Source organism: Chelonus insularis, unplaced genomic scaffold (genome assembly GCF_013357705.1).
Source record: "Chelonus insularis isolate UGA/USDA-ARS -01 unplaced genomic scaffold, ASM1335770v1 contig_139_pilon, whole genome shotgun sequence".
NCBI classification, from domain to species: domain Eukaryota; kingdom Metazoa; phylum Arthropoda; class Insecta; order Hymenoptera; family Braconidae; genus Chelonus; species Chelonus insularis.
The window spans coordinates 289,978-573,412 of NW_023276379.1; the positions used below are offsets into that span (position 1 = coordinate 289,978).

A 283,435-nucleotide genomic window follows, 5' to 3' on the forward strand; every position below is an offset into this window, starting at 1 on the left:
TTACACAAAAGATCGATTTTAACAATCACTTTGAAATGGTACTTATGACTTCATTTTACTGTGGGTAAGCTCATTGTATTCTAATTTGCTTTGATGTTACTTCTATAATTTACATTTATCGTTCTCTCGGGAATATTTCCCTCACCCAAATGAGTAATTGGACCACTCTCTTGATTGTTCAATAAACTCAACGAGTTGTAATATCAATTTAATTAGCTCACAAATATATATTTAACAATCGAAAAAAGTAAAATACATGTCAGTCGATTACAATTTTTTTTATTCAATTGTAATGAAGTTCTATACTACTTGAGATTATTCTCAATGACGAAGATATGTAATTTATTCATGTTGTTCGTGCAGATGATATTATCTCGTGACAATTGAATTCCTCTCGATAATTAATTTAATTATTCTGAGTTGCAACGCAGAGAAGTAAACACAAGGAGGGAAAACAGAGAAGGATGAACGTAGATAGCGAATGTGTACGCACGAACAAAAGCTGTAGCATACAAATAAGTAACAAAACCTACATAGAATTTTGTTGAAAATGTAGTTTGCATTATATTACACTACATGCGTACTAACATGAAAGTCAACATGTTTGTTTGTAATTCACTTTCTAATCTAATCAACATATACTTCTATAAGATTATTCTCCAACTTTAGTGTGCATGTATATTTAGATATATTATTAATTACATAGCTCTTCTGAATTATATTTATTTTAAGTTAAATTATTAATAATTTGTACATTTTAATCGTTTTTTATACGTTCTAAAATTGAATCAGTGAAAATCAAGATATCATATCCATGTTAGTCCCGTCTGATCAAACTAAAATTATACTACTTATGATATTCTCTGTGGTAGCTGGTTTTTTTTTTTAATTTTCTGTATCATCATTTGAAAACATAACTTGTTATTATCATATTATTCATCGTATACAAGGCATTGTTTTGAGATAATATCGAATATCAATATCATAGAAAATTTTAAATAAAGTTTAAATATGATTTCATGTAAATAATGTAATATTACAAATACAATGCTATCTGAACGAAAATAATCCATATATTTTCAAATAAATTAAACAATACTTGAAAATTAATATTATCAATAATTTTCAAAATTTACCACATTACTTGCCCATAAATTCTCCCCCAGATTAACTCAACTTTATTTAATAAAAAATTTTTTATTAAAACAATAAATTTTTACCCTATCTTTTATTACAATCCGCTATTTTCGAGGCATTTTTTTGGTATTTTGCAAATAAATTACACTCCGTAAAGTTTATCTAAGTGGCATTGCGTGGTAATAAGTATAATTCATAAGGTGACAGAGGTGGAAAGCTTGGGGGAAGAAGTAAAATGGGAACGTCACGTTAAGAACCCATTAAGGGAGACTCTTTTTGTGTAGACTAAAATCTTATCCATCTTATATATGTATAAACTATAATGTATGCAGAAAATTATATTTCTATCATGATTATGTGTTTATTCACTCACTAACTGTTTTCAATTTTTCATTATTCCAACATTTTTGAAAAATATTATTTTTTTATTCAGAATAAAAACCTTGTAGTACTCGACCGCAAGCTTTTTTGTGTGCTTGTACAGCATATTCGTGGAATATTTCCTCTCCAATTTTGTATTTCATTCAAATTGAATGATTTTTGTGCACAAAAAAAAATAACACAAATAACATCCTGGTGAAGTTGTGGGTCAATGCTCATTCTTCTTTTTAGTTGGTTGACACACATACATATGTTAAGAACGACTTGTAACTACCCTCTCTGGTGTCATAAATTCAACGTATATAACGAGAGAGAGAATGAGAACTCGAACATGGATCTGCTCCGAGAGATTGTTCAGTGGTTGGCACATTCGAAATATGTCGACGTTCTTATGCAAAGTGGAGAGCATACACATAGAGTTATAATACTTGTGAATGAAACAACAAACAAGAAATATAGAATGAGATAAAAATATTTCAAATCAGAGAATAAAAACTAAGAAAATAAATAAAAATAAAAAATACTGTTTTATGTAAAGTAACCTCGTCCAAATTTATCCAAAAAAGTCGATGTTATGTAAATTTTCTACTTTTTCTCTTTGCAGATTTATGTTTCAAGTATTTCACGTTAGATAGGTGATTTATACATGCTCACAAATATGTGAAAGAGCCACGGTTTCGATTTATAATTCAATTTACGTTTAATTTTGTTGGTGAAGTATGAAGTGTAGGCATGGTATGATAATGAGAAGAGGAAAAGTATGTTGGTGATTGGCAGCAGCTGTCAACTAAAAGGAAGGAAAGAGTTGGTAAATGTGTGGATAAGGATAATCAATAAAAAGTGTACAGATAATATAAGGCATTAGTATTGTAGAATTTCCCTCATTTTATTTGCATCTTTACTCCCGTTTGAGTAATTAACGTTTTAATCTGCATCGCGTGAAATAATTAAATACGAAGCAGAGTGAGTTTAGAAATAATTGAATGATAATTGAAAATAACTCAACAGATATTTGTCAATTTCAATGGAAATCAAGTTAATCCTGGAATGAGGCATCAAGATAAAAATAAAAGAGCGGAGAAAGGATGGATTAATTGAAGCTATTGCTGTACATCGTTGCGTACCAGCGGGTGATGCTAACGACAGCAGCAGGTGGTGGCTTCGTTGAGTCAACGTTCACTGTCTTGGTCGTTAAACTTCTAAGATTTTCCTCCTCTTTCTCATCACTTTGCACCTTCAAAACGAATCACGCAACCCAAGATTGCTCATTAAATATATTGGAATTTCTCATGAAATAACTTTATCCTTTTATTTTATTTATAAGATTTCATTCGACATCAAATGGCAGCTATTTTGATATTAAATTTATTCATTTCAATGGAAAAGTAATATTTATAGTGAACAAAGATACATAAAGAAAAATTGTAAATCATTGCTGTCTTTATTATTTTACATGGTTTTAAAAACAGTTTGATTTTTTATATTTATTCACATTTCTGCTTGACAGTTCTTATCACCATCCCTGTTTATCAAATTAAAAATGATAATAATGATAATAATAATCGAATAGATCAATTATAAAGTTATCTTATAACTCTAACTTACTTTTCTTTTTTGAAAGACTTGTTTAATGTATTACTGAAACGTTTGCTGCATTTGATAGACTCTCTTTCACGTTGATCAAAAACTTGCTTGCCTGAAACTCCAGATATAAATGCTATGACCACATTTATTGCATCTAGAAGCTTTCTGATTGAGTTTGCAATTTCCTTGAATGAATAGATTAAATTAATTTAATTCGTAAAAATTATTACCTAAATTGTAAAAGGAGGTGATTTTTAAAATAATTTTTTACAGTTTACAAACATTGGACAAACGATGGTGTCGCTAATGGCTTTGAAAATAATTAAATAGCTATACCACTTTGAGTTATTATTCTTATTCTAAGAATGCAGTACAATTATTTAAAAAAAAAATTTTTCTTTTATTAATAAACTGTGTGGTAATTTTTGTTTATCATCTTCTAAATTTAGTTGACAAAGTAGACTCATAATTATGCGCTTTTAGAATCCACCATTTATGGTTTAATACTACAAAGGCCTAGGTAATAATTAATCGACTGCCTTTTCAATACATAAAAGCGGGTAATTATTAATTATCTTTTTCGGACTTAATTTTCAACCTACTCTATGATGTCTTAAAATGTCGTGAAATATCTTAATAAAATTTAGTATATTTTATAATTATTCTTTTTAAATGAATAAAGAATGAATTACTTATAAATAAGTAATGATAATTTTTTTATTTCGTAATTCGTATTAATGATCATAATCAAAAGTACGTCAGTCAGAGATTATTTTCAAAAAAAGTTGAATGTTGCGTAAAGGTAACATTTATTTGGCATAAATTATGACAATTGATACATCGATTAAGGATAAATACAAAATGAATTGACTTGAGACAGGACTGTAGTGAAAATACATTGAAGCTTCGTTTTTTTATGCAAGATGATATAATTTAACTCCAATACTTTTATATCTTCTCTTCTATATAATATTTTTAAAATCTTATTCTATACATACATGAACGTACAATTTTCTTGTCATCTTGCAGATTTCTCAGTCGATTTTCTTTATTCTATTGATACACGCATATCTTTTCTAAATGCCTGACGAAATTGACTTCTATTACTTTCGTCTTTTCATTCTTCATCTTGCTGAGGATTCAACTTATGTGTTGTATCTACATGTAATATTATGGTGTTACTTTTATGCAGATTTATACTAGAAATATTTCATCGTAAGTACTAATCGGTGTTATTCTTCAAAAAATTTAGCAACAATTTTATTTTCTTTCAATTTAAAGGAATAAAAATTGAGGATTGTTCAGATAGTTTTTTGTTATAATTAATTTATTTATAAATAATTTTGAAAATTATGAATTCTCTGTCTTACGATGAATTATTCTTTCGAAAATATTATGGGCTGCTAGAGCTTGAATAAAGCTCTCTCTACATTTCTCATTGTTATTTCGAATCTTTATTTTTATTACTCCAAGCAAAATCTCATAATACACTTATATTTACAACTTTGATTTTCCAGAGAATACAATCATTGAAATTACCCTTTGATTTTCTTACAGAGATTATAAAGATTTACTTATTGATTACAATTCATATATAATATATTATTTACATAGAAAATAAATAGTAGAAAAATGTAACATATTTTATTTCATTTTATACAAAAAAATAATTGCCAAAATATTTTTATAGTAATAACATATTTTAATAAAATAACAACCAGCAAATAAACAATAATATTTTCTTAATGGAAAAATAAAGAAAATCATTTAATCATCATTAGGATTTTCGTTTTCAAAATATTTGTCACTTTGTCACGAATATACATCGTAAACCTACATATACATATAATCGTCAAATACGATACAATGCATTATTTATTTATTAATATATCTATCAATTATACTTTTTGTATTTTGCAATTGTTGTAATCTTTTGTTAATCAATTGAAATCACAGCCATAGCTTTGAATACGAATTTCATTATTCGTATTTTAAGACCATTATAATTATAATGTTAGTGATAATTATAAGTTCAGTTCATTCTACTTTAATTACTATTTTATCTATAAATAATCGAATGGAGGCGTTAGTCGTTTATTTATTTCTTTATTTTATAAATCAATATTCAATTAACAATAAGCCTGATTTTTACTATCAATTATTTTATGCATTACCATTATCAAATTTTATTTTTGAAAACATTTTTTTTTCATGAAATCAATCACGACTATCGCATCCCACATTTGTCTTAACCTTTCAGATATTCAGAGTTATCATTACACCTTTGATTGACTGCTGATTCTGTACTTTAAAAATAAAATTCACGAATTCCTGTAGAACAGATGTAAGAAGGCAATCATAACTTGTGAATGATTTCTGACTTTTTTACAGATGTTTTAGTATGAATAATGATCAAGACAATTTATCGATTCTAATATTCTAATATACTACTCTACTTGATCAAGGAGTGAACAAACTTTCTTGAGAATTAATTCAATAAATTAACTAATGAAAAATCATCCAACAGTTTAACAGATCAATTCCAATGGTCTCTAAAAAATTATTTACAATTTCAACATTTTTCTTTCTCCTCAACAACAAACAAATTATTTAACAATTTTTTATCAATATTATCTTTCAAAGTAAAAAACACTTTGTTTCAAATTTTTTTTCTTTTTTTTTTTGTCAACGAATCTTTCAATATTTTAAAGAAAGTAAAATTAATGTTATCTAAGTAATATTTACAGTGAGATTTTAATAAAATATGTTGAATTAAGAGAATAAAATTCACAAGAAAGTTGTTCCAGTCTAATTCCTAAAAAAACAACTAAAAGACCCGCGTGCAGCTTACAAAATTAGTGACCATATTTCAAGTCTCGAATAAAGCGTGCATCTTTTGGGTCTGGACTACTGCTAAGTAGTAGGAGGGACCGTGATATCGGACGTACTTATTTCGAAAAACATTCTAGGTGTCTAAGTTAAACTACAACTGCTTTGGACGAAAAAGCTAATACTTGTTTGTTCAACTACTTCATCTCACCACGACGTGTGTTGTATGACCTGAACTTACATGAGCAAACAGACAGAAAATTTAGCCTTAATGTGATTTGATTATTAAGGGACGATGACTATATATACTCGCGCTAATTGTGGGAGCGAGCAACAAACATAATAATGACAAAAAATTCTACAGACTTATCGTTAATTAATTCGCGATTGGGCCCTGTTTAATCTGAATCGTCCCTCGGGATTGGAAATTTTGCAGATGGGATAAATACCATCCCGGGAAACTGGATTATCGAACGTCTCTCTCTCTCTCTCTCTCTCTCTCTCTCTCTCTCTCTCTCATTCTCTCACTCGCTCTTTACACTGACCCGAACAAATTATAATGTAACATGATCGTAATGCTACTCGGGAATTACTAACTCGTTCAATCGGACGCTTGATGCAAAAATACTACGTAACTCACATATTTGTTAGCAGTATATACGAGAGTTAGCTCCCCAGCGTCCAGTAGAATGACCAGAGCCGGAAATAAAATTTCATGGACGTTTAATTCTGGGCACGATCTGCAGTACAACGATCGGATTGACATTTTTTTATTTCAAGTAAACAAATTTCAAATCAACAACTAACTACGTTATTATCCTTCACTATTTCAGCTCATTCTCCCACACTGCAACGAATATCCTCTTAAAGCTATCGACTAGAACGAGATTTTAAAAAACAAAAAATAAAAAAGCATCAATGCGATAAAACTAGTAATCTACCATCTACACATCGAGGTATTTCCATTTTACGTATCAGTAGTTCAATACTTAATTATACGATTAATTAATATCATCTAATTGATCAGCAATCCTCCGAATTCAATCTGACTAATGACGGATCGAAGGATTTTGTTAGATATTTTATCAAGACTCCGATTAATCTACGAAAATGCATCACCCGGCCGATAAAAATAATTTTAATCTTACATGCCTCGACTACGTCGTCATTCGGGTAACACATTGCGACAATGATATCGAAAAGAGTCGAAGTATTTTTTTTACTTTATTATTTTAGTATTAATATTAACGCTATTATTAACATTATAATTAGTATTATATTATCGTAATTAATATTTATTTATATCTATATTCTTTTTTTTATGGTGATTTATTTACTACTAAGTTAGTTCAATGACAAAGATGTTAACTGAAATCTGCCTATTTAAACCCTGTAATGCTCTAGATACTTGCGATTAATTATCACAAAATTTCGAACAAAAAAATTGATTCGATCTACACATTGAATAAAATGATATTGAAAAGGAGAGTGGGATAACACGAGTGTGGCAGTGTATTGTAGAAAAAAAATTTGGTTTTAAGATGATTGAAAAATTAAGACTACTTGTAGGCAATAAATCAACTATTTATTTCAATTCTTTAATTAATTCAAATGTTTCTTTTCTTATCATTCAATTCAATTTATTTAACGTTCAATATTATCCCACTCCAATCTCATTTATTTAATCTTATTTATGACAAATTATTAAACTAAAAGTATTTATTCTCAATCAAATCGAGTTTTCGTGGAGTCATCGGAATTGAGATAAGTTATATCAAACATTTGAAAAAGGGGATTTTTATTTGATGCTTAAGATGAAAAAAACAAATTAAGGGGTTGTAAATGTTAATTTACATTACGCATTTATGTATGTGGACGCTGATATAAGAAAAAGATGATTCTGCTAACCCACACATTTTTTTCTTAATACTTCAGTATGATACGTTTTGGGATTAACTAAATGCGCCTTGAGTAAGATTGGAATATCAGTATATCCGATGGAAAGTATCAGATATATATATTGGCCCTTTAGTAGAAGCTTTTACATTAGGGGAGTGAGGTAGAGAGGAAGCAAAGAATCAACTAAGCTTATCATAATACGAATTGGATCTACAGCTTCGAAGATTCTGTTTTTCATTCCTCCCTTTCCCAGCTTTTAAAATGATTAGAAAATTTTTCTATACTCAATTTCGAATTATGTTAAGCAAATTTTTCCTGTTAAAAGTTTTCTTGCTTTGCCTAGTTTCATTATTCAATTATTGTGAATTTTGTTATCAAATGCAAACTCGACGAATTTGTGTATAAAAATTTGATGTGACATTTTGATTTCGAATTATTAGAGATGAGTAGTTTTAATAACGCGGTGCAACGAAATTGGCTTTTTTTGTTTGAGTGAGTTTTTTGATTGATTCTCATGAAACGTAGTGAAACCAGCCTAAAGCTGTTTATAGTTTTGTTAGAGTAATTTCGTTGTTAAAAATAAATAAATTTTAATTAAATTGAAAGATCAGATAGGTGCTATTAATGACATTTTGACAAAATAAAAAAAAAAAAATGAAGTTGAAATGATGAAGTAAACTATACAGGGAAAAATTCTTACACCCATACAGGAATTGGAAAACAGGACGATGATTAGGTCATGATTGGGCTAGCATTAACCATCAAATGGTGATCATCTAGCTATGATGCAGTTGTGGTCCATTCATGGGCCTAGTCATGTCTTGCTGCGGTATTTTAGTGGTCAAGAAGCATATTGATGAGAATTGAATGATTTTGAAATTTCTTTATCTCTCTTTTCATTCTAACAAAAAAGAAGTCTTCATACTTCAATTTTTTTTTGAATATTAAATATTATAGTGAAGTTAAACAGCATTTTTTAAACAACTATTATGAAATATTATCTTGTATTATTAATTCGCTACACAATAAAAAATATGTCTACTTTAAAGGGCTTTTCGAATTGGTTTTTTTTTTTTTTTGTTAAATAGTAATTTCTTGAAAAATTTCGTTATCTATGCCAATAAATTTTAGAAAAATATAAACATTAATTCCAAAATTTTGGATAACACAATGTCATACACAATAATAAGTTAATTCTATTCAATATAAAAGCTAACAAATAAAAGATAAAATAATCGAAAAGTTAATGAATGCATTGAAATGACAGTTTTAATATCTTTCCGATGACTTGTGACTTTGATAAAAAATGTATTTATTTAATTAGATCCGATATAACTTAAGAACTGAACTCACGCAAGCTACTTCTTGTTCAAGCTCGTGCACATAAAATAAGCAGTCACGAAATACGAATAAAATATTGGAAATAAAGTAAGTAAAATAGAATAAATAAATAAATAAAGAAAAAACTTTGTCATATTTTAACTACTTTGGTATCATTATATATCTTGAAGGAAAAATTAAATACTACAAATGGACGTTTTTTCTGTTGGAATAGCTTATTATTTATGTATATTTATGTATATAGAGGAAACCAGAATAAGCTTTTATCTTTTTTACTTGATTATTTTTCATCTTTTTATCTTATCTATACTTTATTTTTATCATTATGAAAATACTATCTTTTTCATCATTCTTTTAACTTTATTACTTTGCATAGCACGAGTTGCTCTTCATTCGTTCTCAAGTTTTCTATGTAAATAATATTTTAACACAAAAATTTCATTTTATATCACAAATAATTTTTTTTTATTATTTACAAAAACAACGAATCAAACAAACAAGCTTAAATAAAAAATATCTCCCTTATTTACATTTGTTAATTTATTCCGAGCTAAAACTTATTCCAATTTCCCCAATTTATTTGAATTTTCATCCCCCCCCCTAAAAAAATTCGCAATTTTTCAATCCGGAAACGAATGAGCCCACACATTTCTATTTAATCGATCGTCACAACTTTCCCTTACGTATGAGAACAAGTTTCCCTTATCACGACTATCAATTTTCATTCGACGGATCAACTCTGTGCACAAGGGTCAGATTAGAGAAAGAAAAAAAAATACAAGACAATAAGAACATGATATTTCTTGGTTAGTAAAGACTCAAGATAACCGAAGGATATCTCGATTGTTACTCTTATAACATTTTTTCCCCTTTCTCTAGTACTTTCTATCGTCCCTAGGATTAACGATCATGAGGACGGCAGTCCCCTGGCCCAAATAGAGTATATGGAGTGAGTCGAATCGTCAATTGAGGACAATTCTTCGAAGGACGAAAGTGTGACGATGAACGTGACAAGTTTGAGAGATTTTGTCTGACATAACGATCACGTGACTAGAATTCTTTCAGTTGTCTCTTGAATACATATCGAGATGACTTGAAATATATAAGAAGACGTACAACAATGTTCCATAAAACGCTGGATTGTCTTCTTGCATTTTTGTTTTTGGTTATAATCTTGAAGACACTTGATGCACATATTTGCGAATATTTAGTTCTACTTTCGATGTTTATCATTTTAATTTAAAACTTAACTTTGATATCACTCGTCTTACGTATAATGTTCGTAATCCCCACACTCTGAATGTGTGGGTGGAGATGAGCACTAGGTGGGGTTTGGATCCTCGTAGGCTTTTTCATAGTCTCGTCGTCGTATCACTGCAAAGTGAGTCATTTGGAAAGTGTTGGTCTTTTTACATCCACGTTCTAGAGTACCAGTCATACTGTAGCCCATGTTGAAGTCACTGGAAGTAACATTTGACGTCAGGTACAACTGTGAACATAAAAATTAAAAGGCTCTTTAAATAACTCTCAGCTGGAACCTTCACAACTCAGCAACATAATCATTAAAACTAATGATACAATTTAATGTAATGTAATTATTGTAAGTAAAATGCTATAAGTATTCGCTATGACTTCCTAAACTCCAACAGTTTTTCATCACGAGGTAACGTCGTATCAAATGTCGCCAGAGGTAACGATAATCATGCCAGAGAATTTGAACAAACTTGCTGCCAACTCTCTTTATCATAAAAGATGCTAAGTTTGACTGTTCATTTAAAATCTTTATTAGGTTTTAATGTTATTGCGTTTAATGGCTTTTATGTTACAAGTTGTAATTTTCAGTGAGACCATGACATTTTGAAAAAAAAAATGTGTAGAATAGCTTTTAAAGTGTGTCATGGAGATTTTCAATCTAAAATTTAATGAGTTTGATAATTGTGATAACAAATTTTCAAAATATTGAAGAATCATGATCAATAATAACAAATAAGTTGAATAAAAATGGTTTTTAATTTTTAATAAGAACTTTTGATACCTTGGAGATAATTGGTTTCACAAAATTTTTCTGCTGCTACCAAAATATCTTTGAATGAGTTTTTTCCATTAAATTCTTTTTATTATTAAAATTCTATTAACTGGAAAATTTTATTTTTATGCTCCACCTCAATTCGACATCGGATTTTATTTGAGAATTTTAGATTTTATTGAAATCCTCTGCATAAAGTTTTCAATAGTATTCAATTGAACAAACATATACATATCGAAATTCATCCAAGAATTAAAGCTTAATTTTTTATTCATGCGTTGTCAATACTTCATGCTACAACCAATATAATATATAACTGTAGATCAAAAATAATATTAAATTAGATGTCAAGAACTTGATACTGGATAAGATAATCCATGGGTGATGGAATATAAGCAGGCAAATTTTTATTGACATTTAACAGTTATAAATAATTTAAAGAGAAGAAATAAATATGTTCACATACATATTTATCACATGACAAGAGTGCAAATGATATAGGAATAACTATTACAATTTTGACATTGCTGGGCTTTCCAAGTTCATCCATAATCAATAATTATTCTGTATGTCATGCATAGGTTTACCATCAACCACGCATACAAATTTAGACATTCCTACATAGGGAATAGTATCCTATTGAACTGAATCTTGATCTACATTACAAGATTCATTTTAACATCGATCATAACCCACTTCTAGAAGATGTAATAAATGAAAAATATAAATAATTTTTTTTTTTTCAAATTTGATCATTCTATGATCACTGAAACATGTAATATTATCTCATAAATTTCATTCCAAACGCTATTCCATGAATTATGTTCGTCTATTTGTGCTGTCTTGTACTGAAATAATATTCTACTGAAAATCATGTAGAAGAAAGGGCCATATTAAACGTCGTATATCTATCTTTTATGTCTAGAATCCGTAAAAGGATAATAATAGTTCGCGACGTGACGTAGAAATATCAACAGAAGAGATAGTGCAGGACGAATATACCATTCTTTGTGTTTTATAACTCTCGTAAAATCCTTAAAATATAGTAGATAAGTCCGTTGACATTATTTACTTTTGACAGTTATATATACATATGTATATGTATTGTTTTGACATTGTATTGTTACTGAAAATTAACGAGTATTAACAAATATTGATAAGATTGCTGAGGACAATCAGTGGTTGGTGGTGAAATTTAAAGGCTTAATTAAATGTCCATTAAAAAGTTTCATTATAAAAGTCCCAAGTGTCTCAAAACTTAATGAAGGATTTTATCCTTATGCTGAAAACATTATTGACAAAGTCGTAGTGTCTGTGGCAAATACAAAGATAATCCCATGCGACTGTAGCTGTCTGATAAGAGCTTGAGCTTGCAAGACTGCTGGACGATTCCCATGGCGTACCCGTATAATACACTAAGTTAGAATAAGTCATACATTTCATCTTCTTTTTTCATTTTTTACTAAGTCTTAGTTTTCTCTAAATTTTATTTTAAATATTTTTATGCATCTTGGCTATTTCTTTTTATCATAAAAGCTTAAATCACATAATAGCTTAAAGAATATAATTCTGCTATTCTTTTGGAGTATCAGTTCTAGATTTATCAGAGCATATTACTTTATAATCTACTTTAGAGTGACCAATAGAATTTTTTAATTCATTTATTTTCTAACTCTAGATGATAACTAATTTTCAGTGATGATTTTAATGAATTTTTGTACAATAAAAAATTGAAATAAAAATTAAATTAAATAGTTATTAATTAATTAATATAGCTAAGCTAATGAAAAAAATAAAAATATCATTAAAATACAGTTAATTAATTAGCAAATGAGATACATGAATTATTCGTTAGATTTTGTTCCAATGTATTTTATTACAAGCCGAAGCATGTAATTGACCTCTGCCCGAAGGCTTTAATCCAAACAATTGACTGTTTACTATTAATTTAAATAAAAAAAACAGTTTAATTATTTATAATTAATTTTATTCAAAACATTTATTTAACAAATACAAATTCCAAATAAATAAGCATACAAAAGGTATTATCATAATGACAAAAGCTTGTCACATCGTTGTGTTCATTTATTTTCTAGCAATTAATTTTTCTTCATTTGTAGAAATGTAATGTGTGTTAGAGAATAGCAATAGATCAAATGAAGCGGTGATGTAAGGTCGATCATAACTCTAGTAGCACTTAATAATTGAAAGTGACGAAGCAAACAATGATTATCATGCAGAAACTTATCGACTAGTTGAATCTATGTCAAACACATGCATCACCTTAAAGTCCGCATCGACAGTCTGACGTTTGAATGATCCAATGATATAGAGTGTTCCAGTTCCCGTATCCACCATCTTTGCTTGTGTAGTGTATCTGGAATCAACAAAATGATCCATTGAGAGCATAAGCATTGGTCATTGTAACCTCGAAATTCAAATCGATTACTGTCACTAATAATGACAGATGCTCTTAATATGTACAAATTTCCTATGACCAGGCAATTTCCCATCATGCATAACGTCTTGGTAAATACGCACTAAACATTATTCCAGTAATCACAAATGCCCGATTAGATCAGTACACTTTGGCGGCATACAGAAGCTGTTTACTAAACATCAGAGTATTTGGAGAAACCGAAGACATGGGTACGAATAAACTTCTATTAACAGCAAATTCAAACGTTCTGATGTTAGAACGGCTGTCAAGTTCAAACCTTTCCTTCTACGTAATACCAGAGGATATGTCTACATATCAATATTCAAGACAAATTGCACATGAATCATGAGATGGAGATATGGATAATTGTGGATATTTCATTAGCTTCAAGATGTCGTATCCAGATACTTTGCCAGACAGATGAATATGTACTTGAACGCAGAATGTTTAGGGAGATGAATTTGTGTTGAGAATATCCTTGTACTGAGCCTCGCAAGTATTCACCGCAAACATCACCTTCACTATCATACAAAACCGCTAGGCGATATACCTCCACCATGGGAATGACAACAGGAAACTTTGGCTTCTGCTTTCAATTGAAACACTAGAGTCTAATTATTATGTACCTCATACTAAAGAAACAACATGATTATAAATTTTTAAAATAATTGGAGCAGAAAAATTAATGAGAATACCAGTATTAAATTGTAAAAGCGTAATATGGAAGGTAATTTGGAAAAACCATGTTTTTACAGGAAAACACGCGCACGTTATTTACGAGCTATTATTGTTCCAGCCTTTCTCATGCTCTATGTAATGTCATGAATTTCTTCCACCCTCATACACATTGAATTTTTTACATTATTTTTATCATTAATATTATTGCTGTCTTTTCCAATACCATTATTATCATTTCCGGATAATTAATATTAATTACCATTTAATGGACGTTGAATATTTATTGGTGTTATTTACTGCTAAATATTGTCCACCGAAGTGTAGCGTATTAATTATTTTTTTCGAATAAAAATGCCATTGTATTTTATTATGTCTGAAGATTGTTTAGTAACCACACTTTTTATTATTATTATAATTATTATTATTTAATTGGAATTTTAAAGTAACAAAGAAGATGAAGGTTTCTACCATATTCAAATATCATTTAATATTGTTGTTGGAGTGATTTTCACTAATTCATTTTTAGAAAGTAAAAAAAAATTATTCCACTATTAATTTGATTACGTTTATATGCGTCTGGTGCAAGCGTGCAAGTTGTTACAATTTAACAATAGTAGTCTACCACGTCCATGCAATTTGACGGCTGCCAGACATCACGTTGTATTTTAACACCTGATGGATTAAAAAACATGTCTCGCATCACAAAAGAATAAAATACTTCATAGAAGCTTCACAGGTACTTCATCCACCTGAAATTTTTCATGACCTCTACGAGGTACATTGAATATTAAATTAAAATATCTTATCAAAAAAAATTTGTCTCGATTTTCCTCAGTTTTCTCTACATATTCCACGCCCTCTTGAATAATATTTTGCACATAGCGAAAGACCATCAATCACTTTTCACAATGAAGAGAGCAATTTAGAGGAACAGCCTATCAATAGGGAGAAGAAAAAAAATTTAACAACCATTTTACATTTTGATGGGAAAGAAATTGACTGAATGAAAAAAAAAATTACTTTCCAATTTATTTGTATTCAATTAATTTTTTGTCAACTTTAATTCATAAAAATTTTTTTCTTCAATTTTCAAGATGTTTCAGAGGGAATTATTATTTGGGCAATCGAACTTAAATGTAACTGAAATGAGAAAAAGATAAAAAGAAAATTGAAAAATGAGAAAATAAAAAAATCTAAAGACATATGCTAGAAAAACGATGCTTGTGATAGCGTTGGTAGATATAATCCTTCAGAGAATACTTGAGACTCTCAAGAGAAAGCGAGAGGGGGAGTGTAAGAACATAACATCCCCGTTAGAATTCCAACCCGACGGCGATCATTAAAAGTTTAATCGTTCTCTATTGAAGTGCAGCGGATGTCTCGACACTCGTTTCAAATTTTAGTGCGGTTCAACAGTGATGAGAAAAGACAAAAAAAGAAGTGATAAACTTTGAGAATATTACATCGATGTCGTCCTGACGAGTCTTAGATCCAGAGAGCATCCTGCTTATCTTATTAACTTAATGGACTTTTAATAAATGAAGATAGTTTAGAAAAATAATTTTTTTTATAAAACTTTAGATTGCTTTAGATTGATAAAAAATTATTGTATATTGATCGACATATGTTGGTATATACATACCATTATACCAGCTATATGCTGGAAATTTTTTTAAAAAATAAATTTATTTATATTTATGTAGATTTCTGTGTATTTACCTATATTACATATTTGGTGCTTTACCACTTGAGCTATTCCATACTCATAAATATATTTTCTTGCTTCTTATACTTACACTCATCGTATCAAACTTTCTTCCTCTATCCCATCCCATCTCTTGAAATTTAATGTACATTCATAAATTAATAATACTCTCGATGAATAGATTCGAGCTTTAATTATACGAATGTACCTTCATTGATTAATGATTATTTATTTGAATAAAATTTCATCAGATTCTAAAATATTCAGAAAAGTATAAAGTAAAAAAAAGCATATCACATGAATAAGATACTCAGGCATAAAATTTTTCTCTAGCCAAGTAACTTTACATATATAATTTAAACTACTTTGAATGATAATAATAATAATAATAATAATAATAATTCAAGACGTTCTTGACGTAGCTTATGAAGACTTAACCAAGATGAAACTTGAAGTTTCTAATGCCGTATAAGTATCTGTTGATACAAAGTGGGTAATAGTTTGAACTATAAAGTTACTTGACCCATTAAATTACTTGTTAATCATACGATAAAACCTGTTGTATTCAATTTGTAAGTTTAATGACGTTAAACCAGAGGCCTTACATATCATAGATATATTTTACAATATTCATTGTGTTTTCGAAAATGATATCATCTAACTTACTCTACAGGAATATATATTTTTATAGGGAAAAAAGATAATACTAATGGACTAATATTGTGAAAGATGTATTCTTTCCATTACTATTCAGAACATGTTGGTTTTTAATAACATATGCTATAAGACAGCTTATGGTATTCTGCCCTTTTTCCATTAGCTGAGTAATGGAAAAAGTGCAAGAAGTGACGAGGCATAAAAATTATTTAAAAAAAGATGAAAAAGTGATTTATAAATCTGCAACGAAATGATAATAAAAAGTTAATAGGATTATAAAAAACAGATGAATAGATGTGTTGACTATGCTGTTCACCATACAAATGACTGTCTCAAAAATGAACTAAAAAACTAAAATTATCCCTCTGTTTGACAAGTCTTCCTTCTTTCCATTAGTTTATCATCCACTCTCAATCATTTACGATCGAATTTCCTATTTTTATAACTTATTGTCTACTACTTTTCTTCTTTTATAACTCAATTTAAGAAAACTTAATCCAATCACGTTCCCCATACTACATTATTGATCAAAGAAATACCAGGTAATTGGTTGACGAAATGTTATCTGATTTTTGCTTGGATTTGTTGGAAGTTTTTCTCTGTTAAATGAACATAATATTCATTTTATTTCATTGAGTGTAAAAATAGTGAGAATTAAAGGATTTAAATACCATAAAGTGACATAAATCCCTTGTAGAATAACGAATCGTAGAACTGCTTTCATTTTTTCACGAGTACTTAATCTGAAGCACGAACGAAAGTGGCGCCGGTGGTACAGAATGGTCCGAGTAATGGGCTTAGCCCCTGCATACGCTTTCACGAGACTTCCTTTCATTAAAATTTTAAGCCAACGTGCAGTAGTACCGTCGTCGTTCCGCCTTACGCCTTGTAAAATTAATCTTTTCCCTGTATAACTTGTTGGTAGAGTACTTCTTGCTTCATACCTACGTCAGCAAAGGTGTTTTATACTGTTCTATCTGCATGCAAGTGTCATCTCTTACCGCATATTTGAGCAAACCAAATAAGACTAGATACTGAAAATGGCGCTTTTATACATTACTCAATATGTATATCTGTACCGTATAAACTTTATGAAGTGAGAAATCTCATTAAATGTTCATACCTAACGAACTCTCTGAATGTTTAACGACCCGATTTGATTGCACAAAATCACTTACATCTCTAATTATATCATGCTATCCTTCATTCTATTTTCAAAAAGCTGGTTATTTAAATATCTGTGAAAAGATCAGATGAATGAAACATTTTGCCAAATAATTAGAGCTTAAAATTTAGTGTAAAATTTCTTAACAATTTGATTTCAACAAGAAGAAAAATTTTTGTTTGTTTAAAAATAACGTAGTTTATTGCATTGATCATTTTCTATTTTTTAAGTAATACTTTTAAATCATCTTAATAACTTTATTTAAACAGATATCTGGAATTAAATGTATTTTTATTAATGACTGTCTGAATCTAAATTATATGTTGAAATAATCTCTATGTGGCAATGAAAAAAAATTTTTTTTAAATATTCTTTGAATATTTTTCTTTTCAATTTTGGCCAGTTATATTAACGCTTGAATTTCAATAAAAGAGGTAGTTTATTAAAATTGTAGTTTTTTTTTTTTTTTAATTTGTTCATTAAATACTCACACACAAGTAAATGCTGTACATATTAAAAAAATATCTGTCATTTCGAATTTTTATCTGACGTTCTAATAACAAATTCAATTATCTTCGTTAATTAATAGGTTTATAAACGTGTCAAGCAAACAAGAGTGCAATTTTTATTAGCATTTTCTATAAAAAATAATTTAATAGATATTAAAAGATCAAGAAGTAATTTCAACGTTTATTATCACTAAAATCTCAAGATGTTTACGATCGTTAATCGAGCCAGAATCCAGGCAATCTAGAACTATCATTGGAAGATCCTTAACTGCATTACCTCTTCTATGACCTCACGTCACTGGAGAATAGAGGAGAATACTCTCATGGGAGTTGGGAGTAACATTGCTATTTAAACTCTCACACTAAAATAGAGACAAAGAGGATAAAGGCTGAACACAAAACTAAGCTCAATGAATAGGTTTGGTAAATAGCAGCTGTTTTATTATTTTATCTTTTATTTTTATTACTGCTTTATCTAAGAAAAATTGTTAAATTTTTTTCCCCTTCGCTGATCTGACTCTTTATTGCATTGTCGTTACAATTTTTTCGGGGGGTTGAATTTTTTCAAATATAAAAAGCGAGTCACGTAGAAGATTGCCAGTAAAACAAGCTTAAGAATGGTCAGTCAGTTTGTACAAATGTCAGCGGAGTGAAAGAACGTAAAGAAGGAGAAAAATAAAAGAGTGGAAAAGAAGAAAATACAATGAGAAAAATAGAAGAGAAAATGTAACGAAGGGTTCGAGTGGCAGTAAATTGCGAGTCCTTATCACCCCCGGCAGAGCCTCAAGCTTGAGAAACAGCGACGAGGATGCAGGAGACGGAGAAGTAGCAAGAGGCATCCTTGCTTTCCCACTAAGTTAGATGAGTTCCAGTTACACAAAGTGGTAGAAGTCATCTAGGAGGTCCATAAGAGAGGGCAAAAGAGGGGAGGCCAAATGCCGAGGGTATTATTTGTTCCTAGAATATAACGCGATGCAACTCTGTAGATAGCTTGGAGATATTTGGCACAGTTAAAATGGCCGGGAGTAGTATGAAGCTTACTCACAATTGGTATAGATAGAGGGTGGGTTTACATGTACGAGGGCGCACTGATAAGGAACCACTGGCCCGAGTATGGGATGCATGTAACGACTGACGTTACTACTTTGGAATCGGTATCGCGTGCCGAGAATTGAATACTCTGAGTGAACTTGGACTTTGTTATTATCATCTAGGGACATGGCCTCGTAAATATACCTTGGGTGTATACGCAGGATGGCACCATCCACGTCCGGAATCGGCAATTATCCTCCACAATCGTGCTTTGCAATTTACATTATATGACTACGATGTAAACTTTGCTTGCTTGTTTTATTTTTTGTCACGAGCAATTGCTTGTTATGAGTGTTTTTTTTGTCATTTCTCGAAACTTTAATTTATTTTTTACAATAAATATTATAAGTAGAAATTGTGTATTCAATAGGGGAATAAATTGAGAGTTGAATAAGTTTAATATATGTCTCAATAGAACCAACTTATTAAAATCATAAATTCTTGCAAAAAAAGTAATCTTGCCAATTCTCTTGATTTTATTGCATGAAAAAAATTACGTAAACTTTTCTTCCACACTACATGTTTGAGTTTCTTTAAAATATGCTAAGCTAAAACACAAAGTACATTGAGGATAAAACGTCATAAACAAGCCATAGGTACTTGAAGTCGTTCTTTATAAACTCTAAAATGTTTTTAAACTTGATTTGTACTGTTATAGCTGTATTTTACTCTCTATATTATTCATGACGACCAAATTAGTTTTACATCTCAATTTCAAATATCAAAGATTTTGGATAAGAGCTATACATGGTAGAACAAATTGAAGCTCTTGCAATATTCTAAAGCACGTTAACATGAACATTTGTAATTATGGACTTCATTATGATGTTAGAATCAGAACTGTTATTACATGGTATAATGAGTAGCGAACATTTAACGTTTAACGTCTTGATGTTTACAACCTTTTATGGTTTCTATAATTATTATTTAATTTTCCAGCCATTTCATTATTTCTAATGAATTATACTTTATCTAGCTATATTTATAGCTATATTTTTTCATTGTTATCTCGTAGAATATTACATGATAAAATAATTGTTCAAGTTATACAAGTTCTTGAAGGAATACAATAAAAGTGGAAGAAAAAGCAATAACCATTGATAAAGGGTATATATTCGAGGGTGAATTGTTAAAACTTTGAGTGCTGAGTTCAAATAAGTGATTCATTGTATAATGGCAAGCACAAACAAACAAGACAATGTTTAAGAACAACTCAATGTAATCAATATTATCAAAGTTTTAATCAACTGAAGTACCCGTTTCTGTTGAATTGGAATGATGTAGGTTTTTTAGAATAATTTATTCTAACATTATGATTTATTAATACGAAACATATAATAATCTTTAGAAAAGAAAATGAATTAGTTAAGATTGGTATAATCTTTTAAACTAATCAGTTTATTGGAAAAAAAATTATTTTAATTGGAGTTTGATCAATCAATGAGATGGTCATTAATTTGTAGTTATAAAACTATCAATATGTGAACCAGAGATATACTTATAACTGCACAGAGGAGAAGATTGAGTAAAAATTACCCTTCAATTCAGGTTAACCCAGGTCCTCTGATTTGCAGAGTATTTTTTACTCAATCCTTTTTTTCGTGTGCAAATAATGAAGTCATTTATTTATTTTTAGAAAATCTAAATCTCAAGACTGAGCTGACAATGAATGAAGAGAATAGAAGAAATGGAAGTGTTTGATAAAATGTGAATTAACTTTCTAAAAATGAATTTGTGAATATTAATTCTTTCCCAGTGACTTTTAATGATTTTGATTTCTTTATTAGAGGAAGTATGCACTACTGTTAACAAATTTATTTTTAATTTCACCAATGTTTTTGGTAGTGATTGAAACATTGATTAAAAAAAATGTCTTTCATCATTGAAATGAGGAGATTTAAAAACAGAAATGGTATAATCCTAAAGTGGAGGAAGACGAGGCAAATTGGTGATTGGATTCGACAGCATTATGCATGGAACACATAGCAGCTTGAATATCAGGTTCATCAAACCGCATGCAGCCTGCATCAATCTATGCGATTAAGGGTCAGGCTTCTAGCTTAATACCCTAGCGAAACATCATGCCATATGAGAAGTGAAGATTTTCTCTCATTTTCATGGACAGCATACTACCACAATTCCCAATTGTAAGTCTAATCTAAATTGCTGCTATCCTGCAAATGGAAACGGAAATTAACCTGTTTCTTCCTGGCCTCAGTGGATTAATCGTGCTCTCTTCTCTTTGATAGTTATGTGAGAATCCCAGCGAGGATAGAAACCAAACCAACTTTTCAAGTTTTTCCGATATTCCTATCACGTTGACTTCTTTCTTCTTTTTCCCCAATTTTCTTTTTGCTTTCCTATTCGCTAAATCGTTTACGTGTTTTCCAAAGAAACTTTTAAAATATCCCCAGGCTTTGCACAGTATTATACTAAATTTTCTTTTAACATTTTAATCCTCCTTGTTTTCAACTTTATTATACGTATACTGTATTCATACTTTCATGCTGAACCTTCCCACAAATAAATCCATCTTATGATTCACTCATTATTTAGTTTTCTTTTGTATTCAGATGAGTCATTTGCTACAAAAAGCTACTTATTTAATTATTCTAGTTACTTTACTATTTTCTATAATATATTTTTAGATCATATAAAAAAAATTAAATTTTTTTATAGTTTATTCAAAAGTCGTCCACTGACACATAATAGATAGTTATGAACAATAAAAATTTCAATAAATATAGTAAAACTATTTGCTCATGTTTTGTGTTAGCCAGCCAAAACAATATGATGTAGTGAAATTTTCACATGACAAAATTTTCTGAATTGACTATTGTTAATAAAGGTTTGTTGTATCATCAATTAAAAATGTTTTTATTGACACATAAATAAATATTAATTATTTAAAAAAATATTTCAATCAAAAAATTAAAACAAAGTCCACAATATCATGAAATTTTTTATCAACACACGAAAAAATGATTTCACTAATAATGAACTCGAAAAACTTGATATAATTATTTCAATGATTAAGCAAAAATTGTAGTCTGTATAATCAATTCCTCTAAACAGATTTAGCATAATTGAAAAAAAAAAAATTTTCGATCTATTTGTTAGAAGAATCTCAACATAATGAATATTGTAATTTATTGATACACGAAAACAAAGAGGCCACAAAAGTGGTATTAAATGTCAGAATATCTAATGAAGTGTTATTTAAAAATCTTAGAATTGCAAATGAATTCTAAATAGACAGACAATTTTATTTATTCGAATGAACGTATCTGAAATGTGGCTTCACTTGAAAAGTGAAAAGGGTCGGAGTATTGTCAGACAAAACAGCATTTGCTTTAGGTATTCCCTAAACAGTTCAACACAACGTTACAATGTTTCCTCTCACTGGATTCCATACATCTACCTCACTACCACCAATCTACTTATATATAGATATATGTATAATATGTGAAACCAGCTATCCCATTAGTTTCACGATCCAAATCATTCCCGTGGAAGTATGACGTTACAGTCGAAAAGTTCGTAACAATTTCACGCTAACGAAAACTAGTATTGTTAAGCTTTCACGCAACAACAATTTCAGCCTTTTACGTACAAATTATTCTATCACACGAATGAGAGTGTTGCCAAAGTAATTTATTTTAAAAATATCTTATTCAACCATTGAATTAATTATCAACTTACTTTCTTGTTCCAGCCACCTCCACCACTTTGCAACGACTACGACTCCACCAGAAAGGTGTCAGTGTCCAGTATGAACTACTCGCACTCCTTGCCCATCCTTCTTCCGGAAATAAAAGAACCTGCAACAGAAGGTAAAAGAAATGTTTTTTATGATAAAGCTCAAATTTTCATAAAATTAAAAAAAAAACAATGATGATGTAAAAAGTATGTCAGAGATAAAAGGTACACTTCTAGAGCTTTTTTTCAACCCTCATATACTCGAGGGTGTCGTGGCTGCAATGATGGAAATATTAAAATTCTTGTGATTCCCTTGAGATGAGTTACACATAGGTTAAAACATTTTTTATCTCACTGTTTTTTTTATTATTTTCTACTTCTCTTTACTGCTTCGTGAGTGTCATGTTAAAGTATATAACACTTCGTTCGATAACCTAGTCTTGACTTTTGATTTACAACAAGTCATTCGTTGAAAATTACGTGAAGAGGTCGAAACATGGGCAAGGTGGTAAAAAATATTTTCAACTTTTATTCAGGAGAATTGAGAATATTTATTTTAGGTCTAATTTAAATGATAATTGAGATTGAATAGGATTATTTTTGATTGTGTTATTCAAACTAACTAATTGATTGACTAATTTTTTTCTATTAAAATTTAAATAATTTCCATTGATTTTTTAATTAGAAGTTAATATTTTGCTGTTTTAATTAGTTGTGATTCTCATAAAAGTTAAAGTTATTTGAAAATAATTGAATTAATTTAAATGCACATAATTAAAGTTAATTGATGGCTCTATTAATAATTGATGCTAAATATTAAAACGAAAGTGCTAATAATTGAAACAATCAATCAACTCTATTGTAAATAAGTGTTAAAAATGATTGTAATTTAATATTTTATTCATAAACTCTTGATTTTTATCAAAAAGTATTCAAAGCAAGTAGTAAAAAAACTGAATAAAGAATGCATAATTTAAAAGTCATACCAATCAATGAGAAAATTTTCATTTAATAGACGAAACTTGAAGTATACTTTACAAAAATCGATACACTCTTTTGATCTTTAAAGCGAGACAGAAATTTAAAACAACTCACTCGTAGACGATTGCAGAGAAAGTTGTATACTTAAGGGTGAAAAGAAAAGAAGACGTGTACGAATCGGTGTGAAATTTTTTCAATGTCAACGCTGGAGTAAAGAAATTTATCTTGGCTCTCGACACTGATTTCTTGTTAATGTTATTCAATGAATATAACTCATGTAGGCAAAAGCAAACAACGTTAAGAGGACTGAGGATTGAAGACTCTACCTAAAGGAGAATGAAGAAAAGAACCCATCTACTCTTTCGTATTTCCGCAAAATTTCCTTGCTAAACTTCTCGAATCGACGTTCCGGTTGAGTAACTCACAAAATTTTTATCGTTCAACTCATCCCCTCCTCTACCTCTCCTTGCTCTGTTCGTCTTCCATATCTACCGCAATGAAATTTCGTCGATCTAGCGAGTAAACAAGTATATCGAATTTCCCCGGCAGCCTCTCTGAATTTGCTGACACGAGTGCAATTCGATATGAAATTTATCTTCGTAGTTTACGAATTCGTGATTATTCTGTACGCCTCGGTAGTTATATTCATGTTATACACATCAACCCACTTGTCTTTCATATCGTTCATTTACTATTTTACAAATCGAAAATTTATTAATGTCTCTCCGTTGGACATCTAATTAGAGCCATCAACACTATCATTTAATAAAGGTATTAAATAACAATTCAATTTCATAATTACATGCAACAACTGAATTATTTATAAAATAGCACTGGTACATGAAGCCATTTAAAATAATGGTAAAATGGCTGAAGGTACCAGAAATTAATTTCTGCACAATTTGATGGAATAACTATGTAAATTGGGTCAGTCTCTATGGATTTTGCCGTCATTATCGGGAATATTATATACCTGCTTTGGTTTGACGAACGAGCTTAGTACATTCAACACGAGAATTAAATTGAATTTATGGCCAGAGATTTAACTATTCCATTTTCGGGTTGCTTGTTATGATGGATGTGTGTACAGATCGCTAGTGATATGATTGTGAAAAATTGGAAATTTTTTTTAATATATGTTAAGTCAACGTTTAATTATTTATACTTCCATTTTGGATAAATATCATTTCACATGCATTGAATTTTTTCATTTATGAAAAGTTGAATACTTCAGATTGAAGAATTTATAGCCGGACATCCGGAGATGATTGGGAAGATAAATGGCAGAGAAAGGGTTATTACGAAGGGTTATTTTCCCTTGGCTATAGAGTGGCATGTAATTTTTTTTGATTAATTACGAGACTAATTAACAATTTTTTATGCAAGATTGTCATCCAATGATTTTCAGAAAAAATATTCTTTTCATTTATATTCTAATAATTTGCTTATATTAAGCAATAATATTTTAATAATAAATTTTTTTATTTAATTGTTTTATTGTATATTACTTCATTTTTACACAGTAAGTTGATAATTTTTTTTAGTGTTTAATGAAAATATGGAAAAACGGGAAAAGGAATGATGAAGCTGATAATTGCATTATGTATAATCTAACAAATTAAAAAATCATTTAATTAATAAGACTCGGTTAAATACTAAATTTCTTTATTAATTTAATTTTTTTTAAATTAATAAACAACGATTATCATCAAGTGAAAGAATTAACAAAAAAACTCATAATCATGTACTACTACACTAGTAGTTCGTTTCAACAATAGATTGGTCAACAATGAAAATCGTGTTTAGTACTTCACCAACTGGTGATCATCATGTTGTAACACTCTCGACTACTCTTTCGCATTCCACTATATTTTATTCTTTTTTTAATTACGATCTTCGTAGCAATTAATTGACCCAACTTTGAGCCTCTTTTTTATACCTTTAAAAAATTTCATTCAAGTGATAATTGAATAATCCTTTTGTAAAAAAAAAAAATATTCTACATGATCAGTAGAAAATGAATTTCAAAATCAAATGTTCTGTTAAAAAATATTCGATAAAATTGAAATTTTTTCTACCAGCAATTGTAAAAGCAAACGAGGTAGCATATGTGGTTTGTAAAGTATTACGTCCAAGTCATGTCACGTCGAACGGACGTGGCAAAAAGTTGGCGCTTTGCAAAGCATCAAGTTCCGTACATAAATCATTAGTGTACCACGCGGTCAGACACTCTTTATCGTTCATGTACCCGGTGCAGTTTGAAAGCAGAAGAGAAAAATTAGAATAGAGGAAAGAGGATAAGTAAAATAAAGGGAATGGTACGAAAAAATAAGAGATAATTCTAGCTTTTATAATGTTTGCAACGAAGATTGATGTATAAAAGTGATATGATGAGAGCTTTGAAAAGCTGATAAATAATTGAATGCTAGCTATTAAATAGAAAGAAATATTGACAGGAATAAAAAGAACAATTAATCAAAAGTTTTATAAATTTATTAATGCTTGAGATAATTAAATAATAACAAGTGATATCTGTTTACTTTTCTCTTATTTTCCACTTTTATACATGAGTTTTTTTCCAATTATAAATATTCCATGAACATCTCTAAAAAATTTAATAAAAAAATATCGAGTTTAAATTCACTGAACATATTGCACAGAAAATATTCCAGTAAATTAAAAAACCCGCAAACCCTTTAACCAAATTCCGTGTTGATTTTTCGTCGTAAAAGCAACAAAAACAGATACACATATGGAACTATTAAAAATAAAAACACTAGAAATTTATTTCATGTTGTCTATGCCTTTGCAGGGAGATTAAAAAATATTAATAAATCATCAATTGCAATATTCTGTAATTTTGTGAGTATTAAAGAGTCATACATTTTTTTAGCTCTGAAAGCACGGATTAAATTTTAAAAATACTTTTCACAATAAATACATAAATGAATGAAGTAATTTTTTTTTGAACTTTAAACTTTTTTCTCTTTCAAAAAAAATTCACATTTTTAAATCGTTCATGTATAAAATATTGCAACACCTGCTCTGTAATATGTTTCCTTTTTTTAGAAAAACATATGAAGAGCTTCTCTCGTTCGATGAAACTTATTGAACAATCTCGTAAAAAAAAGCTATATTTTTTTTTTGTAGAGAACACGTCTCTTGCGTGTATATCAATACAATGTGGTTTTTCACAATAGGGACTAGTGCGTAACAATGCTGTGCCGACTACCATTATAACGAATCACAAACACAAAATGTGACATAAAAAGACAAGGATGAACAAATAAAAGCGAGGATCATAATTTACATAAGTGAATGTTGATATGGAAATAAACTTCATTACTGAAAAGTAAATTACTCTCGTTACGGTCAAAAAGTAACATTTACGTAACCAACCATTAATTAATTTTTCAGTATACTCTTTGAATCGTTTTACACATTAATGCACATGTTTGATGTATTAAAAGAATATTTGAAAGCAATTATTGTAAATGTATGATAAGAGAAACATCTCTTTACATAAAATCAGAGATAAAAGTTTAGTTGGAGATTTAAATTGAATCAAAATGAAACTATAATAAAGTCTCTTTACGAGAAATGGAGATGAAGATGTAGAAAAATTTTACTCACGTAACTTCATCTATGTCAAATATTGACGATAATGACTTCCTGAATATTTTACTATTTAGGATAATCAAGTTAAGTTATTTTTCATTTTGCAATACTTAATGTGTAATGATTATTTAAATTTATTTTCATGAAAAAGTCAATATCTTAAATTCTGAAAAGTAGAGATGTAAAAAATTTAAATTTACACAAAAAGTTTTACCAAATCTTTGTAAATATTAACAGTCAGTTAATTTAAAACTAAATTTTAAACTCTTAAATAGTTAACTATTGATTTTGTTCTTCATAAAAATATCTTTGTAATTATGTTTCTTAAAGATATTAAGAAAGCCAGGACAGGAAAATGCTTTGAGGCATAATGATCTACATTGGAAGACATAAAAAACATTTTTTTACTTTTTGAACAGGTAGCAGTGTGAAGGGTTTCTATTTATGAATAAAGAAATAAGCATTGTCAGATAAAAATATTGGCAAGATTTCCCGGTTCCAGTTTCCCCTAATTTTCAAACTTTAAAAATGTTGGATTACTTTTAACAATCTTTGGTAAAGATAAAGAAGATTGAAATTTCATGATATGAGTAATTATATTCTAATTATTCCAATCAATAATGATTAAAGTTTTTTGTAAATAGCTCTTTTGTGTAGCACAATTTTTCTTCACACAATTATAACATAAAATTAATCGTATAAATTCGCAAATGTTGATGAGTGAATCAAGCTCTAAGATCACTGTATGTATGTGGTAGGAATATCTGTAAGTAGAAGGAATAAATAAGGAACATAATTCCAATTATTATTCAAATAAATAATCTTCATTATAAACATTGTATTCTCAATGATCAGATATAAAAAAATTTCCACCATTCAAAAGCAATTATATATGATTACTCTCTTTATTATCTGATTCAATAAAAAAACTAATACATTTTTCCATATCAATTTCTATTTTCTGTCATGCTCTAAAAATTTTTCCACACAAATAAACACATTCATTGAAAATAAATGCTTTTAAATTCTATTAATATTCCATTACCCTGTTTACTTAAGAAAAAAATTGAACCAAAGTAATCGATAGGTCGTATTTTTAATCGAAATAGTTGTAGGAATAGATAATTAAAAAGAAATTCAAGTGAATTGTACAATTATATGTAGTGGATACTGATAGATTGATCGCCACTGGAGGAGGAGGATCTCGTGAAAGGGGGCAGTTTCCATTGACAGAGGGCAAATACATTGTGTCGAGGCGAAGCGCATGGCAATCAAGTTTAGGGTGGAGCAGAGAACAGAGGCTGAGTGAATGATAGCCCGCGAGCTATTCATGAACTGAACCATTGCACTGTAGGATGCATAGTGTGCCAGTTAATCCTATAATCTGCTGCTACAGTCCATTGGTTAGCATCATCCACTCTAGTAAATCCACGAAGTGTTCGAGATACACGTAGATTTTTTACTAAGGATAAAGTCTTTTTTGTTAATTTCCATTAGCGAAATAACCTAGAAGGTTGATAAAACTATTTCTTTTGAAACTATCTGATGATATAATAAAAATGTTATTGTTGGTATTTTGGTTTAGCTATTTTATGATCTAGACTCTTTAGAATAATTTTCATTTTTCATTTAAATGATAATACCTGCATAGAGCACTATGAATGACAAAATTACCAATAACTGGCTATTATGTGGTTTACTGTACCCAGCTAATGCTCAGGAACTAGCATCATACTGTCAATGGCAAGTTACTGGCTGACTAAGGTGCTGTTATTTACAATGCAGAGTTATGATCTGCAGTCTAACACATTCACTTTATAACGTTATACCTGTGTACATAGTTAACTAGTGGTAGAAAAATTTGTGATAGTGATTGATAAGCTTGATATTACATGAGTCGTACTACAAAATTAAATGAGAAATTTCTTAGTGGTATGCCTGACTTAGGCTTAACTGCATTGGACTCCTTTGGGACCTCGAACAAACCCTAGAAAAAGATTTTATTCAGAATATGTTGCCACTATTGAAGCAATGCCTTTATTGATATTATTTCAATCATCATTTTGTTATTAAACTAAGACTATTATTCAACTAGTCTAGCTGCTCGTCCAGGCAGATCATCAGTATCACCCCTTTAGTAAATGGTTGCTGCTCAGCAATAGGGTAATATAAGTCCAATTATCCAACCCTATGGAGATAGTAGTATTAAAATAATTCCTAGGAGATTTTTAGAATATGAATGATTGATGGGTTTAAGATTTTATTTTGGTACCTTAATGATGAATAAGTAAAAAATATCGGCTTATTTACTATATTAAATAAATATAAATACTGAGATAAAATGGGTCATATGTTAAATTTTTGTATTATTGATTTCTTTTATCTTTGATAGGTATCCAATACACTACTTACAGAAGAACAAGATGAGAATATATTTTAATCAAGCCTGAAGATACATGATTTTTTAATAATTTCATTTTTTCTTTGTAAGTATTAAAATTTTACTTTAAGCTTCAAGTTTAATTTTAAGAAAAAAGAAATATTAAAAATAGTATAAGATGATAATTATAACCATTCTTCAGCAGATGATGAAAAATTAAAAGGAAAAACTCGTAAGTTAATGAAGAAATGAAAGTTTATGAAGTATTTTTTATGTTTAATGTTGAAACTAGACTTCTTGAAAAAATAATTTGTTACAGAAATGTAATAACAATAAGCAATTAAAGTATACAATAATAACGATAATATTTTTAATAGAATGATAAATGAAAATATATTCTTGTCATTGTTATATTTTTATTTTTAAATATTATACAGACATCTGCAAGTTTTTTTATCTTTAGATCTTGGTAATTTAAACCATTACTCCAGCTATATTCGTAAAATACAATAATGTGTAAGACCACATGTGTATGTTATTCTCATTTATGTGCAAAGTGAAACCTATTGAAAGCAAGCGTAGAGCCGATGAACTATATGGGATATCCAATATTGCACTTACCGTGATTCGAAAATTAAACGTGTAACGTGAACAAACTAAACCCGTCGATTGGGTGTGGTTTTCGAATCATGAATTAACGTTATTATTGATGATAATTGTAAGTTCAATTATAATGCAAATAGAATTTAAAAATTCAAGATTTCTATTTCAGTGACACTCAACATCAAAGGATCTTTGTGTTCATTATCATAACGTTTAATATATTCATAGTTAGGTAGGTATCTATATGAGTGCAGCAAATAGCACTGTACTTTGCATGAAGAATGTCGAAAACGTTTTATATTTACATTGCTATAGTCTTGAATACACCAACCAACTGATGCACACATTAAGTCCTTGATAAGGCAGATTGTACTCCTTCTCGAACCATTTGCTACCTAATCGTCTAATCCGGTGATCCGCCCACATGTCCCATATCGGCCATTCTATTCTATAGTTAAGGACGAAACTACTCTGGTCTGTATCACAATGAAATCATTTACCTAAATTTAGAGAAATAAAACAGACAAGAATTCATGTGATAGAACTAATTTAGGAACATTTAATTCCTTCAATATTTCAATAATTTAGAGGCTTTAAATTTTAAGTTATTAGAATTACTAACATTCAATTCTATTCATGATTCAATGAAAAAGAGAGTTTGTAATATAGATATTTTTCAACATTTTTTTTTTCAATTTTTTGTACTTCATGATTTCTGGAGCTCTCATTGGAGAGGTAAAATGACTAAAATTGAATTGAAAACGAAAATTCCTTGAATGTAATGTAATAACTTTTTATTGGTTTTTTTTAATATGAAGGAATGAATAAAAAAGAATCAACACCATGCGGTATTTCTAGGTGGTTACCAATTAATTGTAATACAGTGAAATAATTAAAATGATTTTATTGATAAAGTTAATCAATGATCAATTAATAGATGACATACTACACTTTATATTAGTCGTATAAAAAGATACTGAAAGTGTTTTTAATTAAAATTTTATAAAAAAGAGAATTCTAAATTTAAAAATTTTGTATGACTCCAAATATTTTTGTTATCAAAAAAAAATATATTTGTGATGTTAGTTTGACAACAACTTTGCATCAACAGCTATTTTCGATATCTGTTTTGGTCGGATACGCTTTATAGTGAATTTAAAGTATAAGAACAAATGCCAACCCTCGAAAGTGTCTGAAAACCACCCCTAAAAGCAATTTTCATTGTAGTATTAGTAGTCCCAACTCTTACTCAGCTCCTAGAAAAAGCTTATATTTTCGGGCTAATTTACAGCTCAGGAATGTCAGAAAAATTTCAATCCCTTACTGAGTCAAAAAAAAATTAAAGAAAATTCTTGAAATCATTTAAGAAATTATTCAGTGACTTGGAAGATTTTTCAAAATATTCTACAATTTACAAAAGAATATTATTAATTGTTACTTTTAATTTAAATTGAATTATTCACAGTAACTACTTATATTTAAATATTTATTTCTTAATCCAAATCAAGTGTTAGGATTTGAAAGGGTTAAATTGTCAATCTAAATCACATACCTTCCTCAACAGATCTAGAACCCCTTTTCCTAACCCTCCAATCTACTGTTGCACTTCTTCAAATAGTGAGAAACATTCAGCAATGAAATTTAATTAGATATGATGAAAGAGAATTATCAAGACTTAGTGTTAGACTGGCTGAAAAAAGTCATTGAATAAAATAAGTAAATTATTAAAGTGACGTTGATATATTATTTCCAAATGGTAAAAACATGAATAAATGGTATTTATATTTTCAATATGTTTTCTTCAATGCGCCTTGGGTAAGTAAATAATCACTGCAATTGTCATGTCAGCTGATATTTATTGTGTCTGACTTAAGCCTGAGATCATCCACTTCTGTCAAATTTACTCTACTTTTGAGTGAAACCAAAAAAAATTCAGTATGCTTTGCTTAACAAAAACTCTTTTATAACTCCCGATACACAATATACCTTTTATTATTCATAAAAATAACATTTTTTTAAAACATACAAAATTTCTCAAACAGTATATATTCTTTGATAAAATATTTTTTGCTCACAGTAGGAAGAATGCAATGCTAAAGGACAGAACTAAGCAAACTTTGGCTTTTCAAAGTAGAAAGAAAAAACTTATACAGAATTTGAACGTAAATTCAGAGACTCTTTCATTCATTCTTACATTACAGAAATGCTAATTAATAAATATAAATATCAAAATAATATTTTGTTCATCTTCTCCAATATAATTATATCTTTTGTTGATATCAATTTTATGGTAGGAATTTTTAATAATATTTCAATAATAAATTCTAATTAATTCTATTAATAAATTATTTCATAATTAGATGAAAATTTAAAAAAAAGGTATTGTTAATAACTCAACTAAAACCAAGGCAATGTTATGGATAATTGAATTATCATAATCATTTCTCCTACATTGGACTGTCAATTTTCTGTATAACTTAATAAATTATTGAACTCATTAAATTGACATACCTGCATTAAACATGTGAATTTTGAGTTAACGAGATGTGCGTGACTATCGTTTAATTGTACGACGTGTCCTCCAACCGAGCAACTAATGACCGTTAGACAGATTACATTCTAGAATACTCATTCGTCCCACCTCTCATTGTCAGGTTAACATGATGATAAAAAAAAATATAAAATAATTAATTACACTCGTCAACGAGAAGAATTCAATAATAAATTCTAGACATGTCATGTCTATCATTGTCATTTTCATTCACATCACATATACATACTTTCCAATTTGAAACAGAAAGAATAGAAAATTGTCACACGTGTCTTGCAATCAAGCGATTAATTCTCCGGATGTTAATGGATTTTCCCAGTGCGAAAACGAGATCCGGTGATTGCTACTCACTAGGTGAATGTGAAAAGCCTCGGAGTAGAGTTACAGAGATTCAACTACAAGTTGAGATAGAGAGAAGCAACGAGAGTGAGAGACCAAAAAAGGATTGATTGAAATCAATGCCGAGAAAAGTCCGGAAGCAGGTCGCAAAGTTGAAAGCCAGTGATTGGCAAGACGATAAGAGAAAAAAAAGGAATAAACCGAAGGAAGTAATCGCCTCGAAGATTAGAGAGTGGGAAAATCAACTTCTAAAGTAACTAGCAGCTTATTAAGCCACCGAGATTAAACCCGGATTAAGAACAAAATCGATTTTTCAATTGTTTGATTTTATTCATTTCATAGAAAATTCATATTGCTCTACATTTTTCATTAACTTTGAGAGTTTTTGTATGCAAATGAATATTTAATAATCCAATCACATCGATATATTCCAAATATTCGATTTTATATGATGAATAATCAATTAAATCGAATTTCGGTTAATTAAAAAAATTAGTTTTAATAAATTTGAAATTATTTAATTAAAATAATTAGTATTCCAATATTTTTAAGATGAATTTTTTTAGGGTAGATTTATTGAAGCATTTTTCATTTCCAAAGCGATTAGATGAATAGAAAAAGCGAGAATTTTTACATGGTTAACTGTCAAACCCAACCATATGGAATTTCAAGTCAATAAAGAATTGTCTCAAGGTTCGTTGCACTTCCGACAGGAATTTACGATCCCATAGGAGGTGCAAGTTGTCGTTCTGCTGCATTTGAAAATAACTAGAATCTTCTAGTATTGCATTTTATTTATTTGAGATCGAATGCATTGATATATGGGAATGTAAATAAAATTACGTAAGACCAGAGTTATATTGGCGTCAGCTAATTTCGTTATTTATTCACACATGAATGGTTTCATTGTGTTTCATGCTTTTTCTCATTCTTTCTCTGGTTAAATTTTACCGTTTCATTAAACACTATGTGTGGTTAATGAATGTATGATAGCAATTATGACGAAAAGATAATCCTTCCAGTGCATAAGCTGATGATCTCCTCGCCCTTTTCCATGTAAAAGCAAAAAATTCTTCTTTTTCATTCGAGTTAAGTAATTCCCAATTAGTAGACTCATAACAATTGTTGTACTTCATTATGAAGTTATTTGAGTTGGAAAGTATTGGATGAGTGAAAGATAATCTAGCTGGTTTATTCAAATAATAATATATATTAATTAATTTTTTAACCATAATAAACTTATAAATACTGTTAATGGAATTTTATTAAAAATTTCATAATTAATTGGTTCTGAAATTTATTTATGTAAAAACTTTACTTACATTGAAGTGAAAGCATAAAAAACTATGATAAAAATATCTTTGGATTTTTAATCAACAAGGAATATTAATTATAGTTTAGTAAAAAAACTGGCAACAGGATTGAATCTAGGTGAACCTGAGTTATTGAAGGCAACTCAGCATTTCTATTTAATTTTTTTTCAAGCATTACTATTTTGCAAAATTTTGTAAACATAAATATTAATGTTTACATGATGGGTTTGTTATTGATTAGAAGAACAATTTTATCTTAAGTTTATTTCAACCAGAAGATTATTAGCAAATGTACTTTACAGGTGCTTGAATCGGGTCGATTATGAGCCATCGAAATGCTGATGATAGAAAAAGAAAATAAGACCCATGAAAAAAGTGGCGAAAGTTTAGGTAAGAAGCAAAGCTTTTTCAATGTTAAAGTAGAGTGTATTGCATTGAAGGCTCTAGTGCAAGAAAAAAAAGACAAATAAAGAACAAAAAAGTGAAGAAACTGCGAGGAAAGAGTTGAAACAAAAGAGGGCCATTACATTCAAGTAGTGTCGATTAGAAAAGCCGACATTACCCTCCATGACGCATCACCAAACAAATTCTTTTTTATTCTTCTTTTGTTTATTCATTTATCTATTCACCCTATTCTATTATCTTTGTTTCCTGTATTTCAGTCTTTTCCACCGTCTGCAAGGCAATTGTTCACAACTGAATGAGCCCAAGGGTTATTCCGTCAACTGGAAAACAAATTCCACACAAAAAATAAAAAATAACAAAATTTGGAGAAAAAAAACTATTTAATTGTTTACCAGCAATTCAGACTATCGACTTTCTCTTATGTTTCTGTAAAGTGCAGACACCCGAGCATATTTATGCAAAAAAAAGTGTTCGTTAATTTTTTAAGAGTTTTTTTTCGTGACTTTGCTAAAGAATATTTACTTTCTCTCAAAACCATTTTGTTAAGTACTTTTCTTCATAAATACAAATGGAAAGTACTTAATAATAATAAACGTAAATGTTGTTGAGGAGTGAAGTAAAAAAAAAATAAAGAGATGAAATAAACAAGTCAATCGGAAAATGTAACGGTAAAAACTTTCTCAATTTATAGAAAAATAAACTAAAAAAGTAATTCGTTTCAGTGAACTCTATTTCAGGTAATTCGTGGAAAATAATCTTTCCTTAAAAAAGCCAGGTCGACCAATACGTTAGATAAGACACTTTGGAATGCCGTGCAGAGCCAGCACTATCGGAAAACGGAAAGTCGTTCTTTCTTCGTATCACACAGAGGGAAGGGATGTGGAAGCTCGTATTTCTCACAATGCTGGTGACCGCACATCGGGGTTAGGCGTCAGAAGAAAAAGGGTATCGTTCATTTTCTTTTTCTTTTCCTCCACAATCTCAAAGTTAGCTCTCGTCGTCGGGTCAACCTCTGAAATCGACCCCCATTGGCTTGTTGAGAACACCGACAAATGCGAATGCGACGTTCATCTCTCAACGATTTTTCCTTCTATGGCCGTTCAATCTTTGATGCTCCCTTGAGAATTTTATGAATTCACTCAATTCGCCATAATAAAATTTTCAACAAGGTACTTTTGAATATTTTCCCAGAGAATCTCTGATCAAGCATAACCGTTAAGTTTCAATTTAATAATCTTTCCATAAATATTTTTAAACTTCGTTTTCCTACACATAATTGACGAAAAATGGCATTTATAGTAACAAGAAAAATTGTTCATCAACTTGAAGCAATAAAAGTCATTGTAGAGAATTATAAGAATCATATCCAAATTATTTTTTCTATGACACACTTTACGTGTTATGATCTTGGAAAAAAATGTTAACACTAAACTTGAAATGGAATTTCACAAATATACAAATACTATAGAATGTTCTTCTTGTTTTGTTTATATAAATTCTAAATATTTAATTAGTTAAAAAGTTAAGTGAGGTAGTTAGTAAAATTTTCACCAACGAACTCTAATTTAAAAGGAAAAAATACATTAATTGAACCAATAAACTGCCCAATCAATACCAATAAGTAAATTATAAAGATGGTTTCACGCTATGAACGCTAATGAACAAGAACGAATAATATTTTAACAGGAAAAAATTTTTGATTATATCCATCGATCAAAATTTATTTGATAAATATATTAAAGCTTTTTTTCTTAATTTTCTCATCAACAAGAAATAGGCACCATTTATGTATTTAAAACACTGCTTTTATCTTCATCAAAAATGAAGTTATATTACTCTACCTATGAAATCGGTTTTTCTCATCGACGTCACTCATAAAATAATTATAAAAAAGCATGTTAAGCAGGCAAAATTAGACCACTAGACTTTTTACCGCGAGTGAAGTAAAAATGATGACAGATTGAAAATATGAAAAGCCGTCTTTATAAACTACTAAATTGTAACCAAAACTGTATGTGAAGTTTACTTCATTATTAATTCTTTAAAAAATCGAAAGCGTTTAAAAAATACTTTCATTAAAAATGTTTCACAATGAATTTACTTCTGATTAAAAGTATTTTATTGAACAAAATAAAAATTTCACTGTCAATATGCATCTGTCAGATGCGGAAAGGTATAAAAAAAATTCTAACAATAATTGCGGAAGTATTTTTTAATTATCAGTTGTAAGTTGTAAAATACCCTGCAGAGATGACTAATTGAAATTTTAACATTAATTGAGAAGGCGTGTATTTAAGTTAAATATTGATGTTTGCAAATACTGTGACCTGTAAAATAATCTCATTCACTAAAATTAATAATACAACGATCAATTTTAAATTTATAAAACTGACTACAGTTAGAACTTATCACGTACTCACGAATATTATTATTGTACGAAAATATTATTAATTATATGGTAAACTCATCGAATAATTATTTGCGACAGTTTGTTAACTCTAACTCTGAAATAAAATGATAAATCAATAGTAAGAGAGTTACAAGACTGTTTTACAACGTTAGGAATGCATGACGATGTTCCGTGGGGGAAGTTGACGTCAATCATAATATTAAATTTTGAAGTTCATATCAATAATGATATTATAAGAAGTTTTCTTTCAATATTTACTCAAATCAATGCTCCGATTTTGAATAATCACCTCAGAATAAATAATGTTAATTCGAAATATTTTAGTAATAACTGATTTGTCAACAGTAATTATCTTAAATCTAATAGTTATATAAATATAGAATTTCAAAGCTCAAAATTGTTATTAGTTCTTTATAAAATTCGTTAGTAATGAAGAACTTTCGACTTCATTTCGTGGAATCTATTTGATACTATCAAGTCATAGAATTTTTTCATGACAAAATTGATATTAATTTCGTTAAAAATAGAGTATTCCATGAAGTGAAATTTTCATCTTTTAAAAAATTTATTTAATACTCAATTAAATTGAAAGAATCGAGTAAGTATAGTCGAGTTTATGTTATTTGGTTTTCGGTAGATACTTGCTAAATTTAATTATCGTTGATTGTTGAGAGTACCTATTTTTTTCAATAACAATAACGTTGTTAATAACATCATGTCAAAAATTGGAATTTCCATCTCAATTTTCGCTTACAAAAGAGCCTCTTTAGATCCAAAAATAAAAAATAGCTGTAAAATATCGTACAACCTACATTTTACTTTTAAACTATCGCCTTAGAATAATTGGTAACCGTTCAAGGAAACTGCTGAGTTTCAACGAACAATACAGTAGCAGGAATAAATTCAAATTTTAGGTCAGCTTATGAAAAAAAGAACTGCGGGTAATAAAAAGATGTAGAATGAGGGTTCGTTCAGGTTTAAGGAAGGTAGTATACATTCAGTTGCGACCTACATCAAGAAAAGGATACATTATTATTACTATCATCGAAAAGCAAAGCCTCCGATGGCGACTGGGGGTTGTTCAGGGTTAGTTGCCATGACGACGCATGGGGGGCGCTGACTACAATTCACCCTCGTCTCTTTTCCGGGTTATACTCTTGCTCCTGGGCTCTTTATCTCTCTCTCTCTCACTCTCACTCACTTTTTTCTCTGTTCTATTCACTTTCGTACATATTTTTTTCCCCATTCTCTACACTCTCATACTTCTGTCGACCATCACAACGTTTTGTTGGCCTCTTTAACGTTTTCTGTTCCTCGTTGTTTCTCACATTTCCCACCGTCTCATTTTACATTGCATTCTGTCTTTTCTTTACGCTTTTTGTCGAGCTTCAACAACTAGAGATGTAGATCCTTTGACCACTCATACAAGTATTCAGGCTTGAAAATGGCAAGAAGAATTGGAAAGACATACCACCAACGCAGTTATGAGAAACTTGCCAAGTATGCTCATTAAAAAGTTATTAAGCTTCTTGTAATACAGCATATAAGTAGAAATTAGAATTAATCTTAATCATGGAAGAGGTATTTTTGACATTTATTAAATTCTTCCTTCTATTAAATTATTTCGCAATTAATTAATAAATTTTTTTATCAAACAAAAAAAAATATTGCATTTCCAATGTATGCTTTATTCTTTCAAGTTGTGGAAAAGTTATCTTTTAAAGAGAGATTAGATAAGGATTTGGAATAAGGTATTTGGAGGCAAGAATAAAAAAGATTTGGAAAGAAGAAATAGTAACTAGTATTAGTGCCAAAAGAAAAAGAATGCCTTTGGCGTTGTATTCTCTTCACGACGTTTATCGGTAGGCGACAAGTAAAATCGAAGACATAAAAAAAGAATTCACGACAGTTTGACGTTGCTATCGAATCTTGAACTAAAGTTTTAGAAAAAGTTTCAAGGCATTGGTAAAGTAAAAGAACTAAAAACATTTGAGTTAGAAAAAATTTTTCTAATAACCCAAGTACTTAGAGATTTCTTCTATAAAAAAGAAACCTATAAAAAAACTTTAAAATTCAATCTCAGTAAAACCAACATGTGTCTACCTAAAAGCTTCATGTTATCATGGACTAGAGGTAGTTGGAGTTCTAGAGAGAACGCTCTTGTAATCAGTTATTTTAATTGCAATATTTAATTACGAAACTTCAAAAAAATTAGTGATATCAAACATACATTAAAAAACTAGTAAAAAATTGAAGTTGATTAAAATATTTTTAGATCAATGTGATTCACTAATCAAAAATACTCAGTAGTTTTACTGTCTAGACACTGGCCAGACTACAGCTAGAAATTTTTCTGATGTTTTCTTAAACTCTGACCGGAGAGCTTATCAAGGATGAATCAAACAAATCATTGAAGATAAAATTTTTAGACAAATTTGTCTCAATATATTTGAAAGTTCCTATTGACTTAACCAATAATTGGCTATTTACACTGCAACGCAATAATTATATAGTAACATTTTTTATCATTTAAAAAATTGAGCAAGTGTGTTCATGAATACAAAAATGATTGATATGAATCATCGAAAAAACACGTTCCTTGAAATTATGGTGTATCAGCAGTAACTAAATAACAACTTGAGCACGAAATCGGTAGACTTTCCCCTTAAATTGAACACACGCAATATATATCATGTCTATCTGTCTCACAGTCAACCCTTTACAACAGGTCATTAATAACAATGAAGTTGGACGCTTCAGAAGTGGTGTGAAAATTATGAAGCCCGAGGCTTGTACTGTTGTCATATTATTCGTCCAATTTTATTGATCATCAATGTACATAAAAATAAGGATTATAAGGGATATCGTACACTTTGGACAATTAATCAAAAGCTATATTCTATGTAGCATGTGATTAATTGCGCGTTTTATATACTATCATATATAACCCTTATATTTGCTGACTGTACAGTCAACATAAAGGATATAAAGTCAATAAATAGGGCTTTTAAAAACCAAGTCATTCTACCTTATACACGATAAGACATGTGTTCATAGGTTACATTGTCAAGCACTATCATTAATCTTTCAACTGAAATGTAAAAAAAAATATCAAAATGAAAATAATTGCTTGGAGGGGAAATAAATTCCAGAAGATTAAACAGATTTAATTAAGAACTTAAAACAAAAGTCTTACGTACGAGTAAAAGGATAAGAGATACGATTAGACAATGGAATCAAGTAACAGATAAGGTAGACGATAAAAGGGCTTCCGAAGCTCACGGGATTTCTTTCATGTGGGCTCGATGAAAAGAAGGACAGAAACCACTGTGTTCCCCTTTTACTAGACTACTTCATCAGTGGAACAATTCTATAGATGCATTTGAACCAACGTATTCTATTCGCTGCCAGAATAAATTGTGTTTTTATGTGTCTAGATCGACAAACCAGTTTTTAAAGTAGTTATCTTGCTACAGAAAACTTTATATTCTAATATTCAAACTTTTTTAGATTGAATTTCTTATTTTGTTACATCCATTTTTTTGTACGTGATGGAAATCAAAACGTTTTAAATAAACACTTTATATATCAGTTTCTCTAAGTGGTCATCAAGAATTAATTGAATTCAAAAAACATCAAATTGGTAAATATTATTTTATTATTTAACTGATTGCTTTTTTCCACTTCCAAAAGTATTTTGACATTCAATAAAGTCTCCAGAATTAATGATGATGATCTCCAGCTCTTTAAGAAAAACTTTTTCCTGATGAATAAATCGTTGATTATTCATTAATGACTGATGTTAATTCATCGAATTGACATGGAAGAACCAATCGATCAAATTGACAGAAAGATGAGTTCATCTTTTGCTGGATGTTTGTATTAATAATTTTGTAACCAAATTCAAAATTGAATTTATTATTTCATCGTATTGTTTATTCTGCAATATGATTTGAAATCTTTGAAACACATCATTCAGTAACTGTGTTTCGACCACACATTGGTAAAATTATTGAACTCGAATGATTAATAATTTAAAGTTGATGAACATAAACCGCTTTGATTCTGCAACTACTATTATTATCCCACAGGGTCGTGCTATGAAAGCATTGGCAGAGTTCATCAAGTCCACGGGAATAGACGGAGGGATGAGTTTAAAAATAGATACCGATACTCACACCCATGATGATCACCATCCACCTTCCATATGCTACTGTACGACTAGAACGTCACTCGTACCAGCTGGAAAATGAATTGAGTTACGGGGATTCCGTTCCACTCCGGATACCAACGTGATTCTCGTTCAGTTCTGCTGCCCCGAAATGGGATTTCAGGATCACTTCGTGTACCACCCCTTTTCCTCGCACTTCTTTTCACGAATCTATCTCTTTTGTTCGGAGCAAAAAATCGGGTGGTTTATATTCGAATGGAGACAGTGGAGATTGAAGCTATACTATAGTTAAATGGCTTTAGGATAACGTATGGCCTCGTTGAATAATGACTATTATTGAAAGAAAAATTTTTCAAGAGATAAGAGAATACTTAAATTCCTCTGCATTAACCTGATTTCAAATTAAAAAGCTCTCCTACATTCTAATGTAACCACCAGAATTTTCAATATTGTTTCCATTCGACTTGACCTCTTTTCATTTTAAATAAACTTTTTTTTGTTGTTAAATGGCTTATGGAAATTCAGTTTCTTAGCTTGAACAATTATTTCAATAAAAATTTATTATTAGCTTTTGAAAAATTTAATAATTGCAACTGATACAAAATCTCAAAGTTAGGAATTTCAATAGTAAAAAAACCTTAAGACTCTAAATTCCCTGAAACTCAAAGGTTGAGGAAGTTCCATTGATCGAAAAATGAGAAAAGAGAGCTTTGAAGAAAAATTTGTCAGTCTATGAAATTTTGAGAATTGAAGTAATAAGTCCAACTCTAACAAACATTTGTTAACACTTGATGTACATTCATTTTTTTTTTTATCTTTTTGATCTTTTTTTTAATAACTGGTCACTATGATAATAAAAAACCTTGATACTACAAAAAAAATTAATTTTATACTCTTTGATAATAATTTTTTGACATCAACGACTTGAAAAAAATTGGACTTTCAAAACATGGAATTTATAATGTTTGTTAAAGGCACATACACAATCGTTGAATCATAAACTGTGCATTTTGATGAGTAATTCGTTAATTACTGACGTTATTTGATAATTGTTGATCGATACGGAAGCATAAAGGTAAATTGAATAATAAAGGTAAATAAGTATATATTTTCTATAAAAACAAGTTCTGGATTAATAACGAAATTAGATGAAGCAGTAAAAAATATCGAGTGTGCGAAAATGAGGCGGAGAATAAAAATTACCACCTCAGGTCTAATAATGTTCCGTAAACTTTTTAATAAGTGTCCTCGACCTGGAGAAGTGTAGCATATAAAGAGACGATGCAAAAGCTAAGCAAAGAGTGGATAGAAAGGGTGGCAAGTGTATCGACAAAGTGTACGTAGGATGAAAGAAGAAAAAAAAGTTAGACTACGAGGCTTTTATGGTAGTGGGAAAATTCCAATTTACCGAGATGACTTTTGAAATAGGTATTAAATATAGAAATACATATCTCCACACACGTATCTAGGCTACCTCAATAACAATTCAAGTTGAAATGATAATTAAGTTGTGTTCATCAACAATAGTCTTTAGAGATAGTGTAAGAGAATCACCTTCGGGCGTAATGTCATTGGTCGAAACGCTATAGTCGAAACGCTACTAGATGTCCTCTCGTAGTCGTTAAACCGGAAGTTCTAAAGCGCACGACATCTACGACATCTCGTTAGTACTGACGAGTTAGTATATACTGTCCTCATCATTCCTACATTTCGCTCTAAGACTCTCGAGACGTGTCCCATCTCCCGCTGAATTACTTGAGGTAACACAGAAAGAGAGAACGAACATTTGAATTATTTAAATTAGTGAAATATTTGGAGGAAGTAAGCGAAAGACTTGCAAGTCTCTTTATACTTTTACGTCAGTCTTTTACTCTTCTGACTTTATCTCCTTTTTTCACTTATATTCGTCTAGAAACTTCCTGATTACTTCCGGCTGTACCGACTTTAAGAGGCTCCATCAAAATTCTTAGATTTCCGGTATATTTTATGTTTGTATCTCGTTATTTTTTTATCTCTTTTATTTTAGGTATTAAATATTTTATGAAACTATTACTCATATTATCTTTTATATCAAACAAAAAATAGTGCAGGATACACTGGAACAGTAATTGAATTTTCCGAGATTCAATTTAATATTTTAAAGCATGAAGGTAAATCAGAGGATGTTTGAAAAAATTTTTTTGAAAAAGTTCTATCTCTACAATCCATTAGCAAACAACCCTCTTTAAAAATAAATCATAAAAAACCAACAACAGGAAATTCACAAATGAAGCTTGAGGCTAATTTTTCCTGTAAAAAATGAACCAAACAAAAATTGCACTTTTGAGTAGCAAAATTAAAGGCCTTCATGAAGTCTTGATTAAATTTTCAAATTTGTTTTTAGAAGCTGATTAATTTTAAAATATCTAGTAGTCGAAGGAAAGATCCTTGTATTCTTGTGCTGTCCATCTATATTTACCAGTCGACATATTATAATTTTTAAACCATTGCCTTTTTATTATAAAATGACTGATTTGATTTATCATAAAGTCAATAAAAAATAAACCTTTTTTAATAATTCCACTTTTCAAATAGCAATTCAACTACAGTAAGAGAACTTTTACACTTTCAAAACAACAAAACTTTTTCACGAGGATCATCATTGGCAAAATTTTTCAAGACTCATTCTAAAACGCATTATCAGAAAAAAAAAGTATTTATTCGTTCTTTGTATAATATTCTCTTCTGACAATATGCATATATTACAGCGTCTGAAGTCTAAAAAACTTCTTTTGTGACTTTTCTTTAACTTCAAAGCCTTCAAGAATACAGTAAAGGCTTCTTTGTTCTTGAAGTACATTTTAAAATGTTCTGAAAATGCATATATAAATTTGTAACGGTAGTAATAGTAAAAATAATGTCCATATTTACACTAATTTTATTTGAGTCGTAATTTTAAAGCAATGAAGAGATAATAAAAATATTCATTTCTTTGTTATATAGACTTTATTAGAAATATAAAATTTTTGCAGTTCGTATTATTTTTTTTGTTCGGAAACAGTCATTTAAATTTCTAGCAGCGGTTTTGCATCTGACATTTTGCCAAGAAAGTTCAAAGAATTGAGTTCTACCTTTGAAGACCCTCACTAAGACATGTAGTCGATTCGCTACATTGCACCATTTCTTCTATCACTACATCTCTATTCCTTTACCTCCTACTACTTTTAACTAAAAAGTATAGATATACATACAATGCTTGATGCATTCAATTTTGTATAAAATTCGGCGAATTATTGGCCGGAAGGTAATAAGAACTCATCTTTTTTCTTCATCTCTTCTCCACACTCTTTAAATATGAACTTTTATCATTTTTTCTATTGCCCCGAGTGGTAAAATTTTTCAAATTATCTGTTCGAAACTAAATTGAAATAAGAAATAATCATTTATTTCCAATTTTCATATAAAAAAACTAGTTAGAAAGAAATTAAAGTGAAAAAGAGAATAGTAATCAATATGAGAATTACAGTACAATTTTATTTTTTTGATTGGGAATTAAATTATTTAAATATTTTTTTCTCTTTTTTTTAATATATCTACACTGAACTGACGGGTTTGATCAATAATATAGAAGCGTCAAATTTTAATTAACCTTTCCATCACGTTAAAAATGAAAATGCCTACTTCAATCAATTCTACGCTATAGTAACAAATAAATTTTTTTAACTCAACTGATTATTTATTTAACAAACTTCAATTTTAAATTAATCAATTTTATAAAATCTCGTTATTCATCATTAATTATTTTTATGAATAAATAAATCATTAATATAAATAAATTTTCACCTTCCATGCAATTAATTTTTCATCAAATTCTACTTCTTATTAATTTTAAAATTTTTAAATTTCATTTTTTATTTATTTTTGTTTAGTAAAATAAAAATATATAAATCCAAGAATGAATGAAAAATCTTGAAGAAAGTTTTCACAGTGGAGTTACAAATCATAAAAAAATAAATGTTCCTTACCTTATTCGGATATCCGTTGTATCTCAGGAGTTTTCTGCAACATTTGCCTCGGTTCTCATAGTAAAACATCTGGACCATTTCAGCGTGATCCGTAGCAGCGCTGACGGTGTAAGGACCGCCGTTGTTGGTGGGATGTGAGCGCGAGGACTCCCGACGCCCGAGAGGCACGCACGGACACCACCCTGAGACCATCACACGAACCCGAGTGTAATTAATACTTCCGGTTTCAACACCGGACTCACCCTCTTGTCTTTCAATCCTCTACCTCCTTCCCTTCGTCTTTTTACTCACTATGAATCACTTACATGACTTGGACATCCTCTTCATGATCTCTTTGTCTACTCTGTGTGAAAGAGAAATTCGATATTGAACTTCACTCCCCTTATTTCCTTCCACGAAAGAGTCTCTAACTTGATTCGAATATTTATGGGATTCAAGGCGTTTTCTATTCACTTTTTGCTTTCATCTGTCTTCTTAAATTTTTTTTTTTTGTTTATCTTGAGAATTGTTTTATTTATTGTTGTAAAGACCTTTTCGCTTAATCTTTGATTTTGTTTTTTTTTTCTTTATTTTTGGCAGCTTTTGCTTTGGCATTAATTACTGTAGTTACTGAAGGACGATATCAGCGAAAAGCTCATCATCGTTTTAATCTTTGGCCGGATTTTGCTCGAGTCTCTGGCAGCAGTCTGTAAGACAATTTTGAGAAATGAACATGAGAATGCATTATTAAGAAATCATAAAAGATAAATGAGAAAAACTTTCATTTTGTTAGACGTCTACTAAATTTACGTCTCCTACTGACAATAACATTCCAAACTTTTTGCTTCATCTTTTCTTCTGTTTTATACTATAGTGGGTTACCTATTCTGAAATTTGCAATTCATGAGAATAGGGAACGACCATATACTCGCGAATCATTTTCCATCGGTTAGATGTAATCATGGAAATGTCTTCTTTCATAATCTTCATTTTTTTTACATAATCCTACAATCCCCCAGTTTACATTATGCAATCGGTGGTACGCTACAGGCAATGTACGAACATTGAGAAGAAAAATATCTCCAGATAAGTAAACAGGAAATTTATAGAGTTATCGAGTTCAGAAGTTAATCCATTATTAAAGCGTAGAAAATGATAGTTAATCCATTATTTAAGTGTAGACAATTGGGGGTGTATTGGAGAATGAAACCATTTGATATTCAAGAAATATTAAAGGTATATGTTGACTTGGGTGTCTTGACAATCAAATTATTCAGACGCTTAAGTTATTAGTTAACTACTAAATATTCAACAACCAATCAATTTTTTAAGATAGCAAATAATACGATAAAAATGGACAAGTTGATCTGAATTTCATATCAATGCAACTGAACTATTCATAATGAAATATTTTCTAGATAGGCAGCTGAGCTGCAAACAAAAGAAGTTAGTGATTCTGTAAAAAAGTGGGCGAGTGGGTTCGATAAAGGTAAAAGGAGAGAAAAAGTAATTGAGATTCTCAGAGGGAAAATTTTCGTAGAAAAGTGTATATTTATATCAAATATGGTAGAATATATTATAAATTTTAGATAAAATACAAAAAATATTGCTATAATGTAGGCAAGCAGATTGCTAAAGATAGTAAATTAAAAAAATTTATTATATTTATAATTCCAAATGATAATTCATTCATAAAATTTCTTTGATTTTTTTATCCATTTTTATTTTTATGATGCAAATACTTGCTTTGGATTTTCCCTCGAGATAGAAAAATTGATGGAAAAATTTGCAAACTAATGAATTCACTATTAACATTATGATATATTCGCTATTAAACTACATGTTTACAAAAGAAACGCGTTTTATTATTGTACGATTAGATAGTTTAATAGCGAATGTATAATTTGACAATAAAAAAAATCGTTCGTACCAAATTCTTGATCATTATAATCTCTAGTATCACCAATAATAACTAGAATGTAACAGATAGAAATTTTAATTCCAGAATTTTTATCTACAGTTTTCGGAATAATTATACAATGGATTATCGAGTATTATCAATAAACTGATTACAATCTACTGTTTCGCATTCACAAAATTACGTTTATCACATATGATCATTTATTTTACGATTAAGGTAATGAAAATAAAAGGGGGTAAGTTAAATCTCCCCTATATCGAATTTTTTTTTCATGAAGTATATGAATACTTTATGCATTTGCTTCACGGTAGACTACCTACTTTATAACCACGTGAGAAAAGACAAGCTGTGAAACAATTTTTTTATAGTAAATTCTAAATATAACAATTTTACATGGATTGGATTATATAAATAATAAAACTAGACTTTAAAATGTATTTTCAATTGTTTAAATAGTTATAAAACATTTTGGTAATCGTTAGGTTCCTAGGTATTTTTTTTAATGGGAGAAAACTTTAAAGAGTTAAAAAATTTCATTTGTTTATAAATAACTACACAAAGAAAGATCAGGGTGGTACATTAATCATGGAGATGAAGAAAAATGCACTTAATTATTTGAAGTTTTAATTTATATAGAAAATAAAAAAACAAAAAACATTGAAAGCAAAGACAATTTAAATTTAAAGGGCATGTAGCAGAATGATTAATCTTCCTTGAGAATTACTTAAAAATGGGAAGATTAAATATGCAAACACATATTGACTTGTATCACAGTCATCAACAATGAAAAAGTGACTGAATTTCAGCTACTATGAATGGCTTCAGGAGTTGAGATTAATCGAATATAGAAGAAGCGAAGTATGGAGGATCATAATATATGCAGAGCAAAGGAAAATATATGCAGAAAACAATAAAACATGTTGAAAAAAATAGAGACGAAAAATTGACTCCGCCTTATTCTCGTTTTCATCAAGTCTATGGCTCATGCTTCATTCCAGCAGCTTCGGAATTCATTTCAGGTAATCTCAAGCGTCTTTTTGTGAACGTAAAAGCAAGCAAGATCTTGGAGAAATGAAGGACTTCAAAAGAGGAAGGAAGTGAGGTGATAAAGCTTCATAAACTTAGAACAGGTCCTCCAGTTCGTTGTTACTGAGAAAAATAGGTCATGCTGTATTTGTTGTTTGTCGCCTTCTTTCATTTTTTACCCTCCCACTTTCTTATCTTTATTCTCACTTATCCACTACAGTAACTGGGAAAAAATTATCTCCGAATGGAGATTACAACGGAAATCGATTATATTCCGTAAAATTCAGGTCTTCAGTCTATTTTTATGATGAAAGATATTAATTTTTTTTGTGAATTCTTTCCTTATTTTTGAGTTATAGTTGAGATAAATCTTTATGATGCTCGTAATTTTAACCACGAAATTCTCTACTCATTGCACAAGATATAAAAAGATCACAACAATATTCGCATGCATAAAAGAAGTTTTCTTCATTGAGAAACGAGAAGGAAACGTTCTTCTTATTTGAAGAGAAATTAATCTACAAGTTAATGAATGAAATGAATTAGTTGAAAATATTTTCACATTGCATTTAGAATATTTAGGATACATTTAAAATATTAATATGCTGTACTTAATGGAAGACTTTTTGTTATTATTTCAATTATCTGTTACATCGCAATAAATAAAAAAGTATTCTGCAGGAGTTCAAAGATAGTTAAGTAAAATTGAAGTAATTTTTTTTTAAATGATAAAATTAGCAATCAGAATTAATGCAAATTTTTTTATAAGAAGATGTACCAACATGTAGAACATTACCGAGTATTTAGTGTAGAACATGACTAGATGATAACACCACACCAGGAATGCTTTACATTGGATTTTACAGAAGCCTTCTAAATTAATAACTTGTACAATTTATATACAAATATTCAAATTTTGAAATTTTTTATCGATAAATAAACGTAAAATAATATTCAACGAAGACGAAAATGACTGTGAAATAATTCAAATCTAGTTTGGATATCAACAATGTAAAAAATTTATTTTTAGAAAAATTCTAAAGATAAAAAATGAAGACAATGAACAGCATTCAACAAAAATTCAACACAGCAAACGTATTTAAATAGTTAAAACAAAAGAAATAGTAAATGAAGGTAAAAAGGATAAGTGAGAGAATGAGGGTAAAAAAATGATATTTTTCGGGGGTTTTCGTAGTTTATTCTCGTACTCATCCTCGCTCATTAGCCACCAGGCTTTAATTATCAGGACGATTTGCCCGATTAAGCGAGCCGCGACGTGAAATATTTAGCGGAACGCAGACAGTGAGAAATTGTTGCTTCTGCTCCTCTTCATTCTAATTTTCACCGTAACTTAAAGGTACTGATAAATTCTTCGTTATAATAATAATTAAAAATTTTCTGTCCTACTGAAAACAAATGAAAAGAGAGATAACACCAAGTAATATCAGAAGAATAAAAGATAACTACCACGAAATAAATGAGTATCAGATCTTTCGGTTAAAGTTTTGATGAATGAAAAATAGTAAAAAAAAGGTACAGAATATTAATCCGTATGTTCATTCGGATATTGAGAATGTGTAAATAATATTTTTAATTACTTGACATTTCAAATTTTTTTTGTATTTATTATTAGATATTCTATATAAAGCATAAATCTTGTTAAAAGCAAACAATTGGTATTATGTTAGAAATAACAATAAAGCTTTTCATTGCTTTCTTTTCGTTTTACAATAATAGAGGCTTTGTTGAATTTTAGTGGTTTCGTATTTTTCGTTCAAAGTCTGTTTCCCCGACACATTCTAGCATTTTTAATTGTTCAAAAATATGATAACATGATAATAACAATTTACGATAAAGAAAGAAAATGAATTATCAAGCATGATAATTTACTGGTTATAAATAAAATAATTTAATGAATTTATCCTAAATATTATCATCAGAAAACAAGTGGAATGAAATGATTTTTTAACTTTATGATGACAAATAAATTTTCCCATGCAACACAAAATAATTGTCTTTATTGTTAGTAAAAAATACTTTATTGAGTAAAAATGTATTTTTTTATCTATAATAGATAAAAAAATGTTCTTGAATATATTAAATCAAATGCTTGTAAATTTATTTCTCTTAAAGTTAGACCGAGTAAAGAGATTCAATTTTTCCATTGCAAATACTAGACATGTTTTTTTATTAAACTCCAAAATGATAAATGTTTTTTAAATTGCAAAGGCTGATACAAAAATTATTCTGATAAATTTATCATCCTATTATAATTTTCTTGTAGTTCTATTTTCCCTCACAAACGAATTTACATTATTTGTCATCTTTCTATCAAAACTTAAAACTGACTCATAGACTATATCTCTTTCTCGCACTACTTCTTTCTCTCTTCTTCCTGACCTACGCTATGAAGATGATTATTTCGTGTTATCAAAACTCTACTTCACGTCTAGACTCTATCACCACTAAAAATTGATCTTTGACATACAGAAAACTATTCATCATAATTTAAATGTGTCTTAGCAGTCTAAGTATTAAAATTTATTCAATTTTATTGTTTAAATGGTTTTTAAAAATGTTCGTGCTTGATAAAAATATTTTTCATTCGAATTTGAAGCTAGATTAATATTCAAGGGAATAAGAAAATTGAAAACCCTATTGAGTTTGTGTAAAATTGGAGTAATAAGTTTAATAATTCAATTTTTTATCTCATATACTAAATAATCCGTTGTCATGAAATTTATTGATTTTCTCAACTCTCCACTGTATTTTTTTCATATTATATGAAAAACCCGTCGGGCGAACCACAACAAATTGGATGTAAAAAAATTACTGAGGTTGCAGCAGATGTCAAAGTCCAGAAGGTCGAGTTTTATCGCTCGTAAAAACGGTGAGGAAAGTGTGGAGCACGAAAAGACCCTTACATTGCACTGTACTCGCTATGTCTGACCACTAGTAGAAACAAGCACGTTATTCACTGCACCTGCAGCAGCAGCAGCAGCAGCATTATAGAACTCTCTACACTATAGAATGCGTAGCACCATCGTTTCAATTGAATATTTGCTTTGGTTTTTTACAACCAATTCTCGTTTTTTTTATCTTTATGTATATCGCGACTCTTCATCCTTGAATATTCTCTGTATATACCACTCACCCTCCCAGCTAATCGTTCTTTTCCGATTTCAACAAATACTCGAAAATTACATGAGTGTATGTGTTTGTCTCGTTTTCTCTCGGTGCTTTTTATTTCATGAAACAAAATTGAGGTTCATCGCAGATTCAACGGAGATATATACGATGTGACAAATGTACATGAGTGTGCCCGCGGGAAAAATTCCAACATCGAAATAAACGGCTCGGTCGCGTTCTAAAGTTTTTCAGAAAAACATGATAGAGAGACAAGAAAAAAAAAAGTAAATGCACTGCTCGATAGAGATCTTTGAAAAAAAATTTATTTGAATTTACGTAATGAAAATATCTGCATACGAATAAGAAGGAAAGACATTTTAAGTAATATATCCATTAAAAGATATAAAAAATAATTACGGTAAGTTTACATTAACCAGCAATTTTTAAAACTCTAGAATATTTTCTTCAAAACGTTTCATAACTACCTTTTATCAAAAATTATTACATTGTATAACAAATAATTTAATTTTAATCATTTTGAAACAATTTTCAATTTATTTTAGCTAATTTTTTTAACTTTAATACTAATAAAAATGAAATTTTTTAGAGAATGCGTTTAATTCTACAACTCGTTAATGGAAATTTATTAAAATCCATAAAAATGTTCTTTATACAATTTATTGTAGAATATTGGAGTTTACAAGATACTTTTTGAATTATTTTTAAAAAAAATTTAATTATTTATATTCAAAGTTATAAATATAATTAAATAAATTGATTAAGCAAACGACTTTATTGATTTAATAAATCTCAAACTTCAAAAATGTTATTTAGTGCTCGTCATTCATGTTTCAAAGACATAAAAATATTTCGTGACAGTAGAGAATAAATGCCTACGCTGTACTTTTCACTTGAGTGTAAAAAGATTGACAGAAAGAGGTAAAAAAAAGCTTTCACAAAATTTACCTCTGAAATACACCAGCAACAATTTACACTCCACTCTTATCTGTGTCGATTTTTTTACCATGCTTTAATAAAAACACCTTTAAAATTATCAAAACATCACCCTTTCTACTGTCAAAGTAATGTTTAATATTCTGAAATAAGGACAGAGGGTTATTAATTGGTACATTAACTTGCCATTGATGTTGAAATTAGATCTGCAAATACGAACGGAAGAGGATATTTAATTTTTTTTTTTTTTCAATATCGTTGAGACTTCAATTAGTACTCTCATTTGATTCGTTGTTTGTTTCGCATTCTAGTCCACAAAACAACGTACATAAAACCGTATAATTGATTTCGAGAGTAGGCTACCTATTTCCAGATAATATAGAGAACATAATGTGTTCACGGGTGTGTTTCGAACCACATGGACATTGTACAAATGCAAGCGTAAACAAAGCCTGGCTAGCCCTCGAGCATTCACTTCTACATTCTATAGTCACTCCCACAATCGTCCTTCTCACCTATATCGCTCTCTTATTCGGTTGCAATCCCTTATATATACCTATTTCATACAATAGACATCAACACATGCGCTCATATTGACATTCAATCTGTCTCAACTTGCGTTTTTGTTGTCACTAAACTAGTTTAATTGTTCTAATTGAATGAGTTCTTCGGCAAAGACTTGCGGAGAATCATTAAAATTTTAATTGGAATTTTGATTAAATAAACAATTATAGTCTGCTTCAAGAAAGTTTTGTTGAAAGAGAATTTCTTCGAGCAAATAAGTTTTCTTTAGTAAAAGAAATTACAGTAAGATTTAAAAAAAAAAAAAATTGATAATTTTCTTTTTCAAATTCAAGTCCTGTGTTAAGAAAAAAATTATAAGTGGATTAAATTATGAGAATAAAGAGCTATTTGTTTTGTAGATATTTAGAGGAATTTTTGTTATCAATAATAAGTGATTGAAAAAAGTAATTTCTCCTCAATAATTAATTTAGAATTGATTTGAATAAATTTTTAGTTTCAATCTTCAAGTTTATATGATAAGATCATTGGTTGAGATAACTAAAAATTAATTACTTAAAGGAAAACAAAGTTGACAGAAAAAAGTATCTTTATAAATATGCCCACTTTATTTTTTATTAAAATCTAATTCAAATTTAATTAATGAGAGCAATTATGAAAAATTTACGACAATTTGTCAAATAAAAATTAAACGAATACTTAATCATATTGTTGTTCTATTAATTCACTCAAATTCCTTCCTCACTTTTGTGTGAATAAAATAGGAAGCTTATTATTTTTAATTAAAACTGAATATAATTTTTGGACATTTAAATAAGGGTTTCTTGGTGACAACGTAGAACTGATGAATGGAATGTGTTGGCTTGAAGGTAAAAAAAAGAGGAGAGAAAAAACAAAAACAAAAGAGAAAAGAATTTCAGACTAATGTAAACCTGAACTTTAATGAATTTTCCTTGTTTTTTTCTTTGTTTTGGAGCCTTTTAAAAACTCAATCCACCGGAGGCTCCTCCGTCATGTTGAAATAAAAGGAATGAGTAAAGAGTTGGTTTTATTTAAATTACTGATCGTTGAGCAACTCGACTTGGTACTTTGACCACGTGAGAATATAAACTCTCTTACTTTATTCCGTCGCGAGTTCATAAAACCTTTGATGAAGTTACACCGGCTGGTGCGCCACGAGTACTGTAGTTGAAAGCTAGTCAATGTAATGAAAGCGAAGGGTAGAGGATTGTAGGAGTAAAAAATGAAAAAATGAAAGGAAAAGAGTATTTAAAAAAATTCCACTATATATATAACAACTAGCAAACACACACTAAAGAAATTTTCTTTCCGAATACAGAATTAAAAGAGATCCGATATTTCCCTGACGGAGCGAAATAAAATTGCTCCGACGGTCCTTTCGTACACTCGTCTCGCGTCTCATGCAAATTTTTTCTATCCAGTTGCACGAGGATTCTCCGTGGGTGAGCAAAAAAGAAAGTAATTTTGGTAAAATGAGAAGAGAAAAAACTAAAAGAAAAATCGAGAGGGCGAGATGGGAGGCAGGGGGTGGATATTCACGAAAGTTTCGAGGGCACTTCTTGCGGTCGAAAGTTAAATGCGACGTTGGAAAGTACCGAGTTAGATATCGAGGGTCTTTTCGAATAATGCGGGTGCACTACTTCCGTTTTCCTTTCATATGTATTCCCTATTCTCTCCTCACACACATGTATACCGTATACAGGTGAATTCAACCTTACAATTCTTGATAAAAACAAGACTTTTTTCTGTTAAAAACCGTGCAATTCTTTTATTTCAAGAAACCATTGTGAGCTAGAGAAAAAAAAATATACAGAAACACGAAAACAACGTCGTCAACTCAATATGTACAAAAGTACGTGTATGAATGTAAGAAATGCTCGGGGAAATCATATGCACCTGCGGCAGTTTTTGAGACAGTTATGATTTATGAGTAAGTTTAGTTGAAAACAAAAGAGAAAGCCTATCAAGTTTGGTAGAAAAAAACTCCCTAATACTATAATCCATCTTTTTATCCACAGGGAAAGTGTCGCGAACGAAGGGACGACATTTTCGTTCATGCTGCTTTCCATTTATCGATTGACAAGTTCATTTCAACGACAACAGTAAAAAATATCAAATATTAAAAATAAATTAAAAAGTACAATTGAATGACATAAATCTGTTAAATGCACCTGTTTGAATTTCTTAACCGTTAATTTCTTGCTCGAGTCGCGCGGAAGCTTTTTTCCTAGAATGTCCTCTTGATCAATTAATCATTCAACTTACAATCTAAGTCTTCATCTTCACAATTGTTTTCTTCACCTTCTTATAAAACACGCGCGACTCGTGGCAAGTTCGAATACCGACTAACAACCTACAGCGTCTGAAAAATGTAATAAAACGTACGGCGACGCAGGACGTACTGAGGCGTCGCGCGACGCGCCAACACCATATACCCAGACAGAATTACTAGAGGGAGAGTGAGAGAGAAATAAAAGAGAGGCGCCACTGGGACGCCGAAAGCGTTGCCAAGAAACAGCGCATGTGCATCAAACTGCTATTCATCCTCTTCCGAGGGGTAAGAAAAAGACAAAGAAGCTGAGGGTTTGAGCTTTTTAGCTACACTATGAACAACTTTGAGAATCCTTATTCCCTGCTGGTAATTTTGTTCATTTTTTCCGTGACTAATATCTCTCATATGATGTATTACATATATAAACAACTTTAGTCATTTTTTTTTGTAAAAAAAAAAAACTTTCTGTTAAAAAGTCAAACTTTTGTTATCATAATGTCAGACACAATTAATTATGTCTTATTTAATAGAAGTGAATTTATTTGTTCTTTCATAAACACGCAGATGCGCGAAGAATAAGAAATTAAAAGCGAGAATTAACGCCAACAGGTGCCGTAGAAGCTTCAGTCCAGTCAGCTTGTAGAAATTCTCTCGACCTCATTTTTGGTATGGCCGCAACGATAGAGAAAAAAGTTAAAGAGCTCTCGGTATAACACCGTAACTTGGTGCTATGCTACCTACTAGATATGAGATGAACTAAGTAAACCAGATGTATCTTTAGTGATGAAAGCTTGTAAAATGATACGGTCAACATGTGATATGCCTGATAGATTTCTCGCTCCCCTTAGCTGCTATATTGACACACAAATCATTTATAATACTGCTATAATACTCCCATCAACTCGATTTTTATATATGACTATTATAGTCTAATAGATAAAAGCTCTGCTTTTTTGTCTCTTTCATATATGTCGTGCAAAACAATACCTTCAAATATTTTCATGACGAAAAGTACTATTTTTAATTTATTCTAGAGCTTTTGAATATACTTCTTTGACTACAGAAAAGCTTTCGGAGCATAATTAAATATTAAGTATTTTATAACAACCTTTACATTTTTCTTTTTTTGTGGGAGAATTTGTTTTGATATTATTGCTAATTATCAACATCTACAGTGAATGAAGTTTTTGCGAAACAATGATAATTTTTTAATCATGTTATTAACTGACTAAAATGATTTATTTATTCTCATTTTTATTTATCATATAAAATTGTACTCCCGATTTTGTTTAATAAGAATATCAAAGTTTTTCAATTATTAAATTAATTGAGTTTCTGTTCCCTTTTGCATTTAAAAATAGTTCGAGTTGATTTCGTCAGTATGTTTAGACTAGCTGTGCAAGTAGATTCTTACTAGGCATAGATCAGACATAAAAAAATTAATCAGATCTAAAATTGAAGTTATAAGTTTTTAATATATTAAATTAATAAGACTATGTTCCACTTTTAGCTAGTTTACTTTCTAACATTAGTTGCATTAATTAATCTATGTAAATAATTACATTAAATTTTTAATTACTTTCACATAATAGAAAACATAAAGAGAATTGCCAAATTGTGAAGAGGAAAATTTTTAATTTGAAATTCTACAATGGAAGTAATTTCTGAGTAGTACAAGTGAGTAAATCATTAATGAATATCCAGTAAAAAAAATTTCCACCCACTTTAATTAAAATTAATTAAAGCCACAGTAATGTAGTAAAATTTATTAAAGAAGCAGAAGTATGAAATAAAAAATAACCTTTTTCAAAAGATGATATTTATAAAAATTAAATCAAAAAGATATTTTCAAATTTGTAAGATAATGATTTTATATACGTCAATCTTAGTATTTCATTTTTTAAAACTATATATTTCTTTTATATATCGAGAGAAAAATCATCCACAAGCTGCGAAAGTAACATGTTCACTTTTACGATCAACAGCTCGACTAGATTTACCCTTCCTATATGGTACAGTACATACAGAACCGTCCCATGTCATTCACGCTTACCAACAAGGGAGTACTCTTTTCCTCTGTGGTACACCGGCTACCGTTCGAATGGTTGAAAGTAGATTAAGGTCAGCTGGCAGCTTTGAAATAGACGAGCCATGATACATTTGATAGATCAAACTGATGGGTTCTTACTATTTTTGTGCAGCATATATTGAAATATCGATCAAATTTAATACTGAAAATTAAATTAAAAATGATCAAATATCGCAATCATACAAGTAACGATATTATATTTTGCTTTATTTTATTTTTTTTTTTTCCCCATCAAATAAATATAATTGAAAATATTTGTTTTAATTTATAAATTCAAATACTATCATATGAAGTATTTCAAACAAATATCCAGAGCTTAATTAAAGGATTTCAGTCGTCCATTATTCAAATTTCGTAATTCGTCTGTATTGAGAATATACTAGAATTTCACAAATACAAATCAAATTTAATGAAATGGATACATTCTTTTACCTATAAATAAATGTGAAATTCTTAAAATTAATGCGAAATGTTTAACTTTGTATTTATTCAGAATAAAAATACATTTTAATACAATAATGAAAATAAATAATTCAATTTTTTTTAATTATTCATCTTCCATATTAAATTTCATCCTTTAAAGCCAAGTTATGATCGTTATGTATATCTTTTACAACTTAGAAAAAACAAACTTATAAATTAAAATATTAATTGCCACAGAAGCTCATAGATTTATAGCCCTTTCAGTGACTGTCTCTAGTTTATCACTCAAAGAAATAAATCTATGAAGAATGAGAAAACATCACATTTTACAGCTTTACTCTATTAATATTGTTCATCGAATAAAAAAGTATAAAAATAAAATTGAACATTATTTCATTTCTTTCTATTTTTAAATTCGTTTTATTATCTTATACCTTTTAAAACTTTAAGAGTTTTTTTATTTCTTCCTATCCAATCGAAATGAATAAAAGAGATGCAGTAGTAATTTTTAACGACATTTTAATGACGATTATAAAGTTGTTGATAATTGAAAAAGTGATAAGAACGAGAATACCCTCAATTTAAAAAATCATTAAGTTAATTTATAATTAATTTAATGCAAGAAAGGAATAATTATTGCCAGCACTTAAAATTTTTTGTTAAAACTTGATCTTTTCTGTGTTAAACGACAGACTCTTCTCACGCACCGATTAGATAATATGTTAGAAAAAATCTAGAGAGTCATAGAGTATATCAAAGAGAACTTTCTAGAGGAGTAAGAGCACAAGTTGATTTTCAAAGCATCTTATAACATTACGTCCTTTTCATCATGCAGTAACGAGTCACTTGGTACCAAGAGTATCTTATCGTTAGTATCGTGAGAATGAAACATTGATTATACGATTCATGTGAATTGACTTAATAATTATAGCAATTCAATGTCATGTTCAACTATAACATCTCACTGGCTGTCATGTAATTTAGACTATAGTTTCGATCGTTTCTAAACATGTAGCTAGTGCTAAATAAACCACTGTATAACTTTACCATGACCCAATGACATTTTGCCTTCAAACTTTCCGGTAACGTACTTTCAAAAGAATTGATTAACAATTTTTAATTAGATGACTGTTTAAAGTTGGGTGATTAATGAGCTGAAATTTTTGAATCAGCTGAATGACATGAAACTTAATGAGAAAGGGTTTTTTTCTCTTTCACAGCAGATTTTGTAATAATTTTACATTTACTTTGAACTTCTATTCTTGTTATAAGTTTCCATTTTTATTTTTGTTAGGCTTTCTTTGTAACTTTTGCAGTCATTTAAGTTTCTCATCTATTTTTAGATTCAATTACATACATTGAACAAAAACATCTCTTTTAAAATATTTATTAATAATCATACTCATCAATAGGAGAATTCAAGTGCCCAAGAAAGAACATGATAATTATCATAAACTGATTCATATAAAATTAAAGTATTTTTTTCTGATTCAAATTTATCATATAAACATCAACTTCTTTGTCATTCTATAATTTTCTTCATACAATTATTCCTAAAAAGTTAATATATATTTTTACTTGCAATCTTGATTATAAACTACGTCAGAATGCAATTTTATTAATGACTTTATAAGCTTCGAATATTTATTATAAAAGAGAATCAATAGAATAGTACTGAATTTTTTATAGACATAGATTTAATTTGTTTTTCAAATAAATATTTTATGAATACGACTAGAAAAAGGAGTAGGAGATTGTGTTTTTCTTGTGTAGCAAGAAGATAAAATTTAATATGTAGATGAAACAATAGTCAACAATTCTCATGAATTCATTTTGATCTTTACTTCTCCCATAAGGGGTATCAACAGTGAACTTGTGACATCTTTGACGTCTCTAGTGTATATGCTTAGTTTTATTTATGTACAACAAGAGATGAAATAAACATCACAATATTGAAAAATAGATTTGTCTGTGTTATATTCTCATGAAAAATGGTACATTGTTTAAATAATGCTGGATAGTATCATCACCCTAGAACATTCCATTCTCAGCATATCGAATTAATTATCAATAATATGTAGTACGTCAATAACAGAATAGCTGTTGATTAGTCTAATTAACCCAAATATATGACGTAATGTGCGTAAGACTTTGAATTAATATCCAAAATGTATTGAAGTAATAATTTGACTTAATTTAGAAATATTTAAATTTAAAGAACGATATTTTGTCCAACGTTCAAAGAAAACAATCATTTCAAATACTTGATTAATAGATTCAGTAGCTAATTAATAAATTTTGTGAGTGAAATATCATACATCTTTTCTTTGCTTACATGTATGTATTTAAAAAATTAAATGAGTTATTTGTTTCAAATATGATTATTATTAAAATTATTCTTTAACATTTAGAGTATTAAAAATCAAATTTTTAATATTGATAAAATATCTGACAGAATTGGTGTATCTTGGTTTGATCATCAACAAGAGTTATAAAGGATTTTTAAGCATTGAATAAACATGAATGAATTCCAAAAGAACCAACAAAGGAATAAAAAAATATTCAATTGTAATTAAAATAGGTATGCCTAAACTTTTACCAACAATTGTTGGAGATTCAACCCATCATCTTTAGAATTTGCTTACTATATATAGCAATGTAATTTCAAGCACTATAACAGAAGTGAAATATCAACTAAAGGTTTAACAATTGTCAGGTCTAAGTGGCGCTGGAAGTTAAACAAAGGCTGAAATTCCATCATGATGCGTGACAATGCGTTTAGAAGAGAGGGTAGCTTTGAGAGCGGAACGAAGCTCTGGAGACCTGGTTCGAACTGTCAAGAGTAGCACAAGGGTGTCGATGAGGGTTAGAACTTGCCTCTGGTCTCTTGTCTCAGGTCCATCCATCCATAGTTCCAGCCTCTCAACTCTACATATACACAACGTGTAATACTTGAGGATTATCTATGTGCGGACAATATTCCATGCGCGTACATGTCCGCGAGCCGGTTGATATGTTGTCGGGGAGATGAACTCTCGACCTGACTATGGAGAGCTTTGTGGAGTAGGTAATATTCTGTCTTTATCTCTTCCAACCTCTAGAAACTGTGGTGACATCTCTGGCCACTTCTTGACTATCTTTATTCATGGACAAATACAGCTTTGTCACCAGCAAAGTGCTCAGATGCTCTGACTCATACTATTGTCTCAACAATGTGCTATATACTTTTGACAAAAAAGCCAAGTAAGAGTCTCACTCACAATTGATAGTGTGTTTGATAGTACATGAATTCATCTCTACTATAACTTGCTCCACATTAACTTGCCTCTTGTCGTGACAGCTGGACGATAGTAATGCAGAGAAGCATGAGAAGCACAAATTACCGTACGTGATCATGGGTATATTGTTCTAGTCAAATCATCCAACAAAGATGAGACAAGATAGTGTAAATAGTAAACATGTCCGAATTCTATTTATTTATTATTAATAAATAGTATGCTTGCCATGTCATGACTTCTAGATACACAATTAATAGTTATTGATAATTCATAAAAGCTTATAGTCCAAGGCTTTCAATCAAATTTCACCTGATGATTATTATAGAACATTAAATGATAAATTATTTAAAAATATATTATTTTCAATAGAGCTTTATTTTCACAAAAAATTGAAATAAAACTCTTTCAAATTTGATCCAATTATGATAAACTGTCCAATATTTTATTATTTATTTTATGGAAAATTTATTATTAAAATTTCCTGCTATTTATCAGTGAACATCGAATGTCGAAAATTCAACAAACATTAATTAATCAAAAATATTCAATAAAGTTTGTCTTTCATTTGTATTTTCTTTTTAAATTTTGTTGAATTATTGAAAGAATTTTTATGCCAATTAGTTTTGAAAAATTTATGGTTACTAAAAATTTTGATAAACAAACAATCGACTAAATAATATGATCGTTGATTTTGAAATAAATCAAAACTTTTAAATTGACTAATTAGTATTCCTCATTTACCCATCGATATTTCAAAGGGTAATTCTCCCAATAATCCATCATATATATTTCACAACTTTTGACTCTAGAGTGTAAACAGAATGAAAAAACCAGAGCTCAACACATATCTGATTTCAAAAAAAGGGGTAAGCATTAGAAGGAATAACAAGCTCAGAATTATTTATAAAAACCGATGAGAAGTCAATTTAGAAATTAGAAGGGTTCATCTCCTGTCTCAAGGGTAGAAACCCTTACGTTCAAAAACGACAACTAACGAACGTACATTTGCATTCAATAATGGAAGGACATGAACCCTCTATTTCAGGATGAAAATACTGCTGGAATGGAGGATGTCAGTTTCAACTGCTTACCCTCTGTTCTCTTTGTTAATAATACAACTTAAAACCTCGACTTCATCATTGTCTTACCAATTTGTAAGGAGGCTAAAGGAAAGGGAATTCGTTTGTTTTGCTTCGTTTTTACTTTATCCACCAGCACGTTTTGTCTTGAAAATTAACAAAAATCCAAGAGGAATCAGAAAATGATGATTACGTCAGCAGAATCAATAAATGTTATAGTATTCTACCCTAGTGGTCGATTAAATCCTCTCAAGATGCAACTGAAGTTGCTTCAAAGCTTACGCCTGCAGGGCAAATTGTTCTAGAGTCTGCATTACGACTACTAGTGAAGAAGGAACTTGAGGTAGTGCCAGGCAAAGAGAGATACTTGTAAAAAAAGAGTTCAAAAAAAAAGTTCATGAGACTAGCATCGCATTTTTCATGGTGTCATTGTAAAGAAAGGTTTATAGTGAAAACTCTGAATAATCATTCTTTTGAATTTTGTGTATGCGAGAGACATTTAGAAAAATGAAGAAAAAAAAACCTCCCAGTCTAGAGGCAAAAGATACAGGCTAGTACAAGAACAATGTCGACGAGACACACAGTGTGGATTGGCAACGCTCCAGGTCTTTTGATTTTCGAAAACAAAAATGCGGAGAAATGAAGTGTGTGAAGAATAGGAATAAAAAAAACTAATGAGTGAAACTGGACAAAACTGTGTTTGTCGATATGAAATGCGAAGCATTCATTTGAAATATTGCTTTTCTAAAAATAAAAATCAAATATTTCATTAACAATAACTAGAGAAATTTTTTAGTTTATTATTCTTTAGTATTTTCAAAATATCTGCAGTAACTCCAATCGATTGATGCTATTTCGTTCACTATACTTCAACTACCACACAAACTCTGTAGATAAGGTAGCACAGTCCGGTGATTTTAAGCGGATACACAGTAATGGATCTCATAAATTCATGTATTGTTTCAGGTACTTCCTTTATAATGTATTATTATTGAAGCCTATAAGCTTGCGAACAGAATATTTTAAGCCATGAATCTTTTGATGATAATTGCAGAATAGACATTAGGCTTGAAGCAATATAATGTTTGATGAATTGTTTAAATCAATGCAGTTGACGAAAACATGTTCAGGAGGATTTATCATGCGGTAGCGAGCGGATTTTGCCAACTGCTGGCTCCGTTCCACGTTGCCGTAATTGAATTCCAGCGGCTTGCAAGAGGAGACAGTCGCGGGATATTATTGGGTCAGAGGATGTACGAGATCTTCGACCATTTCCCATGCAAATTGAGCAGACGCGGCTGCTGGCCTCAATGTTACCAGTTTCGACGAATAGATGGTTATAAATAACTGTGATAGACTTCAATGTTTATACCTGATAGTTATCTTTTGTAATTCGTGTTTTAAAAATTTTTACCTTTCATTTCGATAAATTAATAACCACTCAAACCGTTTTTAGATTCACCTCAAGCTGATTGAGGTTTGATTGAAGCTAAAATAAAATTCCAATGTGTAGATCTATAATCAATCATTAAAATAATAATCTACTATCAATAAGCTTGACAATTCCATTTTCATTGATTAAATTTTTTCAAAGTATCTAACGATACTAGATTAACACTTCAATACTACACATCCGGTACCAATCATATACTCTACTGGGGTCAAGCTGACCCTACACAATCTTTACGCTGCTATATTTCATAAACTATTGACTCAATCAACAAAAGAATACACATATCTCTCGTTGTTAAATGTTTAAACTTATTATGATATTTATTGTATAGTGAAAAATATCAAAATTTTCAAGAATTATATTATATTATATTAATAATAATAATAAATACAATGGTACATTAATGACTTAATATTTATTTTTATAAACTGAAATCGTAGTGACTGAAGCTTTATTAGATTTTTATTATAATAATTATTATGAATTATAATATATTATTCATCCATGTAATTATCAGTTTAGTGCAGCAGAACTAGAACAGTTTTTACTGGATTGTTTTTAGCTTCAGCATATCCTATGACCGAAGTTGAACCATCATATACATATACATGTGTAGAGATAATTGTAATAACAAGTTAATTCAATTAAAATAACTAACTTAATGATATATTTCTCTTTTCAATTTTGAAACATCATTACATAAAAAACAAACTTTGTTTACCAAACAAAAAAACTGTCCAAACTTTTTTTAATGGATAGAATCATTAATGGCATTACAAGTACCATCAATTACCAATTGAAGTTGGCAAAAATACAATTATGGTCTTGAAAGGAAATTTATAAAAAATGTAATTAAAATATTGTAATTCAACTTAAAAGGGAGGCAAATAGAATTAATGTCTGGAAATTCACTTCGACTTTGAAAACTCAACTTTTTTCTCCAACATGTGAGAGCTGAAATTTTCTCCGCCTCGGTTTTAAAACTAAATGAAAAATATTAATATGCGAATAAAAAATGTAAGGTAATACTTTTAATATGAAAAATTCAATTTTTTAGAAATTTTAGTGCTTAATGAAAACTTTTATCTTACAAAAAACTATTCTTTTAATCCAAATTAATAACTCCTGACAGAAAAGAGTCATCAATTTCAAAATATATTCAACAAAGAAAAAAGAAACAAATTATTTCTAATGAGTAGTCACGGAGAAGTTTAGTTGATAACCTACATAATATTTTGCACAGTAACAACTAATTACACTACAAACTACGACATCATTGAAGGCTACGTTGATAACAAAACCATTTTCTATTCTAATATTCATTATTGCACAAACTTTCAAGTAATAAGTATAACATTTAACATTTTTGTCATTGTTTTAAGATGATTCTATTGTTTTTATTGGTTGTACCGGGAATAATAGGCGGCACTCTACCTATGGTAAGTATTAATTACCAGACTCCAATTATTTTATCGAAAACATTCCATGATTTGTTGATGCATAGCATTAAAAATAATCATCATTTATTGATCTTGGGTCTAGAGAAAATATTTCACTACCCAAAAAAATCTAGTGATACTTGACCATAACGATGGATTAATTCAACTTGTGACTGCAAATGATGTTTGGCCATCATTTATTAATTACACACAAGACATTACGGATAAAACAGGCATTGATGTAAGAATAATTTTTCTATTTTAAAATACTTAACCATCTTTTTAAATGTAAAAAATTTTTTTGTCACAGTCTAAAGCGTTTGTTGACTATAAAATTTAATAGATTATTCAAAATAATTATATGAATAATCCTACGTTATTTGGATGACCTTAAAATGGAGGTATATTCTATCATTCATCAAAAAATTTATCTCTTTCTGATTTTTTCATCACTACTTATGTTTAATATTCATTTTTACAATTTGTAAATTCATTAATGAGTTGTAGAAAAATGAATTATTTCTATTTAATCATTTGAATACTATTATTAAATTAATATAATACAATTATTCATGAAAAGTTAAAATAATCACTATTTTATTATGATATTGATTAAATTATTATCAACAGATACATGTATTAATACATACAAATATATGTATTAATAATAATTATTATAAATTTATAAGCTTTTTTATATTGCTAAAAAATAATCTTTATGACATTCTTGGTAGATTATAGTTGGATTTGCTGAATGCAATGATTCACATGAATTCAATCACATTATCATAAAATCAATGGACATTTGCGATATTTTGAGTAACTCGGTTGGCATGCCTCCGATCCCACAGACCAAATTTATGATACCAGAAATGTTGGGTCTCTTTGGAACTGAATGTCCAATCAAGGCAGTAATGTATCAACAATTCAAATAAACTTATACCACTTCCTTCTAATATATCTCAAAAAATCATCGCAGTCCAGTTCTAAATGCTACATTGATTGCTTATTAAATCATCATTACGATCATCTTCATTTCTACTCATAATATTTTCTTAATCAAAACATGATGATTTTGCTTATTTTATGTAACATTCCAGGGTCTGAGGAATATTAATCCTTATAGATTTCCTACAGTCATTGAGATGGAAGACATTGGTACTGGTATCAGAGAATTTATTATCAAAATAGATGACAGAAACAAAAGTCTACCTATAATCACTTTAGCCACTACATTAGATATGAAGTATTGGAATGATAAATATTTATTAACGGAATCTTCTTCTTCAATATTGACTCCTTCCATAATGGCATTATCTGTAGTATTTATTATTGAAAAATTCATTCTATAATTCTATATTTACCAAAGGATTTTTTTTGTAAAATTTTTTAATTAACAGAGTTAATTAAAAATAAAATATCCATTGATATGCATTGAATAGAATTTTCCTCATCATCAAGTTGGTTTGAAATTAATATTTAAAAGCACTCACCAGAATAAAATATAAATGTTAAATATATAAATATATCATACATTACTTTATACTAATGACTTCGTATATTCCCACATTTTCTCGTGTTTCATATAAAATCGAAACAAAAACTCGGTGTGATGTCGTTTCTCGCATATTTTGTAGAAGTATACGCGAACAACCTGAATGTACAAGGATTACTTCCGATTAGCATCTAAATCCTAGCGTAGTGACCTATTTTCACGGCAATACTTTGCCCGAGCGCTTCCTCTATACAATGAAAATGCCAGAATACGTAATAGAAAGATATTTAATTAGCTTCGTTTTTTATGTATGAAATAAAAAGGAAAAAATTTTATGTCACAAGAATGCGACTGATGATGAGTTTTTAAGTTCAGAGACAATAGATGAAAAAATAAAATGTTGGAAAAAATTTTGTTATAAAGTTAGTTATCATGAGGAATATAAAATTCTTCTTTGTTTTTGAATTAATTGTATACACATCATGACTTGTTGCTTTATGTTTTTTTTTTTTTTTTAAATTTTAAATTACTTTAAAATGTGTTTAATATTTTATTGTATAAATAATAAATGAATTTTGATAATTGTATTTTTTATCTCAAATGTCATTGAATAATTTTCATGAATTCTTTTGATTGGGGTTTTTAAATTAATATTTGTCAATTATACTCCAAAATGTTATTAAAACGTCTCTTTTGTGATTTTTTCGCTAAAATTGAATACTTTTTATCAATTTTAAACATTAGTTGACATAGAGTAATTAACTTTAGATCATTTATTGATTCAACGATACTCGGATGAATTGAAAAAATAACATTGGTTTATCAAAATAAACTTTCAAATATCAATTAAAAATGGAAAAATAGCTCGTTATTTTTTTTCATTTATCAAACAGCATAACTTCATCTATGAATTCAATATTTGTTCAGATTTGTTTAGCTTCGATAATAAACTTCAGATAAGAACCGCAATAAACTGAATCGATTGTAATAAAAAGCTCTGTTAACAAAAACGAAAAAAAAACAATCAAAATACTCGAATAATTCTAATGATCGTAATCCGACTGAAATTCACAGCAAGTGGCACGAATAGATGTAGCAAAGGACCGGAAGAGATGGATGTTCGGATTAATAGATAAATGAGGATAAAAGCAGACAGTAGGGAAACAGAGAGAAACACATCGGCGCCAGAGGGACTGCAGGACCCTACCACGGAAATCGGTTGACTCCGACCCCAACACCAGCAGCCGGACCGTCGACAAAAGCTCATCTCTCTTCTCTACCCAATATCTCTCTCTTCGCTACACTCTTGCTTCTCTGACGAACCATTCCGTTCCATTCCACGCGCGATTTATTGATCCACGCACGATTCTATCTCCGACAACAGAACGACTTGTCTCGTAGCTCTGTCATGCTTAGGTGGCTACGAATAATGTTGTTATTGTTCAGTATTTCATAATGCTGTCTTTTCTATTAAAAGGATCTTCATCGTAGAAAGATGAGTACAACAAATAGAATATTCAACGGATTGTGGAAAAAACATTCAATGATTATTTGATGAAAAAATTGTTTTAAATAAAATATTTATTAAAAACTTGTTGAATCTAATGCCTGGAAGGAATTAAGAGTAATGTTAATATGATTTATTCAATGTTTAATGAGATGCTTAACATCGTTTTCAAGAAAGAAAAGAAAGTCTGAATAATTTTATTTTTGAAAAAAAAAAACATTATGAAAGTTTAATTATGGTTGATGACATTTTTTTTATTAGAAATTATAATTATCGCGAAAACAATGCTGCAGCAACAATTGGTTCTTGCCAGTTATAAAAATAACTTATTGCGTTATTTTTCTACACTCGTGAAAAGTAATTTTTGCTTTATTTCAGATTGTATTTATTTATTTCATATTATCCACAATTCCGTTGTAAGGAAGACTGAGTCGAAAAGGCTCTTTTAAAAATTTAATTAATGTTTAAAAATTTTACACATTTTTTAGAGAGACTCATCTTGGAGCAAGTAGCTCTAGTCTTGCGATGATTACCCTAATAAAATGCTACTATTCATCAAGAAAGGATTAAAAATTCCTCATTTTCAATGAAATCTAAATCAGTTAACATCACTTAAATGTATATTTGAAAGAAGAAATTTCTCACATCAACTCAAATTGATAAAATAAAATATTCATTGAACTAATGAGGAAGATTTCCTCTTTGAGGAGATTTTTATCAAGTTAATCAAGAGATTTTTTATGCTCGAGAAGAAAACTTGTTTAAAATTATTTGTATAGTTTTATATTTATAAACCAGAACTGAAAGCAATATCACGAGTAGATGAAAGCTTGTAAAAATACGTAGGTCTTAATAAAGGTTGGTAACTTAAAATTTATTCAAATATATGCTAACTTCTCTATCTAGACGTCCACTGTTTGAATTGCTTAGTAAATCATATCACGAGTAATTTATACGAGAAAGCTTTAATTCTTAGCGCTTTATTACTCATTTCTAACCTTGATTATCAAGATTACTCATACAAACATTATCTGAAAGTAATTTATTATTTTTTATTATCCTGCCTTCTTATACTTTGAAAGAATTTATACCTCTATCTTAGAAGACTGGGTAACATATTTTCATTGTTGTGGTATGAAAATGTTTAAATCTCTTATTTTCAATATCTCTGACTCCTTTTGATTAAGGAAGAGGAGGTAGGTCTATCCAACAACCGCAATTTTGTGGTCTATGGTATATCAATTAACCTTTCTCGCGAGTTCAATTTGCCGACTTTCATTCAAAGAGGGAGTTGACCCTTTTCGAATATTCTCCCTTGGTAGTACAACCCTCTCACAACTCTTACTCGAATCAAGTGGACTCTTAAAGCTCAGAGCTGTTCCATTAGTGATTTAAATATTGATTCCTACAAACATGACTAATGGAATCTTGAAATGGCTAAATTTTTCTTTTACACTTGTTATCTTTGTACTAGTCTCTATTCTCAATGCGCAATTGTGAGTTATTGAAGATACTATATAAAAGCATGTGGCGCGTTTGGAATCGCAGATCAAAGTTACCGCAGTAACTAAGTTAAGTCTGAAGCTATACACCAACTAATCCACTCTATGCGAATTGCACCAGTCGTTGCTGAGTCTTGACTCGTAAATAAAACTTTGAGGAGAACCTAAAACGTGTTCCAGAAGTTCGATGTACTCCTTTGGGAATATTCCTATACTGTAATTTCCTGTTTTGGCTTTATAATAATTAATTTTATTCATTTAATACCCGCAAATGTAATACTGCTGGGAAATTAATATCACTTTTAGTCATGAGACTCTCTATGGTCTTACTTGAACAAAACAATTGGCGAAGAAAAATCATTACAAAGATAATAACTGAATTATTTTAAGAAAAGTTACTTTTCAAGTTAAATTGATTTCAAAATATTATTTCATTGGGATAAAAATGAATTCATTTTTTTTTCTTTTTTATTAAACTCATATAATATTTTTATATGATAAAATTTTGATACTGTAACATTAAAAAAAACGGTTTCTTCAGACAAAGTAAAAAACAAGTTGCCAACATAAGGTTATATTTACAAAGAAAATAAAAAAATAAAATAATTGATTATCAACTTTTTATCTTTTACTACTCATTACTACAAAAGATAGAAATTATTTTTTAGTAACACAGAAATTTCGATAAACTTACTCGGATTGTAATCTGGTACAGTGATTGAAAAAAAAAACAATTGTTTATTACTCGGTTCAACATGTCCACGAAAAAAAGCAATTAGTGCGACAGTTTTGTGCTTGTTATAATTTTAATGAATCCCATGAGTTAATTACAAAAAAAATGTTTGGATGAAAATTGTTGAACAAGTTGTTTGATATTTTTATTACATTGTGCTATTTTTGTAATGACTAAATGTCCATGGACAGAAATGTCGATTTTTTGTACCAACCCTTCTCTCCAGCAGTTCAATTATTTATTCCTGCAAAGCAATGAATGTAGTAATAGAATCACTATTGTTGCTTAATTGACTTATCGAGCAAATAATGATAATCGTTAAGTGACTGGAAAATGAAAGGGGAATTGAATTCTCTTGTACTGCAACATTGATAGTCAGTACCTTAACTTGTGAAATTGAATTGACACTCTAAAGATACTATCTTTTGTCGGTAAGTCATGGAAGTTTCGACTGATATTGATATCCAATATCAAAGCAGAACGAACTGAAGAGAGAAAACGATAAGGGGAGTACTCATTCTGAGGCATCCCATCAGTCAGCCGTCATCACCAACGGTTTCAAGCCCTCTCAGTTGGCTAGTACTAGCCCTGAAGCTCAACCTACCCCCTCGAGCGTTTATTCTACGGATCGGATAGCACACGTTACATCAATATTTGCACCCTCGAGGTTTATTCTCTCGTCAGTCACTATTTGCGATACTTTTCTCAACTAAATCTTTCTCTTTCTTCAAAAATACGCTACTATTTCAGCTATACAACCTGATCACTCACTGAAGTAAATTGTTTATTTTTATACAATATTTTCTCTTATAGAAATTTTTTGTGAAACTCAATTGTTTTTTTTTTCAAGTTTAATTTCGAGTACAAAATCTATTTACTGTATGACATTTCTGACAAATTCATATCAGCTTTATTTATTTGTTATTTGTACTATAAAAGAAGATCAATGAATAGATTTTTTGCTCTTCGATTTATTATTATTTTCATATTATTGAACTACTGAAAAATCTTGAATATTTAAACTAAACAAAAAACAAGACTGGTTTATTTATGACCTAACATTAGACCATGGCTTCTAAAAACATGTATAAATTATATTAAAATATCATCTAAACATACATTTATCATATGTATTTACAAATATTATAAATAAATTAATTTTCATATAATTAAAAATATATATTTTCGTGGAGATTAATTTAAACTAGTGTTCGGTCAAGGATGGATTCCTCATGCTTTCCATCTAAGGATACAAAAATGTATAGATACATTTATAAATAAAGTCACGTCACATATACTGACAGAATAAATATTAAAATCAGATTTTTACTTCACCACGATTCTACACTTCAATGTAAATTTAAAAATAAATAAAAAAACTCAATTATAAATTGATAAGCATTAAAAATTAAACTAGAGGTAAATTTTAATAAAGCTCTACCCAATGATCGTTTTATAACAGCAAAATTATTTGATCTGAATTCATTAAAAAAAAATTTTTAAAGTGATAATAAAAAAATAATAAAAACATTCGTTTTATGTTGTATGTATGGTGTTAAATTCTTTATTTCAGAAATTTATTGATAGATAATTTTTTTGTAATTATTAAAAGCTCTTAAAGTGCTCGACAATGGTGATGTATTCAATTTTACTTTTACAAGTGTGAAAAATTATCACGTTATTTCATCCTATTTAAATAATAATAATAAAAAAATTAATTTACGAATTATCATCTTTTTTTCATTTTCGATTTTAAACAAGAAAAAAGAATAATTCCTAAATGTATTATTTTTAAAAAAGGTCTCAGATTGACAAAAGTAGTGATTCAATTATGTAGTAACTACTCTTTCAACAACCCAGTAATAAAAAAATAAAAGTATTCACGAGATTTTCCATTTTCATTTGTTTACATTCATGAAACACGGTACAAGGTTAAGGATTATTTTTTGACTATCTGTATACTATGTGAAGAAGACTCGGTGCGTGTCTGGAGAACTTCCCTAGGGATTCCTAACGGATTATCGTCTTGCTCGTTTCTATCCCCATTCGCCAACGGATATCGCACGTATACCACACCCTCAAACTTAAACTCCACTTTTTTTATTCTCTCAGTAAGTCTCTATGACTTTATATGTATATCCATGTCGTGATACATTTGTCGTCTGTAGATTTGCACGAATGATAATACAAAGCGCCCAGTAAATCTACACCTTTAACTACTTTTTTCATCTTTACTACTTTACATTATATAATTCCGAAGAAGTCCTTTTTTCCAGATAACAATAAATATTACTATAATTAATTATTGCACCAGATAAAAAATAGCTTTATCTTCAGAAAAATTATGAATAAAAAAAGTACGATCTTGTGAATTAAAAATTTTACCATCCTTTAATTCCGGTAGGTTCAATAGCAATATTTAGTTGTATAAATTCATATTTAATTTTACAATTAGTTTACTAGGTAAATGAAGTTAAATAAAATAAGTCGTCATGAATTTGAATTCAGTACGTTCCCAATATAACTCCAATTGAGAAATAAAGTTATATTTACAGCATTCTTTTTATAAATGAATGAATCTATTTGGTTTTTTAAAAATGACATTAATAAAATAAATTATAATAATTATTATTAATACACACATTACATTTCAAATGTAGTAATAGATAAAGAGACTCATGCTTCAAGGCAGATTTTGGAAATTACTTAAAATAAGAAAACTTTTAAAACGATAATGATAATGAAAAATAGTATCATCAATCAATTGTCTTAATTGAATTCATTTCGAGCTATTAATAATCAAAAAATAATGCTGACAAGCAAAGTTGTCGAGTATGAGTTATGTGAAAAATTTAGTTGGATTTACAGGTCACGTCAAAATGCTAATATATGTATACATACTTGCTATTTGAGAAACTACGTTGAATTCAGTTTTACTATGTCAATAAATTTTTCCTTTATTTTCTTATATATTTTTACTCTCTTTTTTTCTCCCACGACGTCTTATACATACTCTTTTGCACGTTTAACGTACGTGCTCACGACACTATCGAATTGTTAAATTGTAGTTGTCAGAAAAATAAACGAGATTGGCATGAAGGAAGAAAAACGTGTGCTAGATGTAAACAGTATTTTTCTCTGAATATGACACTGCGTAGAGTATAGGTAAATATTACAGGAGAAAGATGGAAAAGAATCACGTGGAAAAAACCATTTATGATGTTGAAGAAATTGGAAATTAAATTCGGCACATTCCCAATCGTTTACGATTTTACACTACTTTTTATATTGATATGTCGAAATTCTGTATGCTTTGGATGTCATTTCATCAACGATTACACTTGAGTTTTATTTTTTATTAAGGTTTTCAGACAAAGAATTCTTTTTTATTCATTCGGTAAAAAGTTATTTAATAATTTCCGAGTCATTATGGCTTTGATTTGCCTCTTCTTCCCCACTAAGAAGAAAATAAACAGTAATTGTCAATCTACTGCGAGTTTGAGAGAAGAATTTTTATATTTTTTATTCTTCTCTTGGTGACTGTTTATTAATTTTACATTTATTGAAACCTTGATTGTATGTCTTTCCCTAGAAGAAATCGTAATAATATTATTTAAAAATAAATCAGTGAAAATCACTGCGAAACAACAGAAGGCATTGTAAAGACTGTTTTAAACAGTCAAAAATCAGAAAATCGAACATGTTCAACTGGATTCAATTGAATCTAAGTCCATACATTTTTTTTATTAAAATCTGACATTCTGTTTCAGAATATTCGACAAATCCAATTGAGTCTGATGTTGTGTTTTTTAAGTTTTATCACATCTGATTGGACCGAATTATATATTTCCAACGTTTTATCACATCTTATTAGATCAAATTTATTACTTCGTAATGTTAAATATATGAATGTTTATAAATTCAGATACTAATATAGAACTTGCAGATAAAGTAATGTTTATTAATAAAAAAAAAGTGATATTTTCAGTTTAATTGAAGAAAAAAAAAGACAAAATTAGTTATGTATTGAAATAAAACACTTTCAAATTTGAAATTTGCATTGTATATTAATTATTGATTAAAAAATATTTATCACTGTTCAATTTTCTTCTGCTCCAAAAAATCTCTTTTCGTACGAAAAAAAGGACTTGTCTCAAAAGTTTGATAAAATATTGATTTTACTACTTAAAATTATTTTTTATTTAGATTTCAGTTATTTAATATAATATATAAAAATTTTTTTGATTCATCATTTATGTTGTATAAACTTAAAAGAATTATACTGAAATATTAAGCTTCGAATTTTGTGAAAAACTGAGTTAATACAATGTATTGTTACAAAAAAAAAAAAAAGAAATATGGCCAAAACTAATGAAAGTCTTATCACATTAGCAGATGGACTGCGGAAAGTTGTAATATAATACCTTGTACGTTTTAGAGCGAAGCAAAATGGTTCAAAGATGGTATTAACATTTTGGCCCGGTGCCTGGAGAACCGGCGAAGCGCTCTGATATACCACCCCAATGATTCTACGTGGATCTAGTATATTACCTCACGTATGGATACAAGCGCAAGCTCTTCGACCAGTTTCATGTAACACGCCACTCTGAAAAGCTCTCCTATCTCACTCTTTTACTGCGTCTGAAGCTCATGCTTTTATTGAGTCATCATTTACTATCCTAGACGTGCAACGGACCATGAGATTACCGATTTGTCAATTAGCTCAGGAGCTAATTTATTTATTACCAACTCTCGTACGTTTTTAGGTCGAGGCGAACGACGTTGTTTTTTTACGGCGCTACCACAAAGAAACCAGTAGATAAAGTAACACCGACATGGCTAATTTTGATATAAAGATCTAATATAAGGTAAATTGCAGCAGCTTCATGTATTTAAAGAGTAATAGAGATTGATAGAGATACTGCGACTTTCTAAGGCCACATTATTTTCAGAGTCACTAAACTGTATGATTTTATGGTGTCTTAATGTGATTATGAATATTAAAATATTTTCTCTGACGTGTTAAATATTCTTTGATAAATTTTTTATCGCATGATTCATGAAACTAAATTCCTAACGCATTAGTCTAGTAGTGTGGAAGCAATTTTAAGCAAACATGGCTCGACACTCAGTGGTCACTCAGGGGGATCTACTGTGGCTGTGTTGCACTATTAGTAGAGGAGAGTACGATTTAGGCTCACACTATTATCGCGGTTACTATAAAATGTGTGGTTTACCTCATTGAAAATTAAAATTCTTCCATTATTATAAGATTAGTAGGAACAAAAGTGGGTCAGGTGGAGTAATAGACTCATTATTTACCCCAGTAATGAGAAAACTAATTCAAAATCACTTTAAAATTACTGCTTTCCAACAGTTAATTATTTATTATGAATTTCACGTAATTTTTTAATAAGTATTTTCGATTATTTCTCATAGAAAAAAGGTGTATAAATATTATTATCTGAGTTATAAATTTTAATTATTTTTTTCCTACTTGTTTGAGTTGCATTGAAGAATAAAAAACAGTTCGAAACTTTTCCTCAGAGAAATCTCGATTAAAATATGAAAATTTCTATAAAAAAAAATTCGATTTCATCTCTCTTATTTTTTTTTTGCTTGTTCAGAATGAAAATTTCAATAACGATCAGCCCAGCTTACTTTCTCTTTGAATCATGTTTTCATATGCAATCCAAAGGTAACATTTAATAAAAGTTTTTTTTTCCGATTTTTTTTAACGAAATGAATATTCAAAACTGTAATGAAACTTGATACATTTTTGATATCCAATACAATTCCAAATACCTTTGCTCTATTTCATCCATGTTCCAATTACAAACAAACGATTATAAAAAATCTCGTCATGAAATAAAAATTTTAAAATAAATATCTAGAAAATTTTCAAAATTTTTATCAAGTCAAAGTGATAAAATATTCAATAAAAATATCCAAATAATCAGTATAATAATTTTGAAAATATAAATAATTGAATTTCTCAAACTAATGAGTAAAATTTTTGAAAATTTTTTTCTCTTGTTCTTTTTTCTTTTCATTTTCTTTTCAAAAGGCATCTACTGGCATCCGTTCATCAAACAAGTGCAACCAAGCGGCAAATATTCCGGTAACAGGGTTCCCTTCTGCACAACGCAGCTTCCGGCTTCTGATTTCCCAAAGAGAAATTCTGTATACTGTAAGAAACGATGAAGACTATCAGCAAAGTTCTCTCATTCCCTTTTACGCTTTCAGAATGTAACGATATAGTTACGATACAAAATCTTCCTCAACATTTAGTTATGCTGTAAGAATAGATGATGGTCAAGGCTCTACCTTGGTGTACTCTTTAAATTTTCCTCTACTTGTGTTACTTGGACTTTGCCTTTACCTTTGACTTGGTATTTAATTCAAAGATTTGATCAAAAAGAAGACTTTTCTGTTCTCTGTCACTTTGAAAGATGGGCATCTAAATGTTCTTCTACTTGAAAAGTTATTAAACTTTTCCTTAGTTTAGTGTCGATTACTTATTAATTATTTATTAAAAAAAGATTTTTACTTTTTAATAAAATATGATGATTGTAATTAATTACAATTTGGTGCAATAAAGAAAAAGTTACAAGTTCTCTAACCTCTCGGAACGAACTGGAACTTGTTGTTTTTACTTAGAGACACTGGAACCAAAGTTAAAAGTGCTTTATCAGAATTCAGTGACCTCCCAACGCATCAATTAACTTCCTAACAACTAAAACTGGTGAACTGATTTCGTAATATTGCCAAACGAAGTTTACTGCGTGTAAACAAATTTTTGGTTTCATTAATTCTAATAATAATAATATAAACAATTTTAGTTTAATACATTTTATATTCTAATGCCATTATTGTTGAGAAATAAATCAATTAATCACTAAAGTCATTTTAAATTGAAAAAAATTTCATTATCACACAGATACTATTATTGTTGTTCGTTTTATTTATTGAAATGTTTTCCAAACAATTAAATCGATTTGATTGGATTTGAAATTTATTATATTTATAAATATTCTCTAGATACAAAATTAGAATTATTTTCACGGTATTTAAATAATTCTGCTCATGATACATTCCCTTGTTCTCTCAATTTAGATTTTATTTTTAACCATTTTTATGTAATGTCGCTTATAAACCTATTTTCGCTCTGTAAATTTATGCTGTAATTAAAAAAGACTTTTTTGTCAAAATATTACTTACAAAAAATGTTTTGGTATCTTTTCATAGTTAGATGAGTCGTTAATCAATAAGAAAATATAATTATGTATTTTTTATAGGAGAAAAAATTAATTCATAGTAACTTAATTGAAGAAATTAATTAATTTAATATATAGACATAGAGTGAATTTTGTTATGGCTGTACAATTTGTAATAAACTTGCAACGCAATAGAAATCAAGAGTAAAATACTCCGTTAAGAGCCATTTTTCCACGCCTTCTATGTAGAGTAACATTTATTTTCAATTCATTGTATCTCTAGGTTTACTACCCTAGAGTAAACTTTATGTCTACTACGCAGTTAACTTTTACTCTCTTTTACAGGATAGCTTGTTTTTATTCATACATATTATTATCAATTTTATTTAATAATAATAATAATTTTTATTCGATTTTTTTATCTATAGTCTTTTTCTCTAAAAAACCTTTCTATGTAATTTTGTTTTTGCAATATATTACAACTAATTTATTTTCACGAATCAAATGAGTATCGTTTACCACACATTTAAATTTGTAATTGAGCTTAATCTGATTAGAGCAATTGAAGAATGTAGCAATTGGAAAAAAATAAAAGGGCAAACTTGTTAATGAATAATGATAGTAAATACTTTTGGAGGAAAAAGTGTCAGAAATAGGCTAAGGTATTTTTACAATTCATGTGCGTGACTGAAAAAATCGAATGTTTGTTCATACGTACTCAACCAATCCCAAGTTAGTTTCCGTCAGCACACGCACAGAAAATAGAATAGATTATTCCTCAGGGTAGTGTTGAGTGTTGGCAATTTTTGGTTGCAGACACAATCGACGATCGACCGCTTGGCCACAGGTTTTGAATTCACAAAAGCCTCACTCTCTAGAGAGATTGGAGTAACTCCTACCTCTACTTTCTATGCTATCAGTCTCTACTTCACAACCACTCACTCAGTACTCTATAGAATAAAATATTTTATTCCTGTTCCGTTTTTTTTCTATAAATTTCATTTTCATTAACCTTTATTTTCCTTTGAGAATTCAACGTGATACATTATATATTATTTTACTGAACGCGCTTGGAATACATGAGTTGATTAAAAATACGTTTTAAAATCGTGGCCGTAAGACTTTGCTATGCAAATGCAATAGCTCTCGTATGCTTTGTTGACTCGTCTTCATCGCTTTGACGTTGTTTTATCGAACAAAATAGGTCCATGTCCGACAAACTTATAATTTTAACTAATTTATTGTGGCTTTAGTTTAAACTTTGGTGTCAGTGATTGATCGTGAACAAAATACGAATTATCTTTGACGTAAAACTAAACTGTTATACGCTGGTTAATTTTAGTGAAAAAACTACTGAACTAAAATTAAATGCAAATAATATATCCATTACATTCAAAAGAACCTATTCAAATCAAGTAAATATCCATTTTGAAATTTAAAAAGGCTTATTCGAATAGTTGCAACTGAGAAATCAGCATACTTTATTTATTGACTTATTTTTAATATAATAATCAATAAAATGATTATTCGATTCGTCCCAATTTATTCCAAAATTGCTTCAATTTCATCTAGCAGTTTTATTCGCCATTGAAATTCCATAAAATACTAGCTATTAGAGCTGTTATTCTAATTTATTCATAAAAGAAAGGAATATCGTAAAAGATGGTAATTTTAAATTTAATTTCTATTCGAAAAAGGTTGAAACAATAATATAAAATGATTCAATATAAAATTGTCTTGTAATTTGATATAAAAGGTGTAATTCGATCAGAAAAAGCAGTTTAAATTAAAAATATTTGTTCTCTTTAAAGTAAAAAATTCATTTTCAATAAAAAAAATTCCCCTTGGTCAAAGATAAGTCTTGCTTCTTATAAAGCTTGTTTAAAGATTTCTTTTAAAAGAAATACGTTTTCTTAAATTTAAATATTCATTAGTTAATTTGATTAAAAAAAAACATAAATACTAATCATAAAATGCAAATATTTAGCAAAAAAAATATCAACGAACAATATACTCAACTCTATTCAAACTCAACAATTTTAGAGAAATGAATATTTGCAGTGATAATCCAATCTTTATGTCAATAAGTTGATAATGAACAAGCTGTCTAACAGTTGAATGCACATCAGTTATCCTCAAAGTAAACTAAAAACTATATCAATATTTATATTCATAAGAAGAGCAAATAGAGAAGAAATTTCTAAACAGACTAGTAACTTCCCTCAGTTCTCATTGAAGTGAAGAACTGATAATGCACACAGAAAGGAGAAATAAGAGAACGAATGTGAGGTCGAGAAGGTAATCTCAAAGCTTGCGAATAGCAAGGATAGACGACGTAAGCCTGGAGGCACTCAGTGCAATTTGTCTTGTTGGCCTGGGCATCTTTCTCTCTCACTACACCAGTCCCGAAGGACACTGTGATGAACGGTCGGCGTCTGTGTTTATCGTCGACGTTAAATTAGCCGAAAACTATCAGCGAATTACCTTTGCGATATATACTTTGCCTTAAACTCTTGGTTGAGCTGTCAAGAACTTGCTCAATAAGGAAATGTTGCTTTATCTTGCTCATTAAGCTTCATCAAGTTCAACCTCTCCAAGATATTCTTTCGCTGCTGACTTTTCAAACTATCACATCAAACTATACTTTAAACTGTGGTAAATTAACACAACTCAATTAAACTTAAAATTTATTGATTATATTAATAAACAACTAAATATATCAACACAGTAGATATTTATTTAAGATGCTTTCAATAAGTAGGTACCAATGTCAATTGGAAAAAGCATCAGCTGTAAAAAACCAGTCATGTTAAAGATCATTTTTTTTTCCTTTTCCAACTGAGGTTCATTTAAGTATTAATAAGTAAACGTAAATTATTCATCAATAATTTTAATCAGGTCTAGAATAAATTAGATATTTATTGGGTCACGATATCGACCTGAATGTACCTTTTAATTATAATAAACTACAATCACAAATTCCTGACTAATTATAAGAAAAATTTATTCATACTTTTTATTTAGAAATAATTTTTTTAACTCATAAATCTGAAACCAATCAAACTTGAGCTTTGACTCTTTTTGATATTGATTATTATCATAGAATATCTTAAGACTATTTTGCTAAAAATAATGATTACTTGAGATTATTTGATTCATCAATAAAAAAATTAAAAAAATTTTAACAATTTAGAAGTAATAATGAATAGTTGGAATATTCTTAATAAACAATAGATTTTATTTAGCTGTTTAATCTTAATCATAGAAAAGAAAGGTCGATGTGTATCGAATAAAGTACAGTAATAAGAAGTCAAGGAGTGAAACATCTGAGAGATGAGATATATGAGGCTGATTTCTACAGTGAATTCAGTGGATCTCAGGAGGTTCAATAAATAGAGAAGTTGGTGAAAAGAATAAGGGATACTCGTGCTTCATTCTATGGCATCAGATGTAGGTAAGCGAGCCACGTAAGTAAAGAAGGAGCTAAGGGATCCTCTCGAACGATAAGAACACATCCAAAAGGTCATTTCAACGAGGAAAGCTCGTTTCGATTCTCTCTGGAAGCGTAACAGCAGCCTCACTACTTGGATGCTGCTCGGAATAACATGAAATTTGTTTTCCTATCTCTCTCCTCTTTACACCCTTCTGCATTATTTTACTTCATACACAGAGGCTCCAGATAAGAAATGTCCGATTTAGCAACAAATAAAACGGATCCTCACGCCAATGTATATATTGGACGATAAATTCTTAGCGTTTTTATAGACTCTAAAGAAGATCCTGTTCATACCAAGAATATAGTTTCTCTCTACCTATGAAGCATCTGCAGAATTTGGTCGAGTTTATAGGACGTGAAATTTTGAATTTATTGCACTATTACTCTATACCAGTGCTATAACCGAAAACGGAAACAAGTTATGTATAGCTCATGTGATGAATTTGCGGTGGCAACACATTCTCTAGTTCATTGGGGCAACTTTAGATTATCGTATATAGGGTATTTCGATTGGACAATGAACACAAGATATAATTGCTTTTAAAAGAAATAAAAGTAAATCAAACATGTTTCATTTTTAGATTTATCTTTGGGATAACTAATTTCAACTGGAAAAATTGTCTGATGTAGAACAGCTATTTTATTTCCATTTAAAATTGATGGAACTTTTAAAATTTTTTAGATACTTTGGGTTAATCAATCATATAAATAAGCAACAACTCCATCGAGTTTATTTTTAGAGTAAAAGTTTTCAGTGGACGAGTTTTTTTGTTTTCATAAAAATTATTATTTTAGTTTGATACTGAATAATTATAGTTGATTTTATTATAAAGAATGTTTGTGTTATTTTTAGAAATTTAGAAACTTTCTTAAATAATTTTGTTGCTATTTTACAAGCTAATTTATATAGTGAGATGAGATATTGATATGTGACTAAGCACTACCTTAGGTTCTCTAGATTTTTTGTAATAAAATTTCTTGGGTAATTTTCAATACAAAAGATTTGTCGAAAATTTAATGTTTTATTTTTTGATAGACCAAGTTTATCTAGCCATTAATTCCATTCTGACCATGTTCATCACAAAGTATATAGCGATAAAAAGCAGTAAAAGTTTCAGAAAAGATGAGAATGAGGAAGCGCATAAAAAGAGATGAAAGCAATTTAGTCGTTGACGAGGTAGCATACAATACGTAATATTTGACTCATAAGTGAGAATTCTGAAAACTAAAATCTCTGGCTATGAGAAACGACATGATCTTCACAGCCTATTGTCACGACGTCCGGTACAGGCAAGAGATAAAAGCACTTATTCTCGTGCTTTTGCTTTAGTTGACAACGAGCTAAAATGCATTGCACCTTTTTTCCTTTATTGACTAAAGTTGTGTTGGAAATATTTTTGTGTTCAAGTTTACACTCGATGTTTTCACACTTTTAAAAGTTCAATAAAAAAAACTACGCTCTATCCACTGTCCTCAGTTTCTCGTCTATCTAGTGACAATGTCTAAAACTTCAACTGCTATGTCACGGCATCAGTAGACGAACAGACGCGACGCGACTTCCGTTAAACAGGACGACGAGCAAGTGTCTCTTCGCGATTTCGGATTAGTTTCCGCGCGCGTGCACGCGTCACATAGAGTTTTCTCGACTTTAGTACACTACACATACTTCTGTCTCAACTGATCGCTAGAGTACAGTCAGTAACTTCTACAACTATCGATCGGCACACTTTTCATGAAAGTTTCTCAAGTCATGTATAGGAAACCTTACGGTGAACTTTAACTTAAGCATAAGAGATTATAATGTCATCCTACCTTAATCTCCACCAGCCTCTCATGTCGATCACGTAAAATTAAAAAAGTCCTGACGATTATTCCTGAGAATTCCTGTTTAATCATCGCGATCAGAGAACTTCTGAAATTTCAAAATAAAATTGGAATGAGTAAGTTAAACCACCTTTAGTATGCTTTTAAAAACATTTAGATGGTTAGAATAAATTGTTCATAAAATTATTAATTTTTTTTGAAGATTAAATAATATAAAGACTTTTTCACACTTTAATTTTCTCAAATAAATTTCTAATTTTATATTATCTTGGAGTTAATTTTACGTTACCTATACATGTAGATAAATAATCATCATAAATTTAATTCTACCAAACTTCCATTAACTCTTATATCATTAAACACAAGCTTGTATTCTAAATACTTAATCTAACGTCTAATTTTACTTGAAAATACTTATTATTCATAGTTCCAAGTAATTCACACAGCGTTAATAATACTTTTAAAGTGTAAATAAATCTTCTTTTCAGAATAATTAAAATAGTCTTATTCATCTATTATGAATTACACATTAGCACAAAATGTATCACACGATTTTATGTATTACAAGTTTGCAAAAAATAAATAGCATTCTTTAATCTAATTATTATCTTGATTAATACGATGAGGAACAGAAAAATAAATATTCGCTACCATAATTCAAACCACACCGAATGTTTCACATTATTGCTTTTTTAATTTGCTAAAAGAGTTGCTAATGACAAACATTCCCTTAGAATATGTTTTTTAAAAAAGTAAGCAAAGAATTGAAAAAAGATGGTAAAAAAAACAAGTGGAAAGGAAGCGTAAAATTTTGCTGAGAATTCTGGCGCCAAGGATCTTGCTGCTATTTTACTGTTTAATTATTCCACTATTTTCCATACTAGTGCACAACATATTTTGTTATGTCCGGCTAACACCAACACTTTGTTATCTCTTAATAACTGACTTATAATTTGCATAAAGAAAAATGCAAATAAGATCAGAGCTTATTATATAAATAGAGTATTTTTTTTTTTTAGGAATAAAATATAAAACTCAATAAAAACTTTAGCTAACATTGTTCCGATAATGTAACTTATTGAAAGCATTATTGATCAATTCATTGTTCGATACGTTGAACTACCAAGTTTTATTCATTCATTAATAGGTAACGATGCATGAATAGAGAAACTGGTAAGAAAAGAAGTTATTCACATTGAATTGAAGCATTTCAATGGATGCAGCATCTTAATGGCTTTCAAACATGACTTTTTAATGCTTATCGAAAGTGTATGACAAATTAAGTGAAATTTAATTCAATGAAACTTTGATAAATCTCGTGAGTGTATTCACCTCTGCATTATATTCAATGAAAGAGGAATATAGGAGTAGAGATAATTAATTAATTAAATTTGTTTTTAATATTGTATTAATTGATTAGTGAAAATGAATAGAGTTTGATGAAAAGTTCAAAGAGAGTATTGTGGATGTTATGAATGGAGAGAATATTTTATATTTGAACCTACATAATAGGATTGTAATTCTGTTTTCCGCATTGAACTTATGTTCAATATATTCAAAAATTCATTGTTCAAACAATTTTTATTGAAGGATGGATTTTATTTTTAAAACATATTGTAGGAAATAATTTAATGAAATTATTATTTTTAACTTTTATTTGGGTTTATTGTTAGTTATGTTTTAAAAAATTTATCAACTAGTGTGAATGCTTGAGTAAATAGTCGTGTTTATTTTATTACAGAGTTGTATTTATTAAAATTATGTAAATAATCTATTGCAATAATATCAACAGTAGATGTAATGCAGGTAAATGTTTTTCTTAAATAATAAATTCACCATCTGAACAATAATTTTTTATCTCGAGGTCTTTTATTTTTTCATGATTAGAAATAGATATAAACACTAAACCAGGACTTCCACCTAAAAGGATTCTGTTTGCATGCAACTGCATCGTTGATAATCAAGATCCGGTCTGCAACAGCGACATGTAATTACATTTTATTTGCAACTTAGAAACTCCAAATTGAAATTGATTTTCTTATTTTTTTACTGTCAATTACTCTATCTGCCACTTGTATTTAATTTGTATAGTCATTTAATTTAAATTATTTTATTCAAAATATAATCTAAAATGATAGCAAAATTAATTAAAATGACACATATAATAAAGGTAGTAAATGATCACGAATAAAAACATGAATTAATATAAACTTACTGAAATAATAACAATGAGAAAATGAAAATGAAATCAGATGAAAGTACTTGACACTTTGTTATCAAATGACAATAATGAGTATAATTACGAAATATCAGACCAACTATTTAATATGGAATGAATACGTGTATGATAATACAAATATCTTAACATCAACAAACAGCTTTGAAATGCTATCTCATGTATATAATGATTAAATCGAATCAAGTTTAATCATATGTTGATTAATCTCCTGGGTCAGTTTGCATAATACATAATGAGAATAGAACGAGAAAATGAGGATAAAGAAGGGGTTGACGTAAACTCGGATCGATTGATGCGGTATAGTGTAAACCTTGCGCGCACGTCGACCGATATGTGTAGTGCTTGGAAGCTAGGATCGGTCGCGCGGAATTATGGCGGCTCCGTGGCACGTTGCCGTTTATGGGATTAATGGATACGTGGGCAATGTATTGAGAACGTGACCAATGGCTTATGTTATCTACAACAGATGCTATTCTACATCACATTTCAAACGTTGAGTTGAAGAATAAGCTCGTCATGTATCACAACAAATTACACAAACACACCTCATACCTATACCTTTTATTGAAGAAAGTTTTAAAACTTTTTCTCGCTAACAAGAAAATCAATTCATTGATCTGTGTTGCCATAGTTAAAAATTTTCTTGGATAAAGATACTCTTCGAGAGCATTTCCGTGTCACGAAAATCATGACTGTCGTGTCGAAGTTACATAAAAGTCGCAGGGGAAAAGAGAAGCAGAGTTGCTTGGGTACAAGTATACGCACAAGCTCTCTAAAGCTTCCCATTAAAATGCTAGCGACCAGGAAAGTTTGCAAAATTTATTGGCCAATCTTGCCTAGGAATATTTACGAGCCACTGTACAACATAGAGAGCAAGAGGAAAAGTCACTTTATTTTAAACTAACCATCTAGAAACTACGTAATAAATACTCCATACTTGACCTCATGAAAATTTCTTCAAAACTAATGTTTCAAGTAATAACTTCTTACTCGTCTTCTCAGGAATTAGTCCACGAATGAAAATACTTTTTTAATTGAATTATTTCCATTGATTACATTTTGAACATTTTTCGAGTACTCACTTCATACACCAAAACTTGCAAAAGATAATTACATTTTACTGTAATTAGTTGTTTTAGAAATACTTTTGAATCATTTAACATCAGAGAACTCATATTTTAAAACATTTTCATGATTAAGTTGTTTCTTTGAACAATTTTTCATCATTAAAATAGATTGTGCTTCAGTAATATCATAGGCAAAAATATTATGTCTTAATACATTATCAGGAGTTTATATAGATAAATAATTTTTATGAATCAAAGTTTTACAATAGCTGTAATACTAGTACTTAGTCATGAAAAAAACAAGAAAACATAGATAAAGTTGTTGGTATTAATCTTATTCCAATAATTCATAATGTTCTGCGTAAACTTAACTAATTCAACTTTTATCAAATTTTAATCACAGATAACAAAATTATATTTATTTTAATAGAAAAGTAAATAAAAAAAATCATAGGAAGTTCAAGTTTACATATGATTACCTAATGAACGTCAAATTAAAAAATAAAGAGATTAACAATAATTGAATTGTGGTGATAAAGTTATAAATTAGAAACTAGTTAGAAGCTTAAACTTCTTGGTAATAAAATTAGTTTATATGATTACATCATATATTTCTTAATAATTAATTATAAGACATGCCCAAAAGTCAACATACTGTCATCTTTTCAGACAATTTTTTCAGTGGTTAGACAGCAAGGTCGTTCAAAGAGATGAGAAACGGTTCAAGTGGAGGCAATAACGTCATAGCCCAAGGGTAGAAATGTACATATATATATATATATAGAATTTAAGTACAGATATTTCCTATAAGCTCAATAGACACAACTGAAAAGCAAAACAAGAGCAATCATAGCAGTAATAAGACTTGATAAAAACCAAAGTATCCAATAAGTAAATGGATAAAAGCAAAATTGAAAATTCCCTCAAAGTAGTAGTAAGAGGAGATAAGTCACAAGCTTTAACTTGGCTATGGTACTTTGGAGCGTGCGAGAAAGAATTTTCATATTCGATAGAATCCAAAGGTTGTTCGTAGGAGAGAAATTTCAAATTCTTTCGTCCCTCGAGAAAACGAGCCGAACTTTTCGTCAGTGAAATCCGTGCTTTTTTCTAACTTGCAAGACTACACTCACCTTCTTATACAAACTTCTCTTCTCCTTGATGACCCTCGTAACCCCCTAGCCGATCGATGTAATCGTTTTTCGCATAGGTAATATCAAGCGTCTGATCCGCTAAGTTATTTCCACGTGAAATCGAGCTGCTTCGACGATAAACATAAATTGTATGCTCCACCGAACATCCTCACTCCCTTCGTTCAGCATCTTTACCTCTTTTCATATCTTATTTCGTGTCTGATATTTCGGCATTATCTCGTAGGAATTATTCCTCGAAAAAATAACTACAAAGAAAGCTTTTGAATTCATTTCAATAAAAATCTCCACTTGCTAGTTCATTACCATCAATCTATCATTATTTTTTGTTACAGAAACTAAGTATCCAATTATCATAATATAATGATTCTTGGGCTTGGAAAATCAAATGTTGACGTTTTTCATTTTTTTTTTATCATTTCATAACTTTTATTCATAGAAAAAATTGACCTAATAAATTTTGGAAAAAATTTTTTTTTAATTGAGAGAAAACTTTTGATGTTCAGACAATAAATAAAATGAAAAATTTTCTAGTTAACATTGTTCTCTTGGCAAAATGATTTTTTAAATCAGAGTTTTCAGCATGTATGAGCAGATTTATTGAAAATAATAGCCAATTCTACTCAATTATTTTAAAAATGGAATCTCTCTTTGACATTAAAAAAAATACTAACAGAGTTTTTTAAATAGAAAGTTAAACTTTCAATTATTTTTCATTAATTGGAAAATAATAACTCAATAAATCCACAAAAAATTTTATTCACTCTTCAACACTTGATAACGTGATTATTAGCATCGAATAATTTTAATTACTCGATTTTCTAAACAAATGTGAACCATAAAAGTTCTATTATCAAAGTTAAATATTTTTTTGTTGAATACTGAATCATCAGATATTCAATTAATCAATGCTATTTTCCTATCCTACCAAATATTACCAACTTGTTGAATTATTTCCTAATTATATTTTTAAAAAAACAACACCTTTTAAGGAGAAGATAAACTCAAGATGTTGACCTCAGATGATCCAACGATTTCTAGTTTATTCTTATATGAAAACTCCTTCTTTGATGAATAGCTTTTTTCTATAATGAAGAACTTCTATCTAAAACTTTTTATTTATAGTGAATCATTAAAGTAGTTACACTTTTTATAAGATAAAGTAGAGTGAAAAAAGCTTTTGATTCATTTCTGATAAAAATGGCTTTTTCATTTGCTCTTTTGAAAAATCGATCACTATTTTTAAGGGAAAAATGATGCTCAAGGCTAGAAAGCTAATATGATATGTACGTTAATTGAATCTTCACTCGACAGGTATTTGCAATTCGTATTCATCCGTCATTTTCACTCTAAAAAAGGGCAGAAACAAAATTACTATTCACAATATTCTGCCCTTTCACCTTTCACCCTTTTTCAATATAGTTTCTATTTTTAATTAAAAATATAAAGATAAAAGTTTCATAGGAATCATCTGATGCTTATAATAATGGAAACCTAAACTAACTTGAAATACTTGGGCAGCAAAAAAGTTTTGACAGGTATAAAGATATCAAAAAAATCGATTTTAGATATTTCTAGACTTAAAGTATTCTCTTCTTGGATAGTATGTTAATGCTTCATTGATTTTTTAGAAAAATGGGGTGAATCAAATAAATAACTATTTAATTAATTTTACTCAATATGTTATTGACTTTCTATCAAGAAAGTACTGTAAAATACATGAATTTTCTAGTCGACTGATTAGTTATTAGCAATACTTAATTAGTTTGTTTATATTTAGTTGGCTAGACCTGAATCAGCCAAACGTAATTTTTATTTCTCAATTTATCCCTCATATTTATTACTTTATAATTGTCATTTTATCTTTCGATTTTGTTTAACTATATTTATTAATATTACATCAATATTATGATTTATTTACTCTAATTCTAGTTTCATGAGTCGAAGTATTGCTTTATTTAATTTCAAAAATAATCATCGTCTGTTTTTTATAGCTTTTTTTCTTATTGAGTATTTCTAAATAATTAGATAGTTTATTTAAAAATGTTGATTTTTTCCCCTAATGTATTTTTTAAACTTTCTATTGAGTTTTCTATGACTCATCTGTACATCATTTAATAACATTATACAAAGAAAGGAAACAAGATATTGCTGACGGATACGAAACTTCGATAACAAAGTTCAAAAACGCAACTGTTATAAACTCAGAAGCTCTCCAAGATGCTTTGAGTTCTCTAGCTTTTGACTGTGAAATATGGCATAACTTTTAACCCGCATGTCAAAGTGACTTTACTAAAAACATACAGATCTACATTTAGAATCAAAAACTAGAAAGCCAAGTTCAATTTTATGTATAATTCCATTTGACTAATTTTCCAGAAAACTGAAAAATGCTAAGTAAACTAATAAAAAAAATCTACTGTATTCAAAAAATTTTTTGGTTTATTAGTATAAAAACATCCAATACAAAAGATGATTATTTTCGCAAATATTCCATAAATTTATTATAAATACAAGATGGAGTAAGTGTAAATGATTTTTTTTAATCTAAAATAATGTTCTGACGAGAATTCTTTCGAGATCTAAGAAGTTGACAATTTTTAAAAGGACTCTGTGGGATTCCCGACGGGAATTGCAAATATCCCAACAGTTACTTTACAGTAAAAGTGTCCTGAGTAGGAGGGAAAGAAGAGAAATAGAGAAGGGGTAGTTGTGGCTTTCCATGATGGCTACTTTATGAAATATTCATTTCACCTCAGGCACTTCGTCACAGCCTTTGAACGATTACGCAGCGTCAAACGCAAACGACTAGACGGTTTGACCGCCAGACGAATACATTACTTTTTCTTATTTTTTCCTCAACTCTAATTAATCATTCAATTTCAAATATTTTTATTGTTATATCCCTTGAATACTCTTTTTTCTTACATATTTATGTGTCATCTGCATTTTTTAATATTGATGTCTACGTAGTTTTTATTTTTCAAAAATATTACTTATGTCGTCATGTCAACTTCATTCTCATGTTTCGTATGAAAAATTCTTCTAACAAATTGATTTTTAAATATTTTTATATGGATTCGATTATTTTGATATCATTTTGAAATAACTTATTTGATATAAAATAATAGACAAATAAAACTGTTATGAATGAAGATTAAAGACCATTTTTATAAAAACTAATATCAGTGTTAAAAGTATATTTTTGCAATAACATTGAATCACTCGCCACATGGATGGGATTATGGAAATACTTGTCAACATGAAAATGAAATTTATACAAGTATACTTGTAAACACAACTATCAAATTTTATATAGTCACAATAAAATTTCTCAATAAACTTTATTTTGTTAAATAAATAAAAAATTATAATACTCATTGTTAGTAATGCAACATCTATTTTTGATTTTAATTTAAAAATTTTTTATTAACGTGGTAGAAACACTTGTACTATTAATTTTATTATTCAATAATTTTTTATCAATTCTACAGATTGATCACATTTTGATTGAATTATAATTCAATAAAATAATGTTTTACCAATTAGTTTATCTCTAATTCAACTTCTAATGCTTGCAATCATTTTTGTGTCATGTCAATGACAATTATTATCATTGACAAGCAACCTACATCTAATATACTAAATAAACCGAAACTGTTTGACTAATAATTTTATAAACTATCGCTTTTTGTAATATTGAATTCAAAAACAGGAAATTTTATTATATTATCAATTTAATAAAATTAATTATAATCAATAAAAACTAAATTTTTAAATAATTAAAAATATTAATTTCAAAAGATATACTCAAGTTTCATGCAATATTTAGATCTTCGATAAAATAAAATAAAACAATAATAAAAGTTTTCAATTGTCAATAACTTTTTGCGATAAATAGTCAGAGATTAAATTTATCACATGTAACATGAAGGCATGAAAAATACAGATTGTTGTGAACTATTTTATAATATAAATAATTAAACTCAAATTATCTACTGAAAAGTAAAACATTCACAAAGATTGATGTTATAAAAGTAATTAACCAGAGATAACTTAATAGCATAATTTATTTATACGACTCAATCATAAAAAAAGATTGAACAATCTTTTAGTGATAACAAAAATCAATGTAAACTCAAATCAATTAAATACATTAGAAAGTAAACGTTAAATTAAATAGTAATTAGTAATCTAATATAAGATAATATGATCAGTAGTGATAAAATTTAATTCAACAATTTTTTTTGTATTTAAGATAAAAAAAATATCACATGACAGAGCTTCATTCATTCATTGGTTCTTTATCACAAACAATCCAACCATAGTGGGAAACTGCCACCAACTCTGAATATTCAAAGACACTCAGAAAACATTAGCTTTTTAGCAAGCAGTGCATTCGTTAGTGAGTAGTGTCTTCATCACGAGCAGCTGTTAATAAATCTATTGACAATGATTAGTGACACTGCTAATAAAATCGTGATTATCCTAGTGATATTGATTGGTTCGATAATTAATGCGGAATTTAACATCAATTCATATTGGGAAAAACGTGCAAGATTAAGACGAGAAGAAGAGAAGAGTATTATTGGTGCTAATTTGTCATTAAATTGTGAGGAACGTTTAGCTAATTATATTTTTATGGCAAAGAAGAATAATGAGATTAATGAAGGTATGTAAAATGAGATCAAAAGTTACTAAAATTAATCAAATACTTTATCAAATCATTTCAATTTATTGGAAGAATAATTTTCTATTCAATTTCTTTTTTAGTTATTCAATGATAAATAATTTTTTGTTAATCAAAATTGGAGTGAGAGTGTTGTTTCAAACCATTTATAGTTTATTTTTATTGCATGCTTATAACTGTATTGAACCAATAAAGTTTTTTCTAAATCAATAAAAAAACCTTCATTCTTATTCATCTTATTTTCAATAGATTTTATAGTGCTATTATTCATTTTTTTTGTTTAAGTAATTAAATAGAGTAAAAAAATTATTTTTATCACTGGAATGCTTTCAGTTTTTGTGATTTTTCATTGATTTGTTCAACAACTGGAAGTAAAATATTTACACTCCAGCAATTAAAGCAACATGAAGAGCATAATTTGTCGCTGTAATAATTTGCGAAGACTTTGTTAACACTGTAATAAATAAATGCTTCGTTGGTTTAAATTTGCTTGTTATATATAACAAGAAAAAAATCACCAACATTTTTTTATTTCCATCCTATTTACATTCCAATAAAAACCCTGTTTTATTTTCCACCTGTTCTCTCTTTACTGAAAATATATCTCAACTTCCATAAAATTTCTTTAACTCACAATTAACATTTTTATCATTCTAAAATCTCATTTCAGAATAATCGAAATTTTATTAAATTAAAAATTAATTCTCATTACTTAAGTGGAAACATTAACAACTCAATCATATTCTAATTGAGCAGATACATTGTTTATAAATCAATACTGTCAACTGCTTAATATTTCATCATGATCTAGACAACGAGTAAATAGCTTATTATTTGTGATAGCTTTTACAGATCCTGATAAGTTTCTACCATCAAGAAATTTTTTAGAAGCACGTAGTAGCATTGAACAATCAGAAGTATTTAAAATAATCAAAAAAATGCCAAAGGGAGCAATTCTACATGCCCACGACACTGCGATTGTATCTGATGATTGGATCTTCCACAATGTGACTTACAGAGATAATCTTTATGTTTGTGATGAAAACAATACTCTCAGTCTTAAATTTTTCGATAAACCTACCTTAGAATGCAATTGGAAACTACTCAGTGAATTACGTCAAAATGAAACTCAAGCTGCTGATGTGAATACCAAGATTCGTAGACAATTATCAATGATCACTACTGATCCTTCTAAGGCCTACCCTACAGTCAATGCTGCTTGGGATAAATTTTCGAATATATTCATCTTCATACATCCTCTTCTGACCTACAGACCAGTCTTTAGAGACCATTTTTATCAAGGATTGAAAGAATTCTATGAAGATAATATTCTGTGGATAGAGCTTCGTACAACCATGCCTTTGTTATATGAACTAGATGGAACGATAAATGATCCTTTGGAAGTTCTTCGAGTCTACAAAGAAGTTACTGACAGGTATTTCTTTTTTTTTACAGAAAAAATATCAAGATAACAATCGACTCAAGTTTGTTTATATTATGGTTATTTATTTAAACTACTTTATTGTTCTAATTTCTCTCGTCTCTTTGTTTCTATAAAACTTATTCAATCGGTGAGAGTAAGTCCGTATTAATTTCTCATATTTTACTTTAATCGGATTTACCTTGGTCCACTACTAAGTATGCTAAGTAGTGATTCAATGAAACTGAAAGCTATATCAAACATTGGTTGTTATTAATAAGTATATGATAAATAACAAACCGTGAAAGTAACTTTAATGAATGTCATAATTTTTAATTATTCATTTCATTTTTAAAAAAAAATAAGTAATTATTTTTGAGTAATCAATGAATTGGATAATATAAGGAAATAAAACATAAAGAAAGAACGTAATTGAGGTTTCCATCAGAAAATTTCTGAAAAGTTTGTAACTTTTTCCAGGTTTCAGAGAGAACATAAAGACTTCGTTGGAGTAAAAATTATCTTAGCACCTAATAAGCTTGGATCACAAAAAGCGATCAATGAGAGGATAAACCTTATCCCAACCATGATGAGGAATTACCCAAATTTCTTTGCTGGATTAGATTTAGTAGGTCAAGAAGATCCCTCAAATCCTATAAAGGATTTTATACCTAAATTCCTTCATCTAATCGATAAAGTGAAGTTTTACTTTCACGCTGGAGAAACGAACTGGTACGGATTAGCATCAGATGAAAACTTGTTAGATGCAATCTTACTGAACACTACGAGAATTGGTCATGGTTATGCGGTGGTAAAACACCCAGAAGTACTTGAGATAGTGAAACAAAGAAATATCCCAATAGAGGTGTGCCCAATTTCTAATCAAGTGTTAGGTCTCGTAAAAGATCTTCGAAATCATCCAGCAAATATTCTCTTTGCTTCCAATTTCCCTGTTGTCGTATCAAATGATGATCCTGGTTTATGGGGATCAAAGGCACTCAGTTATGATTTCTATGAAGCTTTTATGGGCATGATGTCGAGAGAAGCAGACATCAGAGCTCTGAAACAGCTTGCAATAAATTCCATTGATTACAGCAGTATGAACGATTATCAAAAAGTCGTTGCCAAAGATATTTGGTCACAGAAATGGAATAAGTTCGTCAATAATCTCAGCAGCCAAGATCCTCACTCTCAAATGACTACAAATACTATTTAGTACAAGCTGATTCAAATTAAAATCAAATATTCTGATATTAGACTTTGTCTAACATTTGCAATTACAAACAAACAATTTTAAAGTCAACAAATATTTAATTTATGTTTGCTTTAAATTCTTTTCAATAGATTCACGGCACTTTTACTCAATACTCCTACAATATTATTTGCAATTCTTTTTCTAATACATTATTAAATCAAACTGTTGTATGTCAATTGATGTTATATGGAGTTTTTTCTTTATATTAGTAATTCATTGTTCTTTATGTTGTTTATGATAGAATTATTGATTAATGTAAAAGTTAAGAGTTTTATGAATAGAGCATTAAAGTCTCAAAAGACGATTTTTGTTTAAAAAATCAGATTGTTTATCAGATAAGTGGAACACAAAGTTAAATTTCTTAATGTTCTTTTGTACACCATAACTAAGATCATTCTTGTTATTTGTAAATAATTATAATAATTTTCATCTGTAAATAAAATTTTGTCTAACGTCACTACGTTACATCCGAATGATAGAAATACTACTCTAATAATATCCTTTTATCTAGAATGAATAAATAAATTTTTTTATCTTCAATTATTATTTTCTAACTTTACTTATTATAATGAATTTATTATATTTTAATGATTCCAATTCTTTCAAAATTCATTTTTATATTTTTATCAAATATCTAAATTACAACATAATATAGTCAATTTTTTTTTATCTAAATTTGCACCTGTCTTAATAATTTTTTAAATATGTATCACCTGACTTGACTATTTTGGTCTATAAAAGAATATCGATAAGTTTCAGAAAGTATCAGTTTAAAAAGTAGTAGCGAATAGGTTATTTAGAGAAATAGTCAGTAATCATGAATGAAATAAATAAAATCATATGGCTCCTATTGCTCATCCAAAAAATAAATTCAGAATTGGATAATACCTATTGGATAAAACGTCTCATATTACAACAAAATGAGCGCAATCGGACTTTTGGTGGAAATCTTATGATGAATCACGAAGAAAGCAAAGTTAATAATATTCTCATGCATTATAAGAAACAAGAAATTTATGAAGGTACATCTTATAATAATATATTTTACTACTCGATAAACTTAACATTTTATTTAATGAGTTTAAAGATTTTGCTAATACTAATTTTATTGTTGAATTTTGTTTTTTTATCAAACTGCACAATTAAACTTAAATAGTTTAATAAATAATCAAAACATATTCTACTATTACATTACAATAAAAGTATGTTTATGTTCAAGTAAATCATTGATCAAGTAAATCTTTCATTCGATTTCTTCTTTATTAATTGTTATGACTTTCAGATTAAATATTTTATATATTTTTTTTAGTAATCAATTGATTATTATTAATTTCCATAGCTTTCACAAACTCTAGGAATTTCCTTCCAAGTAGAAATTTTATGCAAGTACGAGATAAGATAGAACAATCTATAGTCTACAAAATTATTCAGGCCATGCCAAAAGGAGCTGTACTGCATTCTCATGGAACTTCTGCTGTTTCTTCTGAATGGATATTTAATAATGTCACATACAGAGAACATCTCTATGCATGTGACAAAAATGGTTTTTTGGCTTTAAAGTTCTTCGAGAAGCCTTCGAATGATTGCAATTGGCAGTTACTCAGTGAGTTACGCAGCCATGAAGATCAAGCTGATGCTATTAACACCAAAATACGTAACCAACTATCCATGATGACTACTAATCCTGATGAAACTTATCCTACCAACAATGATGCATGGAATAAATTCGAACAATTCTTCAAGTTCATCGGACCACTGTTAACATATAGACCTGTTCATAGAGACCATTTTTATCAAGGGCTTGAAGAATTATATGAAGACAATGTTTTATATTTGGAACTTCGATCTACAATACCAAAATTATATGACCTAAATGGAACTGAATATGGTCCTCTTGAAACTATGAAAATTTATTATCAAACTACTGAAAGGTATTTTTGCTCAATTAATGCTGAATAGAAATTTTTAAATCTAAGAAAATCATATGAAATGTAGAAAATATTTTGGACACAAAAGTAACTTGCATTTATTTTATTCGATGTTTCTATATTAAATCCAATTAGGTTACACAGTTTCTAAAAGTTCCATTTTACTGATCTAAATGAGTTCAGAATTTTTTATAAAATTAAAAAATCCATTTTTCAGATTTAGAGAAGAACATGAAGACTTTGTTGGAGTAAAAATTATATATTCACCACATAAAAATGGTCTAACAGAAGATGTATTCAAAAAAATAAATTTAACTTCATCTCTTATGAAAAAATATCCAGATTTTTTTGCTGGTTTGGACTTGGTAGGCCATGAGGATAGATTAGTGCCTATTAAAAAATATATTCCAGGATTATCGCATCTCATTAACAAAGTTAAATTTTACTTTCACGCTGGAGAAACGAACTGGTACGGATTAGCATCAGATGAAAACTTGTTAGATGCAATCTTACTGAACACTACGAGAATTGGTCATGGTTATGCGGTGGTAAAACACCCAGAAGTACTTGAGATAGTGAAACAAAGAAATATCCCAATAGAGGTGTGCCCAATTTCTAATCAAGTGTTAGGTCTCGTAAAAGATCTTCGAAATCATCCAGCAAATATTCTCTTTGCTTCCAATTTCCCTGTTGTCGTATCAAATGATGATCCTGGTTTATGGGGATCAAAGGCACTCAGTTATGATTTCTATGAAGCTTTTATGGGCATGATGTCGAGAGAAGCAGACATCAGAGCTTTGAAACAGCTTGCAATAAATTCCATTGATTACAGCAGTATGAACGATTATCAAAAAGTCGTTGCCAAAGATATTTGGTCACAGAAATGGAATAAGTTTATTCAAGACTTTTATAACTCGGACATATATTTTCATTTTTTGCAAGCTGTCCAGAAGAAACGGATTGCAGATCCTTGAAAGACACATACAATGTTTCGTCAATACATCTAATCATATTACTATTAACCGTTGAAGAATATGAATCACATATATGTATTTATGTGCATCAATATTAAATGTACACTTCACAAAATTGTATAATAGTTCTTGTTATTATTATGAATATTAAGTATCTAATGAAAAATATATAAAGTAGCCCATAACTAACTAGATATTAACTAGTTACTAACTATATGGTAATTTGTATTGTACAGTGTTTCTGTTGTTGATTTGAAAATTCAATAATTAACTCACTCTTCCTAACAAAAAAATTACTCAATATTACATCAGCTGTTAATAAAAAATATCACGAGTATCAACTCGATGTTGATATGATAGCCTGTCAATAGCCGATGTTTGTACATTGGAACAAGTGTCCTTAATTACAGTTTATCTGTGTATAATTTTATTTAAAATCTTTATATTAATCTTTTGATAATTTTATTACTTATTATTTGCTGAAAATAGAAGCTTTGCAAATAACGATCTTGAAAAATAGTAACTGGTACAAACAGTCTATTTACCTTTATAAACAGTTTCGCAACTAAAATGCATAAAGTTGGAATTTCTCATTCCACTTTTCTAAAAAGTTTGTTGATACCAGTCCTTCGTACTGGGAGTGTCCCTTGGGATTCATCTCATAAATATTCACCCGTGATATTAATGTCAATATGAAGTATTTCATTTCCTCGTCATAAAAAAGTCTAAAATTATCGACTATACTTCAATATTAATTCATTTATATTCAAAATGCTTTTTCACTATAAGTTTAACAACAAAAATAGAATAAAAAATATCGGCAAAGTACTGTAGGATAAAAAGGGTTCGGTAACGTACAGGTAATTTCAATGAGGTTCGTTTGAAGGAGAAAAAGCTTGACAACTGAAACATCCAAAGAGAGGAAGGCAAAGAAAAATAAGAATTAAGAATAAAAGAAGTTATAAAGGGAGAGTAAAGAACTAAGAAAAAAGGTTTGTAAAAAGAAGCAATAAAATGGCATTACCACTCTAGCCATCCACTAAATCTGCTTGTTCGTAGCCAAGGGCGAGAAAAGCGAAGAACTAATGATAAAAAACGCCCATTTAAAATAACAATTGCAGTAAGTGCCGTAAATTCTTTATTCAAACAATAAAATTGTCTCTTAATTCTTCTTAGGGATGTCAATTTTACATTAAGAAAACTTCATCATTAATAAAATATTCGCTCATACTATTCTAATTCATTAATTAAAATTCATAACACTCTATCATCCTTTTACCTCACTTTACGAAAATATACACACATTATTATTTCAATTTGCTTTTAAAATAACTCTTAGTTTAAATTAATGATAATAATCATCAGTTAAAAACATTCAATTATCATCACTATTATCAATTAATAAGAATGTTTAATTATTTTAAACTCTTTGATGGTACATTTCATCAGCATAATATAACTGGCAAAAGGTTGAAGATTCCAGAGATTAAATACAATTTCAGCGAAAAATTTTTGCTCTAGAAATTGAGGAAAAATTGACTCCAATTCATGTCATTTAAAAGCAAGTCATAAGAGTTAAAAAAATGACCAAATTTTAAGTGGAAATTATCTCTAAGAATACTTAAATTTAATTTATAATTAAATTTTATATTTCTGAGGAGAAATTGTACCTTGAAGTTAGATAATTTTTATCACATTATCAATTTGTTCTTACACCACTTATATCTTATATTGATAAAATAGTACTTTAAGAGATATGATTTTCATTTTACAATAATAAATTTTAAAACTTAAAAACCAACTAAACGGAAGAAAATAAAATCATTCAAATCCCAATGTGGTATAGAAAGTTAAACAAATTTCTAATAAAAAAAAATCATACGGTGCAACATTTAATTATCTTTAATTATTCTAGAAGCAAATAGAAATCGTAAAAAAATTCTCAAGTATTCTAACAAATGAAACTCAGTATACAAACGACGTAAATAAATTAATTTAATTAATTCTCAGCAATTTTGACTTGGCTCCATTTTATTACAAAATTAAGAGCGATTCCTACAATTAAACCATTGATTGCTATTAGAGAGCTATAAAAAAAATAAAGCAATTAATTCACAAATGCAAAAAGCTGTAAATTATTGCAGCATAGAATTAGGAGCTATAAATATTGGCAAAGGGCTTAAATTGAGCATAGTTAGTAAAGGTGAAAATTGATGAGTGTGAGGGGTCATAATTGAATACCCCAAGGCAATAAGATTTCATGTGAAATTTAGGGTGGACTTATGAAATATCACAGTATCAATAAATAGAATGCGGAAGGAAGTGCGAACTGGCCCGCAAGTGATATCAACCCTCAACGGTATTTTTGGTCTTTCCGTGTCTGTACAATTCCTTCATATATTCTGTCCCTCTCAATACATAAAAGTATATATAAATATTATACATGTTCGCGTACCCTTAGATGAAGGGCCTGCAGACTTATCAGGCTTATTGGATTCTGAGTTCTTTTGTAAGCTTGTCTGAAAATACTAGATGGGATAAATGCGGTGGTGGTTGTCAGAAAAGTAGAAATTCCCTCGGGATATGCCGGAGTTGCCCGTGGTGGTGATACAGAAGGATAACTGAAGCCGCACGTGGTGGATGAACGACACTCCGTGGCGGACAGAACAGAAAAAAAAAATTAAAAAAGCACAAGAGTAGATCTCAAATGCCAGACGGTAGAAACAACATAGTGGATCATAGAAGACCATTTTGAATAATTTATCCTGCACACTCACACAAAGTAAACTCATTTCTTTCGTCTTCTTTTCAATGATGATTCTTTGAAAAGATACATCCTGAAGCTCATCATGTCTGTGCAATTAAAAAAATATATATGATAACATAACATTACATAGATCTATGTACATAATGGAGTAAAGAATATGAATATTTGCTTTCCAGTCCTTTTAATTGAAATATTTACGCGATGAAATACGCTCCAATTACGTCTGGTACTATTTAAATATTACTGTGACTATTATGAAGAAATAATTAATTGAATTTTTTTGGATAAAAGTGCATGAAGAGATTTTAATTTTTTTTCAAATGAAAAGATGATGAAGAAATTTGAATGTGAGTAATTTCATTTTACTTTGAAAAATGAGAGTATTTGAAAGTCTAGATTATTTACGTTTTATTTGATTCTTTTTATTAATTACTATAATTAAATATTATGCAACTAAAAATATCGTGGAGGTATTCAGTATAAAACTAAATATGCAATGTAACAAATATATGTATTCTAAAAAATTATTCAATTATGAATATTATTTAAATTCATTTTTTTAGAGTTCTGAAAATTTCTACTTATTGATAAGTTTGAAAAAATTTATCTTTTACTGACCTAGTGACACAAGTAGTACTCATAATTTATTAAATCATTTTGAAGGAATGCATAAAACAATACATATATACATTTAGTTGGCAGAACTATGGCATATCAGCAATAAAAATCATTTGCTCAGCATTATATTTAAGATAAGAAGTCTGCACTTTCTTGAACAAAGTTTTTGAAATATTTTTCTGATAAAATAATGTCTCTACGAATTTTATTACTTTCACAAACAACAAGAAAAAGACATCAGAACGACGCTTTATCTTCATCTTGTTTTTTTTTATTAATTTTCTAATGGAATTATCTTCCTTGTTCCCATTATGTCTAGCTCGTTTTCGCAATAATTATTATTTGCATTCTTCAGGACTAAAAAATTTAATTTAAATTCAATTTTACCATGTTTTTTTATATCTCAGTCATTTCTCCATTATTTTCAGTGTTTAAACAAGAGCAACAACATCTAGTAGTAGGAATAGGAAAAGTCTGTAGGTCAGAAAACGTCGCTATCGGCGCGAAAAATTGAATTCTTGATGTAGGACAATGAATTTTTTAGAAATTTATTCCACTGGCATCTGACATGAATATAAAAAATGATGCCTTTTTTGCAATGAAAAAAGCATATATTCGTATACTTCTATGAATTTTCCCTTGACAATATCCCAGATGTAATCGAGTAGTTGTGTCCCGTACATCCGATTCACATCGCGTATTCCATTGCAATAAAGTATCACGTCGAGAGAGTTATAGCAGAAAAAAGTCTCGAGGCATGGACATTTTAAGCTTTTTTCAAAGCTCAACTTTTTACTGTTCAATATATTGTTTTACGATGAACGAGAAATGGAAAAAATTAGCCAACGAAGACGAAATGTTATTGGATTCAGCATGACACTTTTGGAAAAAGCATTGTATCTACATCCTATATAATAGCATAACAGTTAGATTTTATTCTTCTTTCTGAGAACAAAATGAACCGAATAACAATCGAGAGAGTGAAGGTTATATCGAAGTACGTTCGACTGCTCACAAATAGAAGTTAAAAGAGTTTAATAAGAGAAAATCCGTTTTTATCACTTGTTACACTGTTCGGTTCTCGCGCATCGTTTCAATAGAGAGCAATAGACCTTCGTATCGAGCTGCACTTTTCGAATACCAATATCGAATAACCATCGCATAGCAATGCAATCGAGCCATCAATTGACAATTTGGTTTTATTAGATTGCACGTAAATTTTAATCCTCTTAAATCAATTGATCTTGCCTTTATTATGTATCTGCTATGTTGAAGATCATGTCGACATTTTTTAAATGCAAGATAATGAGCTTCTGACATGTATTGAGTTATGTCAGGAAATTTAGTGTATTTGAAACCCAAGTCTGTATCTTTGAAATTAATTAAACAGCTTAGTTTGGGTGATATTTGCTCTCAAGTATATGCTTTTACTCATCAGAGTAGCAATATGATAGATTATGTAGCTATAATGACATGTATACATACATACGTGTTTGTGGTGAAAGTGTTTAATATATTAAATGAAGAATTGAAAGAGTTCTTCTTCTGTGGTAAATAAAGTTCAACATAAGATAGTTGTTTTCTGATCGCTCTTTCACTTGTTCTAAATTTCCTGCAAAGTAAATTCCAACATATCATAATATATTTTATTTGTTGTGTAAATATTAATTTTAATATTTTAGAGAAAATTCTTATAAAATAATTTTAATTTAAGTACTTACTTTTTCGAAGTTTATTTTAATAAATTAATTTCTTTATCAGTACCCGAGTTCTTCTTAACTCCCCAGTTAAATGTAATTATTGTTGCTAATGATTGTGTAGCAAAATTAAATGGTAAGCATTCTTGAAAAATTTCATGTAAACTTCAAGTTTTCTTTTGTTGTCTAAATGTCAAATTAAAAAAATGTCTACTTTAACTTGTTTCACTTTTTTTTTAATAACAATTTGTGAATTTATCGATTCAGACATATTAACTACAACACTAAACACTTAGTTTGGTTTTTTTCTTGAAGCTTTATCTTGAACTTCTCCAAAAACTATCAAACTCATATTCAAAACTACTAACAAACAAACAACACATAAATATTTTCAACAAAACTTATACAATAAAGGGTGAAATTACCAAACACAAGGAAACTTTAAAAACACCTCCTTCTAAGATTCTATCGAAGGAAATATCACAGTTGAGTCTTCTTGTCACAAAAGTTAACATTAGGACTTTTTTTATACTCTACAGTTACTGTTTCGCGCGCTCTTTTGTAAATTTCCTGTAACGTGCTAGGTTAGTCAATACAGATAAGAATTAATAATAACGTAAAACAACTTTTATTTCTCGACTAAGAATCTTTCTATGTGAAAAAACCCATTGAATTTGAAAAAAACCATTCCCACTCAACAAATATATCTGCATCATAGTAAAAACTTAATTATTTAAGAAATTTGGCTGAAGCCAAAGTCGAAGCCGAATAAATTTCACAAATAACATGATACGGCCCTGATGAAGAAATTCTCTAAAAGACCACAAGTGGGGAGAAGTATAGAGACGACGCCCAATGAATGACGTCAGGTGTTCGTGGAGTTGTAAAGCCACAACAAGTAATAATATCTGTTATTGTTATATTTTCATTATTTTTACCTAAACAAATACGTTTATTTATTATTTTTAAGTGCCACCATGATCTCTCACAGATTTTTAATTATCTTAATTGCTATTGTATGCTTTTTAAAGGGTAAGTTGTTATTTATTTGATAATAACACTTTAACCTCAGTGACTCAGTTTTATTCAACTAGACATTTTTAATTTTTTTGAAGTGAATTAACATAAATTTTTTAAATTTATATTCATGAGTGTTATTCAAGTAATGTTAGTGTTTAAAAGTTTACATAAAACAATGTTAAAATTATTAAATAAGATGTTATACAAAATTACTGTACCAGTAAATTTGAGGTTGGCTATTGTTATGAAAGATTGATTGTTGATAGTTTTGTTTTCATTGATACTCCGTGAAATAAATGTTTATTAAGTAAAGAATTAATTCATTAATTAAATCAACTATGATTACATTACTAGGGGAAAGATACTATAAAAGAAATATATAAAAAAGACGTTTCTAGATTAAAGATGTTTTATATAATATATTGCAATGCCCTTTTATGATGCTTTTTATATCATAAAATTATTTTACTGATGAAGATTTTAATATCAAATAATTCAATTAAATATTGACACAGAATTTTTAAGAAAACATATCATATTTACTTGATGAATATTTACTGTTATATTATAATACTCATTCAATGAGTTATTTTTTAATACATTACTCTCAAATCAAAATATTCTATTTGAATATATTAGCATGTAACAAGTAAAACACAAACAATTTTTTTATTTTTTAACATTAAAAATGTTGATGTTAATAAATCGAAAAAAATATATTTACAAAATTAAATAAATTTATAGGATCTAAAGCTATCCAATGCTATCAGTGCAGTACGGACACAGATCCAAAAGGTGAAGATCTTTGTGGTGCTTACAATGGCTTTGATAAAGAACGACACATTGCAATTGATTGCACTAATGGAGACTCGAAAATGCCTGGGTCATTTTGTGTGAAAGAGGTACAACAAAGTGCACGTGGATTTATTTGTAAGCATTAAAGAAAAAATTTTTCACAATATTTACTAATCTGTATATAAAGACTATATCAACAAACACATAAATTTTAATGTCATATATCTACATTCCAATAATTACTAATGAATTTATTTTTATCAGGGGATGGAAGATGGAGACAAGTGATCCGAAGATGCGCATCAGTAGCGGATACAGGGGTAACTGGAGTTTGCAACTGGGGTGTTAATGAGAATGGAGTCTTCTGGCAACGATGCTACTGTTCACAAGACCAATGCAATGGTGCTACGACATTGTCATCGTCTCTAGCAATAACCATTTTCATATCGATCGTTATTGTTTCGAGATATTTGCTAACATAGACAAAGGAATCTCAAAGAATTCCATTATTAGAACAAAAAATATCTATTGTGAGATTTGATATTTATAATTACAAGATATCAAAATGAAATTTTTTACTGTGTTCAAAGAACTTTTTTATTAATTATAAAAAAAATTCCAATATATAAAAAAAATGTTGGAAATATATTTACAAATTAAATTGTTATAATAAGTACTCTGAATTACCAATGGATTTCAGTTATAAATCTGAAATTTTATTAATTCATGTCTTGTAACTAACGATTCCGTCCATTAAAGTTCAAAGATTAGAATTTAAAGTATTTTACACAATGATTGACTATTAAATCGATTATTCTTTTATAATTATTTAACGATTAAGCAGTTGTCTTAATAAATTAGGATGTATTGTTCTAATAAACGTACAGATATTTAGTTAATTAAAATATCGTAAATTTACATTTAATAATTAAAATTTAAGTCATTGTTTGCGACTGAAAATTTTTGGATTTTGACAATTCAATGACATTTATATATAATTTATTTTCACGATGCTTTTTATGACTATAACTGTACTTGATTTTATAAATAAAATATATTTGTATAGAAAAGTTTGTATTTTTGAAACCAATCTCACAATATTTATTCTATTTTAATCACAAGACTAAAAAGATATTCTGTGACTCAAAAAGATAATTTTTTTTAGGTTTAATCAGTTTTTGGCACCAAGTTAGAAGCTATATTCTTAATGAAAATTCTTCAGACATTCTTATAAAGTTATTTCTTCCGAAATGAAATCTGATATATAATAATATATATGTTTAATAATATCCCTAGTGTCCTTGAGACCAAACCAAAACGAGGCTGAATCTCCCTCTTGATCTTACAGACACCACGACGTAGATCATGTTAATGCCGGAAATTCAGCGGTCGTGAGTTAATTACATCATGTGAGACTATTAATGCTGAAGCAGAGGAGCAAAGCATCGTGTATACAATGCCTGGACTATTTAGGCCTTTCCCCATACATTATCGTCCTTGGCGCATGCTTACTGACTTCCTAGTTAACTTGAGACGTTATAATTAAGACTTGGCTATTTCTCTACACAACTGACTATTCGCTACTTTAGCTTTTGATTTAATACCTTGGTATTACTTAGCAATACGACTTGATACTCCTATACCTAAGCGGTTGGATTAATTAAACGTTGCATTTTGTGTAAACTGAACCTTCAGTTAGATAACACAAGTTAATGCTGGAAATCTTCAAGCTTTCTACTAAAATACGACCCACTCAAATATCCTTATGTTGTCTCTATTAAAATGTCTTAAAATCAGTGACATCATTTTCATTAAGAAGCTTGAAAAATGGTCTTGACAGACTTATAGTATTTCTATCAAAATCCTACAAATTTGTAAAGGGAAACTTATGATAAATGAAAATGATTAATGTCTAGTTGAGAATTCAGTTTTATTTTTCTAGTTGTTTTTATAATTTCTAATAAATCTATGATGAATAAATGTAACTAAATTGAATAATACTTTAAGAAATTAACTTCAAACTTGCATGACATCGCAGTATATTTTTAATAATTTTATTCAACGTAGTGATGCTAAGAAACTGAAATATTGATTTAAGAATTGAACTAGAGAAATAGAAAATGAAACACTGGGTTAGATTCTGTACTGCATTAATGAATAATTTTCTTATAATAGTGAAATATATCTAGTTATAAATAATTGAGAATAAGAACAGAGTCTGAACCTAGGTAATATATTTAATAAGATTAAAGTATCCTGCTGTGACATTGAAAATAAGCTGCTGAAAGGAAAAGATATTAAATGTCAAAATTGATCAAGAAAGAGTCGACGAAACTACCCAAGGGGTTCATGGAATTCATTCCAGCGTTAATGTGGTCGAATAGCTTTTCGGAGGTTGGATATATAAAGTAGAACTAGGATGAACTCGAAAGAGGTTCCAGTTAGGATAAACTATTGGATAGTAGCTCTTGGCACGACCCACTGCACTTAATTTGGTGGATAAGAGAATACTCTTATCTTATATCCATACTTATTATTACGATGAGACAAGATTAATTAGTTTCTTTTACAAGTTCAGAACGAGTATTTGATAATAAATACTTCTCCTAAGCTATTTGAAAATCCTATTAATGCAACATTTAAGTTTTTCGTTACATCAAATAATAGAAGTTAAGTTGAATTCATCGAATTACTTTCTGGCGTGAAAACTCAAGAAAAGCCAGGAAAGACGCAATACAAACCTAATTTTAAGAATACCCTGCAGGCTACCATAAATATTCACAACTCAAAAAAAGGAAATGTCTTTCGGATTCAGAATTAAATTACAACTTTCATTCTTTTTAATTATCAAATGCCATTATTACGTCAAGTTATTAATCCCTTACTATGAATAATAAAAATGATGGAATTTGGCATAAATTTTTAATAAAATTCCCTTTTAGCTTTTTTTATTACTTTTACAATATTTAAATAGGAATGAATATTTCTTAAAATTTTTTAATTTTACTATCTGATATTTTATGTTTTTAATGGGTTTTTTACTCAACCAAGAAAATTTGATAACTTGCCTCTATCAATACATTTTATATTATAAATTCTATTTATTTTCCTTTAAATGAATAAATTTAACAAAATTCAAAGAACAACTTAAATTAATAATTAATGAAAGAATTTATTATTAAATCAATTCAATTTTTCAAAAACATAATTTTCCATATAATTAAAAATAAAATTAATCTAATATTAAAATAGCCAAAAAAGAAAAATTGTGATAAAATTGAGGGGAAAAAATGATGATAACTTAATAAATAAACAAAGTAAAAGGCCTATAAAAATCTAAAGTGAACGAGAAAAATGTGAAGTAGTGAAAAATTATATGATATTTTGGCAGGAAAAAATGAGATAAAATGTATATGAGTTATCCAAAAAAGGTAAGACATTATTTAAAAGATTATGCAAGAAAAAAAAAGAAGAAGAATATTTAAGAGTTGATAATGTTGAATAATCGACGAGGGTAAAAGAAAAAAAGGTGATGATGCTAAAGAGAATATTACGAGACAGACAAGGGATTGTGCTTTAAGATTTTAAAAGTAGAGTCGCTAAAGAAGCACTTTAGCATCTTTGTTTCAAGAACCCTCTTCAATCCGTATTTATACTACAGATCTTAAAAAGTAGATTAAATTGAGAATCGATATTTTAAGATCTAAGAGAAGTGTTGCATCATATTTGGATTCTATAAACCACTTTCTTATATACTTTCTTTCCAGCTAAATTAGATTTAACATTTTATAGAACATTTAAACATTGGACATTAGATGTGATTTTCAATTGAATTAACTTAAAAGAAATTTTTTGATAAATAAATAAAAATCGGTAAAAAATAACTAATTGATTTATATTTTGATGTGAGTTACAGAAAATGATTAAAAACTTTATTCATTATCAACGTCGCGAGCAGTAATTCATAAATGATAAATGTATTTCGATAAGTGAAAAAAACTTCTTTAAATAAAAGAGCGATTTCCTAGGGAAATGTAAAATATTTCTTAACACGTAAAAAGAATAATAATGAAAAAAAAGATAAAAAGTAAAACAAAACATTTTTTCTTACTTTTATTTCTTTCTTACAAATAGAAAGAAAAATATTTGACCGAAATAGCAGAGCTCTATGGCTTTCTTTCCTTTCAACAAGGTTTCGCTTTAAATCTACCCTTCTTAGTGCTTACGACAGTAATTTATGTGATTGAGGGTTGCCCGTTGTATGAGGATTCTCACATAAGATCTCTTGGGGTTCCTACACTTTTTGCCATCAGTAAGAATGGAATCTCCAATGTCGTTTTCACTACAAATAATTTAAAACCAATCTCAATGCCAAACGGAATAAGTTTGTAATCCAAATACTCCTTTTGGTTTGCGTGAATGCTTATTCGCAATTCGTTTGATTAAAAAACCACAGATATTCTGGTGAAGAAGTGTCTTGCAATATTCACACTGAATTAATAAATCATTAAATTTCTCACAAAGTCTCAAGTTTTGCAGTTTTAATCATTTTGATGTTTAAAAATTAAATCTTATGCAGATCATTAATTTTATTTATCAAGACATGTCGAATACACGGTTCACTATCAATAAATGAAACTTGTTATATTTTACAATTTATCGAGGAATATGACAATACTAAAAATGTCTTATTTAAAATATTATTTCATCACCAAAGAACGAAATTGGACAAATTAAAATTTTTCATTATAAATCTGAGTTACCAATTTTTATTAAAACAATCTATAATATCAAATGCAAATAACTATACTTACTTGAACTTATCAAGATCATTATTGTACACAATTATTCAATATGACACAACATAATAATTTTTTTTTCATTTACACTTTAATTAGAATCGCATTCAATTTTATCACTAAAAATTGCAAATTGTTTCAATTTGTTTGAATAAAATTTATTTCAAGTTTTTCTTAGCTCAGCCGATTAACAACTCACACATAAAATTTAAAAAATTCGAAATTGGAGCAAGTGTGAGTAGATAAAAAATACCAAAACAAGAAACGAAAACGGAAGATATATTGTTTGTGTAATTGCTAACTTTTGAAACTGCAAACTCGAATATGAGTTCAGCAAAAAGAATAAAAAAATCATTCAATGAAAACATCGTAAAAGACTCATGGATCCCCGAGTTTCGACCTCTTGAAGATTCATGTGTTCCTGTGATCGTGGACATAGAAACTACTGGACTTGGTAATAGAGCTAGAATAATTCAAGTTGCAGCGAAATGTGGTATGAAAAATTTTGAAGTTCACATTTTACCAAAAGCTAATATAACTGCCCAGACTTCGAAAGTAACTGGGTTTACTTCTAGCGATGGAGCTCTATTTTATCGTGGTCAAAAAGTAGAAACTTTTCCCTCTAATGTTGCTGCTCGTCGATTTCTTGACTTTTTACATGAGTTAAATTCGCAAATTCTGTTAGTAGGCCATAATATCATCCGTTTTGATGCTCCTATAATATGCCAATGGCTTAATAAACATGGCTTATTGAAAGAATTATGCTCTCTGATTTTCGGAATGACAGATACGCTACCTTTATTGCGTCGAGATAACATTGGAAAACAAGAAGAGCTAGCAGCAAAATATTTAATAGGACCAGAATGGGACGATATACGTGAGAAAGCTCATAATGCGACCACCGATTGTATTCTTCTTCAAGGATTGTTGGAACATTTTCAAATAAATAATAATATTTTAAAAAAGAAATCCTTATCCACTAAAGATTTCTTTCAACAACGATATATGGCAAAAAAACAAAGAAAAAATATGTCACTCGTATCAGAATTAAAACCAATTGTATCGCGTATTATGATGCGAAGAATGGCACGACATGGATTAACAATTGATAAGTTGAAAATAGAATTTTTACAGCATGGGAGAGAAAAAATTGAAGCATGCTTAAAGGCCAGAGTTAATAGGAAACCTACAGTCACTGCAAATAAACGAGTAATACAAAAGATTATTGAATTCATTCAAAAATTGATTGATTCTGAAAAAGAAACATGCAGTAAAGTTGAAAAATAAAAACTTCACGGCGTTTATACAACACTAAATGGCACATAACGTATATTGAAGATAATAAGATCAGCCGTTACACGGAGAATATGCTCTTTGTATATTATAGCATTAAATGTTTAATAAACACGAAATTCGTTTACCCATTATTTATAAAGTACAGCAAAACTTGTCAGAAAAATTGAATTATAGAAATTATGTATTACTTTCTGATAGATTCGAATTTAATTTTATACAGACTTCTTTGATAAATTTTTATGAAAAAATAGAATTTTTTTAAAAATGGTCTAGCATAATTTTATGAAAAACTCAATTCAATTTTTATTTTAAAAAGTTTAGTCATGAAAAATAAAGATTTAAAACATGGAAAAATAAAGGAAGAGATATTTTAATTTTTTAATTATGCAACTTTGAAATTATCATTAACCGCTAACTGCCAGGTAATCGGTAAATTAGTTAATAAAATAAATAATAATGAACAAAAAATGTGGATAATTTTCCATCACCCGATAGAAAAGAAAATTGATTCAAATGTGATGATGTCGGCAGGCAATCATTCATGACGTCGAGTGATATGTACAATGCATGATTCTAAGATTTGAAGAGGGAAAAATATTTGAATTGTATTTTACGTAAAGTATTGAGGTAATAGAGAATAATATAAGAATTGCTTAAATGTAATCTAATTTTTTTAATCTCTTTATTCAAACATTTTTTTCTAGTCCAAGAAAGCCTTACACTTGATCCACCAGAATCTTAGAGCCTTGAACCTTGATACATTTTAGCAGTAATAACTTTCGATTTATATTAATCAAAAACTTATTGTCATAAATACTAACTAATTTAACCAGTATAAAAGAAATAAACCCTTAATGTTGTTAACATTATAATTTATGTATGTATATTTTTTAATATTCGATAATTATAAAAATTTCTGCACTTAGCAAAGGCATAATACAATCAAAGTTGATAAAATAAGGAACAGGTAAGAAAAAATTCTTACGCTTGCACTTCGACAAGAATCCACTAATTTAAATAAATCTTTATACGCCATAATACTTTTAATTTCGGAATCTTTACTTTCTAATCCTACTGTAGAGTCTTTAAATAATAAATCATCGTATGGTAAAAATGAATCATAAATTCTTATAACTCGACGCGAGTACGCACGATAACCAAGCCAATCCTCTAATTTTAAAAGGGCAAATGTCATGTCCATAGAATCAACTTTTGAATTATTTGTACGACCAATTACCTAAAATAATAAATATATAAATGAATTGATGAAAATATTTTTAAAAGAGCTTTCAACTACATATTAGCTATTTATTTAACTTGTTTTATTCTATTTACCTCACTATCAATAGTCACTGATAAAGCACAATTCTCATCAACATTAAATCCAGTATATTCAGCAAAGCTTTCATTTTTACATAATACTCTGAATTCACTAGGTTCAATCTTCTTAACACGAACTTGAGGAATTATATTTTTTAATTCAATAAATGCAATATCTCCAGGTCCTTTTAGACATTCTAATGCTCCTTTATCACCATAATACATATTTACATTAGCATCAGCAGAGCAAGTCGAGTTAGGTTTTTCAAGAGGACAAGCTGAACATAATATAGATACAGCATCAAAGTCTGATTTCACTTCAGAACGGCTTGTATCATTAATTCCAGGTGTGCAAGCTCCAGATAATAATTTAGCAACAGCTTTTGGGTAGTCACATGTATCACCAATTAATTTTTTATTCCTTACAATATTGATAAACGAAAGCCAAGCGATTCCACCATAATCTGGGAAACAAATAGTTTTGTCTTTTAGATCAGAGAAATTATCTATTAATTTAGACCTTTCACGAATTACAGCTATTACTGCACTATTTTTGTCTTTCTCTGTTTCAACGTATAGAACTGTAGATAAATTGTAAAGTCTGAAATAATGAATAAATAATTTAATGAAATAAAAAATAACTATATAATGAGAATAAACCAACTCAGCTAAATTTACCTTCTAGCTAAATAACCATAATTAGAATCAATTGCCATTATATCAGATTGATTTTTAGAAATATATTGAAGACATTCAAAAGTAGAATTGGTTATTTCACAAGTAAATTTAGGTTCTATTCCTAATAACTCGGCTTCTTTCATAACCCAATTACACTTGTTCATTTCAGCTTTATTTATCGTACACCATCGGATTGATTTGCCACAAGATTTTTCTGACAATTCAACCTCTCGGCCAGTTATGAGATATGAACGGAGACTTGGTGGCTCAGAGAAATAATTAATCAATCCATCTTCTTGAATTACTCTACTAAGTGCTACTTTCCATGATTCAGACTTAGTCAAAGGATCTACGATCCATTCTTTTAGGCTTGAAATAATTTCTGTAGCATCGTCCCTATTAATGAATTATGTGCTAATGTGAATTTTTTTAATAAGCTTATCAATAAAAAACAAATAATAATTACTTTCTTGTTAAAATCACACTCCATGGTTGCTGAATCCATGAACATGGATTTGTTTTTGTTAAAGGTTGAAGAGAACCATTAGGACAAAGAAACTGGTAACCTGGATTATTTATTAGAGGCATTGGATTACTTTGATTTAGCTGAAATAATAGAACAATAATAAAATATTTATAAAATATGGTTCGAAGCTTTTTAAATTTTTATTACATTGAAGTATTGCTGAACGTAATGATATGCAACGTATGCAACATTTCCTCTTCCAGACGTTAAACATTCCAAAGCTCCCATATGCCCATGATGTATATTATTTTCATATTTACACTCAGATTTATTATCACAGAGTTCGCAAAGTTCAGGATAATTTTTTTCTAAATTTGGGGGAAAAAATATTTAATTAATATTTAAAAAATAATTAATCCAATAAAGATGCAGTAAAAATAAAATTTACTTAATTCATCGTCTTGTGATGCATCAGGAACCCAAATTCCAGGCCTACAAGCTTTTCCAAAGAAATTTTTAAGATTTCTTGCTTCATTTTCACTTGCTGTATACTCTTTTTGACACTCATTATTGTACACTTTTTTTTCAAAAAATTTCAAGATATAATCATTCCATATCTGGGATTCACTGAAGCCTGGATGACATAATCCTTGATTTTTTAATCCGGCGAGACCTTCATTGCCATTGAAAGTCATAGGCACAACAGCAACAGTGTGAAACTCAAAATCATCTTTCAATTAAACAATTTAAATCAATTGATAAATAATAACAATAGTTTTTATCATACCACCATAAATGATTTCTTATCAAGTCATTGTTAGTTATTTATAAATGGAGAGTACTTACCTTTAAGCTTTTCGCGATTCCTAAGCTGTGCTAGAGGCGTTAGAGTATTTGGATAAAACTGATAAGCTAATAAGAGTTCTTCAGCATTAAAAATGCCGATATCTACTTTGTTCTCATTTAATTTAATAGCACAGTCGGCGCTGTCAGTTACTCGAATACAAGACACTTGACTGTCACCTCGAGATAGACTGAAGCAAGTGGTTTCACTTATTGATTCTGGTGCACATAGCCGATCTAAAATATTATTAATAATGAATTATATTTCTATTAATAGATGATATTTAAAAATACTTACACATATGTTGAGCATCCGTTACAGTCATAAAAAAAAGTAATATAAAATTCTTGATAATGATATTCATTGTCAAAAAACTCTATAAGTTAAAAGAAATTTAGTTATTCTAGAGGTAAGAAATGGTTCTTGCTTCACGCTCGTACGGAAACTAGGTGTGACTCTTCAACCGCTTAACTCTTCAAATCTGATAATGGAATGATAACAACTACTTTTTCACTTTTACTTCAAATATTCACGTATATAATCAGTTGTAATGCTTATTTTGGTCGACTCATTGCGAATAAAAATGAATCATCGATTCCGATTCATCGTTGCAAATTGCATTTATTTAGATTTATTTTTTTTTAAATATCAATTTGTAAAACTATTTTTTATAAATCATAGCAATCAGATTATAATACATATTGATTTAGCTCTGAATTTAGAATTCAGTTTTATAATGAAAACTATCAGAATTTGAAAGAATCAAGTTAAATTATTTGCCAAATTATTGTAAATTAATTCATTCTGCGTTATCCAGATCTACGTCACATTTAATAATAAGAAAATTTGTCATCAGTTTCCGGAAAGAATAAGATATTTCTATAGATAGTGTTAAGTATTTCATGCCTTTTGATTTTTCAAAATGAAATGTTTTCAATTTTCTACGCTTTTAATTGCTCTTCGCAAATCATCAACTATTGTTATTTTTTAAAAATTGCTATTATTTTTAATCCACCATGAAAAAAAGAATATCATTTTGTTATTCAAAATATGTATATAATAGTTATCTTCTTTATAATAAATTATTAGAACATCTTCAACAATGTCTAAACTAGTAAATTTATTTTTTATCTTAGAATTTTTTTATATATCTCCAATAATTTCTGTTGAGATTCCGTCATTTATTTGCATTGATGGATTTAAAATTAATCTAAGTAAAGTATGCGATGGAGTAACTGATTGTCCTGATTCGTCTGATGAAGTTAAAAAATTATGCCATCATATAGTGTAAGTTTTGATTATTTTCAACAACTAATTAATTTTATAGAATATTTATCAGCAGTTCCGTATTGATGATATGTTAAAGGTGTCCTTCATCTTCATATCGATGTACTTATGGAGCTTGTGTATCAAAATCTTTAAGATGCGATGGCTTTCAAAACTGTCTTGATAATAGTGACGAAATGCATTGCAATGTTCTTAATTATTGCACTGATAGAGAGTATCAGTGTTTTGATTCACTTGAATGCATATCGATTTCGAAAATATGTAATGGTTAGTACATTTTCTTATTTTTATGTCAATTAAAACTATGATTAATTTTTAACGATTATTTTTTTTATAAAAGGATATCCAGATTGTATTGATCAAAGCGATGAAAGTCCAGTTTTATGCAAAGATTTTCCATGTCCTGAGCATACATATCAGTGTACATATGGTGGTTGTATCCATCAAGAAACAGTATGCGATGGTGTGAACGATTGTCTCGATGGTAGTGATGAAATGCCAATAATGTGTGCTACAACAAACTGTAAAGATAATTGTTCCATATATCAATGTAATGATTATGAATTTAGTTGTACAAATAAAAAACAATGCATTCCTTTATCAAGACTTTGTGATGGCACTCATCAATGTCGAGATGCATCTGATGAAACTCTAGCTACATGCAAGGATCTAGTGTAAGTAAAAAATTTTTTTTAAAAAAAAAAAAAAAAAAAAAAAAAAACAAAATATTTAATTATTTCAAAATATTTTCAAATCAGGTGTCCTGAAGGCTATTTTCAATGTGATTATGGTGGTTGTATTCATGGTTCACTAAAGTGCAATTTTGAAGCAAATTGTCATGATTGGAGTGATGAAAATGAAACTATGTGCGGCGTAAACCTTGCAGAAGGTGCTTGTCGCCTTCCACCAGCTAGACCAGGCACTCACTATACTGTTTCTCACTGTTCTGATTGTCGTCCAGGACAAATAGTCCCGGAATTGAGTCGTCTAGACTATTTTTGTGACGTTAAAGAATCTTTAGAAGGTCCTGCACAGGTTTTTTGTCAAAATAATCAATGGTTTCCTTATATACCATTTTGTTATTCAGGTAAAATATAATAGATTGATTTGTTGTCATAATTGATTCATTATATAATTTTAAATATTATTGGGAATAAAAGAATCTCTAGAAATGACTTGTCCACCATTGAATGCCCCTGCTGCAAAGAAGCGATGTGAAGCTTCATGGGGTCCACGACAAGGATGGATACCTTGTAATGAATCTTTGCCAGTAGGAACTCATGTAACATTAGAATGTCCAGAATTTTACGAAAAAACAACTGGTGCAACTCATACAACTTGTCTTCATGATGGTACTTGGAGTCAAATGCCTTTACATTGCAAGCCTATTTGTGGAACTCGTGGAACTTCAGGTTTGGTCCTCTGTTTTAAATCATATATTGGCAAAAGAAGCCTGCTTATTATTCTAAATGCAGTTTCTAAATTACAGCTGCGGTATTAATAATAGAAGGTTGGGAAGTATCTCAAGAATATAATTTACCTTGGCATGGCACACTTTTTTCCCATGAAAATGGAGAATGGAAATTTTTTTGTGGCTGTACGTTGATTGGAGAACGTGTAGTGGTTACAGCTGGCCATTGTGTTTGGAAAACAGATCCTGAAACAATAAAAGTTATTTTCAATGGGTTCTCTAGTAACTTTACTATCAATGAATTTGATGAAAATGCACAAATTCGCCAAGTTTCAAGTATAAAACTACAACAAGCATATCAAGATCATGAAGGAAATTATGGTTCAGATATTGCTATTTTAATTCTCACAGAACCTGTCATTTTAACTGCTAATATCAAACCAATATGTTTAAATTGGTCTCCAGAATCTGATATATCTTTAAGAATTTTAGATATAGGTTTGGTAGCTGGTATGGGAATTACAGAAAATGATACATTTAGCGAAAAGTTGAGAGAAGTTGCAGTAAAAATTATTTCTAATGAAGAATGTCAAACATCTCAAAAAAGAGATTTCAAGAAATATTTAACTTACACCACATTTTGTGCTGGCTGGAGAAATGGATCTGCTGTGTGTAATGGGGATAGCGGTGGTGGATTAGCTTTACCAAGACCTAACTCTTCGATATGGGATCTCTATGGTATTGTTTCCATCAGTCCACGACGATTACAGAATAGTTTTTGTGATCCTAAGTATTACACAGTCTTTACAAAAGTAATTATCAAAACAATTGATCATTTTTAAAAATCCTATGTACTTTATGATTCATTATTTTTCAGGTATCAATTTATAGTACTTGGATTGATAATATTTTAAAAAATATTCCAATAATAGGACCACCATTCTTAGATCAACTTCCTAATAGTGACATTATTATATAAAAAGGTTTCATTATAAAACAGAGGTTTAAAGGTTTACATATTATATTAGAGAAAGTTAATGTTAAGTAAAATGAAATACAAATTTTGTTTATGTTTTATCTTATTTTATTTGAAAACTCAAATAGTGAAATCGAATAATAGAATCGAAACGATTCACTTTACAATTAAACATGGTAAAAATTGTTGATAAATGTTTCATTGCTGTAATTTATGGAAAATATAAAGGTTATTCGTAATTTAGACAATTTAATACAATACAAATACTTATTTAAAAAATGTTATCAAATTTTAATCATTTATTGATATATAATAATAATAAAGTAATATAAAATCAAAAAATTATAACACAAGTCAAAAAGATTTCATAAAAAATTGTTTCATCAAAAAATTAAAGCTATTCTTAGCTTCAATACTAGAACATTCATCATTTTTTATTCAAATTAAAAAAAAAAATTTGTTACGTTTTATTACAATTAGTAAGTAATCAAATGTTTTTATTCCATAATCATAAGCGTCAAACTTGAACAGTATTTATTAGAACATCATTATTAATTAAAAGAAATATCTATGATAATTGTATTAAAATATGAGTAAATATTAATAATTATATGATGAAAAAATAGTGACTTTATTTCTATAAACAGAATGTATATTTCGGTATGATAAAATAATTAAATATTTATTTCATCATAACTAATGATTTGTGAAGAATCAGTATTACGATTGAAAATCGAAAAGATAACGAAAATCATGTTATCTTTTATGAATGATACTTTTTTCGCTTAGGAATAATACTTTAATGAGAATTTGATGAATATTTTGAATTAAATGTCATTAATATAGCCAGCTATTTTAAATAAAATTTAGTTATTCAACTACCATAAAAGTATGATCATGACATTCATCAATGTACATACTAATTCATATTTCTCTGAATAGTCTATGTTTAATTTGTTATATTTAAATTATTTTGAAATAAATTTAAAACTAATGAATAATACGAATGTCAAACCTTTCTGTTCCGTAGTTTTGCTTTAGCTTCCTTCAATAAAAGATCGAAGGAATTACTTTCTTGGCTCAAATTCAGTCCACCTCGATTAATTTCAAAAGAACTATTGGCAGCACCATCTAAGGCATGAATTTTTGTTATAAAATTTTTTTTCATAAATCTTCTTCTATTTAAACATACCTAGATCAGCATATTTTACTTTGCAAAACGCACGTCGTCCCCCGAAACATAAATCATATCTTGGTAATGAAGGATCATCATTCCCATGTTCTATAGCTTCATATGCATCTGTTCTATATGCAAATGTTACAAAACCGTAATTGTCGCTGAAAACAATTAATATAAAAAATTAAAAATATGCAATTTATTCAAATACATAAATTATTAACTATTAGTGATTAATTAATTTACCCATGTTCACGAAAGTGTAAACTTATATCCAATACAGGACCAAAAGTCTCAAATCTTCTCTTTAGATCATTTTTCGTGATCCTTTCATCTAAACCACCAACATAGATAACTCGGCGCTCTTCTACTCGTTTCTTTTTTTCTTGACTATACCATGAATTGTAGGGACGCCTATAACTTGAAGATCTATAAAAAAATTTATTAAATAAAATATTTTTTATAAACATCTTTCCATAATTTAAATTATGTACAAGCAATAAAATCTTTCATTTGATAAGATGATGAAGAATAAGTATGAAATTCTATATATTCAGATAATTATAATGAATTATCATGGACATAGACAAAGCTAAAGCATCGATTTATCGTTTTACCTTGGTGAACGATCATTGTAATAATTATCCTGAGAATAACTTCGACTATATTGAAAATAACATCTCCTCGGAGTATGTCTCTTCCAATATTTGTCTGATTTATTATTCGAAGACCTACAATGATGTGAATTTACCTATTATTTGTTCTTCAATTTTTCAATTTTTTAACGTTTCGACTGTAAGATAAATAAGAAAAAAATTTTTTAAAGAAATACCTGGAACAACTAGAGGATCTTGAAGACTGCGAGTCTGATGATCTCGATCTTGATCGAGAACGATAAGTAGATCTTGAGCGAGATCGTGATGACCAACTGCTGTTAGAACTCACAGAACTTTTGCGATGGCTTATTCTTCTTCTTCGAACATTACGTCGATGCGATAAACTACGACTACGACTTCTACTACTGCTTCTTGATCCACTTCGACTTCTGCTGTAGCTTGAACTTCGGGATTTACTCTTACTTCTACTAGCTTTCCTGCGACTTCTGCTGTAACTTCTGCCTCTTCTTCGGCGTTCAAATCTATTTCTTCTTCCTCTACTACTGCTTCGGCTTTGACTTCTTCTTCGACTTCGACTTCTAGATCTCGACCTAGATCTACTCGAGTGAGATAACGACCGACGTCGACGATAATTTGTTACTTCTTTTTTGTTCAATTGATTTCCTCTGGAAACAAGGAAGCTCAATAACAATTTCTGTGTCTGTAAACATTCTTTACATACGTTTACAAAAAATAGTTCAAGTTTGAGTTTTTTTTAAACTTTTACTGTTGACGATTAATACATACCTAGTAATTATTTCGGGTTCTTCTTGAATATTTATTTTTGCGGGATTGCTAAAAACAGTTTCATATGTTTGAATACCAACTTCGGCAGTAGAAGGTTTAGTTCGATTTTTTTGGGCTTCTACTTCACATTTAGGCTTTAACACTGAAACTATTTCCCTTTCTGACCAGACAGGATTTTCAGGATCATCTTTAATAGGTTCTGTAGTTGTGGATACATGGTGAATATACACCAAAGTCATAGGTTGGATTGGCGAAGAATTTCTACTATTATCACGTGATTGTTTGCATCTACTTCTGTATTCAGCTAAATTTAATTTTTTTCGGGGAGGTTTTTTCTCACTTTCACATACATGCATTGAAGTATCCTGAACTATGATGTTTTGTATCTCATCATTAGCACTATTTTTTGTAGTTATAATACTCTCATTGTGATTGAGATTATTAGATAACGGTATTGAAGAAATAGGAGGTTTTTTTAATACTGAAATCATTGGCTTTCCAACATGTGGACTTCCATCAACAGATTTCGTTTTCGTTAAAACTCCATTTTTCAATTGAAGAATACTTGTTGCAAGAGCTGAGCGTACTTTTGCTTCTTTATCTCCTAAAAAAAATTTCATTTTCAGTATAATAAAATATAATTACTGTAATAAAATAATAATTAATAATTTCGGTAGATTACAGTACCTGTTTTAGTAAGAATTAGGGAAGTTGGATCTTTCATAGACTGAGATGATTCGCCAGCAGATATAAATGCTGGATCTTCACTAGCATCACTAACTTCTCCTGATTCTAATCCACTATCTTTCTTAGAATTATTGTCTCCCCAGCTGTTGCTACGCTTCATCACATCTTTTCTTAAAGACGGTTTCCCTTGATCATTTTTTTTTACAATATGTCGTTTTACTTCATATTTTCCAAGTATTTTACCACGATTATTACTATTAGAAATATGAATATTAGAATTAACACTGCTACAGTAGTCATGATCGAGCTGCACAGAGTTATCGATTCTAGCATTAGAACTTGAAGCAGTTGTTACTATTTTTAATAATTTATTTCGAGAAAGGGTCATTGCAGCATCCTGTATTCGTGTGCCATTTTTTCGATTGTTAGTTTTTGTTTTTGATAAGGCAGGAATAACCGAAATCGTTTTCTTACGTCCTGAAGCTCTTATCCGATCAATAACTTCTTTAGGGAGAGCATCACGAATATTTTTATGAAAGTTTGAAGTAGTATTTTCTTCTTTACATTTATCAATTTTTTGCAATGGCTGCTTCATTTCAACGTTCATTGAAGATTTTAAATAAGCTTCAGAAGCTTCAAACTGCTCTAGCAAACTCTTCACATCACCAGCTTCTAATACTGGTTCATGTTCTGAAACTGTTTCAACATCAATACAATCATCTTTTTCATTTTTCATTTCGATATTTGTCATTGTATTATCAGTTTTTTGAGCAATTTGCAAAGAAGATGAAGAAGGTATTTCTTGAAAAATGCCACCATTTGAATGGATGTTTAATTTTTCTGTTGAACTATGTATATTGAGAGCTACCATATTGATATCTTCTTCTGTATCTGAAGCCTACACGAAGCCAATAACACAGAAAAAAAATGAACAAGTTTTTTAAAGTTATTTATAGATACAATGTACTTATTGATTTCAATGATTACCTGCAGGTAACCGATATGTTCCTGCCAATCTGTAAGAACTTTGACAAAATCCTCTTTAATACTTTCAATTTTCGGTATAGCGGAGGCAACTCCTGATACTGGAAGTATCGCCATGTCTCCATTAAGTCTAAAATTAAAATAATATCTTAAAATATATCAATATTTAACTGAAGATACTGGATAAATGTTTTTAATTACTCTTGTTCAGTTTCCCATAATTCATCAGGTGTATTAGAGGTGCTTGATTGAGACTCGATGTAATCAAGATCATTACTTATACTTGTGGATATACGAGGTGTAACATCTAATAAATCATACTAAAACAAACATAAGGTTCTAGTAATTTCTGAAAATATTTTTTTAAAACATTAGTAATCAGTTATTCACCTGATTAAGAGGAAGTGAAAAATCTGAAAAATTTTCCTCATCATGAAAATTGAGGAATCCTGTTTCCATGTCAAGAATTAAAATCGATTTTAAAAAACGATTCTTTCAATGACAAAAACCTGAAATGAAATTTTTTTTATAACTGCAATAAGAAAAATTATTTATATAATTTAAAGTTTGAGGAAAATTGAACAAATTTTAATTAATCAAGATTAATAAATATTTCATTTCGGAGTAGTTAAATAATTATTTGAAATTTAAACGCTGTACTTTTTTTATTTCATTTATTAATTATTACAGTTGCTTTAAACAGATTGTAATATTAATAATTTGTTGACAAACATTAAATTAGTTAATAATTAATTAAAATAATTATACAATAAAACAGTATAAAACAGCAGCATGAGTTTGAAAAATCCCAAGAATGTCCGGTTTATAAATATTTCAAGAACGCACGTGGCAACAATGACATGACACTCAAAGTGAACGCATATGTGCTACGATAATTTACATTGAAACAGCGATTTTTTCTATCGGATTGTTGAGGTTAACTGACGGAAGCGATGTTTAAAATAGATAAATTGATTATCATACGATTTAGTTTGATAAAAAAAAAATAAAAAATTTAGTATTAATAATATTAGATAACTAAAGCAATGTTTATATAGAATATTTGATAGCCACAGACACATAATTGTGTTGCAATAAGTCTAAAGAAATTTCATTCGCACACGCAGGCAAGTGACGCCACACCTCCTGCGTCAGGTCAATCACCGAAATTCAACGACTCTGAATAAATTATTGAACGATAAGAATAATATATTTTATGAAAAATAATACAAACTAAAATTATTTATTCACACTATGAGCGGTATTACTTTTTTCGGAATACAACGTGTAACCCGCGTGTTAGATGATACTTTACTTCTAGCAACCGCTAGTAACTTAATAATATTAAGGTTAAAATCATAGAAATTTTATTTTTAGTAAAAAAGAGCAGTCAATTAATTGGAAATTCATCAACATGTGATAATAAATACTTACAGTTTAATGTATTTATATTGTATACAATTGATTTGTAAATATTGAACACTAAACTAATAAGTCACCACTCACTTCTGTCACATGTGATCACCACACGTTCATCTACCCCGGTTTGGTCAGAAAAAAGAGAACCATACACGCATGCGTCTCTATTTTCTAGTTTAGTCCAAGAAATAAACACTAGTTGTCGCTCATCACAATAATGAAGTTGGCAACAATTAGTCTCGATGAAAAAGTAGTTGATCAACAAAACTTTTGTTTCAAAATAAAATCGCACTAAGTTTATGAGTTAATTTAGTAAAAGCATATCAAATTATGAATTTGAGAATTCTGGAAAAAATACTACTCAAAACAAAGTATCAATAAAACTAAAAGGTAAGATATTTAATCAAAATGTCACTCGTAAAATGAGAAAGTAAAGTATTATAACTTTTATATTTTATAATAAGTTTGAATTTCCCCGCACTTGTTTCAATGTCGATACATCGAACTTTATATATCGATGATTTCACCACATTGCCTAAGTTTCTTCAGATCAACGACGATTAACGGTTTTCATCATTCAGTCTATATATAGTCGGACTGAGAAGAGAGTTCCTCAGATGCTCTTCATGTGTTCTTGTACGCTTGCGCAGTAGTAAAAAACATGGTAGAAGGGGTAGAAAATCAGTGGTGGGGAGGCCGAAAGCATTGAAGCAACTGAGGAACTCTTTTCTCAGTTCGACTATACTGCGCACATAGTGTATACACGCATTGTTACTGGCTTATAATTGTCGGCATTTTTTTTGAAAATTCTAGAATCTCAAGTTGTTTCTTTATACTTTAAAGGTAAGTATCATTTTTTATAAGAATAGAAACAAAATTTTATTAAGAGATTGTTGCCATTTATTGTATTGATTAGTAAAATTCGTTCCTTTCATTAGCGGCTTCAGTCTAGTCGAGTCATCTTTTAGGTTACGCAATGAATGCAATTATAAGAAAAAAATTAACATTGCAATAAATAAATATCTATCACTAATTACTCATTATCTGTTATTACCCATGAAATGTATATTGATTAGGCTATGAATATAAGAATATAATTGCATGATTTACACATAAAATTTTGATTAATTATTTGAATTGTGTTGTATGCGTAATTGTCTTTATTTCAGTATAACAAACTGTGTAAAATTATTATATTTTGATCATATACAATTTATAATCATTTACAAGTGTAAAATATTTAACTTATAGAGAAGTACATTCCATTCAAAAAATGCCTGTACCAGCACTTCAAAAACCTGCTCCGGTTTTCAAAGGCACTGCTGTCATCAACGGACAGTTCAAGGATATTTCACTTACTGATTATAAAGGAAAATACGTGATCTTATTTTTCTATCCTCTAGATTTGTAAGTTACAATGTCAAGTATATTTATAAGCATATTATAATTGTGGATTATTTTTTTTTCCAGTACTTTCGTTTGCCCAACTGAAATTATTGCATTTTCTGATCGCGCTGAAGAGTTCCGTTCTATTAATTGTGAATTGATTGCGGCATCATGTGATTCACACTTCAGTCATCTAGCCTGGGCAAATACTCCACGCAAACAAGGAGGCTTAGGAGATATGAACATTCCTTTGTTGGCTGACAAAAGTTGTAAAATCGCTCGCGACTACGGAGTCCTTGATGAAGAGACTGGTATTCCATTCCGTGGTCTCTTTATTATTGATGATAAACAAAACCTTCGTCAAATTACCATTAATGATCTACCAGTTGGACGGTAAATGACTCAAATTCTAATTATTTTTTTAATTACTGAGTGACTAAACTTTTTTTTTTGTTTTTTAGATCTGTGGATGAAGCCTTGCGTTTAGTTCAGGCGTTCCAATTCACTGATAAACATGGTGAGGTCTGTCCAGCAGGCTGGAAACCCGGAAAGAAAACCATGAAACCAGATCCTGTTCAATCTAAAGAGTATTTCGCCAGTTCTTAAATCAACCGGATAATTAAATTATCGGGACTTTTTTTATTCTTTTTTATCCAATAGAATGTATTTCCATTTTTTGTTTAACTTGAATCGTACTTAGATATGGCTTTAAAAACTCATGAAAAATTCAAACTATTTTTTAAACTACTATACAGCTTTCTAGATTTTTGAAACGACCATGAAAATGTATGAGTCTTTTTATTGAGAACTAGTAAGAAGAATAAAGAATAAAAAAACTTGAAGAATATTCATTCGTTTAGTGATTTGTTTCTTGGTTATTAAAAATATATTAAAGTGAAGGTGGTAACGAAACCTTACAATAGATAATAATTTTAACAATTCCGAAATCTTGGATTTGAAATAGTTATGAACAGTCAGCATTTTTTTTATCTATAATTTATCTGAGTATTATGACGAATGAAGGCTGTGAAAATATAATTAAAAAAACAGGCAAGTATGGAAGAAAGATTTGAATCAATACTGAATATTATTACAGATAAAACATAAGAAGAAATGTCATCTATTTATAAAATTATCTCTATAATATTTATCAGTGTTATATTGTTCATTTCAAAATTATAAATTCAAACAGGATGGGGACTTTGCCATTACGTTCTTATTGGGTTATGTGCATTAGCTACTCTAGCAGAAGCAGTAGCAACTCTAACAGTCTTGATCGTAACACCTTTATTGGCATGTGATTTAAAATTCAATAAAAATGATATCATGGCCTTGAATGCAACTTCATCACTAGGTAAATTTACAAATAAAAAAATACTGAAAATGAAAGCAAATTTTAATTGTCCTGTTTTTAGGAATGGCTATCGGTAGTTTTATCTTCGGAATCCTCTCAGACTATATTGGACGAAAAAATTTAATTCCAACAACAATGGTGATAATATTTTGCGCTTCAATTGGGCTTTCTTTTTCGCAAACTTATTTTTTTATAAGCTCAGCTATATTCATACTAGGAATAGGGTATAAAATATGAGACATTTATCATGCAGAAAAGCTTCGTTTGACTGAATGCCAAAATATATTGAATAATTTATAGAGCCGCTGGAAATAATATAATAGTACGAGTTTATTTAATTGAATGCCTTCCGGCTAAAAAAAGAGGTTCATACTTAGCATTGATTGATCTTATTTGGATAACCGGTTGTGTTTCAACGCTTGGTAAAATTCCTCTCTTTCATAATATTCTTCAATCACCATTATGATAATTAAAATAATTTTTTTATTACATACTAGGTTTATCCTGGTCTTTAGTTCCATCAATAATACGTATGCTTGAAAATGAGTTTCGTCCTAGTTCTTGGCGAGTTCTTGCAGGTTTAGGAGGTGCACCAAGTCTTATAATGGCTTGTGCTACAAGTCTTCTTCCACCTAGCCTTCGATATCTTCTCTATCGCCGACAACTTCAACAAGCTTTAGTTGTTCTCCAGCAAATGTTTGCCATCAACAATTCTCAACATGCAAACAACTTTCCAGTAATAGCATTCGATTAACATCTGCAACTTTGTTACACTTACTACGAACATTATTCTATTTTAGTTATGCAACTTAAACAACTGTGTAAGAGGAGATAACGATGACCCCACGATTAATCACTATTTGGATTTAGTTAGAGAATTTTTTCTGAAAATATGGAGACGAATAATTATTATTTGTTCACCATTTTTTATAAACAATACTTTGCTATTTATTTTAAGCAAATTATTACTATTCCCAAGGTATTAAATTTACCTTATTATAAATTTAATAATTATTCATGCATTTTAAAAGTAGAAATATTAATCATTCTAATTTAGTTTTATCTGGCTATTAATTTGGAAAATTCATTCAACACATCAATTAATTTCCAACCAAGAGTTATTATCAAATCAAACTTGTACCACACATGTTGGAGATATGGTCTCAAATTTTTTACATAATTGCCATGAAGTTAGAAATTCTAGTTTTAAACATTCCTTGATTTTTTTGTCAAGTTTTATATTAGGAGAACTTTTTCTTATATTTGGAATAGACATAATTGGCAGAAGAATATCTATATGTAAGTAATTCAAGTTTCATACACATATACTCAATACAGTAATATCCATTTGATCAAGAGCAGAAGTAAAATGTTTAAATATAACTTTAATCACTTGAGGCAGAAATTTTGACGTAATTATTGATCGTGCTTAAGATTCCTAAACTTATTCTATTATTGAGTATGATACAACAAATAAAATGCAAACTTTTAAATTTTCTAATAACAATATTAATTTTTAGTAACTTCTGGTATTGTTGGAGGAAGCGCAATCATTTGTCTTATTTTTACCACCCGATATGATGTTGAAATGGCACTCTCTATTTTGTTCCTCGCCTTTTATTCAGTTATTTACACATCTATAAATATTTCTATTTTGGAAAATTATCCAACTTCTGTTAGGTGAGTTGGTTGTTTACTTTGAATAAAATAAAAATTATGATTTAGATTATTGACGTTATAAATCACTTTTAGTAGGATGATTCTGATTTATTTTTATTTACAGAGGATCAATAATGGGATTGACAACAGTTCTTCCCCATGTAACATCATTCTTCATAAAAATGTTTTCACAAATCACCTGTTTAAAAAGTACTTATGCTGTTGCCAGTCTTTTAATAAGTAAGAAAAGCAAAAGAATATTGATGCATACATAAATTAATCTGCTTACCGTTATTTGATAAATTGTTTATGAAATACGCTACCCTAAATACCAAGTATGTTGATACTAACAAGAGCCTATAATTATCACATTCATTTTGCAGGCGCAACCATTGCTACGATGCCAATACCAGATTTAACTAACTCACCGATGCAGGAATAAAGAGTAAAGACCTTAGATAATTATCCATATAAATTATATTGTTCAAAATTATTCATGATATAAACTTAACTTATTTTAAACTTCCTAATAATTTTCAACATTTAAACTTCTTGATACAATTCAAAGGTATCTAAACTATTTCTGATTAATCAACAAATCGTTCAACAAAAATTCGAATAATGTTTTATATAACATAGTAAAAATTCAAACATTAAGGATATAAATAAATATTATACAAACATGTAACATTTAATGACACTCATAGCAGGTTCTTGTTGACTTTTAATACCTCAACGATAATGAAAAACTCGCAGAGTAGAGAGGAAGAAGAGGAAGAGAAAGAGGAAAGCTAAAATGATCTATTTTAAATCGAGTGTTGATGAAGAAGTTTGGCGCATGCTCTTACCATTTCTTCTCATTCTTCTTGTTCTTTTTCTTCCGTCTTTTTTAGCTCATGATCTAGTATCGTTTCTGCGTTTGAATAAGTAATATGTTAAGACATTACGTTATAAACATATAACAAGTGCAGTATTTTTTTAATTTCATTATTTCATCTAGCAATAATAAGAAAAATGCATTTGTTGCATCATGTGAATCATGTTTAAATTTAGATTAAATCAATGTTTCCAACTTGAACCGAGTTAAAATCAGATCTAGGGAGATGGAGTTACAAAATCATGTAAATATAATAGAAAAGAAAATGCATCGAACACGACGAAGATTTGAAACTAATCTTCCTACTCCACCTCCTGATCCTCAAGAACTTGATGGAGAACTTGAAGAAACATTGCCGGAAATAGAAAACTTATTAACTTCAGATTATGATAAATTACCTGCTTCCACTAGTACATCAGAAGCTGTTCCGTCAAGTATTACTGATGCTTTTGAACATTTGAGTAAATTATATGGATTAGTTGATGAAATTCTCAACCTTCGCAATCGAAATTCAAAACAGTTTCGTAGAATTCGAGAATTAGAAAAAATTAAGACGCTGAAAAAAGCTAACTCTGATCTAGAAAAGAGTTTATCTAATGGTCAAAGTATTCAAATCATCAATGAAGATTTAGGTTTCGCAGAATCTTTACTTGGCGCTATGCTGTCTAGTGGTTTTGAACTTCCAAGAAGATCTACTAATCTCAGCAGAGCATCCTCTTCTGCTCGAAGAAGTGGAAGTTTATCAGCATCTATTGAACAACGCCGAGTTTCTTATCCAGTTGTTATTGAAGTACCTCGAAGAAACTCAAATAGAGTTACTGTATCATCTGGTATTATTGAAAAAAAGAGACCGTCATTAATTACTGGGCAACCCAAAATTTCTAAATGGACTAGAGTTAAAGCAGCTTTTAAATGGGAAAAAGCTACTTGTAATGCCAATGAAACCGGTGATGCGGACTTTATGGTGCAATATTTAAAAATTCCTGACACTACTACAATATCTAATGAAATATCTGGACCACCAACACCAGTTGGAACTATATCTTCATCCTCATCTATTGACGATGTATTTCACAGTAAGTATATTCACATGTTAAAATTGTGTAAGAAATTATGCATCATAAAATTAGATGTAAATATTTGTTTTATAATCTTAAGAGCCACATCGACCTAGCAATCAGTTTTTGAAAGCCGGAATGAAGTATGATGAGACATCAGAACGTCATGACTCTGGTTCATCTAGGCGTAGTCAATCATTAGATGGAGAAATGTTGTCAACTCCAATTAATTTCAATATAAATTCTCGAACTGCTAAGGTGATAAATATTCTTATACTTATGATAAATTTAAAATTTAGTAAATAAAAAATTTCATATTTTTTATTTAAATAATTTTTTGGCAGGAAAATTATATTAAAAGAATGGACTATCGGATGCATAAAACACCGTGGGGCAAGATGAAAGACATTATACAGTTGAGAAGAGACAGCTTGGCGCGACAAACTAGCCGCCGAAATGAAGATAATCATTCGACTTCCAGTTTAGATTCAACAGACATCCATCGACTAGAGGTAGAATTGGTTAATTTTAAACAGTCATAACAAGCAACGTGACATTCAAAATTTAAATAAATGTCTAAATGCTATTTGCTTAAACCATCAACCATCTATCAGTATTTGAATTGAAATAGAGTTCGTCGATGTTCATTATAATACTTGAGGGTGTTAGTTCGCGTGCGTTAGCCCACTTACAAATTTAAAAATATCTCCACTGTATATGAAAACGTGAGATTCTTTTTCAGCTGTGCTGTTGAACTTATTATTTTTTTTTTGTTGTAATTTTATTACATCGGATTTCCTATTATAACAACTAATTTCATGCATTGGCGTACAAGAATATTTTGCTAAATATTTAAGCATGTAATTGATATACGATCAAAGAGATTATATCAAAAGTTCATCATTTTATATATTTTATTTTATTGGTAACAGGAAACAAAAATTCCACGAGTTAGAATAACATCTGATCCATCAACATCAACAACACCTTTGAAAAAATCTAGTCAAAGTACAACAGAATATCCGGATTTAGCATCTAGAAGATTAACGCCAACTCTGACGATCACAGTACCTTCAAGCGAGGAGTTACGCAGTGTATCATCGCCTGAATCTATTACACCTCCATTGCCTAGGCCTATTTCTGAATCTGGGAAGTCTGATGGATCATCACAAAGTGGTGAAATTTTGAAAGATAGAAATGGACAAATATCACCAAGTTTTTCAAACTCCGGAATACTTAAATATAGCATTGGAAAATCACGAAGCAATGTTAACAGTTCTGAAGAATATAAACGTCAAGTATGATCATTATTATTGATTACTGTTATTACTATTTTGGAGCTATAAAAAATTTAATATTAATAAAATTATTTTTAGCAATCATTCAAAGGTAATTCGCTTGAGTCTTCGCCTAAATTACCACGGAGAAATTCCAAGTGGAATAAAGTTAAAAGAGCATTTTTAACCAGCGCTACATCTGTTCCAACTAGTCCTAATAGAGTTTCTTCATACTTTTTCGATGGTAAGTGTTAAATTATTAAGAAAAAAAAATTACTAATGTATGCAATCTATAAGATAGAAAACTATATGATGCTTGATTGCTAGATGGTGAAACAGCAACAGGTTACAATGCTAGTGCCAGTGCAGAAGACTTGGATGATCCATCAAACCCAACAGTACAAGCAGAAATTCAACACAATTATCGTCTTCTTTACGATAAATTAGATAATGAATTCTACAGAAAACTTGCTGAATGGGAAAAATTAAAATCATCAAGTGGTCCTCTTAATTCAAAAGAATTTTCAAAAAAACAAACAAGTCGAGATAGAGAAATTGATAATCTTCGTTTATTAAATGAAGATCAGTTAACACCAGAATTTAGGAAAAAGCTTGATGAATGGAAACGTATGGGAAAAACTCAAGTAGCCATGGAAGCTAGATCCAATAATAAACGACGAATTACAGATTGGCAACTTTGGAGATCGCACTCGAAGGTTGAAGGCAAGATTGATTATCCAGGACGTGTATCAGAAGATTTTATGAAGAAAATGGAAGAATGGAAACGAATCAAAGCTACTGCTCGAAAGGATGATGATCATGAAGTTAAACGATCAGAAACTGAGAGAGATAATAATGATAACAAGAACTTTGAGATTGAAACAAATTTCAACCAAGACAAAGAAAGTCGTGAAAAATTATTTAGGAAATTTAAAAGCTGGAAAAGTCTTGAGGATGAAGAATTTAAACCTTTAGAAAGAGTCCTTTCTGCTATGGAAGCTGAAAGACAAACGCGGTAATTAAAAAAATTAATATGATGAATAACTCGATGCATTTATTATCAAACATATTTAAAATTTAATTTTTAATTTATTTAGATTGTCAAAACTACATCGAGTTGTTGGATCTACACCCGAAAATACTCAAGAAATATTAATTCATACATCAACTGGATTTTACCGCTTTGAAGGAATTTCCAGAAAGTTTACTAGAAAATTATATGAATGGGAAAAAAGTCAAGGAATTTCTCCAGAATTTTCGACATTTAGATTACTTGATCCTTTACGTCACGATATACCTTTTGGTACACGAAAAGTAGCATCAAATGTTCAGAGTAAGTAAGATTTAATAATTTTTATAGTTTGCTCACTACTTATTTTTACTGAATTAATTTTTTCTATCTAGTGGAAAATAGATCACGAAAGAATCTCAGTAGATCTAAATCAGTTGGAAGCATTCAGATAGAATCATGGAATAGTCAGAATGAAAAATCTTTAGCTCGACGACCATCAAGTTTATCATTGAATGACATGGAAAATTTGGATACTAGAAGTTGTATAGTTGGTAAGTTAATATTAAAAACTAATATATTTTTATGATTATTTCCTGATATAAATTTAATAAATCATATTCAGCTTCTTCAGTTCCAACAATTCCTGATGAAGAAGACACCTCAGAGGAAGTCGCTCTTGAAGATTTTGATTTAGAACCAGAAGTTGAGCCAGAAGCAATGATTGTCGATATCGAAGATGTTATAGAAGAGACTGCTAGCCCTTTAACCAAATCTCAACCACATCAAACTCCAGTTTATAGTGTTGCAGGAAGTGAAACAACCAGTATTGCTGTTCCTCTTGGAACAGTTACTACCAGACACGAATTATCGCCAATAGTTCTTGTAGAACCAGAGAGAGTTCAGCCAATGATCTGTGAAAAAGATGAAATGATAGAAAATGATTTCAAGCTTATAGAAACTAAGGATGAAATCTTGGGGAACGATAAATTTTTCAGAGGTAAAAATTCTCATGAATTAGCTAAAATTATAAAGCCAAAATAGAATTTTCTGATTTTAGAAAGTCCTGATCCACCGAGTCCGGTAATAATGAGTTCTGTAGCAACTACTGAAGAAAATGTACAATCCAGCAGTAACCCTACTGATGAATGGAAGATAACACAGTTAAACTGTAAGTGATTTATTAAATTTGATATAAAGAAATCTTATAATTAATTCTAATTAACATTTTGCTTTCACAAAAAATAAGTTTAATCATTAAATTTTTATAAATAAAAATAGATTATATATTAATACTTTTTATATAATTTAAACTTATTAATCATTTCAATTTGTTGAAAGATTCTGAAGATGAGGATGCTCTCACAAAAGTAGTAATTACGGTAGCCTGTAATTCATGGCAGAAAAGACAAGGCCTTAAAACTCGTCGTCTTACCGACTCTCAAGTGGGATATAAGTGGCAAAATAATATCAACAGTCTACCTGATGATGAAAAAGAGTCATCTAAAAATGAATCATCTTCTGCAATTACTTCTACTACAACTATAAATACAGTCGATACGATGAATGAATTTATTCAAATCTCTAAGAGTGAAAAAATAAAAATTGATGAAACAACATTGAATAAAATAGTTGTTCCTACAAGCTCAGGAACACTTGCAACTGTAGATTTAAATCCTGATGTAAATCTAATGAAAGTAAATACAGATAAAAATCAGGAAGATTTAAGTGTGAAGAAAGAAAGAAGAGATCCTAAAAGTATGTTGATAAAAACAAAAAAAATTGTCTTTTCACCCTTTAAACGTGAAAATAAAGGTAAAATGGATCCAGAAAATTTTTCGACTAAAACAGAAAATGAAAATAAATCTAGCTATTTGAACCAATGTACAAATGCTGAATTAGAAAAAAAAGAAGTGGAACGATTATCAATTCCACGATCACCAATTCCAGCAAGAAAAGAATATAAAATATCTCCACCTAAAGATGCAGCTCCTAGTATTAAGATGATGATCAAAAAATATAATGAAAAGTTGGAAAACTCTTCAGGACATGCAACTGGATCAACAACTAGCAGTGGGAGCAATTCACCAATATGGCGATCACCAGTTAATGAAAGAAGAATCAGAGATCGGCTAGAAAAATATCAAGAGGAAGTACGAAAAGCTATTGCTGGACCAATGTACCATAAAAATCTACCAACAAAAAGTGCTACGGTTGATTTTTCCTCTAAAATATCATCAACTAAAGCTGAAAATACATTAATTAACTCATCACCTAGTATCGTAAAAAGCAAAACTTCGCCACAAATAAGTGAACAAACTGTTTCCATCACTCAAGATAAAAATAAAAATTCTTCTTCAACTTCATTGCGAGCTATGATGATTCAAAAAGCTAAAGAAGATTTTCTTTTAGGTGTTTCTGAAAGAATTACCAGTAGTAATGAATCTAATCAAAAAGAAATTGTGGAGAATCATCAGAATAATTACAAAAATTTACGAGTGAGACCTAAAGATTTACAAAATTTATCACGATTAGATTTAGTAAAGTCTGCAAGTGTTGGAATGATAAATGTAGATTCAGATACTTTAGGAAGACTTGATCAGTTAACATCACGAGGATGTGATTCTCTGCCTAGGTCTTCAGAACAATGGAGGGAGCAAGTTAATAAATGTAATAAAGAATCTACGAGTAAATTTCATCAAATAGTAAACAAGTTTAAGCGAACAAAACATAGAAAATCTAAAGAAATTGGAGATATGAGTACAGTTTCTGTTCTTTGCAGACAAAGTTTGTTAATTGACATAGTTGGGACTTCTAAAAGCTGTCCAACCACTCCATCTCCCAAGTATGATAATGAAGCTGATCAAAAGAATATGATGCGTAAAAGTAGATAAACTATATAACATTATTTTGTATTTTTAATACTAATGACTTTATTCAATTATAATAATTCTATTAAAAATAAATCCTCTCATTATTTAACGTTTTATTATGCATATATATATTTATATATATATATAGATGTGCATTTGACTGAATTATAATTTTTATTTGTATCGTAATGAGTATTATTTTAAAAAATAAGTTAAAATTTTATAGATTTGGTAGCATCTTTTGTAATAGAATGCTAAAAACCAAAATTATTTTTGCGTAACAAATGAAAGTTATCATAATACCTAAAAAATAATGAAAAAAAAGAAATGATGACATTGTTTTTTTTTTTTTAATAAAACGCTTGAAAATTAGTATCAAATAAGAAGTTATATAGTGGTGAAGGAACAAAAAAGGCCATGACAAGAAAAAGAAATCGATCGAGATAGAAAAGCCACACATAGAATAGAGTATAAAAGCCACCCTAAGAGTTTAAATCTTAGAGCAATGAACCGACAAAAACTCCCGGGGTCCAAACCCTGCGTGGTGTTATTGTTCCTGTACAAACGCGTGAGAGCAACCCTCAGCTATGTTTTTTATAATTCACTTCTTTCACCAGTTTATCCTTACGTCTTCGTGTGTGTTCTATCAAGAGTCTCACGTTCTTTCATATTAAACTTCAATTAAGCTATCAACTCAGCTGTACCCAAATGTTATTGAATTTGGTCCGTGAATATCAAAAATTTATTTTATCGACTATTTTCATGATGCCTATGGAAAATGACTATATCATAAAAAATCTTCTTTTGTTACTTATTGTGAATTTTTCAGGTGCACAAATGACAATTATCATTCTTGCATCTTATCAAAAAAACCCACAATAGTAATCATTTTTATAATAAAATTATTTATATACATTTTATATTTTTTATAATAATAATAATCATATGTATGCATGAAACAATTTACAGTAAAAAATATTGGACAAAGACTTTCATAACTTTTTTTTTATGTACAAACGATTTTTATTATTCAAATGTTATTATCACATTATATGTTAGAAAATGATAAATTTATTGTTTAATAATATACGTAGATATATTGTATAAAAACTATCATTGTATGTAAACTTTCGGCTGAATATGTTAACCCAACCATTGGACTCTCATAAATTGTACGATACATGATTCGACATGTCTTTGAAGAATGTAACAAAGAAGATTAAATACATACATAATAAAGGGAAATGAAAATTTGATGCTAATTTGGAATGTTTGTATAATCTTTCGACTGGACCAATCATCGTCACAAACTACACAAAAATGAGTTTCCGAGAGATTACGTGAAATATAAGTCAGCATAAAAAATGTTATTCAGAAGTTAATTTATGAACCGTATTTCTGCAACGTAAATCTTATACAGAGGTGTTTTAAGACCATAATAACCGTACAGTATGATCGCGAACGTGCCATCACTTTGAAGAGATATAATTGTTGATGATTATTCTTTCCGTTAGGATTGTAAAAACAGTTCTAATTTTCTTCCAATAGCATTTTTGGTCTTTACCTGAGAATTAGTTAATAATAAACTTATAATTAGACTGTTATATTTTTAATTTAATTTATTACTAACATTAACTCCAAAGTATTTTTTTTCGTTGGAAAATTGTCTGTAATAAATTATTGTACATCATCCAGTCCATTCAATATTATTTATTCAGACATGTTTGAATTATTACTTCAATAGAGTTTTTTAATTTTATTTGGCTCAAGTACAGGTGCATCGCCGAGACAAATTTCAACGACTTATTGTATTGATCGTGCAGATTTCTGATTCAAGATTACATTATTCTTACGTCCAATGTTCCGATAGAGCCACTTGAGGTAGTTTAGCAAATTTAAATAAAGCAATCTGGTGATCAGACGAGCAGTAAAGCAAAAGCAACAGTAGCTAAAATATTTTATAGAAGCGGCAAAATACTTTGTTCTTTTTCATTCTTTGACTTTTTATTATTATTATTATTTTGTTTATCTACTCACTTGCTGGTTTATTCTCTTAATGTGTTACTAAAAAATTTTTTGTGACACTCAATTAATTACGAAGACAAATATTTACATTCTTAACCTTTTTTTGCTCATTAGAATGAGTCTTTATTGGCATTCCTCTTCTATCTAATTCTCACATTCTTCTCATCTCGAAAATTCAATGATTAAATCTTGTTACTATACTTTAGAACTGTTTTAAATTTCAATCTTTACTTCATCTTTCAAGCAAAACAATATTAAATCCTGAATTTTAGATTAACACGAGTTTGCGTCACATAAAAGAAAATGATGAGGATCAGATCGGGGTGGTCTAACGGAAGTCTATTGAATTTTTTTCTGACATCACATCGGAAACCTTTCTGCACTTCCGTGCGCATACGAGCTTCCATATTAACGTAACCTCAAAATTTAAAAGCCGTATAGGATTGATAAGCATTTCATATTCTTTTTGAATTTATGAAATGCGTGCGTGGTTATGAGTGCTACTGGATTATAGGCTTGAAAGACATTTAGTCACTAAATTTTGGTATTGGTCTCGACGCTTAAATTTATTGTACAGCTTCTCTCAGGTAAACTCTGCGGTTCGCCACACTCCGCCTCTGATCCCTGCGACCTGTAGCCGTTTCATGTTTTAACCATTGTCAAGTTATGGTAAAGAAAATAATCGAAGAAAGGATTTTAGTCGGTTTTCACCATTTTCAATAGCTGCTCTAGTTTGTATAATCAAAAATTAACATTATTTTTCTTCCAGGTTTATTCATCTGTATGGATGCAGGTGACAGGACAATTCTTTAATACACATGAATAATTTTTGTATTGACGGTTTGCTTATAATCTCATGGGAAATATGCCGAACTGTATATACCAATATCAATGTTAAGCTTGGTTAAAATCAGTGAATGAATTATGGTGAAGAGTTGATCGTTTCCCTTGGCACGCGTCACATATTCTCAAGAGACACGTGTAATATAGGCTGCGTAATTAATCACAACTTACTCTTCAAATAAATAAATTTAATTTGTTATCATAGTAAGAAAAAAGGTATAGTATAATATTAATACAATTTTAAAATATGTTTTGTTTTTATTATATAAAAAATCAATAATATAACTTTTTAGATTTGAAATAATTATTATTAAAACAGTCACATAATTCTCAGTATGCTTGATGGTAAAAAAAAAATCATTAAAGTTGAGTTGTTTTCTAATTTCAAACAACACTTTAGTTTCTACCAATAGAGATATCAATATTAAATTAACAAAATTCTAATTTTATAAATAATTAGTCAAATAATTTAAAATTATTCTCCGATGACTGTTACTATTCTCTTCAAAATAACTACAAATAATATATTTTTTGTATGAAAAATTTTATATTTAGTAACGGTTCAGTTGTTAAGTCTGCACTTTTATATGTCAGATAAAAAATCGAAAAAAAGGTAGTGAACATAATCGCATATATATTGTATAGTCGATTAAACCCGTCATTAAGAGAGCATTTATGAGAGGAGCAGAAAGAAAATGGACCTCCATGATGCGGAAAACTGTCGGCTTGCACTATTATAAGTGCACCGCGAAAGTATTAAGTACGTTCCACAAGGTGTTTTAACGCGCTTATGAGGTTCTATGAGCATGCCGCCCAGTGCAGCGTATTAAAGCGTTCAAGACCCCACTGACTGAATTGTTAAAGACGTAAGAAAAGTGCCACTATTTTTTTATATGACTTTAATATCTTGACCACTAGTTTTACTGTAATAAGTCTTTCTAAATGTTGTTTCTATATTTCTTCGTATATCATTATTTATCAGTATAGTTTCTCTTGATGAATGAGTCTAGAAAGTTGATGGGTGGTCTTATTATAAATTTAGGTAACTCATAAGCTTTTCTAATAACATAATTGCACTCAAGAAATAGATAAATGTTAAATAGCCAACGAATCAGAAATAATTTTGGTGTGAAAAGTAATAAAATTACTTTAAAAAACTAAATAAATGCAGATAATTGGTAAAATAGGAAATAATGAAATTTAATACGAAATTTAAAACATTAGGAGCGAATAGTGCTTCTCAAATTGCCTTGTAACAGAGCACCAGGCATGGATGGTACTCAGATGACAACCAGGACCACCGATGATGTTTAATGTCACCATCCTTTTAACCCAACTACTTTTAACAATAAGAGGATATTTAAAATACGGTAAAAATGAAATTAATTTATTTTTTTTATTTAAATATGTTTCGTTTTAAAAACAGTCTCTCAAGTTTTATGCATGTTGATATGCCATTCGTATATTACAAAATAATGTCTAAAATTAATTATTTTCAGTATACATTTTTTTTACTTAAACTATTAATTTAATTACTATACAAAATTTACATTAGAATCTGAAAAATATTTATCAAAAAATATAATTGAAAATTCAACTTCAGATTCGAGAATATATTATTATAGCTTCAGATATTCATTCATACTTGGTTAAACTAGGTACTTAAAAAGTATGTACTACAAAAATATATAACAGTCTCTTTTTGCACAAAACTATTCTAAAATTGTTAACAAAGTAATCATTGAAGTAAATCATACAATGCAGTAATATAAGATTGTGCCATTTGGAGTGTTTCATATTTAGATAATTGTCTATCATTTCCTAAAGATGGTAAGTAAGTACGAAGTCTATCAAATGCTTTATTGAGATTCTGCATTCGTCTTCTTTCTCTGGCATTAGCAGCCAGTCTTCGTTTCTTGACAACTGTTGAACTTACATATTTTCCACGTCTTCTAGGTTCTTCTACTTCACTTGCACCACCATCGCTTTCCAAATCCATCTCCACACAATCAGAAAATGAACTGGAACTGACGATACTACGGCTGGATAACTTTTCTTCATTGTGATCTACTTGATTTTCTTCTTCTTCATGATTAACACCACTTAACTGAACATGAACTTGTAGACGACGCTTACTGGATTCATGCAAACTACGACGGTCAGTACGCTTCCTTTTAGCTGGTTGTTGATGAGTAAATTGGTTTATATGCATTTCATGTGATTCGCAAATTGATCGATCTTCAGACGTGAAAGAAATAGTTGTGGATGGACTAACTGATCGTAGACTTGCTGGTGGGCTTGGAGTATTCCAACCATCACTGTTGTTTTCGTATAGAACACAATGAGGTTGAACTGTTAATACTGAGCTCACTGGTGGTAATAAGACACTTTTATCTTTCACGTAGGTATACTCTGGTAATTCTAAGTATGTTGGTGTATTGTCTTCTTGAGTTGGAAACATATAACCGTATCTGAACATTTCTTGAAGCTCCATAATTATTAAAAATTAAATTTTATTTGTTAACTTCACAATACCACACACTTCTTCAATATTTTTAATATTTTTTGTAATTTCAATACTGAAACGTGTTTACTAGGATTGTATATTTTGTTACTTTGATGTGTTCTAGGGCTTTAAGTTAGAACTGAACTTCTCCCTCAACTTCTGAAGAGATTCTGAGGTGGGAATTGCTTGATGCCGGAATTTATGTGCTTGGGGAGCAAGGCACCCTCGTGCAGCACGTGCCTTCTGACCAATAGAAACAGAGAATCATTCCCCACCTATTACTTTTGGGTCAGCTTACAATAACGCCCAGAGAATTCATAACAGGTGGCTCCGGCGCCTGTACCTGTGCATTTAAACCTATCTCCTTCTTCAGTTTCTTCTTCTGCTTTAACTTATTTTTCCTTTGCTGTTTCTATGTTTTTTAGATTCTGTTTTTACCTTATTACTTTCCGCACAATCGCGTGACTTAAAAATAAGCTCAAAGTCGGAACGATTTTCTGATTTGCGTAAAATATTTAAAAAGTAGGACCAACACCATCTTAACTTATCGGGGCAAAAGTTTTAATTAAAACATACTCGTTACTTTATATAATCGCTTACACAATTTTATATCCTTTAATAGAACGAAATGTATAGTGCACTACCATGGTAAAAATAATTGAGAGTGAAAATTATCCTTGCACTTAGAACAAGCCTGAGGCTTTAGAAAAAAAAATAACCACGTGTTCGTGTTAATGTTATTTAAAAGAAGCAAATTTACTTTAAAGAGAAGAGATTTTATTTTTCAAATGTTGAATCTTTTTAATTTTAAAAAATATTCTGAGAAAATATTACATTTTAGTTAACTAGTCAACTATTTTTAAAAAGAAATTTAATTTTTAAATAAACCATCAGTTAAACTGTTATTGAATAGAAAGAAAAATTTTGTACAATTCAATTCGGAAACAAAAAATAATGATGTTCATGACGAATTTATTTTCAGTACTACTTCGATAAATCTTAGAAAAAATTTGCTGATTTTCGTCATTAAATAGTTGTTTCAACACCATTTTTTCTATTGTTTTTGTTTTGTCGGCTTTTTTCTTCTCTTTTGTTTAGCTCTATTACCACTAGCCCTCAATTGTCAAGTCATTCAGAGAGAATCAGTAGCTGCAAGGTTTTTCACTTGCTAATGACTGCTAAGCCATATCCACCATCCCTTATCCATTCTTAAGTTTTTTCACCTAATTGACTGCTGCAGGTCTTGACATATCGTTAATACGTGCGTGCATTTGAGCTAATGATTCTTAGAAACGAAAATCAATTTCATAGGCCGACGCCTCTTAGTGTTCCGGCTTGTCGGGAGAATCAAATGAATGAAAATACTTTCCGACAAAGTCTTTTTCAATCTCGCTGACCTATTTCCGATTTGATTCGGTTCAAATTTTTTTTATGGAGAAAACCAGTGCATTTTTTTAATGGTACAACTAAAAACTTTTGTTTTCCATATCAAAAGGGAGAAAAATTATAAAATTTCCAAAATTAATAAATTTTTAAAATTTATAGGGGAATTATTCACAGCAATTCATTATCATTTAAATAAGAATCTAATTTTTAATCGATAGTTTGTTAATTTTATTTATATTTATCGAAACATACACAATTTTGAAAAATATTTTTTTTTGCTTATTATACAAATTGTATGGTTAAGATTTTTTAAATCAATCATTTAATTTTCTAAAAGTATTTTTGCACGATTTCTAAAAAAATATCGCGAAAGTAATTTAAAAGGGAAAATATCGATACGTTGTCTAAAAAAGATGCAAATACCTTAGGGGCATAAGGTCCAGTTACGTCTTCTCTCGCTCAATTAGCAGAAACAGGTAGGATAAAGTTTTGCGGTGAGCACGAAGGTGGTCCAGTCTAACTGGCAACCCGATCTCTTGTTATACATTTTTCTCTTTCTATCTTATCTCATTTACTCTAGTCCTCTTTCTCGTTTTTTTACCTCTTTGTCACTAGAAAACACAAGAACCCTTATTGTATTTCGCGATTGGCCCGTGGGCCTTCGATAAATTCCCTAAGTAGTAGACCCATGTGATAATCCTCCAAGCTTTCAGGGTTTTTAACTTTTTAGTACACACTTTATTGTTCATTCAAAAATAACATTCCACAAGAAATGAATTGATTTCACACCTTTTTACCTAAATTACTTATTAGATGGGCGAAAAAGGTTTTCTAAAGAATTTTAGTAATGATCAAAAGAAAAATTCAAAACAATGAAAGAAAATTTGATTTATCTGAACAACCTTATAAATTTATGACTGTTATGAATAAATCAATTTTAAAACGAAAATTAATATTTAACAATAGAATTGCTGAGAAAAACATCATGAGTGTAATAACGAATTACTTTCATTCATCATGATCTAAATCCAAAATACCATGCAAGCTTGAACCTAGTAATTATGTTTTAAATCCTGAATTCTATTCAACAAAAACAACTGCAATATGTTTGATATATAAATATCCAGATTGTGACTTCTATTGAATAGAAAAAATTGGAATGTTCTTTTTTAGCAAGGGCTGTTTTAAAAATTTTTTTAAATAGCCAAAACAAAGCAAATCATGTGAAAGTATCCGTTGAGAAAGGTGAGGGATGTACTGGTGCATGAATTAATAAAGTGGAAAAAAATAATTCTTTTTTCTTTGAGGGCGGCCGATTTTTTGTAGCTACATTTTTAGTTTCAGATGGGCGTGAACCAAGTAATTAAATACAAAGTGAACTCATTTGGTGGAGCTCAGTGGCAAATAACATGTTTCATTCGTCCCAACAACTAGCCGTTATTTATGGGAGCACATATATGAAGATTTAGAATGTGAAGCAAAATTCGAATGGAGGTCTACCACCGATAGACCTTTTAAACTTGAATTCAAGGTATATATAAAGACGTTTTCGATTAGTGATTGATAGTTACCAGTGTTCAGATTTCTGAAATAAATTGATCGAATAATCCTTAATTGAGAATTTTCGGGTTACTGCTTGGGATAATGAAGACATTTAATAACAAATTTATAATCGAAACTTCACTTTAATATATAGAATGTTTGAAATGAAAAATCCCTTTTAAATTTTTTATTCAGTAGTCTGTGAATTTTTTTTTTGTTCTTTTTGATTACTAATTTTTAAAATAAATGTTATTAAAAATGTATATTTTTTTCTTAAAATAGCGCATAGTGTAGCTGAATAATCAATAAGCAAAGTCTCGACGGAAAGCCCGAGGGGACGTTTCTAAAGCACGAACGTCGGCACTTGTTGTTCACTAAAGACGAAAAATAAAAATATAGAACATAAGCGCGCGAGAGAACAAGATCACGAACCAAAGGAGACGAATCTTCTTAGAAGTCGATCATCACATTATGCAGTTCCGCTACCACATTTCCAATTACCTTTAACGAGGATCCATCTATAACCTTCAGAAGATCATTTCGTAGCAAAGCTATCGAAATTATATATTTAATTTTCTATAAAAATAACAATAACAGAATTACAGATACTGGTAGACATTAAATGAATAATTTTTACATGCATAAACGTGAATTTGTCATCCAGATTGTGAAGAACAAGTAGGTTGGATCATATGCAACAAATTTGGATCATATGAGACTACGTCGATATAAAAATTCAAGGAATATTGTTACCACAGGTAAATTATCAAATAACAATTTATTGAATGATGATCATATTTTTTAATTTATTTTCTTATTCAATATAATTTTTTATCCAAAGTTGAAAGCAGTGAATTTTTTTATATTTATTTTTTTCTATTTAATTTCTAATGGTTTATTCTATGTATTTAACTTAAATGTGACAAAATTTGTACGAATATTAGAGAATTACATAAGAGAGATTATAATTCTGTAGGTAAAGATTTATATTCTGATCAAGTATAAAAAAAGCAAAAAAGTAAGGGTTGAAAGCTGGGAACTGATGGGGATTGAGATTTTAGAGGGTCTCCAAATAACCTTTGAAATTCATTCATTTCATTCTCCAATCGCTGTTTAATATTCAATATCAAAATTGAATATAGTGTTACCATTAGTTTGTTCCTGGGACGCGTATATGCAAAATTTAATAGCGAACCCTTCTGTGTGGTCCATGTATTCAAAACACTGCAAAAAATATCTTCACGATTATATTTGCGTATGATAATTCTTTCTAATAAATCGAATACAATAAAACATTTTACAGTAAATGTCAACTGTTAAAGATAAAAAAAACAAGCATTTGAATATTTTGATTATATTAAAAATAAATACGATTAATCAACAAAAAGCATGGAATTGTTGTTATGTTTGAATTATTATAATTTGTGTATTTTATTTTAGAAAAGAAGTTTGACAAACTTTGGTCCCTAATTGACGTAAAAGGCTCCAATTTCTGTCATGGTGGCCTCAAAGCTAGAAAAGACTCGGTTTATTTCTTCAACAGATTATTTTCTTCACAATAACCGTATCTAACTTCACTACTTAAATTCCATCCCTCATATTCTTTTTAGGAAAAATCTTAAAATATGACACGAAACAGACACTAATTTTAAAAAACTAGTTCAGCAATCTTTGACGATGGTGAAATTTGGAATTATTTAGAATTTCAATATAAAGAAATCTCTTCGTGGTAAAAATTAACATAATGTGATCTCTTGAAGTTTACGTTCTCATCTCCAGTAGAGCACGATAATAAACGAGAGTCGATTGTTTTCATATTAAAATATTGCCTGAAGCTCAACACGCAATTAATCAATAACCAAAGATACCCAAATGACTGCACTTATTCAATTTCTTGCATGCACAAAAATTAGATTAGATTTTTATGGATATTAATGCTAGCAACCGGTCATTTTCATATCCTCAATACTCATAGGGAACTAAAAAAAATCTTGCATTGATTTAGTAAAAAAACATTTTGCTATTACAATTTGCATTCTGCTATAGATATAAATAAAAACTTTTACATCAGATAAATAATATTAAAATAATAATAATTTTTCAGATTACAAAAAAAAAAATTATTGCATCCTGTGGTCATGCTCAAGTCGGTTATGCTGTCTCCAACAACATCACGGCAAGATATCCTAAGTTACTCTAAAATTCTGAGAGAGCAAGCTTTCCGAATTATGAACACATTAAACGATGTTAATGAGTTGAAGACATCAATTTCACTCATCATAAATAGCTTTCAAAAATTTTTCTATCCTGAAGAAAAAACTGGATTCATCACTGTGAAAATGAAGGAAGTAATACCGAAAGCAAGGATAGTCCTCCACGATAATAGTCCGTCTGAATTGATCGCGTGTGTTGTAAAGCGTGACCGAGTCGAAACAATGATCAGTGGTAATGCAAGGGCGGGCAATCGAAACTCAAGGGGGAAGTTGGAATAAGAAGGAGAGTCAGCACGCGCCAGCCACACGCCTGGAACTTTTACGTACACCTGGGACAGTTGGCAAGCGGGATATAATACACGGAGATGAACCACCGTTGTCTCCCTCTTTTTCTTGATAAGTGTAACTCCTACTCTTTTAAGTTCACTATTTAGTAGATATATCGTGGGCTTCGTATACCGCCATTTCTCTTTTCCAAAATTTCACTAGACTTATGGCTATAATACACCTTTTAATACTAGCTTAGAATTTAATCAGCATCAATCAAAGATAAAAGTTGGTTTTCATTTCTACAGTGATTGCCTGTTTTATGGTTAAAAAGATCTTTTGGAGGAATAAAAAGTCTGCATCAAAGAAATCGCTTGATGAAAATTCGAAATAGAATAGTTTTCTATAGAAAAATTTCCTAAATTCTTAGTAGCGAATTATTAAGAAATAAATACCTTCCTATTCGAAAACAACACAGATCGAGAGAAAAATAAATGTTTTCTCAGAAAGGATGAATATTAATTCAACACTATAAAAGTTATCACTTGGTGGAAAATAACTAATTTTTCATTTAGATTCAATTTACATTTTTGCACCCTAATTATCACAAATTATTGTAATTTTAAATACTTATCTTTCATCAACAAAAAAAAACATAAATTTTCTGATTTTTTCATTGGTGGAAAATAGAAAGTAATTGAAATCATATTTTTATTTATAAATCAATTTCTATGTCAAATTAATTCCAAAAGCTTTTCTTCAATCCAAAAAAATATTTTTCCATCAAGATTTGTGGTTTCATATATTATTTTCTGACTTCTCATAACTCCAATAATGATTATACTAATACAAGAAGGGGCGCGTGCCAACGTCTTTTACCTGTCGATAATTTCTCAAGTGCGTAGTAGAACCACTGAATTTTTTTTGACAGTAGTTGGTGGTGGATTAAAACTATACAGTGAGACCAGAAAAAGGGAATCTTCTTCTGCTCACCGTATGCTACCCATATGGCCGCGAACTCTCGTTAAGAAGCTTGAGACAAAAGTAAACCATTTTTTTCGTTCTTTCTCTTTCGGTCTTCTACACCCAGTAACACAAAGTAAAAACACATTGCTTTGTCATTGTGGAGATATGATAAAGGTAAAAAGTCTGAGGTAGGAATACCTGAAATATTTGATATCATTTCATCAACAACTTATTATAACAATATATTTATGGTTTCAGTGAACAGATAAATTCATCTTCAAATATAACAAAAAAGTTAAAATTGGGCGGTGTCATTCTTACTGAAAATTTTATGAGATTTATTACAGAAGGGTCTAGTTCAGTAACAATACTTCATTTTTGTTTTATCTGATTTTATAAAAATGATAAAATTTTTTAGATAATTATCAGGTTTTTGATATAAAAAGGAGAATAAATTATTTTATTTCCGTTTATTTACTAAGCTTTTACTCATGTGAAGCAATATTGTCTAATTTAATGAAGCCCTTTGCTGCTAAAAACACATATGTACCACTAATTTTTCAAACAGAATCTTGGATTTAAAAACTTACTTCTGTTAATTTAAAAAACATCAAGATCCAATATCCAAACTATTTAGAGTTTATAATTTGACTTAAATCAAATAATTGTAATAATGGTTCTTCTTTTATTCAACCAAGTAGCACACTAATAAATTAAAACAACCCTTTACTCTCCCCAGTATAATAAATTGTAGTCTAATTGAGTTTATTTCTTCCTTTTTTTATTGCAAATATGCTGACATGAGAAGCAATGAACCTACATAATTTGGATGATGAGAAATATCAAAATGTGTGAAATAGAAGTAAACGATTGCACCATAATGCATCTGATTCAGTTGATATATAGATATACGCATGTTAACACGATTATAGATGTACATAATGCATACTTGTATCAAAAGTATATGAGAAAATCAACATTGAGTGACGGGATGGTAACGGATGTGGGCGGCCCTCGATATTTTGATGGTTGGGCCTTATAAAATGGGCCGAACAGTTACCCTTGCGATTAAACTACTATCGACTTTCATCGTCGAATTTTCGATAGGGCCCTATGGCGTATGTTATTTTTTTCAACATCCCTTTTCCTTAACTTTATTACAAAGTTATATCCATAAAACGTATCTTCGAATTAGCGGGCGGAAGCATAAACCCGAAAAGGAAGCCATATTCTTTAATTTTATAATCAAAAGTAGACTTTTCTCGTGATATATTATGACACCGGAAATTACTAGTATATTTAAATGTCTAAAAAATCTTCAATTAATTTCAAATTTCACTATTTTTCATTACTTCAAAACCTTCTTTAGCTCCTAAAGAAGCTACAGATTTTTGATAAGTAAACTGATGGTTTAGTTCTGTTTTAAGGATAATTTTGATAAAATGTGACAGGTTTTGTGAAAACAAACCTGACGAACAAGATAACCAGCTGATACAGACTTGCTGAACACAATACATTGTTTGATTTTCATCTTCATGGTGTAAAGGCTGTTCCAAAGATTCAGATCGTCACTAGAAAAATAAGAGTCGAATAGAGAAAACTGGTTTGAAACAAAACATAAGCATTAATGTGGATACAAGATCTAAATCAAGATTAGATTTTGAAATAGGTGCGAAGTTTCTGTGACACCCTTCACTTACTTAACCATCAGATTAGGGGCGGATACGGAATTTTAAGCTATATTGTTTCTAAATTATTATAGAATATATTGAGTTCGACAGATATTTTCGAAGGACAAATTTTTGTCACACTTACTAAATTTATTTTAGTGTTATAACTTTAACTACTTTATACTACAAAAAAAGATATAAAAACTATTATAAGTCAAGGGGGAAAAATTACCTTTTAATTTGACTATTATTCACACTCACTTAAAACAATTAAAAGCTACACTAACTTTAGACTAATATGAACATAAATAGTCAGAAAAATTCTTTACTCCTTTTTCAACTTAGTAACATCGAATATTAACAGGTTAATGATCTTGTTTAATAGAGTATTAACAATGTTTGAATTTTTTTCCATGTAGACAAATAAAAAGAGCTCATGATTCGAGTACAATAATTGGAGGAATGAACGAATGACATCAAAAAGTATTTGAACTTAGCAATATCGCCTATATATTCTCAGCTAGTTGAGCAAAGAGAAATTGATCGTTTAAAATTTACAGGTGTCAACGAAATTCCAAAATGCCCTAGTGTTTCCCTTGATACTCGATACCGATCCAAATAGTCCGGGTGGTCCTCGTGGGTACCCATAACTTTATATCACTATACACGATCTTCATCTCTCGTCGTAAATTCGGTATTCGATATCACAAACTCATTTCGGCTTTAGACATATTTCTAAATACTTTAGTCGGGTCCTTGTAAAAATATCTTGTAAATTATTGATTTTACTTGGTCAGTCATGTCTCCCGCCTGCGAATTACAAGAAGTAACTACCTGGCATCCTAATTCGCATCCAGCCGCCTTCTAATATAGCTTGAAAATAACAAGTTCAAGCATCTAAAAGTTGTCCTTTGTTGAGCAACCGTAACAATCAATTCGTATCATTTGCGGTAGTTCTTCAAGAATCATATTTAAGAATCATAGAAATCTCTTTCTAGTGCTTTCGACAAACCTTTTGTCAACTTGTCTGACCACTTTGAACGATCTCTGATCATCACCTAAATTTGTTCGTTGGAACTATAGCATGCGGTCAATTTTAAGATGTAACGTAAGTCTGTTTGGTGGTTATACACAATTTCTAATTTTGAAAACCAATCCAACAGACTCAATGCCACTCTTACTCTTCACACCAACTTAATCATTGACGTAGAATCTTCTTTTTCCTCATCTTCTTCTTCTTCTCCAGTATAGAAGCATTGCCGACAAAGGCAGGCTTGATCCATGAATGTTGGGTCGTAAATTGCAAAACGTAGACGTCTGTTCATTTATGAGATTTTCATTTTTACTTCCTTTTCTTCATCATTAGCATCATCAACTATTCACTTGTGTTACTCTCTGTACAATTTCTCTCCTTGAAAATCCACGTGCTAAGACTTATTTTAGTAGCTTCATTCGAAACAATTCATTCTGATATTAATGAAGATAATAGACACTGCACTCATGTTAAGAATGAAATAAAATGTTTATTGCATTTTCATTCTAATATTTTGCTCCTGTTTTATGATATTTCGCATTCTAATGTATAATTTTCAGAATGCTATGATTCCTGTAAAAAAATTTATAATTTTTATTTTGGTTTATTTCATCAAACTTTAAAATATATCAACAAATAAAGAACTTCAACTATTAGAGTAAAGGAATAATCTGAAGAATTTTACTGTTAAAAGTAATTTGAGGTTTTCATGCAGAAAAATAGAGCAAAATATTTTAAAGAGCAATGCATTTATAATTTTACAACGATAAAATTATTATGAAGAAGAGGTATGTAAGAATAAGTCTGAATAGAATCCTGCTACTAGGAATCCTAGAAAACAATAAAATAAAGGACACTGCAACTTTTTAAGATTCGGTTGTTAGGTCATTTGTATAATCATGCTTAGTATTATTATGTATCTTCCGTTCTCGCATTCAGCATCTGTGTACTATCCAGGCAGGTGTCTTAAGGGCTACACAAGTATTTATCGCTGCACGCTTCGTTCTGTATTATATGGCTTCCTGTTCCATCTGGATCTCGCGAAATACCCTATAACTCTATCATATATCCTCCATTCAAGTGCATAATTATTAATTGAGTAGAATAACACCAAGAAAAAAAAACCTTTCTTGTAACACCATCAAGTGCTATTTTTAAATTTGACTTTTACATGTGTAATTTGAAGTAAAAGTCAGCTGTAAATCACTCAAAAATGATAGCAGGCACGTGCATCTGAAACATGTAGATGGAAAGTTATAAAAATAAAACACTCGAAGAAATTGGTAATTATTGAAATTATTGTACATCAATTATACAATGATGGTTGTATTTTCATCTTTCTCCTACTCACTATATTGTAAATTTGATTATTTAAAAAATGTCTTCAAATAAAACTTACCAAGTTTATATAATATATTATGAATATCATCAACAATCCATAGAAAATGTGTTGTCAAACTTTAAAGACTCAGAGGTGTTCAAAATTTAAAAAATAATTCAATGTGATAATCAAATCATGTTGAATTATTCAATCCAATTATTTTCCATAATAATCCAAAGAAAGATGGTCCATTCTGCTTATCCGCGCACTAAAACATCCATTCGTGTTCAAATCAATAAAAATAAATAGATAGGTGATAGATTACTATTGCTATATTTCATGTATAAAAAGAAACAACTTCATAATATTCTCCAACATGATTACATGATAGAAATATTGCAATAAATCAATGATTTATATTTTCATAGGAATGTATTACGGAATTAGGGAAGACTACATTAAGAATATTTGATTAAATTTCCAAGTTTCAATTATTATAACACGTTTGAATGGTATTACATAAGATTTTATAACTAAATTAGGAAATAGAATATAATTTAGGATCTGAATCTAAGAGTATTCAACAATATTACATATATGAATAGAAATGATGACATGTTAAAAAGTCATTAGAGGTTGGGATGTATATTACATGAAAACCCTAGACCACCCACGACCCGCAGTCAGCATTAATCATTATCCTGCAAGATTCGACTAACTTTAGACGTCTCAATTCGTTGACCGATGCTTTTTCTAAACCTCAAGTCAACGCCCATTCGTCCAACCCTAAAAATACTACAGTTTCTCTGCCCATATTCATTTTTCTCGGTTTCTCTACATTCAAATTTATGATGAAAGGATTTTTTTTTTCATTATTTTCTGCTGCAATTTGTCTGAGAAATGTTCAGTCATGTGTGCATGAGTTGCTTAGCTAATAAGATACACCTCTTTTTTTATAATAGCACCATATTTTAGTATAATACTAGTATTCAGTAATATTATTATAAAATCAATTTATTTTTATCTATTTGATAACTTTATTTTACAATTACTCCGATAAATATCGTAATTGAACCTAATTGTGCTCCAATCAATAAATAAAATCTTACCCAACTTTAGTGAAGACAATCTAGTCACGCTTTTTTGGTCAGCTACCTGGTCAAGTACCACAGAATGTTCATGGCCTAATTTATAACCATTCGATAAATTCATAGTCATCTTGAAGAGGACGATTTTTTTCTTCAGTTCTGTAAAAAAGTATATAAAATTAACATTATCTATTTATTAAAACATACATACATACACTATTAGTTATTCGATGATTCTTTTCCATCCTCAACACGAATTCTTCCTAAACATTCTTTAGGCCAATCTTTTAAACTTCAAATTGTATCTTCTTGGGGTCAGAATCAGTTGTCATGATTTTTTTTATTAACTCGTTAAAAAGTTAAAATAAATGTATATTATCTTTTCATAAATGGTGTTGAGAACGAAACCAAGTGTGAAACTTCATAAAAATCTACCTCATTCCACCTCACTTGAGATCCCACTTGTTTCACGAATGTCCGCCCACGTTAGCAGCTCGTTACTGCAAGACATGACACACAGTATATGTTGAATGTATGCTAAAATGTGATATGGAGACCCCAGTTGACCTTTGCCAACGTTTTACCACCTTTAGTGTTACATCGTAATCTCGTAATTGCTGGTTAGAATCGTTGACTGATGCTTGTCATAACCTTTTCCAACATACTGTTTTATATTATTTCTAATTCTTTGAATAATAAAATTCATCAACTGAAACATAGTAGAAAATTATCAAATCAAACTTTCATCATTAGTATTTATAAATATTATATTTTAAATGCATCAGCTTAATTCTCAATATACCTACCAAATAAAGATTTGAAAACAAATGAGGTTATTTATGTGAGGAACGTTTGCAAATTTTCTCCTCAATTTTACACTGAATCTAATCCAATAAAGCAATTAAGTTAATGTGAGTATCGACGGAAAGGAGGAGTATATGGAGGACCATGATTATACCCCCTTTAATTATGTGGGTCTATGCGGGATCCGATCGGTCCTTGCATTGTTTGATCAACCAATCGGCCAAAGAAATAAACTAACAAAAGGCTTCATCTCTTCCTTTGACTTCTATATTATTCATTATTTTCTTTTTTTTTCAATGAACCAAGTAAATTTTTCACTGAGGTCGTCCTTGACTACATGCTAAAGCCCGATTTCTTTAATTTATTTTTTTTTTCGTTTTGTTTTACTGCGTAAAAAACTCGAGAGATTTCGAAGAAATGAAAGATTTGATCTATAAAATTACACTTAACCGGAAGTTTGTTTTTAACTTATTAATTAGTTCCTGAATAGCTCTTTTTTTAATGTTAAAATTATATGTACTATTAATTAAGATGATGTTGAAAAATTACATCCAATATTGGTTATTATCTGATATATTAGCAGAATTTTTTAATTTATTTTTAAATGAAGTTTTCAACACTTTCAATCATTGCACAGCTGATTTATGAGTACATGTACTGGCCACGATAGCGAACGCGTGTGTATCATGGATAATGTGCTACCGTGTAAATAACTGCCACGTGTCAGGAACTTAATTGGAGCACGTCAAAAAAGGGTATAATGTTTAAATTGGTATAAATCAAATAAAGATTAAATTGTAAGATTTTTTATTTAATTAAAAATGGAAATTACCCTGTCAACGCTTTATTAGAAACTTAATATAATTAATAAGAAGCTAATTAGATAATATTATAATATAGCATTGATTGCGATTTAATTTTGTATATTTCGTGGTAAAAATAACGGATCAGGCCATGACCAACTGAACTTTTTTGGCTGTGAAAGCGTTGGCACGGAAAACACATGAGTACTAGTCTCTTTATCAATGTGTCAGTATGCAAAGCAAATTGACAACCCCTGACCTGATCCTCTATGAATTATATCAAATTTATTTTATATATTATATCAAATAGTAATGAAAGCACATGCGAGAAATAATGGCGTCGTTATCATGCCATCTGACGATATCTACATTACTTATTATCTACGTTATTTTTTAGAAACTTGGTCAGCAAAGAAAAAACAAAAATATGGTTACTTTCAAAGATTGTTTGTTATTGATAGTATTTCAATGTATTATTTTTGTTTAGATTGCAAAATGAATGAAAAATAAATATTAGTACCGTGTAATATAAACTGGTAAAAGTGATCTAACCTCAATCAAAGTGATAATATGTACAACAATAAATATGAGTAAAAGAGATAATAAGAATTTTAAAAGAAAATATCCAATCAGATGAAATTCTTGAATAGAAAAATATGAAAAAGATACAAGTGAAAGAATCAGAGTAGAATAGATTCTTAAATGGCATTGCGTGTTTCATGACGTGTAACATAACACTTAAAGGCAAGAGACGATCGATTCTGCTCATCTCCAACTAGCATATATTTAGCATATCCACTACGAGACTGACAGCGTGTTATTTCACCAACAAATAATACGCAAGAAGCTCAGCATTGTAACTATAAGAAAGTAAAAGAGAGAGAATGACCGTGGCAAAGAAAGGCCACTTGAGTGCCTCGAGGAGGTTATACCCTTAAATGCTTTTAAATACGTGCGAAGAATGCATCGAGGATTTCGAATAGAGAATAAAAGGGTATAGTAAGTCTATTTTCAACTGGACTCTATAAGAGACTACCTGCTAAATTACAATGAGTGATCAGTATTTTTTATTACATTTTTCATCTTCACTGATTGATTATAAGTGGATTCGCCATCAATTAACCCTAGTCTATCTTGAAAACAATATGAAAGGTACTAGGAATGATACTGTGATGAACAAGAGGTGGATCACGTCATCATTAACGAGTCTCTGTCAAAAAATTGTTAGATAGATACTTCCTAAAAATTATTTAGTTCTTTTTTTTACAAGGAGTTTCATGATTTAACACTTTTCAATATCATCATTTCATTCTATAATGAAAAATGGTTGATCAAAAATTTTTATAAACATTTTTAAATCAATTAAAGAAGAGGAAACATTGAGAATAAATAATTTACTCCAAAATGTTAGATAAAGAAAACGAATTTTTTGTTATTAATTTAAATTAATTGATGCATACAAAAAACAAAGTTTAGTCGACAATTAATGACATAAAATATGAAGTGAGTTGTTTGAAGTCTTACAATTAGTTATGTAACAATGGTATTTACACTGTTAAAGAATTATTTATTTGAAGAGCTTTTAAAAACATAAGGACTCATATATGTACAAGTGCGATCTAGTGATTATTCAAGTTCCACTTGAATGTGAAGTGCATAATATACACACACGAATAAATCTCACATGTTTGCATCGTCGATTAGTGAAGTGTCGTCATCAGGATTATAGCTGAATAGGCTTTAAGGATCTCTTTTTTCCCACTACTTCTATCCTTTTCTTTGTTCGTCCCTTGAGATTTCGAGACTACCTTCTACTTCCATAATTCACTCGGGAGACTAAGGAGTCCAGGGTTCAGACAAGAAAGCGAAAGATCTTACAGATTAGACATTTGTAAATAAATGAAAACCGGTTATATGTAAATTCACACGCCAAAAGTGTCGAATAATTAAGTGCACAAATTTTGAAGGTACTCGAAATGTCTGGTAATCCTAAGAAAAATCTTTGTATATTTGTAGAGTCCATGAGTAATTAGTGTGACTCTTGAATTTTTCAAGGTGGTAAAACAGAGTAGAAAATATTATCGGATTTTGACGTCCACTAGCAAAAACCTTAAGTGCTATAATTAGTTATTCCTTCCATAATTTTGCTCAATTACTCACCAGAAAAATGAGAAATAGATGAATTTGTGATTTTCTTAAAATAATAAATTAAAAGATCATCTTTTTAATCCCTATTTGAAGACTAATCAAACGTATACGAAATACAATTTTGTGAATAAGCGATAAATCAAGAAAAAAAGGAGATTATTATGCGCAGTCAAATTTAATAGGGATCAAGATCATTATTTTGTATCAAAAGTATTAAAGAATGAAATAAAAAAATTTACTACTAAAAAGAAGCTGGGAATAAGAAGCAAAAAGATCGGATTACTATTAACGCCATTTAAAGCGACTTACAAATAAAAAGATTCTCATATAATTTTAGTCTAACGATAAACTGACATGGCTCATAACTTATCAAGGATATTATTAAGAAACACTTCATTTACTGGATTAACATATGTTTAGACTAATAGCTTTGTTACATCACTTTTTAATCACAAAGAGAAGAAATATTTATTTGAAAAGTTAACACCAATCCATTTAGACCAATTATTTTAACTAAAAAAAATATAAAAAAATTTTTTCTTATAAAGTATAGTTACAAGTGCATCTAATTCAATATTTGCACTTTAAACAATTATTATTCATCAGGTAACTAAAAAAATATATAATTAAATTTTTAGTGGTAAATGTTGGAAATACAGCATTACCATAATTAGTCAGTAATAAATAAATATATGTATTAAAAATATGAATTACAAATATAATAATAAAATTTTTTACAGGTATTAGCAGATATTGAAAAGGAGTAAAATTTAACGCCAAATATCTGAAATGCATTAACAGATATCTAGTTACCCGAGTGTCAGAGATGAAATTTGTACCATAAAATAATCGAGACAAATAATGGAGAACATGTATAATGTGGCAGAGCAGAATTAAAAAAAAAATGGAAAAAAAAGGAAAGGAAACGAAGGTGGCCAAGCAAGAGGCAATTTGAGCTCTCTGTAAAAGTTCAAACTCTGCATCTCTTGCATCTTTTGCTTCCCACGGAGTCGCATCATTCTACCTTATCCCCTTGTTCTTCATTTTTAGGCCCCTCCCTCCCTCTACATCCTTCAATGATCTCTTTCTTCCATGGATGTAGTCTTTTACCGTATACAAGTCCTATACCATGAGACTAGTATCGAAAAATTTTCTCTGCCTCTTTGATGCATTTTAAATGCCCTTAAATTTAAGGTAAAGAATAAAAATAAATATCAATCATTCAGACGAAAAGTTTTTCTCACAATATTCAACTTGGTCAATTTCTAGGTTGCCGAAAGAGATTTTCTGTTTTGACAAATTTAAGGTTTTGTAAAACTGACCTTAGGAGGATGTTTAGTTGACGAAAATTTGTTTCACTTCCTGTGGACTTATAGAAGATTTGGAGTCATGAGAGGATGGGAAACTAAATGGAAATTTAATTAGCTCTTCTGGTGACACATCCAGTCAAAATGAAACTTAATATTTACTTAATTTTTTTTGTTCTCTCAACAGGAACTAAAGAAAAAAGGTAATTGCCTGTATTTTCGTTCATTTTTTTGATGGACATTATTAAATAAGAAAGGAACTTCCTTTATATGAAAAATATCAATACAAATCTAATAAGAAAATTGAAGTGTGCTATTGAACAAGATATTTAACAAAGGCATTTTAGTCACGTACCATCACTATTGAAAACAGATTTTTTAACCATTATCTCTTATGTTTTGTCCAGTTTAGAAATAGCTCTTGTGGCTTTTTAGTCATGCTAATACAGTGAAGCCAAAACGCTTCTGGTTTTAATGGATTTTTAACGTGCGGTATTCTTTCAAAAAAAAAATCATAAAAAAACTTGTGGTCATATTTAGCAAAGTACCTGGATCAAATATTACCACAAAACTATGTATCTTTTTCCTAATGAATAATAATGACGTGTCATTGTTGCAAGTCTGTTTAGCTGATCATGATTAGATGAATATTATTTAAATATGTTTCATCTTAAGATGAATTATAAATATTAGATCTGCTAGACTTTCAAAGAAATAATTACGCTACAATTTATTCCATTTTTCTGCAACAAAGTTAATCAATTTCTTCGAAACATTTCTTACTTTGTAAAAATCCCATCATCTCTGCATCATCTTTACACATGCAAAGATAATCATCAACTATAATTTGAACAATTTTTTTTCCTGGCTCCAAAATATTATTTGACAGCATGGTAACATGTGATTGACATGATTGAAGAATTATTTAGGAGTAAAATTGAAATAAGAATATGATCAATACAACCAATATCACAAAGAGTCTTTCATGTTGGAATTTTATAAAAATGTTCTCCATGAATTTACTCACATATTAGATTGAGATATTTATTTTTACCAAATTTTTTATAATCTGATGATAGTATTTACTAACAAAATTACAAGGTTGGTAAAATGATGCCATTGGCATTTTCAAAAATGTTCCCGCTGAATTCACGAAATTTGACCACTTGACCCTTTAAACTTTCTCTTTCTGTCTTTAACAGACATCCTAATAATTATCCAATTAAATGCGAGCAATCACGTAAAAGAAGGTAATAGAATGAATAATAAAACTAAAAAATAAGAAACAAAACACAAAAACTACCATGAAAACAACACTTGTTTGTATGAGGGTGCGAGGGTTAATTTGATAATTGCATTATTTTCTGAACTAAATACTACCTTTCTGCTGAATGCAGAAGTATTCTTGTGATGCTGAGCCAATCAAATGTGTCTGACGTATCTTCTTCACGCTGGTTTTTTATTTTTCATGTACTTTTATTCAGAAACGTTGAACAATCAGTTGATGAGTATGCATTTTTACATATATATTCAGAGATCACTTGAGTTCATGAAATATATAAAATAAATTCAACTGATAAATATCACCTGTTTGTCAATCATATGATTCAGTAAAATATTAGTGGACATCGAATGATGTAGAAAAAGAACGTGTGGATGAGATTCCAAAAGAGGGGAGAAGCACGCGTCCGCCACGCTTCCCCATGCATGGGTTTCGGACCAGTTGGCTAGCGAGTCCTAAGTCTTCACCAATGGCGGAACTGATGCGCAATTATTAACAAATTATGTCCGCGAAACTGATGCACCTTCCGTAAATATTACAACTCATGTTGACATGTATTTTTGTTTCAGAATCAGGTGTGACTGTATAATAGGTTTATCAAATACCATTTTTGAAGCTGCCTTCAGTGTCTACATTCCTACAGAAGCTTGGTGTAAAACAATATACACTAAAAAAAAAAATAAATATTCGACTAAATAACTACAAAAAATGATTTAGGTAATCATAAAAAATATTCTTATACGTTCTATAATTTCTTACTGATAAGTAGTTTTATGATAATCTGAGTCAAGGCAAGTTTTTCTTTCTTTAATCAAAATTTTTTTAAACTCTTGGAACATACAAAAAACTAAGGAAATAATTTTTTGCGACTTCACAGTGAAATTTCAGCATTTACTGGAGTAATTTTCTTTTGCTCCATGTGTAAAAAGTTTTGACACTTACTCCATAAAACATTAACGTAAAGAGATGATACTTATACGGCATCAGATCATGGTAATTTAAGTTAAAGCATTCGAGCGTGTTTCCATTTTAACGTGAACTCCAATCATTTGTAGTTCCTTGATATAGCTAAGAGTTTCCGGCTTAAAAAAATCAATAATTACATGTTGAAAGTTCTTATGAAAAATTTTTAATAGTTAGCTTGATTTAAACTCGACGTCAAAATATAGAAAAGTCGGTAAATACAAACAAAAATAAAGGTTACAATTATCCATGACTTTCCGGTTAGAACCGTGTCATTCGTAGTCATCAACAGTTTGGGGGACGGTCACAGGATAATGAGGAAAAAGCAGCGTTAACAGAAGTGTCCTAAAAGGTAAAATAATTAATGAACTAGTTGTATCGGCGTAATTATCGAAATTACAGGTCCATATAATCTAAGTTGTACAAACAAAGAATTCTAGAGTAAACATTACTGAGCACCGAAAAAAAGAATGTCCTGTTGATGCAACATGTTGGAGATTTGTCAACTATCTTATAGTTGACAAAAATTTGATCAATTGATCAAATTAAAATATTGTTTGTGCATGTTAAAACATTCTTATAAATATGAATATGAGAAAAAAAAAAAATAAGAAAAGAAAAGTTGGGTGGAGCATGTTCTGGTGCTGGTTTTAATGTGGTTTAAGGCGCCTGGAACGTCGTTGATCGCACGCCCGATATGATCCGCCCCGTCGTTTAACCCCTCTGTTGCTTTGTTATAATATTTGCCCAAGCAAAATATAGTAATTGCATATTTGCTTTTAGGTCCCAATTACTATACACGTCTACCTCTCGTTTCTCATCTTTCTTTTCCACTTGATTCGTCTATGGAAGATCTATAAGACCGCTTCTGTTCTTGTACCGACACCGTAACCATCAAAAATAACATCTTTACGAAGATAAATACATGAAAACAAGTTTCCAATGAGGCACGAACAAGAGCTATGATTAGGAGCTTAGATGATTTTTCGTATTTGCTACGTTATTCTTGCTTAAAAATGTGCTTTGTTATTTTTTATGATTATAAATAATATACCTTGTTTTCACCAGTAATTATACAGAGAACCTTGTTTTGGTATTTATCTATGAAACAACAAAATTGCTTAAAAATTATCAAATCAAAGTTTCTTAACATTATTCTCCTATGATATGATTCATTATATTCATCTTATCTTTATAATCCATTCTTCTGCCTATCATTTAATAATTAAAATGATTATAAATGAATATGATTAATTATTATTAAAAAAGTTTTTAAAATAATCTCTTTAAAAAATTATATCCCATTAAATTTAATTTTTATAAACATTATACCTGTCCAACTCTATTATTTAAACATTTAAATATTTGAAATTTGATTTTTGATATTTATTATGGTCAATAAAATTTTATTTCTCAACACTGAAGTTATCAGCTGTTGTTCATGAAGAATGGTTTGCATGGTAAATGTCACCGGGTGTATGTAAATAAAACAAAATTGTTTGATCTATAATATTTCCATATCTTGGAAACTAAAGAATGAATAATAAATTGATACATTTTACGAAACTGTTCATCAAAACGAAAATAATCAATTGTTTATTATAATTATATTCTATATGTTCATAAGGATTAAATATTTTATATTGTATTTGTCAAGTTAATTTGTAAAAAAATTCAAAGAAGTGTCATTTATTTTACAATTAATAATAATGCATCGAAAGACGATGAACTTATCTGATCAAGAACAAAAATATAATCAAAATCTTAAATTTATTGTGAATAAATCAACTCATTTAAATACTCCACTGACTTATGGAGGTAAAAGGGCATTAATTTAATTAAATAAAAAATAGTTGTCAAAAAGTATCTGATAAGTAATCTGTAATATTATAATTCTAATAATTCATCTCGATTAATTGTAAACTAATAACTAGGACAACATTATAAAACTATCATTTCTAAATTTAAATTAACAATAATAGTTCAATAATAAAATTTATTTATCATGATATTTGCATTGTTATTTTTATAATATCAGTTTATTTGTTTATTGTAATATTTATTTCATAATTTTATTTTATTTTAGAGAATGCATCATGTAAAGGGCAGTTAGTCAGTAGAATATTCAATCACAACGATGAAACGTTGAAGAATAAAAGTTCTCAACATGAAGAAAACTATCCTCAGTTAACAATTCAAATGTTTTTCGAGTTTATACGTACTGCTTATCAAGTTAATGATAGTATAGAAGGTCTTTCTAATATTCTCGCAGAAAACAGTGAAATTAATTGGTCAGAACTAGCTAAAATTGATTTGAATTTACGGACTATCAATAATAAGAATGTAGGCACACATGAGACTAATGAGAAACTAGATGAGGTAAGTATACGTTGTGATAAATTAATGATACATTAATACTTTTTTATTATTTTCAAGGAAGTGAAGCCTTCATGTTCTTCAACACAATCCAATCAGCAATCATATTCTTATTTACAAGGTGAAGAATTTTTAGAGTCAGAATCAGCCAAAGATGGTGAAGAAGACACTGACAGAGATTCACACATACATGGGTCTTTACAATTGAAGAATATTGCAAAAAAAGAGAAAAGTAGAAAATTTAATACAGTAATAGAAACTAAAGAATATCCTTTAACAAATTTTATGAAAAAAAGTTTGAGTAATATACTTCATGAAGGATTATTAGATTCTGTTTTGCCTTATATGTTGCCAAAAACTTCTATTTCTCAACCAATAATTAAAAAATCTGTAATGAATACAGAGACTAAGAAAATTGGTGCTACAAATAATAATATTGATAAATTATCCACTGCACAGTCTTTAAATAAAGAAAAAGATAGGAGCAAAATACATAGGAAGTCACTTGAGTATGATTTAAAATTTTATTATTTATGTAATTATTAATAAAATCATTGAATTATTAATTATTACTAATTATTTACAGAACTGAAGTAGAAATTCATGTTTGTGATGAAGCAAAAAATATAAAGAAAGACTTCCGCTGCCCTCAAAAGTTATTGGTACAAAAGATGTGTTATTTTGCTGATGTAACTGCTGGACAAAAGTTAGAAGAAATGGATATATCAGTCCATTGCGATATAGTTATTTTTGATTGGTTAATGAGATGGGTGAAAAAAGATATGATAAAAAAATCCGAATGGCCAGTATTAGAAGCAAACAATGTAATACCAATTACTGTCTCAGCTTCTTTCCTTCAAATGGAACCACTACTTGATCAATGTTTACTATTCTGTCATAAAAATATGTCAGAAGTTTTAAAAACATCAACTATTCTCACTTGCTTAAATGATAATATTTTTACGAGATTAGCTAATCTTTTTACAAACATAGATGTGGAAACGTTAAAAGATAAGAAAGATAAAATTCAAAGTCGATTATTTTGCAAATTAATTTTAGCATTATCAGATCCTATTCCTGACAATAAAAGAGGCCATTACAGTTCTTTAGCGAGTCTTTTTAAATGTAGCAAATGTGGAAAAAATGTTATTCGATCTATAGCTGATAATATTTCTTGTCATCCAAGTGCTATGAAAATTGATCATTCAGGAAATATTCATAGCAGGCATATAAGGTTTTCATTTAATTATTCTATTGCATTAACTCTAATTAACTCAGTTGTAAATTTGGATTTCAATCAATACAGTTTTTTATTCATCGAGTAAATAAATATTTTAGAGATCTTTCATGGAGTTTAAATGACTATATTATAAATCTACGATCCGAATTACGTGGTTGGAGAAAAGTTTATTGGCGTCTTTGGGGAGATTGTCATTTTCTTTTTTGTCGGCAATGTAATACTTATTTTCCTATCAATCAAATGGATTGGTGTTCTTTTCATCCAGAAATACCTCAATTTTTTGCAAATGATCAACAAAGATCTGCGTCCTATCCATTAGGACGATATCCATGTTGTAGTCAACGAGCTTATCGATTTGAATCTTTACCCAACAATGAAGGATGTCGATTCAAAGTAATTATTATCTATTAATCTAATCACAATAATAGATTATATTTAAAAAAAATATATAGTTTTAATTATTAATGATATCTCTCTTTTTGGTTTATTTAAGGAACATATTCCATCTATCTTAATGGACAGTGATGGCTATGTTTTAAATATTTTTAGTTTATACAGAGATGCCATATCTCTAGATCCACCACAAATATTTTTTCCTGAAAAAATAACTAAATTAGTAGCACGAGATCCATCTCTACCACCTGGAAAACTATTATGTAATGAGCCTATGTGGTGGGATGGTATTGAACTTACACCACCGCGAGAGAAACTTGGTCTTCTTGCCAAAAATTGGGGTGGTTCTAGTGTTCGTAAACCTTGTCAATTTATAGAAAAACCTAAATCTTCAAGAAAACTACGCCCTCAGTCCTCCCAAGCTGTGAATACCTCATCACCAACTACTTCTACTAGCGATAGTGATGAAGACGATGGTATTACAACCTATGGTGATAGTAGTATTGATGAAAACTCAGATAATAGTGAAGAATCACATAGATGGCCAGCGTTTAAATCAACATGCAAGGTGAAACGACACTATAATTCTTCATCAAAGAGGTAATTTTTTATCATATGAATATTATAATAAAAATAAATCATTATGTTTATCACAAATTATAATGAACGCTGATAAAATTTTATTTTTTATTTTTTTGGAATATCAAAAAGTATAATAAAAAGTACTTCTATGAACTAGATTTAAATATAAAGTTGACACATTTATAAACTTTAAAAGGTTTTGGCAAAACTTTTTTTTAAATATTTTCAATCATGTAAGCATTCCAGTTTCCATCTGTTAATCAAGATATTTTTTAATGATGATATATCTTTAAAAATTTTTATTAACTTCGTTAAAATCTGTTAGGAATAATGGCATTCGATCTTGGAACATGAACTTATTAGTTAAATACAATCAAGATAATCAAAGAGATTTTGAAGAAAAAGCGATGACACAAATGATAAATGTTTTAACTAAGAAAACTTCAATTGAGTCTAACGCCTTTAAAACATATAAAAGTAATCACGTATGGAACAATCAACCATTAGGTATCAAATTTTTAAGAAATAATTAGTTAATAGTTAATCTAATATTTGCTAATAATAATAATAACAAATATTTCAAACATTTTCACTTATTTTAATTTGTACTCTGCATAAATTAAAATAATATAAATATGAATATTGCTTTGGATAATGTAGGTGGCACTTATGTAAAATTAGAATCGGAATTCAAAGAGCAATCAGCTAATTCTTGTAAGGTCAAGAATACAAATTACACAAAAGGAACGGTACGCGTACGATCATCAAAACTTCACTAAATTCATCCAAAACATTATTCAACCGACAATTAAACAATAACTCAATAAATATAATAAATTAAAAAAATGAAAATACGGCTGTAAAAATACGAAAATAGATAAATTTTTTAAAATATAAATTACGTGTTTATGTAATTAGAGAAGATCAGTCTTCTGTTTGATTTTTTGGTAAAAGATCACTCCTATCAAGTAAGGCATCAAGTTCAGCTTCAGAATATACTGTAAATAATGAAGAATAAATGAAAATAATTCAGTTAAATGAATATTTTGAATTGTTTTAAAATAATTATATTTACCATCATTTTCAGACTTGATTACGCTGTGTTCAGTTGATTCAAGGAGCTTTTGTAGCTCCAAAATTGTTTCAGCTTTATTAAAGTTGAGGTCTGCCAACTCTTTAGAAATAACCATTTTTTCTAGTTTACGCTTAGACTCTGCTCTCGTAATTATAGTCTCATCGATGGTTCCTTTACTGCATAATCTATAAATAACGACTGGTCGCGTTTGGCCGATTCTATGACACCGTGCCATAGCTTGAATGTCAGCTTGTGGATTCCAATCACTATCATATATAATTACAGTATCCGCCGCTGTAAGATTTAATCCAACACCTCCAGCTCTTGTCGATATAAGAAAAAGAAATGTCTCTGGATCATTATTAAATTGCTCAATGCTTGTACTTCGTTCGTCCAGATGTATTCTACCATCTAGTCGAACAAATTTCCAAGGACGCATAGTCAAATAATCTGCTACTAAATCTAACAGTGCTGTCATTGTTGAAAATAGTAACACTTTGTGTCCACGAGGATATAATTTTTTCAACATTAGATCAAGCACTAACAATTTTCCTGATGCTTTTACCATAAGTTCATTAATTGTTGGTAATCCACAATCATCTAAAGGACAACGAATGAGGAATGGATGACTGATAATTTGTTTATAAATTGGCACACGCGATCCAGTGCGAACTCTTATTATATAATTCATATTTCTATCATCAATATTGCCAAATTGATTCCATGTAGGTAAAGTGAGTTGATCTTTATTTTTTATTGGTTCAGTCAAAATTTCATTTGATGAATTATTTCGTGGAATGAATGTCGTTGAGGATTGATTTAAAACTGCAAATGGATCAAAATAATTTTGGCTGTATTTACAATTAATGGTACACTTCCTTTTAGGCCTAGAACCATCAGGATTATCTGGAATAATTTCAGATTTTTTTTCTTTCATACTAAGAAACTCATAATCCAATTTCAAGACAGCCAAATATAATTCTCTTTGCAACTCTGAGATTGGTGTATAAACAAGTACTTCTTTTTTCTTAGGAATGTCCTTACAAACATCATCTTTTTCACGTCTAAGCATGAAAGGTTTTAAAATTTCTCGTAAACAAGCGATTACTTGTTTTTCTTTTTCTTGTTTTAAGAATCTCTCAGCATTTTTGGTGTTTTGAAGTTCATTAACATCAAACCATGATTCGAAAACAGCAAGATCGTCAAAAATGTCAGGCATAAGAAAATTTAACAGTGCCCAAAGTTCAGCAAGATTATTCTGCAATGGTGTTCCAGTGAGAATAAGTCGACTGATTGATTTTAAAGTTCTTACTGCTTGAGATAACTGAGCTTGATGATTTTTTAATCTGTGGCCTTCATCAATAACAATATATCTCCAATTATGTTTACGAAGTCTATGAATATCTGCTAAAGCAACTTGATAAGTTGTCACAATAACAGGTAAAGTTTTATAGCCATTAGATAACGCCTTTTTAGTGTTCATTTGTCGAATGGCTGTATCTCTTTTCTGTGGAGTTCCATGAAGAAGAATAACTGGAACCTCTGGAGCAAATCTTTCAAATTCTGATAACCAATTTGGGGCTGTAGATAGTGGAACTATTATTAAAAAAGGACCAGCTTCTCGTTTTTCTATCAAATAACAAATCATTGCTATAACTTGAATGGTTTTCCCTAAACCCATTTCATCTGCGAGAATTCCGTTGAGTCCATTTTCATATAGACTTATCAACCATTTCACACCAACTTTTTGATAATCTCTTAATTCTCCAGTGAAATACTTCAAACAAATATCCACGTTTTCAGTCTGTCTCGGAGTTTCTTCATCTGAATCTGCATTCAATTCCTTTTCTATTTCATCATTGCTAAGATTTAACTTCTTCTTTTTTGCACCTTTTACAGGTATAGACTCTCTTAAATTATATCCACTATTATCGTTTTTTATTTTTTTCTTAATAGGTGGGATGTATTCTTCGTCTGTGTCGGTTTCGAAAGTTTTTTTTCTATTGTTTCTGGTATTTTTCTGTTCACTGTTAGAATTAGGTTTATCTGGATTATCAATTTTGTCAATAATAATTTTAGAATAGAATTTGCTTTTAGATACTAAATGTTTCAATCGTTTATAAAGAAGCTCTTGCCTTTCTTTGTTATATTCTTCATCGAGTTGACGTTTAGCTTCAGAATATTTCCAACCTTTTGAGGCTTTATCTAATTCAGTATCATTTAATATAGGCTGATTGGTGAGCTTGATGTCTTCACAATAAAAATTATGTGACGACTTTCCGATTTCTCCTGAAAATAAATTGATTTGAATATACGAAAATTCTATCAATAACAAAAAATATTATATTTTTCTGTGTTGTTAATTTAACAAATAAATCTTAAAATTTCAAAATACTACTAAAATCTATTAGTCTGGATTTCTATGATAAATTATAGGAGGTGATGTTTGCTTATTTTGTATGGTTTGCATTGTTTGTGTGTAACGTACATTTTTCTACGCATCATAATAAAATTAAAAAAACTTACCTGTTCCGGCGAGACTTGCAAAACCAGAATCTTCAGCTTGTCCTATTCCTTCCAAATAATTCGTTGTATTTTCTTCCATTGTTAATATTTCCCTTATTTCGTAATTTTACACAAATTAATATCACAAAACATCAAGTCTTAACATGTCGTAACAAGCAATGTTGACATGTGTGTGAAAAATTACAGCCGATTCCTCCCGCCAATTCTGTTGTCAACAACAACGGTTGAACGATTGCTACGCCTCTATTGTCAAGAAAATTCACGAAAAAATTACCACATTCATTTAAAAACAAAAAAGGAAAAATAATAAAACCAAGTGAAATTTTATAATTTTAACAAAGATTTTATTCAATTCTTATTAATTAAAATATCATTAATTTGTAAACAATGAATAAATTATAATTGTTTATTGAAATTATTTGTTTACAATTCAATTTAATAACAGTAACGCCATCTTTATAACTGTTTGGTGTTTCTGTAAGTAATGACCTCTAGTGATTGAACACACTATATCATTACCGGTTTCAATATCTAACGTCGGTAAAGCACAACAGTCGCTTACGTAGATTCCCTATTATCAGCTCCCGTATAAGAAAAAGACAATGGATAAAATACGAAATACTTCTTGAGATAATATTTTAAAATGAGATAATTTTTTATTTACTATAAAAAATCAATCTCAGTCAAACATCTGTACAATATTCATCAATTATTTATAAAACATTAACTTTTTGTTACTTTATAAAAAAATGATTACTGTTCGCAGAACATTTTTATTTCTACAAATATGGTAAGTCTTAAAACTACACAATAATCGTTATAACATATGTGAAATACTAACCATGATGTATAAATACAAAAAATAATGAAAACTTTTCTCCAGGTTTTATGACGACGTATTAAAAACCGACGATGATATTAATTATTCATAGATTAAAGTAAGTAAATGTTCATAATAAAAAAAAACTAGTCTATAAAATTTCAGGGAGCAGATGAGATAGAGAACTAGACAATACTATAGTCAACATAAATCGTGAATTATGAGTTTCTTAGCATCAAAAGAAAAAACTTTTGATTGTTTGCTTCAACATAAGTGCTGTGTGAATGACTAATTTTTCCAAACGTTATAAAAACTTTGGAATACGGTTGCTACTTCTAATAAAGAGCTAGAATTCATTTAGATATAACCAAGAATGATGTTGCAAAAAATATTTTTTATTTGAGCCACTGAAGACCTATTTTTCAAGGCTAAAAATGAAACATATTTAAATTATATTAAAATTTTTCAAAAGTCTATTATATTGTACCCAAATGCTAGTGTAAAACCGTTCAACATTGTTAATGTGAATGTCAAGAATAAACGCAGGTTAGTAGTGAATTCTATGGATATACTGGGACGCATTGGAGACAGTGGTAACGAGTCCCGAGGGTACCCTCGAGTTAACTACCAGATCGATGTCCAACCCTCACCATTTCATCCACACGTCTCTTGAATTCCGCCAACTAAACTCGCGAGCTTTGGTGATGCTATTTTTCTCTCTATTTCTCTTCTTGTACAACGTTGTTATTTATCAGTATGTTAGTACACTAAAGAAGTATTACAAATATTTTTGTTTTCTCTCAATAATGTTGACCATAAATCTCAACAATATTATTGTCATTACATTTCAATTCAAGTTTTTTTTATAGTAATTAGATACTAAATAATGTTTGAAGCGTTCATTTTCATTTTTTGCTTAAAGCTTAAATCTTAATATGAGAAATGAACAAATATTTAATGTAATGTTACAAATCAGGAAATAAAGCTTTTACAAAGTTTGTGAGCTGAAAATGTACGAAGTTTACTATAAGAGTTCGGATGAGAAAAAAAAAACAAAGAAGATAGTAATAAAAAGAAGAATTATTGTACCAAGAAGAGAAATAAAAAGAAAAGTAGCATCACCAAAGCTCACGAGTTTAGCTGTTGGGATTCAAGAGAGAACCAGGATAAAAGAATAAATAGTTACATTAAAATATTTGATGTCTGTAAGAGTAAAACAACAAGGAGTGATTGTTGATTATATTTTGACAGTTCTGCTTGTCATTAGTTGGAGTTAAACTCAATATGTAATTTCAAGTTTTGATTCATGACAGCTTGTTCATCTGCATCGTCATTGGTATATTGTAATAAAATAATGAACATAAATATAATAAAAGTATATTCTTATGAAAAATAAATGTGTAACAACTTCATTAATAATAAGATGAGATGAAAATATATGAAGTGAAATTTAAAATCAATTGACTGTAAATAGTAATTAAAAATTATACAATACTCCCAGTATGTACACTGATAGAAGAGATTTACCCTCACTGCAACAAATCTGCATTGCTCCTAGTAGAAATTTTTATCAGTATATGAGAAATGTATTCCAATCGTTAACTTCAACAACTTTTCTAAAAGTTAGCAATAATTTCTACTAGGGTGAGAATATATGCGCCACGAAAGTGAACAGATAAAGCGCTACATCTTAAGGGCAACAAGAATCAGTTGTTTTCTTGTAAAATATTTTTAATACAAATGAGTATTTAACTCAACCAACCATGGGGAGACCACGATTCAGCATTGCCGAGATTCTCTGGTCACCCGTGTACGGTGTGGGGATGAACATGTTGATGCGAGTGAAGCGTAGGAGTGGGATGACTAAGAGCAATACCATGCGGTGGAGGACCAAGACTCAGAGGCGGTGGGCTTCCGTTATGCATATATCCCCCCAGCATCCCGCTCATTCCACCCAGAGAAAGATTCGCCATTCCACCGGCTACTAGACCCTCACTAGTTAGAGTTGGCTTCACGTCCTTTTGCTCAAGTTCTTCACGTTTTTTCACTTGCTTTCGCTCTTTAGCTCGCCGATTCTGGAACCAAATCTTCACCTGAAATAAATCAATAATTCCAGATATTATTAATTAATTAATTATTTTTTAACTTCTAGTGATGTTTTAATATTTTTTTTCTCTTTAATATTGTAATACTTTGAGAAAATTAAATTTTAAAACCCCTACGATTGGGTAATTGAGGATATATAATAAAAATAATTATTCAATTCAAGGTAAAAAGTATTCCTGAAAATGATAATTTTTATTTTATAACCTGGATTACCAAATTGTTAAGGCAATTTTTATTCAATATAGAAATTTAGTAATTTATAAAGTAGTAAAAGAAAGTGATGATTATAAAAGAAATTTAATATATTAAATAAATGAAATCAATTTTTAATTTAATATTTAATTAAACTGCAGAATGTTTATAATTGATTTATATGTAAATGAATATCGATTGTACAGTAAACTTATTATATACACTTTAGACAATGGTGTTTTTTGTAAAAATAGATAAATAATGTAAATGAGTAATTATTAATTTTTTTATGCTTACCTGTCGTTCTGATAAAGATAGATTAGCGGCGAGCTCTGCTTTGCGTCGAATAGTTATATATCGACTATAATGAAACTCTTTCTCCAACTCTAATCTCTGATGATCTGTATAAACTACTCGGTATTTGTCTTTCGTTCGTGTTTTACCTGTAATATAATCATAAAAAAATTATAAATAACAACCTATCATTAGAAAAAAAAAATAGTCAACAAGAATGATACATTTGAATAAATATTTCATATCAATAATAATCAATCAATAATTAATTAATTCAAAAATAGCTATTTATGTCTTATATGATATCATTTAAATATTACTTCTATTAAGCGTAAAAAAATTAGAAAATGATAATTTTTATTTAACATTTAATAATGATAACATATGTATTATCATAAGATACACGAGAAACATGCTGCATCGTCAACTCAAGTGCTAAGTACTCTTTCTGATAAACATTTATGTATATAATTAAATATGAACATTAATTCACCGACTACTCAATCGTTCATGCTTTTATTCATAACATTTAAAATTTTTTCAAGACTGAATTATAACAACAATATTATTTTTTTCCAGACATATACGTGGCAAGAACAAAGAAGCAATATCAAAGAGAAAAAAGTGGGAAGAGCTGGTAAAATGGTGAGGAGAGGACGACGATTAGATAAGACATGCGCGGTAAGATCAAAGCAAGCACGTTAATCCGCCATTCCTCGATAAGTTGATGTGAGACGAAAAGTCTACGATCCGGTGGAGTCTAATGTGAAGTAAAATTTCAGGAACCCTCAAATCCAAAAGTCATGTCTGAACACAAAATAGAGCGTTTTAAATTTTCATTACTTAACACTTACTTACTAAATGCTTCTTTTTATAGCATTCCATACATATTTTTCTTATTTTAATATTTCTTTTCCCCTTTGATGATGATGATAAATTAAAATACTCGATTGATAAATCACTTAAAAGCCCAGAAAAAAGATTTAAAACAAATATTAAATTTTATTTGTTTTAAAAATTATTTAGGATCTATAAATTATCGAAAGGAATACTATTAAGAGAAAATGATGAAAACTTCATTTCTTTAGACTTTTATTATCCGCCGCTAAAGCTATTATACATGAATGTTTGAGGATAAATTTTTTATCTATGCATATAGTAGTATCAGCAACAAAATAATGATTATTCTCAGAAAAATAACCCGAAGAGAATTTTATGATTTACCAAAAAAAAAAATAAATAAATAAATATTGTAATTACTATTGATAGACACAACATTAAAATATCAAACATTTAATTTAAAAAAAGATCAATTAATAAAATCAAAGATTACTATTTTATACAGTTGAATAAATTAGTCAGACTTGGAATAAATTTAAAAGTTGATGAAAAAAATTTTTTCATGAATTAAAAAAAGACAAAGATAGAAAATAATGTAATTATGAAGTAATGATAAAAAGCAACAATAGTTAAAGTTGTGTCTAACCACTGCAAATCGTAACGTATTATTTTAACGCACTTGAAGTGTTTTAAAATAATGTCACCCATTTGATAAACATTCTATCACATTATTTCCCACCTTTGTCTAATTTTAATTCATTAAAAAATTCATAGTAAAGTATTTAAAAACTAAATACTTGAATTTTTTGAAATTTGCAATGATGACAATTAAATTCATTAGAATAAGCACCGAGAAGCTAATAATGCGTCCAATATAGCAGAGAAGAAATATCATATAGAGAAATTGGTGTAAGATGACTGTGAGTAAATCGCTTGACGATATAAAGGAAGAAAAACGGTACTCAAGAGACTCGTTGTCACCCTATTACAATGTTTCTCTCTTCTATATTCCCCTACACAAATCGTGCGACTACAGTTACATGCCAAACTACCAAGAATCATCCCTCTTTTACATTCCTTCTGTATATGTATATCATCTTCACTTTTTATTACATTCATCTGATAAAATGTGCTGCTACACTTTTATCTTGTATTATAATTACCGCTATTGTACTACTGTCACATGAGTTTACATAAATATATTATTCACCATGAAGAATATAAGTGGCAGCTATTTTTTTAGATGCTTTATTTCCTGTCATGGATATTTTATTAAAGCTTACCGTCGCATCATTTCTATTACCAATTCTTATCAATGAGAAGGTGTCTAAAGCAAATGTTTCCACGAATATAATCATGAAAAATCTATCTTATTTCTAAATTTTCTGATAATTTGTGACAAAATAATTCAATTAATAATTTAGGAATTATTATTTGGCTTTAAAATTCGATGAATTTAATGATGATGAAAAGATTTTTTGTGATTTTTAGTCAAACTCTAGATGTTTGACAAACGATTAAATGATAAAAATACATTGAACTATATATCATAGAGTGGAGGTTTTTATTGATAGAAACAATAGATAGGACACATGAGTATATCATTTTGATGTTTAAAGCAATGAAAGACTAATTACTTGTTTATTTTGTTTAATTTACATTTCACAAAAATTGTGAATCTTTTGTCAAGTTATCGTGTTAATTTTATTATGTGTATCAAAGCTAATCCATTAACTGGCACGTACTTGAGAACTAGTCAGCTTTTTAAAACTAATGGATGGATTTATACACCATCCAATATTGAATCAAATAGAAAATAAATAACTTCAAATTCTGACTCCAATTTTGGAGCAGTTTTTGATAAAAATAAATAGTTCATTCTGAACGAAGCGACGGATTTATCAAATGTTTTAAATATCATTCGACTTTGATTTTTAAATTTCCAACAAGACAGAATGCTAAAATTGGAGTATATAATAATTGAATTGAGATTATTTAAATGATAAAATGTAATTATTTGATAAATCCCATTTGAAGTGTTTGTTAATGAATGTTGTCAGAGATAAAAGAATTAACGGTAAGCAACACGAGGTTGTTTGACAAGAAATACCTGACATCTTAGTTTTACTAGACAGATTGAACATTGACCAGAAACGTGACTCAAAATCCTGTTAGTTGCTCACCGGAATTTTATGATCTTTCACACCATAATGCCATTACTCGGCTTAAAGTTCTGACCTTTTCGGAACCATAAGGAGGCGGTACTTTTCCAAAACAATATCGACAAACATTACTACCATATAACCCAACTTCTTACCTCAAGTGGATATTTGTAATAGGCGTAACCATTCTTTATACATATTCAATGCAATTTTAACAGCTTTATTTCGTTGCCACCAAGTCTTCTAACTTTTTGATTTTATATTTAACTGTTTGACTCAATAAGCTCTTCTGCAGTTGAAAAAAAATATTTTTTTATCAACTACAAATAATGGATGAATAAATTTTGATGTAGCATGCTGACCATCATTTCATTTTAAGTTTGAAGTGTAGAATTATTATTATTTTATTTTTCAAGATAGCTATGGATGGGTAGCTGATGCTTAGAGTAGAATTGATAATAAACGAGTAAAAGTTTTTTTTGCTTCAAAAAATCTTCTAGTTTAAAGTATGATCGTCTTGAGGATAAACTAACCATAATGAAGAACCAGTTGGAGGTGTGTCAAATTTAAAGTTAAGTTAATTTAAAAGGGCTAAGTATCAGTGAATATTTGTCTAGAATTATTCCAAGTCAAGTAAAACTTGTGTATTTAACCCCAGGTGGAATAGTCATTGCCACGCCTCTGGCTTGGCGTCACTTTACTGGGTAAACTTCACCCTCAATTCATGGGTAATTCTACCTCAACAATTTTCTAGTCCATCCAAGTTCAGCAGGCTATCAAACGTACCGGATTTTTCCTCAACTTAAACATACTTCATGGTAACAATTAAATTTCAATATTTGGTTCTATAAATGTATTGGCTTCCAAGTGAATAAACATTAATTACCTACAAGAAACTACATGTTGAATTGCATAAATGAATTTCATAGATATGAAAATAATTTCGAAAAAGAATAAATATGGCAAAAGAACGGTATTAGGTGGAAAGTCCAACAAACAGATTTTCGTTTCACGTTCTAAGTTGGCAACCTGACCTACTGTTCAACATTTAACATTGAAATGGTATATAGAGGATCTTAACGATAAAACGAGAAGCAATAATGAACAAAATTATTTACCTGACTCAAGTTCACTCAAAGATATTGGAACAAGAAAGTTCTGGGAAAACCCAGACCCTGAGAGAATGATAGGTCACTCAATAAAAATGAAAATGAGGGTCTTTAAGCCTCTTCATCTTCCAACGTCAAGTCAACTGTACTGCATCTTGAAATTTACCAGCCAATTTGGCTTCAGGTCGTCTGATAAATCCTATTGTTTGCAAAACAGGGACTTTATTGGACCCACTTCTAATAGAGGACCTCAGTAAATGCTACATTTTTCTTTGTATTATGATTTATCACCCAATACTGGAATAAATTAACGTAAGCCGGGGGTGAAAATGAATGTTTTATTGCAGCCCAAAAGATTAAGTAAACACAATTGATTCAATGTTTCATGGTTAGACATGTCGGTCTAGTGGCTTATTTACTACTTGGCGCATGGCAAATATCATTGGCCTTAATATTTAGTTAAATGAAACACGTGCAAAATATTTTTGCATGGCCTAGTAAGTATAAGTTAAAGAAAATGTTCCAAAATGTGAATCTATGAAGGAATTAGAAAACCTTTTTTAGGAATATCGTGGGTGAGATTTAACAAGTAACAATCATGAATTGCTAACGAATTTCCTATACGATTTTTTTTTCATTACCTATCCACGAATTGTATCAATGTACTTGTATGCCTCAAGAGCTACATGTTGAAGCAGGAAAATAATAAAATATGTTGCTACATGAGCAATTCATTCGCACGGAATCGTAATACCTTCATTCAAAGTCATGCAAGCATTATACGAGCAACAACGAAACTGCAATAAAGCTATAAAGAACAGATAATAATCACCGGAACAAAAAATTTGAATCTCATGATCCTGAAACCTACAAGTGTTGTACTGAAAAATACTTTCAAGAATTTTTTTTTTTTTTGATTTAATGAATCTGAATAAGATTAAAAAATATTTTACTTTTAAAAAATCTTAAAATCATCTTGAAAAATACTTTCTTGGATTCAATTCAGCAATAAAATAATTGTATCTATTTATTTGAATAATTTAACACTAAACCTTAAACAAGATTAATTAGTTAAATTAAATTTGGCCATAATAAGTATTTGTTCTAATTTTCTGGAGACATCAGTATGTTAAGATAAACAAATTGATGTTTACTAACAATTATTCATTCTAAAATTTAATATTCATTTTGATATTGAATCTCCATTGAATTGGTTCAACGAATAATGGAATCATGCATTTGAATTATTTACATCGAGTGTACAAGCACATTATCATTGATAATATTTGGAAAAATTGAGTCGTACCATCAAGTGAGTTAAGATCTGGAAGAACTGATATGGAACTTGTCATTCCAATATTGATACACGCTGCAATATGAAGATAAATGTGTGAATGTCAACAGGAATGTACTTTATTTAAATAATTACCCACATGGAGCAAAATAAAATTTTCCATAGGAGAAAAAAAATTAATCTGTGATAGAAAACCGACGTTGACGAGACAAAGTATATTTCCAAGATTATCTTACGAATATTTACGAGCAATTAGCTGTTTACTTTAGTCTATTTGAGACAGTATTTGTCGTATCTAGACCAAATTGGAGATTAATATATATGTGTCTCATATATTTACTCACATTTATCTTATTTATACTTTTGATAAATATCAGTTAAAAAAAATTTTTTAAACTCAGAAAAGAAACTTCAGATAAAATAAAATTTTATATAATACATGAAACAATGATGAATAAAATGAAATAAATAATAATGAAAGTGACAAACCTGGATTATGTTGATTTTGATAGGATGATTTTTTGATCCATTCATAAGGGCTCCGAATTGGAGCTGGTCTCACCGGCGTTGTTGAAGTACTGTTACCACTTGTATTATTACTATTGACATTATTACTTGTATTGTTATTAGGTGCATTAATGTTGTTGTTATTACTAATGGATGGTGATAGTGGTGTGCCAGGACTACTTATTTCACTTCCACTAACTGTAATGGGTGGACTCGGTTCTCCAGATCCAACGGCCTGGCTGTTAATTTTATCACCATTCCATTCTGATACACTTGTCATCGGACTTGATTGATGCTGCTGTTGATAAGCAACTTGATGCTGATATTGGAGATGATGTGAATAATGATGAGAGTGAGGAGACCAACTGAGAACGTCGGATGGCTCCAAATATTGTTGAGTTGCTGATACTTGGTGCTGTGATCCATGAGGATGTGCATGAGGGTATCCATACCAGTATTGTTGTCCTGCACTTTCTGATGCTCCAGAAGGTGTAACTGGATGCTGCTGAATTTGAACTTGATGTTGAGCTTGTTGGGCCAACTGTTGCTGAGTAGTTCCAGCTTGTGTTTGCTGACGATACATCGTCAGAGGATTGTAATAAGACACCATTCCTATACGACTTATATCAGTCATTTGCATAAAAATAACTTGCTGCACTGAATATTTCTATTTATATAACTATCATTAAATCCACATTACTTGTTTTTATTCCTCTTTTAGAGTTTAACAACGTATTATATTTCACTTACTTTAAAACAATTATTATTCACAATTACACTTAAGACTGTATTATTATTAATTATTTAGTATTTAAACAATACAATATAATTATTAATAAAACTAAGACACACTATTGCCAAATATTAATGACATTTTGAAATTATTTAACAAGTTATGACGCAAATATTTGGAATAACTTAAATCAACGACTTCTGAAGAGGCAGAAGTGTGTCGTCAATGACCGCAAGCTACCTTATGAATTTTGACTGAAGTCTGTCTACTCCTCGCAGCAGAATACGCCCCTTCAAGATCTAGTTCTCCCACCACAAGCTCATGGGGTGCCAGACCAACCAATCAGCAAAGGTAATCCCCAACGTATACCAGAATGGCGACCTCGCAAACGACTCGATTACGATAACCTAGCTACTGATAAAAACCTTCATTTACGTTCTTTTACGTAGTTTTTCATTTAATCTAGGTTTTTTGAAATAATATTTATTCTGACTTTCAATAGGTTAATTTTTTGTTTTCAAAGCTAGCTTGTATTAACCATACCCATAAATCATTTTATTTATTGTGTTTATGTATGATAATTAATCCGTAGGAAAATAAATAGGCCTAGATAAAAATGTCATTTGAGTTGTATAGAATTAGTTTGGTGTCCATAGGATAAGTCGCATCATTTTCTACCTGTAATTGCAATGATACTACTATCATGTTCAACCCTTTGTTCTTTAGTCTTTGTTTCTATATTAGCCTCTTATTGTACTTTAAATTATTTACTTAGTCCCAGTAATTTGTATAATTTGCTTTGTCTGCCAAACCTAGCAAATTTTGGGTAAGGAGCCTAATAGTTTTGCAGGGTGTCCACTTGAAATAATACCTAAATTGACTTCATTATATTTTGCTAATAAATTATTTCATAAATAACTAACATTGAAATGAATTTCTCAGTAGATGACTTATGATTGAAAATTATTTATGTTTATGAGTATAATTTAGATAGAAGACTGGGGCTACTGTTGAAAACATCATAACTTAATATATTCATTGAACCACTTCCTTACAAATTATTTGCATGGTATTTAAATATTTACTCAGAGAAGAATTTTTGGAGTAAGCATGAATTTTGGTTTGGAGTAAATCAGGTGTTGCTTATTTCTTAAAAATATTTCATTCACTAGTTTTTGTTCCTTCTTGTTGATAGAAATATTTTTTATAACAATAGAGTACAATCTCAATTTAATTTTAAACTACTACTGCTTTTAATAAATAATTTAGTAAATATTTAATTAAATTAAATGAGTAAATCAATATTGTTTTTTATTACCAAATAGATTGTTATACATATTTTTTGATAGATTTGTTAATTATTTAAATGCTTTATGAAATTGTGAACTGATCAGAAAATAAATAATAAATATTATAATTTTATTGTATGATAAAAATTTCAATAGAAATAATTGTAATACATTCTACCTAATTAGTGAAAAGATGATTTAAAAATTCAGAAAAAATATTAACAATACTGAATAACGACACATTCACTGAATCATTGTTTTGCAAGCCAAATATTGTTCTTCGAAAAAATTACAAACAATTTATCCGATGCAAATTCCAAAATACGTATCGACTATTTTACAATTATGAGGGAATTACTATTTAAAACATTGTCTTATCATCAAAGAATTGCATGGAAAGCAGACTTTGAACTCCAGAACAAACTCAAATGAGAGAATAATTATTTTTATTTCATTGTATCACTAAAAGAGTATTTATAATAAAAGTATATTATTTGTTAATTCAACCCTATGTACAATCGATCCTTGAGTCTGTCTTTCTCTTGATCAAGTGTTGGTTCAACATGCTCCGCCTCTGGAGGCGGGCTCCACGCTTTTTTACCAATTCCCTTCGAGTATAGAACATATAATTTTATGTAATTCAAAGTTAAAATGCCTATTCATTGGACGTATTATTATTCTAATAATCACAATATTATTCATATATTAGAGCATAAATATACCTATACTCCACACCATCTTATTTTTTTGTTGGTAGAAAGAATCATAAAAATTTATTATTGATTTGCAGTAATAAAACAAAACATCACAATAAGACAAAAATCACTGCATTTTTATTGACTCAATTTTTGAGAATAATCTTCACAATACAGTTGCACTGATTATTGAATGTCCGAAAGTGGCGGAAAATTTTTTTTAGCTAAATGATTTCCATAAAATTCTAGAGGTATTTGATTTTAAATGTGAATCTTTTATATTTATTATTTAATTCAAAATTTTAAAAACATCAAAAAACCCCGTCACTTTCTTTCAGTGTAAAAAGTATATACAAAAAAAAAAATGTTAAAGAAAAAAGTGAGTATGATAATTGGAAGCGCGATTCAACGGCATCTCATTTCCATAAAAGAGGTTGGATATTAATTGGCGGACGCACGTTTTGGTTTCTTGCTCTAGGCCGCGACTTTAATGATCGGCCTGATGTAAAGGTGTAGTTTTCTATTTTTATTTTTTTATGATGGTTCATAAAAGACACGGCTCAGCACATCATGTACATAGCATGTGCGCTTTTACATGACGCATTATTTTTTTTTTCTTTTTATTCCCTGCTTTTAAATTTCAATTTAATGTTCTTTTTTTCTTCAATTCTGATTCCATTTTTTTTTCTTTATTTATTTCTTTGCTTTGATTCACCGATTTTCTATTACAATTCTTACCTTGCAAACTCCAACAAAAATGTGTTTTATGCTACCTAAAAATATATTTTTTATTACCCCACGAACAATTGAAAAATATATTTTTTATTCGTTTTTAAGTTTCTTTTCAATACAGACGTTTTTTTTTTGTTAATTCTTGAAAATTTCTTTATACTAAATTTAATCATATAATTTTAGCATTATCTCTTACATTGCGATAAAAGGATTATGAATGGAATCGATATTAGTTTAACAAATCACTTTAACAATAGATAATAAATGTAATCTTGAGTAAAAAGTCGCTTCATAAAAATTTTTATCTGGTAAATTTTATTTAATATATTGTCTGTAATAATATCAATGTATTAACATTTATTTATTCATTTATTGAATAATGACTTGATTGAATAGTTTCTCTAATGAAACTACCTTAATAATATTTTTTAACAGAGGAAAAAATGTCGGACATTTTGGAGTGTAACTATAATTATACAGAAAAAATATCAATGCATTTATTATAAATTTTAATTCAAATTATTCATCATAATTTTAATATGTATCTGAATTCAAACCTTTATCATTTGGTTATTATTTTTTATTAAATCTTTATTTGGGGTCATTGTGTGCATTGGAGGAGTAGCATAGTTAAATATTATACCAAAATATTGAAATAACATTTCTCAAATGAATAATGATAAATAAAATAAAATTAATAATTAATGTATTTGAATCATGCAAATAATTAATTCAATAATATTTATTTCTAAAGGTATTAATAATTATAACAATTTGATGTTCTAAAGACGTTAAGAGCTAAATCATAATTCATGTAAATCTAATACTCTTGAAGTTTACATCATAGCAAATTCAGTATAGAGTCTTACATTACTATGACTCCTATGGGAAAGCTCAATGGTACATCAGGGTATCACTGACGCTATCATAATTCTACATATAATTAGTATCTAAAAGCCCATGTATTGCCAATGAAGGTATATCAAATGTTGATGAACTTTATCTAAAAATGTACTACTCACAAGAGAATATAACTTATCAGTTAACAATAATATTCAAACAAATATGATTATTTGTCAAATTATTTCTAGACTGTATTAATACATTTGCTCTCAGAAAAATTTTCCAATGACGATTTATGAACGATGCCTGCCTGTAAAAAATTTACATTTTTTATTTTAATCTTATACCAAGGTAACTCTGATAAAAAGAATACGAAAATTTTAAAAATTTCAAAACGAGCAGACTTGGAAATATAAAGCAAAACCAATGGAAAAAAAAAGATTAAGTTTGTTGAAAATGTACTTTACTATGTTTGCATTTGGACCTCTTTACGACCATCCCTTTTTCCTGTCAACAGTTCACACGGAACCTTCACTTATCGCATTTAAACAATATCCATTTTACAACTTGTAGGGCTCAACTATTACAGAAACAACCATCATTTCGCCGGTCCGTGAACGAATATAGAATATTCGGTATACTCAATACTAAGTATGCCAGCATTCTGTGTCCATTCATCCCTTAAAGTTCAGGTAATACTTTGGAAATTTCATTTTATGATCGGAAGATCCTTTATTTTGAGTCCTTGCTAACGTAGCCATGTGGGTCAAAGTATAAGTAAAAAATACTAGATACCTATTTACACAGTGTAAATTTTACATGGGCCATTTTATGACGAGATTTAACAGAGGATTAAGATAAGGAAATTTTAAGTTGAGAAAATGAATAAGAACTATGCTAGAGAAGCAGACAGATGACAAGGATAAAACGAAAGAAGAATATCTTGGTGTACAATTGAAGCCATTGTTGATCATTAATAGCTGACAAAATTTTTATCCTGAAAATATGTTAACAAGAATCTTGCAAAGATGTTTGGAATTTATATTGGACTCCATATTCAACAAAAACCAGGGTAAATAGGTCCATTTGCTTCAAATTACTGTATTGATTGCCCCAGTAAATTAAGTAAAGAAAAAGTTTTTTTTAAATAAATAATATAAATTTGTGATGAATAGAAAGTAACTTTTAAATCACTAGTTATTAGTTGTTGGTCAAGAGTTATCTTGTTTAGAATTAGGAAATACAGAAGGGTTTATGCTTAGAATTAAACTGTAAAATTTAGTGTCATTTTGCCTGGTATCTTATTTACCTCACTCCGTTTTTTTATTACATCTCTATTAGATAGATTAGGGTTTTAAAATAATTATTTACTCACTTGTGGTATTGCCGTGGTTTACTCTAAAGTTAAATGGTTTATGCGCAATTACTCATTTATTATAGTTTTAAAATTATTTTCCACTTAATTCTAAAACGTATATAAATTATAAAGTCATTTAAAAAATTTTGTCCAAATAAAAACAAAAATTTAGAAAACTGTCTCTCAATTATTGACTCCTTTTTACTAATTTATTTTCCAAGTTTGTTCATTGTAAATGTAAAAAAATTAGTTCATGCCAATGAACATAGATGAAATATTTAAAAACAACTGTAGAGTTAACTGGAAGATTTGTTTACAAGAATATAAATTTACTTGGGTATATAGTCGTTAAAACTTATAAATTATATCACGAAACTTTTATACATAAAGTTTACATATTAGTTATTCTCAGCTGGCATTGTAAGAACTTTTTTACTCCTTTTTTATGATCAAAAGATCACGTTCATTGGATATCACAATTGTAAACTCCGCCTTTGAATGTGCAGCATCCGTCATTTTATTTTTTTCTTGTAACGGTTGCTTTTTTCATGGAGTTTGATGTTGCACCGGTCTAACCACTATTTTATGATTCAGAGTGGGTGAGAGAAATCTGTGAGAATCATTATTCAAGAAACCTACATCACACGTTTTCAAATAAAAATGATGAGAAGCAACCATCCTTCCATCTTCAGAAATTGCTGTGAGAATACGTAGTAAATCTTTTCTAAGAAAGTTGAAGACCGCAACTGCCGAATCTCACGATTATAACCTTTTCAAGAATTCAGAGCTTGTTTTATGATCATGATCAATTTTTTCGTATCGCGATGTTGGACTCTCATTGAATACAATGAATTGTTGTTGACTGAGGTTCGTACTTTCATGTGTTAGAAGCACACAGTTGATAATATAACAAATAACTTTTTCATTCTAGTCTTACAACAAGATTTCAAAAACTTTCCTACAATATTTTCAAAATAGATTATTAGGTATTATAATTATTGATATGATTGTCATTACAGAGAGTACTTACTATATACTCGGATTTATGATACATCTTACTCAGCTACATCTCTTTTTTATTGCAAATGTGTCTATTAATTACTGTACTGATCAATGACAACTACGTAGTTGTTTTTGATCTAATTAAAATTCAATTCTACTTACTATAAAAGTGAAAAATTAAAAATCATTTAAAAATTTCCCCTGAATAAAATTAATTTAATCTCAAGTCTCCAAATATTTGGGGTATGTTTTACAAATAATGATATTGATAAATCAATTTTATAAATCATTAAACCTAAATCACGACTTACTCCAAAACCATCACTGTGAAGGAGACAAATTTTTTTTATATTGTAAACAACTGTTCAAAAGCTCTGAGATTCATATTATATAGACTTTCATATAAACACTATCTATTATTTTTTTAATGTAATTTGGTCTCATTCTCAAAATTTTATTTTATCAAATTACTTGCTGTGAGTAAAAGCGATCCCTTTTTTTTTACATCTTACCCAATGATCAGCATAAAGTATATTGAAATACAACATACCAATCAATATGCTCCGTTTTGATCATAAAACAGCGACGTCTTTTTTGTCTAGTGTTTATATGTGCAAATGTCATTGAACAAGTATTATCTCCATACATATATAAAGTACTGTAGAATGTAATGAAAAGTGAATAAAAAATTAAATTCAATATAATTAATGCAAATACAAATCTCTACTGTCTTGACACAGAAACAGAATCAATTGTTGCAGTTAGTTTTAAAATCGTTTATAAAAAAATGAGAGGTTTATTAATTTTTGATCATCTCAATGATGTTTTGTTTACAAAATGTAATAAGAAATTTGCAGACCACATGCAGAACTTGGCAAGACTCCAAGGATTACTTCAAGAGACGACGGTAATCATAACTCACATCTGCATAAAATTTATACATTATTTCAAACGTAATTTATATAATTTTTTTTTAAGAATGAAGAAGATAATTCATCAAGGCAATTGAGTGCAAATATAATAATGCAATTATTTTCGCCAATTGTAACTTCTCAACAAGTTATGGCTTCTCAATTTGGAAATACTTATACTTCTATGAAATGTCAAGATGGAACGAACATGGTTTTTGATAATTTCATGGGCTACACAATTCTTTATGTTTCCACAGCAGATATTGAATTGATGAAAAGAACAGTAGGTATTTGTGTGACTATTTTGGGACATATTTGTGGACCAGATGTAGCTGTGTGAGTATTTACTGAAAATATCTGAAAAAATTAAAATGTTTACTAAAATATAGATAAAATTCTAGATTGAGAACAAGTAAACGAAAGGCAATGCTGGTTTCATCTCTGTTAGATGCTTGGAAAGAGTTGCGAGATTGTGAGCAGAGTATTTTAACTGAAACAGTAGAACAGCTAAGTGTTAATACTGATTTAGCATCATCTACTTTAAAAATTTTACACGATGCAGCTGACAAACTTAAAACACAGTCTGATTATCCAAATGTACATATTTTAGTGCTTGTAGAGCACAAGTTTTTATCATTATATTCTAGTAAAAATGCCCAAGATCTCAGTGGAGCTGACATTCTATTAATGATATTAATGTGTAAAGCTATAAGCAAAGGTGAACATACTGATGAATATGAATGTCAAGAAGATGCTGCTAATATTATACTGACTCAAAATAATTATTCAATCGAGGAAACAGAATCATTGAATCTTGACAAAAAGTTTGCCAACCCAACAACTGCTGATATCATGCATTTATTTGGAGATTCACGAGATTCTTCAATAAATGAAGGTCTTAATTCTCTTGCAGAAGACAGTTTATTTAGTCAACTAGTTCTTTTAGGATCAAATCAATCAAAAACAGCAAATGCTGTTCACATTTTTGAACTTTCAGAAGGAATTCATTTAGTAGCAATAATGGAAATAACAAACATTTCCATATCTTCAGGACTTTATGATAGTTTTTATCATTTAAATATGATGAACATTCTTCAATCGCAAAGGGATATTGATGAGTTACGACCAGCATTTGAACAATTTGACACAGCAATAAAAAAGACTGTGGATGGTATTAAAAAAAATCGAGCTTTTGTAACGAATGATGTTGATATGTGCCAAAGACGTTTACAAGTTAAATGGGAATTTGTAAGAAAAAAATATGTCGATTTTTTGAAACTCAGAGATTCTGAATCTATTTTACAAATTGAGTCCAATATGCCTGGATTCATAGACACAATGAAAGAGCTATTTCGACTTACCTGCTTCAACAGAAGCTTCTTAAAGACTGGATGTGATGTTATTCTGACAGTATGTCGACTAGTTAGACAAAAATTCAATGACTTTAGTGATTTTCTTAAAGTAAAAGCGCTAAAGAATTTTACTCTTGGATCATATCCTTTTTAAACTAATTTTCTATTAAAAGAAATTGTTTTAATCTTTTTAATTTAAATCATTTTTCAGTACTTACTATTTTATAGCACATTTACACTACTTAAATTAATACAAAGTAGATTTTTTTTTTCAATAAATCAACATTTTCTTCAATTTTGATAATCTAGATTTTTCCTTAATATTGTTCTATTTACGAGAACGTCTCTAACAATAAATAAATATCTAGAAGAATTTCCAGGCCTGGTACATTTTATTTATATTGACAGAGTTACTCACAGAATAACTGCACCAACGCTAGATTTCACTAATCTCGAAACTCTAGCTCTAATAAAGAAAAAAATATGGTTGATGATTGATCAAAGTAGAATGCATCTTCAAGAAGGACATTTTTCAGTCATGTGGAAAGATACTACATTTAATTATGCCTATTTCCTTTGGTTTGAAGATAGTTCTGTAAGTATTCCTAACGTTATTATTTTTTTTATTAACGTTTGTTTTTATTTTTAATTAAAATTTTGAGTATATTTTTTTTAGGGTTCACCTTTGAAATGTAAAGCATACTATCACCATCAAATGAAAAATTTTCCTGTTCCCGGAGTTCTTTGCGCGGATTACTATAAAAAACTAGCCCAAACATTCTTTCCAAAGCTATCATTGAATAAAATACGTATGTATGAGCTATATTGCGTTCATTTAGGTTTGGCTACTTCATCTTGTGTACTTGAACATTCAAGACGATTAGCTGCAACCATCTGGGAAGTAACAGGACTTCCGCATAATCCTACTGATATTTTGTAAATAATTTATTCATTAAATATATGAGTTTTCCTTTTTTTGCCTTTTTTCATTAGATCCTTTTTATTAATTAAAAAAATATATTCAATTTATAGAGTTATTGAATAAAGTCAGTTAGATATAATTAATGTTGAATTAAAATTGAGTTAGTTTTTTATATATTTTTTTTATACCATTTATGTTTATACTCTAACATAGAAAATATTTACAATGACTTGATACGTCTGTTTAAGACTTTTCTTTGGATAAACTTTTTTCCAGGAATTATTTTTTAGTAATGAAGTGAGAAAAATAATAATAGTAAAAAATATATAGCTTTAGTAGAATAAATGATTAACTAGCAATAATCTGTATTATCAGGTTGCTTTTTTGTTTCCTGACTACTCAGAAGCTTAGTGGACGGAGATTTTTGCATACTCCCAGAGTTATTACAAGCATTACTAATCTGAACAGATGGAGAATTTCTTTTACGTGAATCTATGGAAAGTCTATCCATTCTTTTCTGCGATTTATCATTCAAATCTACATCATCGATATATTCTATATCTTGTTTTTTAAAGTTGTCAAGCTGTAGTTTTCGCGAAGAAAATTTATCTTCCTTTGGAAGTCCTGATATTTTTTTTCGATTGGTTTCAACTTCTTCCTTCAGTTTAAGAGCTTCCTGTTCAAGATCGGCAATTTCACTATCTTCTATAGCAACATTTGTTACTAGATCATCTAAATGCTGTTCTGCGGCTTTCAATATTGTAGGAACAGTGTCCATTACTGATGCTCGATTAATGTCAATACTGTAAAAGTTTAATACAGTAATTAAATTCATTAGTGGAGATTGTTGATCTAATTGTTCTTATTTTTTAATAAAGACTATGAGTAAGACAGCAAAATATTTTGATTTTTTAAAATATTACTTACTTTAATGTTTCAAAAATTTTCGTGAAAAAATCAGTTTCATTAATTAAAGACTTTATCGGCGTTGGTTTATAATCTGACCCATCATGTCTAGATGCATCCACTCCTAAATTATTTATTTTCAAAGGTATTGGAGGATAGAGTCTGAAATTTAAAATTTAATTAATTTATTTCTACTGATATAATATTCTTTAATTTAAAAATGTTGAATTACTTACCCATGCTTATATCTTAAAAACACATGTCGAAATCTGTGAATTCCTTTATTTTGTGATGTAGAATAACTTAATATACAGCTGATAAAATGCCGTTCCGATGACTCATTGTTAGAACTACAGAAAAATTTTTCCAATTGTTTGTGTAACAATTTATCTCGCAATGTATGCTGCAGAGGACCGTTTACCCTAAATCGATACCATCCCACAATTTGATTTTTATTGTTCTTAACATACTCTTCAAGTTTGTTTTTATTTAATCGACCAGTAGGACCATATATCAAATCACTTGACATGCATGGTAAAATCCCTTGAATATCTAGATAAATCCAGTACATAATAAGCTTAAATACAAATGTATATGTAGTAAATATATATGTTAAAAATTATTATGATGAAATATTACCAGTATGAATCTTGATAGATTCAACTTGTCTATCTGCATCAGTAACTTTTTTTGTGACAAATGTATGGACATTTCCTAAAAAAAATCCCATCTGTAAATTAAATATAAATATAATCATTTTTAAACTGAAATCAATAAAGCCGCTTAGTAATCTGTCATAGGTTATGATTATTTCTACAAATATTTTGTGTTATCATAATACAATATCATGATTTGTATTTCAGTATTTTCAACATTCATATATTTGATAGATTAATCTTACTTGTTCTCCATATTCTCGAAGGTTTTCATAAAATAACAATGAAAGTGCGGCCCCAGAAATTGTAACAAGTAACTCGTTTTCCGCCATGTTGACAGTTTGTTGAATATTGTTGTGTACAGTAGCCACTACGATTATTCGATAATTACCGAGTGAGTTGTTTATCTAATCTTAAAAACAATAGATGATATTTAGACATATTTATATGCATATTTGTATATATCAAATATCAATAATAAAATACCGAATACATAGATCGAATTTATTGTGTTATTATGCAATAATATGCAACTCTGTGCGATACATCATAAAATTTCTACATTATCGACTAGATTTTTTTTTGAATTTTTCAATTGTTCTAATTCGCCGAACAGATTAACCTTAAAACGTATAAAATTTAAATAGCGTTCGTTAACTGTTTAATGCAATAACAATCATAATACGTCATTGAAATACATTTCAACTAAATGTATTGGATTTCATGAATACTTAACATAATTACTTTATTTGTAAGATAAAGTTGTCATAAGAAATTCTGAGCAAAAATGAATAATAAACAATTATTCAAACATATTACTGATTGATATGAATTAATATAAACTGCATTTTATAACCAACGGAATGTGAAAAAACTGTTGAAGATATTCGAGTTATGATCAGTATACATAACTCTACTATGTATAATAAATCAAGACAATTGATTAATAGAAATGTGTTTCAATTGTTTGAATAGCAAAAAACATTTAGGATTTATAAGAAAAATTATTAGTGAATACAACTTTTAGAATAATATTAGCTAAAAACTAAAAAATAAGTGATCAAAGATTATATATACGGTACAAATAGACAAATAAAGAAATTGGGCGCATGTAAAGATCCAAAAATACTCTCGTTTGCTTGAACTAATGTATTTCGAGACTCAAAGTCAAGAGAACTAATGATCTTGGTTGTGATGTAAGCAAGCGTCTTTAGTCGACATCAGAGATTGTCTGTGGATGATTGTGTTGACTCAAAATTAAAGAATTTGGAATATAAAATATGGCTCAAGAAAAGTGGTACCTTTTTGAAAAATGGGAGAATATCGAACAACCAGTGAGTAATTTTTTCTTTTAATTCATCAGTTTTCTATATCCTTTCACGCTCAATCCATTGTTCAAGATCAAGGATCAAGGTGTAATGACACTCACGATGACCTCATGTTTATTCTACATGGAATAAATGTTACAACTATACTAAGTTTACAATTATATGCAAATTGTGTTTATACTTATCAAATTGACATTAACTGAATACGTTAATCACATTACAAATACTACGATGGGAAAAGAGAAAGAATAAGACGATGAATTGATTGAATAACATACTAAGAAAAAAAATTATGACTCTTAGTTATTTCATTCATAAATTTCTATAAAACTGTTATGAAAATAGAAAAAAAAATGATCTAGATAGAATGAATCAAATCATTTTAAAATAAAAAATTGCGAATCATTTAAAATAGAATTCTATTAAAAACTCACTTACTATTGAGAAAAAAAAAGAACAGTGAGGTGATATATTATGTTGAATAATGTTATCTCATTCCTATTAACTTGGCTTTGAAGTTTTTTACTTCAGTTTCAAGTGCAATATTTCATGTTATTTTAAAAGATAAAAAAAAACGTCCAACATCTCAACAATTATCTGCTAAAATCATCACAAATCGTGACTAATTGTTAATCGGTTTGCATGTGAATAAAACATACACTTCTTCATCAGTTAGCAATGTCACGCGAAAATGTCGATAATTATACCAAGATAAAATCTGCATAGCTCTTATCTGAATTGAAAAGGAATAATTTGCGGAAGCCAATTATAAGAATATTTTTTTTAACAAGATAAATAATATGTTTACTCCAAATTTTAACCGGAAAAATCAACTTACATGCACATGTGTAATTATTATGAAAAATAATTTTTTCCATCATATAGATAGTTAAGCGAGACAATGTAGTTACTGATGATGAATAGCTGATAAATAGCAATAGCATTTTATGAAGTCGAAAATATTAAATGTAGATCACAAAAGTCCTCGAGTGTTGGCAAGAATTGTATGTTTAGCACAGACTCATTCTTCATGATTGCACTAACAATATGGCGATCAAGGATACAGGTGCGTAGAAAGCGTGTAATTAAGACATAAACAAATCGATTGATTAAAAAAATTTGTGGGGATTCCTAAAAACGAATCGCCTATTATCATTTTCACTTTTATCAGCACTGTCAAGAATTTGCTGTCAGAAAGGAAATACAATGTCCGGCAATATAAAAGATTGATTGTACGGTTATCAGTTATTGCGGCTCGTATTACAACGATTTACTAACAAACTCGTTACGTAACAACGTCTCAAAGGTCATAAAATAGACGAAATGTATGAAAAAGATAGTAGTAATTACTTCTAACTGAAACCTCTAGATATTAGCTGCGACATATTGCACTTTTTTGCTGTTATTGTTGTCGTAGTTGATATCTTTTTTATTGTAATAAAAAAATTTTCCACTTTTGTTGTGCATGAAACATGATCGAAAAAACAAAGGCGACTTTATTAACACGTTATTAGACAGATTATAAGATGTCATGAAGTATTGTTAATTAGAGTTCATCATTTATTTAAATGATACATTAATCTTGCAAATTTGTAATACAGTATTAATCAAAACTATTTTTCAAATACTTGAATTTCTTTTTTTTTTAATTAAAAATTTTTATAAATTTCCAAGAAATTTAATTTAAATTCAAAATAAGATATTTTCAAAAGTAAGGGCTTTATTTTCATTCAAGATTTTATTTCATTAATTACATAATTGGTTTGAACTAATCGTAGGTTAACTCAATAAATATATTGTAAACTATTGTATAAAATTATCAGTCACTCTTTGATATTATCTCAATGAAGTTATCTCTTTTGTGGTCAGTCGTACGATTCTGCCCCACTTATGGGAAATTGAATCATAAGACCTATAACTTTCTGGGTCAATTCCAGGCATTGATGACGTTTAATAATTAAACTTATTTCTAAAATAATTTGCTCCAACTTTTATTAGCAAGGTCAAAAATTGATTTGATCTTTTTCGTGAGCAAAGCTACCCTGGTATGTTACATAAAAAATTTGATCAGAGATTCAGCAAAACTTTTTCATCATATCATTGTTTCCATAAAATTCAACCATTCCTTTATCATTTAACTCTTTTAGAATGCCTTCAGCCTTCGGAAACATCAAAGAGCATAATTCTTCGTGGACTAAGGCTCAAGTAGAATTATAATTTTAATTTTTTATTAAAAACTAAATGATCCCAGTCAATATAAATAATCTATCTAATAACATAATACAAGGAGATTTGTTTTTATGATTTTCTTGAAGAAATGTTAAATTTCAATAATTTATGATAGTTTATTTGGATCCTTCGTAATTGATGTGTTACTTTCAGATTAAAAATTTGAAATAAAATGCTCAAGCGCAAAAAAATGCCCGTGAACTGATGACCGTACTGTTGCGTGCGCAATAACCCTATGAAGAAGCGCCAAACGTTGCTTTAATTCAGATTGAAAAAAATTCACAGTAACTATTTAACATAAAAATTGTTCTAGAAATGTTGGATCAATTGATAAATCGAAAGAAAAAAACATTAAATAGCATACAACTCTTGCAATTAAATTTCCATCTATCAGGAAAATTTGCAGCTGCCATATGACATAATGAACGAATGATAAGAAATTTTTCTCTCTATTGAAATAAAAATCGTGACTCCGTATAAGTTATTAATATTTTCATGAATAAATTGAAAGAATCATGTGAATCTTAACATTTAGCTGTTGAGTCAACTTGGTATTGACCTAGCTGTTCGCGCGTGCGTTTTTTTGTTGGAAGTGAAGGTAGACTAAAAGGGAAAGCAACAGCTAGCTGGTTGAAATCTCATGACGTTTAGTCTGTAATATTTGTATAAATTTACTCTGGTATTGTTCATCACTTTGAAACATCTGAAGCAATAAATTGATTTATCTATATGCAGAGAAACTTTATCTACTATTATTAGAAAATATATTAATGACATGTGAACTAAATTAAAGGAAACAATCCTTTTTTCTTCTTTAAATTATAAAACAAAGTATTGGAAATCATAGCATATGAATTGAATTAATTATTTTAAATAATTGATAGTAATAATATTTTTCTAAAGTCCTAATTACCCTTAGAACCTTGATGATACTGAATGTAAAATGAATATGATTTAATAATGTTTAGCTTGAAAGAATAATATTTAGTTAAATTATCCTCAAAACTTTTGATGCAGGTAAATATTGACCGATATCGAAAATAAGTTGAAAGATGTTTAAAATTGACTACGTGAATACATCAGGTAGCTTGACAAAACCGGATTAGCCAGTTTACTTTATAATCAGTTACAATTATACCTATACGACGTGATATCGTTCAATTACTTTATAACCAAATTGTTTTAAATTTTCTATTTCTTTATTGTATTGAAAATATCTTAACATCACTTTTTTTAATGAGTCTTCACATAATTACTTCTCTTGTGTCAAAAAGTGATAAAAAAAACTAACACCAAATATTTCTCTTCTGGATTTAGTCGTCTTCTACATTGTCTAGTGTCATCAGTTTTGTACAATTAATGACTTGATATCTAGTGAACAGTATGAAGCATTAGTGATTATTAATAATAAGTTTGATGTATATTTGATGTGTCTAACATTGAATCTTGGAGGGAAAAAAAGGATAGGATGAAAGTTCCAACAGCTAAACATTATGTGAGTCATTCTAACTTTTTGATACATATTTCTTTATCATTATCATTAATATCATTTATAGATAAGATATTTGACTAAATACTCTAAATTATATATCAAATGAAATTGCGATTTTGAATTAATTTTATAAATTATATTGTAAAAAATATTATTCATATTTTATTATTCACAATTTTGTTAAATAGTTTAGATGAATTTATCATGCAAACAAGCTTGATAATTTATAAGTAAATTAGACTTGTAATTGAGGATCAATAACTTGTAACGTTGATTGGAATAATCTGCTAACGTGCGTGCGGTCACGTCATATACATATGGCCACGTGCGTATACTTTTATACGTCCGCATTTTAAGTCAGGTGAGCAAGCTCACGTACACTCTGTTGCTCAACTTGCAAGTTTTTAGCTAATAATAGGCTCATATATTTATTCTAATTCATCAGGCACATTTTATATTTTTCATTAATTTTATTTTATTTAATGTTTCAAATGAATATTAGCAATAAATTTTATTATTTAAATATTATTTACTTATCAACATGGGTTTGAATTGAATGAAATTATTTCTTCTTTTATTGTATGGCATAAAATTTTATTTTTAACATTATAATTTTTTTATCTACATCAGTGTCTTTTTAATCATTTCCATTTAGTTTCTACCAACTTTTGGTTATCCTTTTCTTTTACAAGTTCATTATTAGCTGAAACAAACACACACATATGTACATATATTTTCACATGACTTCAATAATTATATCTTCATAACAAAATAATAATTGTTATTTAAATAACACGTTGTAAATAAGTATAATTATTAAATTAAAATAAAATTGTTCAGAAACTTTCCGGTAAAATAACTGTAATTTACAAAAGTATAAATCGTAGGTCAAATTTAAAAAATTTTTACTTTAATTCATCTGCTAATATTATGCAACAAAAATAATTTTACATAAAACAATTGGTCAATTGCACACAAACAGAAAAGAATACGTAATGTGATACAACAAAAGTAACTATACGATAAACCAGCATAGTTTGATCTGATGGCGCATTAAATAATTATAATGTACATTTTACGGTATGTATCGAATCAATCACGTGGCTTTGGAACTTTTTTGTATTTCTTTTCTGATATGATAGAAGTGAGTTCAAGAAGGGATAGTTTGAGGCGTGCGCAGGTGTGAATCGATTGATCATTCGATGAACAGTAAATATATAAACGTTTATGTATCCTTGTAATTCATACATAATCACCGAATACTTCCGTGTATGTATGAAAAAAATACGAATACGAGTCTTGATAATAAAGGTTGAATTCAAGTTTTAAGATAATTAGTAGATTTTTTAACACAAGAAATATAAAACCATGCTCATGATGTTTCCAGCTTATGATGATTTACTTTATAAAATAAAACAAGATGTAATCGATAGAATTAGTGAACACAATACTATTATTTATTATTTATATTTATTAGAACTGGAAAGAATAAAATTGTGTTGGTATAAATAGGTGTGAAACTACTACGTCAGAGTTGAGTATGATATGATGAATAAACTTTGGAGCATTGCGTCAAGCTAAATCTACTTCTTGTACTCTCAACACATATATGAAATAAAATTCGACAAAGTCCTGCTTTTCCAGGTCATAGAATATTTATTAATTCGCCAATTAATTATTATTATCATAAATATTTATGGTTAGGGAATAATGATATTGAAATTAATCAAAACATGTGCTATTGCCAATGAAGTTGATGTTAAGTAATTTGTGATAATTGATTATTTTCATTACTGCATATGTAAAATAAACAATAATCTATTTTGTAATTATTTGTTTACTGTTATTCAAGAAGTATGATTAGACTTTTGCATTAAAATCTTTTTTAAATTGTAAATAAATCCAGTTTATCTTTACAATGATGACAGGTTTCACATCTCCATAGACAGAAGGAGATAAATATGATCTAGACTGTTGTAACACTTTTTTTATAATCATCTATATGTATTTATGATCTATCTAGTTGATTAGAAAAGTTTGGTTGAAACCCACTTAACATTAATGCTCCAAAAATCAGATATAAACAATTAGCAATTAATTTAAATCCATTTTACTTTGATCTGATGTATTTTTAATTTCTAAAATAAGTTAATTTATTCTTTTTCATGTTCTATCTGCGGTCATTAAACTATGAATATCGACTACCAAAATATTGTGATAAATTTTTTCGAGCTGTGTCATCTATTTCGTAGAACAAATCATTTTTAAGTCCAATATGACAGTGAGAAATAGAATATAATTAATATGTTAATAGGAATTTCTGGATAAACATATCATTAATGGATCAGATTTTTTTTGAAAATCCTTATTTTGTATTCTAAAAGAAACTTTTCACATACAAATAATTTTATAAATGAGCACAATGCAATCTATTTTTCATTTATTATCAAATTATTGCCAAAAAAGAAATTTTTTTTTATCTATGTTTCAATAAAATTCAATCTATTAACAAAAATAATCTTTTTTATGTAACTACATTTTTATTACATAGGTTTTATGATTTATGAAATAATAAAAAATTGTTACAATGTTAAAAAAAAGCTCGTTTAATGTATAAATATGAAATGGTGAATATAAAATAAGCAGATAATCATATCCATGAATTTTTTCCAAGTTCCAATAGCAGATAATAGAAAAGAAATAACAGTAACAATACGTAATACTTTCACTTTGTTACTCCATGAGAAATTGATATTTCTAGATTCGCAAACTGATGCAATGTTTAAATCATCTTTTTCAATAACTTTAATTTTATATCGACCAATTCAGGTACAATAAATAAAATTTAATTGCTCAAGAAAATAAAGTTATACTATAAACTATTCCAGCACAGATAATACATAATCAAACCAATAAAACATTTAAAAAATTAAATTGGCGAATGATGATGCAACATTCAGAGTTTCCCGCGCTAGAGGGTATATTATCGGGTGACCTTTTTTGCCCTTGAAAGCGGACGAGCCTCCAGTAGAGTCTGCATCTGCGCAGAAAAGTACGATAAAGATAGAAATAGCATATACATAAGTATAAAATGAGGGAATACTGATGTAGGAGGGGATGGACTTAAAAGGTATAGTAGGGAATGGAAATAGTATGATTCTATGACTACACATAGGAATACATATATACCATTAGCTATATTTGTGTGAAGAGTTTTACTACGATACAACTCTCAATGTATCCCCCACCAACACACATTTCTCCTCTTTTCACATAGAACGGAGAAGACTGGAGGTGGACAGGCAGACAAGGCGCCGTTTCCACCGTAGTTTCAGTATAAAACTCTTCGTGATCACAGTGATACACAATAGCTGTATCAACATTTGTTAGACAGAACAATTTTTTATTTTAAAATAATATATTAATACAAATATATGTGTGTAGATATTCAAATACACTGGTACACAGACAGTGAAATTATTTTCGAGAATAAATAAATAAACAAATAATATAGTTTTCGATAAACTATTAATGCTCTAATATTTATTTTATTCATATTGGAAGCACTGTGTCATAATTATTGACTTCAGAAACAGAGGAAGATTATTTTTAAAAAAATAATTACTAGGACATTGAAAGTTTACGTGATATATAACATCGTTAAATACTCCTTTTAATTCCATTATTTCAAGTGACGTTGAGTTGTTAGAACATTTAATTTGTACTCATGAAGATGAAGACTTCACCAGCGTATCTAGAAAGCCTTGTGAAACAGGAGGTGAGACAAATTATTTTATCAAATGTCAACGGTCTGTTTATTGTTGCTAATTATTCATTAAACAGAATTGTTAGTTATAAATAATATCAATGAATAATTAATTACTTTTCATCAAAACATGTTATTATTACATACGACCAAGCTGTCAGTCTTATTGATCCAAACTGAACGTCACGATAGTATCAATCTCCTTCACAAATTCAACGGTATTTTCATTTTTTTATGAATTATGTCTGTTGTCTTTTTTATTCGTCGTACTATATTAATATAAATACTTAAAAAAATTATTATTGATAAATATTTCATTTCTGATCGATTTAAAAGAATATATTGTTTATAAATAAATGAATATTAATTTTATAATTTATCTATTTTATAATCGATTGGTTATTTATTATTAATTTAATTGAACTCTATGATAATCAACTTTACTTTTCCACCACATATTAATGTCAATTATTATTTATTAATATTAAGTATTATAATTGATTTAATGAACGAAAAGTATCCTTTATCAATAAAATATCGTGAGAATTTTTCGAAGGTCAAATTTCGAACGTATTTCATAAGCAGCTGAGATTTTATCATTTCCACGTGTCTCACCGGCGTGATCTGTAGTTAGATGAAAGTGCGGTATATGTTTTAACTATCCTTTCAGAGTATATTTTGGAGCATGCTTATGTGCGCGTGAGCCAAGGTGTTTTCTGTTCATTCATATCAATCCCATTGGTTCGTTTGCGGGTGTGTCGATGACGTCATAGATGGATCAATGTAGTAGAAAGAGAACATTGGTCGGAAGTGCCGACAAAAAGCGCGGCAATTTGAATAATAAACTTGACGTGGTTTTTTAGTAGAAAGAATTTTTCAAATATGAATATTGATTTGAGAAAGAAATTAAAAAATACTTGAAAGTTGTTTAATGTATGTTTTAAAACGTCACAGTGAAACTATCAAAGTCACAAGGTTCTTGACGTATGTGAATTTTATTAGCATAAATAGTTAATTTTATTCTCATGTTAATCATTTCAGAAAGTGATTAATAGATTCTTTTTTTGAGAATTAATTTTCTGTTAATGAGAATATCATGAAAAATTAATAGTGGGTTTAAATTGAGACATTCAATTATTTATTGTTGAATTTATTTATCAAGAAAATTTAAAAACATTATTATTGTTTTCAGTTAATACTAAATAAACAATCACAATATTTGATTAATTAAAACTGTAACAAAGTTTACTTGACGAGCAAAGGGAAAAATTTTAATCAAAGATTTAGTTAATGAACGTGATTTGTATGAAATTCAATTTCTCAGAACGAGAATTACATTTAAAAATAACTTTAGAAATATTTGCATATTCTACGTAATAGAAATGATGTCATTTACACATGCCTTTAATGATAAGTTATCGTGAATTTATCAGTTTTACTAATTTGCTCTCAAACATGCAGATAAGTTGATGATTGATAAATGACTTAGAGCTTATAGGATTTGAGAATGTCTTGAGATAAATAAATACAATGTAAATATCAAATGCAATTACTTAAGCGCATTAAGATATAATCACACAACTACTTTAATTCATTAGCCAAATATTTATATTCAACACTTTTTAATGTTGAAGATATTTTTCACGTGTTTAATCACTGATTATTAGAATTTAATAATTGGGATTTTTTTTCAGATAAAAGAGATCTGTAAAGATCTCGTTCTCTCCAATGCGCAGTTGAAAATGGTTATGAAGAATCTGACACATGAAATCAACAGGGGATTAGGAAAAGAAACACATGACGATGCTATTGTTAAGTGTTTTACAACTTACGTACAAGATTTGCCTAATGGAACTGGTAAGAAAATTATCATTAATATTCAAGAAACAAATCAGAGAATTATATTCTGTGTAGATATCAATGACAGATGATAAAATTAATTAATACCATAAGCTAACATTTACAGTTAAAAAGCATTTCAGTAATGTAAATAAACTCATTAAACTATTTGTTTTTCAGAGAAAGGAAATTTCCTTGCACTTGACCTTGGAGGCACAAATTTTCGAGTACTCTTAATTACCCTTGATGGAGAAAATTTCGACATGAAAAGCAAAATTTATGCTATACCACAGAGTCTTATGTTAGGCTCGGGTACTCAACTATTCGATCATATAGCTCAGTGTCTTGCATTGTTCGTAAAAGAATTAAAATTAGAGAAAGAAGTATTGCCACTTGGATTCACTTTTAGTTTTCCCCTTACTCAATATGGTTTAACCAAAGGTATGCTGGTACGATGGACAAAAGGATTCAATTGCAGTGGAGTTGTTAATGAGGATGTTGTTGCTTTATTAGAAGCAGCTATTGCAAAACGAAATGTAAGTATTTTAAATTTAAAATTGTATTGAGTTTCAAATTAATTCAACATTCCTGATTATTTTTTTCATTTATTTTATAGGATGTAAGAATTGATGTCTGTGCAATTTTGAATGATACAACAGGAACTCTTATGTCATGTGCTTGGAAAAATCATGGATGTAAAATTGGTCTAATTGTTGGGACAGGTAGTAATGCTTGTTATGTTGAAAAAACAAAAAACGTTGAATGTGCTGTCCCAGGCAACTTTTCTCCTGCGAAACCTCACATGTTAATCAACACTGAATGGGGAGCGTTTGGAGAAAATGGAACTTTAGATTTCATCATTACTGAATTCGATAAAGCTATTGATGAAAATTCGATTAATCCAGGAACACAAATTTTTGAAAAAATGATATCCGGGATGTACATGGGAGAATTAGCAAGACTAGTTTTAGAAAAACTTGTCGATGCTGGTCTTCTATTTAACGGCAGATGTTCAACAGATTTAAGGAAAAAGGGAAAGTTTTTTACTAAATATGTTTCAGAAATAGAAGCGTAAGTTGATACCATATCTTTTATAAATGTACTTCATTTATCAGTCTTAACTTTCAAATAGAACATTTATTAATTATATATGTCAATCATGTTTTACAGTGACCCTAAAGGTAAATACACAAATTGTCGAGAAATTTTATCAGAGTTGGGAATTTCTAATGCCGCTGATCAAGACTGTGAAAATGTAAGATATGTCTGTTCTGTCGTATCTCGCAGAGCAGCTCATCTTGCGAGTGCAGGCATCGCTTGTTTACTGAACAAAATTGGGGAAGATAATGTCACCGTAGGAATAGATGGTTCTGTCTACAGATTTCATCCTCATTTCCATGATTTAATGACAGAAAAAATAAGCCAACTACAGTCGTATAAAGTAAGGGTTATTTTAATAATAATAATTCTAAAGCAAATAATTAAGAATAAATATATAACACTGTATTTTGAATTTTAGTTTGATTTAATGCTGTCAGAGGATGGAAGTGGCCGAGGTGCAGCGTTAGTTGCAGCAGTAGCAGCTCAAAAACGGTGAAATCAACATCTATTTTATTAAGAAATGAATATAGAATTATTTAAAATGAGAATTAATGAACTTAATTGATAAAAAAAGATAAACAAATTCATCTGATTGGCACATTAACTTGTACATAGAGCACAAAAAAACAGATATAGCCTATAGTCGTTTTTTGACATGATGTAGGCTCTTGTTTGATACGTTTAATCCTATACTTAAAGTTGTTGGTAATTTGATAAAGAAGTAAATAAGATGATAAGTACACGTATGGGACTACTACCAAATATAAACAAATTCGTATTATTTGCAGCTCATTTCGGCTCGTGTACATTATTGGGCTGTATATTTAAGTCTATAGGAAAAATTAATATTACGCGGTACTTATTTTCTTTTGTATTCACAAAAGAATAGTAAAAAATAATTAACGCATCGTTTAATTAATAATGAGACTTGTAATATGAATGCAAAATATAAGATATGAGTGAGAGATTGTGGAGAGTGCGATTGAACGTAAGAATGAATGTAAATTGAGAAAAAAAAATGATTTAAAGAAAAAAAATCTTTTGAACAGAAAAAATTACTTCTTATGAATATTTTTAATAAAAATAATTTATTGTTGAGCGATAAAGACCTTTGTCTATTTAAATCATCCAAAAAGTGATAATTTTTTTCATTAACTACTATATAATAGTTAGTATAAATTAATATTTATTTAATTTACAAGCATCTTATTTTGTTTAATGACAATGAAAAATTTTGTTACTTTCATTATATTTATTATTTTCCATAATGATGGATTTTTTTTTTCTAATGAAAAAAAATTATATTAAAAAATCAGTATACTTTTTAGAACTATTTGGTTTCCCAATAACAAAAAATAATTTTTATTTGCAATTATATAAATAATATTCAAACGGATTATTTTTTTTTGTCATAATGTACTATTAATAGAAAATATTCTCTGTTAAAAATGGACTATTAAATTCTATTAAACAATTTTTTTTCTTTTGATGAATCTTTTTTCTCAATTGATAGTTGTATAAGAAAAAAAATGATACTTCTGTAAATTAATAGTCACATGTTGCATTATTATTTATTTGTAATTCATTAGTGCATTAATTGCTGTGCTTGATTAACCTTGCAGCGCACATAATTCTATGTATAACGTATGTCGAAATAATGCCTAAATGTTAATGTTCAATACATTTATATGTATATATGTATTTTTCAACACGAATGGAAATGCAATCACGTGCTGCGCTGTAGGGTTAAAATTTGATGTAGCTATAATGTTAATTTCAAATGGTATAAAATTTATTGAAGTATGTTCGATATATGTTTACAATACATATATGTACATGTATATCGAATCAAATTTTAAAAATTGCTAAAAAATTTAATATGACGCTAAATACTTGGAAAATATTGTGTTTTAATAATTAATTAATTATTGAAATATTTCATTAGAATTCTGACCATTATTATTGACAATATATTTTGATATTCATGTCTTCCTTTAAACATATTTATGATTTTTGTTTTTTACTGTTAAGCATCCTTATCGAATTATCACTAATATGATAAAACACCACTAAGTGATAATGAAATTTGAACAAACTCTTAGTAGGAAAATCTTTAAGTGGCTACAAACTATAGATAATCAGTTTATCCTTCTTCATTATTTTTCTTTAACTCGCCTTTATTAAAATCCTATTATAACAATAAAAACCTCATTTCTTCTCCTTTTCTTTTCAGACATGAAGCGTCGTCTTCAGGCTCTTAGATTGGTGAGTAATCACATAGTAAGAAATAACATATATTGAAACAAATATTCCACAAAATTCCAAATAAGTGTTGAATATACTGAATAATAATTCACATATAATATTAAAAATGGAAAATTTTAATTATACTTATATTCTATAAATTGTAAAATTTGGCAAGTGTATTAGACAAGTTGGAGAATATAAATAATTTATTCTTTGAATGATTAAATACATATCAAAATGAAAAAAATTTATTATAACACATTTAACAAGACTAAAGTTATCTTATTTTAATCATTTTTCATAGTTCAAGTACTTAGTATTTTATTCGAAAATTTACACAATTTGAATCCCGGAAATAAATAATTTTATTTCAAATCATGTGATCACTTCCGTCGCCTAGTTAATTTTATTTGAAACTATTTTTATCGTGTTGTAGGTGTCGCGACTATTAGTTGCGAAAGTCTCCATGTAAACTGAATTGTTTTTATTATTTTTTCAATTGAAACTTATAAGAAAATTCCAATTTACTTTATACATCTTCCAATATTTGACCCATCTAGACTTCTTTAGTATCTGTGAAAACCGGTTAAAGAATAAATTAGCATTTATTCAGTATGTACGTACAAGTGTACTTATTTATGTTTTATTACTACGTTGTTGAAGCTGTCAAAAAATTTTCATGTATGTACACATAGTGTTGATTTCAAAATCAAGTATTTTAATTTCCTAAAATATTTACAAATGTCAACTTAACATAAGTTAACTAGTCCTATTAATGAAAACTTGCTCATAAAAATGATCAGTGGATTCCAAATAGCCTTGAAAAATACTATTGATGTGGTGAGTAGCAGTATGTTTACTTTTCTCAATTATACGCGATTTAATTATAGTTTATTTTCAATCATTTTCGTATCTTATAATGGTTCATAATCATTTGTACTATAAATTAATGCAAAACTTGATTATTTTATTATATTCTTAACAATATTAATTTTTCTACTTATGAATAAGGAAGCCGTTGTTGGTTTTGATATTATGTGTTAAAATTTAAATAATAGCTTCTTTCTTATCAATAACTTAATTAATTATATAATTTTCACAGCAATGTCAACGATAAACTTTATGTTTTATTCATATCATTGAAATGGCTTCAATGTTAAACACTACTGCTCACTCATTTTTTTATCAATCATTTTTTTTAGATATTTCTAATTTTTGTAGATAAATTATTGATTTTTTTATGTCGTGAAAAAAAAACTTGAATTACAGATAGCTCCTCCAGCAACACCGCTTCAAGATTTTACCTACCATTGGAAACAGTTGATGAAATTTTATGCTAGTCATAAATCAAATTGCAAAGTACCAATCGAAAGTACAGGGATTCCTCAACATCTTAATTATTTATTAGAAATTCTTTTAAATGAAGAAAAAGAAAGTGATAACCCAGGCCCATGTCTTGAATATTTACTACAACATAAACTATTGGCATGGCTGACAACTTTAGCAAGTGTGGAAACACCTCCAGGAATGCGTTTAGTATGCTTGCTATTCTTTAAAAAATTATTAGCACGTACAAAATTTCCACTTCTTCATCAAGCAGCAGTTTACGGTCCAGTTCTACGATTAATAAGTTTATGTAGTGGACATGTTCCTTCACCAATTGAAGGAGAAGAAATCAAATTTCTTTTGACTTTATGTTTTTTAATATGCCGGTATCCTCATTTAACAAATATTATTAATGATTCTAATAATATTCCTCAAGAAACGAATGCAATTAAATGCGACGCTGAAAGATTCGATATTCATTCTGTCACTTACATACCAACTAAAACAAAAAATAACATTAATCCATTATTTGAACCACTTAATACACAAGCTATTACATTGATAAATCCAAATTTATTTGCTTGTGATAATCAACGACGAAAATCAATATGCTCCGAACGATTAAAGCTGTTTGGCTCGGATGCAATGATGAAAAAAATTACTAAAGATAGTGATAAAATAAAGGAAAGATCAAATGAGTCAACACCGTCACGAGTGATCGATAATTCTTCAGAATGCTCTAGTCCTATGTTAGATAAACAAAGCCAAGATCATGGAGTTTGTAAAGCTTTGGATGATCATACTAACTGTGAAAGTTGTGAAAAAGTACCTAGTGAAGCTTCTTCAACATTAGATATAGAAAAACAAATACAAGGCCTCGAAGAATTGGGAGTAGCTAGTGATTTTAGTCAAAATAATGATATCAATAATGATGAGTCAGAAAAACAAAATGAATTAAATTCTCTTGATAACAATATTTCGAGTAACCTTCTTTTAAATGCCTTAATAAGCTATTTAAATAGTGCTGTAAGTATTTTAGTACTAAAAACGTTTAATGTATTAAACTCTGTTAATTTATTTTTTTATATCTTTTAATTTTATCATTATTTATAGGATAATACTGTGAGAGTAAGAGCCTGTGAAGGAGTAATGGTTTTAGCAACGTTAGAAGATCCATCATTCGCTAGTACAATGGCTAAAAGTGATTTATCAAAAGTAGTAGCAAATCGCTTAGAAAACTTATTCAACTCTATCCCAGCTCACGTTGATCCTGCTGAGTTAGATGAGATAGATTTTACGTGGGGACTTGATTCACCACTTTGGACGAATGATAAAAAATTTCCTGGTTGTAGACAAGTAGCTGCGTATTTTATGTGGCTAGATTACTGTGATCAACTAATAAAAGAAGCACATCCTGATGTTGCTCAAGCTCTTGGAAAAAGTATTAGGATACTATTTTTTGAAAAAGTATTAACTCCTGCTTTAACTAATCATCACGTAGTACTTATTACTGCACTTATCACAGAGACTTTGAAAAAAATAACATCGTCCCTGTTAAATATTGGTAAAACATTAGATAATTGTTAAATAACTTTAGTTATTATTCTATCATATGTAAATTAATGTTTCTATATTCATTGTAGAAGTAGGCTATTGGCTAGTTGGTGAACAACGAGATCCAGTAATGACAGATCCATGTGCCATAACTGTTATAGAGAGACTTATAGAAAATTGCTATACAGAAAGTGATGACCTCATTTTGGAAACATTAAAATTATTTGAAGAAATAATAGAGAAGAGAAATGAACATGTTTTACATTGCATGATTTTTTCTTTTCTGACGTCGCGTGGATATTATGATAATGCTGCTGCAGATAGTGTAATAGCATCCTGGAGTGATGAAGAAGATGAAAGAGAAAGAGAAAAAAAAGGATCTTTAGATTTTTCACAGGAACAAACTTATAGTAGAACGTTAGCTCCCAGCAATATTCATAGAATAATAAATTGGTTTGTATGCAATTTAATTTTTCAGAATAGTTCATTCAAATAATATCTACATCAATTTTTATTCTCGTTTATTTGTACTAATTAATAGAATAAAAATTCCAGTTTCTTATCTCTCATGCCACGTCAACTACAAACAGATCCTGGAGAAGATAATTATGAACGTTACATGTTAGATTGGGAAAAGCAATATATTCGAGTGAAAATGGACTGTGCTTTATTTGCTTGGCCATTAGAAGCTGTTTCAATAGATGATTCTGGAAGTTATGATTCGCGACCAGAAGCTGATCATTGTTCATCACGTTTTTATGTTGGTCCATTTATATGTATGCTTCTTGATAAAGTCAGCAACATTCCAAATCAAAAATATGAAATGAATCTTCAATTGACTGTAGTTATATCAAAATTGGCACTTCTTCCACATCCATATCTACATGAATTTTTACTGAATCCACTTATACCATTAGCACCGGGTACAAAAAGCTTATTTATTTGTCTTCAAAAAATAATCAAACAATTAATAAGTGAAGTCACAAAAATATCCAAATATAAAGAAATTTTAAAAGAAACTAGAAAAAAACTATTAGAAGATTCTTCTCAAGAACCGTAAGTATTTTCAATCAATACAGATATAATATTTTTCGTATTATCTTTTAATCAATAATTTTTTTATTTTAGAGTTAAAACGAATATTCTATACGAGAGTATTATTATAACAGAAGAATTTTGTAAGGAACTTGCAGCAATTGCCTACGTTAAATATCAACATTCCATGTGAAATAGAACATGTACATAATCTTTTGAGAATAATGAATAACCAAAGCAACATGTGTACCTTATTTATTGTACATAAAATGTATTTAAAAGAAAATAAGATAGCTTGTTAATGTTTACTTTTTAAAAAATCTTGCACAACTATACTACTACAATAAATTTACGTAAATTTCAAATGGCTAGAATTTACTTATTTCTCCACACCTGAAAATTTAATTTAATGAAAAATAGAGAATTACCAGTACCCAGAATAATTATTCAAATTTTTGAAAACTGTGCGTTTGTGAATGCTACTAATCTTAATGAGTTATAGATGTTTCATTCGATTGATGCCTGTGCAATAAAAATAGTGATCATTGTTAAATAATAATGAATACAGATCAATTAATGAGGAATATTTTAAAAGAACTAGTGGGAAAATCAGGTGCAGAAAATTTAAAAATTATAAAAATAAATGTCAACAATTTATCTAAATATGGAGAATTAAGTTTTCCTACTAATATATTAGCATGGAAAAGTCTAATAGAATTTGACAAGTATATTGAAATTACCAAAAATAAAACCAACATCTTAGAAATTTATTTAAAAATAAATAATATAAATAAAGAAAATTGTTCTGATAATCAAATCATAACAGAAGTAAGTTATCTTTAATTAATGTAGCAATTATTTTTCTTTGACTTAACCTTAAATATTTTTAGGCACTGAATTTGTTGATCTCAAATAGTAAATGCTGGCCTGTATCCTTACAAAGTGGATTTATACATAAGGAAAAAATTTGTTTACGTCTAAATCGTTTATCTGTGATCTCTACTGCTATTAAAATAGCTATAAAATATAATCACGAGTATGGAAGAACCAGTGGAACTGATGTCAATAAACAATCCGGCAAAACAGTATATCTAGAAGTCAATGAAGATCCTGAATCCAATTTGACAACTTCAAGATTACGATTGTTAAAAAGTATTTCTGAGAATATTTTTAATCTTCAAGGATATGATGTACAAATATCTGAAAGTAATAATGATAAAATTGATTTTAAATACCTGTTGACAACGAAATCAAAAAACGAATTCAAAGAAAAATATATAAGTTATTCTTGTGGAGTAGTTAAAAATTTGGATACTAACTCTAAAGAAACATTGTTAACATATGATGCATATTTACAAAAAAAGATTCAGAATATAGTGGATCTTAATGAATGTAGAGAACTGGAAAATGAAAATCAACAACTGGAAAACTATAAATCGATTGCTAAGGCTATTATAACATTTGAATTTTTCAGTGTAAAACCAAATCATCCAGTTATTATAGCAGAAAATCCGGAAGCTGATAAAAGAGTTATCAGCAATAAAGGAGGAGCATTTGTTTTATATAATCAAACAAGAATATCATCTATATTAGATAAATTTGACAAAGAATGTATCAATGGAAAATATCCTGCATTATGGAACATAGATGACATTGATTTGGATATATTAAATTTAGAAGTAAGTTATAAATTGTATTAGCGAGCTTGTTAATAACAATATTAAAAAAGGACTCATCATTATTCTTATCATTATTGTAGGAAGAGTGGGAACTTATTTATAATTTTATTTTTGGATATCCAATGATCGTATCAAATTCAATAGAGTTCAAACTTCATCACGAATTATGTCCCCAAGTAATATGTTCATTTCTCTCTCACTTGAGTAAAAAATTCAGTATTTATTATCGGCGGTATCGTATTTTAACGGTAAGATAAAACAAAATAAAATTTATGTATACAATTTTCTATAACAAATAATATTATCCTACAGGAAGGATGTACTCATTTACTACCAACATTGATGGCCAGAATTTATTTACTTAAAGCTCTTCAAATTGTTTATAATAATTCTCTCAATATATTAAATATTAATTCAATATCAAGAATGTAATGTAAAATATATGAAAATAAATAATTATTTTTTTAATGATTTTTGATTTGGAAATATTTAATAGCAACTTTACTTACCAAAAATAAATATTATATTGATCTTTTTGAAATGGAGCATAATTTTCTTTTAAACAAATTACTCATATCAATATTTTTCATAGTTAGCGATATACCACATCAAGTTATATTGAATTAGTTTCTTTACAGTATCAATTACACAATTCAAAATAAGAAAATAATACTTCACTTTTAAATTGAATTCCCATTAATTTTTTTTTCAATATATTTACTTGATTTTTTATTTAATAATTTAAGTTACTGAATTACTTGCTATTTCTTCAGTTGGTTTGTATTTTAATTGACTTTCAGTATTATCGTTCGATAATGACGAAGGTTGATGATTGATATCATTACGATTTTCTTTTGGTGGCAGTATAAGTTTATAATTTAAAGTAATTTTCAGCGGTAAATGAGGAGCAATCTGATTGGGATCAGTGAACAAAACTGGTGAAACCTGAAAATAAAAATTACATTACATAATGGCACTTAAAAAAATTTTTTAATTAAATAAATAATAAAAAATGATAATTAAATTACCCTTATATCTTTGATTGATGCTTCTCTTGAAGTATATTCACGCAGCAGATAATTTTTTTGAAATTCATGATAAATTCTAGTATCGTTGACTCGAAGCATGACATTGTCAATTCTCAAAAAATATCGTAAGAGTATAAATAAACTCTCAGGCATAACGCGCTATAACAAAGAATAATTGTTTATCACACTGTTATTACATGACACAAATAGAATGAAATAAAAAAATTAAACATTTCTTACAATTTTAACTGAACAAGAAGCTATTCCATTATCATGTAATTCGTCTTCAAATAACGTTAAGTCGTGATAAAATAAAATTTTATCTTTTCTTTTTAATTTTTCAAGATCAATTTTTTCATCAGTTGTTTCTTCTTTGATACCAGTCATTGTTCCCATATAGTCTGTTGTAAATGTCCAATCGAATGGTTTAATTTTTTCTTCGAGATACTCTTTACATTCTGAGCTAATAAAAATTATGATTAATAAGTAAATGAGTCTATAAAAGAATTAATCATTTTTCTTTTTCTGTCCTGTATACATTCTTACCGAGATTCTTTCCAAACTTCTGCATAAGCTAATTGTATATTTATTTTTCCATTTGATACTCGTTTTAGAGCATCTAGAGCATTGAACTCAATTTTTGCATTATTTTCATGTTGTAAACACAAAATGTTGTTGGGGAATACCATGTCAGGCATGTGTGGCATTTCCAAAGCTTTGTTGTATCTGTAAATAATATTTAGTATCATGTCAATTTGTATTGCATCTTTTTTTTTACAAATAGTGAAAAAAATTTGATTTGTATTTTACTTACACGCAAAATTGACAAGGATTTTCATCATTTGAACATGACTCTTCATTTTTAGAACACTTTGAGTGAAGTATGTGAGATTGAGTGTATTTTATTTTCCAAGGTGGAAAAATATTTTCTTCTTCATTCACTGGTAGGCGTAAAATGTCAATACCTCCGTGGATTTTAATTGTCGTCATATCTTAAAAAGTATAAGCATATCGTACTTGCATCTATAACTTGTAGAATTAAAAAAAGTAGTAGCTTTAAATGAATCTATGCAAAAATAAATAAATACATGTTCATGTTTAGTATTTACTACACCTTTCTAACTAATTACCTAACTATTTTATTATTAAATTTAAAAATACAATTATTATTTAATAAAAGTATTTTCAATCAATTTCAACCTCCAACTTTAATAAAGAAAAATGTTTTCATAATTAATTTGCCAATAAAAATATACTTCTACAAGCTAGTTTCATACAATGCAAACATTAGTTGATCTAATGCAAATAAAAAATACGCGTTAATAATATATAATCATTCTTATACTTACTAACAACAATTGATTAATTTAAAAATTTTTAATAAATTGATAAGAAATTGAAATTTTTCATTTTATTTATCACAAAAATTTAACAATAATATTGGCATAATTCAGCGTGCTCTTTACATTCGTCGATATGGAAGCAAAATTGAAATTTTTCGAATATATCGTGACATCAATGATAGAGGTCGTAGTTGTTGTTGTCTGTATTTATGTACAGTTAGGTCATTTGTGGATTGCTTGACTTTATCATCACATAACCTCGTTTATTGTAACTTTTTTTTTTAACGTAACGAAAAATAAGCGTTGAAATTCTGATGAGGATAAATTAAAGAACAAATATGTCAGACTCAGAAAGTAGTAATTTTTCTGAAAACGAAAGTGACCGTGGAGCACCAGCAAGTGATAGTGAACAGGAAGACAATCGTTCTGGAAAATCTGGAAGAGGTAGCGTAAGGTCTGGATCTGCGGTTTCACGAAGTAGAAGTCGATCACGGTCTATAAGTCGTTCTCGTTCACGATCTCGATCAGGATCGGGATCAGATAAGGATGATGAAGCTGAAGAGGCAAGATCGGGAGATGAAGAAAATGTATTGGCTGAAGAAGAGCCTGAAGGAGAAGACCTTGATGATAGTGAACGTGATGAAGAAGAAGACGAGGATGATGAAGATGATAGACCAAGAAAAAAGAAAAAGAAAGAAAGATTTTGTGGATTTATCGATGACGAAGCCGAGGTAGATGACGATGTTGAAGATGATGAAGAGTGGGAAGATGGAGCTCAAGAGATTGGAATCGTGGGTAATGAAGTTGATGAACTTGGACCAACAGCTCGTGAAATTGAAGGTCGAAGACGAGGAACCAATCTATGGGATTCTCAGAAAGAAGACGAAATCGAAGAGTATCTTCGTAAAAAATATGCTGACGAGTCGATGGCCATTCGACACTTTGGAGACGGTGGAGAAGAAATGAGTGATGAAATTACTCAGCAAACTCTTCTTCCAGGTGTAAAAGATCCAAATTTATGGATGGTAAAATGCCGAATTGGGGAAGAAAAAGCCACACTATTACTTTTAATGCGTAAATTTTTGACTTATCAATGTTCTGAAGAACCATTACAAATAAAATCTGTAGTAGCTCCTGAAGGTGTTAAAGGATATATTTATATTGAAGCTTATAAGCAACCTCATGTGAAAGCTGCAATAGAAAATGTCGGAAATTTAAGAATGGGTATTTGGAAACAACAAATGGTACCGATCAAAGAAATGACTGATGTTTTACGAGTGGTCAAAGAGCAAACTGGTTTAAAAGCCAAACAATGGGTTAGACTAAAACGAGGAATTTATAAGGACGACATTGCACAAGTTGATTATGTTGATTTAGCTCAAAACCAAGTATATTTGAAGTTACTTCCAAGAATTGATTATACCAGACCTCGAGGTGCTTTACGAACGGCTCAGAGTGAGTCCGAAGCCTTAAAAAGGAAAAAGAAAAGACGTCCTCCTGCAAAACCTTTTGATCCTGAGGCAATCCGTGCCATTGGTGGAGAAGTAACAAGTGATGGAGATTTTTTAATTTTTGAAGGAAACAGATACAGTCGGAAAGGATTTTTATACAAAAACTTCACTACAAGTGCAATTATTGCCGAAGGGGTGAAACCTACTTTATCAGAATTAGAGCGTTTTGAAGAAGCACCTGAAGGAATTGATATTGAATTAAGTGGAACACCTTTAACTGGAGGAACTACTGGAAAAGATGATCTTGCTATGACTCATTCTTTCAGTAATGGAGACAATGTGGAAGTTTGTGAAGGAGAATTGATGAATCTTCAAGGAAAAATTGTTTCCATCGATGGAAATATGATCATGGTAATGCCAAAGCATGAAGAATTAAAAGAAGCTCTCGAATTTCAAGCTCATGAATTAAGAAAATATTTTACTATGGGAGACCACGTTAAAGTTGTCGCTGGAAGGTATGAAGGAGATACTGGACTTATTGTTAGAGTTGAACAAAATAGGGTAGTCCTTTTTTCTGATCTTTCAATGCATGAACTTGAAGTTCTCCCAAGAGATTTACAACTTTGTTCAGATATGGCTACTGGAGTGGACAGCCTTGGTCAATTTCAATGGGGTGATTTAGTCCAATTAGATGCTCAAACAGTTGGTGTAATTGTTCGACTAGAACGAGAAAATTTCCATGTCCTTTCAATGCATGGAAAAGTTGTTGAAGCAAGACCACAAGGATTAACAAAACGTCGAGAGAATAGAAATACTGTTGCTTTGGATCATCAGCAAAATACAATTCAAAAAAAAGATATTGTAAAGGTAGTTGATGGACCTCATGCTGGACGAGGAGGAGAAATAAAACATCTATATCGAAGTTTTGCTTTTCTTCATTCACGGATGTACGTGGACAATGGTGGAATTTTTGTGTGTAAAACCAGACATTTACAACTTGCTGGAGGAAACAAAGCTGGACTAACAACTATGTCACCGACATCTGGTTTTATGTCACCGCGAATTGCTTCTCCAATGCATCCCAGTGGTGGAGGTTTTGGAAGAGGAGGCGGTGGTGGCAGGGGAAGAGGAAGAGGTGGAGGCGCTCGTCGTGATCGAGAACTCATTGGTACAACTATAAAAATCACTGGAGGTCCTTATAAAGGAAATGTTGGAATTGTTAAAGATGCAACTGAGACTACAGCTCGTGTTGAACTTCATTCAACTTGTCAAACTATTTCTGTTGATCGATCACACATTGCCAATGTTGGAGTACCCACAAAAGATGGTGGATTCAGTTCTTATAGTCGAACTCCTGCTTATGGAGCTGGTGGACAAACTCCAATGTATGCCAGAGATGGATCAAAAACACCAATGCATGGTTCTCAGACTCCTATGTATGAAAATGGATCTCGTACTCCGCATTATGGTTCAATGACACCATCTCACGAAGGTTCAAGAACTCCTGGACAATCTGGTGCTTGGGATCCAACGGTTACAAATACACCTGCAAGAAATAACGATTTCGATAGTTATAGCATGGAAGATGGAGGATCTCCAGGATATGCACCTGGATATCCATCAACTGGAGGTCCATTTACTCCTCAAACTCCTGGAACCATGTATGGATCTGAACAAAGTTATAGTCCTTATCAGCCAAGTCCTAGCCCAGCTGCAAGTGCTACTGCTAGTCCAAGTCCTGCCGGATATGTGGCTACTCCTTCTCCATCAGGAACTGGTTATACTACCAGTCCTCATGGTGCTTTTGCTACACCTTCACCAATGGGTTATAGTCCTATGGCGTCTGGTAAATAATTTAATCCATTATCATTTAATTAAATTTTGTAATCTATAAAATGATATTTAATGAATAAAAATTATTCTATAGGTATAGCTGGAAGCCCCTATAATCCACAAACTCCCGGAGCTGGATTAGATGCTAGTGTTGGATCGGGAATAATAGGTAATACCGAATGGCATACCGATGAAATCGAAGTTCGTATTAAGGATTCTCATAGTGACCCAGCTTTAGTTGGACAGCAAGGAATAATAAGAGGAATTTCGGTGAGTTACATTTATCTATCTGTAGAATATAACGTAATTTATGGTTAAAAAATGGTTATAAATAATGTTGCTTTATTTATTTTACAGGGTGGAATGTGCGTTGTCTATCTTACAGCTGAAGACCGTGTCGTGAACTTACTTTGTGATCAATTAGAACCAGTTTTACCTACTCATGGCGATCGTGTAAAAGTAATCATAGGTGAAGATCGTGAAGCTGTAGGTACTTTGTTATCAATTGATAATCAAGAAGGCGTTGTTAAATTGACTACTGGAGAACTTAAAATGTTGCATCTTCGGTTCCTTTGCAAGATGAAAGCTTAATTTAATTTTCATTTAAAAATTACATATATAGTAAATAATCATAGTTCTGTATGTCATTTACACGAAAAAATATGTAAAATAATGTCGTGTAATTTATTACTTCTTTTATTTTTATCAGGTTCATTATTTTATTCGACATTTATAGTTATAGATTACACTATTCACCAAGTAAAATTTAAAAATGTCATACTTATAAAAAAAATTATTCATTAAATTTCTAATAAATCAATATATGGATTATACTCAAATAAATAGATTAATTTTTTACTAAATGATGAATCGTTTCTTTGACATAAAATAATTTAAAATTGGTGTCTTATTTGGAATTATTATGGCTGACAATATTACGTGGCATGTATAGGAGTGTATATACACGTATATATGTATGTATACAAAATGGCCCTTCTACGGAAAAGGACAATTTTACTGTGCAGATAAATTTGGTTTATTTTTCCTCTAAAAACTATGTTTATAATTTTTTTAACGATGAAAAATTACTGATAAAAAATCACCAATTTGGTAAGTTTAAATGTACATTAATTCATACACATTTTTTTCAAGAAATCTGTATATAAATAATTCTGACTTTGTTCTATCTTTTATAGCTTTACTTTAGAAAACCATAAAAAACTTGTACTTACATCTAATCATTAAGTAATGTTTACCTTTTATTTTTTTTTTTTTGTATTAATGAAATAAATAAATTAATTAAAGTGTAAATGTAATTATAACAAATAAATCAATAATAATAATTATTTTTGAGAAAATGATAAAACAAAGATAATAAAATTTAAATTTATATAGCATCATAATTATATTTTTAAATGAAAACAAGTTTCGGGAGGATTAATGTGTAGAATTGTACTTATAAAATGCATTTATTTTGACACATGTCGTTTTCTGTTGATATATATCACTGTCAATATAGATTTTTAGATACTTTTTTTATTTATATTCTTAATTGTTTGAAAACAAAATAAATTACAAAAACAATTTATAACAGTAATATAGTTTAACAATTGATTATTTCACTAAAGTAGTTTGAGATAATTGTTTGTTAATTCTAAGATTATACGTCTTGATTTATAGATGAGCAGTTTCAGAGAAATGGGATATATTTGGAAAAGCAAAAGTGTATTAAAGCTGGACATTCAAGATGGTGCATCGTATACTGAAACGTATAATTTGTTCAAGTATTTCCAGTTTTAGTTGTAAATTAGTTGGCATTATTGCACCATTAATCGTCCCTCCTCTTCATATTATATTTCTGTATCATTTTTGGAAAGAATTTTCTCGTGATGTCGACCGCCAGTATTGTTCCTGTAGTTGCTGGGATACAGTATTTAAAGGTAAAAAACTATTTTTGGTTGAAAAAATTTTCTATTATATATTAAATACTTTTTAATTTTATTTTAGGCTCCTATGAATCAGGAGTTGCTTCTTACAAACATATGTACTTCAATGCTACACCAAATACTTTTAAAATATGGGCGATTATTGTGATAGGAGTAATTACCTTTTATGAAACATCTAAATATCTGACTTGGTTAGCATTTCAAAAATGTCTCCGACTAGGAATGCTAATTCTCTTTATAAGTGCAATTTTTTCTCATTATTATTCATGGTGGGTGTACATTAATTATTGGAATGATGATTTTTATTCACAATGGTACCACCAAATGTTCTTTTCGATTACTGAACTCATCTCAACCATCTTGGTTTTAAATTTGGCTAATCGTAAAAATCCAATTAGTCATCGAAAAGCCCTTAGCATCTCAAGTATTGGATTGTTACATATTTTTGCAGGAAGTTGGGACCAGTTTATTCGAAACGTTTTCCGAGGTGAAGGATACGCACATCAGGTTGGTTGTGTCAAGTTTTTAAAATTCAAATTCATCCTTACATGAACAATTATAATGATGAAAATTTTCTTACACATATTCCAGGTCATTCGGGATTTAGGATTTATGATACCTGATATTTTACATGTTTTTATTCCACTTTGTTACGTAAAGTGGAAAAATCCTGATCTTCTTCCTGGATCGGATCCCAACTATAATACTATTAAAAAAGATTTAACATATATGCTAGGATTAATAACTTTAGGCCTTGGAATGTGTTCAATACTTTAATTAAACAAAAACGCGCAAAACAATTTTTTATTAAGAATAATGAATAGAATAATTTTGATATTACTTTAAGTAACTTCAAAACATTTTAAAAAATAATTAAAAATAGATTAGTTTACTTGATATTTGTTACATATAATTAAACTTAAAAGACTTATTGCAACATATGATAGAAATGATATACTCATATTCTGGACTGTTTTATTAACGTTGAATGAAACATATCAATGTATTTAGTTGACTGTGATTATTTTTGTAATAAATATATATTACGATATTCCAATATAAAATGAAAGTATACATTGTTATTTATTGTCATATATATATGTATGCTTTGAAATATTAAATATATACAATAGTTTATCTGTTCTTTTAATTTAATGTTCAACAATTATCACCATTATGAATATTTATTTATTTAAATATCTTTCAGCTTGAAAAATAGCATAACTATCCCTCCTTGAGTATGCTCATTTTTTGTATGTTTTGGAAAATGAATTTATGTAACAATAATTCTGACGAAAGGAAAATAAATAATTGGTGAAGTCAACGTCAACAACAAAAAATATAAGATCATTTAGACTTTTACCTGATAGGATAAATAAACGCGCATGCCTCGAATCGATTGTCTACCCCTTAATATTAAGCATCAGGGTAGAAAGTAGCATTGCAACTCTCGGCCGACGACACCAAGCGACCCAACAACAGTTCAAAAGTGCTCAAATTGCATCAAACATGGCACTTGATTTCGCTGCTACATATAAAGTTCTTGTTCTTGGAGATTCCAATGTCGGCAAGACCTGCATTGTTCATCGTTATTGTGATGAACGTTATTATGATACTTATATATCCACCATTGGTGAGTAACTTATTTATACAGTAAACATTATTAAGAAAGCTTGTACTTTGTTCTCATAAAGTAGAGAAATTTTTTTCTATAATTTATAACAAAGCATCATATTAATTCTGATTTATAAACACATTATAATTTAACCGTTTCAATATTATTTAAAGAGAAAGGTGTACATAAATGAATGGATGACATGTAAAATGAATTTTTGATGTTCTGTAAGATAGCAATATTATTTATCACTTTGTTTGGGTTCTAGGTATTGACTTCAAACAAAAAATTATTAACCTGGATGGTACACCAATTAAACTTCAGATTTGGTAATTTTATTAATTCAGACTCAGTGATAAAAGATTAGAAAATTCGTGATAAAGTGAAATAAATGTATTTTCACTATATTTTAGGGACACAGCAGGACAGGAAAGATTTAGAACATTGACAACGGCTTATTACCGAGGAGCTATGGGAATACTGTTGATGTACGATGTAACTAGTCTTGACAGCTTTAATCATTTGTCATACTGGCTTCGAAACATCCAAGAGGTTTTATCTTTAAATCCTTTGTTCTCATAAATTTTGAAAAACTTTGATTTTATAAGACAACTTATGATGCTTATTTAAAGGTTTTATTGTCTTAAATAAGTATTTGGGTATTTAATTATTGATGAATTATTTTTTAGAATGCTTCACCAGATGTTGTAAAAGTTTTAGCAGCAAATAAATGTGATGCGACAAACCATCGAGCTGTTGATATTGAAAGAGGACAAAAAATTGCAGAGAATTTTGATATGCCTTTTTTCGAAGTTTCTTGTAAAGAAAATATTAATATTGAAGCAGCTTTTCTAACACTCGCACGAAGAATACGAGAACAACGAGATCGGAGAGTATGTTAATTGAATTTTCAGATCTTTAAGTTTAGAATTTCATTTTGTAAATTATTATTTATACATTTTAGGCAAGTTTATTTGAAGCATCAGAAAGAGAAGGTGCAGATAGTATTATAGTAGCTCAATCACCTTCGCAACAAGAAGATGCCTGGAGATGTACATGTTAACCAACAGCATCAACATTTTCAAAATATGTTAAATGGATTTATAAGTTTTTTTGCCTAAAAAAATTGGAGAATTTATTTATAAAACTATTGAGCATTATATTGATTGAAGGTCAATATTTTAAAGGTAATTATCTCAGTTTGATCGAATTTAAAAAAGATTTTTTAAGGCCTAAAGTAGTATTTCTTTGTACTTTGTAAACAATTTTCATCATGCAGTATTTATTTCAAAGAAAACTGAACATTTACGTAAGCGTATTGTGATGGATTCTAGATAAGAGAAATTGGTACTTGTATCGGGTTCTAGTGAAAATTATAAAATAGGAAAAACGTATGGATGATAAAGAATTTTCTAAAGAAAACTGTAGAGATATAATAGATAGGTATTCTTTTTATTGGAAAGCTTAAACTATGCATTTATAATAGGAAAATTTTAATAATGACTTTGGCATACATAGATGTATGTATCTAATAATATGTATATTACTAAATATACTTATGTTATTGAATATATCACACATGTATTCAATAATTTCACGTATTTAATGGTGCAAAATCACTAGCACAAATGTATAATCATTCAAAGAATTAATAACAAAAATTTTTTTTCAAGTTTTTTAACTCTTTCATAATATTATCTAAAAGAATAAAAAATAATTTACACGCTGTCGCTATTCGTAATTATTCGTTTATGCAGGCGGTAAACAAAAAAGCCTTTATTGTGCCTATAAACGAATGTATAAATTTTTAAAAGAAAAAAAATGTTAAGCTGAAATGAATTATTGCTGCTTTACACCGAGATGTCTGTAAAATATGATTTAATAAGTGAGAGAAAAAGGGAATTAATTTGAGTCAATTATTATTACAAAATTTTAAATCAGAACAAATTATAAAGATTATAGTTTAAGACTTCTAACTTGAGTTTTTATCAAATAATCAATTATTCATTTAAATTAAATGAAAAATCTTTATTGATAACTTCACAAATGCTGGATCATTTGTTGTTATTTTAATTTAAAATTCTTTCTCAGAGCTGGACTCTGTTTTATGTATATCAATATATTGACACTTTTTTGATTAATTATAAAAAAATATAAAATTTATTTAATGGTATAAAATTAGTAATTTATGTTTAAAGTAAATTAAATAAATGAATATTTACAAATATATGATATTAAATAAAATCTTTTGTTTTTATAACTAAATTATTTACATATACTGCCAGAGAGTGATTTTCAACAAATGATATTTAATAACGCAAATAAATAAGACAAAACATTGTACTGTGAATACTATGAGTTTATAAGTCATTAGAAAAATAGTATTAAATTGTAATTTCATATTGTCTGATTCGATGTATATCTGTACTCAATAAATGCACACTTTTTACCAGTTTCTAGTTATTTTCGTACATTCATTTTGATATCAAAAATTATAATAATATCTAATATATACGTATTATTAAAACTTTATCATATAAAAATCAATGACGTATTTATAGAATTAAAATTAATATTTTTTATGATATAAAATGACTTAATTCTTTTCTAGGACGTTTCTTACTCGTAGACTCTTTTGGCTGTTTATCAAGTTTTTTACTTTTAGAAAAATCTAAATTAACTTTTGGACTAGTACTTTTTGGAACTTCATTTGTTATTTTAACGACTTCTGTTTCAGATGTTATGAATACTTTTCTTTTTTCATTGTTATCATCGATTCCATAATTTTTGTCAATGCTTATTGCTTCAACGTCATTATTGGTATGATGTTTTTTATCCTTCACACGTTCTATACTGAAATTTTAAGTTATATTTTTAGAAATCTTTGTGATTAAGGTATAAATACATATTTGTTCAACTTAAAATAATGCATCTGATTGCAAGTCTATTATTTATATGTAAGACTTACTTTTTTGTTTGATTGTCATCGCTATTTGACAACTTTTCCATATTCGAATGATCATTTTGATTCATTAAAGAACGAAACATTGAGAATAAATTTTTTGTTTCAGCGTTTATTTTAGTACTGTTAAATAAATTATCATCGAATCGTTCAGTTTCAATCTCTTCTGAATAAAAATAATTTTTTTTTAATGAATACACTATTATTATATAAATGATTAGAAAATCGTATCCACTTACTTCTTAACAATTTACCATTTAGTTTATATTCAGTAATTTCTTCATCTTTTTTTTTAATTTCTTTAACTATAATTTCATTTTGACGTTGTAACTCATGTGCATTTGTACAAAGAGGCTTAATTATCTCTGCCCAAATATCTTGAAGATTTCCTTTTGTTAAATTAATTGAGAATTTGAATACTCCACCTTCTATTTCTTTTTCCAACTTAATTTCATTCACTGATACGAAGACAACATGATCCATTATATTTTTTAAAATTTCATTGATAATTTCATCTAAATTAAAGTCGTCTACATCCAAAAGTGGGTTCCAAAGCTTAAAATATATAAAAGATTTGCTACTCTTTAATTTTTATCATCATAATTGTTTAAAAAAATATTTCTTACCTGACACTTCTCAATAGCTTCTTTGTATGATAAATTTTCAATCCATATCTCTTCAAGATTAACCAGAACAATTTTCCATTGTTTATTTTTACACCTAGTTTTGATAAAAAATGGTTTCTTATCAATAATAATTTGTGCCCACATTATAACTTCTTTTACTAATATATTTTTCAATAAAATTTCAGTCTAGTATTTTTATTTGTGACTGTGCTATAAAGAGAGCAACTACGATCGCACTTTGACTGACGACATAAATATTATTATTCGTGAGGTTACTCAACGATTTCATATATTTTATGTATATTTTAAAATATCTTCATGGATTAGTTCATAAAATCTGAATTAAAACGTTTCTAGTATTACTTTTAAAATATTTTATTGCAGTAGATCAGAACTAACCAAAGATTTTACTCCAAAATAGAATTGAAGCATCGGTGAATTTTTTTATTAAAGAAATTTTAAATTGTTTCCATCAACCCACCAAGTGGCGTTAGAAGACATTTTTTGTCAAAAGGTTTAACAAAATACCGAAAGATGGCTCTACTCTTAATTTTTTTTTCGAAAATTCAAAAAAAGTATTGACACAGTGTAAATTATTTATGCATGAAATTTAATTGCGTATTTTTACATACATATTGTATAATATATATTACAATTAATCTAGCACTAATTATAATATAGAGTTAATATTTTTTACATACTAGCTGATGGACCAATATCTTTTTTTACTTATATTATTTGGTTTTTTGAGTCACTAGAGTTGGAGTCGTTGTTGGAGCTGTGCTAGCAGTTGACAATGTTCCAAGTGATGTAGAAGTGATTGGAATCGCTGTTGTTGTAGATGTAATAAAATTTTTCGGAGTCGATGTAAATGCGAATGGACAATTTAACATACAAAACAATATTGTTTTAGATGATCGATTGTTCCAATGATTAATATTTTCACAGTAGTGTTGACATACACGATTTTCGAATTCTAATAATTGAGTCCAACCAAATTTTGCAGTAGGTATGTTATGAGAACTTGCAGACTAATAATAAGTTAATGCAATTAATTTCATTATTTATCTTTTTTAGATACTTTAATAATTAATATTATTAATCAGCTGAATTTTACCTGAATAATTATTAATATGGTCATAAACAACAAGGAAATTTTTACGTGATTACTAGAACACATGGTTGATGAATAGTTAATTATCTTTGAGTAAGTTTTAAACTGTTTGTGAAAACTAACTGAATTTAGGTTTATTCATTTATAAACATTTTCTAACAATGAATTTCAGTATCTTGGGCATGTCTATGCATAAATTATTAAATAAAGATGTTGTTAATACACTGAAAAACTTGAAAAGACGGTTGTAGATTTTATTGTTTTCAATACAGAAGAGTTTATCGTGTTCATAATTGTTTGAATAGAATGAGGTTAATAGCAGGAAATTTATTGTATTTTACATTTGTCATAAATTGGGAATCCACATTTCGTAATAATTTTATATCATCTTACTTATTTATTATTTCGTATTAAATAATTATCATATTTAAATTTGGCGCGGTCTTTTTTTGTGGTGGGTCGTTTCGCCATTTTTTTTTTTTTGGCTAAAATGACTGGAAAGTTAACCAGTAAAATCGTCGTAAACAAAAAATTTGGTATTTTTACAATACAAATTTGCCTATGACGTAATGAGTAATAATGTGTGCTTATACATACATGCACAAAGTATACACACCCATTGAACAGTGAACACAGTATGCAAAATGGTGCTGTATATGTCGGTTGTGTCGTTTGCCTTTTCTCTTTTATTAACTCCATTTTTTATGATTTCTTTGGGAATTCTATTTCTTTCATCAATTGGAAAATCATTTGGAATACGAAAATTATACATAAAAATGTTATTAGCTTTATTTGAGGTATAACTTCTTTTAAAAAATTAATTTTTAGTCCTATTCAATTTGACGTTCAAGTACACATAGAATGAAACGTATCCAACAAAAAAAAAAATGCTTACGCATAATGATTTATTGAGCAATCAAAAATACGATTATTAATGTTCCTTTTAACTTATGATAATTATTGGTATAATGAGGCAAAGATTAATTAATATTCTTATTAATTCAATAATTTATGAAAATTTTATAGAACTAATAAGTTTTTTAACTATAATTTATTTGCTATTCAACTTATTTATTTGATATGATATTGTAAATCAGTCATTTTTAAGAAGTTCAAAGTCCCACAATAAGTATTTACACTTATTTATGTCAAATCAAGAGATAAAATCATTGATCTGGAGTAACATCTCAAAACATGACAAATTTAATTTCTTTTTTTTCAACTGGCAAAAAGTAATTTTAAATTTTTTCTCATTATTTAATTAATTTATAAAAAAAGTTGCTCGTTAAAATTATATGATTATTGCTTCTAGTTCTATAATGCTATTTTAATGACTCTTTATCTATTTTTTGATAATTTTTTTTACAGTTTGGCAGATTGAATATTGAAAAAGTAAGATTAGGAAATAATCTAGGAGATAAAAAAGATGAAGATGATGGAGGTGGTGGTAATAACGACAGTGGAGGTGGCGATGATAATGATTCTACTAATAACAGTGATTTAAGTTCTATCAACGAGAAAAATAACATTAATGATAGTAGAAACCATATGAGAAACCATCACGATGATCTAGGAAATACAGTTATCGCGAGGTCCAAAGATCTTATTCTGGTGCCTGATCCAGAAACTCAGCATTATAAAAAAAACAGTTCTAATTCTAATTCTCAAAATAAATCACTTAATATAGACAACAACGAAAAAGAGGTAAATTGTGGCATGATTTTCTTTTTTTTGAATAAATAATTGATTTTTCATTGATCGAATTTTCAGAATCATACTGATCAAAGTGACTCACACTTTCCTACTATTTATACTGTTTTTGAAACAGACTTTTGTCTAGATTATGTTAGAGCTGGTGTAGAAGCTATTATTGAGGATCAAGTAACTTCTAGATTTGAAGCAGAAGAATTAAAAGTAAGTGAATAATTTAATCCTTGATAAATAAAATATTTTATTTAAATTAAACAAAAAATTATCTTTGTAGAATTGGAATCTTTTAACACGTACAAATCGGCGTTATGAATTTATATCATGGAAATTAACTATAATATGGATGTTTGGGTTTATTTTGAGATATTTTTTCCTTTTACCTCTACGTATTTTTATTTGCTTTTTTGGAGTAAGTCAATAATGTAATGTCAAGTTTAATTTTATATCTATTTCATTATTAAAAAAAATCTTTTTTTTAGGTAATGTGGTTGACTGTTTGTACAGCAATAGTCGGTTATGTTCCAGAAGGTAAATTTAAACGATGGCTGAACTATAAAGTCTCAATTATGTGTTTTGGAGTTTTATCAGGAGCTTTATCATCTGTTATTAATTATCACAATACAAAGTATCGACCAGTCAGAGGTATTTGCGTTGCTAATCATACTTCTCCAATCGATGTTCTCGTTTTGATGTGTGATAATTGTTATTCTTTAGTATGTAAAATATTTTTGAATTATCAATAACATTTTATATTTTATAAATAGATTATAATTTAAATTTTCTTATCAGATTGGCCAACGACACGGCGGATTTTTAGGTATTTTTCAAAGGGCATTAGCACGAGCGTCACCTCATATTTGGTTTGAACGTTCAGAAGTGAAAGACAGAGAAGCTGTAACAAGAAGGTATATGTGTTCATGTTTAGAATTCAGTTTCTTTCATTGATAGCTTCAATAGAAATATTAAAATACATATTTATTATCTTTACAGGTTAAAAGCACATATTTCAGATCCTTCAAATCCACCAATTCTTATTTTTCCGGAAGGAACTTGTATTAATAATACCTCTGTAATGCAATTTAAAAAAGGTAGTTTTGAGGTAGGCGGTATCATATATCCAGTTGCCATTAAGGTAAATAACTAATTTTTTTTTTTTAACATTTTAATTGATACTTAATGTAAATATAAATTATACTATAAATTAAAATGGAGTATTAACAGTAATTTTTCATTGTATATATAGTATGATCCAAGATTTGGTGATGCATTTTGGAACAGCAGTAGGTACTCAATGGTCCAGTACTTATACATGATGATGTCTAGTTGGGCAATCGTTTGTGATGTGTGGTATTTACCACCAATGTTCAGAAATGAAGGTGAAAGTGCAATTGATTTTGCCAACCGTGTGAAATCTGTGATTGCAAGACAAGGTGGTTTAGTGGATCTTCAATGGTTTGTATTAATATTATTTTTCATATTAATTAATAAGTTTTTATAATCAATTTAATAATTTATATATTTAGGGATGGCCAATTAAAAAGAATTAAACCCAAAAAAGAATGGAGAGAAAAACAACAAGAAGAATTAAGTAAACGACTGAAAGTAGATTAAGCAATTGTAACTATTATATGGCACTTTTTTCCTACTATTCATGAAATATTCGATTCATTCTGATCATTTAATAACTCGAAATAACAGAGCAGGTATTGATATTTTTTTTAATTATCAATGATCGTAATATAATTTTTTATATAGTTAAAATATTATCTAACCTTAACTCTTTATGTATAAAACATGAAGAGAAAAGTCTTCATAGTTCTTTATTCATATGTACCTGACTGATGTTAAATGGTTTTATTTATGGATAAAAACATTAAATACCATTTCATCGGAATCGGTCTAATCAAGAAAGTTGATTCACACTATTAATTAATTTTTAAAGTTATAAAATTGACAATATTCATGTACAAATATTTAATATTTGTTTCATTACTGTATAAAAGTTTTTTAATGTCATCAAGGTCTACAACATATTACCAAGATTATCAGTATGATCATATTATTTTCAGTAATATTTCTTTTTTTATAATTGTAAAAGTAAATTAGCGAAAGAAATTTCCTACTTTTATATTCCATATTTACAAGCTTGTATCTTGTATTCAAGTTTACCTATCAATTATTTACAATGTATTTGTATTTAAAATCAATCAGGCTCACTCAAAATTTATTAAAATATTATTCTATAAAGCCTACATGCATTAACTTATATTCTATAAAAAATCTAGTCTGATATAAATAGTGGGAATAATAATTACCGTAAGAAATTAATTTACAATTGAATATTGTAACTCCATAGTTTAATTATAAAAATTCATTCATGTTTTTTTATTATTGTCAGCAAATATTAGTTATAATAGCAAAATGATTGATGAAGAGGGATGTGTTATATTTATATAATAATAAAATATTGAATATTTGTATATTTTCGTGTGATTATTTATATTATTTAGTTTAATATTCATACAAAGTTTATATATGCTAGATTAGATCATACAATAATTTTATTACAAACAAACCAATCATCAACATAATAAAAAACTAATTAGAAATCTTAGTTGCTTCTGATAATTTTTCAGCTTCATAAAGTTCGAGAAGTACTTCACTCGCGGATTTCTTATGATTTTCAGGAACAATATTTGGCTGAAATTAGAATCAAAATAAAGTACAAGTTGATTAAAATTTTAATACATGTAGAATAATAGATAAATATTCAAATTGATTCTTACATCTGGAATTTGAACTAGATTTTGAATCGGATTCATGAAAGTAAATGGTGTCCAAGGTTTTTGTATGGATGGAAAATTTGTATAAAACTTTTTCCGAATTCTCATTTCTGATCCATCTTTAGATTGAGTACGCAATAACTCAATCCATTTAATAATCTCTTCTTTAGAAAAATTGGAAACGGATACCCAATGTCGCTCGCCATTTACTGCATACAGTAAATACAATAAAACATAACAGAATCATTAATAAATAAATTTTACTTACAATATTCACCAATAATTACAGGGGTTCTGTGTCTTCGGGGTTTAACATAAACAACGACACCGGGATTGCTCTTAGCAAAATCAACCAGATTATTTTCTAAGTAAGTTCTGTAAGACAGTATCGACAAATGCAGTATGAACTTTAATTATATAATAAGTTAAATAATTAAATACCTTATTCCATGACTGGATCCATGGCTTTTACAATATTTAATTGTCATTCGTTGTAATTGACCAATATATCGGCCTATTCCATTAGCAAGTGGTGCTCGAACAAAAGTAGGTTTCAATACCAAAGAATGATTAGACATTATTTTGATGCTTCTTATACTATTAAATTCTCAACTTTGGAATTTACACAACAGTGTAAAAAATTGTATTTTTGATACTGAACTTTACTTTAAAATGCATAGAATTTTATTCATAACACATTTACATGTAGTTTAAGGTTAGATTCTCTCATGTGGAGACCTCTTACTCCAAAGCCTTGATTCCCATCATTTAAATGGCTACAGCTATCAATAAAAAAAACCGCGAGTGATTTAAATTATATTTCAATAAGAAGAAAACAAGCATGATGGAATTATTTGATTGAATTTTTGAAATCAATTAAAAAAAAAATTACTGTGATTCACAATCATTATTTATAATTACAATTTTTATTCACCACGCTCTAAAACTTTAATATCTTTAATTATTTATTCATTTTTAATTTTACTACATGTTTCAGTCACCTCTTTAACATGATGTATTCGATTGTCTGTAGTAATTTTATTTTTTTTTGATGCAGGAATACAAGAAATTATTTCAAGATTTATTTAGGAAATATGATAAATTTATTGATAAATAAAGGATATATAGTAGACATATATTAAAAATATATAATTAATAAAATGGCTTGAGTATAAAATAATAATTACATTAATAAGGGATTATTTCATGAAATGTATTTATTGCCTCATAACAATGCGTACAGTTCTGCAATTATTTCCATTGATGCGCTGTTAGGTGTTATTAATATCTGGAAGAGTCTACCTATATGTTGAAAGTTTTACAATAACTGTTGATAATTAAAACTGAAAATTATGGGCTAGTAATAAAAATGAAATAAGACTCTTAGTTTAGAGAAAAAAAATGAAAAAAAAAAAAATCAGCAAATTATTTTCATCTATCATGTATGTAATAAAATTTGATTAGAAGAAAAGCATAAAAAGACCAACTATTGACTAAAAATTAATGTTAAACACACTGAGAGGACGACTACTTGGGAATGGATTGTATCATATTTGTCATTTATATCTATTATATATAATATAATAATATATTAACGAATCTTGTCAATTGATGGGAAACAGAGTTGTTCGCGTGCTTCTTTTCAGTGCTTTAAGAAGTGTGGAGGTATGTATTAGATAAGCAAAAGCATGCAAAAATGAATATTTTATAGTACCTCTAATAAAAAATTAGTGTCTAAATACCTTAGGAATCCGATCCATCGAAATCCATTAAATACGATATCCAAAATATCCCGTTTACGTTTCAGTTCCGTTCCATCATCCTCAATCCAATCTAGCAGAAACAATCTGTGAACTTGAGACGCGGTCGCCTCCGAGCTCTGTTCCGCACAATTGACAATTATTATTCATCCAAATCCGCGCGAATCTCTTTTAATCCATCTGTCGTGGGAAAAATCCACTGAGAATGCTAAATTATCCCGCGAAGTTCCTAATCCCAATCAACTTTTTCACGTCCCCTCCTTTTTTCACTTTTTTTTTATCCATCGCTCAATGAATGTGATTAAAAGATTTGTAAATAGATCCAATCGAGATGCAAGGCCATTATTATTCTGCTTAATTTTTTGTATTCCTCTTGTTATTAATTTTATTATTAATCTTTAATAATCTGTTAATGTCTTGTTAATAATCACGACGCACTTATAAAAAAATTAAAAAAACACTTTAATAACGGAGAGTATTTGTTTACCTTTTTAACTAATGTTAATTAAAAATTTTAATTTATCAGCATTTCTTACGTTAATCATTGTAAAGTCCGTTATGAGTATTGTTATTTTATGTATATATATTCATATAAATAACAAAAAAAAATACTTAAAAAAAAAAAGATTACTCTTAATCCTTGCAAATAGCCTTGTAAACAAATCTCGAAAAAATCCAGCTAACATTGGACGCGTTCCATCCCTTTATCTTATATTTTGATCCTTAATTTCCTCTTGTTTACGTATCCTTACGTCCGATTAATCCCGTCGACGTTTAAGCAATAATCCTTTTTTTAAATATTATTTTCTCCGAATAAACTCCATCCAAAATACGCGTTCCTTCCCATTCCATCGGCAAGCGAGAACGTGTACGATATCCATCGAAGAAGTAACGATCGTGTGGGTATGAGTTTTTCATTCATTGTGTTACAATCCAATCCAATATACAAAAGAAGAAAAAATACATTAGTTTCTTAACGTAATGACATTAATATTAATAATAATAATAATGATAATAATAAGGATTACAATAACAATGTTCATTGAATAACTAATTAAAACAAAATTTGAGTTATCACTATATTATTTTGTGATTTTCATGGCAAATAAGGAAATTAACTAGTATTTAAAAAAATTCATTCATGAGAATAATGAAAAACAGAATTATAAGATCATTAATGAACTTTCTTCATTGATTTGCCTATTTGATTATCGTTGATAACTTACTTAATGTTTTATTCAACAGAGTTTAGCATACTGTAATTTAAAAATAATTAATTATAAATGACTACGTATCAAAAACTTATATAAAGACGTTGCTTGAAGAAAAAAAAAATTATCAACTATCGATTAGTAGAATTGATAATACGCATGTAAATACATAATTAGATACATTTTTTTGCTTTTTGCATTGTTACGATATCAACGTAACGAGTAAATTGTTATTTTAATGGTACACTGAGCCATAATAAAACCTTGATATTTTGTTTTATTCTAATATAAAATTAATTAGAAGTCACATTTATCAGCTCATTACCATGAAAATGACTTAAGATATATTGTATAAAACCACTCAAGCCGGTTTGATTAAAGAACATTTTTAATCATTAATTACATAGTAACATTCTTATTAATAGTTTTATTGTTTCCTCTAAAAAAATTATATTTATTGAGTTTTTTGATGTAATTATATTTATGAGTGGTTTTAATAATTCACGTTTTCTTTTAATTTCTTTCACAAAATATAGCTTGATAATAAATTCAACATAATTTTTTGTTAATGCCGATTAATACTCATGAAAATAACGGAATGTTTTACTACAACGTTATAAATTCAAAATTAATCAATAATTATTTCTAAATGCAACTAAAAAAATTATAACACAATTTATTTTCCCTACAATTCTATAAATTTTTGTGAATAATGCTTTTTACCTAATCAAATTAAATGTTTACTTATCCATGTTTAAATAAAAAATGAAAAAGTTTTTTATTCTGTTTAAATAAAGATAATTGTGTTATGATGATTATTATTATAATTAATATTTCAAAATAGTAAAACGTGGCAAAGCAAAGGATCTTTCTGTTATGTTATCATGTGAGTCATACGTACACACTAGTCATATGAACGAGACCTGGAACGTGATCGTGATCGCGAATAATTGCGTCGTAGTGGTGAATATGTGGGAGAACCTCGACGACGTGGACTGTAACTTCGGGAACGACTTCTTCCTCTTTCACGATCTTCACTGCGGCCTCGTTCACCGCTTGCATGATCCTCTTTTACTCTGATGTATGCAACTTCTCCCTAATTGATCGAAAAATTGAAAAATAAATTTTTAAATAATCAATCAATATCTTTTTATACTCAAATTTATATGTTGTTAGAATATAAGTAACAAACCTCATGTGATCTAAATCGTGAATCATCTAATTTTTTAACAGCATATTTCATGTCTTCATAACGTAAAAATTCTACAACTCCTGTGCCATCTTTATAGACATCTGCAAAGCAAACATCTCCTGCTTCTCTCATATGATCTTTGAGATCTTGCCAACTTCCAGAAGGAGGTAAACCGGTAACAAGAACTCGATATTGAGATCTTCTAGCTGGTGGACCTCGTCCCCGAGAATTACTCATTTCTCCACGACCTCCTCGATTATTATCACCACCTCCACGGCCTCCACGGAAGTTATTACTTGGTCCTCCACCTCGTGGAAACTCAACTCTTAATCTATAACCATCATAATCATATCCATCTCGTGCATGTACTGCATCTTCAGCATCTCTAAAATAAAATATAAACAATAAGTAGTAATATCATTACTAAAAATTTATCATAAAAATTAATCTTTCATTGGATTAAATTTAAATTTATACATTATTTTAAATTTATGATGTATTTACTAATAATAATGTAATTTAATAGCTCTGAAAAAAGTGTATGAAGTTTGATTGCTCCAAATCTGTATACATTAATGGAGTAGAAAATAATGAATAGAGTTAGCCTTGATAAGAGTCATTGATAAAAATTATATTCATGTAGATTGCTTATAGAATATAGTGTGTAAATAATATCAAAATATTTTACCTTGGATCATCGAATTCAACGAATGCAAATGGTGGTCCACGTCGATTTTTCAAGTCAACAAAAGTAACTTTACCAAATTTATAAAACAAGTCTTGGATATCCTTAGTTCTGATGTCTGGTGGTAAATTGCCTACGTAAATTCTACACTCATTTCTACCGCCGTGAGACATTGTTGGTTTTGTCAATTACAGTAAAGAATATATCTTTTTATTTCAAGTAAGAAATTTATTTAATTATCTACGGATTGTTTCTTTGCCACTGTGGCATAAAATAAACAAGATGGTTGCTACCGGGTAATAATCAGACAAAATGGCTATTTAGTTGTAAGCAGTGTTACCATCTTTTCAAAACTTAAAAATCAAAATAAAGTGTAATTTCAAAAATGCTTTTTTTTTCTTGATAAATAGATATTTTCAACATTTAAGATATTATTTTTAATAAATATTCATTCATAGTAATTGTAAATATATGCTAAAGATCTCATTTTAATAAAAATTCTATTATTTATATTAAATTTATGAATAATTTTGTTGTTTTGATGGTTGATTTTATGATTTTCATAGTCTTGAAGAGATTTAAAAATTTTATCATAGTAATGTATCAAATTGAGAATAATAAATAACTAATTATTTGTTTTTTCAGTGCTTGAGAAAATTCGAGAATTTTTTTTTACATTCCGCGCCATTTAAGAGAAATTATCCAAAGGATTGTGGGTTGATAGAAGCCGCTGATAGAAGACCCTAATTGTGGGCCAATCAGAGCCCGATAACTGCAGCTACAGGCGCTCCAATCTTCAGTCTGAACGACAAAATTTCTTGTTGACCGTGTTGATTTTGCGGTGCAAAAATTATTAGTTAAATTTCAAATAAATTCGTTATATTTGGCGTTTATTTTGTAAGTTGAATAATTTCAACTTTATTCATAATTTATATCTGCAAAAAGTGTTACCAAAGAGAGGTATGTTGCAATTTATGTCTTAAATTATGTGAATTTTTTGCCGGGATCGTGGACACATAGGATGTCAAACTCTAAAACTGTATATAACTTTTATTAATTGTGAATTATTAAATTTATAATATTCGTTAAAGTTCGGTAATTAATTGACCTAGTTTTCAAATCGCATGCAATCTAATTTCTATTTTTATTTTTCCTCCTATCGACAAAACAGCATCCTCCCACGTTTCCCCCCGCGATCAACATCTTTTAAATCTATCTTATAAAGTTACCAGTCAGTTTTCATTTGGACTAATGAGTTTTTTGCAATAAACAATTTTCGATATGCCGGCTTTTGATGTTTATGCAAGTGTAAAAATTAATCGGCTGCCACTTGCAAGGTTTACATTCGTAATATCGTTAGAATTTACTGTAGCAATCTTATTTCCCTCCAAAATTTATCAAATTATCATTTCTAAACGAATATTCAATTTTATTTTTGAAGATTGTTCCTATTTAAGCATATCATATTGAATAGTTTAATAGAAGTTTTCCTTCTTCAGTAGTTAATACATGTCTTTTTTTTTTAGGAGTAAATTTCACACTATTTACAAAAAATTCGAATCTTTTTAAATATTCTAAATATTAATATCGACAACGTTTATAGAAATTTTTTTTTGAGTAAAATTAAATTGAGTATTCAAGTCGATGAAGTTTCTATAATGTTGTCAATTAAATATTATTAAGTTAAGTGGAAAATGATATTATTTCTTAATGAAATGTATTGAGGTTATCATAAACTACATGTTAAAATGGAACAAAATTAAATTTAAAAGTTATTTGTCACGCAAAAAAAACACATGATCTGTGGATATTGATGTTCTATAAATTGAAATTGTATTGTGTAAAATTCAAGGCTCGAAAATTGTTAAATCAATGTTAGAATAATTTTGAAACTATTCTTAGGTGGATATGAATTGAATTTCTTTATCCACACTAAGGTATTTGTTTTTCTGTGGATCAAAGAGCATAAAATTTAACGGAATGATCTACTGTAATGATGTATCCATGACAACACTAACCAATTATCCTGTTACAAATATACCTAAAGAATCCAGCTTCATGTTCATTTTTTATCAAAAGAAAATCAACTGTCACATAGAGATTTGATCAAACCGTATCAGTGCTAAGCTCAATCAGCAACATAAATTTCTTGTTTTATATTATTTAAGGAATAAAAATAATCAATTTCAAGTAATAATTCGTGAATATTGTAAATATTTATTATATGATTTATTGTTTTCAGATTATACAACATGTCGGACCGAAAAGCTGTTATTAAAAATGCAGATATGTCAGAGGAGATGCAACAAGATGCTGTAGATTGTGCAACTCAAGCATTAGAAAAATATAACATCGAAAAAGTATGTTAATGTTCTCTAAAAATAATTGATTTTTTCTCACTCAAGTCTATTTATAAGTCTTCACCGCCTTCTTCTTGTTACAGGATATTGCAGCATTTATTAAGAAAGAATTTGATAAAAAATACAATCCAACGTGGCATTGCATTGTTGGTCGCAATTTTGGGAGCTATGTAACGCATGAAACAAGACATTTTATCTATTTCTACCTGGGTCAGGTAGCAATTCTTCTCTTCAAAAGTGGATAAGCTGGTCCTTACTATCTGTACCCCACCCTATCTTAATCAATTTCGTGATCGCCATAAAACTACTCAAATTACGTAAATCTATATGTAGTATAAACAAACAAATCGAACATAAAACTTATGTATTGAAACGAAGTTCTGCTAGTATGGAGATAATTTATGGAAAATATATATCAATGGTAAATCCTGGTGTTGTTAACGACTGTTCGATAAAATACAAACATAGAAAAAATTAAAGGGTTGGGGGACTTATTTAAGAATAATTAAAAAAATGACATACTACTGTACATGTAACAATGTATTGCGTATGCCAAAACTTTGTTGTGTTCTTGTTTTATATTAGGAATATATGGTTGAGTTCAATACTGGCGGTTTGACTTTTGGAAAAATAGAATTTACATTGTTTATATATACATATATGAAAAGTGATACATTAATTGGGGTAAAATTGTTATATCATTCAACATTAACAAATATTAAAGATAACAATAATAATAACGATATTAATAGTTATGACAACGATAATCACATGGATAGACAAACAAACAGTATAATAAGTCGCCAATAGTGAACCCAAAATTGATCTGCTTACCAAATTATCAAGAAATGTATTAATTATTATGATTTTTAGTATTGTTTTTTGACTTTTTAAACGATAAACATTAAAAAAAATTCATTACACATTACAGCATTACACTCATTTTTTTAAATGCTATTATCGAACACACTTAGTATAAAATTTATTTTAAAAATTTAATATCAATAGCAATATTATTAAGATAAATGATATCATAATGATAAATAAATATGCGTTACCGCCAATGTACATTATAAGTGGCACAAAAACTTGCTAGCCTCTTATTAGTAAGGCGTTGCATACTTAAAAAGCAAAGTAAAATGCAATTGATAAAGGTAATTGATATTTTATTTCAGTATTTTTTTATTTTTTACTTTATATCTATAATGAATAATTACGAAAATTATATTATATGAATATAAAATGACATAGTGCAATCAATTAAACATAATTCCCACAGTGTTTAAAGAAAAACTTTTAATCTGCTAACGAAATATGATATAAATAAAAAATCATTAATTATGATAAAATCAAATGAAAAAAATTATCTACAAAGATTAATTTTTAAATATATCTTTATATTGTTTGCATATCGAAATGAAATAATTATAAAATTAAAATAATCATAAATATTCTCCAAAAGGCGATAGTAATATTAACTAGAAAAATCCATTTAAAAACTCAATCAATCTTGAAGAAATCACTAATCTTCTCAGAATCAGCTTCATGATCTTCAAAGCATTATTATTTGACGTATTAGAAGTCAAATAATTCGTCAGTCTTCTTACATGGTTTAGTCATAAATAATTTTTATGAAAATCTTATACTTAGATCAATTAAATAAATAATATGGCAAATTTCCTAGCTTGAGCTGAAACTCAAGTATTTTTCAATGTAATCAAATTTTGCACTTAAAGGCCTACATGGCATAATTATGGCGTGTCTCAATTATTCATAGTTTTCATTGCCAATTTCTTAATGATGTGGAAAGTAATTATTTATTGAGTAGATTAAATAGAAAACAAATATGCGTAAATAATAATTCTATAAATGGGCATTAAATTTAAACAAGAATAAATAAATTTCCTTGAAAATTTCTATTCTTTTATTTAAACGATGGCTACGAATCATATTTATTAATTCTCTTCATAAATATAATGTTAAAATACTGAATAAGATTTCATGTTTTTTCTTTTAAATAATTATTTTTTAATCTATCTAACAATTGTTTTCCTTTTTAATAATTGTAATTTTTTTGTATTCGTTTACGTTATAAAAATGTCCAGAAATAAATAAATATTGAAAAGTTAATAATCAATATATGTTAATGATGCAAAAACATGTTGATCATTCAAGCAAATGTATAAGTAAAGCCTTTAAAAGTTATATACATCATGTTATAAAAGGTAAGAAATTCGATTAACAACTGATAGAAAGCATATATATTATCCAAAATTCGCAATGGAAACTTGTACAGAAATCGTTTGTAATGATTTCTACAATTTCAACTAAATTGGGACACACCTTGACATTTTTTAAAAAAAAAACCACATTATTTTAATGATGTAATTCTTCTGATGGACTATATTGCATGTCTATTCAACAGCACTATCTAACGCTGTATCCTTGAATATTTGATAGTAATACATTTATCAGTAAAAATGTATTTCATATCTTAAAGCCTGAATGTATTGCAACTACACCAAATGTCAAGTTTTTATATGTGACATGCCTGAATCCCGCAGTTCTAATCATTTCCTAGAAAAATTTTACAAAATTTTAATAAATCATGACTACGTGGTTAGTAATTTAATTAATTAATTAATTAAACTACTAAATAATAAAAATACCGATAACTCCTCTTGCTTTGGAAATTTTCTAATACTTTCAACCAAATATTGGTATGATTTCCATTCACCAGCAATGAGCATACCCATAACTGGGATCATTTGGAAAGAATATTTATCATAAAGCCTGAAAAATAAGCAAACTATTTTACTTAGTTTACATAGATTTTAAATTATTAAATAATAATACAAACAATATTAATATTTACCATTTTAATGAATCATTTGTAACGTGACTAAATTCTAGACACATAAATCTTCCTCCTGGTTCCAAAACTCTGTATGCTTCAGATAACACCTAATAAATATTCTTTGTTAGAACTGTTAGTGATCAGTTCAATTTAAAAAATAATTCATAAATTTACCTTATCAATATGAGTGACATTTCTTATACCAAAAGCAATGGTATAAGCAGTAAATGATTCGTCAGGACATGATAGCTTTTCAGCATCATTTTGTAACCAACTTATATTATATCCATTTTGAACAGTATATCCTAATTTTTCTGCTCTAATTTTTCCAACATCTAACATGTTCTGATTGATATCAACAACTGTCACAGAACTTTGAAGTTTTTTTGGATTTTTTAATTTATTTAGATAATTTAAATATCGAAAAGTTATATCTCCTGTTCCACCAGCAGTATCTATGAGCTTAGAACCATGAGTTGGTGCTAATTCTTGAATAAATATATCCTTCCATATTCTGTGAATACCAAAACTCATAGCATCATTCATAATATCATAAGAATTAGCTACTTTTTCAAATACTGTATAAACTGAAATAACAAAAATATATATTTTATCAATGTAACTAGTAGAAGAATAAGTAAAAAAATGAACTTAGAAATTAATATTATTCTGTTTCAATCACCTTTTTTTTCTTTTTCGCTTTCTTTAACAGTTTTAAAACCAAAATGTGTGGTTTTTTCATCATCTGGTGATTGATTAATTGACTGAGTTGTTTGATAACTACTGAATGCAAATACGCTCAACTTTGTTATTAAATTTTTGTTATAATTTGAAAAGGAAAGTTGTTGTATTAAACTTTTTTGAAGTGGCATTTTGGTTATAACTAACTTTTTAATTATAATTAATGTATGATAAATGAAAAATATAGATGTACTTGAATTTGTTGTGTTTTATAACCTATTCATTGAATATCTTTAACTATTTATAATTTTTTCAATTATGTAATAAGTTAGAAATGAATAATTAATTTAAAAAATTTTTAATATTATTAAAAAATGGCAGAACGAGGAGCACATTTAACTGGTACAACTTTTATAAAACCTACAATATTCGAAATTGTAGCACAAAATTCTCTTGCTTCAACATTAGAACCTGCTTTCAAGAAAATTTTCTCCGTAAGTTTTCTCAATTCTAAATTTAAGCTAATGAATAAATATGGTTATCTATAAAATAAAAATTTGATTTTAGTTCTTGCTGAATTTTAATCCAGAACGATATCAATGGCTAGAACAATGGTCAGACGAAGCTTTTGCAGTATTCAATGGCATTCTACAAAAATTTTATTTAAAAAATTATTCAGCTTCTTTTTCAGAAACTTTTTATAGTTTGAAACGAATCTCTCTTACGAATTCTGGCAAGAAAAAATTATCAAATAATCAACAAAGGATCTTTATTATTTTGTTAGTTCTTCAGCCGTATATTAAATCTAAAATTCATCGTTGTGAATTAGACATTGTTGATGGTAAACTACCTAAAGAAGTAAATATTTAAGTATTATTTATTATTTTTATAATTTACGTTTAAAATGAGGTGATTGTTATTCAATTTATTCTTTTCAGACATGGAAAAGAATAATGAAAATTTATGGTTTAAAATCGTACAAACTATTTCATTTTATTTATGAAATTTGCGGAGTTTATTATTATTTGGCATACATGTCAGATTACTCTTCGTATCCCTCTCCATTATATCGTTTATTTTCAGTAACCTTGACTTATTCTAATTCTATAGAAGTAATGTCAATACCAGATTTATTGTATAAATTAAAGAAGGGAACTTTTAGCTTAAATGATGGTACACAAATACTTCAAAGAGTATTGATGAAATTTATTGAATTAGGAGCTTTCTTTTTACAATTTTATAATTGGTGGAATCAGGAACAGTATTACACTAATCTTACAGCTTTGCCAGTACCTCGACCTCCACAAGTAAATATCCGTAGCAAACTTTATTTATTGATCAAAATAAATTTAATATGTTTCAAATGAATATGTTTATTAGATTCCAGACACAGCTAAAAGATATGAAGGATTATGTGCTATTTGTTTATCACCTCCTAACATTCCAACAGCTCTTGCAGTATCAGGGTAAGTAAATGGTGAAATGTAATATACTATTTTTATAATGAATAATTTATCGATTACTTTTTTTAGTTACATATTTTGCTATCAATGTATTTTAAATAAAGTTCAAAATGATAATCGATGTCCAATAACTAAGTATCCTGCAAGAGAAGATGATTTAATTCGTATATATATAAGTTGATTATCTTGTTTATTTTATAAAAAAAAAATTAAAAAATAAAATTTACATTGTTTTATTAAAAAATCATACTATTTATTTAAGTTTTGAATATAGAATTAAATTAATAGTGAAAAATATTTTTTTAACAAAAAATTCAGATGAATAACTTTGTCAAATATTTTTTTTTACAGTAAGGCACTTATTAATTACTCATTTAACAATTAATTTAATTTCTAAAAATAAATGTATTATTATTTCCAACATTAGCGCAATTAAAAGCTGCGTTTTGTAAAAAATAAGTTCATATGGCAATTTTATTATTATAAACTTTGTCAATAGTATGTAATAATTAAACCTATGATCAGTATTATCATCTTTCAATATAAAATTGTCTAATATAAATTTTCTGTTATGTATATAATGAAAGTTACATACATATTTTTACAATACTATTTGTAGTTATTATATGTGGAAAATAAATAGTTTGTATTTATTTCTAATTTTAAAAGTGAAAAAATCACGATGTCACCATGAAAATTTGTTAAGACAGCTTTCTTATTATAAAATTTTTCTGATGATAACAGTAATGAGTTATTCTATATACATGAATTAAAAAAATTTGTCCGTTTATAATACGTAAGATTATTAAAGTTCTTCAAAAAAGGCAACTCTTGCTTTCGTTGATCCAGATTTAACTTTTTTAAGAGTACTATATTTATTCTCTCCAAGTCTAACTTGTTCATCATGGAGTTGGTCTAAATTGCATTGTTTTTCACCCACTTTCATAACTTCAATTTCAGATCGTAACTCACGAAGTTGCTCCTGTAAGTGTTTACTCTTTTCCCAATAATCCACTCTTTCTTTTTCGATCTCCAAAGACAGTTGATCAACATCTCCATCCGCAATAAGGTCGTATGATGTTAAATCTGAAGGAAGAGGATCAGTATCTAGTTGGAGAGTTTGAAGATCAGCTTGCAAATCCGATGGAAGTACTTGCGTCGATGGAAATAAATTAGGCACAGGCTACAACAAATCATAATGTTTAAACCTCAAATTAATATATTTATTATTTATTGAATTAGAATACTTACTGTTATTGCTGCTGTATAAGCATTTCGACTTAAAAATTCTAATAGCTTTTCTTTAGCTTCCTTTTCAGCTATTCGAGCACGAAGTAATTCATCTTTCAATTTTTCAGCTTCTGCAGCTCTTCGTTCAGATTCTTGAACTAACCGTTCCGTAAGCAATTCCGCTTCTCTAGTTTTACGTTCTAAGTGAACTTTCTCTTCTTCAGTCTTCATATTATTTAATCTGATTCGAGTTATTTCTTGTTCAGCTTCTGAGGCTTTTTGACTCAACAGCATGGCTTCTTCTTCGGCAACACGACTTTTCTCAGCTAATAAATCGGCTGTTTCCTCAGATCTCCGCTACAAATATTTAACCAATATATCACTTATTTTTATCAATTATAAATATTTACATAATTTAATAATTTGTTATATTTTTTTTTCCTACCAATGCTTCATTAGCTAAACGAATCTCTTCTTGATATTGTAGCAAGCGTTGTTCCATTGCAGCCTTTTCTCTTTCAGCGGTCTCTCGTAATTTTTTCTCTCTGGCTAATTTATTGCGCTCGATTTGTCGTCTAAATAAATACATAAATTAATAATTGGAAAAATTAATCAATGTATAGTAATACTAACCTCGACTTTTCTTCCTTAGCTTGTGCTTTCATCTGTTGCACTTCCATAGAATCTGGTTTACGTCGTCTCATAAATAAATCATGATTACCAATACACAAGTCCAAAATCTTAACAAAAAATAAATACACAACTTTATTTATTTATATTTTCAGAATGATTAAATTTTGCTAATTTATTGGAAATATCATATTTTACCAATTTATTCATGCGAACTTTTAGTGAAAAGAAAACAAAATTCGGTGATGACTTATCTACTGGTTTTATCACAAACTTCTTATCATCAAAACTGATATGTCGTATTTCAGACCAAGTAAATGTTGTTTTTGGAGCTAATTTGTTTTCTTTTTCATAGATATTCAACCCAAGTGCCGTTACACCAAGCCACAAATCAGTTTCTTTCTTATTCTAAAATGCAATTGTGATATATTAAATTAACTCAACGACTAATTTATGCGTTAATTAAATTTTTTTACGTACACTTATAGTGAAGTAATTAACACCATACATATCAAGATCTTGTGCAATTTTGAGATATTCCATTTCAGCTTCATCACGAGACATACCACGATGGTCAGCATACCAAATTTTAATTCTATCTTCCCACATTTCTGAAGTCATCTGATATTGGTCAATGACTCTCTGAGGAAGTAGATGTTCACTTGCTAACATCCCCGGTCGATAAGAACCTTCATCATAATCTCCATACTATAAAGTAGTTTTTTTATTTATTAAAATGATACTTTTGAGTTTCAAAAAATATTCAACGACACTAACCTTAGCTTGAACAGCATAAGATGCTAATAATACCGAAGCTTCTGGTGGGCAATAAATATCCATAGATAAAATAGCCTGTTTAACTTGAAGAAAAAATAGATGTTGGGTAACTTCTTGGACTAATTCTTCAGCAACATCTTCTGGATAAAATTTAGCCAGAAACATGAAAGATGTTGTTGGTTGTTGCGAAATGCCTTGATCTTGTACTTTCTTATCTAACTTAAGCCAAGATATGAATCCTTTTGAGTCTTCATATTGGAGCCCAAAGTACCAAGTCTCTCTCAATCCAATAGTTCGACATACTAGATCAAAAAGATCTCTTCCTGTTGCTCGCCACTGTAATAAAAACTCATTTTATACTACGGTTAAACTGATTTTATGTAAAGTGAATTACAAAATACTGACTTCAAGATTGAATTCTAATTCAGCATCCAACGTGCAAACCTTTACAGGAAATGATTTCCCAGATTTTTTTCTTCTAAACGGTGGCATTTTATTTTTCATTTTTCATATCCACATCATGAAATACTGAGAGTTATATTTATTAATTTCAGTATATTATTGCACACATTGTGATGAAATGAATCATTTTTTGATAAATGTTTGAAAACAATTCTATAATGTCAAACCAAAGGACAATGTTAATACATTTTTGTTTTGTAAAATCTTATGATATATCAAGAGTTAATTATCTACAGTTACTAAAAAATTTTTTAATTTTTACATAATAAGGTATTTATATTATTCTTTACATATATTATTTTCAGAGAATTACCACTATAAATAATTTTACTAAATAAATAAAGTAGAAGGTGCGTCAGTACTTATTCTTCAGCCAAATTATATAGATGTAGAACAAAATTTTAAGTGAAACTTATATACGAATATATATGAAAAAGAATCTAATTTTTACAAAAATTACAATTAAACAATAATAAAAATGGCTCTATTTGCATTGAATTTTTCGCCATTAGTGATCATCACGACACCTACAACTGTCAAAAAACCGTTTAGTGTGTGAAGTTGATTGAGAGTCCTAATTCCATTCCCGGTGATGGATCATCATCACAAAATGGCGCAGCTTTTGAACGTGGAAGAGCTTTACGTCTATATTTTTATTTATTATGTGATATAGAAGTTCTTAATAATTATCAGACAATAGATTACTTAAGAAATTATTAATTATTATTATAAAAATTAAATCAGCTTAACTTGAGATACACAAATTCTTTGGAAATTCACCCCGTTGAAACTAACCTGGAGCCAAAATCAGAGAAGAGAGATGCGGAGATCGTTAGAAATGTAAGTACATTTTCATTTATAAAAAATAACTGTTTTGATTATCAATACATCTCATTATAATTATTATAGTCAATCATTCATAACTACTTTTTTTGTGTACTTACATACATGTAAGTACACATTTGTTCTATTCGAATAATTTCTCCGACAGTCGGTATAATAGCTTGCAATCACAAACAAGTTGTTTGATAACTACTGATGATAATGACGGTCGCGTTATGCGGTGGAAGGTCGAAGCTCGAGCCTAGCCTCAATTTTGTATGATAATTTATCAACAAAGACTATCATTGTCGATAATCGAAAGAGTGAAAAGAGGCGCTGATGTAAAGGCAACAAATAGGCATTTTGAGTGTATAACTTTTTTTTCTTCCATTAAAATATTTTTTGAGAGGGTGGAAATTCATCTGTCATATCAACGCAAAAAAAATTAAAAATTTTGATAAATTATTCCTTTTTTTGTGAAACCAAAAATTTAACAATATGGTAATAATTTTATACGTTGTAAAGTAATTCAAAATCATGAATAATTACTTTTATTTAAGCAAAAGATAAAAATCTTCTGCATTTGGTTTGTAGGTTACTTTTATTGATTTTATATGATATTTATGCTCTAGATACGTTTTATTTTGATACAAAACCGGGCTGGAAAAACAAGATTAGCCAAATGGTACATGAATTTTGATGATGATGAGAAACAAAAATTAATTGAAGAAGTACATGCGGTAGTTACAGTTCGTGATGCCAAACATACTAATTTTGTGGAGGTTCGTAACAGCTGAATTGATAAAAAATTAAGACCTACGAATCGATAAGATGATTTGTTCATTATATTTGTTTGCAGTTTCGAAATTTTAAAATAGTCTATAGAAGATACGCAGGGTTATACTTTTGCATTTGTGTTGATGTCAATGATAATAATCTATGTTATCTAGAAGCAATTCATAATTTTGTTGAAGTATTGAACGAATACTTTCACAACGTGTGTGAGTTAGACTTGGTGTTCAATTTTTATAAGGTAATTATGATTTAAATTTTTTCAAGTATATTATGTACTTATTCTACAATTAATGTATTAAAATTCTCTTGTTATAATATTCTAGGTATACACAGTGGTAGATGAAATGTTCTTAGCAGGTGAGATTAGGGAAACAAGTCAAACAAAAGTATTGAAGCAATTACTAATGTTAAATTCACTAGAATAAACCTGTATTTTATTTAATTATTATTTATAAATAATGTAAAGAAGTTAATCATTTATTTTTATGTAAATTACATGATATATACTTATGAAGATATTAAATGATGTAAATGTTCTATACAATACTAAAGAATTAAGTTTCTATTATATTGAAAATTAATTATTGAAAAATATATATATATATATATACATATATCTTGAGTAATAGTAAAAATAAACCATCATTTGTTTGTAATATTCGTTAATAATATATATAATACTTTTTTTCACCGACAAAAACTTCTATCGTTAACATTTTGTACTAAAAGTCCATAAATAGTCTATCACTCTTTTTTTATTATTCTCATATCCAAAATTTTAGATAATAATAGTTATTAAAAGATCATTTTTTAAGTAATTTTAGCACTTCAGACTAACTGTAATAAAAAATATTTGTTCCATTACAGATACATTTGCCATAATATAAATGAAATAAAGTATGTGATAATTCAGTTAAAAAATATAATATGTGTATTTATATTGTGTACTTGTGTAAAATTTTGGGAAATAATAGGTTATCATAAAGGTTATCATTTAATATGTAAAATAGGGTTCTTGTAGTGGCGGCGACCCCTAATACTGATATCGCGCGTCGCTTCGCCTCGATGCGCCTCTCTTATATTTCATCTCATAATATTAATATATAGTAATAGATTTATAATGTTCATGCGTATTTTTTAACACTTATATTGAAAATTAAATAAAATATCAATTATTTAATTTTTTTTTATATAAATGAAACTATCATTTGTAGTAATTATTTTATATATTTGATAGATTCGATGACTGAACACTTGATGATAGTTTTTTTAAATTATGTCAGCTCAATTTTTTTAGTTATTTTGGGTAAACATATTATTTGATGACACGTCTGTCAATTGATCTCTATTTACTGACAAATTGGTAAAATCGTGGATATTTAAATTTATATAAGTAATTTTTTTTTATTATCTTCAATTGAACAAGTGACACGAAAAGTAAAATTAGCATTACAAGTTGGTGAATATTAAATGATTCAACATGAGTTTTCTCTGATTCTTAGAGTTATGAGTAAATTAAAACAGTGAAAATAATTGAAAATGATCACTGAATAAATGAGTAAAAATTGGATTGGCTCTGTTAGCTGGATATCGTTAATGACTCTTTGGAAATTTCTGCAAAGTAATAATAAAAATTTTAGTTGGTATAATTAATATGATATTTTTGCTCTTTGAGTACTATGTGTCGGCTTCTCTTATGTCTCTTGCCGTGAAAAGAATGAAAGAGGAACTTCACATGCACCATCAAACCAATGTCGGGTTTTAATCTATTTCCTTTTACATTTTTTTTATTTCAAAATTTTTTATTTTTATTTTATTTTTTATTTTACCGCAAGGCGGCAGAGTAGAAGAAACACCAGGAGGACGAAAATGTCGGGTAGCACAGACACATTAGCTATATTCCAAGTTTGCATAGCGGAACGCCCCTGTCCGGGTGTATAGACTTGAAGAGACGAGAAAAGAGGACATTCGCCCCTTTCTCTCTATTTTTAATTTCATTTTCTATTTCGTTAATAATGTCAACTTTTATTTATTTATTTAAAATTTTCAAACAAACATATTAACCATCAAGTACAAAGTGTAAAAATTATTTTTTTATTCTTTGTACCATCAAATCTTGAACAATTAAATAAATTCATGTATGTGTTTAAGACTTTCATATAAGAGATATATCTCTTTGTACAATATCTTCTTTATACAATTTATTGTCTGGTACTTAATCACAAGACTTTGCAGGTTAATCGAGCGGAGAACATTCACTACCGGTAGCAAGTGAGCATTGCAAGAATAACCGGCTTGCAGACAAGCTACTTTCTTGATTCGTCTAACAATAAATGACTTGAATAAAGTTTTATTTCCGTTACAGAAATTCGGTAGTATTTTATTATTATTATTTTCAAACTTATTTATTAAAAGAAAAATAATATTTTAAATTAAAAAAAAAAAAGATCCTTATAAATAAACATGTATATATGATATAAAATTGAGTTTGAGCGATGAGTGGGTGGAGCTGATGCTAAACTCAGATTTCAAAGGATGCCGTAGTCTACTCATTAATACGCATACAGCATTTATTAACTTAACATTCGAAATAAGTACACAAATAATTGTTGAAAAAAATTTTTTTTTATTTCAAGAAGTAGAGAAATAATTGAGCCATCATGAAAGAAATGTACAATAGCATTTGAGTATAAAATGAATGATTGTAAAACGATCGATCGACAGATCGAGGCCATAACGAATGTAATTCGTTTCTTACTTTACACTTGCGCCGCAAGAGTTATATCGCACGCTTCAACACACACACACTATGCCATATCATTTAATTATCAAACAATCCAATTATTATTTTTCTTTTATTGATTATCCCTTTTTCATTATTCAATCATATCATTTCACTACTTACGATTGAGCCTGTATATTACGTAATAAAAGTTATCGTCGCTCTTGTGGTTTTGTAGTATCTTTGTTTTTACGATAGGTAGGTTTTCGAAAAATAAATAAGAATAAAATTAGAAAACTTACGTTTTCAATTAAACATACTAACCAAAATTGCATTAACTATCGTCGTGACATACAGAATAGTGTCTGAGTAATACCACGTGTGACCCTTATTCTCAGAAAATTCATAAATGTCAAGAAAAAAATTTGATCCATACTTTTTCAAAATAATTCATTTGTAAAAAAAAAATTTAAAGTTTCAGGTTTTGATTGACATATCCATTTTTAAACTTTTAAATGATCCTTTGATTAATTTTTTCAATAAATTAACTGATTTCTAAAAAGCTACAAATATATTGGAGTATACTCTGTCAAATTACTTATTGATCATTACATTAAGTAAAATAATTATTTTAAATTATTTCGATAAGTATTAAATAGCATTTAATTTATCTTTTATAATTATCATTAAATGAAGAAATGATGTGAGGTAAATGGATGTTTCTTATGCATCATTTAAATAATGTATAACTTTTATTGTGGCATCAATTAATGCGAAAGGTCTTTCAACTTTTTTTCAATAAAAAAAAGATACATATTAATTAAACAAAAAATACTATCGTTAATTGCATGGGCTACTGGGCTGACTTGTTGCTTGAATGATGACTGGTTGAATGGACAACGCAGGCGTTGTATGGTGGTGATGATGATGATGGTGGTGATACAAAGCGGATGCATAATACTGCTGATGGTGATGGTGATGATTATGATAATCATTACTGGTTTCATTACTATTATTATTGCTACTATTACTATTATTATTATTATTATTATTATTGCATCCGTTACTATTAGTACTATTATTACTAGTGTTACTATTGTTATTATTATTACTATTTGTATTATTATTATTGGTACTATTGTTATTATTATTATTATTATGTTCTTGACTATTATTGCCACATCGATGATTGTCCACTTGATTGATTGAAGTAGAAGTAGGTAGAGCTGTTGCCAAAATGTCATGAACTGTATGCGAACTTGGCCATTGCAATCCCAATGGACTTAATTGATGTCCTGCAGTTGTTGGTGGAGATGGTGATAATTTGATATTACCAGACGATGTCAGACCTATTGATACAAATTTTGAATTATTACATTCGTTATTTTAAATAAACTTATTTATTGTAATCATTGAATTAATGTTATATCATTGGGTAAATAAAATATTATTTAATTTCAAAATTATTTTAATGATTCTAAATGGCCTGGATTGTTTGAAATGAAAAGACTTGAAAAGCTTTTATTTTTCAAGCGTAACGACGACCGAGATAGATACCTTAGATGTTACTTTGACTACATAACTATTGGTATATAAATACTAATGGATACACTAAGAACAACTTTGGCACGCAGTGGATGTTTAGACAAGAAGAATTACTATGACCCGACGGCTTTTAGATGGTCAGAATGTCATGTAAACTAATTGCCAATGTTCAAGAAGGTATTGGGTGGTCTTAAAACTTGTCATTAAACCAATAAATAATTTCGAAATTTACATCTTTAATTTTTTAAAAGTTTTCTTACTGTAACTTACCTAGACGATCACCCTGGTGATGATGGTGATGATGTGAAACTGGTGGTGGTGGATGATACGATGTTGCAGGATATGGTACAGGACATAGAGTGGCACCTGCAGCTGCTGCAGCGGCATAAAGGTGATGATGGTGATGATGATGATGAGCTGGATGGTGTGGATGATGATGCATTGCAGCTCCACTTGTTCCCACTTTATTTCTTAATATTCTGGAAATGCTTGAAACCGATGGTACATTATATTTGTCACAAACTCCGTCGGATAACAGTCGATCTCGAATTTCCCACGCAAATATGCCTGGATCTTTGAGTTTCAGTTGCTTTATATATTGTACTACTTTGGGTGTTGTAACTCTCGGTTTACTGCCACCAATAGCGCCAGGTAAAATACTCCCTGTCTCATGATAACGTGCTAAAATTTTGCTAACACACCCATGGCTTACACGTAATTGACGAGATATGTCGCAAGGTCGAATACCAAGTTGAGCTAATTCAACTATTCGAAGTCTTACGGCATTTGGCAAAGGCCGACCATTTACAAATACACCACCAAGTTGGTTCACTTCACCATATTGTTGCTGTTGTGTTTGCTGCTGACCAATCCCACTGTTGTTTTCTGCCAAATTTTTGCATGCATTATTTCATTATCAACATCATCATTTATTCATAAATATTTATTTATCAAATATACTTGATGTATTTTATTTAAATTAATTATAATAAATATTATGAACAATTATAAAAAAAAATTTTAATGAGTCGTTAACTATAATTTGTAAGATTTTTAAAAATTTAATCTAACGAGTCATTTAAATTTGATTCGAATTTCGAAAGCTTTGATCTTATCTTTCATAATTATATTAAATAAACTACAAATGACGTACCAGAAAATTAACTCGACTGTCAAAACTAAAATTAACTGATTCCTACTTTAATGTTGTTTATAAATACATATAAAAATAAAATAATCCTTATTCCAACACCCATGTCAGTACTAAATCACTCGTAAGAATTTTAGCTACGTAAATACTCGTGTTCACGAGTTTAGAGAACCAATAAGTCTATAAAACTTCATTTCTCAAAAACTAATGAGATTCATATAATGACTTAAATCCGAAGCGACTGCAGAAAATAATTGATAATGCATTTGAATATTCATAATTGTTTTTCATTTGCCAAGTATTTTTTTGTTTTTAATTTTATAGCTTACCCATGTATCATGGGGGATGCAATAAATTTAAGAAAAAAATCAAATAATTCAGGGAGACAGTGTAACGACTCAGTACCCTACACTTTAAATTCTTAGAAATTTTTTGTCGGTGTTAGTAGACGAGTTTTTGCTTTACATAAGGCTAAATACATTGCCGCTATTTTTTTTATACAATTTCTTATATTTTTTTCTACCTTACTTAAGACCTTTCTAATGGCCATTCCAAGTATTCTATCAAAAAATTTGGATCAGACAAAAACAATGATAAAAATCGAATCTAATAATTTGAATAAATGGCCAATTACGATTTGTTATGCATAACTGCAAATTCCACCGTTTGTATGTGACATTTTTTATGACACCGATGACATTTTTACAGCCAACTTGACACACACTTGACTTAACATTTCATGTTGGCCAATTAGTACAAAAGACCACAAGGGAAATGGACTAAAAAAAGGTAAATACATGACAGTTAATGACACATCCAAAATAAGGTGGATTACATCGCAGAAATATATCTAAAAAAAATCTGTATTTCAATAAAAAAAAAAAATGGTGTAACTTAATAGAGATAAAATGATCTTTTTTTGGTGGAAAATAAAATAATTTGTGGCCCAATAAATTGTTATTTAATAAAAGAGAATTCATTAAAAATTGTTTCTTTCATTGAATGTCACAATATTTAGAAATTCATGGTATATTATACCGATTAATTCATTTATTCGGATGAATGGAAAAAATAAAAAAGTACGGAGGCATTCAGTAATATTATTAGATGTTTTTTTTGTTGGATTCACCCGTCGGGTGATGAATAGTCAAAGATCAAAGAGATCAACCGCACAAGTTTACACGCATGTATTACATATGTCTTATTCAAAAAGAGACCTAATAGAAGATGTACACTACCCTCATACTATTGAAATTAAAACTCAAAGTAGAGATCAAGTACAGCAACTGTATGTACCTGTATTGTTTTTAGCAGAGAAGTCATTTATTTATATATATTTCAAAGAAAAGAGAAATTGGAGTACATGCATGATGAGTGCATTTGTGTGTACATATATGTACACTTGAAATCTGTTGCTTCAAGTGGGCGTGTTACTTTTTGATGAATGTCACTGTGTTGCTTCTGATTTAAGACATGTGCTCTATCTATTTAGAGTAAAAGTAAAAAATTATGCCTATTATTGTTATTATTATTTTAAATTCATTAAATTATTCAACCGTTAAAAAAATCATTTTTAATCCAATCAACACTAATTTAATAATCTTTTTTTCTACGAAATTACTTTGCTTTTTATATTTTTTTTGATAATTACATATTTTATGAAACAAAATGGTATCCTAATTATTCTTTAAGGTTTATTTACTCTAAATTTAAATACACTGAGAAGAATTTTTTCAACGATTAAAATCAAACTTTTAAATAGTTGCAATAAAACATTTTGTTAGAATGAATATTTTTACAGATTTAGTTCCGATGATTACTTTAAATAATAAAAAAATAATTTATTGAAAGAATACAGTTCTATTGTATTCCAGTATTTTGAATAAAGTTATCTAAGTATTGGTTTACTCTAATGCTTTATTGTTTTGATAATTTTTTTAGCTCAAGATCCACGGTGTCTCAGATCATAAATTAATGAATCAATCAATTTTTAATATCAACATTGATTTGTTTTCGCTAAGAAATTATTTATGTTTATGAATTATATTTGTTTTTTAAATAATTTTTTAACCGCACTGTTGTTTACTAAATACTTTCCCGCTATGTCGATTTTTAATTTCTTTATCCTTCGAGAGTACACTGAAATCAGTCGGTAAAAATGTTTAAAAATAAAAAATTAGTAAATATCATCGATATTAAAACAAGAAACTTGATCGTTTTATTGACAAAAAACCTTTATAGCTACCGAGTTGATTTTTGAATTAGAGAAGCCATTTGTTTTCCTCATTTTTTTCTGTCCTCTTTCAACAGAATATTTGAGGTTTTGTTTGAGTACACTAAAGCTGTATTTAATATTTATCCTAAACAAACAAAACTAATTGCCACTTATGAATTTTCCAATAATTTATATATATATCAATTGATGGAAAAAAATCATTTTATTTTAGAAATAAAAATTTGAAAGTGAAAAAGGATTAAATGTGTCTACGATAATATGTCTATTCTACAAAGTTGCACTGAACAGTGAAATAAATGAAATAATCTATGTCAGTGCCCCTTAGCTAATCTGGAGTCTCGTTATGTTGAAAAAGGTTATCAGTACAAGCATGGGTGATCAACTATTATGATTATATATCCATTCCTTCAATCACAATAGACTTTAGCTTAATTTTATGGTATATTCAAAAATTCCACAGATTATTCAATAGTTCTTACCAAGTACAATTGGATCCATTAATAAGAGTGATAATTATTATAAACGAATATTTAAACAACTATGTAATTTATGAGAAATGTTTTTTTGCAACAAATATTTAAAATATATTGTTTACTATTTCAATTCCACTACACAAGAATTATTCACTATCACTGCAAAATAAAAAAAAGTTTATCCTTTTTACTCCGTTCAATTAACTAATGGACAATTGATATTTAACTTAGTACTTGATATAAAGATTTGAATCAACTGTAAAATGTATTTTATCACGTGTGATATATAGACACGGGTCACTAACGTACAAGTAGTCCTTCGTTCACTGACTGAAACGACAGATTAACTCAAGCAAAAATAAAGAAAACTCTAGTCGAATATTTTTCGTGGGCGTATGAATGTGAAGTTTATTGTAAAGACTACGAGTAAATTCACATGTTACGCCTACGTCGGTGAAAACGCGATTGTCATACATGGAATAGTAAAATATATCGAGTTTTTATACACAAGTGGGCGGAGCTTAGGTGAGAGGCGGAGCCAGTACAAAACGGGAGGGACCAAAATTTATAAAGACCGCCCACAAAAATAAAAAATTCTCATTCAAATTAATTTTATAAAAAAAATTATCATTCTCATAATGAACCAATTAATTAATTATTATTTAGTAATAAATAATTTAAAAAAATGTCTTATAAAAATTATTCAAACGTGAATGGGAAATTTATTTTTAATATTTATAATTATTAATTTACAGACAAAAGTTTCATTTATAATTAATATTATTTTAAAATTTTCAACATATTTACAATAAATGATTTCACAAATATATTTATCGATTAATTAATTATATTTTAAAAGTAAAAGTGAAGTAAAAAAATATTAAAAAAAGTTAAATTTGATAAATCTTTCTTTTAAATTATATCAAATATACTAAGTGAGTAAAAAGTAATAAAACAGTTTAATGTAAATTAGATGTAAAATTGAAGATTTAGTGTACATAACGCGTTTATATGAGAAATGGTTTTATGGGATATTGAGTATGAAATGAGGAAAGGCCGTTTCACACCGCGGAGCACAGAATTATCTGGCTTAATGCCCAAAGGTATCTAATTTTACATGTGTATGCTTTTTACACAAATTAAACTTAATTTATATAGACATATAATACCAATGTTTTAGTTTATACATCTTAAGGTACTAATGTAAGTATATAAAGGGGCGGATACAAATTAAAATGTGCGCACGCAGATGCACTTTCTCGTTAACTCTATCCCTTACTCCACTTTCTTAAATCTTTTTCCAGGAAATCTCTTTTGCGTGAAGTGAAATAAAAAAAAAACCATTTTTCTTTTTTACTACTGTCGTCTTTAACTTTGTGCTTAACAAAAAAGCCATACCATTTTTCTCTTTATTTCAATTTTACAAGTATAAAATATTTTTTTATTAACTGGATATAATATAATGATAATAATAATAATGAACTTTGTAACAATGATTTATTGGTGGATTTATTATTTGACCGAATCACTTGGCAATAAATTGATGTAGACGGTTAATGACGCTAAGCGTTGAGGGCGGTACCTCAACAGGTAATGTAAAACGACATATACAAGTTATTAGTTTAATCCTCATAAAGATTACAAGATAAATAAATGCGACTAATGCAGCTTTAAGTCATTTATTAAGTGTATTAAATGGTTAAATGATATTTCTCAATAGATTGACGAGCAAATAAGTTACTCGAAAGACTTTGCGGATTATTGAATACTTCGAAGGATCGTTTAACACGTAATATAACGCTGCCAGATAGCTATTTATACATAAAAGAGACTTGGTTACTCTTGTGTACTTCAGTGTGTATATAAATATGTATATGCATCTCCAACATATTCAAAATGAATTTGCGCCTTGCTTATTTTCATAAGGTAAAACTGTTTATATACTTTACGTACATTAATACAAGTGTAGAGTGCATTTGTATATGTACTCTGAGATGGATCGTTAAATTTATGCGAGTGAATTCGTGGATGCGTTACTGCTCTGAGTTAAACTATAAGCAAATCCAAGATACTCTTATGGCTGGCATGGCGTAGCGGCTTAATGGCTCGCAACTAACGTCCCAGGGATGTACTTACGTTAATTTCAAGGTACCTTCAGATCTTCTTAACTATTAAACAAGTCTAATTAATTAAATTTTACACCATCAATCAAAAAACTTTCTTTTGCCTTAACAACTGAAATTATATTATTTTATCTTTTATTTATTGCTTAGTTATTATAATTACATCATTAAATGAATAATAAAATAATTAATTATTATTAAAATGATTGAAAATGAAGAAAAAGCACTTGGTAAATTGATTGCATGAAAAAGGAAATAGTGTTGTTATTAAAAATATTAGATGATATATTGATTAATTATGTATATTACTTAATTTATTTTTAAAGAAAATAAATTTACATAGTTTTAGATTAATATAAATCTAATGACTTATTCATTATTACATATTAGTTTGTTTCAATTGACTGTATTTATTTATTTAAAACCATCTATTTCTTGCCAATTAGTTAATTATAATTATTAATAATAAAAAAAATTTCAATCTAATGATTTGAGTCCTAAGTTGATAACAAAATGCAAGAAATATTGTTCTTGTACTGTTCTTTCAATGTAAAAAATTTGAAAATTTATAGAAATTCATTATTTATATCCATTTATCCAGTTATTGATGCTTTTTGTGTTATCGGGCGATATTTTCAGCATTTTTGTCTATCAATATATACAGCCATTTAAAAATAATACAGTGTTAACCATGGTTCTCGTTTTCTTCTGACTGATTTTCTTGAATTATCGTATCTGTTTCCATTTTATCATTATTCACACTTAAACTTTTTTTGTCATTTATTTTCTCTACTTGATGAATTTCTGATTTTATCGATTCATTTTCATCTTCGACTATCATATTTTCATTGTTCTCTGGATTAGGGTCACGATTCTCTTCACCCTCCTCCATTCCTTGTCCTTCTGTCATATCATTCTGTTCTAACTTATCATCAGTGTTATGTTGTTGTTTACTAACATTCATTTGAGAATCTATTAGCGCAAGTTCTTCAATCAATGCTTTCTCTCGTCGCTCGATTTCCGCTGTGTAAAAAAATCGATAAAATATTAATTTTTTAAAAATATATCTAAACAATTAGACACTAGAATACCTGATAAATTAATTCAAATAAAATTGAAGAAAAAAAATTACCATGTAATTCTTTTGTACATTGTTCAAGTAAAGCATCTGTTTTAGGATGCTTCCGTTTCGGCAAATAATAAATTGCTGGTTGAGTTTGTGTTTTAATGAAAGACAAAAGCGGTAATGTGGCTGAACGCCAATTTTGAAACTGTCGACTTCGTGCTAACTTAGTTTCTAACGCTCTTACTTCAGCTAACTGTCTTTTTCGTGATGAAAACAATTGTTGCCTTTCACGTCTTAATTCTTCTTTTTCCCGTCTTTTAGCCTCTTCGACTCTAGCCTCAACTTCTGCTTTCTTGTCTTCCTATAAATGTAATTTTTATTTCAGTTATCAATCTACATTTAATATCGATAATTAATAGAAATTATGAAATAAAATAGTTGATTTTTACCTTGGCCTTTAATTTAGTTTCTTCTTGTCTAAATTTTTGTAAAGTACCTAATAACGCACCAAACATACGCTTATTCCGTTGACGACTTCGTTCATCTACTCTTTCACGTCTTATCACTTCTTGTCGGGACGGTACTTCGCGAGGAGTAGCTATTACACGTGATGATACAGCAGGCTTAATAGAGTTATCATCTTCATCAGCACTATCATCTGCTGTTGAAGGTACACGAGCACTTAATCGGCTGAAAACCGTTTTTGGTTCTCCTGGTGTTGATGGCAACTGTGAATGCCAACGACGTTTACCACCAAGTTGATCATTTCCCATAAAATCTAATGAATTTCTTTTGCGATCATCTTGAAGCATTCGTTTTTGAACAATTCTGAAAGTTAAATTGTTATAAGTAATGATTTTTTCTTAATGATAAAACAATAAACTCAGTCGATAATTGAATGGTAAAAATAAAAGTTAGGTTAGAATGATTGATTTGATTATCAAATGTATAATTACAAATTCCTTTTCTTCAAATAAAAAATAACATTGAAAAAAAATATCACCTCGTAGATTGTTGGTTTGGTCCATTTTCTCCATCAGGTAAGTCGCGACCCAATATTTTACGAATATCACGATCTAATTCTCTTAACCCATCGCGTGCTGCTTCTAATTTCTCCTCCAATTTATCAGCTCCTAATATATCTTTAGAATCTAAACGTCGCATTTTTAAAAATAACTTTAGAATTTTATGTTAAATATTTACTTTATTTCAACATTCACAATTATAAAAAGACAATATTTTTATTGATAATAATTAAATGCCGGAATTGTTGTGTTGAGACGTCACACTACTATGGCCGCAATTTGTTTTCCTCCATAAAGCTCGATATATCTATAGATAGCTCTTTGTCGAATCATATAAGAGCGATTTCAGCGCCAAATTGAGAAATTGTCGGTATTGTATCGATACATCAAGGGATATTTATTTCTTCTAGGGTAAAAATATTTCAATGCTGCCAATATACATATTTACTGAATTATATTTTGGCGCCAAATTAAAATCTGAAAAAATGAATATAAAATTTTATTGACAATTTTATTTATTGCTAATTATACTTTATATACTTGATATTATTTTATTTTTTATTTAATAAATTTTCTGTTGCAGTATATAAATAATAAATGCTTCTCTAGTAGTTTCAAATACTTTGGCAACAGCGTACTATGCATTTAAAGAAAAAAAAAATCAAAAATATTTAAATATATAAAATTCAAAAAAAGCACAATTATAAGAGATTTCATGTTATTTTGATAATGAAACTAAGACATTTTATGCATTAGTAATTTCGAAAATTTCTGATTCAAATGAATGAGTGTATTGTAATAATCTCAATCTTATTCTATTTGGTTAAAAAGTCGTGCATTCTTTGATTTTCTCTTTTTTATGAATTAATTAGTCGTTTGAGCACTAACTACTAACTATTTTTTTTTTTTAATAATAATCTATCGATTCGATGATTTTCTAGGTCAATTAATACTGCTTTGAATACCTAGATACACAATTGTTGATAAATGTATATTTACAGTTTTGCTTGCAAAGTATTGTCGACTTGATGAACTAGCATATTAAGAATATCCATGTAACTCCCTAATGGACGTTGTGACATCATACGTTCAAGTTCAGTGATTATTATTGATAATCTCTGTCGATTGCATTCATAAATTCGTGGTTTCCCTTCTGATGATTTTATAGCTCCATATGATGATAAACTAATTAGAGTTGATGAATATAAATCTAATGATAAAGAATATGGATGACGAACAAGACTTTCTTCTTGAAATAAAAGAATTTCAGTTCTTTTCTGACATTCTTTTAATATTTCTTGATCTGTTAGAGTATCCATCACTGTGTTGTCCCACTGTAATAATTTATTATTGTTCATACATAGTAATTATGTTCACTTGCTGAGTGAATTCAAAAGGAAATTGAAAATAAAATATTTAATAATGCATGCATAGTAAAAAATTTTAAATGTATTAGTTGAGCGAATAATAATTGGTAATTAAATAAAATATCGATGTATTACCTGTAATAAAACAAGAGATGTTACATATACAGCTGCTACAAAAGGTAATAATATATTATGAAGGAGTGATCGTAGATGAGTATTGCTATCAAAATAGAAATGATTATTATCAGCACGAAAACATTTTTCATTTATCAAAAATGTTATTTCTTTTTCAAATTCATTTATCAACATTTGTTGACTATGATCTGTTGGTAATGCAAACTCTGTACTTAATAATGTTCGTAATAATATATATTGCTCTTTGGCATTATCTGGAATAATAAATACCAGTTGAAAATGGTACTTTGGAATTAAATATTGAATTATATGTAGTAAAAAAATATTTAACAACCTTTAGACAAGCCAGTACAGTGAATTGAAAATACAACTATTGCTGGCTTTGTTAGTATTGCAAATAATGGATTGACATAAATGCCCAAGTTTATTGTTGGCACAGTTATTTTTATAGTACGTTCATCTAGTGTATGTCCTTTTACACGAATTGTTTTAGTAGATTTTAATTCACGATGACTTCCTTGAATAGTCAATAAATTGTTTCCGTCCAAAGTTAACAAATTTCTATGAGTATGTAATGATTCTTTAATCTCATCTTTCTCAGACTTTCTATATAATTCTTCCTCTACACTAAAATAAAAATTGAATGATATTCATATTATTTTATATAAATATAAAAAAGTTTAATTTATTTCACTTACTTTTCAATTTTTGGATAAACTGATGCTCCAAAAGATTGTGTAATTAATTTTTTGAACCAACAATAGTCTTGAAGAAGAGTATCAAACGAATATGGATCACCAGGATGAGAGTGAATTCTTTCATTGACAAGAGTCGCAATAATATTGATTGGCATAAATACTGTATGTTTTTTGTGACTATCGATAATAGCATAAGCGATATTTTCCACAACTTCTGATGGTACTTTTGAATTTGGTGATAAGGCACTCATCTGACGCATTGTTGTTTCCATAAAAGTTGATGCTAATAATGGAGTAGCAATATGAAAATAAACATGTCCATGAGCTCTTTGCTCTCTCAAAATTGACAGAGATTTGAATAAACCAGTTGTTGTCTCTGCTGGCTTAGGAACTCCCAAGAGTTCATATGAAAATAAAGTCTCTTCGAGTGGTTTATCGTAGCTTATCGCTACCGGAACAAATGCGATATCTGAAATTTTTCCTTGATATACGGACTCCAAAATCATTGCTAATAAACCTGTAAAAATCCACTATTTTTAATTAAAAATAAAAAGAAGAAATCAGAAAATAATAAAATAAATAAACATAATGTAAATGAGTTCAAAATACAAGTTTTTAACCTTTTAAACTCATATTAAAATATTTGTATTTTAATTATTTCGTGAAAAAAACTTGGGAGAGAAATATTTGGGATTAAAATTTTATATAAGGTTTAAAGATCACAGAAAAGGACTTTGTACGGTTATTTAATAGAATCAGTGAAAGTAGTGAACATTCATATTAAATATAAAATTGTTTACCAAACTTTGGTGCAAGACTCTTTTGACTCCGACTACGTGTTCCTTCAATAAAAAACTCAATGGCGCGATCACTGTGTTCCATCAATGATGCAACATATGCTTTGAATATTTCTTTGTATAATTGATCCGTTGAAAAACTTCGTCGCATATAAAAAGCCCCAGTTTTACGCAATAACTCGCCAACAATATGCATCCGATAGAAATCCATACCACTAGCGATATTTGGTATTGCCATATCATAATTAAATAATATGTAAGACATCAATATAAAATCTAAATAGCTCCGATGTGATGGTACATAAACATATTGGATATTTGAATGTTCCATTTTTCCTCGAAGATCTAAAAGATACTTGACATTCACTCGAAAACTCTGAAGTATTCTCTTTAATACTTTAACAACGATTATAGCTGAAAAAATTAAAAAAATAAAATATTGTATTTTAATATTGATATAAAAAAATTACTTGATAGAAGTATACTAAGTTAAAACGTAATTTCTATTATTTACATCAACAATTAGGTCTTAGTCATCATCTAAAAAAAATCTAGAGAATTTAGAAACAAATTTGAAAATCATTGTTTCGTTATTTTATTTTACAAAAATTTTATCAAAAAAAAGTTTCTCATCAATAATGCATGCACCAAACAGAATGTTTACAATTTAATTTACGATATTTTATAATGAGTTTTATGGACTTTTTATATCAATAAAAAATTTATTAGTTGATGTACATCAAATAGAGATTTAAATTTAAATATTATGAGACAGAACATATATTATAAAGTTCAATTAAATTTGTTTTCACTTTTTGTTTGTTATTGTTATTATTATTGACACTGTCATAATAGGTAACTTGTATCATTCTATAATAAGTTTTAAAAAAAATTAAAAACATCCATTCTTATGTAATACATTTTTTTTTGTTTTTAATTAACTGCTGTTATTCAGTTTAAATTGATAGGATAATAGTCAATTTGTAAAAAAATAATGATTTAATAATAGTGTTAATATTTTCGAAGAATAAATGAAAGAATATAGAAAATAAGAAAAAAATTGTAATTTCAGTAATTAACAAGGATTTCAATGTAATATTTTCTACATCATTAAGCTCGGTGTATTTATAGAAAGAAGCCAATTGAAGTATATAGAAATATTGTATGTTTCTCTTGTAATATTTTAAATTTGTAATATATTGAAGTATCAGAGGATGTTAATGATTAAAATAAATGAATACCGACAGTTTTCACTCTTAAAAATGGTATACGCATAGTTAAATTATTCAATTACCAAGCCAGCGAAACGTAGGGGAGTGATGTTTACTCGCCATTTCTTCAAGCATGCTTTTAGCTTCACGAATAAGCGTTGATTTGTCGATATTACGAGACACTGCTAATGTTTCAATTACTCCAATAACTTTAGGATGAAGTAAAGCTGCTTCAATGGCTTGATTTCTAGACCAATTTTGTTCTGGTGGCAAAGGATGTGGGGCAACATTATTCATATAACGTGAAGCCCATAGAAAATCAGAAGACTTTCGTCTTTCTGCTAATAAATCCACGTAATTTGAATCTTCCATTGTTAAAATACTTTTCAGAATGCTGAATAGCTGTACTTTATGTGAAGTAAAATAAATAACTGTTATTTAAAGGTGAAGCAGTAAAAAATGGGACTCTTATTTCATAGCAAAGTCCATCAGTTGTCTTCAACATTTCCAATGCAAATTAATACAAATTATGAATTATGAGATACATCAACACAATTATTTATGAATCTCTTGACGTTTTCACTTATATTAACTAGGTATTTTTATTTTTTTACTTATTATTTTAAAAAATGATTTAAAGTGATATCATGATTATTTGTTCAAACAGTGTAATTGAAATGATGTTAGATCACTCTCAACATCTTACTTCATTATATTTAATGATTCTTTTGTATGTAAGATTCTTTTAATGACTTAAACATAACCACAGCAACTCTTTTACGGACGTGTAGACACTGTACATTCTTATTGATTTTTCACGTATAAATATAGCGCTGTGCCCATTATGACTATATAAGAAGATAAGACTAGCGACAATGAAGGAATAATTTCATCTTTGATAATATATCAGTTGAGTAGAAATTTTGAGAATTATCAACAATAGGTATATAAATCGCTTCAAATAAAAAAATTTCAATTTGAAAAAATATAAATAAAAGAAGCAAATAATATGTAAATTGTATTTTATTGTTTGTTTTTCAATTTTTTTTTTATATCAAAGTGTATATTGTAATACAAAGGTGGGATTTCTTTACAATAATTTAAAGAATAATTCAAAACATCAACAATTATTAGAACTTATGTATACTGAATTTTTATTGTAGTAAAATTAGAGAATAACAATCACATATGGTGTCCTTTATCAACGAGATACAACACACATGTTAAAAAAAATAATTATTACTGAATATAAGACATAAATAATTTAGATGCATTGTAAGATAATGAATTACTCATTACAATGCAAAAAAGTGACACTTAAAAATTATGTAACATTAAAAATATATATGTATAATATATTTATAATATGTATAAATTGTCGAGTCGGCATTTTTATTACTATTTTTATTTTCATCTTATAATAACTATCATCTTTATTTTTTTATTTTTAATCAATTCTATCTATTAAATATAATCTCTAAAACTTTGTCTTGGCAAAAATTGAATCACTTTAAAATTTTTTATAATAAAAGAGTGAGAACAGCTAATAATGACAATTATTCTTATATTATTTATATCAATCATTTCACATTTTTATCGCATGTACGTTATTATAATTAATTTTTACAATTAATTCAATTTTTTCATTTCATTATTTTTTCTTTTATCTTTATTACCTATTTATTTATAGAAAAAAAATTTATCTTCTTTATTTTTTTTCTTTTTAGGCACCAATGGTATAACGGACCCTGTCTCTTTGGTACGAACGACCGATTTTTTCCTTTATTACCGTGAAATATTATTAACGAAGACCAAGTTAAAAAATAGGAAGACGATTTATTATGTAAAAAATATTAATTAACAATATTCAAAATTATAAAGATGCATAATCGTCTTCATAAAATATAATAATACAATTATAAAATTTCCAATTTATCATTCTTTACACGGATACTTTATATATTTATCTTCATTATACTTATTCACTGCCAATAATTTGCTTTATGAAAAAATTTACCTCTTATCTATTGATAGTTAATAAAAATGATTGCCTTCGCAATTATTTGATGAAAATTCACTTTCATCTGATCAATGAAACAAACAAATTTGTTCAACTACATTAATTAATTCATTTTAATTAATTAACAATTGTTACGTTTGTTTATCACGACAGCAAAAATAAAATTTTTGGACGAAAAAGCTCAGTCTTCTTCCTTTTTTTCAGGCTTTAAATCCACCATTGCATGTAATTCTTCCGGACTATATCTGGAACATAACGATTGATTTATTTGACTATAACATTTCATAAATATAACTCAAATTATCACAAATAACTTTATTTATTAACTTTTTAATAATATATTTACCCTAAAAGACTTTGCAAGTCACAGACGAAGCGATAAACGTATCTCTTTCCAGCGGTTTTGTGGATGATATTTTTATCATAATAATAACGTAATCCACGGCTTAGTTTTTCATAATTCATTTTGGGTTTATTTTTTCGAATACCCCAACGACGTGCTACTTCATCAGGGTCAGTTAATTTGAATTCCCATCCATCACCGGTCCACGAAATAAATCCTTGGCACGATTTATCCGTGAGTAATTCTAATAAAAATTGCCACAATTGTATTGGTCCGGATCCAGTAAAGCATGGACCACCACCTATTTAAATTAAATTATTTTTAATACACTTTTATAATATTTTTTAATATTAAAATAATACATTTTTCTCAAAAATGATGAGATAAATATGTTTTTAGCATCAGGATTGATGAGTATAAAAACATTAGAGGAAAAACTTATAAGATAATTCCAAGAAAGATAAATATTTTTTTTTCTCAAAGGAAATAATGGTTAAGGAAAAAATATATGCTTGATTATAAATAGTAGATATTTCCATTTTATTAAAAGTAGCCAAATAGATTAAATAAATTGTGGCTATTTACCAGTGTATCCTGCAAGCATTGCACTTTGCAACAATGGTTTCTGATCAGGATTATTTCCCATATTAGCAGGATGATGAGGATTCGATGAATCACGAGGCCCAAGTCCTCCAAGAAATGCAGGATGATGTGAAAGATGTTCTCCAAGTGCTCCTACAGCCCATTGCTCATTGCCTACAGCACTACCTGCACCAGCTCCAGTGTTTCCACTACCCGGAACCGTTTGAAAAGGTGTTGTGTCATATTGACCATAATTTTCACTATATCCTTCATGGTATCGACCTGAAAGTTATAAAAATGGAAAATTTATATTAAACCTTGACTGAAATAGAAAAAAAGATAGATCATTAAAATATGAATAGACAGAAAAAAATTTAATTACCACGAGGATAATTTTTGAAAGGTGGTGGTTGATATTTTGGTTCTAATTGAATTCCACTTGCGCTATAAAATTCAGGTAAATTATCTAGATTGTATGGATGCGAATTTGGATGATCTGTCGGTAAATTATGGTACTCTGATGGTTCATCATAGCCAGAATAGTGAGCAGGTGTCATGTAACTATCAGAAGGAGGATTATTGTTAACTCGTAAATCATTTTCATTGTTTCCAAGTTCACTAGCCCCTCCTGCACTTGATAAATGTTCTGGTATATGATGATTTCCATAATTAGCTATAAATGAAATAAAAAAAAAATCATTAGATAATATATTCTAGATGATCAAAATGAAGTAGAAAATATTTTTACAATAAAACAATACCTTCCGCTTTGAGCTGATTCAAATTTCTTAAGTGTATGTATGCATTATTAGCATTATTGTTATTATTATTATTGTTATTGTTGTTGTTATTATTATTGTTATTATTACTGTGATTGCCACTAGGAGTTGTAGAATGAGAATTGGTAGTTTGTGTGTTATGATTGTGAGTTGGTGATGAGTTTTCGTCCCGTTGATTTTCATCTTGACACACTGGACTTCGTAAATGATTGTATCCACCTGAATAAAAATAAATACCAATTATTAGAGAAATTTTTTTCAACGAGTCAATTAAAAAATAACTGTCATTTTAAAATAGACTGTTAAACTTGTCAATCACTTGATTATTATCATATTTTTAAATAAATCTCTTTCGCTAAAATGAATATAGGACGGGGGGAGGCGTGAAAAACCGCGAGTTAGCAAGCAAGTAAACGTGGGCGTCAACCTATTCATTGATTGGCTAATATAAACTCCGCCTATTCATCCTTTTTCTCATCCAATATCTCGCAAATGATTCAAGGTCAACCTGACTTAATTTATCATAAAGACAAAAAGATATGTTCTATAAAGCAATAGCATTATACACTCGGTACAAAACTACTAAATGAAAATACTTGAGGGCAGTTGGTAGTTACGTTAAGTATTGTACACCTGCAATGTTGTAACTAAAACTCGCACCCTATTTCATGGACGGTGAGCGTGGGAGTCTGACAAACAGTCAGCCCTCACGCCATAGCGTTTGCATTTTCAATCTAGCCATAATTACATTTATAAGGTAGTATCTGGTCTTTTTGAAGGTATCATTTATTCCACGAAATAGGGAAAGGTATTTTTACCGGCAGATTATCAAATGTAAACAATAAATTATTTGTCAAGATAACTATTAAAGAGATCTTTATATTCAGAAAAGACCTAGCAGAGTTGGTAAATTTGAAGTAGCTGCCGCATATCAGCTGGAGAACAGGTGCCGAAGGCGAATGGGCACGCGCCAAACCGAAACGGACGCGGCACAGCTGCTGTCTTAGACACAGACGGTCTCCTGGTACTTGAGATACCCCATTAAAAAAAGTGAACACTTGGGTTTTTACTTTCTACATCAACGATGTCTAATAGTCAATAAGAACTTGACTGTATATTCATAAAGTCTAGTTTTTCGAATAATGATCGTAGAATCGTTCTGGATAATCAACAAGCTAAAATTGCTACCTGGAGTATGAGTAGTTGCATCCAAAGAAACTGGAGCCATTACTCGGGTGATATGCTGTTGATGATGGTGATGTTGATGATGTGTAATTGCCTCTGGTTCTTGATAAGAAGGATAATCGGCATAAAATGGCTCTTGGGCCGTTACCAAGGTATCCAACATTTGGAGAACCATTTCTGATGGTGCGTTTGATGTTGATTCGTTTATTGAGTATGTATTGTTAATGAGACTATCGGTTGCCGGCGTCTGTCCCGATCGGGACCCCGACGATTCGAGGCTCACGACACCCGCCGTGACGTTAATAAAAATACGCAAGGATTATTTCCTACGTTTCTTTGGTAAATAGTCACACTACACTTAACTGATGATTCACTTGACTAGAATTTTGTATTTAAATAAAACAATCAATTCCAACATAGTGATAACTTTATTTTTATTTATATTTATTGACTTGTTAACTGAGCATTTTAATACATTTTATTCACCAAAGCTCTATCATCAAAATAATACTTGAAGCACTGAATAATTATCCAGGATCCGTAGCATAAACTGTAGCACACATTAATTAATTAATCCTTTATGTGATTGATAATAATAAATTATCACTTGATGAATTATTGTAAAAAACAAAAAAAAATATATATTTATATATAGATATATATTTAGAGCAAGTATTTGATTTGAATACCGAAATAACGCGTTTACTCGAAGGAAAAGATCCGAGGACTGTCCACTTGACGTGAGCACGCGTGTCACTGCGATAGTGCCGCGATCCGTTTCCGCTGCCGAGCTAGCGGCTTCCCTTCTTCCTTCCCTTGTCCCCCACCCTAGAATTTTTGTATTACGATGACGAATAATGCGATAGTGGTGGATTCGAGATGGTAGTGGTTGATTGTAGAACATCAGTCTCATACGTTGCCCAAGTTTCTCAATTGTATTCGTATATGTTACTGAAAATGACGATTGGTGGGGATTACTAGAATTTCCAAAGTGGGGATAAATTGAGAAATAACAGGATGGGGGTGAAGAACCATGACAAACGCCCCCTCGAAGTCTTCAACCACCTGCTATCTATATATATTTATATATATATGTATATATACTTATACATACACCCCGGATGCTTTTAAATATTACATGAACTTTGCATATAATCTTCAAGACATTTTTTTAAACTCAACTACTTTACAGTCAAATGTCATTAAATAGTAGACTATAATTTTTGAAGCTTTACAATCACTTGTTGAAATTTTTTGAGAAACATCCAAGATAAGTAGCTACCTAGAGACGATGAAAAATAAATAAAAAGTCTAGGTCGATTATAGTAATCAGTTGGCAGGAGAAAAATGAAAATAGGACGTTTTTGTGATTTTTGAGGAACACTGATGGCAGTGATGCCGATGATGATGAAGAGAAGCTAGAGATTGAAGAAAGAAGGGAGACCGGATGCAGGGAGAAGTCTAAATTCGACAGGGGAGTCCTCACACGGTGGCTCGCACGTGATACAGAGGGACCGGAAATGCTTACCTCCCTTCCCCTTTAGCCTCGTGCCTCCTTCAAGTCCCATAGTTCACTTGGGACTTGTAATATCCTACCAAAAAGAAAGGAGGGGGCTGCTCCTCCTTCACCTCCTCCTTAAATACTTATTTTTTTTATCTTTGTCTCTTTTACCCTATTTATAACTTTTGAATCACTTTTCTTTCTCTCACTTTTTCTACTTGTCTTTAATGCTTTCTCTCTCTCTCCTTCTCTTATATTCTGAACCAAGTACGCTTTTTTTTTCTTCTTCTTCTTTTTGAGGTCTTTGGTCTTTCATTTTTGCGTTCACTAAAATGGTTTATTTCCTCAACGGTTATATGCTACCTGTGAGCATTGTCCATGTGTCGAATGAATTGCATAGAAATATCGAAAAATGGGGATATTTATTAAGCCACAATAACTTTTATGTGTATTGCGTGGGTTATTTACTTGTTAAGGTTTTTCCAAGTGATTGGAAAATATTTTCCAACAGGTTTGACCGGAATATTTTGTACACTGAGGACCAGGGTGAAGTATATTATGTATTCGTTCAAATATTGATCATTTTAAAGAGCACTAAATGGATGATGATGAAATAAAAAATAATGGAAACGAGTGTAGAAGACTTCTTGTCGAGTATATATGTATATAAAAGAAAAGAAAGAACAAGAAAAAGTGATTAAACGAGTTTTCAACTGCATCTGCTCAACTTCCTCCCTCGATTGTCAAGAACCTAGCAACGCTAGTGAATTCATTCTCTTAGTACATCTCCTCCTACTTTGAGCATGAAGTGAGCAACAATAAGTAAAAATTTACCAAGCATAGGGGTTAAAGAGGGGATATCTTTTAAGGGAGGAGCACTTGAGAACATTATAAAGCTGTATCTTAAGATCCTAGTAAAAATATCTAAGGGTGGTCCCACCCCTCTGGGACCTATTTCCGGTTGTAACGCGAGCTCAAAAGTTGAATCGTGCGGAGAACTCGCACGTACTAACATCAAAACGGAGGACGATAGTGATGATGGAGGGCGCAGTTGCGTGTCATGTTTAGCAATGAGTTGTACAGCTTTAACTAACTCAGTTGTAAAAATCACACAATATGTTTGAATTGAAATTAATATAGAATAATATATCCTAGCTGATAAATTCAATAAACAGAATATTTTTATCACTTACAATTATCTTTTAATATTGAAAAATGATTGAAAACGTCTAATTAATAATATTAAATAGATTAAATTAATTAGATAAATAATCATCACTACAGTGAAGAGATTATTTTTTTATCGAGCTCAAGATAATACACAATCATAGTTAATTAAGACCAAGCAGTGTTGTAAACTGCATGCATATACTCTTTGTGAAAAAAATGAATAATATTGATGATGAAAGTCTTTTGTTTGTAATAAATAAAAAGATTTATTGATGATAATATGTTATGATGGTTAAATTGAAAGAATAAAATTAGTGTATGCTTTATAAGGTGATCAGAAATTAATATTTTCGTACATTATTACATTGTATGTAATAATCAGTAACGATAAAAATAAATTTTAATAGTAATTTTAAATTCAGTTATCATACACCGAATAATATATCCTCGACGGGTTAACAATCGCTTCAAACACGAGACCATAAATGATTCTATGGCGTCACTAACCATTTATGGATCCAAACTTTGCTCTAAGTTAATGCCTACGTGATTTAAACATTTAATTTACAACGTGATAAAAATTTTGCCAAACTCATTTCAATTATCTAATAAATTTATATAATCTGTTAATATTGACAAATATTATTTATTTATCCTTACCGTCATTATGATAAGACCTTGGAATAGGTGGAACACTAATTGGTGGTTGAAGTGGCTGTTGCTGTTGTTGCTGTTGTGACTGTGAAGGTGGACCATTTCTTGGTGCTGATGTTGTTGAGCTTGCTGGTGTTGATGGACTTTTATGATCTGCGGGAGTTGATACGGAATTGTTTGCCCCTTCGTAGCTCAAAAGCACCCCTAGATCGGGCACACAAACGCTTTCGTATAAATTTGCAGGCATATTCTCCAGTGATGCCTTCTCCACTTCATCTTCTAGAATGGTTAAAAACCCCATTAATTAAATATTATTATGAAAAAATATTCTACAACTTGATAAAAAAATTAAATTCATGATTGTTTATCTGTTTCTAATCGATTAAATTATGATAAATATTTTTAATAAATTTTGTTATTCAAGAAATGACAAATAATTATATACGAGGAAGTATATTCAAGTATTTAAACTTAATAACACGAAGGAAAGCGAAACGACACAAAGTTTCACTAAATCATCAAGGCTATCACGACTCTTCAGTTTCCATATATCCTTTTTATTTTTTATTATTTTCGCATTTCGTATTATTTCTTAATATCCGTTCCCTTTGAAGAAATCAAAAGCAATTGCTATAAAACATGACATGCGATATTTTAACTAGTATATATTACTACATTCAGTATTTTAGTTAATTTATCTAAAAACAATGACATTAGAGTATTCTAATAATAAATTATTATTATCTTGTATAATTTTATATTTTTTTTCCAATAGTTTACCTACTCTACAATGCCTTGGACTAATTTCAAACTCATTTATTTTTCCATTTTTCTACCTGAAGCTTTTTGCAATTTTCTTTACACATGTAATTTGAGATATTTTTCTGAATGTAACCGGATGTCCAAGGGCTTCTTTTATTCTTTCCCGATAATTCCTTGAGTTTCGCGAGAATTGCAACGATAAAATAGATGACATTTAAAGAGAAATAGACGAAGAAGATGAAGGTGGTACCGAAGAGGAAGATGTAGAAGAAAAAGAATATGGGTTTGCTCTTTCATCGCGATCTGTTGGATTGATCGTTTCCGGTTCACGGTATCCAGGTGCTATCTGTTGATCCAATCGAGATTTATTGTACTACGTATTATTTGAAAGTTTTTTTTCGTTAATGTTTATTATCAAGTTTCCCTAGTCGTTTATCATTTAAATGATATCTTAATATATCAATAAAAATCAAACTGACCTTTTTGTAGAAGTTCCAAATGCTCCCAAAGGATATCTCCCATGAAAGCTGGAGCACGCGCAAGAAAAGACTCTTTCCCCATCGCACAGATTTGTTTTCCAGTCATATGTTGCCAGGGTTGCTTTGCTAATCCTTCCAGGGAAAATTCTCTAATTGCCCAGTCAAGCCAATGTGCTACTGCAGTATCTGACCATTGTCTTGGGTCTGAAAAAATAATCAATCATTTTATTTATTAAATCTATTTTCATATATAATTATTATAAATTAAGTTAAACAAAACAATTGAATGAAGTTTATGAAAACAAGTAATACTGGAAAATGAGTGTATCCAAGATAAAATTGAATAAAATTTTAAAATCAGTGATTGCGTACAACTAAGTTGAACAAAGGCACCGTCGTCAGTGTGTTGATGAATGAAAGGCGTCGAGAGTTCGTGGAAATGGGACGCAACGACGTAACAAAATAACGCACGCGACTTTTAGAGTCAAACAATAAATATATATATATATATATATATATGTGTATAAATGTCTATACGTATATGTATAAACTAAAGTAAAGAATAAAAAAAAAGTAAAAGAGAATATTCTTCTAACGGGCGGGTAAAGCTGTTGATCAAAGGAACCCGACGTGTTTGAGAATCGCTCCGATGTTTGGCCAACTGATTCCTTGTCAGTATTGTTAACAGACACTTTATGCTCTTGGTTTTCTCGCTTCGTAGACATTCCGATACAAAGAAGTATCATCGAGAGTAAGAGATAAGAAATCCACCTGGTATATTTGCAAATCATGTAGACAGGTGTCCTTAATGGTCCTTATATTGGAAGATTTTTATGATTCTTTTAAAACAATAGCTGATAAAGATATATATACTTTTCGATATTTATCACCTTTTTTTTCTATTTGTATTCTTCTTTCTGTTATCTATTATACGTATCTTTCATGAAATACTTGAATTAAAAATGCAATTCATAATATTTCCATTGATTAAATAACATTACTGTTGTGATAAAATCATCTCATCTAAAAACTGGAAATACTAAAAAAATTGCATTCATGACAATAATATTTAAAAATATCTATACATAAACACATTTACTTTTATCATTAATATTTATTTTAGTTAAAAATATGTTATTTATGATAAAAAAACACCTCTCACTTTTGGGGGCATTATGATAAAATTTTCTATCCTTAAAATATTTACACAAAGATCTAGAAATATTTGAAGTTATAATCCAGTGCTTAATGATCAATATTTAATTTATAAAAAGACATTTTAATACAACTTTATTGACTGAATTTGTTTTCTCTAGTCCAGAATAAAAATACTAAACAATAAAATTGGAGCTTCAGCTTCGAAAAGTATATTTATGAATGAATACATGGTTAGAAGAGATGTTATTTATATTTGAAAATTCAATAGTTGAACCGTAAAAAGCACTTCAACCCTTAGAATGTACTGAAATAATAGAGCATGGATTTCATGACGGATCAAATGAATTTAGCTTCGACAATAGGTAAAAGAGTTTTTCCAATGACGAATAAGACCAAACGTTGTCGTGTTGGAACGCGAGAACGCGTGCACTTGGAACAAAAGGATAGAAAGGCATCAGGGAGAAAAAAGAGAGAGACGGTTCTCTCTATAAAGAGAAAAGGTAGACGAAGTGGAACGTTCGCTCGCGCGGTTCACGGAGGTCAGACGAGGTGATCTGTTGGGTAGTACAGGAGAGTCCGAGCTGTCGAGGGCATGTAGACCGGAAGTAACGTCACACCCGCGTGGTTCTCAATGCGCATACCGGATGTGTGGCATCGGCTCCCCATCAGAGTCATCAGCATTCATGATTCCCAAGCATATTGCGTTAGTCTGTCGCTCTGTTCCATCAGCAACAGGTGAACTTATTCCCTAAATCAGCACTCTTCTTACTGATTGATATTACACCTGTATTTTTCATTTTTCTGTTTACCTTCATCAAGGCTATTCCATCTCTTCTCATGATTCAAGATTAAAATATCAGATATGTTTATGAGTTTTATTCAATTATAGAGATTCATCGAAATTAGCAAATACAATTTTGTAGAAAGAAACTATTATTTTCCATTATGATTATCTACATATTTATTATATAGATAGAAAGAATAGAATTGCAAAATTTATTTTACAATGAAATAAAAGTTAGCATACAGTTATTGGTCTTGATACATAGGTGAATTATTTGTGAGGAAATTTTTCAGTATATGTATGATGATAAAATGACAATAAATATTCCAAGAGAATGTGGTTTTTCACCACAACATGTATATCACTACTTTGTAAAGTTAATTTTCATTCAGAGACAAACATTGAAAGGATTTTTGTAAATAAAATTTTTCTTTCCATGAGAATATTTAGAAATAGTCGAGTAATATTTATTATAAATCACCTTTGCATAATTCGACAATAATAAATATACATTTAAACATTGTCAACTTGTTGCTAGATAATTACATAGCACAATATGCATAATAATTATAGTGATTATGATGATTAGAAGAAAGTATACATTACATCGTCAAAAGTAATTAGCATATTTCTCTGAAAGTTCTGATAAATTTAGTACATAAATTAAAAATTAAAGATAGTGGGTGATGTTCATCTATTTCTTTGTTTCCCCCTGACCTATTTTTCATGCTCATTGGTGCATCGTTATAACAAACAACAATGTACATATATATGTATATGCATGAATAAGGGAAAGGTAATGTGTATAAAGATGTATATACAAATATATGTGTGTTAATAATGTCTGTATAGCTTATAAATAGAGAAATGTGATTTGTGCATGTTTCGTGGAGATTTCGATTCACTCAAAAGGGGGTGATCACCGTGGCGTAACGAGTAGTCCGATTCACTCTTTTATGAAGGGACTCACGTTATTTCGCAAACTAACTAACAAACTTAAACACGCAGACTTTCAGCGAGCCGTTACTGCCTCTTCAACGGATGTACCTTGTCTGAATCCTTTACTTTTCTTTCTTTTCTTCTTTACGAAACAGTCATAATAATAGATTTATTAATTTTTCTTTTACCTTTGGTTATATTTAAACGAACTTGTTCCTTTTCCCACGATGCAAAAGAGGCTTTTAGAGCCTCTGTCATCTTTTTGTTTGTGCCAGGCGTTAATGGTGGCACTTGCGCCGGAATATCTGTAACAAATTGTAAAATCATTTTTTAATAAATATATTCTTAACTCATAGAAAAAAAAAAATTCAGTCATTTTCTTTACTATACATATTTGGATAAACAATGCCACAAAAAAATGGTATTTTTTTTCAATAATATCTGTAATTGTTTTTTAAGTTCAAACAATTCCGCATAAGATAGATATATAATTAAAGTGATTAATTTAAATTAAAATAAATAAAAATAATATCGAAATTAAAAAGAGTTTGAGAATGGGTTATTAAAATTTAACATTTTAAATTCAAAAATATTTTGTATATTTTATTTTAAAATGCATTTAATATTATAATAAATGCAATGATAAATAATTAAAATATTGTTTTAATTGTTGGAGTATAATAAAGAAATATAAATAGATAGAATTTTTCTGTTGTTAAAAAAGTATTGCAATATATCTAATGTTATTTCGATGTTTTATTTTATTCTGTATGCTAAAAAGTAATTGACTAAGTTAATGAGTTCACCTGTGACTTTGAAAAAGGGATACGGTTACCTTTTATCTGCTATTAAGATCGACACGAGAGAGAGAAATAGAAGAGAGAAAACAAAGAATGAGAAAAAGAAAGGAATGGACAAGCATCGCTGACTTTTACCTCGAAACAATTGAAATATTTATCGACGACCCCCTTCATATCTATTATTTTTTTTTTTTAATTTGTTCATTCTTATTTCATCCCTCTTACTTTGAACTACACGTGGTCCCGTATGTGTTCACGTCTCGCACCGTTTCCTCACGTGCAAATGTGGAAAAATAGAATTTAAATCGTGGGAAAAAAATGAAACTCCAAAAGACAACAAAGAAAAGAAAGTATAATTTTCAAAAAAAAATTTTTTTAATCTATCCCTTTTATATAATTAAGTAAACATATGAGTGTGGTCATATATAAATTTTATCGTATATCTATACTTGATTTGAATACCTTCAAATATATAATTAATCAAAATTTATAATTTAGTCACGGAAAGTAGCATTCAGAATATCATTTTAATCAAATTAAGTTCATACTAATGACTCTCCATAGATGAACAAAATTTTTCAAAGATTTTTTCATGAATTTTAGATTATGTTAATTTCAATAAAATATAATCACACATTTTTTTAAATATTTTCCGTATAGCCAAGTGCATATTAATTACCTATGAGGAATAAAACTATTTTTTTTTTTTATTTTACTGTGCCTGAACTTAAACGAAATTTCTTATGCCATACTTTATGTCGGTGTGAATGACTTGTCATATAAATTACAACTAAACCAGAATATTAAATGAACAATCAGTAGAAGGAAAGCTAATAATAACTTGTATACATGTAATTAAACATTTACATTTATTGAAAATTGTGTGTAATGGTTATTCAAAGCTGAGGAATATCGACTTGTTTAGATAACGAAATAATCGAAATAGAAAGGAATATTTTTTTTCAACAGGTGGACATGATTAATCCACCATTTAATAGCTTAATTAATAGTAAAACTGTGTGATAATCCAAGTGAACAACATAGTGGTATGTGAGAAGGGAGGTTTAAGCGACTTCTCACACGATATTACAGAGTTTATAAGCGTCAGGTGTCGTAGGGTGTATATACAACGGTTCAGAATATGTTCCTAGATAGGCATCGTCATATAAAACGAGGGCCGCAACTGGCGCAGGTGCAGGTGCATCGTCAGTGCAAACATTTAGCAATTTCACAACCGTCAAAATTTTACTAATATATCTCAAGTGAATTTTCAATTATTTATTATTCACAAGACAATTTTGTTTTTTATTTATTTATTATTTTTTTTTTTTTATTTTGATTATACGAAAATAAAATGAAAAAATATTAGAATAAAAAATAAAAGTATACACAGTATACTGTTGAATAAAATGCAAATATGACCTGTGACCTAAGTGACCTACATGACATTTGTCAGTTTAGCTTCGCATTAATTTACATTCTCGTCAACACATTAAGCTACATCAGAAATTCATTTTATAAAAGCACACACAAGATAATAAATAATTCTCCAATCCGATATAACTTTAATTGGATTAAAAAACGCATTCCTATGCGATCATAAGGTATAGAGAGAAACCTCTTGGAACCTATATTCTCGTTCGTTTTCTTTTCTTATATTCAGAGGAACGTTTAACAGATGGTATGGATTAAGAATCCTATTTGTGAGTTAATGTCCACTGTAGGTTACTTCCTTTTTTTGGAAATGTATCTTTTTTGATTCACCATCATTAACTTTATTGTTGTCGAAAGCTATCTACCAACAGGTAAAAATTATTTCTTTAATTATTGCTTGAATGATAAAAAATATATGAAAAAGAATATGTCTCAAGAAATTGGAAACAAACAACCCATAAGGCACGTGCTAAGTAAAGGGACTTCTCATCAGCTTAGAACCCTCGTGGAAGGCTTGATCAATGTCTTAAAACCAGCAGTAGTCCAACTGCGCCAGCTGGTATCACGACATATGGCCGAAAGATGAGGTCAAAGGCGACTCAAATAAACCCTAAAACATCAGAACATTAATAACTACGTTTTCTTCGAAATAACGACGAAAGCTGATCCAAATCCTCCTCAATTTTATGTCCAAGTCATTTTTTAAGTATCTCCACCATCTATATAATGTCATCTTTTAAGTCTTGGATGATTTTGTATGGCTGCTAAAGTTCAGTAAAAGCTACATTACTTGTTGCACATCATTATGAATACTATTATTTATAATGAATTTTAATGATGACAATTCCAACTAACTTTATTGGTAACTATAGATCGTTTTGGAGCTCACACTCCCCAAGCGACGCATAAATATGGTATAAAATAAACAAGGAGTGTATAGAGGCCGGCTGCAGATCTTAAAATGACTAAATTTAAACTCGAGTGTATTTCCGTGATGCAGGATGTTAATCTCTCCGTAAGAGGACATGGATCAGATTAATGTAATTGAATTGTCAGATAACTACTTAAAAAGCTTAACTACCTGAATGTATTATCAACACCGACTATTCAACTTTATCACGGGTTTTATCTATTTCAAATAAAATGTCACTTTGATGATTCAGAGGAATATTTTATCAGTAATTATTTATCGTAAAACAGAAGTTGGACCATTTTTATGTCTTTGGAGCAACAAAGCAATGTTTTAAAGAGATTCCAAGTTTTATAAGTTAATGTGATAATTAACCAACTCGTTTTGGAGTAGTGCGTGAATGTACATTTAAATTATTAAAATATTTCATTTCAAGTGATTCAGTAAATATATAAGTTAAAAAATAATGAAATGGTATTATTGAATGAAATATTGGAGAATTGATTATGTTTAACAGACGCTGGTTTGATTGGGCAGTTGATTTTTTTACTTTGACCTAGAAAAGAAATGTGTTAAAAATGTTGAAGAAGGGAAATATATATAAATGTATAATGCAACAAGTCCTCTGATTTGTATAACTACTATCATAAAATGTGCGTGTTTCACTGAGATACTGGTCCGAGTGTGCTGTAGTGATAGTGCCACTTCCTGAGTCACAATCCAAAGAGATTGTAAATACCAACACAACACACAATGTCCTTATAGGCGTGGTAAGAACATATTTGTGGTTGATTTATATTTTTATGAGAAGTTAAAAAATCAGTTGGATAATGGACCAATTATCACTTTACTGATTAGTTTCTTACTTGTCATTATTTCCTAGTTTTTCTTGATAAATCGACAAGCTACTGAGACCAACTGGATAAACATTTTCGTTTCTGAGTAATGCACGAATGATAAATACATGTTGAAGTGTATTATTAATGGCGGTGGTTCGCCGAGATTGGTAAAGCTGATTCTTGATGTGTCGATTGTTATGGAAGACACATCGTTAGCACGGGCCATGGATTGACGAGAGAGTCGAGGACTTTTACCGATGATATTGCCGCCAACCATTGGATCACCTATCAGCTAGCGCGGGAATTTCAAATTTATCTTCAAGTCACGTCCACCACCCGTGTGTTCCATCTTAGTAACTATCTCTTTCTTAAAAATATTTTTTTTACTCTTAAACATTACTTTGACAATAAGAAAGCATTTTACTCATGCAACAGGTGAGCTTATTTTATTTGCATAAATATTTTTATTATAATGAAAAATTATAGACAGAATGCCATGTTTTATATGATAATGGTTTTCAAGGTATTTGAATATAATTAATTTTTAAAATAAAAGATTTTTTTTAATATTGGATATAAATTTAATAATAAAAAAAGGTTTCTATGAAATAGTATGCGAAAATACTTGAATAAATTTGTTGCAAACTTAATGAAAAACCGAGAATGAAAAATGAGAAATAAAACTGGGTTGTACAATTGTCGTTAAACGCAATAGAAGTAGCAGTAGGTTTAGATATGATTGGATGACTTTAAAATTACGTATTGCCAATAATAGAGGACCTGATTGCAATGAATAGAGTATTGTATTGTTTTACGCTTGAATACATACACGTATGATTTGATCTATGGAAATATTACGAGTCACACACGACCTGTTTGAATCAATTGTTGATCTAATTGTTTGTAAAGAATCACAAATCAGATATGTATGCAAGTTATTTTGTTTTATTTATATCAGAAAGTAATGAAGCTAATAAATGATTTTTTTTGGTTAAATTTTAAAAATGATTTTCTTGAAATGAGTGTCCTCTGGTACTCATCTATGAAAATGTTATGGCGCACGTGCACGTCGTCGTTGTTATAACGCCCTAATTTTATCCTGACGTAAAAATAAAAGTAACGACGACGGCTGCCTGTTCATGCGACATCATGCTTTCGATCGTGCCCGGAAGTTCATCTTATAATCGAATTTTATAACATCGTTTATTTCTGAACCACTAAATTCTGCGAACCTTCATTCTTTGATCGTGTTCTTGTTACGAAGTCAGTGTGAAAATTTTTTGTCAACAATTAAAATGTTGAGACGAGAAGAGGTCATTTACAAATTTCTTGAAATATTTATGTATACATACACATCCAGAGACTGTTAAGAAAACAAAGGGGTATTTAATTAAATATGACGACAAATGATACAGAAAATTAAAAAGATAAATTTAGTGATGTTTAAAGCATCAATAATTCCATTGACAGAGACTTATTTTATTTTATAACCGTGAAAATCATAATATGTATGTATCAGTATTTTATTATTCATCGTTTAAAAATAGAATTAGCCTTAAAGTGGTAGAATTGAATGTTGATCGGAATCATAAAAGTTCTCTTTCTTCCTCAAAAGTATTTAGATGAGTTTGTAAAATCGAATTTAAAATCATCACCCTACCTCGTGGCCTATTGAAGGATTTCATGGCCTTGATTCCCATTCCGACGTGTTGCGCGTCACCTCCGTAGTCGACATACATCAGTCTTATTCTTTTTTCTCCAACACTAATTCGAATTTTCCACAACAGTTTATATATTATAAAAATGTCTTTAAATTGTCTCGAAATTCAAATAAATATCGTCAGTATTGTCTTGGCATTTATTTAAATATAATTAGATAATTATATGATAAATAAAAACAGAACAAATCAATTGTTGCATTTGAAGAATATTCATAATTATTTATCCCATTTTAACAAAGAGAGGAGCAGCATATTCATAACATTCGGTGTTTAATATAATCCAAATTTTGATAAATAAATAAATAAAATATATGTTGAGTTTGAGTGATTTCTAAAACATGTGTTTGCTATTTATTCATAAAATCAGTGAATTCTATTTCCGTGTGTACCTGCCGCTGCTTGCGCAATGACTTCAGTAAGCAAACGACGAAAATACGAATGTCAAGCTCCACCTTCTCCTCTTATACTTCCCCACCATAACATTGCACTTTGTTAAGTGGGGAAGAGGGAGGGAGATAGGGAAACAATGTCTTCAACTAAAACACACGATTGAAAATCTCGACACTTCACTCTACACTTAAAAACTCCAAAACAGCCGGAAATCACAGGCTAATAGGGTCATTGTGTCAACAAACCAATCGGTGAAATGTTGTAGACCCTTAAATGTGTACAAGGAGGTATGTTTATATGTCCCCAGTGAACTTCCGGTGTATAATTTAGCCACTTTTCACGTTCACAATGTGATCCTGGATACACGCGGAGCGCAGTCGCAGTAAATGGTCAGATGTTCTTTAAGAAGCTGTGACGAAGGCCACTCAGTGTATCTGTTTTTCGTCGTGAATTTACTGAAAATACGTCAAATAGTCGGGGATTTAATAACGGGGTAATTTTTGTAATATTTCTTTTTTTCTCCTTTTTCAAATTTTAGCAATAGAAATGATGATATGATGAATTGTGGCCGCGCGTGAAGCAAACTAAAATACAACTAAAGTGCTTGAACGTCCAAGTTAACCATCTCAGAAAGAAGCAAGAGGAAAGGGAGAGACACTCAGGAAGGGAGAGGAGAAATGTGTTTAAAAGAAGTAGAGAGGGGACATCTCAAGCGGCAACGTTCACGACGTTCTCCTACTGCTATGCCAGTAGTTTTATGAATGAATACCCTCTCGACGATTCATGCACATGCGCAATCCCGCACCTGTCTCTCTTCTCGTGCACGGCTCTTTGTGGCCATGCCGCGACCGACATCCGCTTCTACTGACAGAGCGCGTTCATTCATAACATACTCAATAATACTACGAGAATCAACAAAACATTTTCATTATACCATACTATATATATATACATACCAGATTTATTCATTTATCAATCCTCATCATTAATGATTTATACTCTTTTTTACTTCCCTCCTCTTTTTCGCTGTAATTATCATAACCATTTAATCTTTATTCTTTCTTGTATTCACTGATAATTAAATTGCTGCTAATTACTGAATTGAATATCATCATCAACTTTATCTTATGAGAATACGAAAGATACTTTTAAAATATTTTCAATTTTAAATATCTTCTTTCAGGTTAATGAAAGAAAACAAAAAGGAGCAAAGAAATACATAAAGATTTTTAAATTCTATTGTCTTCTAATACAATAGCGACACGTAACAACTCCATGTAGATATATGTTGATGTACACAAGAGAGGCTACAAATGAAAGCAGAAAAACAGATAAAAGTATAGGAAAATTGATGTCTAAAGGTAATATTTTTTTTTTTTTCATTTTTTAACAGAGTCTTCAATTTACCTGTTTTAATTCTTTTTGTGTTTTTTTTTTTTTTTGTAATTGATCGACCGATCGATCATGGTAATTTACGAGAATGAATAGCTCGTAATTAGCCGTGTCGTCTTTAATGAATCATTAGCATACAAGTATAACGGGACTTGTGTATATTTTTACAATAATATACGATGACTTTTATTTGTTGAAATCAAGTTTTTTCAGTCTGACAAAAAAAAGTCAAGTTCATTAATTTGTTAATTAAAGTAGAAGGAGAATCGAATAAAACGAGTTCATCGCAAGAGAGGACTTGGACACACGAGATATATTCAAACCGGAAGAGAGGAAGTTCAGTGCTACAAACACGGATTACGAGGCCAACGGAAGTCAAGAGTGACCAATGAAGAATCGAATAAGAAGGAAGTGGCGCCTGCAGGTACAAAAATTCAACTTCAACTCTCTTTTTCTCCCTTTTACTCCCCCTTTTCTCACGCTCACTCTTTCTTTTTATTTTCTTTTCTCTTTTTACTTCTTTTTTTTCCACCAAACCACGTGTGTTATTTTGATACAGATTATTACGTTTATATGAACAAACCATATATTCATACTAATAATTTTTTTTTATTCAATAATTATATTTATCACATAACGAACATTTTTATATTTAGAATGACATTTATACTATTCAATCATTAACTTTTTTGTTTTTATTTTTATATCAGTTAAAGATTACTTTAGAATAAATTAATCTCCCATTAAAATACAGTTTTATTCATTATTTTACTTTGTAGAAGACTCAATAATCATTAAATTTGATAAAATGTTTACACATATATACAATTAAATTTTATTATTACATAATTTACTCTAATTAAATAATTAAAAAAATTAATTAGAGTTTAAAAATATATGTATATACAAACTGTAATAAAATTGGTCTTTATAATGACTTTTACCATAATAAAAATAAATAGTAAAAAATTTTATTGATGTAATAAAAATCACCACCCGTACGATTGAAAATTAATAAAAATAATAATCATAAAATAAAATAAAACTTTTCAATGGGATACTTTATTAAGATATTAGATAATCAATGAAAACAAAAAGATCAAAGGGAAAAGTGTAAATGTTAGAAAGGACCGGAAGAGCTGACGGAAAGAGAAGAAGCATAATAGTAGTAGTAGTAACAGAAGTAGTATATGTAGTATACATAACAGTATAGTAAGACGACCGGAAGCCCTGAAGGTTTAGTGATTCAAGTGGGCCACCGGAAGTGGCCTTAGGCCCTCAAGAGTAACAGAGAAAAGCAATGAAAAAAAAAAGAAGAAAAAAAATGGAAAAACTGAAAGATATGCACGAGGACAATTTTTGAAGAGGGTTCAAGATTTATTTTAAAACTCTTCTACATCACACTAATCACAATCAAACTGGTGACACATCTGCTCATAGTTTAATATTATCATAAAAATATAATTGGTGCAATTAAGATCGTTACGTAAGTTTGAATAAAATAAAAAAAAACATACATTAAATTATAAAAAAATTGATAAGAAAAATCTAAATGTTGAGTTTATTGTTGTTGATGTTATTATTTACATAAAATAGAAATGTAAATTATTACAAACACGTAGAGACGATAGTGCCGGAAATGAGCAGTTGTCTAACAATAATGTACTACAGTACAGCAAGTGAGTCAGTGAATGGGTCGAAAACTTGACACGGTAAAGAGAAAAAGAGAGAGAGAGAGAGAGAGAGAGAGAGAGAGAGAGAGAGAGAGAGAGAAAAAAAGAGAATCTCCTCCACATGAACGATAGTACGACACGGCTGGCCACTTGCATACTAATGATTTACCTTTTATTTTACAATATGCTCATAGTTTAACTCATTTTTACTTTCTTCGCTATTTTTTTTCTTGTTATTCACTTGGTCGTACTCTGATTATTTTACTATTAGTTGTGTAATATACGAGCCATTTATTTTACTACATTGAATTTATGTTATACTAGAATGAGAATGAAGAGTTCATTAACGTCTTCTATTATATCGATATAATATTTAACAATAACGAACTACTGCCTCCATTTTGTTTATTTACTTTACAAATATTTCAACATAATGCAGAGTGAAAAATAAATAAATTTCTTTAAAGCTTTTTGTCTTCTTGTATTTTTGTAAACTGTCGAAAGTAATTTAGTATTCTAGTAATTGTCATTAAACTTGAGAGAAAAATGTATATAAAAATAAATGAATTTTTACTTAGTGGCATGAAATAATTTTTACGATTAGAGAGTGATAATTATATACGTGAACCTTTCATTAACTATTTGTTTACTCAATTATTTATAATAATTTTTGAATCTTGAGAAATTCAGTGAACGTCGATCATGAAAGTATTTGCAACGGATTCATTATATTACGTAACGGACTTTTGCCCGTCGAAGAAAACGACGGTGAAGTTACCGAGGCATAAAGTTTGAAAAGGGGTCTGCTCTTCTTCGTCTTTTTTTCTTTTCAATATAACGTTAACTACATAGAGAAACATTTCAAATTCGCCTACTGACTAACTTATTTCCCAATCAATGACCTATATTTCATCTGCTATTATTCATAGATACATATTTGAGAAATTTTTGAATTTTACTGTTTAAAATAAATAAATATTTTTGGTTGAAACCAAATGGTGTCACTTGTATGACAATGCAATCAAAATTGAATGAAGAAAAAAACTAAAAGTAATGGCAGAGGAGCAGCAGTTGAAATAATGATAAATATACAACACAAAGGGTAACGTCGTTGAGAAGAAGACGACTTTGTCAACTTTGGTAATTCTATTTTATGTAAGAAATACTTGTATATGTTACCCATCCTTCTGTTCGGTCGTGTCTCTTGCGTGTAACGCAAGTGCTTACGAGTCCGCAGAAGAGGACTCAAGAGGTAAAAAGAAGGCGGAGGTGGCTTGAGGGTCGAGGGGAGTTCGCGAGTTCTGGCTGGGTGAACGCGCGTCCGGTCATTAACGGAGCTTATCTACATGAGCACACCTCGAACTAACCTAACCAAGTTGTTTCTTTTCTAGACACTATTATGCTTTTATACCTCGTGCAACTTTGTTCCCAACATTTTAGGAATTGATACGACACACAACCATAAATAATCAAGTAGTACAACAACAAAAAATTCATTATTAAAGCAATCAAATCGAGACAGATAAATTATTAGTCATAATAAAATGGTAAATTATTCTATTACTCACTGCGGGAATGCATTTTGTTTCATTGTATAAATAGGTACTGAATTCATCAAAACTTACCTGAAACAAAAGAAATAAATTTTAGTATTCATTTAATTTCTTGAGTTCAAGTTGTTATAAAAATAAATTCAATTATTATTTAAAACTAGATAACTTTTTTTCGATAATAATGTCATGTATGACAATTAATGAATGTTAATATGTTGATAAGAAAACAAAGAAATGAAGATGATTTTAAAGGAATAATTTGGTATAAATTGGTTAGCGAAATGAGAACCGTCGCAAGCATTTTTAAGTCTCCAGACGGGAACGCAGACGTGAGATCTTGTGTGTGTACGCTCCCACGATCCCTGCATTGTGCGTGATACGTATCTACGTCATTTTATCCCTCTTTTTCTCTTCACCCTCCTCCCTCAATCTTTCTCTTCATTATCCATAACAAAAGGCAAAAAAATTATAAAACCTATATATCTAATATAATATTCCTACCGCACTACATTTCAAATTGACTATCAATTAGAATAAGATTTTTTGACATCACCAAATTCATTTACTATCAAAGACTGGGACTTTGAAATTAGATTGGAGCATTAGAGACATTTACAGTCGCAAGGACAATCGTAATAAATTAGAGATCGTGTGGTACAATAAAGGGTGCGA

General features: G+C 29.0%; 39 protein-coding genes and 3 long non-coding RNA genes across 69 annotated transcripts in view; 23 read left to right on the forward strand and 19 right to left on the reverse strand.

The window, feature by feature from the left end:
• Window positions 1-5,909: 5,909 nt before the first annotated feature.
• Window positions 5,910-103,852, reverse strand: LOC118074677 (uncharacterized). Of its 5 annotated transcripts, XM_035096094.1 has the most exons (9): window positions 103,505-103,852; window positions 103,104-103,265; window positions 102,872-102,994; window positions 83,265-83,364; window positions 46,223-46,603; window positions 45,918-46,099; window positions 23,146-23,264; window positions 13,481-13,574; window positions 5,910-10,660 (listed from the first exon to the last, which is right to left on the reverse strand). In XM_035096094.1, exons 5-9 carry the CDS (start codon window positions 46,242-46,244, stop codon window positions 10,493-10,495), a joined length of 585 nt encoding a protein of 194 aa, XP_034951985.1. In that variant the 5' UTR covers window positions 46,245-46,603; window positions 83,265-83,364; window positions 102,872-102,994; window positions 103,104-103,265; window positions 103,505-103,852; the 3' UTR covers window positions 5,910-10,492. The 5 variants fall into 5 exon arrangements, with proteins under 5 accessions (XP_034951985.1, XP_034951983.1, XP_034951987.1 ...); XM_035096092.1 differs by having other exon boundaries at window positions 102,868-102,994; window positions 103,104-103,852; XM_035096096.1 differs by having other exon boundaries at window positions 45,918-46,603; window positions 103,104-103,852.
• Window positions 65,365-67,407, forward strand: LOC118074676 (uncharacterized). Its single transcript, XM_035096091.1, has 4 exons — window positions 65,365-65,502; window positions 65,606-65,743; window positions 66,237-66,413; window positions 66,603-67,407. Exons 1-4 carry the CDS (start codon window positions 65,446-65,448, stop codon window positions 66,852-66,854), a joined length of 624 nt encoding a protein of 207 aa, XP_034951982.1. The 5' UTR covers window positions 65,365-65,445; the 3' UTR covers window positions 66,855-67,407.
• Window positions 92,042-95,465, forward strand: LOC118074675 (adenosine deaminase AGSA-like). The gene is made up of 3 exons (XM_035096090.1): window positions 92,042-92,402; window positions 93,264-93,855; window positions 94,321-95,465. The coding sequence occupies exons 1-3, from the start codon at window positions 92,183-92,185 to the stop codon at window positions 95,054-95,056; spliced, it is 1,548 nt and encodes a 515-aa protein (XP_034951981.1). The 5' UTR covers window positions 92,042-92,182; the 3' UTR covers window positions 95,057-95,465.
• Window positions 95,798-97,997, forward strand: LOC118074674 (adenosine deaminase 2-like). Its single transcript, XM_035096088.1, has 3 exons — window positions 95,798-96,117; window positions 96,435-97,026; window positions 97,241-97,997. Exons 1-3 carry the CDS (start codon window positions 95,913-95,915, stop codon window positions 97,995-97,997), a joined length of 1,554 nt encoding a protein of 517 aa, XP_034951979.1. The 5' UTR covers window positions 95,798-95,912.
• A 69-nt stretch (window positions 103,853-103,921) lies between the features above and the next one.
• Window positions 103,922-105,665, forward strand: LOC118074678 (uncharacterized). The gene is made up of 4 exons (XM_035096097.1): window positions 103,922-103,977; window positions 104,050-104,111; window positions 104,844-105,029; window positions 105,159-105,665. Exons 2-4 carry the CDS (start codon window positions 104,057-104,059, stop codon window positions 105,374-105,376), a joined length of 459 nt encoding a protein of 152 aa, XP_034951988.1. The 5' UTR covers window positions 103,922-103,977; window positions 104,050-104,056; the 3' UTR covers window positions 105,377-105,665.
• A 4,141-nt stretch (window positions 105,666-109,806) lies between these two features.
• Window positions 109,807-111,120, forward strand: LOC118074715 (uncharacterized). The gene has a single exon (XM_035096153.1). It carries the CDS (start codon window positions 110,018-110,020, stop codon window positions 110,978-110,980), a length of 963 nt encoding a protein of 320 aa, XP_034952044.1. The 5' UTR covers window positions 109,807-110,017; the 3' UTR covers window positions 110,981-111,120.
• Window positions 111,121-111,649: 529 nt separating this feature from the next.
• Window positions 111,650-114,840, reverse strand: LOC118074786 (transferrin-like). Its single transcript, XM_035096252.1, has 8 exons — window positions 114,595-114,840; window positions 114,300-114,533; window positions 113,902-114,183; window positions 113,661-113,821; window positions 113,454-113,593; window positions 112,988-113,383; window positions 112,325-112,910; window positions 111,650-112,226 (listed from the first exon to the last, which is right to left on the reverse strand). The coding sequence occupies exons 1-8, from the start codon at window positions 114,659-114,661 to the stop codon at window positions 111,912-111,914; spliced, it is 2,181 nt and encodes a 726-aa protein (XP_034952143.1). The 5' UTR covers window positions 114,662-114,840; the 3' UTR covers window positions 111,650-111,911.
• A 559-nt stretch (window positions 114,841-115,399) lies between these two features.
• On the forward strand, window positions 115,400-118,111 carry LOC118074827 (modular serine protease-like). Its single transcript, XM_035096314.1, has 7 exons — window positions 115,400-115,584; window positions 115,664-115,851; window positions 115,925-116,258; window positions 116,343-116,671; window positions 116,745-116,996; window positions 117,074-117,807; window positions 117,873-118,111. The coding sequence occupies exons 1-7, from the start codon at window positions 115,400-115,402 to the stop codon at window positions 117,972-117,974; spliced, it is 2,124 nt and encodes a 707-aa protein (XP_034952205.1). The 3' UTR covers window positions 117,975-118,111.
• A 595-nt stretch (window positions 118,112-118,706) lies between these two features.
• LOC118074834 (serine/arginine repetitive matrix protein 2-like) lies at window positions 118,707-123,905 on the reverse strand. Of its 3 annotated transcripts, none has more exons than XM_035096322.1 (11): window positions 123,491-123,518; window positions 122,613-122,731; window positions 122,424-122,542; window positions 122,226-122,352; window positions 121,239-122,136; window positions 120,552-121,155; window positions 119,981-120,430; window positions 119,766-119,879; window positions 119,395-119,577; window positions 119,164-119,309; window positions 118,707-119,102 (listed from the first exon to the last, which is right to left on the reverse strand). In XM_035096322.1, exons 2-11 carry the CDS (start codon window positions 122,679-122,681, stop codon window positions 118,981-118,983), a joined length of 2,832 nt encoding a protein of 943 aa, XP_034952213.1. In that variant the 5' UTR covers window positions 122,682-122,731; window positions 123,491-123,518; the 3' UTR covers window positions 118,707-118,980. The 3 variants fall into 3 exon arrangements, with proteins under 3 accessions (XP_034952213.1, XP_034952212.1, XP_034952214.1); XM_035096321.1 differs by lacking the exon at window positions 123,491-123,518 and adding an exon at window positions 123,657-123,905 and having other exon boundaries at window positions 118,714-119,102; XM_035096323.1 differs by lacking the exons at window positions 119,766-119,879; window positions 123,491-123,518 and adding an exon at window positions 123,657-123,901 and having other exon boundaries at window positions 118,715-119,102.
• A 445-nt stretch (window positions 123,906-124,350) lies between these two features.
• Prx2 (Peroxiredoxin 2) lies at window positions 124,351-125,874 on the forward strand. Its single transcript, XM_035096107.1, has 4 exons — window positions 124,351-124,484; window positions 124,893-125,048; window positions 125,112-125,420; window positions 125,489-125,874. The coding sequence occupies exons 2-4, from the start codon at window positions 124,915-124,917 to the stop codon at window positions 125,631-125,633; spliced, it is 588 nt and encodes a 195-aa protein (XP_034951998.1). The 5' UTR covers window positions 124,351-124,484; window positions 124,893-124,914; the 3' UTR covers window positions 125,634-125,874.
• Window positions 125,875-125,953: 79 nt separating this feature from the next.
• Window positions 125,954-128,822, forward strand: LOC118074683 (synaptic vesicle glycoprotein 2B-like). Its single transcript, XM_035096105.1, has 10 exons — window positions 125,954-126,077; window positions 126,220-126,381; window positions 126,443-126,605; window positions 126,682-126,803; window positions 126,879-127,117; window positions 127,182-127,360; window positions 127,439-127,680; window positions 127,902-128,061; window positions 128,165-128,280; window positions 128,424-128,822. The coding sequence occupies exons 1-10, from the start codon at window positions 126,038-126,040 to the stop codon at window positions 128,480-128,482; spliced, it is 1,482 nt and encodes a 493-aa protein (XP_034951996.1). The 5' UTR covers window positions 125,954-126,037; the 3' UTR covers window positions 128,483-128,822.
• A 134-nt stretch (window positions 128,823-128,956) lies between these two features.
• LOC118074682 (uncharacterized) lies at window positions 128,957-135,223 on the forward strand. Its single transcript, XM_035096104.1, has 11 exons — window positions 128,957-129,993; window positions 130,076-130,233; window positions 130,320-130,487; window positions 130,908-131,273; window positions 131,352-131,496; window positions 131,580-132,267; window positions 132,350-132,585; window positions 132,657-132,815; window positions 132,887-133,261; window positions 133,322-133,432; window positions 133,603-135,223. Exons 1-11 carry the CDS (start codon window positions 129,144-129,146, stop codon window positions 135,153-135,155), a joined length of 4,809 nt encoding a protein of 1,602 aa, XP_034951995.1. The 5' UTR covers window positions 128,957-129,143; the 3' UTR covers window positions 135,156-135,223.
• Window positions 135,224-139,740: 4,517 nt separating this feature from the next.
• On the reverse strand, window positions 139,741-140,651 carry ato (atonal). The gene has a single exon (XM_035096143.1). It carries the CDS (start codon window positions 140,494-140,496, stop codon window positions 139,741-139,743), a length of 756 nt encoding a protein of 251 aa, XP_034952034.1. The 5' UTR covers window positions 140,497-140,651.
• A 2,150-nt stretch (window positions 140,652-142,801) lies between these two features.
• LOC118074711 (uncharacterized) lies at window positions 142,802-144,171 on the forward strand. The gene is made up of 3 exons (XR_004691226.1): window positions 142,802-143,139; window positions 143,233-143,425; window positions 143,719-144,171. It is a non-coding gene; the product is annotated as an uncharacterized lncRNA (long non-coding RNA).
• Window positions 144,172-150,264: 6,093 nt separating this feature from the next.
• Window positions 150,265-153,854, reverse strand: LOC118074822 (uncharacterized). Its single transcript, XR_004691238.1, has 5 exons — window positions 152,801-153,854; window positions 152,430-152,703; window positions 152,016-152,153; window positions 150,985-151,174; window positions 150,265-150,818 (listed from the first exon to the last, which is right to left on the reverse strand). It is a non-coding gene; the product is annotated as an uncharacterized lncRNA (long non-coding RNA).
• Window positions 153,855-153,983: 129 nt separating this feature from the next.
• Window positions 153,984-160,202, forward strand: LOC118074823 (uncharacterized). The gene is made up of 4 exons (XR_004691239.1): window positions 153,984-156,355; window positions 156,490-156,943; window positions 157,019-157,259; window positions 158,908-160,202. It is a non-coding gene; the product is annotated as an uncharacterized lncRNA (long non-coding RNA).
• A 427-nt stretch (window positions 160,203-160,629) lies between these two features.
• Window positions 160,630-164,859, forward strand: LOC118074798 (uncharacterized protein KIAA1841 homolog). The gene is made up of 8 exons (XM_035096266.1): window positions 160,630-161,119; window positions 161,388-161,680; window positions 161,738-162,186; window positions 162,264-162,911; window positions 163,016-163,310; window positions 163,411-163,910; window positions 164,218-164,399; window positions 164,553-164,859. Exons 1-8 carry the CDS (start codon window positions 161,011-161,013, stop codon window positions 164,669-164,671), a joined length of 2,595 nt encoding a protein of 864 aa, XP_034952157.1. The 5' UTR covers window positions 160,630-161,010; the 3' UTR covers window positions 164,672-164,859.
• LOC118074799 (lymphoid-specific helicase-like) lies at window positions 164,095-167,717 on the reverse strand. Of its 2 annotated transcripts, XM_035096268.1 has the most exons (4): window positions 167,494-167,717; window positions 167,103-167,256; window positions 164,968-166,994; window positions 164,095-164,890 (listed from the first exon to the last, which is right to left on the reverse strand). In XM_035096268.1, exons 1-4 carry the CDS (start codon window positions 167,570-167,572, stop codon window positions 164,817-164,819), a joined length of 2,334 nt encoding a protein of 777 aa, XP_034952159.1. In that variant the 5' UTR covers window positions 167,573-167,717; the 3' UTR covers window positions 164,095-164,816. The 2 variants fall into 2 exon arrangements, with proteins under 2 accessions (XP_034952159.1, XP_034952158.1); XM_035096267.1 differs by having other exon boundaries at window positions 164,968-167,256.
• Window positions 167,718-167,947: 230 nt separating this feature from the next.
• Window positions 167,948-177,821, reverse strand: LOC118074796 (homeotic protein caudal-like). The gene is made up of 3 exons (XM_035096265.1): window positions 176,800-177,821; window positions 170,909-171,054; window positions 167,948-170,406 (listed from the first exon to the last, which is right to left on the reverse strand). The coding sequence occupies exons 1-3, from the start codon at window positions 177,455-177,457 to the stop codon at window positions 170,116-170,118; spliced, it is 1,095 nt and encodes a 364-aa protein (XP_034952156.1). The 5' UTR covers window positions 177,458-177,821; the 3' UTR covers window positions 167,948-170,115.
• Window positions 177,822-184,008: 6,187 nt separating this feature from the next.
• HPS1 (Hermansky-Pudlak syndrome 1 protein) lies at window positions 184,009-186,706 on the forward strand. The gene is made up of 5 exons (XM_035096433.1): window positions 184,009-184,375; window positions 184,447-184,715; window positions 184,781-185,872; window positions 186,068-186,326; window positions 186,408-186,706. The coding sequence occupies exons 1-5, from the start codon at window positions 184,256-184,258 to the stop codon at window positions 186,669-186,671; spliced, it is 2,004 nt and encodes a 667-aa protein (XP_034952324.1). The 5' UTR covers window positions 184,009-184,255; the 3' UTR covers window positions 186,672-186,706.
• Window positions 186,707-186,775: 69 nt separating this feature from the next.
• Window positions 186,776-188,718, reverse strand: LOC118074899 (BRISC complex subunit FAM175B-like). The gene is made up of 5 exons (XM_035096440.1): window positions 188,461-188,718; window positions 188,199-188,289; window positions 187,796-188,111; window positions 187,581-187,721; window positions 186,776-187,456 (listed from the first exon to the last, which is right to left on the reverse strand). Exons 1-5 carry the CDS (start codon window positions 188,545-188,547, stop codon window positions 187,006-187,008), a joined length of 1,086 nt encoding a protein of 361 aa, XP_034952331.1. The 5' UTR covers window positions 188,548-188,718; the 3' UTR covers window positions 186,776-187,005.
• Window positions 188,719-189,238: 520 nt separating this feature from the next.
• Window positions 189,239-202,435, forward strand: Hex-A (Hexokinase A). 4 transcript variants are annotated; one of them, XM_035096435.1, is made up of 7 exons: window positions 189,239-189,549; window positions 198,725-198,887; window positions 199,050-199,405; window positions 199,486-199,940; window positions 200,040-200,310; window positions 200,389-200,462; window positions 202,204-202,435. In XM_035096435.1, the coding sequence occupies exons 1-7, from the start codon at window positions 189,496-189,498 to the stop codon at window positions 202,229-202,231; spliced, it is 1,401 nt and encodes a 466-aa protein (XP_034952326.1). In that variant the 5' UTR covers window positions 189,239-189,495; the 3' UTR covers window positions 202,232-202,435. The 4 variants fall into 4 exon arrangements, with proteins under 4 accessions (XP_034952326.1, XP_034952329.1, XP_034952327.1 ...); XM_035096438.1 differs by lacking the exon at window positions 189,239-189,549 and adding an exon at window positions 192,866-193,267; XM_035096436.1 differs by lacking the exon at window positions 189,239-189,549 and adding an exon at window positions 196,586-197,042.
• Window positions 202,436-202,636: 201 nt separating this feature from the next.
• On the forward strand, window positions 202,637-206,413 carry LOC118074895 (protein FAM160B1-like). Of its 2 annotated transcripts, none has more exons than XM_035096431.1 (6): window positions 202,637-203,057; window positions 203,487-204,569; window positions 204,657-205,107; window positions 205,187-205,550; window positions 205,653-206,153; window positions 206,226-206,413. In XM_035096431.1, exons 1-6 carry the CDS (start codon window positions 203,013-203,015, stop codon window positions 206,323-206,325), a joined length of 2,544 nt encoding a protein of 847 aa, XP_034952322.1. In that variant the 5' UTR covers window positions 202,637-203,012; the 3' UTR covers window positions 206,326-206,413. The 2 variants fall into 2 exon arrangements, with proteins under 2 accessions (XP_034952322.1, XP_034952323.1); XM_035096432.1 differs by having other exon boundaries at window positions 202,637-202,898.
• A 77-nt stretch (window positions 206,414-206,490) lies between these two features.
• Window positions 206,491-208,264, forward strand: LOC118074898 (DALR anticodon-binding domain-containing protein 3). The gene is made up of 4 exons (XM_035096439.1): window positions 206,491-206,960; window positions 207,023-207,811; window positions 207,892-208,059; window positions 208,124-208,264. Exons 1-4 carry the CDS (start codon window positions 206,691-206,693, stop codon window positions 208,241-208,243), a joined length of 1,347 nt encoding a protein of 448 aa, XP_034952330.1. The 5' UTR covers window positions 206,491-206,690; the 3' UTR covers window positions 208,244-208,264.
• Window positions 208,265-208,372: 108 nt separating this feature from the next.
• Window positions 208,373-210,328, reverse strand: LOC118074720 (TIP41-like protein). Of its 3 annotated transcripts, none has more exons than XM_035096162.1 (6): window positions 210,189-210,321; window positions 209,654-209,868; window positions 209,386-209,565; window positions 209,080-209,302; window positions 208,840-208,998; window positions 208,373-208,756 (listed from the first exon to the last, which is right to left on the reverse strand). In XM_035096162.1, exons 2-6 carry the CDS (start codon window positions 209,827-209,829, stop codon window positions 208,553-208,555), a joined length of 942 nt encoding a protein of 313 aa, XP_034952053.1. In that variant the 5' UTR covers window positions 209,830-209,868; window positions 210,189-210,321; the 3' UTR covers window positions 208,373-208,552. The 3 variants fall into 3 exon arrangements, with proteins under 3 accessions (XP_034952053.1, XP_034952054.1, XP_034952052.1); XM_035096163.1 differs by having other exon boundaries at window positions 209,654-209,862; window positions 210,189-210,206; XM_035096161.1 differs by having other exon boundaries at window positions 208,374-208,756; window positions 209,654-209,831; window positions 210,189-210,328.
• An 81-nt stretch (window positions 210,329-210,409) lies between these two features.
• On the forward strand, window positions 210,410-215,178 carry Spt5 (Transcription elongation factor subunit Spt5). Its single transcript, XM_035096108.1, has 4 exons — window positions 210,410-213,479; window positions 213,561-213,736; window positions 213,824-214,576; window positions 215,147-215,178. The coding sequence occupies exons 1-3, from the start codon at window positions 210,521-210,523 to the stop codon at window positions 214,055-214,057; spliced, it is 3,369 nt and encodes a 1,122-aa protein (XP_034951999.1). The 5' UTR covers window positions 210,410-210,520; the 3' UTR covers window positions 214,058-214,576; window positions 215,147-215,178.
• Window positions 215,178-216,416, forward strand: LOC118074686 (uncharacterized). Its single transcript, XM_035096109.1, has 3 exons — window positions 215,178-215,406; window positions 215,474-215,919; window positions 216,004-216,416. Exons 1-3 carry the CDS (start codon window positions 215,214-215,216, stop codon window positions 216,187-216,189), a joined length of 825 nt encoding a protein of 274 aa, XP_034952000.1. The 5' UTR covers window positions 215,178-215,213; the 3' UTR covers window positions 216,190-216,416.
• Window positions 216,417-216,859: 443 nt separating this feature from the next.
• On the forward strand, window positions 216,860-219,111 carry RabX4 (RAS oncogene family member RabX4). The gene is made up of 5 exons (XM_035096187.1): window positions 216,860-217,045; window positions 217,296-217,356; window positions 217,441-217,579; window positions 217,717-217,920; window positions 217,992-219,111. Exons 1-5 carry the CDS (start codon window positions 216,922-216,924, stop codon window positions 218,088-218,090), a joined length of 627 nt encoding a protein of 208 aa, XP_034952078.1. The 5' UTR covers window positions 216,860-216,921; the 3' UTR covers window positions 218,091-219,111.
• Window positions 219,112-219,368: 257 nt separating this feature from the next.
• LOC118074746 (uncharacterized) lies at window positions 219,369-221,039 on the reverse strand. 4 transcript variants are annotated; one of them, XM_035096195.1, is made up of 4 exons: window positions 220,616-221,039; window positions 220,229-220,544; window positions 219,996-220,155; window positions 219,369-219,880 (listed from the first exon to the last, which is right to left on the reverse strand). In XM_035096195.1, exons 1-4 carry the CDS (start codon window positions 220,757-220,759, stop codon window positions 219,607-219,609), a joined length of 894 nt encoding a protein of 297 aa, XP_034952086.1. In that variant the 5' UTR covers window positions 220,760-221,039; the 3' UTR covers window positions 219,369-219,606. The 4 variants fall into 4 exon arrangements, with proteins under 4 accessions (XP_034952086.1, XP_034952084.1, XP_034952083.1 ...); XM_035096193.1 differs by having other exon boundaries at window positions 219,996-220,152; window positions 220,229-220,571; XM_035096192.1 differs by having other exon boundaries at window positions 220,229-220,571.
• Window positions 221,040-221,333: 294 nt separating this feature from the next.
• Window positions 221,334-221,827, reverse strand: LOC118074845 (uncharacterized). Its single transcript, XM_035096337.1, has 2 exons — window positions 221,733-221,827; window positions 221,334-221,646 (listed from the first exon to the last, which is right to left on the reverse strand). Exons 1-2 carry the CDS (start codon window positions 221,793-221,795, stop codon window positions 221,350-221,352), a joined length of 360 nt encoding a protein of 119 aa, XP_034952228.1. The 5' UTR covers window positions 221,796-221,827; the 3' UTR covers window positions 221,334-221,349.
• A 536-nt stretch (window positions 221,828-222,363) lies between these two features.
• Window positions 222,364-225,859, forward strand: Gpat4 (Glycerol-3-phosphate acyltransferase 4). 2 transcript variants are annotated; one of them, XM_035096335.1, is made up of 9 exons: window positions 222,364-222,526; window positions 223,098-223,433; window positions 223,500-223,643; window positions 223,714-223,848; window positions 223,919-224,152; window positions 224,229-224,344; window positions 224,430-224,571; window positions 224,683-224,891; window positions 224,963-225,858. In XM_035096335.1, the coding sequence occupies exons 1-9, from the start codon at window positions 222,374-222,376 to the stop codon at window positions 225,048-225,050; spliced, it is 1,557 nt and encodes a 518-aa protein (XP_034952226.1). In that variant the 5' UTR covers window positions 222,364-222,373; the 3' UTR covers window positions 225,051-225,858. The 2 variants fall into 2 exon arrangements, with proteins under 2 accessions (XP_034952226.1, XP_034952227.1); XM_035096336.1 differs by lacking the exon at window positions 222,364-222,526 and adding an exon at window positions 222,809-222,961 and having other exon boundaries at window positions 224,963-225,859.
• A 74-nt stretch (window positions 225,860-225,933) lies between these two features.
• Window positions 225,934-228,102, reverse strand: mRpL43 (mitochondrial ribosomal protein L43). 2 transcript variants are annotated; one of them, XM_035096528.1, is made up of 5 exons: window positions 227,965-228,102; window positions 226,664-227,004; window positions 226,500-226,597; window positions 226,226-226,431; window positions 225,934-226,139 (listed from the first exon to the last, which is right to left on the reverse strand). In XM_035096528.1, exons 2-5 carry the CDS (start codon window positions 226,798-226,800, stop codon window positions 226,038-226,040), a joined length of 543 nt encoding a protein of 180 aa, XP_034952419.1. In that variant the 5' UTR covers window positions 226,801-227,004; window positions 227,965-228,102; the 3' UTR covers window positions 225,934-226,037. The 2 variants fall into 2 exon arrangements, with proteins under 2 accessions (XP_034952419.1, XP_034952418.1); XM_035096527.1 differs by having other exon boundaries at window positions 226,491-226,597.
• A 436-nt stretch (window positions 228,103-228,538) lies between these two features.
• On the reverse strand, window positions 228,539-231,380 carry SF2 (splicing factor 2). 2 transcript variants are annotated; one of them, XM_035096526.1, is made up of 5 exons: window positions 231,074-231,380; window positions 230,386-230,770; window positions 230,095-230,289; window positions 229,209-229,238; window positions 228,539-228,821 (listed from the first exon to the last, which is right to left on the reverse strand). In XM_035096526.1, exons 1-3 carry the CDS (start codon window positions 231,241-231,243, stop codon window positions 230,098-230,100), a joined length of 747 nt encoding a protein of 248 aa, XP_034952417.1. In that variant the 5' UTR covers window positions 231,244-231,380; the 3' UTR covers window positions 228,539-228,821; window positions 229,209-229,238; window positions 230,095-230,097. The 2 variants fall into 2 exon arrangements, with proteins under 2 accessions (XP_034952417.1, XP_034952416.1); XM_035096525.1 differs by lacking the exon at window positions 229,209-229,238.
• Window positions 231,381-231,832: 452 nt separating this feature from the next.
• Window positions 231,833-234,358, forward strand: LOC118074951 (dynein light chain 2, cytoplasmic). 2 transcript variants are annotated; one of them, XM_035096529.1, is made up of 3 exons: window positions 231,833-232,030; window positions 233,313-233,430; window positions 233,514-234,358. In XM_035096529.1, the coding sequence occupies exons 2-3, from the start codon at window positions 233,323-233,325 to the stop codon at window positions 233,673-233,675; spliced, it is 270 nt and encodes an 89-aa protein (XP_034952420.1). In that variant the 5' UTR covers window positions 231,833-232,030; window positions 233,313-233,322; the 3' UTR covers window positions 233,676-234,358. The 2 variants fall into 2 exon arrangements, with proteins under 2 accessions (XP_034952420.1, XP_034952421.1); XM_035096530.1 differs by lacking the exon at window positions 231,833-232,030 and adding an exon at window positions 233,107-233,260.
• A 1,507-nt stretch (window positions 234,359-235,865) lies between these two features.
• Window positions 235,866-237,178, reverse strand: Coq5 (ubiquinone biosynthesis protein COQ3, mitochondrial). Its single transcript, XM_035096308.1, has 5 exons — window positions 236,970-237,178; window positions 236,462-236,874; window positions 236,306-236,394; window positions 236,100-236,223; window positions 235,866-236,007 (listed from the first exon to the last, which is right to left on the reverse strand). Exons 1-5 carry the CDS (start codon window positions 237,157-237,159, stop codon window positions 235,918-235,920), a joined length of 906 nt encoding a protein of 301 aa, XP_034952199.1. The 5' UTR covers window positions 237,160-237,178; the 3' UTR covers window positions 235,866-235,917.
• Window positions 237,179-237,314: 136 nt separating this feature from the next.
• Pex12 (peroxin 12) lies at window positions 237,315-238,658 on the forward strand. The gene is made up of 5 exons (XM_035096307.1): window positions 237,315-237,462; window positions 237,536-237,826; window positions 237,907-238,275; window positions 238,349-238,434; window positions 238,501-238,658. The coding sequence occupies exons 1-5, from the start codon at window positions 237,343-237,345 to the stop codon at window positions 238,610-238,612; spliced, it is 978 nt and encodes a 325-aa protein (XP_034952198.1). The 5' UTR covers window positions 237,315-237,342; the 3' UTR covers window positions 238,613-238,658.
• Window positions 238,659-238,929: 271 nt separating this feature from the next.
• On the reverse strand, window positions 238,930-242,037 carry Mer (ezrin/radixin/moesin family protein merlin). Its single transcript, XM_035096254.1, has 9 exons — window positions 241,844-242,037; window positions 241,474-241,683; window positions 241,069-241,404; window positions 240,772-240,999; window positions 240,490-240,699; window positions 240,295-240,401; window positions 240,107-240,236; window positions 239,683-240,018; window positions 238,930-239,614 (listed from the first exon to the last, which is right to left on the reverse strand). Exons 2-9 carry the CDS (start codon window positions 241,570-241,572, stop codon window positions 239,237-239,239), a joined length of 1,824 nt encoding a protein of 607 aa, XP_034952145.1. The 5' UTR covers window positions 241,573-241,683; window positions 241,844-242,037; the 3' UTR covers window positions 238,930-239,236.
• A 91-nt stretch (window positions 242,038-242,128) lies between these two features.
• On the forward strand, window positions 242,129-243,701 carry AP-2sigma (adaptor protein complex 2, sigma subunit). Of its 2 annotated transcripts, none has more exons than XM_035096256.1 (4): window positions 242,129-242,370; window positions 242,985-243,134; window positions 243,212-243,385; window positions 243,471-243,701. In XM_035096256.1, exons 2-4 carry the CDS (start codon window positions 243,042-243,044, stop codon window positions 243,570-243,572), a joined length of 369 nt encoding a protein of 122 aa, XP_034952147.1. In that variant the 5' UTR covers window positions 242,129-242,370; window positions 242,985-243,041; the 3' UTR covers window positions 243,573-243,701. The 2 variants fall into 2 exon arrangements, with proteins under 2 accessions (XP_034952147.1, XP_034952146.1); XM_035096255.1 differs by lacking the exon at window positions 242,129-242,370 and adding an exon at window positions 242,728-242,853 and having other exon boundaries at window positions 243,471-243,700.
• Window positions 243,702-245,808: 2,107 nt separating this feature from the next.
• LOC118074738 (paired box protein Pax-1-like) lies at window positions 245,809-251,596 on the reverse strand. The gene is made up of 3 exons (XM_035096183.1): window positions 251,280-251,596; window positions 247,685-248,299; window positions 245,809-247,218 (listed from the first exon to the last, which is right to left on the reverse strand). Exons 1-3 carry the CDS (start codon window positions 251,296-251,298, stop codon window positions 246,710-246,712), a joined length of 1,143 nt encoding a protein of 380 aa, XP_034952074.1. The 5' UTR covers window positions 251,299-251,596; the 3' UTR covers window positions 245,809-246,709.
• Window positions 251,597-253,780: 2,184 nt separating this feature from the next.
• On the reverse strand, window positions 253,781-255,664 carry LOC118074767 (desmosome associated protein-like protein pinnin). Its single transcript, XM_035096214.1, has 4 exons — window positions 255,466-255,664; window positions 254,912-255,290; window positions 254,529-254,823; window positions 253,781-254,419 (listed from the first exon to the last, which is right to left on the reverse strand). Exons 1-4 carry the CDS (start codon window positions 255,624-255,626, stop codon window positions 254,082-254,084), a joined length of 1,173 nt encoding a protein of 390 aa, XP_034952105.1. The 5' UTR covers window positions 255,627-255,664; the 3' UTR covers window positions 253,781-254,081.
• Window positions 255,647-260,481, reverse strand: Dhap-at (dihydroxyacetone phosphate acyltransferase). Its single transcript, XM_035096213.1, has 7 exons — window positions 259,779-260,481; window positions 258,488-258,898; window positions 257,688-258,204; window positions 257,324-257,616; window positions 256,990-257,243; window positions 256,487-256,821; window positions 255,647-255,964 (listed from the first exon to the last, which is right to left on the reverse strand). The coding sequence occupies exons 1-7, from the start codon at window positions 260,065-260,067 to the stop codon at window positions 255,958-255,960; spliced, it is 2,106 nt and encodes a 701-aa protein (XP_034952104.1). The 5' UTR covers window positions 260,068-260,481; the 3' UTR covers window positions 255,647-255,957.
• An 875-nt stretch (window positions 260,482-261,356) lies between these two features.
• Window positions 261,357-283,435, reverse strand: part of pnt (pointed) — a 41,225-nt gene continuing 19,146 nt past the window's right edge. For 3 of the 7 annotated variants that reach the window (XM_035096451.1, XM_035096453.1, XM_035096452.1), the window contains exons 4-11: window positions 272,240-272,356; window positions 269,171-269,374; window positions 267,936-268,208; window positions 263,402-263,638; window positions 263,023-263,313; window positions 262,644-262,922; window positions 262,062-262,359; window positions 261,357-261,987 (exon numbers count right to left, since the gene is read on the reverse strand). In XM_035096451.1, coding sequence (XP_034952342.1) covers window positions 261,897-261,987; window positions 262,062-262,359; window positions 262,644-262,922; window positions 263,023-263,313; window positions 263,402-263,638; window positions 267,936-268,208; window positions 269,171-269,374; window positions 272,240-272,356 — 1,790 coding nt within the window. In that variant the 3' untranslated portion in view covers window positions 261,357-261,896. Of the gene's footprint in view, window positions 261,988-262,061; window positions 262,360-262,643; window positions 262,923-263,022; window positions 263,314-263,401; window positions 263,639-267,935; window positions 268,209-269,170; window positions 269,375-272,239; window positions 272,357-277,694; window positions 280,115-282,778; window positions 282,807-283,435 lie in introns of those variants that run through there. The other 4 variants (XM_035096458.1, XM_035096457.1, XM_035096455.1 and 1 more) reach the window with 4 other exon arrangements.

Bases quoted from the DNA above. Each gene is read 5' to 3' on its own strand.
- LOC118074715 (XM_035096153.1), top strand. From the start codon at position 110,018: ATGAGTTCAGCAAAAAGAATAAAAAAATCATTCAATGAAAACATCGTA.
- LOC118074683 (XM_035096105.1), top strand. From the start codon at position 126,038: ATGACGAATGAAGGCTGTGAAAATATAATTAAAAAAACAG. The intron at 126,078-126,219 runs GCAAGTATGGAA...AAATTCAAACAG, and splicing joins AAATATAATTAAAAAAACAG to GATGGGGACTTTGCCATTAC. The intron at 127,361-127,438 runs GTATTAAATTTA...ATTCTAATTTAG, and splicing joins AAATTATTACTATTCCCAAG to TTTTATCTGGCTATTAATTT.
- Pex12 (XM_035096307.1), top strand. From the start codon at position 237,343: ATGGCAGAACGAGGAGCACATTTAACTGGTACAACTTTTATAAAACCT. The intron at 237,463-237,535 runs GTAAGTTTTCTC...ATTTGATTTTAG, and splicing joins CTTTCAAGAAAATTTTCTCC to TTCTTGCTGAATTTTAATCC. The intron at 238,435-238,500 runs GTAAGTAAATGG...TACTTTTTTTAG, and splicing joins ACAGCTCTTGCAGTATCAGG to TTACATATTTTGCTATCAAT.
- Hex-A (XM_035096435.1), top strand. From the start codon at position 189,496: ATGGCTCAAGAAAAGTGGTACCTTTTTGAAAAATGGGAGAATATCGAA. The intron at 199,406-199,485 runs GTAAGTATTTTA...TTTATTTTATAG, and splicing joins CAGCTATTGCAAAACGAAAT to GATGTAAGAATTGATGTCTG. The intron at 200,463-202,203 runs GTGAAATCAACA...TTTTCTTTTCAG, and splicing joins GCAGTAGCAGCTCAAAAACG to ACATGAAGCGTCGTCTTCAG.
- LOC118074899 (XM_035096440.1), bottom strand. From the start codon at position 188,547: ATGGCGGAAAACGAGTTACTTGTTACAATTTCTGGGGCCGCACTTTCA. The intron at 187,722-187,795 runs GTAAGTAATTCA...TTTAAATTTCAG, and splicing joins TTTTTAAGATATAAGCATGG to ACTCTATCCTCCAATACCTT. The intron at 187,457-187,580 runs GTAAGTAATATT...AAACTTTTACAG, and splicing joins AAAATTTTTGAAACATTAAA to TATTGACATTAATCGAGCAT.
- SF2 (XM_035096525.1), bottom strand. From the start codon at position 231,243: ATGTCTCACGGCGGTAGAAATGAGTGTAGAATTTACGTAGGCAATTTA. The intron at 230,771-231,073 runs GTAAAATATTTT...ATTTTATTTTAG, and splicing joins GTTGAATTCGATGATCCAAG to AGATGCTGAAGATGCAGTAC. The intron at 230,290-230,385 runs GTTTGTTACTTA...TCGATCAATTAG, and splicing joins CACGATTTAGATCACATGAG to GGAGAAGTTGCATACATCAG.
- LOC118074676 (XM_035096091.1), top strand. From the start codon at position 65,446: ATGATTCTATTGTTTTTATTGGTTGTACCGGGAATAATAGGCGGCACT. The intron at 65,503-65,605 runs GTAAGTATTAAT...TCTTGGGTCTAG, and splicing joins TAGGCGGCACTCTACCTATG to AGAAAATATTTCACTACCCA. The intron at 66,414-66,602 runs GTAATGTATCAA...GTAACATTCCAG, and splicing joins CTGAATGTCCAATCAAGGCA to GGTCTGAGGAATATTAATCC.
- ato (XM_035096143.1), bottom strand. From the start codon at position 140,496: ATGGAGCTTCAAGAAATGTTCAGATACGGTTATATGTTTCCAACTCAA.
- LOC118074796 (XM_035096265.1), bottom strand. From the start codon at position 177,457: ATGCAAATGACTGATATAAGTCGTATAGGAATGGTGTCTTATTACAAT. The intron at 171,055-176,799 runs GTTTGTCACTTT...ATTATATTACAG, and splicing joins TCAAAATCAACATAATCCAG to GTAAAACACGAACGAAAGAC. The intron at 170,407-170,908 runs GTAAGCATAAAA...GATTTATTTCAG, and splicing joins TATCTTTATCAGAACGACAG to GTGAAGATTTGGTTCCAGAA.
- LOC118074746 (XM_035096192.1), bottom strand. From the start codon at position 220,759: ATGTGGGCACAAATTATTATTGATAAGAAACCATTTTTTATCAAAACT. The intron at 220,156-220,228 runs GTAAGTGGATAC...ATTTTTATTCAG, and splicing joins AAATGGTAAATTGTTAAGAA to AAGAGATTGAAACTGAACGA. The intron at 219,881-219,995 runs GTAAGTCTTACA...TTAAAATTTCAG, and splicing joins GATGACAATCAAACAAAAAA to TATAGAACGTGTGAAGGATA.
- Mer (XM_035096254.1), bottom strand. From the start codon at position 241,572: ATGAAAAATAAAATGCCACCGTTTAGAAGAAAAAAATCTGGGAAATCA. The intron at 241,405-241,473 runs GTCAGTATTTTG...TTTTTATTACAG, and splicing joins AATTAGAATTCAATCTTGAA to TGGCGAGCAACAGGAAGAGA. The intron at 240,700-240,771 runs GTACGTAAAAAA...ATTGCATTTTAG, and splicing joins TTAATTACTTCACTATAAGT to AATAAGAAAGAAACTGATTT.
- LOC118074951 (XM_035096529.1), top strand. From the start codon at position 233,323: ATGTCGGACCGAAAAGCTGTTATTAAAAATGCAGATATGTCAGAGGAG. The intron at 233,431-233,513 runs GTATGTTAATGT...TTCTTGTTACAG, and splicing joins AAAAATATAACATCGAAAAA to GATATTGCAGCATTTATTAA.
- LOC118074720 (XM_035096162.1), bottom strand. From the start codon at position 209,829: ATGACGACAATTAAAATCCACGGAGGTATTGACATTTTACGCCTACCA. The intron at 209,566-209,653 runs GTAAGTAAAATA...TATTATTTACAG, and splicing joins AATCCTTGTCAATTTTGCGT to ATACAACAAAGCTTTGGAAA. The intron at 208,999-209,079 runs GTAAGAAATGTT...TCTTTGTTATAG, and splicing joins CTTCTTGTTCAGTTAAAATT to CGCGTTATGCCTGAGAGTTT.
- LOC118074677 (XM_035096094.1), bottom strand. From the start codon at position 46,244: ATGAAGAGGATGTCCAAGTCAT. The intron at 13,575-23,145 runs GTAAGTTGATAA...TGTTGATTCCAG, and splicing joins GAGGTGGCTGGAACAAGAAA to ATACACTACACAAGCAAAGA. The intron at 10,661-13,480 runs GTGATGCATGTG...TTATGTTCACAG, and splicing joins CTGTCGATGCGGACTTTAAG to TTGTACCTGACGTCAAATGT.
- LOC118074686 (XM_035096109.1), top strand. From the start codon at position 215,214: ATGGTGCATCGTATACTGAAACGTATAATTTGTTCAAGTATTTCCAGT. The intron at 215,407-215,473 runs GTAAAAAACTAT...ATTTTATTTTAG, and splicing joins CTGGGATACAGTATTTAAAG to GCTCCTATGAATCAGGAGTT. The intron at 215,920-216,003 runs GTTGGTTGTGTC...CACATATTCCAG, and splicing joins GTGAAGGATACGCACATCAG to GTCATTCGGGATTTAGGATT.
- LOC118074834 (XM_035096322.1), bottom strand. From the start codon at position 122,681: ATGGAAACAGGATTCCTCAATTTTCATGATGAGGAAAATTTTTCAGAT. The intron at 121,156-121,238 runs GTACTGTAATCT...AATTTTTTTTAG, and splicing joins CCTAATTCTTACTAAAACAG to GAGATAAAGAAGCAAAAGTA. The intron at 119,103-119,163 runs GTATGTTTAAAT...TTCATGCCTTAG, and splicing joins AGTAAAATATGCTGATCTAG to ATGGTGCTGCCAATAGTTCT.
- HPS1 (XM_035096433.1), top strand. From the start codon at position 184,256: ATGAGAGGTTTATTAATTTTTGATCATCTCAATGATGTTTTGTTTACA. The intron at 185,873-186,067 runs ATATCCTTTTTA...TGTTCTATTTAC, and splicing joins AAGAATTTTACTCTTGGATC to GAGAACGTCTCTAACAATAA. The intron at 186,327-186,407 runs GTAAGTATTCCT...TATTTTTTTTAG, and splicing joins TTTGGTTTGAAGATAGTTCT to GGTTCACCTTTGAAATGTAA.
- AP-2sigma (XM_035096255.1), top strand. The intron at 243,135-243,211 runs GTTCGTAACAGC...ATTTGTTTGCAG, and splicing joins AACATACTAATTTTGTGGAG to TTTCGAAATTTTAAAATAGT. The intron at 243,386-243,470 runs GTAATTATGATT...ATAATATTCTAG, and splicing joins TGGTGTTCAATTTTTATAAG to GTATACACAGTGGTAGATGA.
- mRpL43 (XM_035096527.1), bottom strand. From the start codon at position 226,800: ATGTCTAATCATTCTTTGGTATTGAAACCTACTTTTGTTCGAGCACCA. The intron at 226,598-226,663 runs GTATTTAATTAT...ACTGTCTTACAG, and splicing joins GGATCCAGTCATGGAATAAG to AACTTACTTAGAAAATAATC. The intron at 226,432-226,490 runs GTAAGTAAAATT...TACTGTATGCAG, and splicing joins TGTAATTATTGGTGAATATT to TAAATGGCGAGCGACATTGG.
- LOC118074767 (XM_035096214.1), bottom strand. From the start codon at position 255,626: ATGCGACGTTTAGATTCTAAAGATATATTAGGAGCTGATAAATTGGAG. The intron at 255,291-255,465 runs GTGATATTTTTT...TTTAACTTTCAG, and splicing joins CCAAACCAACAATCTACGAG to AATTGTTCAAAAACGAATGC. The intron at 254,420-254,528 runs GTAATTTTTTTT...TTTTTTACACAG, and splicing joins ATGTACAAAAGAATTACATG to CGGAAATCGAGCGACGAGAG.
- LOC118074827 (XM_035096314.1), top strand. From the start codon at position 115,400: ATGTCTAAACTAGTAAATTTATTTTTTATCTTAGAATTTTTTTATATA. The intron at 115,585-115,663 runs GTAAGTTTTGAT...GATATGTTAAAG, and splicing joins AAATTATGCCATCATATAGT to GTGTCCTTCATCTTCATATC. The intron at 117,808-117,872 runs GTAATTATCAAA...ATTATTTTTCAG, and splicing joins ATTACACAGTCTTTACAAAA to GTATCAATTTATAGTACTTG.
- LOC118074675 (XM_035096090.1), top strand. From the start codon at position 92,183: ATGATTAGTGACACTGCTAATAAAATCGTGATTATCCTAGTGATATTG. The intron at 92,403-93,263 runs GTATGTAAAATG...TATTTGTGATAG, and splicing joins GAATAATGAGATTAATGAAG to CTTTTACAGATCCTGATAAG. The intron at 93,856-94,320 runs GTATTTCTTTTT...AACTTTTTCCAG, and splicing joins TACAAAGAAGTTACTGACAG to GTTTCAGAGAGAACATAAAG.
- Dhap-at (XM_035096213.1), bottom strand. From the start codon at position 260,067: ATGGAAGATTCAAATTACGTGGATTTATTAGCAGAAAGACGAAAGTCT. The intron at 258,899-259,778 runs GTAATTGAATAA...TAATTTTTTCAG, and splicing joins CCCTACGTTTCGCTGGCTTG to CTATAATCGTTGTTAAAGTA. The intron at 257,244-257,323 runs GTTGTTAAATAT...TTATTATTCCAG, and splicing joins CTGTACTGGCTTGTCTAAAG to ATAATGCCAAAGAGCAATAT.
- LOC118074786 (XM_035096252.1), bottom strand. From the start codon at position 114,661: ATGAATATCATTATCAAGAATTTTATATTACTTTTTTTTATGACTGTA. The intron at 114,534-114,594 runs GTAAGTATTTTT...ATAATATTTTAG, and splicing joins AACGGATGCTCAACATATGT to ATCGGCTATGTGCACCAGAA. The intron at 113,594-113,660 runs GTAATAAAAATT...CTATTATTTCAG, and splicing joins ACGTTCAGCAATACTTCAAT to CTAAATCAAAGTAATCCAAT.
- LOC118074799 (XM_035096267.1), bottom strand. From the start codon at position 167,572: ATGGAAGAAAATACAACGAATTATTTGGAAGGAATAGGACAAGCTGAA. The intron at 167,257-167,493 runs GTAAGTTTTTTT...ATTTATTTTCAG, and splicing joins TGCAAGTCTCGCCGGAACAG to GAGAAATCGGAAAGTCGTCA. The intron at 164,891-164,967 runs GTAAATATAATT...CATTATTTACAG, and splicing joins AATCAAGTCTGAAAATGATG to TATATTCTGAAGCTGAACTT.
- LOC118074898 (XM_035096439.1), top strand. From the start codon at position 206,691: ATGAATACAGATCAATTAATGAGGAATATTTTAAAAGAACTAGTGGGA. The intron at 206,961-207,022 runs GTAAGTTATCTT...AAATATTTTTAG, and splicing joins ATAATCAAATCATAACAGAA to GCACTGAATTTGTTGATCTC. The intron at 207,812-207,891 runs GTAAGTTATAAA...TCATTATTGTAG, and splicing joins TGGATATATTAAATTTAGAA to GAAGAGTGGGAACTTATTTA.
- Gpat4 (XM_035096335.1), top strand. From the start codon at position 222,374: ATGGTGCTGTATATGTCGGTTGTGTCGTTTGCCTTTTCTCTTTTATTA. The intron at 222,527-223,097 runs GTATAACTTCTT...TTTTTTTTACAG, and splicing joins TGTTATTAGCTTTATTTGAG to TTTGGCAGATTGAATATTGA. The intron at 224,892-224,962 runs GTTTGTATTAAT...TTATATATTTAG, and splicing joins GGTTTAGTGGATCTTCAATG to GGATGGCCAATTAAAAAGAA.
- LOC118074798 (XM_035096266.1), top strand. From the start codon at position 161,011: ATGCATCGAAAGACGATGAACTTATCTGATCAAGAACAAAAATATAAT. The intron at 163,311-163,410 runs GTAATTATTATC...GGTTTATTTAAG, and splicing joins ATGAAGGATGTCGATTCAAA to GAACATATTCCATCTATCTT. The intron at 163,911-164,217 runs GTAATTTTTTAT...AAAATCTGTTAG, and splicing joins TATAATTCTTCATCAAAGAG to GAATAATGGCATTCGATCTT.
- LOC118074674 (XM_035096088.1), top strand. From the start codon at position 95,913: ATGAATGAAATAAATAAAATCATATGGCTCCTATTGCTCATCCAAAAA. The intron at 96,118-96,434 runs GTACATCTTATA...TAATTTCCATAG, and splicing joins GAAACAAGAAATTTATGAAG to CTTTCACAAACTCTAGGAAT. The intron at 97,027-97,240 runs GTATTTTTGCTC...TCCATTTTTCAG, and splicing joins TATTATCAAACTACTGAAAG to ATTTAGAGAAGAACATGAAG.
- Prx2 (XM_035096107.1), top strand. From the start codon at position 124,915: ATGCCTGTACCAGCACTTCAAAAACCTGCTCCGGTTTTCAAAGGCACT. The intron at 125,049-125,111 runs GTAAGTTACAAT...TTTTTTTTCCAG, and splicing joins TTTTTCTATCCTCTAGATTT to TACTTTCGTTTGCCCAACTG. The intron at 125,421-125,488 runs GTAAATGACTCA...TTTGTTTTTTAG, and splicing joins AATGATCTACCAGTTGGACG to ATCTGTGGATGAAGCCTTGC.
- RabX4 (XM_035096187.1), top strand. From the start codon at position 216,922: ATGGCACTTGATTTCGCTGCTACATATAAAGTTCTTGTTCTTGGAGAT. The intron at 217,580-217,716 runs GTTTTATCTTTA...ATTATTTTTTAG, and splicing joins GGCTTCGAAACATCCAAGAG to AATGCTTCACCAGATGTTGT. The intron at 217,921-217,991 runs GTATGTTAATTG...TATACATTTTAG, and splicing joins GAGAACAACGAGATCGGAGA to GCAAGTTTATTTGAAGCATC.
- LOC118074678 (XM_035096097.1), top strand. From the start codon at position 104,057: ATGATCTCTCACAGATTTTTAATTATCTTAATTGCTATTGTATGCTTT. The intron at 104,112-104,843 runs GTAAGTTGTTAT...ATAAATTTATAG, and splicing joins TATTGTATGCTTTTTAAAGG to GATCTAAAGCTATCCAATGC. The intron at 105,030-105,158 runs GTAAGCATTAAA...TATTTTTATCAG, and splicing joins AAGTGCACGTGGATTTATTT to GGGATGGAAGATGGAGACAA.
- LOC118074845 (XM_035096337.1), bottom strand. From the start codon at position 221,795: ATGTGTTCTAGTAATCACGTAAAAATTTCCTTGTTGTTTATGACCATA. The intron at 221,647-221,732 runs GTAAAATTCAGC...ACTTATTATTAG, and splicing joins CCATATTAATAATTATTCAG to TCTGCAAGTTCTCATAACAT.
- LOC118074895 (XM_035096431.1), top strand. From the start codon at position 203,013: ATGATCAGTGGATTCCAAATAGCCTTGAAAAATACTATTGATGTG. The intron at 203,058-203,486 runs GTGAGTAGCAGT...CTTGAATTACAG, and splicing joins TGAAAAATACTATTGATGTG to ATAGCTCCTCCAGCAACACC. The intron at 205,108-205,186 runs GTAAAACATTAG...TATTCATTGTAG, and splicing joins ATCGTCCCTGTTAAATATTG to AAGTAGGCTATTGGCTAGTT.
- LOC118074682 (XM_035096104.1), top strand. From the start codon at position 129,144: ATGGAGTTACAAAATCATGTAAATATAATAGAAAAGAAAATGCATCGA. The intron at 130,234-130,319 runs GTGATAAATATT...ATTTTTTGGCAG, and splicing joins TAAATTCTCGAACTGCTAAG to GAAAATTATATTAAAAGAAT. The intron at 132,586-132,656 runs GTAAGTAAGATT...TTTTCTATCTAG, and splicing joins AGTAGCATCAAATGTTCAGA to TGGAAAATAGATCACGAAAG.
- Spt5 (XM_035096108.1), top strand. From the start codon at position 210,521: ATGTCAGACTCAGAAAGTAGTAATTTTTCTGAAAACGAAAGTGACCGT. The intron at 213,480-213,560 runs GTAAATAATTTA...ATTATTCTATAG, and splicing joins TTATAGTCCTATGGCGTCTG to GTATAGCTGGAAGCCCCTAT. The intron at 213,737-213,823 runs GTGAGTTACATT...TTTATTTTACAG, and splicing joins GAATAATAAGAGGAATTTCG to GGTGGAATGTGCGTTGTCTA.
- Coq5 (XM_035096308.1), bottom strand. From the start codon at position 237,159: ATGCCACTTCAAAAAAGTTTAATACAACAACTTTCCTTTTCAAATTAT. The intron at 236,395-236,461 runs GTAAATTTATGA...AATATTTATTAG, and splicing joins ATGTCACTCATATTGATAAG to GTGTTATCTGAAGCATACAG. The intron at 236,224-236,305 runs GTAAATATTAAT...CTTATTTTTCAG, and splicing joins ACAAATGATTCATTAAAATG to GCTTTATGATAAATATTCTT.
- LOC118074738 (XM_035096183.1), bottom strand. The intron at 247,219-247,684 runs GTAAGTTACAGT...TTGTATCAATAG, and splicing joins TCACCAGGGTGATCGTCTAG to GTCTGACATCGTCTGGTAAT.